The sequence below is a fragment of the Ischnura elegans genome, chromosome X, assembly GCF_921293095.1.
Source record: "Ischnura elegans chromosome X, ioIscEleg1.1, whole genome shotgun sequence".
In the NCBI taxonomy this organism is placed as follows: Eukaryota; Metazoa; Arthropoda; class Insecta; order Odonata; family Coenagrionidae; genus Ischnura; species Ischnura elegans.
In genome coordinates, this window is record NC_060259.1 from 45,666,945 (window position 1) to 45,906,649 (window position 239,705).

Sequence of the window (239,705 nt, forward strand, 5' to 3'; positions counted from 1 at the left end):
CATGTATTTTACTAAAAATGGAATAATCCTGTGATATGAAGAATGGCTGTTATATTGACTCTTAGGTATCGGAAGGATTTAAAAACTCTTTCTGGAAATACGGTAAAGCTTCATAACTGTATAATTTGCGATGAATAAAAAGAACTTAACTAGTGATAGCTTTTGCTCTGTTAATTGTAACCTAATTTGGAAAAATTATATACATATAATTGCCGACCACCGACTTGACAACGCTGTCAATATATCGTAGCTTCACACCGGTTGAGCACCTTTGCTTGTGTACGATACCGTTACGTTGCATTTTGATAATATTACTCGTTTTATTATCCAATTTGCTGAGCCTTAAATTACTAAATATATTTTTGGGCTGAAGTGATGGCTTCATCAGGCCGATTTAAAGGCAAATTCATGTCTAAAGGTAAGGGTAAGAGCTTGGATAATCTGAGGAAACGAAATGTGGCCGAAAGTGAATCCATCAATTCCAACGAAGTGATTCCAAAGAGTGCACCTGTTGAAGGATGCCGAATCGTCGACGTGAATTTTTTGTGCAAGCAGATGATTTGTACGCATTGTTCTTCAATCTTGTCATTGAATGATATAACTGAAGAAAATCTAATCGGACTCGCATGTAAATGGCATATAACATGCAGAGCTTGCGGCGCTGTGAATACCGTCTTGACATCAAAATCTCAAGCCAACCCAAAGACTAATAGGCAGAACTTCGACATTAATTTGAAAGCTGCAATTGGTAAGTGACATTCATGAATGTACTTTTAATATGCCTTTCAATATCAGTGATGTTATGCATTTCAGTTTGTTTAACATACGGCTTTGTTTACAATTGTAGGTCTGATTGATGCTGGAATTGGAGCCGCTCATGTTAATGCTTTCTTGTCGTGCCTTAACATTCCGGAGGTTCATGAGTCGTTGCTGAAGAGAAGTGAGCGGGTTATTGGACCTGAAATCGAAAATGTGGCGAATGAAAGCTGTGTTTCTTCTTCATTGCTGGAGAGAGAATTGGAGCACACGGGTCTAACTATACTACAAGAAAGGTAATTATTTGTCATTTACAACAGAGTGTTTGGCCTTACAATCTCAAATCAACTAGATACATACTGTGAAAGTAGTATTCCTACTATGGATGTTTCACCTATATCGCAATAGTAATACAGTAATGTTCATTATGCTTTGTACCTTAATATAATTTGTACCCATACGGTTACTGCTACCTATGCGATACCTAAACACCTCAAAAACTGTGCTGAACGCATCCCAAATTTGTAAATACATTGAACCCCTTTTATAATTCACTTTCAGTGGCATGGCATGTATAACTTTGATGAATAATTTAGTATATAAAATTATAATCCCTTTGAAAAGTTTTAGTTTAAGTGACTGGATTGTTAATAATTATTATGTATTACTCAATAATTATTTGTAGTAGACTTATCACCCGATTTGCGATACTCATAAATGCGTGAGACATACCTAAGTTTGCATTATTTTGGAAAAGGTCCTTTAGACAGTGACTGATTGTATGAAATAATAACCTATTTATTTAGTTATATGAGGACTATTATTTAATAATAAAAGCAAATGGCATGCCTTCTAAGCCTCAGCCTTGTTTTCATATGTGATCTTAACATATTATAAAGGTAGCTGAACTCAGCCAAAGTTGTAATGTGGAATTTATATATATGTTTCATTTAGCAGATGCATATTTTAAATGAGCGTGAACAGGAACACAGTATAAATATTCCAATACCATTATACTAATGAAGTTAATATATCATAGTCTAACACTGATATGCATGATCCTTTAAACAATATAATTGTTCATGATTCACCTATGTCCTTCATTATGTCACTTGGTTTATCAAGCAATAAACCCATATCTTTCATTATATTATTACTCTTAGAACCATAATATCAATTATAAAGTTTTCAGCATTCATACGTTTACTAAATCTAGTATGAAGTTAATGGTTCCATAAAAAATTTTAGTTATATCACTTATGGACGTTATAAAAATTATAGGATATAAATGAGACCCCTTAGGTCTCCATACACTGATATAAGCTCTCCTGAGTTAGCATACATAATCCAGAATTAATATTCTAATTTAATTGTAACTTCAAAATGTTTTGGTGCATGTGAATATATTGTTAATTCTCAATAATTCCTTGTGATAGAATTATGATGTTTAAAGTCTTTATTGGTTCTACTAATGGATGAGCACATTTATATATATTGGTTTTAAAATTCATGTGTGGAGGTGCTGTCACTGATGAGTTATTAATAATGAGTGGCAATTAGTAATATGGCAGGTTGTTAAGGATTCTTGCTCTTATCTTAAATTTTAATATGCATTGTTCTAAATACATTCATAGATTTAAAATTTCTTCTGCCATCATGGATGAAGTAACTGAAAAGAAGGTTTTATGTAAAGCCATAGATATGATCCAATTTCTATAATGCTCCTTAGTTATTCTGTCAATCGTATATTTTCCTTCAGTAAGAGCAGTTCTACCTTAAGCAAAAAATATTTTTATCAGACCTTCCTTCAATTTCATTGCTCTCTTAGCTATTTCATCTCTCCAGCAACACACGCTATAGAATGTAATAAAACTAAGCTCCAGTGAATTTCCTTTTCATTTGTTATTTAATAATGAAGTTATTATGTGATATTGATGACAATATATTTCTCTTGCAGCTTGCCTTCACCTGATTCACCCCTTGACGTGTCGCCCATTGCAGTGTCTTACGACATGGGGTGGCAAAAGAGAGGTAATGGTAGGAGCTACTCCAGCCTTACAGGACATGGCTGTTTGATTGGCCAGAAATCTAAGAAAGTGCTAGCTTATGGCACCAGGAATATTTCATGTAAGGCATGTCATTACGGAAAGAGAGAACATGATTGTCGTCGTAACTGGTCTGGGAGTGCTAAAGCCATGGAAGCTGATCTAGCCTTGGAGTTAGTTGCCCAAAGTACCCCCTTGAAGGCAGCTAATGTTAAAGTAGGGACAGTTGTTGGTGATGATGATTCTTCAACAGCTGCAAAACTTAGGAGTGAAGTGGGTGATGTCAAAAAGGTCTCTGACATCAATCACGCCAAGAAGAATTTGGGAAATTCCCTGTATTCTTTGAGGTCGAACCATAGATCTCTTACTCCTATGGTCATCAAGTATCTCCAGAGGTGCTTTGGCTATGCCCTGCAGCAAAACAGAGGCCAACCAGACCTACTCAGAAAGGCCATTACAAATATTGTTCCGCATGCTTTTGACATCCACAGAGATTGTGGCTCATGGTGTGGATATGTGAAAGATCCGGAGTCATATGTGCACAAGGGTCTTCCTAAAGGAATAGGTCTTGTAGGGGAGAGGTTGCAAAGTGACTTACAAAATGTATTTCAGAAATTTGCCAGCAATTCTGATTGTTTGGCTCCTTGTGGCTCTACTCAATGCAATGAAAATTTTAATGCCATTGTTGCCAGTAAGGCACCGAAAATGAGACATTATGGGTCATCTGAGTCTAATGATTTCCGGGTGGCAGCTGCAGTCTGCCAAAAAAATGTTGGTGTCACATATGTCAGTGATGTAAAAAAAAGTCTAATGATATCCCCTGGTCACAACACAATCCGCTACAGGGCACGACTTAGCCTCAGAAGAAAGTCACTGGCTGAGAAGAGGAAAACGTGCTCATTTAAGCGGAGGAGATTGTTCAAAAATCTTTCCTCTATGGGCATGCTAAAGGTAAAAGAGGCTAGAGAAGGGGTAACATATAAAACAGGGATGGCCTATGACCCTGACATTAATAGTGTTTTTTATTCCGATCTTGTTCCTGTGGGTGATGCATGCTCCACTGTGTTTTTTGATGTTGAAACGACTGGCTTGTCAGGGAATGCAGAGCTGCTGCAAATTGGTGCAGTGGGAAGCACGAGTTTTTCATGCTACTTTTACCCTCATAAGGGTATTCCAGACAGGGTTAGTGAGATCACTAGCCTTAGAGCAGTAGATGGACTACTGTATTACGAGGGCAAGCCAGTCATCTCAGGTGAACTTGAGGAAGGTTTATGTGCCTTCATTGATTACTTGAAGAGTTTTAAGAAGGTGATCCTTGTAGGACACAATGTGCAATTTGATGCCAGAATGGTGTTGGCAGCAGTGAACCACTGCAATAAATTGGAAGACTTTGGTGCTGTTGTTGCAGGGTTTTCAGACACCTTGCCCCTTTTAAAGAAAGTGCTGCCTGGCAGGAAGTCTTATGCTCAGGGTAAATTAGTTGAAGAAGTTTTGCAAGACTTCAGCAATAGTGGGCATAATGCACACATAGATGCCTTGAACTTAAAAAAAATTTGTGAAAAGGTGTTTGTTGGTGAAGATATGATTTTACAGTACAGTTTTACTCTGCAGTCCTTCTTAAAGAGGCAAGAGCAGAGCAAGAGAAAAAGGGAATTACTTCCTACTCTAAAACCTCTGCGAGATAAGGGTGTATCAGGGTATATGGTAAACAGGTTGGCAGAGAAGGGAATTGGCCTTCAATTGTTGATGAACACTTGGAAATCTGAAGGTGATGAAGGTGTAAAGAGTTTGTGTTGTACCATGAATGTCACAAAAAATAGAGTTATTGTTTGTAACATTTCAAAACTTGTTGAAGAATTAATATCTAAGTGAAATTTATATTGTGTATTTATTTCGTACCTATAACATTTGAAAGGTTTCCAGACTTGCTTCTAGCCATAACATTGCTGTCAAGCAAGATGTTATTGTTTTAGCACTGGTATCTATATGTCTATTCAGTGTTTGCTTCACTCATCAGAATATTTTGCTCCAAATTTAACTTATCCTTTCTGTCAGGTAAGTGCTAAAGGTATTTGGTATGATTTTCTTTAACTTAGCTTATAACATTTGCTTTCAGGGGTAAGTAGTGAAGTTCACAGCAATATCTCTTTCTTCGAGTTTTAGGACAACACTGCCAATGTATCATTTGCTTTTTTCTTATTACCCTGCATTGTAAATGATAGATAGCTTAGTTTTTCCACATACATTTATTACAACAGGACAGAATAGGGTTTTAAATAAGCCTGAGACAACAGAATGTTACTCTGCACTTCTGGTTCAAGGAATGTGGTTTCTTGTAGAAGTCATGCTGCTTAGTGGTTGGTAGTACAGTAGATTTATGTTAATATATGACCCAAAACAGTATGTAACTGTTGAAGCAAGAGGATCCATTTCTGCTTGCTTGGAATTGCATTTTCAAAATCAGATTCATTTGATGTCGTGAATGTTAGCTTCCAGGCATAGTAGCTGAAAAAGTAAAAATCGTGAAAAATACGATAATCTACTGATTTTTAATTTGTTAAGAAATATTTGCCTACCTAAGGTGTCTATGATTGTTTAAATAATGAAATTTCATGCCTTGATTAAAGAATATTAAAGTCACTGTATCTAAATGACTAACACAAAGCTTATAAATGTTCATTTCTTTGTTGATATTTCGATTTAATAGCCTCATCCATACTATTATTGAGGAGTTGATTAGTGAAAATAAGACACTAATTTGCATTTATCACCCAAATGCAATTCGAATCATTAGTATCAGTATAATTAAATAATCCTCGTTCCTAGTGCCTAAGTATTCAGTAAATTTGGAAGGCCGGCATTGCAACTTCGAAAGACTCACTTGTAGCTGTCACCGATTGTTCGAAAATGCATCCTAATTTTTATCCTCCTGCAATGTCTAAATGAATGGATGTTTTTTCTATTGTGTTTTCAAATTATACTAATTGCACCTTTGGAAAACGTATCAAAGTGGATTGGTTGGACAGTGAAAAATAGTGGTACTTAAGAAAAAACTTAATACTCATGTCCAACTCACGAGTGGAAATCTCTGAAACCTCTCAACAGTGAATATGTAGGTATTGACCCATTTCGGAGAGTCATGACCACTCACCTAAGTAAACTGACGATTGTCTCGCTTCAAGGTGGGATCTAATGAATCAGCTATACGAGTAAACTATTAATTTACGGAATAACTACAACAATAATTACATGGAAATATTTTTATCAGAATAATTAATTGCAAGCTCATGAGCTTCCTACGAGATCCTACTTTATACTGTCGAAGGGTTACATGGGTGAATATTCGATTAATTAGTAGGTATGTTCGCGGAGTTATATTTCCAGACACTACATAGTCGGTACCCAACAGCAATATGCTTGTATCGTGGTTACATTCATTTACTCGCTGTCCTTTTTCTAGAATTTTAATATCAGTTAAATTGATGATGAAATTCATAGTGGGCGAGGTTATGAACTTCTATTTAAATAATTATTTTCTACAAGTTGAAAACGATGTACATTTTTCGAAATAAACGTATTACAATTTGAAGTAGTAGTACAAAACTGTCGCAAGTCGCAATTAATGCTATTATTGTCGCTAAAGCGACAAGCCTACAGAGATGTTTTATATTCCAGTCATGATTATTCGCAAGTTTAATAAAATTTGGGCGCTTACTGCAATTCCGTTAACAACCATAACTGATAAATTATATATTTCGGTGCATAGTTAATCGTCTGCAATCTCAACTTGAGCCAATGTTTTTGTTTACTCCTCGAGCATTGTTGCCAAGTTTGTTTCAATATGGCGGCTGTAAAACGGAAGTGAGGCTCGTCATCGTTTTTCAATCATAAATATCTTCCTTAAATGGCCGATAAGGTATCCTGAAAAAAACACATAGTGTTCACTGATTATTTGACCGCCATATATTAGTTTTTGAGGTAGCCTTATCGGGGAAAATCTTGAGAAATAAAATGTTGAAGCGAGGGACGTCTGCGTTCCGCCATAAGAGCAATGTAATTTTAAGCTGAATATCACGATTTTCAAATCCAGTTGTTAGCGCTAAATGGCCGGTGACCCCCTATTATTTTTTCACAGATCGACAGAGGCATCATTTCTCTCCAATATATGAAAATATCAGGGCATGTTTTCGAAGGTCCTTGTAGTAGAGGTTCTACCTTAAGGAGACTGCACCGGAAAACGATTAAAATGTTATCGTTTTCATGCCACCCCAAGAACAGCTCTATGGCGATGTCCACGCTCTGATAATGACAGCAATATCGTACCAGAAGAAATGAGGCTAACTTGGTACAATTTATATTTTCTGAACATTAGGCCAAGCCAGGTAACCACTTCTGAATTTAATATAAAGTTCTTGTCCAGGACCCTTATTGTCCATTACGTCATCAAAACATTCTATATATTAGTGGAAAACGATTAAAATGTTATCTTTTTCATGCCAGCCAAAGAACGGCAATATGGTAATGTCCACGCACTGAGAACGCCAGCGCTATCACACCAGAAGGAATGAGACTAACTCAGTACAATTTATATTTTCTGAATATTAGGCCAAAGCAGGTGGCAACTTCTGCATTTAATATCAAGTTCTACCCCGGGCTATTTAATGTCCATGGCCATATTATCATCGAAATCTTCTACATATAGGTAGTACTTTGATCTATAACTTCTTATTACGAAGATAAAATATCAAGATATTATTATAAATTATCGGCTCCAAGATAGTGGCAGTTTATCTTTCCTTTGGCCCGAAAGAATTGCATAATCCGTTCCCCGTCTTTGTTTTTATTTTTTTAGAAAATGAGAAGAAAAAGAATTATTATTAGTCACTGTTAATAGTTAACTGAAAGTGCCAGGAAAAAAACAATGCTGAGTTCATATGCGTGAAAATATTTTCATTTACATCTTATATCTGTTTATTTATTTATTCTGCATGGTAATTTGTCTCAATTGTATCATATTTACAATTTTTACTTAAAAAAATATTGTGTCCGTGAAGGGAATTATTATAAGGATTAGTGCAAGGTATGTCACGGTATAGAAATTAAAAGGTGGCATTCAAATCCGTTAATTATTCTCTTACGTATTATTCCATAGATGAAAAACCTGTTTCTCTATTTCATTCAAGTTTTATGATTTTCGCATAAGAATTATTGTTTACCGTTGAACTTCTATTTAAAGCAATTTTTTCGCAGAGATAGGGGAAAAATATTCTCCGTCAAATTCACCATGCAGGAATAAACCCGCTGAAGCCGTTAGGAAAGTTGGCTGTGTTTCCTCTTTCCTGAATTCAAACAATGCCTTTTTTGGCTGCAGTACGTGTGCAATAAGTTTGGGAAAATATTACCACTGCATTTGTAGAATGAAGAGTCGCGAACGTATCTCAGATAAAACCTATTTTGACCGAATATTTAATGGATATCTATAACAAATAGTGAAATACAGTCTTGTAAGTTAGCTTCCTCAATCTGAAAAACGAAAGTTAAATTCTATTTTGGCTGAACTATTCCCTGAAATACACCAAGCCTTTCATCGAGATTTGCGAGGCCATTTCACTGATGCAATGTTTAAGGAAATGTAAACAGTAATAGCAATTTCAACAAAACTGGAAGAATGAGAGAATATTGTTTAATTTTTAGCTTTCAAATGCTTTTAATTTAGATTAAATAAATTCTTTGTGAGCGAACTGACAGACGTTGATGTTTGAGTAGAAAAAATACTTGTTCATGCTTTGATTTTATATATGTGTGTGTATAAACTACTCCATTCATTCACACGGCGCCTTAAGAGCAAACATACAAATAAATTCAGAGGTAAGGAAAGAAAGGGATAGGAACACATAATGGAAAAAGGACGGGGACATTTTTCGCATTCTTAGTAATCCACGGGTAAAGGTTTAATACATAAAGGTAAGAAGACTTAGACACTAGGCAGTTCTCCTTAATTTCTTTCAATAAGACTTTTGAGTAGAAAAAATATATCATTATTTAGTTCTTTAATACTATTCTTTCCAGATTGGCAACGACATTTTCATGTTTTATATCCATCTTAGAATTTACAGGGTTAAGTGAAAATTCTTTACCGCCGTGGGTGATATTTCAAAGATGTTGCTTGGTTTCTTGTTGTTTTATTATTAAACGAATGGCGCATAGTTTCTATGTTTAATGACAATTCATTACAGCCTTTATAAATACAGTTCAACTACACAATTGATAGTAAATAGGTCGTATAGCTAATAGTATATTTGAATTTGTACTGTATATATGAGTTTTATCTCGAAGGGAAGCCATTTATTTACCTCGTCGAAGGAAGCATTCATTAAAGCCACTTGAGATTAATCAGGTTAAGAGTCTTCACCAAACCAGGCGAAGAATCACCAGAGGGCCAAATATTTAAGTTCTTGAATTGCCTTTTAGCTGTTAATTTATTTCACAGGAGTAGCATTTCAACCGAAGGCATGATCCCGACTTGAAGGAAAAATCCTTTAACACCCTTGACTTTTTATCGCCCTCTGAAAGCTTCATCCGCGTTTGCGGGGAAGACCGTCCATTAAATCTCATTTCCGCCGACTAGAATAATATGGTGCACATGCTACAGATCATTAACGTCGTGGAGACAGCTTTAAACCTTTGCGTCGCGACGAGTCGGAGCTAAAGAAGAACGAAAAATGGCTTGGTAGGTTTTCATTCCAACAAATTTTAGCCCATTGCCGCCGAGAAAACTTTCTGCTTGCGGTAATGAATATATTTATATATATGTTGCTTCTATGGTCCCTTTTTGTAATACAGTGAAATAATCTTGTGATACAGCAACTTATATCTACAGAATGACTCGTAGCCTTGTCGGCATCTAAGGGCGTTCAATTTATTCTAGTGACCTTGATAAAAATGGTGAATCTTTAGGGCATGCTTATTTTTGGATGAAGTATTTATAAAATAATGTATATAATGCCATTTCGTGTGTTCTTTTACGACGCTTGCATTTAATGTACATAAGAGTAGGCGCTCATATTGAATTTCCGTTTTGCACTCGTCTCTTTCGTTCAGTTGGATTTATTTCGACCGGTTTAAAAAATAAACGAATCAGAGCATTAAGTAAGTGCAAGCTTCGATAACATATTTTTGGCAATTCGACAGCATTAAGGAGTGCGGTTTATCTTCAAGTGCTTCGTATGTTCAGAATGGTAGGGTAGCCGTATAGCTACGGTGAAATGGGTTTAACACCATCCAGTTTTGAAGATAGCAGACTCTTCTCAGGAATGTAAATTTTTGTCGCGTTTTGTTCATGGCTGAATAGGGCGAAATATAGGCAGCGTTTCAAGTTGAAGAGCGTGGAAAATTATGAAGTTACCTCCTCATGCAGTTAGTAACAATGTCACTATAACCGCTAAAATCAAATGATGTCTATTGATTGATGATGGGAATGATCAATTACACAATGATGATGGGAACTATCAATTACATATAGCATATCGCGTTCCTCACCTCCGTGACTCTACTTGCTCTGAAATAATGTCTGCCCTATCATTGGCCCCACTCGTAGGAATGTTTATGATCTTTCTTTCATTCACAATGCTTTGATGGCAAGTACCAATCCTCAGAAATATTCTCATTCTCTTCACTGCACATTCCCACCCCCGCCTTACGTAATAACCATCTACTACACCAACCTAAATTCCGTCTGTCTCTCTTTCACATTACTTTTTTCTTGTAGCCTTAGTATGTTTTTCAACCAACACCATTTCGTCTACCAACCCTTCCCTGAATCTCTCAATGCCCTTCGAATCATTCAAGAGGCAGCTTCGAAAAGCCACCTTCTCCTGAGTCTTTGTCTTTGTTTTATCCTTTTATAGTTTTTTTATAGTATATATTTGTTAAAGCTTCGGATTTTTATTTTTCAAGTTTTATATTCAATGTAAAGACCGTATCGGATGTTTTTGAATAATTAAATAAACAAAAATAAATTACGATACAAACAAAAGGTCAGTTGGGGATGATACGCCCAACGCTCCATTATGGGCATTAGAAACTTATTCAGGAGAAATTCTACCCTTCTTTTTAAGTACGGATGAGAGGTGAGTGAAGTTCGCAACAATTTCTGCTAACGCCCCCCTTGGCGAGTGAACTGCTATTTTGTATTCCGTGACGTGTCGATCCGATTTCGAAGGGGATGTGTGTGAGTGTGTACGGGCGCCGCGGCGTGCCGCACCCCGCAGCCATTCCCCACGCTGCCACACCCGCCCGCAACGCGACCGAGTATGTGTGTGGGGGGGTGGCGGGCGTCGCCCCCGCCGCCCCTAACGGCCCCCACCGCCCCCACCACCGACGGCGGAGAGCGACGCTCGAAATAGAGAATCCTCACGGACAATTGAACCGCCTGATAGAATCGGCTCCGGCGATACGTCAGGAGAACTCTGGTGAACCAAAACGGCCCGGATCCAGATTTGATGGCAGGATGGAACGGCTTATCAAATACATTAATCTTTCCCTGGTTCTTCCGAAAAGACGACTTTGCCACCGAACTCCCCACCCTTTTGGCCGCGTTTTCCACTCCGTTCCCCCAACCCCCCACGCCCGCAAAAGCCATGCACCGGCGGCATCTCCGTCCCCCCAAAGATCGGGAGTACAATGGGGCAGATGTGCGGGTCTTTTTTACGGAGATGGAAGCGAGGGGGCGTTATGGGATTGGGTTTAAAGGTTTCTGGGGGCGGGGGGGGGATGAGGAGGTGGAGGGGATGAGCATACAGTGCCGAGGTTACTTCCGTGGGAATCGAGAGGCTGTCTAGCGGGGGCGGGAGAGATTGGCCGTGCCGATATACGGTGGCAGTTGAATGCTTTCCCAATTGGCAGCAGCTTCGGTAAGGAAAGATTCTAGGTGGGATATCCAGTTACGCGAAGAGCGAAAATCTTGAGAAGGGCGGAAAAAGGAGACTTCGGAAAGAGACGACCCTTGGCAGAATTAGGACGGCCCGGCACAAATCGTGGATTTTGCCGCACCATCTCCTCGACGGCTTCCGGGCTGCGAATATCTGCATCCTTTTAGCTTACCTCGCGCTCTTTCCATTCGATTTTGGGCATTCCGCGAGACCGGATGAAAATATAAAAAAAGCCCAGGCACATTGGAATGGGAGATTGCTTAAGGAATATTTCCGCCACATTTGTTGAAAATGGATACTGAAAGGTTGATTGTACTGCATTGACCCACAATAATTGATATACATTGTATAATTTCATGAAATGTTGGGATCTGGTTGGTGTGGTGGCTTGAATGCTGGCTTACCACCTTGTGGACTCGAGTTCAAATCCTGACTGTGACAGAGATTTGTCGGAGAATACCCGATCCCTGCTTGAATGATGTGTAGGAGGGGACTGCATGAAGAAGGCCCAATTTCATCCCATAGAAGGCTGATTCCTATCTATTGAAAAAGGATCTCTGGACATCTCCACAAAATTCGTGAGAAATATGTTGCGCCATCAGAAGAGAAGAGAAAGCATCTTCAAGACCAGATAAAGTTTTGTGAGGCCTGAGTATAGGCATTTCTGTAAGGAGAATATTGGAATGCTTGATTAATTAATTGCATGTCTCACCTCTAAAAAGTAGAAAAATAAAATAAAAGTAAGATTAATACCCACGCTCTTTCCAAATACAGTATAAAATGCAATAAAAAGTAAAGCTTTTCATCACTCGTAGAATGGGTAGAAAGCGTGGGTAGTGATTAGATTTACATATTAATATTGCGTGAAAATCCTATCAAGCTCGCTTGCCAGCACCGGAATGTTGCCTATCATAGCCTCGATAATTTAAAGCCCGCAAGGGCGAAGAGTCACATTAGGAGTGCCCCCTCAACCGCATACCGTTTGCTTCAAAGAACTCTTCAGCTTGTTTCAAATTATAACTTTAACTATCATATTGAGCTATTCATGGAAAACAATGTAGTGGATATGATAGCCATGTTTTGAAAATACTGTATTAAGAAAATCACTTGCCTGCATTGAGGAATTGAAAAAGGCATGGATATCTAATAAATATTTGTCGTTCACTTTAAGTTTTGAATTTTTGAAATCTCGTAATTACAAATTTAAAAAAAGTTTTAATTACGAGATTTCAAAGTAAATGTTTTGAGTACGAGCGATAAAAAAGCCGTAAGCAGTGCATCTGATCGTACTTGAAGGTTTTATGACCATAAAAACGAGAAAAGTTACATACAAATTTGTAACTTTGACCTGTACTTTGGGAATGTGTGCTGGAATGTTACGAAACAGACCTTTGCCGTTCGCGAAGGGGCCATGGGAAAATTCTTCCTCTTGATGATAGTCAAGTATTATCAGCATAAATCGTTGTTTCGAGATTAATTGGTGGCATTATAACATATTTATAAATTAGAAGTTATTGGTTAATTTCCACAAATACTGTAATATCATTTCAAGACCGGGGTTCAAAAATTTTTTTATTGCCTCCATGTGAAAGGTATTATTGGAAAGTATTATTGGAAAATCACCAGTAACTTTTAATTAACTAATATCTTAGAATTCCACCATATTAAAACTGAAACAACTATTTATAGGTGGTGGTGATATTTAGGGGCATGAATTTTCAGAGGTCTCTTTCGACGTATTAACTAGTATTACCAGGTACAACAAAAAAAAATCACATTGAACAAGTACACTTACTAAATGATCCCTAAATAACCCATCATAACCCAATGTTGCTTCTAAGTAGCATCAAAAATGTATTTATTTTCAGCTCTATTCAGGAAAGATGTAAGCTAGGTATCCTTTCGTGCTTTTAATTTTATAGCGAAATATGTAGCTGCCACAATAATTGTGATTGAGTAGAATATTTTCAAATTTTTAAAATGAGAAGTCTTGAAATTTAATATTTCCTAGAGACAGCTCTGAGTTAGAAAGGGTTAACGCAGAAGAAATGAGGTGTTCCATAAAGAGGCTGGCAATTTTAGTTTCCCACCAGAACAGAGCAAAGATCGTACTACCACCTCACTATCCCACTTCAGCAGGTGGGTTTTAGCACCCTCTTCGCGCCAGCATATCCCCGTGGAGTGTGTAGATAGGATTGATTGCTCTTAATGATAATACGTTGTGTGAATGGTGGAGTAGCATGGTCCGGTGCCATCTCGTTCATTGCTAGCGGATGATTCTCAGAGGATAAGGAGGGTAACCCATTATTTAGTGTAATATTTCAAAGCCTGCCGCGTGAACGGCATTGAAATATATATGAAATGGCCACGAGAAAAATTACCCTGGACCGAGAATCGAACCACGGACCTTTGGCTTTCTGGGCCAGTGCACAGGACACTATGCTGTACAGGTTATTTGTAAAATTAAATTACCAGATAAATAAATGTTCATATAAAATTGCTTTGGGCATCTAAGCACCTGGATAGCGTAGTGCTCTGCGCAGTGGCCAGGAAAGTTTAAGATACATGGTTCGATTCCTGGTCCAGGGGAATTTTTTCTCATGGCAATTTCATGTGCATCATTATTTGGGGGTATTCCTTGAATGGCCACGGTACAAATTGTTACAAATTCATGCCAAAGCTAGGTTATTGCTCTAAAATTTTCCTCATATTGTAGTCCTTTGGTTATTAATAGTGATAGACGCAGATTTTGTTGACTTAGCTATCGTCAATTTGATTGCCCGTTGATTACTCCCACGAACAATCATTTCTACTTTTCTTGGGTAGTAACTTTTACCTTACCGTTCTGCGCGTAGATGAGGATTTTTTAAGATATTGAGGAGGATTCATAATTAATTTGATTCGCTTGGAAATTATTCCTATGTTTTTTTGTCGATTCCGGATTATTTTTATGATTTCCTTAGCATGAGTAGTGAAAACTGAAATATCTTAACTTTCTAAAAATATTAATGAAATAAATTGACTCTGCAAATAATTTGTGAGCGAAGTTTCTTAGATCTTTAATATAAAGGGGAGAGTTTATTTTTTGCCGATGTATGCTATATGTGGCCGTGATTGCGATATTTGTATATTTCGCTTACTTGCCGTAACAGTCACGGTTACCATAGGCAACTTCGTTGGACATTGCTTGCCGCTGAAAAAGATCATTGAGATCGCCGAAATCACGCGTAGTCTATCACGTGACACTGAGTAACGCGTGGTCAATGATCATGACCGGTGGCAGCGGCATGACCACATAATTCAAATTTAACTATTTAACTACAACTAATATTGATATCTAGAATTACTTTCAGATAGCGAAAGACAAAGGCCCGCATTAAAACGAAAGTGGTTCAAAATACCGCGATATTTACTGACGGCTATTTGGTGATTATAAAATGTTTTCATCGATCGCAAAATAACATCGATTGTGATTTTGCTTGACATGTTTTGAATGTTTCAGACGAATCAGTGGTAGGTATCACACTTCACTGTTGTCTCTATACACTCTCCTTACATGTTGAAATTCTATCGTGCCATGAAGTGTAAAATATTTCCACTTCTAAGTTTGTTTTTTGTTGCTGTTTTGGAGGTTGATGGTTGGATCAGTAAATGCATTTCATCGAAGAAAGTTTATTCTGTACTTATATTTTATTCGGCATGCTACTTGCTCGTGTGTTTAGTCTCAACGTAATATATATGCTTAGTTAAGGTACAGTACTAGACATTTTTTTTATCAATATTGGCTGCGCATGACATTTGTTCTTAAAATAATGCCCTCTCTTAATTTTATCTTCAGTATATTCTAAAGGTACACTTGAAAATTCTCCTGAAGGTTGGTTGAAAATTTATAGTGTTTTGTTATTGAATGCATTAGTGTTCCATGGTGCTAATGTATGAATTCATTTTGAAAATATGGAACGAGTTTTGTGGTCTGAATATCATAACCCTTGAAAGGTTTGTTCCTGCCTAAAAGTCGGCTGAATAAGGAAGTTCGTCCCTTTTGGTTGAATTTGTTTTCCTTATTTTCGGTGATTATCCAACATATTTTCGTCGTAGAGCTTTGGAGAATATATTAGGATATTCCCGTAAAAATACAATAGTTCAATGCAAACCTTGTCATGTTTCATTGCTGATATGCGGTAGATCGCTTAACGAATTACTTAATAGTTAAAAAAGGATACAATTATTATTGTAAATAGTTGGGAGATAATAAAATACTATTGCCTTTTCATAAAACTAATTATGACACTAATTACTAATTTATTCTACTTTGTGTGAAAATTTATAATCTGATACTGTTATTTGTAGTGCTTTTTCATTTACAAATCTTTGTCGGAATTTTAAAGGGATTTTAGAGCTGAAAAAAGATGTTTCACAATGATATATGGGAGTAAACTTAATTAATTACTCGGGTGGTTTGTTCATGCTATTACGTCATGGGTTTTATAGAATTTATAGGCCAATGCTAGAATTTACCGCTACCAATTCACCACTGTTTCGGCCTTTGATATGTTCTCCACGAATGGCAGGTAAAAACTCGAAAGGAATAGATGCTATATTTGTGGTAATAAGGTCAAGATATACACCTGCTAGTATATGTTGAAGTGGAGCATATATGTCGAGCAGGGTGTATCATGCGCCGACTAGGCGTGTTTTTTTAGGGCGCTTGGGGGTTGTGCGTTGCGTATGGAAGACATCCCATTACTCTGACTTAAATTGTCCCTACGCAGTGGAGGGAGTCCACTTCGGCAAATATGGTAAATCATTTTTTTTCTCCTCGTGGAAGGGGATGTTGGGTGTGGATCGAGGGATTAAAAATATGTTCTTCGGAGCGTGGGGGAGAAAGTGCTGAGAGGGAAGTTGGATTGGGGGGCTCGGGGGCAGGGGGGGTCCGATTGGAAGTGGGGGGGGGCGATGAAAGGGGTGAACTCGGCAATACCACTGCGGAGGGGACATTGAAATCGATTATTTCTGTCGTAGGGCTTCGTTTTTGCAGTCCCGTGTTCATTTTCACAGATGCACCCTTAGATTAAAACGGTGGGGATAGCATGACGATTACCATTCTGGGTCGATCCTCCGTTTCCCTTGTATCAATTACAGCGCTAGTCTGCCCCATCCTCCCAGGAAACCATATTGCACTTGCCACTCTTTTGCACGGAACGTCGTTAGTAATAACGGGTTTGTGAAAACTATTCCCGTTTGATTCCTGCGGGGTGATAATTGTGTTTATTCACATTCCCAGGAGGCTACTCACGGCGTCCCTCTACGTCTACTTGCTTGGGAGGTGCCTCTTGAGCGTATCACCTGGGTTGGTAGGACACAGTAATGTAAATGGGGAAGAAGGGAGGTCGTGGAATGAATTGATGTTTGGGTGGAGTGTTCGCCCTCGCGGCGGCAAAACCGAGCACTAACATAAGGGAACAATTTTTTAAACTCATTTTCTGTTCATTTCGATTTTCGAGTTGATTCAGGGTAAAATAAGCATACTGATTTCAAATCTGTTGTTAGTTTCCTTCTACTTCGTCAAGTTTTATCTCTATACTTCATGTGATTGTGACTACACTCTGCTAGATTGAGTGCGGATCAAAGGAGGAATCATTGCTCTCCAATTGGCTAGTATAAAACTTCTCCGGCCGACTCCGGCCGACTGACGCCTTAGTAGACCAGCGAAAGGTGTATAATGGTATAGTTACGCACGAAATACTATCGTGACAGTTCAGGGGATATGCGAGTTGCATGCACCATGTTGTTTGGCAATTAGTACGCATTGGCAGACCGTACCTTTTATTAAACCAGCTATTTATTTTGTAAATAACCTTTGAATGTATTAATATATTCTATAAGATTCATGTAAATATGTGAAAATGTCGGCTGAAATCGATTTCCCGTGCAATCAATTTTTTTATCGAAGTTTAAATCTCGCATTTTCAACAAAAATCGAAATTTGTACCATACGATCGATTGCTCGAAAAAATCGACGCTTCTTTAAAAAACAAATGTCGGTCGAATTCGATTTTTCGAGCAATCGACTTTTTAATCGAAAAAATTTGTACCTGAAGATCGATTTCTCGAAAAAATCTACGGTTCTAAAAAACAGTTAATACAAAAACATTTTTAGTATTCATTCCAAAACACTTAAAATACACATTTGAGTAGCAGAAGAAAAATGTCGTTAGAATAGTACGTACTTGAATTACAAGTCGTAAAAATTTGCAAACGCACGCACATTAAACTTTTGGGATCACCGCTTGGAACCAATTGACTTAACTTGCATTGAAACTAGGTTGAAATTCTTTATTGATGATGGAGGGCGTGCCCCTCCAATTAGGATTACTGAAGAGAGGTCTTTCACTAGGAATAACGACGCTATCATAGAACCGTTAGTGAGGCTGCTAAGATCGAACGAAATGGTCAAGATCGAAATTGAAAAATCGAGTTTGGATCAAAACACGATGCTCATGGCTCGATCTCGATTTCCTCGATCTTTGACAGTTAAAACTCGATTTTTGATTTTAAACGAAATCGATCTTTCTATCACCAACTCAGTAATAGGATGCATAAAATCAGTCAATCCAAATTTTGCTCTTGTACATACTTGTAGCTCAATATTCAATCTCTAGTGACCAATTTGCTCCTTCGAGGCCATCGGCGTGGACGCCAGCGCGCATCGCGCTGCGAAAAATACGCCCTGATGCCGCCGACAACGAATCATTACTTTCGCCAAAGTTTTATTCTCATATATAGTTGGGAGTATTTTGCGTAAAGTTCAGTTTTTATAATGGCCATACATTGCTCATGGATGATACGCATTGTTATACGTATTCACTCGACCATATAACTTAATTGCTATATCACTTAGACTGGACGTTGCGTAAATAGAGCGCTAGGCCACAGTGATTTTTTCTTTGAGAGGCTCGTAAAACCGCCATGTATGTACGCATCTTGTTTCTGGAACGTGCTCGAAATCCGATCATTCTCGTTTAACCTCTTCAGACCTGAAAGTATATTTTCCGCCGAAAATTTGCGTTTTACTCATTTTTCTACGGAAATAGAACATAAAAATATTAATCCGCTGGAAAAATTGTTAAACCATTTAGCAACAATCATTTAGCAATAATTTACGTATCACCCATGATACATAATACGTAAAAATTATGCTACAATCACAAGAAAAGGGTTTTATGAATAAAGAAACGAATTTCATGTATACATATAATTGATGTTATATAAGGTCATGTTATTGAAATTAAATAAAATAGTATCAATTAATAGTACTTTTATGATGCCGCTCATTGTAGAATAACATCAAAACTTTCTTTCTCTCCGAGTCTTTCGTCATCAACCACGCTTGAGATTCAAGAGGAGAGATGCTAAACAGCGTAGAATGTTTAAGTATAGAATGTATAGAATACAAGGCAAGTGGCGCTCAGCCCTTGGAGACACTGTTACATCAGGAAATCATAGAAAAAAACCAGATGTATCGTACATGATACACTGGGAATGAAGAGGAAATGTTATGTACTCAGGTTTACGTGCGGATGAAATTCAAGGTAATATTCCCTGTTCAAAATACTCATTCAGTGACTCAACCCGATGGTGAATTGACAGGTAGGGGTATAACTTACTCTTGCCAGAGGCGTGTGAAATCCACACATTAGGCTCTCAGGGCAAGAGGGCCGCTTTCTTGGGGCGCCTCGTAATTCTAGGTTCTTAATTTTGGGGCGTCCGTAGGCTTCGCCCGTGATTTGATTCGGGGGCCATCAGGCCAGTAGCCCGTATTCCGCCCACTGACTCTACCCACTAGGCCACTAGACTGGGGGTCGGAAACTGACGGCTCTCCTGCCGCATCCGGCTCTTTCGATTCCGAATTGTGGCCTTCCAGTTTCATGCGCAAAATATAATAATTATGTTCTTTTCAAATCTATAAAAAAAATATTGCAAAAAGGATAAAAATCATGAATGTATTAGGGAAAGAGGATAAACGTCCCTGAAATAAAAACATTGCCGGTAGTCAAATTAAAGTAATTACTTCTAATGTCGAAATTACATTAATGTCGAAATGTAGCTGCGCAACTGGTGCCGCAACTATTGGCTCTTGCGTCTCTAAAGGTTGCCGACCCTTGCACAAGGCTATCGAGCTGCGCCTGTTCAGATAATATTCTCAAATGGCAAATGGAAATGTATTCGGTTCTTAATACACGAGCATTTTTCTCGCAAGGGCTGATTCTTACTTTGTAAATATTTTATTCATAGTGATGCAAATGTTAACACGTAGGAAGCATGTTTGAATTATGAGAGTTAGCGTAAAATTTAGCATTGATGCTGCATCCAGCATCTTTCAAAACTTTCAGAAAAAATCTATTTCTGGGTATGTCTTCGCCAACAGTGCCGTATATAATGAATACCATTATTGACGTGTAAGCAATTGATTTCCGAAGGTTACTCGATGCAATTACTTCGGTCCTCTAAACGCAATGTATATAATGGCTCATTGTCTGTATCCTATGAATGATTGATATTCTCATCACGCAGGCATGCAGGTTAAAATGTTTGCGTATCTCTTGACGGACTCGAGGGAGAATAGAGGCGACAGAAATTCAAAGCAATTTGGCAGTGGGCAGAGAGGTCCAGTTTTTCCCTGAAGATGTCACCTTAGTCGCGGCTGCAATGCTGGGGCGCATCTGTTTCCAAAAGCGCTCCATAGAGGACTCTAACAGCCCGCAACCCAGCGAAGGCAGTTCGGAATATTGAGCGCCATATTTGAATGTTCTTCAGTCCGGTACATGTTTCAACCTCCTAACACTTACCTCTAAGACGCGTTGCGTGCTAGTTCCTAACAATAAAACCTTTCCTTTCACAATGGTTGCTGTATATATATTTTCATGGACGGTAGTCTTTGAAACGAATTTTTGGCTGTATTCTCTAAAATCCCATTATTAAACCTGGATGTATTCCTTAGTTGATTGACATAATCATGCTTCTTACATTCTACACTCTTTCCGGCAGAGGAATAATTTGATAATACGTAGCCACAAATGTTTTTAGTAAGAATTTTTTGTGCCTCATGCTGTACTAATTCCTCTATATAAACGACTTCTCACAAAAATTAAAGAATGTGTCCAATTTTTTCTTATTTAATTATATTCAGCATTAGAGTCAGTACATCGCCAATAATTTCATTGTACTTATTTTTTTGCGCAACGTCGTAAAACTTGTTACCGTATACATATATATTTCAATTATTTTTACAATTTTGAGCATTTATTGCCACCATCTATTCTCCAAGGATGAATTCCATTTTAAAACAAAATTTGGGCGGAACAAAAGGTATTATGACCCTTGTTTTTTATTTGTTTTTCATATATCACGCCTTTCCTCATTCTTGCCTCTTCGCAGCAGGGTCTAGATTTGATCACAACAGCCTAATTAGCAGCGTAAGGTCCAGTATTAAATCCCTGGTACTATTTTTATTGAATCCGAATTAGTTTTCTTCCAGAAACTCCTCTCCTTTTCGTTATATTCCTTTGTTGATTACACAGGTCAACAGTGGTTTTGGTGCCGAAGCTTTTAAAGCTGATTCCAAGTATAATTGGGGTGCTGAATCCAAATATGATATTAGTTTTTTCCTATCAGCTCTAGTTTTCAAGATACAGATATGTTGTTACTTACGTAAAAAAATGTTCAATATGATGATATTACATAAATGATAAAACCCACAAAATATAAAGACTTGATTTATTTATAGGGATGTTAAATCACCTACAATTACAATAGTTTTACAATACAATTGAATACAAATAGTAACATTTTTCACTGAAATAAAACAATTTAAAGAAAAAAAAGACGTAAAAACGTCACTCAACACTACGGAAGCTCCTTTTGCGCGATTTTCTTGCGTGCACTTTGTTAAAACAGTCTCGTTTTAAGCACCAGCAGTAATCTGCCATCATATATTTATTTTCCTTGGTAGCGATCTTACATTGTTTTGATTTCCTGGTGAAATCATTCGCCTTGTTTTTCACTTGTGTCGCCTAAATTTTCAGGAAAACAGTCTAAGTGACTGTGTATAGTGAACTTTTATGCTAATATTACATCCAAGTGGTTTAAAGTTAGTGAGCATATTGTTTACCAGCTCAAGATAATTTCTCTCGCTTGTGATTTCCCAGAAAAAAATTTATTACCTCAACAAATGAAAGCCAACTGTTTTTTTAAATCTCATTCAATGGCTTGACAAAAGCAGTTTTGTGACCCATCTGTGTCTGATTTGTGGCCCATCAAAACTACTAGCTTTAAGTTTTTCTATACTTATCTGCGGCATTTTTATTCTTATGTAGCCGAAGCATGGTTCATCCTTGTCAAGAACCTTTACAAATTGCTTCATTAAGCCTAGTTTAACATGAAGGGGCGGTAAGGTGATTTTCTCCCGTTCACCAAAGACTTAGCAATAATGTTTTTACCCAATAATTAAGTTTTTTCCTTTTGACCACTCCTTAATCCAGTGGTTTGTCTGTCCCTGCTAGCACAGAGGCACCAGAAACAAGGATATTTTGTGTTGCTAAATTGCTGCCCAAGAAGAAAGTTCACCAATTTTAAATCTGCACAAATCACCTAGCGATGTCCCTAGTATTTTATCTTCTGTAAGGCCAATACTATTGTATCATATTCTTCTTTCGTTTCAGTTGAATGAGCGATTGGTATTGAGCCAAACTTGTTAACATTGTGAAGAACACATTTTAAACTACGCTTGGAGCTATCAATGAACAAACGCCAATCACTTACTTCATATTGCGGTAGTCCCATTCCTTTCAGAAGATCTCTAACGTCCAAACACAATGTAAGATTGTCTTCTTGAGTAAAGAGGGGTAGCAGATCCTTTTCAATGGTGGGATAAAAATTAATTTTTTGTACCTTGTTCCATTAAATTCTTTTCATGCATCCTTGAAGCTAGTAGTTCAGATGCTTCCTTCGGTAAGTTCAATTCTCTAACAAGTGTGCTTAGTTCATCTTGATTGATGTTGAGGATTTGTTGATACTGCCTCGTAGTCACTGCCACTATCGTCAATAGAATCAGGCTCGTATTTATCCTCACATACATCACGTAATGTCTGAAATATTAGGATCAGGATTTCTTCTGAATGGGGTACCGGGTGTCTAGCTGAAGGCAAATCTGGATATTTCCATTTGTGGCGATTGTTTCGATTAATTCCCGAAACATTTACCATGCAAAAATAACAGTCGTCAATATGGTGTGTAGGTTCTCTCCAAACCATTGTCACACCAAACTTTAAACTTTTCCTTTTTCCTGTAGTTCAATACCGCTGATGTTCTGTACATGTTTTACACACAACATGCGGTGCCTACTTTTTACCTTGGTCACCAAGCTGAACACCAAAATATCCTAGGCATGCACGTTTCACAAAGTCTGTAATGTTTTTCCTATTTTCTTTTAAAGTATATTCCCCACAAATGTAACAAAACACATCACAATGATTTACACAGCTTCTTCGAATTGAGCTCATTTTTAGAGGCTACTTTACAAAAACTTTGAGAATTTGACCATTTGTTTTCGGAAATCCCCTTACTGCTTACTTACTCCCGCCTCTCCATTTTCAAAGACACACTCTCTCTTTACCCTATCCCCCCTTTTTTACTCTTCTCCACTTATCTGTGATTCTTCCCACGTGTCGTTATTCTACAGTTATGACTAAGGTCCTTTTCCACCGTGGGTTTCCCACATCCCTTAGTTGTATCTTTTCCCACTGCCTCAGCTCTGTGCGCCTGTCTCCCCCTTCTTCAAACACGCCAAATCCTCCCCAACCCCTTTCTCAAAGGTATAAAGGTGATTTTCAAAGTAAATACTGCAGAGTGATTATGAATTAGTTTATTTATAGATTGATTTAAATTTGAAAAATATTTTCTGAAATATATAAAAAATTTGAAAGAATATAATCATAAAATGCTACGTATCTAAAAAAAGTAGAGCTGTTACATAAAAGCGGATATCATATTTGGATTCAGCACCACTAATATTGTTAATATCAGCTCAAAAACTCCCGGCACCAAAAAAAAAGTTTTTTTTTGTTGGCCTGTGTTATTCTTGTTAATGTCTTTGACTCATATGTTGTTTAGTTAATGCTACTAAGACCTTCACAAGGCTTCTCTTTCTTCTTTTTGGCAAAAGAAATGATGCTGTTATCTCGAGGTCCTTTAGTATTCTTCCTGTTGTGTAATTGTCGCATATTAGTTTTGTAGAGTAGAGATATTGCCTTTTCCCTTGAAATTTTTAAATGGTTCCTTAGAATATCGTCGGTTCCTGATGCCTAATTATTCCGTAGGTCCTTTCGGTGGCGGCCATGTTTTACCACAGCTGGATGACGTCAAATTTGGATATTGAGATTGAAGCTCCCATGTAATCCTTTTCGAATTCACTTGTCCTTCAATTTTTTCAGTGCTAGATAACTTACGCCGTATAACTCTTCCAGACAACAGCTGTAGAGATCCTTGCTAGAAGAAAAGTCGTTAAGAAAAACTCATCGATAACTCAGGTATGGTATGGCATTTGAAGGAGACGACTGACAGCTGGGGTCATTTGCGCCATGAGGGAGTGGTAGGTAAGTAAGGGTAGAAAGAAACCCGGCGTCGGCATTTGTCTGCTCTTAGCGAAAGGCGCCAAGGGGACCACGGTTTAACGTCCCATCCGACGGCTGTGAGTCCTTGTGAGTGAGACAGCTGTAAGTGAGGTCCTTGAAATGTCCTCCAAGCAACATTCAAGCAAGGATCGGCTAGTGTCTGAAAATTCTCTGCCACCGTCGGGATTTGAACCCGAGCCCGTAGTGTGGGAAGCCAACACTCTATCCACCACACCAACCAGACCCCCTTGATAACTAAGGATGTCTTAGATCTCAGAAACAAGAAATTACAAGAATACGAAATCAGAGGAAAGGCAGAATAGGTTTTTAGAAAATAAGAAAAAAAGTATGCCGTAAAGCAAAGTGGATGAATGTAATCTGTGAAGACGCTCACAACAATCTTGTGCTTGAAAAGTAGAGGCCGCTTATAGGATAGTGAGTAACTACATCAAGGAAAGGGGTATAACGTGTAGTATCTTTAGAGGCAAACATTTAATATAATATAGTTTAATATGGTATGATATGATAAAATATAATATGATATGACGTTCCAGGGACCAGGGACTCACGCATTAACCAAAAAAGGCGAATTAGACGGACCGGGTCGGATAGAACAATAGCCAGACATCAAACGAGGATGCATAGATCGGGAATTGAATCGGCGAGAACAAGAGCCACGCATCAAACAAAGAGTGTGCATATCACGAGAACTTAATCGGTTGGAAAAATAAATCGGGATATAAAAAAAATCATAGTTAATTTATGAATCAAAGTCCATGAGAAGGGATGGCGAAATGAGGATCAGGGTGGGCAGCGCTTAGTGTGAAATACTATCGGCTCGTTCTCGGTTTTTGTGCTCCCGTGTGGATTTCGAAGAATTGAAGAGATTAGTTAAGTAGGCTTAAGGCAGGGCCCAAAAGGGAGCAGGTTGGATTAACTCGGTAGAAAGGAGAGGGCGTCAAGCGTTTTTTAGCCGTTACATTGGTAAATTGCAGTACTCGTGACTCGTTTTTCTATAGTAGCTTTGAATCCCCTCATGTTCCAAATTTAGAATCTTCAGGGTAGGGATGTTCAACGGGTAATGTCCTCTTTTATAAACAGTTCCGTCTTGGCATTGATTTAATAACTCTTCTTCCTCTGTAAAAGAATGCGGAATATAATACATAATCACTGTATACCTATGCTGTTTAGTCCAAATGGTCAACTTTAAGCATCTCATGCTCCTTGCAAAAAGAAATCAAATTAAAGGAAGAGTGTTGTGAACTAACTTATTATTACATAGCGAACTATAGATAGCAAAAAAGGAATGCAGGAGATTAAGAATTTCCATATTGAAATATTTATTTCTTCGTTTTTAGAAATATTGCAGCAGCAAAACTTTTCAAACACTTTACTACTATAGGGCAACCAAATTATAAAATTTTACATGGATTGGATGTGAAAGGCATGGTGAAATATGACGTATAATGTTAAAAAAATAAAATTTCACTTTTTATTTATAATATATAGTAGCATGAAATAATATTTGTCGAATCGAGTCTCACTAAATATTACAGCTCTATATTTCCTATATCTGAAACAACAGTGTCATCATGGGACTTCAGCTGACAAATGTTAAAGTTTTCCCTGTTGGTATGTTCCCAAATATTGAAAATCTTCATTAAAATTGTAAAAAAATACCAGCAACCTGAAAATAAAAAAAATGAAAATCTGAGATATTTAGGGAAATATTTACCGGTGCTGTCACATGGAATGAACGCGATGAATTTTAGTAGAATATTACACATTTCATGGTAAAACTAATGAAGCTGATTTTGCGAAATAAAATGAAGTTGTTTATGCGAAGAAGGATGGTAAGCTTGTCATTGGAAACATCTTCTGTTTAAACGTAGATTTTATGATCAGTAGCCTCTTCATAGAATGCACATATAATTCTGTTTCTGTAATTTTTACTTCGTGACCAACTTCATCATATGCTAGCGCTAATTCCTTAACATCCCTCCCCTCTCTCTCAGTTTGAGTGATCCCTTCCTAGTCATCTTTTCATACTTTAGCCCTTCTCATTTCTTTCCTTTCCCGTCAATCTGCCACCTCCTCATCTTTAACTCTAGCCCGACCATATTTCCAGGCCCGACAGAAGCGATAAGTTAAGAGAGATATTTTGCCGAACGGGTAGACATTGGAATTCGATTTTCCCCCGAACCATAGAGGACTCTAATAAAAGCTAGCAGTAATAATGTTTGAGTATTTTATTTTTATCTTCTAAGTAACATAAAAATATCTGCATTTCAGCTCTATTCTGGAAAGATTTTTACTCTGCGTTCTCTTTTGTGCTGTAAACTTGAATCGAGAAATATGCAGCTGCCACAGTAATTATAATTAAGTAGAAAATTTTCTCATTTTAAAATAAGAAGTCTTGAAATTTTATTTCTCCGAGAGGCAGCTCTGATTTAGAAAGGGTTAAAACGCTATATATCTCTGCGCTATGTAATTATTTATTTGGACTCGCCGCCAAAATGTACCGTCGATTTAACGGCATAGCACGTCGAAAGTCTTCAAGCTCATCACTCATTGAGTGGGCAATAGAATCGATAGCATTAGAACTGCATCATACTTGTGCAGTGGATATTATATGATGATGTTAACAGTCATACCCTATCGCTCTTGTTTCCGTTTATTAGATGCATTTTTGATGAGGTAATGCATTAGTATGTGACATCCTTTTTCGATACTCTCTGTTAAAAATATAACCAGTATCGTACCGGTGCACCAAATTAAAATCGGAGACTTCAAGCTTTCCAATGTTATTAATCCCTGCCATGTCATGCGTTATATTTGAGTAAGGAAGTCTTATGAATTTATACGTATTTTTATAATCTATAATGGACAGTTTTACACGATACTTTTAGATTTATAATTAAAGTAGGAAAGGAACAGTAAAATTCAATGGGGAGCGATGGAATGCGTTATTCCTATTAATAGCAGTAATTAACTTTAAGCAAATCGTGTAGTTTCGAATCGTGTAAACCTACTCCATAGGTTAAGTAGAATTATTCTAATGCGCACGAAAGTAAGTACAAAAATTCGAATGACTGCCATTCATGAAGGCAAACAGCTTGCTCTTGCTGACCATACTATCATTTGTTGCATGCTCGTTTTCTTCTCTCCCGTTCAACATTCTCTGTTCTCTTGCTAACCAACATCTCGAATACCTGAATCCTACTCTCTCAATAGGTATTCTCAGATATTGTTTAGCTAATATTTGCCTCCAGTTGGTCTGGTTTTTACCCATATTAGCTTCTTTTTTTGCGGAAGCTCGTGTATTGTTTTCTACGGCAAAATAAATTGTATATCTTAGTGATTTTCTACGTGGAATCTCCTCAAGCAATTTCACAGGAAATGATGAAAACGAAGACGCCGACAAAGAGCTAGTCTTTCTTTTTAAAACTTGCATTTTTGAGCTTCTTTTTTTGCCATTTCACGTATCACTTGATCAGGGTAAAAATTGCAAGTGGATCAAAGATTATTTTTGTTATACCCGATTTATTTGTATTGATTCTTCAGAGATTTTATTTATGTAGATAGAGTTTATTTCGCCTTTCTAATGTAGGATAGAATGTGGTTGAATTTCCAGTTAATCTCGATACCCCAAGACACCGAATGGATCACCATCCTAGATTTCATCTTTAGGAAGTTCCATCATTATGTGGATCATTCTTGCCATTCAAAATGGTGTCACACTAAGGACCTGTTCGAAATTTTAGAATTGATTAGCTCATTTATTTTCGAGATTTAGGAGATATACGACCTTGAGGAAGTTCATACCTCTGCAATTACCTGGCGTATTCAAGCAGCTTTTTTAGAGCAGAAAATGAATTGTTTACGGTAGATCCTCATTTATGAAAGAGTCACCAAGTGTGAGCCATGATGCATTTCTTATATGCTTTTCTTAGTTTCTTTAGTAACCCAATACTCTACCCACTCGCTTGTATCTATATGCATAAAATTTTCTTGCGTTATTCTTATTTCAATAATTCTCTTCATGAGGGCCCGCAATATCCTTGTGAAACTCTTGTTTCCTAAATATTTTAACTATTCTCCCTGGGAACGAAGGCTGCACCCGGAATGGCAAACTGCCGTCTACTTAATTCGAAAATTCCAATCCATCTTCATCGTCTACCGCAGTTTTGCACCTCTCACTCCAAGAAGAGTTAAACAGAACAATAAAGTTATAAGGAAAGCCTTTGATTAAAGCTTTAATATGATTTTGCGTAATCTTCTGTGTTTTTGTATATTCTGTTAATGATAACGACATGCATAGCCCAAAAGAGTAATGCTGCTGTTCATATTACTTCTAAGGTAAGTGTTACTCCTCTTCTAGATATTGTTTATTATTCTTTCATCATAGTAAAAATATGTCCTCTATTAGTTATATTTAAATGAAGTTTACAAGCTATTCTTCCGGTTCTTGTATGTTGTTTGTTTTTTATATATTTGGACCAAATTGCATCTACTCTCGTGGTAGTGTCCTTCATCGAATATAAATGTAGTGTTTCTTTTAGGGAAACATTTTTAGCTACACATTAGTTCTGGTTACACCGCGATTTATCGAGAACTGACAACTTACATTACACCTTATCCCTATGCAGCCCAGAGACGCTAGGACGGTGCAATGATGACTTCAACGATGAAATTGTGTAAAGTATCAAATATTATGGGGCCGTTTTTTATTTAACAGGTATCCCAAAAACAATAATTGATGCTTCTTTCAGCGATGAAAATTTTTCTATTTTTTACATGCTCATTTGATGTTATTCATATGTTTGGGTAAATATGTGGCGTAACGTTTTCGAACCGGACGTTACAAACGTACGCCGTGTCGAGAACAAGAACTCGTTTCACCTGACGATTACAACAATGAGGTAAAACTCCGCGAAGGACAAAAAAAATTGAAATAGTAAGATGAACTGGGCAATATATTTCCAAAAAGCTCGACATAGAATGGCTTTTACCAATATTTGAAAATAACGACCCTTACATAGGTTCCATGAAGTCACAGGATCCGTGGGAGTCACATATTCCTTTCAGATCATAACAACATGTTTAAAACGCAGAAAATACCTTTGTGAAAATAGGGGCAGCATATCAGAAAAATCAGATGTGGAATGCTATGATAGAGTTAAATTTTCAAAAAGGGTTACAGTACCACGTATGAAAGAATCCTTATTGGTCATGGTTGAAAATTGACGTTTTATTAAAAACATTAAAACAGATTTCCCATATCCATCTCTAAAAACAGAAGCTGATGAAATGATAGATATTGAGAGTTGGTTATCGGCTAAGATTCCTGAAAGAAAGATTTTGCCAAAATCACATACCATATACAAGGAGGACCGTAAAACAAAAGCAGGAGGATGAGTAGTCAAAGATGAGATAACTAGGAGAGCAGAGAATTCCGTAGACAGTGATTTGGAATGCGTTTGGTGTTCAATCAAGTCCTCAGCTGGGAGATTCGTTTTATTTGCGTACTATAAACCACCAGACTCAAGCATATATTAAGTGTTGGAGGTACAGGGTCCGATAAAGCGTTTTAACTATAATAAAAATCGTAATGTTATTCATTTATCTTCACCCGCCCGAAAACAACTCATTTGAGGCCTTTTACATCGGGGAAATAACGTGCAACAAGGAAAATCACACATAACCATTTGCCTTGGGTAACCCGCTACCTTCGGTTTGGCAGGTGAGGACTTTACCCCGCCGCCACCGAGGCCGACATGGACCAGCAATGGTGTCATACTTGATTCCAAATTCCACGTTGGCTAGGGTGGGCCGAAAATAGTCAACTTGTATCTCCCTAACAGTTTTATTTGTCTCTCTTTTTCGATTTCTTATCATTTTTGCACATTTCTTGATTTTGCTCACAAGTACGACTTTCATTTGCCTTTTTTGGCTTATGGATAATTTGGTATGATACGACGACGCAATTTCTCTTAGAAGGGACTCCCTAGATCTCGTTCAAATTTTGGTAGATGATAGGAAATGGATATCCATGAAGTTTAGTTTTTGTTTCAGCCACCAACCTTTAATGGTTTCGAGATATTAACGACGGAAAGTACCCAGAAAACTCCTATGCAACCCGCATCTCAACAAGAGACCCTTACACTCCGTTGCTAGGATGAAGAGAACTGACGGTGTATTGACATCATTTGGGTTGCATAAATGTAGGAGTTTCCCAAGTATCCTCCGTCGCTAATATTTCGAAAAGTATTGAACGTTGGCGTCAACGACTACACCTCATATGAATCCATTTCCTTTCACCTAGCAAAATTTTAACGAGATCTGTAGGTGACACAGGGACTTCCCTTGTTAGTGTACAATTTTTGATGACGTACCTATAGGAAATGGCTATTTTTATTGAATGTCCTTAAATTTATTATAATTGAAAATATTGGTGTGAAGCAAACTCCGAATCCTAAATGGAGCTCGCACCAAGAATTTCTTGCAGTAGAAATACCTTCATTAACTATTACGTCACAGGCCATTTGATTGCCACTCCAGATACATTTCATTGAGACATCTTAATGTGAAAAATGTACGTGTCAATGGGCCAATTCAAACTATTCGAATGAAACATAAATGGCAGCTATATCTGAAGAATTTAGTTATATTATTTGAACTAATTAGGTATATTAAATAAATTATCCTAATACTACCGTCAAATATCTCAAAAACGGCTCAAGGGAATACCTTTTTCGTTGGATCGTTGATAGTGCGTTTATATGACATAAGTTTTATCAAATTATTGCTATTTGTACCGGGGCGCTTTAACTACCTTAATACAGTCTATGCAAGCATTTTCGGGAATTTATTCGGGAATTTTCTAGTCTCAATGCTAAAGCAGTTATTTACTGATAGACTTTTCTTTAAATGAACCGTTTTTTTGGCTAACTTTATTCTTCTTTTGACCTCAGAGGAGCAGTTGCTACGATTTTCACATATGCTACCGAAATAGCGAAACTCTTCACTTCCTTCAATCTCACACCGCCTTCATGCATATTTTTAATCTGTCAATTTCGCTTTCTTTCTGATTCCATGATTGTTATTTCCTTTTTGTTTATTTCAAGTTTCAGTTTTGGTGGAAATATTGCTGCGTAAGGCATTTAAAACATTCAAAGTTGGTAAGCTATTTGGCAAAAGATGGAAGGATAGTTGGCGTTGAGATACGACAATGGTAAATTTTGTCTAAACGTAAGTCTTCTTCATGCGATTAAAAGTTGCTGGCTATCCATATAGTGAATAGCATCCTAATGAATCATCAACGATTTTTGGAGCTTATTTCCTCCTCTGTCGGAGGTAACCATTACGTGTTATGTGGCTTGATTTTACCGTAACTTCAAGGATCAGAATTTTTGCTTGATCTCAGCTGTAGTTTCTCTATGCCACATCCTGAAAATCTGAGGCATACATGGACGATATTATTGATTGATCACATTATCGCGTGGCGTTTGTAACGTCAAGTACAAAATGCTTAATAGTTTTCCGAATTATTATTTTTTTTCGCAATAACAGAGAGGGCATTACAATGAGAAATATCATAGCCTTAAGAGCTTCTCTGTAGTTTTTTTTTGGAACAAACGATGAGACGAACCAAAATATGATTTATTGGTATCAATAATCATGCTGCGAGAAATATATTTGATAAATGGTAAAAGGAGAACACGAATCAGAGAACCTAGAGGGCGGGGTAATCAGACCGAGCTCAAATGCGGAGAAACGCTATGTTGGGGGGGAACAGTTTGGGTAGCAAGGTGGGAGGGTGGTAAAGTATAGGTATTTGAAGCGGCTGCACAGGCCAAAGGTATGGAAGGGGGGCTTAAAGGAGGATGGAGTGCAGACAAAGCGGATAATTTTCAGTGGCAACGGTCGGGGATTAACATGACGATGAGGGGACGGCCATGTTCAACGAATGCTCAACGAAGGTACCGTTCTGCCCACTAATTTTATTGGCAGCGTACTACACGTGTTTCAATTGTTACACAATCATTAGGTACTAAAAATTTAACTAACTTGGACGGTGAATTAATTGAACTAACTTGGAGGCTTCGTTTCCCAAAAGTGTGCGAAGGATAATTTGCCATTTTTTCTCATTGTTAGGCCCTTTCTTCTTATTTCTGAACGCCACCAGTGTTGCACTACCTTTGTACCTGATGATGATTGTGTAGCAATTGAAACACGTGTGGTACGCTGTTAATAAAAGGCTTCTTGAATAGTTAACTTTTACTTATACCACTACTTTTTTACATAACGCGACCCGGGTTTCGAAGAGTAATCATCATATGGTATAGATATTCGTTTATCAGAGTGCTGTCCTGACTTTCAATAATTTTAAAATTTCCAAATGCTAAATATCATAAACCCATCTTATTCCCCTATCCTTGCGGCCATTTTAAAATTCATCTCTTCTTCAGTTAGGTAACTAGTTAACAATGAAAAGATAAATACATAATAATTTTCGCCTGATGACTCATCGAAACCCGGGTTCGCGTTATGTAAAAATAGTTGTATTAGTAAAAGTGAAGTATCCTAGAAACCTTATAGTAAAATACCACACAGTTAAGAATGAGTGAGTGAATTTTGCTATCAATAAAATTTGTGGGCAATAAAATATCTTCGTTGATCATTTGATATGTTGTTCCACGACATCTCTCCGCAAAAAGTTGACTTTATATAATGTTGAACGACCTTCTATTTGCGATCAAGTGCCAATGGCCTCTTTATTGATGTCGGAGTATCATCTCATGAGCTAGTTATATGACCTACCTACTTCTAATTATAAGCCATTTTAAAGGATAGCTGTGAAATAATTACCGTATAATTTTGATTCCTGGCATAATTTACATTAAAGAGTTGTGCTTTGCGAAAAAATAAAAATGGTAGTACAAAAACCTTTTATTCGTATGTAATTTATTTACCCTTGCCTCTACCTCCTTCTCACAATTGGCCCTCAGATGTTATTATCTGCATATTTTTACATCTCATTATTTTACGTTCACTGTGAAGTCTTATTTTTTGTGTTAATACCGGGGGAAGTAAGATATTCATTTTCGTTTTTTACCAAGTGTTGTTGCTAGTATAGTACCCGTATTTTCCCATATTTGTAGTAGAGTGTCTGGGACTGCTGACTTCCCAAATCCGCTGAAAAAAGCAATGGTCATTCCTATGTGTAAGAAAGGAGACCGGCTAAGCTTTGAAACTGGACACCTATTTCAGTACTGTCCATCATGCCCAAAATAATTGACATATCAATTTATGTGGGTTAAAAACTAAGATTTGTGCTTTTAGCGTGGCTATTTAAAGGGATAACATGAACGACATCGAAATTTATAAAAGACAAAAATACTCTTATTCATGGCGAAGGTGAACTGGTAAGTGTTTTGCGGCATGCTATTTTTTAAATTTCCTGTTATGCTCACTTTATTTTACAATCTGGATTTAAAATCTAGCGATGAACGAACAACTCTACTTGCATTTACTTCAATTTCACGCCGACCATTTGTGTAGCAATACTCCTTCAAATCTATAACTATTTGGGAAATAGATGGGTAGGGTATCAATGGGTAGGAATAGGTAGGGTATCAATTCTTCCGGTAGTGAATAACTTTTGCAGATACATCTTCCTCTGAAAGTAATCACCAATAACACCGTACAGTGTTTCATTTTAAAAACTACTTTGTCCTCAACGAAATATTGTAAAGTTCTTAGCACACCGACAATTTATAAAACTAAAATTATACTAAAAAATTAGAATGTTAAAAACATGTCTGGATGAGCTCGAATTTCTTTGGAGATTGTAGTAGAAGTGTTGTTTTTGATATCACAAAGAAAATCGCATTTTATCTTATACCACTTCCCAAGATAGCTATTAATAAAACTGCTTTCTCTTGTTTGACGATAAAACCCTACTCACATACCCGAGAATATATATATTTTTCTGTTTCATTTACCGCGAATGTAAGCACAATCCTCTTTTTCCTCCTAAGTGGGGATAAACTCGTAAGCTCACCGACTTAAAAATTTCGGTAAAGATGTAAAGTATTCGCTGGATAAAGTAAAGGCTCTTTCGTAAGTCTTTCTTCCACGTTCAATATTTCCATGCTCTTTGGCCGATTTATGCCGTTGTGAAAACTCGCTTGCGGTCCGCGGTCTATGGCTCTAAACTGCCCGAATTCCCTTCCAAACAGTTTATAAGGATCGTAGCTAAGGAGCTTTGGCCGCCTAATCCACGTGGCTCTCGCTTTCCTCCCATTATTCCCCAACCGACCGTGCCCTCCCCCGATGCGGCGGCTCCCCGCTGCGGTAGGCCAGCGGGGCGCATCGGCGGCCCTCCGCTAGCGGACGGGATCTAGCGACCATGTCCCTTCGCCACCTTAACCTCCTCCCACCCTTTCCATCAGCGTAGACCTGCATCCCTCAACTTCTCCTCCACCTTACGCGGAGATTTTTTTAAAACAGATTTGGAACCCAAGTGGTTTGACCAGTCCATGCATTGAGCAATGGTACTGAACTGCTCGAACTCTAAACTCCCCTTTGAGCGCTGTGGTTCAGATCAGAGAAAAGTTTACCACAGGTTATATTTTTTACTTTTGAGCATACCCCAGAGATGTGCAGTTGTTGTTTGTCCATTATTTTCGAGTGTTCACTTTCGTTCTGGAGAAGGTGAAGTGGGCGGAGATGAGGAGGTTTGACAAAGTGTTGCAGATGGTGAGTGAGGAGAGGCAGCTTTTAGGTGAGATACGGGGGAGACAGAAGGTATGAGTGTAGGGAATACTATGCGGGAAGGGAAGTTTAAAAACAGTGTTTTAGGGGAGAATGTTAGGTAAACGAGGGAGAGGACGGAATAGAATAGACTTTTTAGATACAATGAAAAGGAGTACACCTTACTGTGGGTTGAAGACGGAAGTGCATGAAGGAGGGGGAGTCTGCCAGAATGCTTCTGAAGTACTCCATTGTACCCTACCCTAATCGGTAGAATACTTAAATCATTACTATAATTTTTGATGCTATTTGAATTCAAAGAGTTCATAGATTTTGCCTAAAATTTGTAGTTTATTTATTTCATCATCAAAAACAGCACAAAGGCTTTTAAATTTGCTGTCCCTTAAATAAATAATATTTTTATATATTAATAAAATATAAAACAAAATTTTAAAACATAAGAAGGGGCACTATTGATTAGACAATGGTGAATTATTCAGATGGCATTTTAAGGAGGATTTGTAACTAGTGGCAGAGGAAAATAGGTCCAGGGAAGGGATTTTTGAAGCTATGGAGTTAAATAAGGACGGGATTCGGTAGAACAGAGAGGGTTGGGAGATGGAAAGACGAAATCGCGGAATGTGAAGCAGAGAGTTATTTCGTAAGGGGCGAGGAGGGATATGAAAACGGAAAAGAGGGAGAATTACGTTTGTCCGGAGTGAACCGCTAAAGATTCTATGCAGACACATGAGTTCAGATGAGACACGGCGGCTTGCTATGTTATATATCCTGCGGGAGGAAAGGATAGCGTCACGGGCATAATATGTGAGTGTGGGGATTCGATGGCGGGCTACAGCAAGAAAGAAGTTTACAGAACGGTTGAGCAAGTTTAGACTAGTGGGGCAGGTGGTAGACCAAACTTGTGAGAAGTGTTCTAGTATGGGGAGAATACATCCGAAAAAAACTATTCTTAAAGCGGTAGGGTCGTGAATGTCTGTTAGTCGATATAGCATACCAACAATGGCCATTGCTCCATTCACGATCATCGAAATATGATCCTGAAATTTTAATTTATCATCAAAGATCACTGCTAGGTCGCAGTGGGAGGTTACAAGAGGGATAGGCTTATTTAGAAAGCTGTAAGAGTGTTTCAGGGGATTGTTTTTTAAGGTGAATGTCATCATCGCTGATTTAGAGGGGTTGACCCGCATCAGCCAAGTAGAGCACCATTCGGAGATAAAATGAGTGCAGATTGAAGGGAATGTGAGTCGGTGGGGCGATCCACCTTTATAAAAATCAGCTTACAGCAGAAAATTGCAGCCAAAAGGGCTAATGCCATCAGTAATATCGTCAATGAAGAGTGCGAATAGGAGGGGACCGAGGACGCTTCCCTGCGGTACACCCGATTTAACTGGTAAGCATGAGGATGAGATGCCGTCAATCAATACCTGTTTGTAACGTGAACTGAGGAAGCTGTTGATCAGAGATAGCAGGCACTTTGTAAAGAATAGCTTTCATAGACAATTTCCAACTAGCTACTAATTTCACTCGACATTTCTGTTGGATGGATATCAGTTCTTTGTGTTTCTTTTCTTATAGCTGTTTAGTCGCACAGGTCGCCTCGGGCAAAACCACAAACATAAATACATACTAGTGAAAAAAAGCAAAGAATATTCGACTTCAAAAATTATGTATTATATATTAAGATATATATATATAAATTCGATTAAATCGACATTTCCCCGGAGGTGGAACTTTCACCGATCACCCCCATCATAAGGTATTGAAGCCACTTACCATTGAGTTACCTCTTTATCCAAAACTGTCCATTCCATTCTGCACAGAAAATTCTTGATTTACCCCTAGCGGAGATTAACTACAACAAGCATACCGTTACTTCGAAGGAAACTTCAAGCTGCAAGTGCTCAGCTAAGATATTCTTTGTATTTTCTTTCTATAGACCATCAGATTCAAGCATAAGGTTGGTGCTGGAGTTATTATACATAGTTATATAATAGTAAATACTAATTATAGACTAATTAATACTAATAATAATACTAATAATCGAAGGAAACTTAAAGCTGCATGGATAGAAATTTTGGTTAAATTATCGTGATAATGTGTAGAATATTCGACTTTTCTGAGGAGGTGGCTCTTAAAAAGAACTTGGAATGATGATGACAACAAATATTTCTTTATAAAACATACCGACCACTCAATCAAAAAGGAAAATCAACGTATTCATCTCCTCAACCGATTCATACAGCAGGTGACCTCTCGCTGAACTGTAAGTGCTTTGTTATAGAAATAGCAACCCTCACCTATGCTTTTTCAAGCAGAGCCTTCTGGCGTGAATTAAGAACCTAAAGAACTTCCATAGGGATGTAAAATTTCCACAGGAGGTACGCGTCATTGTTAAAGTATTCCAATATGGTATGGGTATCATACAAAGCGACACTGGACGTTTCATTCAGCAATGGGAGCAATTTACCAGCTATTCTTCATCTCAATTGACTTTGGCCATAATTGAGCATGTCATCTTCTCTTTTGCATTTTGGAATCTATTTGGAATTCGGAAACGATTTTCCTAAGATTTCCTAAGAATTTACTTTTAATGGTATGTAATTTGTTTACCCTTACCTGTACCTCCTTCTCAAAATTGACCCTCACATATTATTATCAGCTTATTTAAGTCTGAGGTGACCACTGCCATTAAAAATAACTTTTGGGTTGCATCACAGAGAACTATTTTTCTTCTTTCCTGAAAACTTCATAGCTAATGCCTTGTGAATTTATGCCGCAGCCGCGATGCAATGTTCATAGTTTGCTTTTTATTATTTAGAATCATCTAATGACCTTAAAAATTCCATTTTCTTCGTGTTGCTCTCCACTCGGCCTCTCCGTATGACTAGCACGGTTTATTATGTGGGGGAGGGTGGTTTACCTAGGACATAGTGTACCTAGTAACACTTGAAACTATCGGCAAGTGCTGCGACGTAGGGGTTTTAAAGTAAGCTATTACGTGAAAGAAGCGCTAGAGTGTAATGTAAGTCAATTAAAGTTCATTTGGATTGTGTTGACAAAGAAGACAAAGAAGTCTAGTTGGAAGTTTTCGACGCTGAAAAGTAAAAATTTGGTTGTATATCGAAGTCTTTTACCAAACATTGATCACTCCAACCGTGGCTATCGTAGCTTGGATGAAATCGACATATAATAGTGATTAGTATTACCTACTTATTTGGTATTTTAGACGTAATATTAAACAGTAAATTGAGCCGACATTGAAAATGGCTACCTCTTGTACAAGGAACGCAAGCCCATGATGTACCTAGGAACATGTTACTGTGTTTGTGATTTTTGTAGCCAGCCGTAATTTATGGTCTAATATTCTGTAATTTGATTTTTTGTGTAAAATTCATCATATAATTGGAATTTAAAGAATGCTCTTAATTTAGGAGGGTTTAACCTAAGTTTATTTTTAATTGAAAGGAGTTTTATTTTAAAATTGAGTTTTTGTCTAAACTGCGTTAACTTTATTTATAAGACATGTTTATGTATTTTCAAATTTAATAAAAAAAATCATATTTATTTCCAATTTCCATTTTTTAATTACTGTTCCCACAAATCTAACTTGTGTTCCTAGGTACGTGAACCTGATGTACCTAGTAACAATTTTAAACACTTTTAGAAGTTTTAATTAGATCCATTAATAGTATTGGTACAAGTCTAAAACTTGAATATTATGTTAAGTAGCACTGATGGATTGAATTTTGACCATTAGACTGAATATTCAGCAAATGTATTTTTCTTTATCTAAAAAAATTGAAAAAGTGTTCCGTGGAACAACTCTCTCCCCTACTTGAATAGATAGGAGTGTGGGATCTCAGTAAATAAAGGGGGAATTCAAGACGAATCTGCATTATTTCAGGAGATGGTAGAGGAGACAATTTATAGCATTGCTTGTCCATAAACATAGGGTCACAACTCCTTAGTTAAACACTTATGGCGACGCAAACATTTTTTTTTGGATACGATTTGCCGTTACTATAAAAACTTTATTTTGGGTATTCAGTCTTCCAGACATTATATGAAAAATGCTGGATTTTTAAGAACGTCATGTAATTTAGGTTAGACGTTAAAAACTGCAATTATAACTGTATGAAACAATTAACCTTTGAGCTTAATTAAACTAGAGCTTGAATTTGTATCAACAATACGGCTGCACAATCTCTCCAATTGTGAGGCAGTTGTTTGCGTTGCCATAGCTCAGTTTCTAAGGGATTGCGACCCCTTGTTTATGGACAAAATATGCTTAAAATTGTTCCCCCTATCACCACTTGAAATATTGCAGATTCCTCCTGAAATACCCTGTATTTATAAGGAGGGGGAGGTTTTTCTTTGTGCCATTTACTCACTCATTGTTTGAACCCGAAGGTTGGTTTGGATAGATTAGGGTAGAGTTCATCGTGAAATAAGCAACAGGGGTGTAAATTTCATGTACGCGGGAAGTTACTTCCCCCGGCCACTAACGCACTTCGAGGATTTTGTTCGGGAGTATCTAATGGTTTCACTCGGGATTTAAATCCGCGACCCTTTGATTAGCAGCCAAGCACTCTAACACCCCACTCTCCCAGTGTGGAAACAGGATTAACGGGTCAAGTCACCAGTCTGGTGATACGTCCGATTAACCTCTTGTTGCTTGCTTGACAATATTCCCTTTACTTCCGTCTTCTTACCTCTTCCTCATTCCTCACCTATTTGATAATCAGTCATTTTTATTGGAAAGATACCTTAGTTGACGTGTCTACGAAGTATAATCATCCTACCGTTGGTATAATTTTTTAGAGTCATTTATTTTCTAGTGAAATACATCTTGGATGGAGCTAAAGTTGATTCGTAGGGTTTTTTTGATTTGATTACACCTTTATTTAAAATCATTGTGGTATTGAAAATCCTTTACTATTTTGTTGCATAATGTTAGCGTTATAAGAAGCTAATTCAAGAAAGTGAAATTTTTTTTCCTGGCTTAGAATATTTCAAACTTACCAATCCCGAGAGGAAGACCGGTCGAAATTACATACTTCCTGTATTCAAGATGTTCTTCAAAGCAAAATAGTATAAGGCATAAGATGTACATAAATTTATGGCTGAGTATTCAACTAAAATTAGCCCTACGTGTTTGAATTAATGAGTCTGTTGATCGCATTAGGATCTTCTGGTGTTACATAGTATTCCTCCGCTACAGTTATCCATTATCTGCTATCTTTTTTGTTGAAATTCAACCGTTTGACTTCTTTTACTTCTGCCATAATTATTGAAAAATAGTTTTTTAACATTTGCGTGGCTCCATTTATTTTATATACTTTTAAATGTGCTAAGCTATTTGTTAATGCGATAGTATATTCATTTCCTCAATGTGTTGTATAGTATTTTGATTCTTCACCCTCGATGCGAACCTTAGGGAACCATTTCTGTATTTAAGCTCAGGATATCATTCCAATCGACGATGCTAGTTTTGCTATACGTGTAATAGGATTTGCATGATGGGGTATTTTTAATGTCATACTGAAGTTTATGTAGGCGTCTTTTCCCATTAGCTAATGATATCCAGCACAGCTTTTGGAATATAAGTTCACTTTTCAGTCTTCATACATTTGCCTCTTCTCTTACTTACATGTCTAGAACATTGCTAGTCCTTACATTTAAAAGTTGCCTATTATACTTTTATGAAAACAATTTACCCTCTAAGCAGTAATGCATATGCATATTATTTATTTGTATTTATGCTTATAATGGCTACTATTTTGAGCCGTTTGAAATTATAAATATGTAAAAAAAATTAAATCGAAAGGGATAAGTTTAATTCAAAAACACTAATTTTGCGTATTGTTTACCGTTTGCGTATTGTGTTATTGTGACCACGGTTATATTTATGCGACTTGAAAATGCATTTGGTGTTGGCGACACTTGCATTTGGTTACCTTCTTTTTGCAGCTTTCGAGGTTGATATTTTTTTGCGAAATAGATGCTGAAAAGCACTCGAAAATCCAAATTAGTACGGTGCATGCAGAATTTAGCTTTTTACCACCAGGTTTGCAGATTAATTCTTTTTAGTGCTTCCCATTACCTTGCAGTATTTTAGACATTCTTGTCTTGGAAATTGGCAGAAGACGATTAAGAGGGCTATTGTCGATTTCATAATATACAGGGTGACAATAAAGTCTTGCCCTGATTTAAAAAATTAGAGTAGAATAGCCGTTTGACATAATAATTTAAATTTGATGCTGTTATATAGGTCAGTGCTACTAGTTTATAAAGACCACCTACTTTAGAAAACTTTAGCGTGGGCCTCCATGGTAGCTCGAAGAATGTCAAAGCGGTATTCCAGTTCCCACCAGGGGTTTTGTAACATGTGTTGTGTCACAGTACCCACAGCAGCTAGTATCCTAGTCTTCAGCTCATCGACGTCAGCAGCTAGGGTGGTGAAGACTGTCCTTGATATACCCCCATAAAAAGTTATTATGTCAAACGGTTATTCTGTAATAAATTTTTATAATCAGAGCAAGACTTAATGCCCACATAGTATATAAAAGAGAAAGTCTGTTTGTCTGTCAGCTATGTATTTCAATGTTTGTACGTATGTGTATCTCATGCTCCCAAAGCCCGTACTTCTACTACCGATTGTGTCCTTTGCATCGTATTCTCATTACCGTTTGTTACGTCACGTCATACAACTTCGGTAGTTAAACATGTTGTCGGGTAGGCACACATCTTGACACGCTCAAAGGGAAAACGTAACTCATAGACAAGCCGCCTATAAGGCGTGTGGCAGGAGGTGTTAGGACATAGCTCAAAGGGAAAACGTAACTCATGGATCCTACTCTTGACTATTAATCCTCTTGGTTCAAACCTTTTTGTTGGGGTATGCGACCTTATGGACACACTTAATGATCGATGTTGTGGAGAGGGGTATGAGCTGATCCCTTGTACGGTAAGCGGAAATCGTTTTTTCCATTGTTAGCTGTTGTATATGAATACCGTAATCATACCTATTTTGTTCCTTCACCTTAAAATCCTACCATGTGACCATGAATTCCAAGTTCCAAGTTTCCCACATCTTTCCCGAGCAATGCCAGTTGTCCTGCTAGTTAGCGATAAAAATCAACTGTGAATTTTAATTTTTCCATATTTAGCTTGATTTTTTGATGAAAAAGTATCGAAGTTTTTATTTTCTGGGCTCCATCTTCTCTCCCAATTATTTTCGAGGGCAAAAATTTATTCTTATATCTCTACATTTCACAATTATTTAGTCACCGCTACTTAACCTGTTATTGAAGAATCTGAGCTTTTCCCGGGAAAAGCATGGATAAAATCTTCTCAGGTTTCCAACCGGGTCAGGGTCTGCATGGTGCAGTCCGACGTTACGTTGAGAGACTTTCCTAACATTCTCAGGGCTGATGATGCCGATGTCGCTGTATTCCGATATTTATACCCTACTCCTCTCCGGGGCAAGTTATTCCGAGCCAAGGGCCCTATTGGTCTCAGAACAGCCGGAATTTACTGCATTCCATAGGGATGTTGTTAAAGTGTATATTGGAGAGACGGAGAGGACCATAGAGATCTACATCTACATAATACGCCGCAATTCGTCTAAAAGGCGTGTGACAGGGGGTGTTAAGACACAAGCCGTTTACAGATTAAAAAATGATGTGCTCTAGCGAAGTTGGGACTTGCGTTTATTAAAGTTCTTTATGGTTCGGGGGAAAAACGAATTCCCACATCTATCCGTTCGGCAAAACATCTCTCTTAATTTATCGCTTCAATTGGACCTGGAAATATAGTGTGGCTCTAATATTATGTTCTCCGTGTCGCTCTTAAAGATATCCATTCCCAATTGTTCAGGCAATCTAAGCCTAGCGCGCAGCCTCCTAGTCTTCAGCGGCTCTTGCCCTAATTCGCTTAAAATCTGGGTGACGCTCTCTGTAGTAGTTTTCGACGAAACGCGCAGCCTTCCTTTGTATTTCACTTAGTTGGCGGATTAAGTCTTTCTGCACCGGGTCCCATACGCTCGCTGCATATTCAAGGTGCGGTCGGACAAGTGCGAAGTAGCACCTTTCTCCTACTGGGTACTCGCATCGCTGACGGACACTGTAATCCGGGTTTTTCTCGGGGAAATAAGGATTAATTAGGGGTGTCAACCGACATTTAATAAAATTAGGATTCAAAATATCAAATTCATTACTTTTCAATGCTATTCCTCGCAATGAAAAGTATTATATCAAAAATATTGAAAAAAATTGGATCGCATTGCACTCATCACCGTGCCGCGGACATCTTTGAAAACCGATTAAAGTGCGACTATGGTGCCTACAGGAATCAGACTTCAATGGGATGGAATGGGGCCTCCTATGAACGAACTATGCATGACAACACCCGTTTACATGCAGCCGATCGAACTCAAGATCTAATGGCGTCATTTGGTTGGGAACAATTTGATCATCCTCCATGCAGTCCCGACCTAACGCCAAGTGAATACCACGTTTTCTTCATCTGAAGAAACACCGAGGAGGTCAGTGCCATGATTTCGACTTAAGCGTAAAAAAACGGTTTTGGTAGTGGCCGTCAACTCAGGTGGGAAGTTTCTATGACGACGGTATTTAAATGCTTTTTATTCAATACGATTAGTACCTTAATATTGACGAAAATTATTCTGTAAGGTAGTTAAAAGTGTGGGCATTTATGTAAAAATAAAATTTTTACAAAAGTTTACTGGATATTTAATCTGTCAAAACGATACTTACTTAAAACTAAAAAACGCGCCTCGTACAATAAATACAAAAGTGGTTAAGAATAAAAATAATAATTTGCAGAAATTCCAATGCCTACAAATCATTTTAACAAATACATTTCAAAATAAAAAATAAGAAAATTGACGTTACTCATGTTATTCACTCAGTCATTTTGTTTTTTTGTTCGTTGCTATATTGTTTTTTTGTCGATATTGATAATTTTTCTTTATTTTTGCATTGCCGGACAATTTTACGTAACCTTGATGTGCTATATCTGCCTAAAATATTTCAGCTATACTTCCGTAATTTTATTCACCCTGCTAAAAGAGTTGCTTGCTAGTGGTATTTTTCATGATGAAGAACACAAATGGTGATTCCCACACTTTTTAATTCATCACTAAACAACCGACCATGGTTTCAACACAATGTGTCATTTTTAAGGTTTCTCCTTGAAAATAACAAAATGTGTTGAAACCGTGGTCGGTTGTTTAGTGATGAATTAAAAAGTGTGGAAATTAGCATTTGTGTTCTTCATCATGGATATGGCGAACTTCCACAAAATCAAGCCCACAACGATTTTGTGCGTGATTTTTTTTTGTCACTCCTTCACATATTGACGGGTTTCATGTTTACTCAGCACCTTAGTTCCGTAGGCATTGATCTCACAGTTATTTACTTAGGATGTTTGACTTTGTCTTCATGAATATTTTCCTCGCCGCATTACTTTATGCTGGTATATGTTAACTTTCTTTCTTAAAATTATTGCGTGTTGGGTGCCCAACAGTGTTTCAACGTATTTGTTTGTTACGGGTATGAGTCGTTAAGAAGTTGGTATTTTCTCAATAAAAAGTTGTATTTTTTCTTTTTAGAAATAGTATCCATTAATGCTCGCTTTTGTATGATTCGGCAGTGATCAATCGTTGCATCGGTTGATGGCATGATTTGGGCGGTCATATCTTCAATATTTCACGGGATAGGCAACGAAAACGGTTGAAAAGTAGGTATTCAATAATCACGTTATTATGCGTGAGAATAACGATATTAGTACCATAGAGGCTCATTTAAAAGGAATATTCATGTTTGCTCTTTTTATAGACCTCCGACTTCGATATTATCTACCAACTACAAAATTAAATATCCGAATTTACTCTGAGAGACAGTAAAAGTTTAATAGTTTCATAATCGTAATCGGGGTTTTAATCTTCCATCTATAAATTGGGATAAAACAAAATTCAAGGAATAGAGAAATCAGCGAGATCTTACTCAATGTACTTGCAAATAAATCTCTCGCCGAAGTAGTTGACAAGCGTGCGAGGGGAAATAAGATGCTAGACCTTTTAGCGATAAGCCATCCTAAGTTGATAAAACATGTCAATGTTATTGACGGTATAAGTGATCACAGAGTGATCTTCGCAACGCTAAAAATTGATGTAGTGTCAGCCGCGAAACCTAAACGCAATATTTACTTATTTGATAAATACCAATTTATTTGGCGAGATGCATAATGACTCCTACACAAAATTCGTAGCCACATCAAAGGACAAAAGCACAGATGTAACATGGAAACATTTCTTAGATATTCTGCGCCAAGGAATCAAGAACATATTTCACAAAAACTGAAATGTGATAATAGGTAACCACGCTGGTACAACAACGATGTCAGAAGGAAACTTAGGAAACAAAAAAAACTATAAAACGTGCACAGAAAGTCCATTACGTTTTGCAATAAATCGAAAGAACTTGAAGCTAAAGAAAGTTACGCTGCACAACGCTCAATAACCAAGAAATCAATGCAAACTGCAATGCGAAAGTCCAAGAAAAAAGTACTCGGTGAATTACTCGGAGAAAATCCGAAATCCTTCTGGTCTTACGCGAGAGAGCTTCAGGGAAAACATTCTACCGTAGATTCGTTATTTGATAAATATGGTAAACTTTTCACCGATAATATTGACAAAGCTAACACGTTAAATTCCCACTTCGAAAGTGTATACACTACAGACGATACTGAATTTAATATAGACATCCCATATACTGAGGAATCGATGGAAGGAATCTCTATACAACGTGATGGGATAGCTAAACAACTACAATCGATTAAGAATAGTAAATCTCCGGGTCCGGAGGGAATACCCTCGCGTGGCCTGAAGGCGTTAGCTCCACAGATCGCACCTTTCTTAGAGATAATACTCAAGAAGTGAGTATCTGAAAGAAAGTTACCACTGGACTGAAAAATTGCAAGCGTTACACCCATATTCAAAAAGGGAAACAGACATGACCCAGGCAACTACCGTCCAATTTCATTAACACAGGCAAGATACTTGAGCATATGGTCGTTAGCAATATCATGACTTTCTTGCACAGACGTAACTTCCTCCATCATTTTCAGAACGGATTCCAAAAAGGTAGATCATGCGAAACACAGCTCGCGCTCTTTCATCACCATATTCTAAAATCTGGTGAATCGAAAAGACAAGTTGACGCATTGTTTCTAGATTTTAATAAAGCTTTCGACGCGGTACCTCACAACAAACCTTTATACAAATTACAGTCACGCGGATTTGACGAAAGAGTGGTAAACTGGATACGCGACTTTCTCAGTGATCGTAAACAAAAAGTAGTTCTTGACGGAATTAGCTCTGATGCAGTAAATGTTACATCAGGTGTTCTAGAAGGAAGCGTAATCAGCCCCCTTTCGTTCATTATATAAATTAATGATCTATGCTCCCGCATTAGCAGTAAAATACGTTTATTTGCTGACGACGCTTGCATCTATCGCGACATTAATGATCACTCTGACTGAGATTCTATCATTTGACTTAAACAACGTTCATTTGTGGAGCCAAGAGTGGGGACTCGATCTTAATCTGAGCAATTGCATGTCGGTATATTTCTTGCAAATTTCGTCCAATTATAACCATGTTTATGCTGTAGATGGCATTAACATAAAGGCAACAGACGAAGTGAAGTACCTGGGAGTTACGATAACCTCGAACCTCTCGTGTGGAACACATATAAGGAATATTTGCGGCATAACCCTGAAGAAATTAGGATCTGTCAAGCGTACTGTGGGAAGTTTTTTGATGAGAAAGTAAAAGAAAGGTGCTATTTCGCACTCGTCCGAAACATAGTATTTGAGCATAGAGATAACATGATGTTAGAGCCACACTATATTTCCGGGTCCGATATAACCGATAAATTAAGAGAGACGTTTTGCCAAAGGGATAGGTGTGGGAGTTCGTTTTTCCCCCGAACCAAAAAGGACTTTAACAAATGCTAGTCCTAACTTCGTTAGAGCACTCCATTTTTATGTGTAAACGGCTGGTAACAGCTGGTAACCTAACACCCCCGCCACATGCCTTTTAGGCGGCTTGCGGGGTGTTATGTAGATGTAGATATGTGCGATAAAATTACGTAGTATGGTAACCGTAAAATACAAAGTGCTAGATCCTTACTGAGGCATAGGATTTGTTTGGGGTCAAGTATGGGAATAATCTTACATTGATAGGTAGCGAATCTAGCGTTCATATCGTGACCATGTTGAATACACGCATAAGCATTTGGTTTGTTGTGAGGTGAGGTTTCACCTGTGTAAACTAACCGTAGGGTTGAAGGACCGTATGAGTGAGTGAGCCATTAGAGCATGATGCATAGCTTCAGGAAAAAAAATGTGCTGCATTAGAAGTCATGCCTGAAATGCATAAAGGAAAATTATGTTTGATATTTATGGACAATATTTCGATGTTTTTACAGTGATATGACGGACTGTTGTGAGGGTAGAGAGAATGAGAGCGTCAAGATAATCAGCATGCTCCAAAAAATGAAGTCTGTAAAAATGCAAAATTATTTTGCATAGTAATTGTAGATGTAATTGAACATTTAAATAATTAAATAAATTCTTCAAATGGCATTTTAATCTAGTGGAATATGATATTGGAAATGGAAATAATTGGTTGCACCCCAAAGAAACGTAAAGAAATTCTGTATTCCTTATAGGTATCAATGAGCCATGACTTTAATGTTAACTGTGGGCGAATTAGTATGTAAATGAAAGGAATAAGCTGTCAAAAACCTTATTAAAATATTTCAAGTTTGTTTTCTTTGCTTCTCTTTTCTACTGCTCGTAGTAAGGATTTGTAACAATCGAAGAAGTGATAATGCAGGTTAGGATAACTCAAGAGAACAATAAATTACATGGTGATCTGCATCTGCTACCCATCAAGTCATCTCAATAGGCGTTGACAACGGTTGTTTGAACACCCGCCGTTAGGAAATAAAAAAGAAATGCGCAATGTTCCGCCTAGACTTTATGAAAGTCATTTATTTCTCAGGGAAAAACGAATTCCCATATTTATCAGTTCTGCAAAATATTTCTCTTAATTTATCGTTTCTGTCGGACCTGGAAATATAATGGGATTCACATGACATTTTCTCCCTGTCGCTTTGAAAGATATCAATTGCTCAACCAATTGATATCTTCCAAACAAACAATTACCAGTCTATCAATTCTAAGAATGATTATTATGTGACTATACGGCAAATCCTGGGTCGCGAGTCATAGATTTATTAATTGTCAACTTTTGGAACCTTAACAGTAATTTGCAAAAAATATGTGTCAGCCTAATTCATGATACTAATAGCAATTCATTTAAAATATCACATGACCAGTTTTACTGCATTTTGTTCCATTGCCTGGTGACTTTAAGAAAGCTATCGATTTTCCATTGGTTTCAAACAGCAGCACAAGTATCCGCCAGAAATGAGGCAACTTTGGGAGAATTTTAGAATCATGCAACCTGGTTCTGATCAAGAGTGACACCAAGAAAAAACTTTGTTTGAAGTCCTTTCACGGAGAATATGAAAAAAAATCATGCTTCCAAACGATTTTTTCTTAAGAAAAACTACCGTGGAAAGTCATTCAAAAAAGTAATTTTTCTGATCTTTAAATATAATGCACTAAATGTAATTTTAAAAGCTATTCAAATCATTATATGCCCTGTAATCAGAAAACGCCCTCGGAGGCTGACAAATGATAAACTCAATGTTATCAGGTTAAGTTGAAAAGTTGGTTTCGTACGTTTGTACTCGCTGAAATACTTTTTCTTGATAAATTGGTAATTCTAGAATAGCCATTGATGTTACCTTTAGAAAATCATATCAAGTTTTTAATTTTTTTTAAATGTGTAAGTATTAATATAAATTATTTGACAGGCAATTATACAGAAAAAAATTAGTCACAAACTGATTTCATTTCAATCCGTATCATCATCATATCGTATCATCACATACCCATCATTTTTGTGAAAAATCCGTCAGCCAGTCTCTCTATTAACCCTTTCTAATCCGGAACTGCTTCTGGGAGAAATTAAATTTTATGAAATTTTAACTCAAAAATGCGAAAATTTTCTACTCAATCCTTATCATTGTGGCAGCCATTAAACTTTACAGCACAAAAGAACTCGTAGTTTAAACCTTTCCTCAATAGAACTGAAAATGTATTCACTTTTGAATTTGCTTAGAAGCAGCATTGGGTTGTTATGGGTGATGCATCGGTAGCAAAGAAAGTGATAACAAAGTGATATTGCGGTCAAGAAGACATTTCGGAACTCATCTAATTGCCAATTATTTAAATACTCATTAAAGTCCTTTACCGGTTATGGTAGGCTTACATGAAGCAGTTCACGAATTATACCGCTCTGTCTTCCCTTCAAATGGGAATCCTCCTTGCAAATCACCGTTTTTGCTATTCCCTACGAAATGTTGGGATTTGTGTACTACCTGCTTATTGCGTTTATGTAAATAACTTTCACCATGTTACCTTTCCTTAAATATTCTCTCAATAATTATGAGATTCTTATGGTTTAGTGTATGAATTGTATTTATCTTTATTTGCACATGGATTTATTAATTGATGATGTTGCTGTTTTGTGTATTCTTCAGCATTACTGTTGTGCGTGCTAGACTAAAAATTTACTTTACATACCCTTAACATAATTCTTTATGGACAAGTTTTATTTGATTTAATGACTTTGGTTTCATACTGTATCTAATCTTTTGTTATTATAATTATTAAATCGGACATTTTTTCTCATTTTATCATTTATATCACTCTATATTCACACATTACGGAGTCCAATTGTGTAAATGTATTCTTCATATGTTCCAGAGGGTATTATTCTGGGACAGTAAATTTAATATTATTATTTTATACGATCTATAAACTCTACCCCCTTCCACCCTCGTACCTACTTATCCTTCTGAGTACTTAGTTTTCTTGATGTGGCTGCCTCGTGGCTCCCGAAGGAACTACTTCATGGGGTCTTCTCTTTACTCCGTCTTTCCAACTCATATTCCTGGATACCTCTACAGCATATTCATCCTCGTAACTAATGTTTCCGTCAGAAGAACCCGGACAGACCTAAACCTTCTCCACTTGCCCTAAGCCTGTACCAACCAGCACCTAAATTCCTTCCCGATCATAGCATCTAAGTTTTGGAACCCCCTCAATAAAATACTCCTTCTCCCCGGAATCTATTAAGAGGAAATTGTTTGAATTTTTGAAACAAAAGCACTATATTTTTGATGTGTAAGACTCTGCTGATTAATTTCATATTTTTAACATTTGTTTTCAATTTATCTTGTGCTTATGTTTAGTTTATTTCATAATAAGTTTTCTGAGCGGAATGTATCTGTATTTCTGTTTTTGTGCTCTTACGGTTTTCCTGGGGCATAAATAAAACTAGTAAATTCATTCATTCATACCCTCGCATGGCGTTTTGCCCAATGAGCAGGAATTCCATTCTCAATCCTCCTCATTCCGCCCAAACCCTCTGTCTTCCCTATATCTCATTCAGAAATTTCCTCTCATCGCCAGCCATATCCAATAATTCGTCATTTTCTTCGACCACATTACCTTATTCATTTACTTCACAGGCACACGTCCAAGTCCGCTGCCTTATTTTTGACCTTCTCATTGGCCACATTTCCGTTCCGTCAAGTCCTACACTCCATATATTGCTCTCCATTTGCTTTAAATTTAATATCTTACCCAACGATCTCATGACCTCTTTTGTATTCATAGATATATCTTTTGATGACACGATTCTCTCCCTTAAAGGTTCTTTTACTCGGTACACGGAATTGCGCAATCTGACGTATGTACGACGGCGCAGTCAAAATTGCGTCGTGTAAAGCGGTGAATTGCTAGGACACATGCGAGAATGCGTGGATGCAAGACGGCAAAATAGCCCCTGTTCTAATTTCGTTCATGCATTCGCGCAATTCCACGCCATTTTAGAAATTAATGCAGCTCTAACCTGCGCAATTCCCTGCCCCGTGTAAAACGGCCTGAATACTGTGTCCATTTTCCTCTAAGTGCTGCCGAAATTGTCGAAGTGTTTCACTTGCACTAGCTTGTAACCACTTACTGTAATCTTGGGTCTCACATTATTTTCTTGCGATGCTTTACAAATCCGTTTATTTTTCTTGTGATTAAAATCATACCATACTCCTCGCAATGTTTACCCAGTGCATCAACCAGTGACTGTAATCTTTTCATCGACTGATTAAATCCATGAACTTTACTGATTCTAGCATTGCTACTTTCATTTTAACTCTTACCTCTTACGAATTCCTACATTCTACCTGAATGACCCTGACTGTTCGCCAGGAACAGATATTTTGAACTGTTCTTTGAACTAAACAGGATCAAAGTTAACGGTACATCAAAATGAACTGTTTAACCCATCTCTTCAAGAAACTACCAAATGCTTTTCAAAATCCACGAAGCAAGCTTACGCGCGCTGTTAACATTCTAGGTTCCTTTTCGTAAAGATTTTTATTATCGCTATTGCATCAAAGATTGAATTTCCCTTCCTGAATCCTAAATTATTTGTGGCCAAGTAATCGTGAACTCCGTTTCCTTTTTCTCTGGATTTATTCAACACCAATTTCGGTGCATGCCATATTAGACTAATTGTCCTATTGTCGCCGAATTCTACAGCTTTCATCTTTTTAGGTTGGGAAATTGGAACTGCCTTCACGAAATCCTCTGGTCAGAACCTCTGCTCATGGATACATTGTACTACTGGTAGTTTGAAAACCCTTCTCTCTGCGTTCTCTTAATTCTTCAGAAGCTCACTCGAGATATAATCCCTTTTTTGCCTTCATATCCCGCGGGGCTCTCTCAATCTCCGCTTCTAAGGTCCCGGACTGATAAGGGAAGTCCCTCAAGTGTCACCTCCAGATGTCGTTCAAATTTTGCTAGGTGATAGGAAATGGATACCCATGGGTTGTAGTTTTTGTTTAAGGTGCTAACGCTCAATATTTTTCGAGATATTTGCGACGAAAAGTACCAAGAAAACGAGTTCATATGCCCACTGGCAATCATAGCAAGGAAGAAGTAGATGAGGTGTATGGATAGCTGGAGGAAATCATTAAAGGAATTCCTGGAAAGAAAAATCTAGTTGTGATGGGGGACTGGAACGTCTCAGTCGGGGAAGGGAGGGATACACACGAAATAGCAGATTTTGGACTAGAAATGCGGAACGACAGGGGAGAGAAAGCAGTCGAATTTTGCAGGAGAAAAAAATTATTCATCGCTTACACGTAATTCAATCATCATAAAGGGCGAAGGTAGACATGGAAAAGTCCAGGGGATGTGGGAAGATATCAGATAGACTACATTATGGTAAGACAGAGGTTTACAAATAACAGATGTGTGAAAAACTCGTGCAGTTTCCCCGCAGCGGATGCGGATTCAGACCACAACCTAGTGCTCATGAAATGCAACGTAAAATTAAAAAGACTTAAAAGACTTATAAAAGTTAAGGTGACGAGGAAATGGAATGTAGAAGCGCTGAAAGGGACTATGAGGAGAGAATATAATGAACTAGTGGACATTAGCAAACGGGATATGGGAAGTACACAGACTGTAGAGGAAGGATGGGATAATATTAAAACGGGAATAGTCAAAGCGGCAGAGAAGTCTATTGGCTACGTTGACAGCAGAACGATAAAGAAGCCTTGGGTTACGGCGGCAATGGTAAATGAAATGGAAGAGAGAAGGAAGTGGAAGAACGTGGGCACAGAGCAAGGAAAGATAATGTATAGGGGAATAAATAATCGATTACGGTGTCAAATTGAGAGGGCAATGGAGGTTTGGTGGAAAAGGTAGTGTGAGGAAAAAGAAAAGTTTCCGAAGGACGGAGAAGTAGGTGCGTTGTACGCCAAAGTAACGTTGCTATCGGGCGGCACTAGAGGACAAGCCATGTCTAAAACTAAGGCTAAGAATGGGAGGATGCTAACCAAGCGAGAAGATTGCGCTCGGGATCATAGATTCAGAAATAGAGAGAGCATTTCGTGATGTGAAGGCTAGGAAAGCCTGAAGAATCTATGGAGGGAGTGTAAGAAAAGGTTTTAATTCCGTTACCGAAAAAGAAGAAAGCTGTGGATTGCGGAGATTACAGGACTATTAGCCTAATATCGCACGCGGCGAAAGAGGTACTGAGGATATTAAAGAGGCGAAATAAGGAGAGGGCTAGCAAATATTTTGGCGAAGATCAGTTTGGTTTTATAAAAGGGAAGTCAACTCGTGATGCAATAGCAATAATGAGGTCACTCTTGGAGAGGAACATAGAATATGACCAGGACGTGTGTGCCTGTTTCGTGGATTTTGGGAAAGCATTTGATAGGGTTGACTGGGTAATGTTAATGGATATTCTCAAGAGAATAGGTGTAGATTTGAGGGATAGGTGAGTCATTCGTAATCCGTATATGGCCCAGACTGCGCAAGTGAGTGTAGCTGACGGAGAATCTGGGAGGGCAAGCATTGGCCAAGGAGTGAGACTAGGTTGCCATTAATCGTCGCTGCTTTTTAACGTATACGCTGAGGAGATGGTAAGAGAAGCGTGAGATGAGCTGCAAGCTGGAGTGAATGTGGAGGGAATGTTATTTAAATCGGTAAGGTTCGCGGATGATCAGACGCTCACTAGCCAGTCAGCTAGGGTACTACAGGCTCTAGTGGATGCGTTAGACGAGCGGTGCGAGGAGTATGGGATGAGGACTAATCACAAGAAGACTAAGGTAATGCGGTTTTGTAAAGTATCACGAGCGATGAATGTAAGACTCAAGATGGGGAAAACTAGGTGGGGAAAAACTTGATAAGGTAGAGCAATTCAACTATTTAAGCAGCACATTAGAGGAAAACGGGTACAGTAGTAACGACATCCGGAAGCGAATTGCATTAGCAAAAGAGAGGTTCACGAACAGGATGGAGCATCTGAGAGGATCGTTATGAAGGGTTGATCATTATAAAGAAAAGATTGGTGAAGATTTTGATCTGGAGTGCAACACCACGGTGCGGAGACGTGGGCACTAAGGAAGGGGGACGAGAGAAGATTGGAGGCATTAGAGAAGTGGGTATGGAGAAGAATGAAGAAGGTGAAATGGACGGAGAGGAAGAGGAACGACGAATTGCTGGACCTGGTAGGTGAGGAGAGGCAGCTTTAAGATGAGATACGAAGGAGATAGGTATCGATGGAGGGAGAACTTAGCGGGGAGGGGATGTTGAAAATGGTGCTAGAGGGTAGAATGTTAGGGAAACGAGGGAGGGGAAGGAAGAGAATAGGATTTTTAGATTGATTAAAAGGGAGTAGTCCTTACAGTGAATTGAAGAAGGCAGTACTGGGAGAGAAGGGAGGCTCCCAGATTACTTCTTTAGTACTCCATGGAAACCTACCTTAATCGGTAGAATACTATGATAATAATTTGTTTTTCCGTGATCTATACTTTTTTACCCTTCAAATCTCTACAGTCCAGTCGACACCTCTGTTGCTTTCACTATTCCTGTTTCTACATTGTCCCACCCTTCCATTACGGATGACTTGTCCTGCACCTCCCGAATACCATTCTCCAACGGTCCCTGGCATTTCTGGCTTGGGGCCCTTTTACGTTCCATTTCCTCGCTTTTCTGGTTTTCCTTGTTTGGGCCATTCCGCATAAACTTGAACTGGAGTTGACCCTTGACCTATGATATTTTAATGCTAAGCATATTTACCTACTCAAATAAAAAATACTGTTTGAAGCGTTTTGCGAAAATAGAAAAGAACAGCTGAATATCGGGTGTTTGATGAATGACGATATTTGCGTACACAAAACGTTCGATGCCACATTAATCAACAAGCAATGAATGTAAGTAGATTTTGTCAAGACTTCCTTTTGTTATTAAAAGTATGACGAAACAGCTTTATGACATAACAACTCGAAAACGATACAGAAGTAGACTTTCAATTGCTATTTATTTAAAACGTTTATTGGCAAACAATACAATTTTTAATATTTTAATGGCTGTCATATTATATAGATTTATTTCTTTCCGCAATTCTTTCTTATTCAAGAATTTTTTGTAAAAATTATTGGGATGGTTTTCATCCAATCAAGAGAGAAGAAAAAGCTCAATCCCTCGTTTCAATGACCATTTGAGGTTCATTCGGAACGATTGCCTGTTTATAAATGTGAACTACTAAAGTTCCCATTTTTTTGCCCATTCATTTTAGAATTTCGACAGCCAAAAGACAATGTGGCGGTCATGAAAAATAGTGCATTATTAATAAATATCTTTAGACTATTAATTTAACCCTCCCGTAACCATTGCATAAAGGTGAGCCGAAGCGACGTGCTGGAGGCCCTGCTTAAATATACTTAAACATATTTAAAAAGGTCATTTATGAGCTGCCACTAGTTGTAACTTTTGAAAATTTTTAATTATCATTTTTATGTAAAGTTCTAGTATAAAAAGGAGATATAAACCACAGTTCCCTGAATACATGGAGGACGTTGTAATGGAAAAATTGAAAGGTTTATAAATCGAAATGCCATGAAGTATATTATTTGTTGTTTCTCCATTACCAGTAGCTTTAGTTTCTTTATGTGATCTCATTTCATACATAATTATTTTCTTGAGGCCATTAATATGAATGTAATGTACTTAATGCAATTTTTATTGTTGTTAGATGTTATAATTTGAAACAATCGTTCATTAAATTTTATGAAATACGCATTTTAATTAGCTGCCGAAAAATTCATTGCATATTTCTTACTTTTGCAGAAGTAAAATTGAGTGTATCATCATGAACGCTTTTTAAAGGATATTGAAAAAATTCCGCCGCTTGGCTCTTCACATCTTATACTTCAAAATTCCAATTTGTTCGGCAGTTTCCCCAAATTTAGTTGGCGACCACAATTTACTGTTTTTTTAACTTTGTGATAATTTTACTTCAGCTGTCAGATTAAAACCTGTTGTGAACTGGCTAACGTTATGTATTCGAAACTGACTGTTGTTACATACTCGAAAAAAAAGTTCATAAATGTCCATCAGAAATTTAATACTTATGAGAGAGGAAATGTATATTTCCTTTGTATTCTATACCCATTTTATTAGCGGATTTGTGTCTGTATTAAATTTGAAAAGCATGATTCTCAGATCCTTTAATTTTTTCTACTGTGGGAATGTGAGTTAAGAATAAGAATGAAGAATTAATAACATAAGGTGCTCGAAATTATATACCGTGAGGAACTAGATTCGCAAAGGTAACACTCATCAAAATACTCATGCAGAGAAGAATGTAATATGTGCACTTTAAAATACTCCATACATAGGTTGATGAAGAAAGGCAGTGATAGAGTGCCAAATGCATTTTTACCATCTTTTAATCGAAAAAAATATTATAAATACGATTTATGTCGTTGATTTGAACATGGGCGTACTATTTTGTATCGTTTCAACTACTGCATTCTCTTCCTTTGATCACGTATCCCATTATTTGAGCCCAGCTGACTTCGAGTACGAAAGTATCTTCCATATTTCTATTACTATTAAGTATCTTATAAATATATCCATGTATTTTATTAGATAATTTATAATTATCTTAATACCGTCGCTTATTGTGTTTCCATAGCTACAGTTCATAATGAAGTCAATGAATGAAAATATAATTAAATAATGAATTATATACCCAGTCCATTATAAATTTGAGTTGCGAATTATTATTAATATTTCAACTGAATTGCCTTCATGAAGCAATATTTTCCGTTTCTTTCTCTTTCAGTGGGTTTTTGGCGTCTACAAAAAAATGAATATTATTAGTCCACATAGTCCTTTACAATTTACGAAAAAGTTATTTACAGCAATTTAATGGTAATTTTTCATTGACGTCAATGATATTGGAAGTGTTTGCATTACTGCTTGCTACGATATGCGCTAATGCACCATCGTGCAGTGTGTGAGGAGATATTAATTGTGGAAATTTCTATATAATATAATGATAATAATAATAGAAATTTATTCCAGATTCTCTGAATATAGTCATAGTAATTGAACAAATTATGGTCTGTAATTAGGTGCATTTACGAGACGAACTCCCGCTGTTACGTAACTGACTAAATCGTATGTAATGAAAGAGTGAATAATAAGGAATGAATACAATAGAAATTGAGCACTTACGAGACAAAATGGGAATAATAATAATAAAGCTCGAAATTTGAATTACATTGTGCTAAATGCAGAATATTACACAAATTGCTATTGACAATGATAGAAGCAAACTCCAATGTGTTGCATAACACATCATCAAATATTGTTTACATTATACCTATCTCTTAATTAAATTAAATCGTTTTCCTCAACAGATGTTCTATCTGCGTGATACCAAACACCCACCTTTACAAACAAACAAAATACATCTTCTCACTTGTAATTTTTGTGTCTCTTTGGATTCTCTGTTGAATTCATATAGCAGTATTTACTCCAAAGTCGTATCCTCTTGTTTTATTGTTTTCTCCTCACCATCCAGCTGTAAAAATTTCTTTGGACCTTTACAACAAAAAAATACCAGAGAATGCTCGTCTCCTTTAATAAAGAATAAGAATGAGCGCCGCTATCTTTACGCAACACAACCCGGAAGACCTTCTTTTGAGAAACTCGATGAGGCTGTGCATTTGTTGCAATACCTCCGCCACAGTAATTCGTTGCTAAAGGCAGAATATTACACTTATTGTTATCTTCTGTATTTCTATTACTATTAAGTGTCTAATAAATATATCCACGTATTTTATGAAATTATATATATTTATCTCAATACCGTTGCTTATTGCGTTTTCATAGCTTTCCATTTACTGGAGCAAAAAATTCAATCTTTGGAGACTGTGTGAGCAAGTATGCCATGCCAGGTGAAACTTTCTAATGAAAGATATCAATTCCAATTTTAAATTGTTGGTATGAACTTTCCAGTTACAGCTTTGATCAATATTGATACCAATATATTTAATGTGACTCACTTGTTTCAGTGAGATACATTTCTTACAGAATGATGCTTTATTTTAAATTCCCGACAGATATTTGAAATATAATTTTTCCATCGCTATGATAGTTTGTATTTTTTTAATTTAACATTACATAATTAGTTTTGTTACTTAGAATCAATGGATTGCATGCGAACCAATATTTTAATTATTCAGGTTACTTTTCATTTGCAACTGTAAATCATAAGTACTATTGGCTGAATAACAAAAGGTTGTGCCATTGGCTGAGGATGTAATCGTGCTATTAAACCTCCCATTCAATAATTTGTAAACATATGTCAGTAATAGTTTAGGTTCTATTACTGAGCCCTCGGATACCACAAGCAATGAGTGTTAAAGGGCTAAAATAATGACATGTATTAAGAAATTGATATTTATTAGATAAATAATTACTGAACCGCGTATAGGAGATGTCTCTTAAGTCTGATTTACTCAGCCATCTGGGTAGTATTTTGAGGTCTACAATATCAAAAGCTTTTTTTTACCAGTTATCCATCACATGCAGTATACATATTTGGTACTGAATATGCTCCACGCTAACTTTAGAAATATGCGGATGGATGAATCACTACTGAATGAATGTGTTTTCTAAATGGCTTTCTGCCTTGTAAAATGTGTATGGGGTGCCATTACAGTGAGCATATTCTTAGGGGAGCACTTATAATAAATGCTGAACGAAGGAAACAAGCAATTTGGAGAGCCAAAATGGGATGCAGGGGGGAGGATGCGTTTGAAGTCATTTGTATCGACCGTTGTATCCACGTCTGGCGGGGGATGCGAGCGGCTTATACCGTATGAGTGCACTATGAAAGCACTGCATCGCAATAAAATATACTATACAAATATATTTCTATTTGATGTAAAAGTACAAATTTTAATTTTTTTTGTTAAGTCAATATTATGTCAAATTTCATTCTGAGAAACATGCGAATTACAAATAACATAATATCGAGGATATGAAAAAGTAATGGCGACCTTATTTATTATTTGCGTGGTAACTCCAAGCGCTGGTTTCGTTATGAACGACTAATAAATTAACGATGAAGGGAATGCGGGAACCCTACACGATATTAGCTAGCTAAACCAGACGATTCCTCTAAATGTTTTGGTTAGTTGAAAAGACATCCAAATCTGCTGTTTAATTGAAAGTCTTTTACCACATTTGCTTAGGAAACAAGGAATCTGACTTTTACAACACCTTTTAATGTAAGACCAGAATATTGGATAAGATTTATGGGCTTAAAGTGTAATGTTCACAATTTTTAATTTGCTCTGGGGGCGAATATGGACTTATCGCAACACCTCGTGAGGTGTTAAAAATTGCCTCCTCCCATGTAAAATGATAATGCCCACCCCATTTGGGCTGGCGTTGGGTGAAGCGTCGTAATAAATGTTCAGTCGAATGGTAGGGGGGGTGAGAGAGGCGGCATGTAAATCCCCCCTCCAACCCTTTAGGGCCTCCCCCACCCCACCAGAGTGCGTCTTGGGGGCGAGTGGTGCCATTACGTCCCCTCACAAATGAGCCTACCGCCCCCATCCACGCCTCCCTCGCTCTAATGCCGCCGCCGCCGCCCCCAGTATAACCCTTCCGCCCCACAACCGGCCCCCTGCACCCACTGTCCATTTGCTGCCTCCCGCCCCCCTTTGCAGCGTCCCCTCGTAGCCATCCTCTGCCCCCCCACGCGTCCATTTCATCCGACCATCGGATTGGCTCTCGGGTGGAGATGGTGAGAGAATCGCACGGAGGGACCCGGGATTCGATTCCCGCCGGGGGTGGCTGGGATGTGTGTTTTGAACGTGCTCTGTCCTGAGTTGGTTGTGTTCATTCGCACCGCGTTCTGGTCAAGAGTATCTCTAGGATGGATAGGACGCGTGCTTATGAGATCCGCCTTTAAAGGCTTTCATCACAATAAAACTAGGTAGGATCCCTACTAGGTGTTATTTCTGTGTCGAGGAATGAGCCTAGGATGGAGAAGCCCAAAGGGAGGCGCCCGAGTTCGATAGTTCCAGTCGGAATCACTAAGCCTTATTTGTGTTCATCTAAAATACAGATATAGATTATGAAATCATTGGCTCGCTAGCACACCTCGTGGAATGGTGACATGGTAGAATAAAAAATAAACTTGGTTATATTCCGTGCTCTGACGGGAGTAGGTACTATCCATTCGCACCACGTTCTGGTCGAGAGTATCTCTAAGATGGATGGGACGTGTGTCTATGAGATCCGCTTTTAAAGGCTTTTATTTCAGGAAAACTAAGAATGATACTTGATAGGTATTTTTTTATATGTTGAGGAATAAGCCTCGGAGTGGGAAACCTAAAGAAATGACCCCGAGTTTAATAATTCCTCTCGGAATCATTGAGCCTTTTTTGAGCACATGTAAAATACAGCTATTAAATATCAAATCAATGGTTAGCGAGTTCACTTCTTGGAATGGTGGCATGATAGAATCAAAAATAAAATGTGTTGTATTCCACAAAATACTCTTGCCGGCCTAGGAGAGAGCGGAGTAAACTCCTCCTCTGCTAAACCGAAGCTCGCGGGTTCGAGTCCCGTTTGGGCAAGTTGCATCTATCCAGGGCTTAGGCGTTTGTGAATGCCTTCTTTCTTGATTGCTCTAGATGCGAGCCTGTTGTTACGTGTTACGGGGAGATGAAAATAAATAAGCATTTATCAAAAACGCTACCGGTGTCGGCCTTTTCAAGTCACTATCAAGAGGTAATACAATATTGTTCATCCGACCATCGGATTGGCTCTCGGGTGGAGATGGTGAGAGAATCGCACAGAGAGACCCGGGATTCGATTCCCGTCGGTGGTGGCTGGGATGTGTTGTGAACGTGCTCTATTGGGAGTTCGTTCTATTCATTCGTTCCCCGTTCTGGTCGAGAGTATCTCTAGGAAGGATTGGACGCGTGTCTATGAGATCCGCTTTTTACGGCTTTTATTACAAAAACTAGGTCTGCCATCCCGGGGGTAATAGGGATTTTTTTCAATGTTCTCTATCGGGAGTAGGTTCTATTCGGATTCTATTCGTAGGAAGGGAGTGTTAGGCAGGTTTTTTTCACGCCCCTTTCTTGTAAGGGCGTTTTCCTGCCGTGGGCTTTTTTCCAATAAGGTCGAAAGTCAACATCCTTGGGTTTTTCCCACGCATGTTCACATCTTTTACACTAGGAAAATGTAACTTCGTTCATTTTGAATTTCTTTTTGGTTTCAAAAAAGGGTACTTAATTGCTATAATTGACTGCATTTAATTTCAAGAGTAACTTGACAATGTATTCAACTGCAAATATTTAATGTTTGACGAGGGGTTAGATGGAAGATGCGACTCTCTAGTCCCAATCTCGCCCAATAAAGTCGAATTATTATTGTTATTAATTCGTATTATTAATTTCCTTGCAGGAATGGGACGCATTTCTATGAAGCCCTCTTTTAAAAGCTTTCATTTCAAAACTAGGTTTGATACTTTGTACCGTCTAAAAATAAGCTTAGGAGGAAGAAACCTAAAGAAAGGTGCCCGAGTTTGATAATTTTACTCGTAATTACTAGGTTTTGTCAACGTTCATTTAAAATACAGCTATTTATCAACTCCTGCGTTTCTGCCCCTAATGTCACTCCCTCGTCTGAGATGAAAACTTTTTCCTTGCATTAAAATCTCCAGATTGACAAGCGCTGTTCCCCGGTAGAGTACCTGTGGTTGCGTAGCAGTGCACATGATAATATTGCTGTATATGTTTTTTTGAACTCGTTCTACGTACGTAGTTACGATTCTTTTTCTAGCTCGACTCGTGCAGCTAGATATCCGAGGAATAAAGTTGGCGCAGCGGTGAATGTCACACTTGCAAGGTTCTGGCGTTTACCGAGCAGTAGTCTAAACCATGTGTCATCATCATATGGAAACCTGGAAGGAGGTTAGTTGGTTAACCCATTATAACTCAGTGTTGCTTCTAAGTAACATCAAAAATGTATACATTTTCAGCTCTATTCAGGAGAGATTTGAACTACGTATCCCTTTCTGCTGTAAAGTTTAATAGCGAAATATGTATCTGCCACAATAGTCATGATTGAGTAAAAATTTTCGCATGTTTAAAATGAGAAGTCTTGAATTTAATTTCTCCAAATGTCAGCACTGAGTTAGAAATAGTTAAAGCACCCGGTGCAAATTTTAGGAGTCGTATTTCCAGTGTCTTTTTACGAGGGATACTTAATTATAGAGATGCAAAAATGATGTAATTTAACATTAGGATCTTGAAAAATCTAAGAAAAAATAAAACGTGAGATTCGTCGAATTTGTACACCACAGATACTATTGTTGGACCATCGTAAGTTGATATTTGGACGATAAACATTAAGCCTATCACTGAAAGCCTTTTATACCGGTTAGACAAGGTGGGGTGAGGCTCCGTGCGAACAAAAGATGGCCGTGAATTAACTCTTCCGGGAGTTTATCCACATCATTTTACTCTCGTTTTGACGGGCAACTTTGCATATTTGCGTTGCATCGCCACTATATGGCCACTAAAGTACAAAGATGATTTGCACATAGACAAAGCGGGCGACTGTATTTCAGCACGCATTGCTAATTATTTTAACATATGCTTCCCTTATTTCACTCCATGATTAAAGAACGATTATTAATTATTAGCATTAAAAATTACATGAGTTTTCTTTTCACCATTGGTTACCTTTTATGTTGCAATAACCGGTGTTTCAAACAGTTTCCAGAGTGGACTTCCAATAAATCAACTTGCTTTCATTTGATCTTAAATAAATTTTCGGAGAAGAACGGGCAATTAATCCCAAAATGCCACTCCTAAAAGTTATAATTGAGTGCCATTTTATGTCTTATTTCATGTATCACGAGTCTGGAGTTAACGAAAAACCGGTTTAAAATCCGAATCCGTATGCATATTTAAAAAAGAAAAAATTATATTTACTGCGGTAGATGCTAGTATAATATTTGCCATTTTTCACAATGGATTCGTCGAATGGAACAGGCAGGGACATGTTTTCTCCATCTAGCCATTTCGGGTCCAGTTACATGTTTCCTTGTCAGGTGTGGGTCGAATGTGTCGGACAGCATTATTAACTTGCCGGACAACCCTAGGGGATTTAACCAGCATTCAGAGTATTTGTTTATTCCTGCGAGCCTTTCCGGATAATAGTATTGAGATCCATTGGACCTAGTTTGACTATCAATTGGATTTAAACCGTGAAAATGCTGGTACCCTCTAATAAAGATTTGGAATATGTCAATGTCTTCTTGTCATTTGTGATGTAAATTATGTTAATCGATGAACCTCAATACATGGGTCATTTACTGTCTCTTTGTTTCATAAGTTCTACTGATACAGGCTTGGTATGGCGGAAGTTAGACGTATTGAAATTTCAATATTTCAAAATGTTTATTTCATCTTTAAATCCAGTTCTTGTATTTGAAAATAGGTTGTTCCTGCGAAAATTGTTGGATTGTAGTTTTTAATCCCTGGGATTGAATGGGCGTGGAGGGGCTGGGATTGGCAATGCTGGGAAGAGATCGAATATGCGCTCAAAAAAGTAGCATTAAGCGTTTCATGTTTTACTGGGAAAATAATTTTTAGTATATAGAGTGTAGAGAAAATTTCATTTGCTCTCGAAAAAATGCCTTTAGATCGTAAACTAGACATTGGTCCTCTGCCTATCATATTTCTCAATCAAAATAATAGAGATGCGAGAATTAACCCACTCGTAATTATAGGAGCAAATGGAAAATCTCACTAAGGCCGTTTACAACAGCTGCCATTGCCTTCGTGAAAAATTCCCTCCCTTTTTTTGTAAAAGAGCCGACGAGTCACTTGTTTCACGAGCAAACTATGGTTTTGAAATGTTTGATGTTGAAATTTCTTGTTTTATACTGCTGATATCTGATGGTTTCGACAGTCGAAGCTCTGGATTAAAAGCAGCCTCCCTTTTTCAGCATCGTCCTCCTTTTTCACTGTGAAGATAGTGTCGAACGACACTCTGTAATTGGAGATTCTCGTAAAATGATTGCGGGCATAAGGTTGCTGGTGTAGCCCGAGGAAATGTGAGCCTCATTGTTTTGAATTCGAAATCGATTGATTGATTCTCGCTCAAGTCTCCGTTGGCGTGAAGGCTGTTAAGGTTGAAATGACGCTTAGGTCTGGCTTGAAAGTGTCGATCCGGCCACAACGGGCATTGCGGCGAGGGCTGAGCCTGCCACCATGTTCCAACCGTCTCCTACTCATTCCTGGGAAATGTGGAAATAATCGATTTTGTGACGGGGTTTCCCCCCACCCGACCCCCTTAACTCACAAACTTTGAATCCAATCGCTCCCCTCGCGCCATTTCAACGGTGCCGTTAGAGCCTTTATGTATTTAGATCAATGAAATTAATTACATGCCGGGCTTTCATCGAGTGATATAACGCGTTATCCTCTCTAGAAGCTCTAATTGAATTCTATGTAACACTTCCGAGTTGGCATGAATCACACCTTCGTGAAAACAACTGGAGGAAGTTTAATAAATATGCCATTAAACATGATAGTGCAGTGGACCAAGTACCCCGAAGCGCTGCCTTTCGCACTCGCTGAATTTTGGCCAGGCGTTATAATTAATCTTACGCATAATTGAAAATATTGGGGAAGTCGCGCTGATGTAGAACATAGAACTCATGTTCCGCTTTGATATTGTGGATTTTAATGTCTTTATCCGGTAATTCCGATATGTAATAAATACTCATCACTGAGTGTCATCTTTAAAGGAATTTTAGGAGCAGTGCTACGTTCATCTTAATGGATAGTGTTATATAGGCTCTTGGCTTCTGAGAAAGACATAGTTGAGTTTTATTCCCTTTGTCTATTCCTTCAAACTCCCTTTTATATGTTACTCTGCCTGTCCTAAACTTTTGTAATGACCTCATATTTCGGTTAATACCATACGGTCTAAACTTCAAACAGTTTACCTTTTAGTTGATTACATGTTTTGTTTGCCTAATCGTACCTCTAATAAATATAGTTACCTCCCGTTAACGCGTGTTCAATAATAATTGTTTTCTGCATCTGAGTGTGCAAGACGTTCTCTTTGAAGTAAAGCGTCTCATATTGGCATTGAAGTGGCGCTGAAAACCTAATTTATCTAATGAGATACAGGTACGTGGATATTAATGCATTAGTATTTTTTATAAACTTAATATTGTTAAAGTTTACCTTTATTCTCAAAAATTTATATCTCACAATTTGTAAATTTCACATTTTCTCAGGCTTAAATATTATTTTAAATAATTGCCGAATGTCTACCGACTGATTCATTCTTCTCACCGCTAAGCCATAGTGCTTCGAATCTCAGTCACCGCCAAATAGCAATGTAAAGGTAATAAGTGGGAAAGGATACGATCCGTTACATAACTTAAGCGTTTCAGGTCCATAAAGATGGCAGCCATTAGAGGGCATAACAAAATACGTTTCCTGGCTAATATTGATTCGTATATTCTAAATACTTTTATATGAAAGCGATATCTCTAACGGTTTCTGAGATACAGTCTGGGACTTGAAATAATACCAATTCTCGCTCCCTTATGATCCATTGGGACATATGTGTCCCATGACATAAAAACACTAATTTTGTGAAAATTTAATAACAAATCCGGAGTTTTTCTTACTAACTCCACAGCCCAGGTACACATAAAGGATAAACTGAAAGTCCTATTGTAATTAACCTTCTCGTTGATTTGTTATAAACTATCAATTTTCCATTTCGTAAACAGCATTTCAAGCGAAAGTTCCTAAAATTGTGGAAACTGCAATATCTAAAGAATATCACAAAAATAAATTAAAACTAGAAGGCAATAAATTGTTCTCAAATTGAACCAATTTTTACAATCGTATACCTTCTCGATGAAGTCCAAACGGGAAATCAGCCGGGTAAGGATGGACATTGCTACCTTGGAATCCCATTATCAAAAGAATGAGACAGCTGAGAGGAGGAGGGAAATCTAAAACTAACCAATCGCAGACGACTTGACCGCCCCAACGGTGTATATAAGCGTGGCACTAACCAGGTCCATGATTCGCCCTGAAGACGATGGCAGAGAAGGCCATTGAACGTTAGGCAGCTATGTCCGTCCTTACCCGGCTGATTTCCCGTGAAGACTTCATCAACAACATTCGCCGTGAAAGCACCAAATCCTTCATCGTGTACCTTCTCATTTACTTTTAGAGAATTTCAAAAATTCGGGACATACCTCTTGGACCTCAAAGAGTTAGAGCATGAACCTGCAAAAAGTAAATCTCCGAAGTTTCAGCGTGTACTAGAATGCATCATTAGGGAAGGGCACTTTCCGCGTTGTCTTAGATGACGTGGAATGAGACTCGAATAACCTCACTTTGAAGATCCTTTTCTACCGCTCTTTTTTCATTCCTTTGCTAACACGTTGGAGGGCGCTCACCAAGTCCACATAAAACGTCGCTTCAAATCAACTACTATCCTTTTTCGTAGCTTACCTCTGAGCTACGGCACTTTCAGCTTTCAATAAAATCTCTGGAAAGAATTTGTCGTCATTGCGACGAAACGGTGTTACTCATTTCAAAGTCAACGCTGAAGGGTGAGACACTTCAATTAGCTATTTAAATTTTCAAAACAATTTTCATTCAGTGTCGAATCCAAAAACGTTATCCTTGAGTTTTAACTATTGCCTTGATCAGGGTTTCATCTTCGTAAAAAGGCATATGCTCAGAATAGGGGCGCAGCTAGGAATTAAGGCTTGGGGGATTTTAGATGCAACTGATACTGGATACTAAATAGTGAGTTTTACGGCTTTCTAAAGGACATTTTATCCTTACCTTTATTTATCCTTACGCTATTTTATAATTAATATTAATTCAATTAAGTAAAATGGATTTAACTTAAAAATTTCTCTGAGCTCCGGGGGGGGGGGGGGGGGGGGGGGGAGGATGTTATCCCCAAACCTCCCTCGCTGCGCCACTGGTTCAGAATGCATCACTGTTTGTGCATCACAATTTAAAGACTGTTCAGAAATATACGAGAATAAGTTTCGAGCAATTTCAGTGACCCAGACGTTTAAACGCGTTTGTGAAATGCGTTCGCATGATGCATATTGTAGCTTATGAGAACTTATTATTCTCTCGGGATAGTAAATAAATTTGTCTTTAAATTGCTAGTTTAAAAGTTAATCAATATTTTTCAAATATCCTGGATGTGTATTGCTGATTAGAATATTAACAGTTTACCTCCCAAGAAACGCTGATGTAAACTTGTTACATTTATTTTACTGTTACATCTATTTACATTTTATTTACGTTACAGGTATTTACATGAGAGATTATAATGAAGATTCTAATTTATGCCTTGAACTTTTTTTGACAATGAAGTGAGTTTTAAACCTTTAAAACATACTCGTTGTTTCAAAAAAATGAAATTTTTAGGCATTTAGGCTTTCGATTTGGCATTTGAATATTTGCACATTGAATTGTAATCAATCCTGATCGTTATTATCGTGGAAGCTATATTTTCAGCGTTCAATTTTACAGTTATTAGTAACGCTGAGTTCAGACGTATATATAAAATAGATAGGCACCCATTTTTTTAAACTAAGGACTTTCTAAGATGATGTTGCTCAGAAGCGAAGCTGGGGTCAAGGTGGTGGAACTACTAATAAGTCACGAAAAATGAAGTCCGATGTTCCAAACGTAATGGAGTGGAATTTTTCCATATTGAAATAAACACATGCAATTTTCCACGATTAAAAGATTTGCCAAATCCAAGGTTTCTTTATCATCTTGAACAAGATGTAGTAACACTATGTTATCATATTGAAGATGCCGGAATCCGAACCCGGATCTCCCAATTGCGGACCAGGCGTGGCATTTTTTCTTGGCAAAAATCATCCTTAGGTGTATTTAACTTTGCACCCGTGCGCGTGACAGCATACAGCCACTCGTTTCATGCGGCGCTTTGAAATTCGTCATCGCCTAATACAGCGACGAAGTAGGGCTTTTCACGCGAATATTACGAAAGAGAATCCTCAAGAAGGGCTTTAAAATGATTGCGACGCATCGCGCATTTAAATGGGTTCACAAAAGTCACCAGCCGCATCGCTGACGGACGGACGGGTTTTAACCAAAATTAATAAACATGATAATGTGATCTATTAAATCCAAAACCTTTCAATGCTATCCCTCGTAATTACAAATGTTATGCTGCAAAATAGTGGATCGCATTGCACTCATCACCGTGCCGCCGGCATTTTTGAAAATTGACTGAAATGCGACCGAAGTGGCGGCAGAAATCAGCCTTCTATGGGATGGAATTGGGCCTCTATGCAGTCCCCTTGGTTTTTCACTCCAACCGTGTCTTAGTAAGCACGACCTCCGCCACATGCGCCACAATGGGTGCTTTCCATTCATTGACACACGTCGACACAAGTCGACTTGCGTCGCGGTTTTCGTGTTCCATTCGGTGTGTGTCGCCGACTGTTGTGACACAAGTCAACAAACGGTAACGCACAGGAATAGGAGAGTTATAAACAAATGCCGCGAGCCGACACAAGTCGACGCGTGAGTCGCATGAATGGAAAGCACCCAATGTGGACTTGAGTCGTCACCTCCTTGTTCGATGAAAACCATCCGAAAATTTGCTCTGAGAAAATGGCTTGTGGGTGTAAGGCCCTTTGCACACACACCGATTTTGGACGGCCGGTATTTTACCGGTGGAGCGTTGCTTGCACGCACTCCGGATTTTAACCGGTCAGACGGTCTCTTGCTTGGTTGTTGTGCCGGCACCGGCGATCCGCAGTGGAAGTGGACGGCTGATACACTTTTTAGCGGTGCCGGTGCGGGGTCAGTCGGTGTGCAAGCCCCTATGCCCTCTTATTGCTCACGATTGGAATGTGGTAGGCCGATATTCTACCAGCCGCCCAAAATCGGTGTGTGTGCAAGGGGCATATAGTTAGCAGGCCTGACCGGCAATTGGGAGATACGGGTTCGATTCCCGGCTAAGTCAAATATTTTTTCATGGCGAACTTTATCCTTTGGTGTATTTAACTTATCAAGTGTATCGCTTCCCGCTCCATCCATTAATTACGGGAGGCATTTAGGGGATAGGGGTTCAGGCAGATTCTCACCCAATCTCACGTAAGTCCTGGCAAGTATCACGTAATTTTTCCCCCAAGAAACAGTGTAAACTTGCAATCTTAGTAATCTTAAATTCTAGCCTTAATAATCTCAAATAAAAATAAGTAGCAAAATTGTTTTTTCCTTTATAAATCCATTGCAATGAAGAGTAGGTTAAAATCACTGAAAATACGCATTGTGAACAATTTAGCGTGAGATTAGAGAGAGGAGGTCGAGCCAAATCTCACGATATCTCACTGAGGAAGGAGTGGGGGTTCAAAAATCACCTCCCGTAATTAATGGACGCCCCTTAGTACGCGTCGGAGGCGCTTACACGAGAGGTCGTTTGGAGTGCCCTTATCAGTCCACTCTTCGCCATATCAACCGACCCTCAAAATGACTACACTCTCGGCGCACGAGTCACTCCCAACCCCAACCCCTCCCCCCGACGTACATCCGCGTGAGTCTGAGCGAACGCTGCCGCCGCGAGACCGTCGCTCTCAATTTCGCCCAAAATAAACTTGCGCCCCCCCCCACTCTTCTTCTCCCTCCCCACCCCCTCTCCGGCCCTTGAGAAAAGTTTTCCCCAAGTGAAGCGCGCCCCGCATGGCCCGACGTAAAAGGCTCCCTCATCCGCCCGCCTATTTGTTTGTGAAACGGGGCCCCGCGGCATATTGCTCGTCGAATGGGGGCGTCTCTCTCTCGAGGGGCTCCTTTGCCTTCGCCGAGTGGCGGGGGCGGGGCGTTCCACCGTCCCGGGACACTCGCAGGACGCTCCATAAGATTGCCCCTGACCCGCGGAGCAGAAGAAAGCCCTTTCATCACAAAAAAAAACACACTAGATTTTGACGAAGGATGATTCTTCGTGCCAAACATTCCAGGTCACTTACTGCCTTTATATTTATCTCATTTTGTAGGCGTAGAACAACGGGCCTCCATGGAGAAGGCCCGATTACATCCCATAGATGGGTGATTTCTGTTGCCACTTCGGTCGTATTTTAATCGGATTTCAAAAATATCCGCGGCGCGGTGACGTGTGCAATGCAATCCACTTTTTTCCAATATCTTGCATGAGTTATTGCGAGGAATAGGATGGAAAAGTAATGAATTTGATGTATCATATCAGCTTGTGTATAAACTTCGGGAAACACACCTAATTATACCTTATTTCCCCGTGAAACTCGGATTACTATGTCCGTCAACGACGCGAATGGCGGCCTTTGTAAACCAATTTAAATACGCGGTCTATGACATTTAAAGAGGCATTTAGAGGCCGACTTGAGGGTCCTCTTTTGTAGGATTCGTGGCGTAGAATTTCGGCTCTTTAACGATATATTTCCAATGTTGTAAAACTGAAATAAAGATTTCATAATGAATATTCGTGAAAACTAAATCAAATGATCTTTTTGTCTGCATAATTACGATCTGGGTAGGATGTATAATGTGGTGCAAAATAAACTTATCGGGTTTTCAGTAATTTATATCAGTGAAGGTAATATTTATATCTCTATTCACCACCCTTCGAATCGGACATATTTATCTCGAGAACGAGCTCTCGCCTCGTGTTTCACCTGGCTGTTTCACCTCGCTTATGTGTAAATGAATCTGTTTTTGTGGCAATGATATTGCTTGGTTGAAGCTAACCCCCATATAGCTCCCTATGTCAGCCCATAGAATTCCATATTCCTTTCTTGAAGCCAGTTCCTGCGTTCTCCGCTTTGGTTTGGGGTGGCGCCACTTGTAGAAAAGCCCAAGCTTAAGAGCCCTGAGCCTATGATTCCGCCTGAATTTCTATGGAGAGTAAATGTGTTGAAAACTCTTCTTGGAAGATTGAGCAAGCTTCTGAGGTTATTTAACGCCGCAGTATAGTTCGTTTGTTCTATTGAACATAAAAATCGTTTTTATATTGCAAAAATTCCGATTGTTAATCTCTTTCGGAGCGATGCCATGATAGTGATTTTTGGGTGTTTATTTCCTCTCTTCTCTGTTGTTATTTGTTAACAGTACTGCTGGATATTTAAATTGGCGTTTTTTTAGTTAATGGTGTAATACTGGTATAGAACTGTCTTCATGTTCATTTATGATAAACTTCCGGGTATTTTTTGTCTTCATTGACTTTGAAATCTACTTTATTCACCTCTTTTAATAGCACCATTGCTAGTTATATATCTTATTTTCAGCAACTACTGCCTGATTTTAAGTCTATGTAACACATTTATAGATAGTAGTTTTTTAGTTGCATTCATCAATTGTATTCCATCAATTGTATTGTAATCCAATTTATCCCCTTTCCCGCGTAAAGGAACAATGATTGCCTCTAATCATTCTTGTGTCGTTCTTTCTGATGTCCATACTCTTGTGATTCATTTAAGTAAATAACCAATGACTTCCTTGCATCCATTTATCATTAACTCAATAGGTGTAGCACCTTTACTAGGAGCTTTGGCATTTTAGAAAGTCTTTGATGCATATATTATTTCATCTTTGTTGGTTCAGATCATGGGATTCTTTCATCCCTTAAACTATTTCCCACACCGCACAAAGATATCCATATGTATATCCATTAGATATCCACTCGATATCCAAATGTCCTCTATCTGAACATGCCATGGATATACATGAGACATCCAGTGGATATCAATCGAGAATTCTGTAGACATTTTGTGGATGTCGAGTGGATATCCAATGGATATTCAAATGTTTTCTATCTGAAGCTCTGGCGGGTCATCGTACAGGGTGTTCAGCGACCGGGAAAATCGGGAAATGTGCGTGAATTTTAAGTCCCTGAAATTATGCATTCATGAATTTTTGCTCCAACCTGGAGTTTCAAAATCTGTTTTTGCAAATTCATTGCAGGTAGAATTTTTCCAGTTTAATACCCATTTTCTAGACTAAAATGTGTTTGTCGTAATTTTAAGTGCAGTATCTTAGTGGAATTTTTAAAGCCGCAATGAAACGTACAATGTTAGACAAAACAACAGCATTGACATATCTATCACTCTTGACTCCAGTAAGATTAAAAAACACCAATAATAGCCTGGTGACGTCAGCGTCTACTTATGAGGTCGAAGTAGCGTCTTGTCTTACATTGAATAAATTTAAATTTTAAGTACAATGTGTGCTAATTAACCTACTCCTTGTCCTTGTAAATATATAAATTTAATATTGTTTAGAAGGATTGAAGTAATTTTGGGTGTTTTACATTTCTCATCTATCGCAGTAAACACGTAAGATTAACCTGGAATTCTGCAAAATTTCCCTGGAAAATCGGGATTCATGCATGAATTATTCTGCTTTAATTGGCTGGACACCTTAGGATAGACCTATAAATGGGTGCCTTCTGAATTCTATAGGTCTGAACTCAATGTAACTTATTATTGTAAAATTAAACGGGAAAAGATTTAGCTTCAATAATAATAATGCACCTGACTGATTAAAAAACTAATTCAGCAGTAGACGAAATAAGGATTTACTTAAAAAATCAGCCACAAACGTGGGATCCTGCAATGTAATTATGCATAAATAAAATGTAAACTCCTTAACCCCCTCTCCTTTTAACCTAAATTCCTCCATGAACTCTTATCAATAACCTCCACGGAGAATCTATCCTTATCCCTTAAGTAAAAGTGACCAGCAAAGTTACGAAACGTCGAGTAACAAACCGAATAAGTACGCGGGGCACGGCCGAAAAAACACCACCAACAGCTACAATGAACCGCGAGAGCTTCAACCAAGTAATACCATTACCGCGAGGCGAACCCGAAAAAATATCACCAACAATTGTGCTCATGGGGACTGCATAGAAGAGGCCCAATTCCATCCCACAGAAGGCTCATTTCTGTTGCCTCTTCGGTCGCACTTAAATCAGCTTTCAAAAATGTCCGCGCCATGGTGATGAATTCAGTGCAATCCAATTTTTTCCAGTATTTTGCATTAAAATATTTGCAATTGCAAGGAATTCAAAGGAAGAGTTATGAATTAGATAGATCACGCCATCACGAAAATAAATTTCGGTTAACACCCCTTATTATATATTATTTCCCCATGGAGCCCCGCATCACTATGTCCGTCAGCGACGCAATTGGTGACTTTTGTAAACCCATTTAAATGCGTGGTAGGTGCCAACACATCTAGAGGCCAACTTTAGGATTCTCTTGTGTAGAGTTCGTGGTTATGGTAATGCATTTGATGAAAGCACTACGTGAGGATCGGGTTGGTGTGTTGACTAGAGTGTTGGCTTTCCACCCCGTGGAATACCCACCTTGGGTTCAAATCCCGACGGAGTCAGAGAATTTTCAGGGACTACCCGATTCTTGCTTGAATGTCGTGTGGAGAACATTTCAAGCGCAGTACTCCGTCCGTCGGATGGGACGTTGAGCCGCGGTTCCCTTGGCGCCTTTCGTTCGGGCAGGCTAATGCCGACGCCGGGTTTCTCTCCACCCTTCCTTCCACACCCTTCCCTAATGGCGCAGATGACCTCATCTGTTGTCGCCTCCTCCAATTAGAATATTATTTCAGACGTTTCCTCGAGGCTCGGTATCAGGGGGACCACAAATAGGCGCACCAATTTCGTTCCGTCGAGTTTTATCAATAATGCGAATTTTCATCGGCGTTATAATCGGTCATTAAGAATATCCGCGGCGGGGCGATAAGTGGAAAGTGGTACATGAAATCTCAGTTTTGACAATTATGAGTTATAATTCAGTAAAATAGCATTGAAAAGTCATTAATTAGATAGGTAAAATATTCAGGAACTTAAGTTTAAGCCAACAGCCATAATCGTGGCTAGTTTCCCCGTAACATTCTAATTCCTCTGCTGTCAGTGTCGCGAGCGGCGACGTCTTTTATCCATTTAAATGCAATTAGGATGACAGCTCTTCTAATTCCAAATGGAGATTTTCACTATTGTTATGTTCAGGCTCGAAAAATTTATTTGGTCACTGGAGGGTACATTCATTTGCTGATCACTGGGTGCTTTTTTTGCCAACTATAATGCTAAGAAATGAACGTAAATGGCATGTTGCTTAATTGAAAGACAACAGTATCACATATTACACTGAAAAGTTTCCCGCGAGATTGTTGTTTTTTTGCATTTAGTGAAGGCTTTTTATATATTCTATAGAAATTGAACATGCTATGAATATAGTTGTTTCATGAAACATGATTTTGACGGAGGATAAATCTTCGTGTCATAAATTCCAATTCGCTGCTGTCTACATATTTTTCGAATTTTTATACGCTTTAACGATTCATTTGCCATGCAATGAAACCTAAATATAGATTACATTATGAAAACTCTTAAAAATTAAATTAACTGATATTTGTCTGCATTATTACGAGTATGAACGCGGTAGAATGTGTAATGCAATGAGGTGGAAAATAAATTAGCTTGGTTTTCATTAATTTATACCTTGAGGGGTAATTTTTCTACCTCTATCCACCCCTTTGTTATCAACGGTGTATTAATTTGGTATGTGCTGGAGTAATATTCAATGCAGCCTTATTGTTCCTTTTAATTTTTGGCGTAGCGTTGTTATCTTTCAAGTAGGACTAACTGCAATCTCTTGTTTCCAAAGTTTTTCTCTGCTAACCACGACCGCATGTGTAATTATAGAAATTCTAGCAGATTGTGTCGCCTTTAATTTTATATGTTTCATCAGTAACTGAAAAGCCGTCATTTAGTCATATTTCGACGTTAAACTTTACAGCACAAAATAACATATGCTTTAAATCTTTCCTGAATAGAGCGAAAATGTATACATAGATGCAGTGTGGAAAATTCGTTACTTGCCTGTGCCTTAGAAATACTGTAATGTTACCCTTGAAGTAAGGCGGATTTAGGATGAAAAAGCTTGTAGGTCTGACTGAAAGGTGTAGTTTCTGAAGTTAGTCTCCGCCACCCTTGATCGCCTGTGTAATTAAATAAATTCTAACAGAATGTATCCTTTTCTGCGCCTTTTTAATTTTATGCCACCTCTGTAACTGAAACGCCATTCCGTTTGAAAGCGGTGAATTCACTTCTTACCTATGCGTTAGCGATTTGATTTTGTTTAGCGCTACTGCATTGTTTTCAAGCAAGGCTCATGTGGCGAATAACCCTTTCTAACCCAAGGCTGTTTCTGCGAGAAATTAAGTTTCAAGACTTCTCATTTTAAAAAGTATAAACATCTTCTACTCAATAATAATTACTGCGGCAGCTGCATAGTTCGACATTGAACTTAACAGCACAAATAACATGTAATTTAAATCTTTCCCGAATAAAGCGGAAAAGTATACATATTTGATGTTGCTTTGAAGCAACATTGTGTTTTAAGGGGTTAATATCTACGAGAAAGGAAAGAAGCGCATTTAGGACGGAAAAAGTTTGTTTGACAACTTTTCGACTAAGATATGATTTCCCTGCTCTTGGCAGCCGAGTGGTCAATCTGACTATCGCTAAATATATTAGCGCGTGGCGGTCGTGGAAAAAAATTTCCCGTTTAAACGCTACCCCTCTCTCGTGGATGGTCCGAGAGTGGGACAGGGGGAGGGGTCGCGGCGAGGTCAACGAAAAAGGTGTCCCGCTCAAACCTCTAGTTTCCCAGCTCGCAGCTATTCATTTAATGCCATCGATTTGTTTTGCCAAAAAACCTGCGTGCGCCGCATCCGAAAACACTCAGGCCGCTTTTGCCATTCAAGTCGGACCCCCCCTCTCTCGGAACCGCGGTCATTCCGCGGAGTTTTTATTGTAACCCGTCGGGACTGCGTCTTGCACGGGGCGGCCGCCCCCTACCCATTGCCTTCCCGCCCCCAACCCTTTGGATCTCGCCCCCAACCCTTTGGCTCTCGCCCCATTTGCCCCTACCGTCTAGCGGAGCGATACCCGATATGGGGGTGGTGATGAGGTCCGGCAGGGCTCGTTTCGGCTCGGATGTGCTCGGTGCGGCCCGGCCCCCGGGGGCAGCGGGGGCACGGGTGGGGGGGCGGGGGTCGTGTGTGAGTGCGAGTGAGAGGGGGCGGCAGTGTTCGCGGGGGGCGGACCCCCTCGTGTCCACGTCAGCTCCCGAGTCTGCGTCGTTTCCCACCCCGACCCCACCCCACTGCCTCCGCACATGCTCTCCTCTTCGTTAACGCGCGATTGTGTTATTTGTTGGCATTCGGCTGACTAGCGCCTCCAAATTGAGTCGCTCTGGGCCACGCGCTCGCCCCCTGTGTGTGTGAACCCCCGTCGGACGCGCAGCTTCCCGCCTCGCGGCTGCGCCCTCGCCGCGTGGCACCCCTTGCGCCCGCTGCCGTCGTGTCTGCACCGCGGCCTCTGCCAGAGGGGGCAGTGGAGACGCCACCGGAGGCCCTCTTCGCGCGCGCTGCGTCCTCCGCGGACGAGAGCTCGTCGGCCGACAGCTTCGCGGAGGAGGGGCCGCCGTCGCCCGCCGGCGGGCCGCACGCCTCCTCCTCACCGTGGCCCCTCGTGGCGCCGGCGCCCGGGACCAGCAGCCTCTCGTACCCGCCGGCCAAGATTGCTTCCGACGTCACCATTTGGTCCTCGCTCGCCAAGGCGGAGGCCGGCAAGGCCGCCTTCGGGGGCCGGGGCGGGTCGTCGGCGGCCGAGGTGGCGGGAGGCGGGGGCGGGGGCCAGGACTCGGCCTCGGCCACGTCCTCCGCCTCCGATGACCAGATGCAGCCCACGGCCGACGCCTCCTTCAATGACAGCTACACCAAGATGACGTCGGACGTGCTGGCGGAGAGGGCCCTCGGGGAGATCCTGTCCGAGCACCCCGGTGAACTGGTGCGCACCGGCAGCCCCCACTTCGTGTGCACGGTGCTGCCGCCTCACTGGCGCTCCAACAAGACCCTCCCGGTGGCCTTCAAGGTGGTCGCGCTCGGCGGCGTGGACGACGGCACTCTGGTCACGGTGAAGGCGGGAAACGACGAGAATTACTGTGCCGAGCTGAGGAATTGCACCGCGGTCATGAAGAACCAAGTGGCCAAGTTCAACGACCTCCGGTTCGTGGGACGGAGCGGCCGAGGTGAGACGATGAAGCGCAAACTTTGTTGGCCTTGGGGTGCGGCGCCGGCATGTTCGGCGTGCGGCACTCGGGGCGATTCGCGCGGCGCGGCGGGAAGTTCCGCGCCAATGGCGGGAGGCGGCTCGGCCGGTACCCACCTCTCCCCGCGCCCGCCTCCCGATAAAACGAAGTCGGAAAGTCGGGCCAAGTTTTCCCTCGCGGGCCCAACTTCTGAGAAACTTTTTGCGCATGGCAGAAAAATTCCCCCACCCTGGCCACCCCTCTGCCTCCGCCGTCGTCCCCCGCCCCCGGGCGCCCGCTCGCTCGCCCCCCGTGAGACCGTTGGTGGTCCTTGCCTTGTCCTCCCGTCATGTCATCCTCGCCAATAAAAGCCACGTGCTTCGCGCGCGAAGTATTGTTACCGCGCGTAGGAAGCAATGCAGTGACGATTCCGTGCTCGTTGGTGATGCGGTCCAGCGGCTTGTTTAATGTGCCTCTCCGAAAATGGATGCACCCACGCCGCAGGGAAGAATCCTTCACCGTTAATTAACCCGCGTGCCTTTGTTTACACATCCCGAAGGGTGGCTTTTTCTTTAATTTAATCTGTGGGTGGAATACGTGTCTTGCAGATGCTCACGCTGCATTGGATAATTTTTGCGCTGACTCGAATTAGAATTTTTATTGACCGTGGAAGAGTTATTTCATTACAAGATTCAATGAACCTTTCTTCATTCTAAGTGTGCTGAGGTTCATCTCATGGATTTATTCTCACATATTGCCGTTCTCTACGTCATCGTTAGCAAAGATATCTCATTTGTACGACTCACCACAGTTATTCCTTTGCTGTTAACTTTATTTTGGAATCAATTCCAATATTTTATAAATCTATTGCACTATACCGTTTCCGTGGATTTCTTAGGTTTTCGTTATGTAAAGTTGAAAATAATTCAACTTCTTATGCATCTCTTCCTTTCAGTTATACTTTTGTACTCAACTGAATGCTATGTCTTATATTTTCCGTTTCAAGCAATATTAACCATGCATTAGTGTACCATTACCAAAATATTTGAACTTCGTTTTATGAATTGGGTAATGACACCCCCCTTCTAGCTATTTTGGATTTTGTTTCAGTTTATAATTGCCAACGAGGCATAATGGCGTGAAGGCAATAGTACACCTGGATTGATTTGAAAAGACCAAGGGTGGAATTGCAGATCGCCAGTTTTGTTTAGGTTGCCACTGACACAATATTTATTTTGGTATCACGTGGCATCCAGTTCGTACCGTCATTCATATACGTCTTATGCTCCTCCTAAATGTTACACGAACATATGCCGATTAATGTTTTGTTTTCAGCTATGCGTATATGACTAGGCGTTTCCTAATCTCTTAGTAGGTTCAGCCGCCAGAATTTACGTCTGTAATCCGTGCATACATTTACTTACAACGTATTCAAAGTCGAAGATTAAAATGCTATTATCGGAGTCTCCGAACCTGAACTTAATATAGACACAACCAACACAAACATATTGTTTTTCTGACCATAATAAAGCATTTCAATGGAAATAACTTGTTAAATTGTCTCAGATTTTTAACTTTTGAACTGGATCAGAGTGTAGCACAGCGATTTGAATTTGTTGCTATATTCTCCAAATTCTTATTTTGAGTAATAGTCGTATTGAGGGGCTGATTTCACTCAGAAAGAAGAATAGAAATAGAAAATACTGTATGATAAGTAGAACATAATGGCTCCCACGTATTTGAGCAGTTAATGCTGTTGCTTTTTTTCTCGCAGGCCAAGTGAGGAATCTTTCGTTTTTTTAAGGAAGTTTTTTTAAGTTCATGATTTATGATCAATCATTTTCTGAAGCAAGCTTCTAGATATGACGCAAAAGCACGTATCTTCTTAACGTGATTATCACTAAGCAGTAAGGAAAACGGACAAATTGGGTAAAAATGCTTATCTGTGTAACTATTCTCAAATATCAGCGATCCTCAATGAAAATATGCCGCGATGAGCAAACCACAGTAGTCACTCCGTCACAGCAGATTCCTGTGTCAAATTCTATTGGTACTGACTTCCTTGTCGGGGTATAGAATGAATTATAACTCGCGCTCTTGCTCATGGTACTCATTCAATGCAGGTTATCGATCCCTCTTTCCGTCTCCCTTTGTTCTCTGCTGTGGAAATCCGCAGGTAATGCGTCGCGTACATTTTATCTCGCCCCTAGGCCGACTCCCCTTCAAAGCATCGCGGGATATAAAGGCGCCAGTCGAATAGGCCCTCGCGGGAGACTCGTGAGGCGCTCCCGTACCTACTTAACTCCCTCATTCTCATGGTGATAACACTTCAGATGGGACTTTGGAAACCTTTCAAGGTCATTTCGACAGATTTTTTGCTTACGAAGCTGTTTGTGCATCTTTAAGTTAGACTCGCGTTATGAGTTGCACTTTCAGATTAGAGAACGAGTTATCCTTTGTTTGAGTCTTGTTTCAAGCGGTATTCGATAGTGCTGTTAAGCTCTCACATTATTTAAGTAACCCTATTGAATACGTTGATGGTGTTTGCTTGAATTTTATCCTTGGATTATACTCATACCTTACATCGCGTGGTAATTTACATATTTTTTTGTTTGCCTAAATTATTTCATTTTGCCTTTACATCTTCATTTCCATCTAGGTTTTGTGAATAGCCTTCATCTGAGTAACTAACGAGTATCTTTATCCTTTTTCCCGAAATTCTGTCAATATTTTATTCAGTTGCATTTGATTGGATACAATATGCCCTAACATTTGAAAGTGATGCTATTATTGTAGAGTGGTAATTAAATTAAAGGAGAGGCAAAGGAAAATCAGAACAGCGTTTTACATAAGTGGCTTAGGATAAGTTAAATAACAGTACCTCGTAGAGGCGTAATATTTTACAAGTTTATTTCAGTAATTGTGCTACTTGAAGAGAGATCATGAAGGGTGGCCGTTTCAATCCTTATCATTATTAAATGTAAGGTTTTCTACACGGTTGTATAGCTTCAAACTTTGACTCTCACTGTATAGTTGGGTTCGGTAGTGGCCCGAGTTCCTTGTGCTATTTATCTCTGAATATTTAGGATGTTGATGTTTATTAATTATTATAGTTCATCCTTTTTATTCTATTCATTTTTCATGCATTTTAAATTTGACAATAATCACTCTAAATAGTTTTTGTGCACAGCTTGGGAGATTTGGGTTGGCGATATGGCGCTAGTTTATGACAAGCCCTGATGTTGTTTCAAGTGCGCTTAAGGGAATTTTGATCAACAGGCAGATCAGTCCTTAATTTTTTTTTACTTCTTTCTGGAAGTGAATTGGTTTTGAAGTGTGGTGTTTAACGAAAAGCGGGGTCAATTTGTCATTCAAGTGCGTTGCATTTGTTTTATACGTCAGTGTCAGCCACATCAATGTTTAATCAAGACGAACATGGAGTAGTTACCAAGTGGCAAATGTTCCTTGTATTGCGTATACATGTGTTATTACTTCAGGTACTTCTTTCAGCAGTGATTTGTGTCATGTGTGAATATCAAGAAAATGTGGTCGAGTGACATGACAAAGTGTATGTGAGATATGAATGAGATATGGATCCGTTTGGCTCGAGAAATAGTGTTACGAATCTTTCGGGAATACCATGGATGTGCCTCAAACATTCCATGGCAATGCAAAGTCGAGCATTGATAATACCGAGATATTGGTTAAGCATAAGGAAATTTGTGAATTGATGATTGACGAGCGGATTATTTGATGATCCCTTTTGAACCTATGGACTACTGAACTTAACGTCAGAAAATATAAGGAAAGCTTTGTCAAAGACTGTGCTGTTCCTTTCGGCTATAGATTTCTTAAATGAACTGCATTTTTAAGTTTCTATTTCCAAATGACGGTCAATGAAATAATCCTCTCCTTCTTCAGACACTTTATTCAATTTTTGATAAAAATCCATAATTCGGTATTCATTTGAGACGAAACCTGAGCTTAAGTGATCAGGAAATAACGAAGATGGAATGAGCTTTAGCCAGTCATTGCGTTGGTTGAAATTACTCCCATGTAATAAGGGCTAACATAACATAGCATTGATGAATTTACGTCTACTCTGGGATGCCAGTGATCCTGTGGAAGTAACTATATTGATAGGGATCGTAGCGGGGCTAAGAATATATTAGAATGTTCATTAATGCCTTAGTATCCTAATGATCTATGAATGAATGACAAACTTTAAGACTTATGCAGGTATTTGAGAACTAAAAAAATGAACCCACTAAGGGAAATTAAAGACCACGAAATACGCATTCTTTATAACTAATGCACTGGCTTAGATTTCAAAGTGAATGCGGTGCCGATTGAGAGCTTGGATTGAACCGATAAGGGCGTGAATTTTGGGGTGGAGGTAACTACGGGAATGACGGTAAGGTACTGGTGCTGGAGTGCACATACATCGAGTGATTTTGGTGATTTCTTAAAATGAGTTTACGGAAGCTAACACTTACTATCGTTATAAAAAAACTGCCTACAACATATATAACATAGAGGCTTGAGGCATCAGTGGAGCATGCGTTGAGTGTCACTTGCATGCTTACACACTCAAATGCTTATCAATGGGAAAGCTGTTTCATTAAAGTTCAAGATCATTAATATGGTTACCGGGAGAAGCTGCATGTTTTTAGGCCTGGTCAGCATATGGCTACAGTAGAGACGGGATTTTGGCTCTTGATTTTAGTGGTAAAATATGCAAAAAACGACGCAGAATATTATTAACAAATATGTGCGCATAGCCTCTTGAAATATACGTCATTCCCTCTTTTGCTCGAATATCTAGTTGCATTGCAAAGTGTTCCAGTTTCTGAGCTTTAGAGTTATGATCTTGACACAAAAAACTCACTTGAAATGCTCACTTTATATTAAGTTATTATTGCGTGTGTGTAAATCAGTCTACCAATACTGTCATCCTTAATTTTGGTGGTTAACTGTTCTTTATCACAATCCCAGACTGCAAAACTGTCCCTCGACTAGATTGAGGATTTAAAATACCGATTATTTTTGATTAAACGGTGAATTGCTGCTCATTCTGTGTTGTGCACAACTAGAGTTAGAAGACATTTTGATATTAATTCGAAGATGATTTTAGGGAAAGATATTTTAATCAAAACATTACAAATATATATTTTAGAAGTTTTATTCGTTCCATAACAACATATGGAACTAAATATGGAGCTTCTCATGGTAATCATGAACTTGTCGTCTTTCTGTGTTTACATTTTTTCTTCTTTTGAGATGTCAAACTGTGAATCAACTTGCAAGCTGAAAATTAATTCTTATTTTGCAATCAAGTTGCAAATAGAATTTCTCTGATAGGAAAACTACGATTAGCAGTTGTCGTTTCACTTCTCTGTTGATTTTAAAGACTGTTAACATAGAACTTAATGCAACTAGAGTTTGAAGTTCTCAATTTTTATGATTATATATACATTTATTTTTAAATAGCCCTATTAAACTCTTATACGGTTCCTTAATAGATAACATTGAGTGGAGACATAATTCAACCAATCATGTGAGACACGCCGTAATTATTCTAGTAATATTATACCTTGTGCGTTGATTTTTCATTCAGTTCCAATCAAACTGCTTTATTGGCCAACTTTTTACTAGTTAGAATAAATAGTGATATTGATAATGTACTTGACGGTAACAGACGCAACACGGTAAAACTCCTTGTCAGTGAAAATAGACAATAAATCGCCTTCGTAAATTCCACTGTGCTGGAAACCTGGGACGATGTCAGTAAAAATCTGTGTAATGTGCCAAAGTTGATTTATTTTCGTATTCAGAGGATTTATCAGTGTGCGTCCTTCATCAAACACATCAATGCAGTTTACATACAAAAATATTTCCCTTTTTTCTGGCAAAAGTAGAAAATAGCTTTTAGGATATCGAATTCGACCTTGCTTCGATTCTTTCCATTTCTCCATGGCCATGCCATGGTGAACATATAAAATACATTGGAATATATGTATTTCGTTGTCATTATCTGAATCAGGAATATTAGGATGAGTAAAGAACATACCTGAAAGTGAGGACCCTTTTCTGGTAGTGCGTATAGGTTTTCTACGGAGTTTAACCATCGTTTCTGCAAGTAACCTTTAGTTAGTACTTTGCGCATTTTATTAATGAGCTCATATGACCCTTCCATTAAATTCAGGTTTTCATTTAGACTGTGACGAATGTGTTGGAATTATTGTAGAGAAAGTGCTCTTTGCTGTAATATTCTGTTGTAATCATTGAAATTCATTTCCGTCGATTAGGTTTGAACATGTTGCTAAATTTACGTTGGAAGAACGTCTTTCAGAGCTTAAGAATAAACTTCAAGCTTAGTATACATTTGTTCAGCATATTCGAACCACTAGAAAATCACGTGTCTTTGATTAGATGCTTGTACCTTTCGGTTATCTAAATAATGTATAATTATATATGTTCATCAGGTAAACACCTACACAGTATTTTGGAGGTAGCCATTACTTGGTGAATCCTATCCCTGATAAACATCCCAGTAGGGAATTTAAGTGAACTAATAAGGAAATGTTCCCGATGTTTTGCATCGAGGTTGTATCAGGATATCCTCAGTACATTCTGCGAGGGATTTATTTCATAAATTCGTAAATTTAGCTCACATTCTAAGAAGTTTTATTTAAATTATCTATGAACTCTACTGATAGTTTATTTATTTACAAACATTTGTTTGATGGACTGCAAGAATTACATTGGACCCGATTACTCGGTTCAGTGATATTAAGAGGACTTTGATGTTTATTGTCGAATGATTGTTTAAACAGTCATGTGGTGAAATTATATTGCCTTATCCTACTCATGGTCATCAGGTTGCTGTAGAATTTCTCTTGCTATTCAGCTTCATATAAAAAACTATATCATTAATCGATTTTGGGATATTCTTGGCAATGGCTACTTGTTTCCCCCCTCGATTACTTTACCTTCTCGAATTTTGGGTTTGCTTCCTGTCCTTGCTGGTTTTGCTTTTTATTCAATGCATCACGCATCTATTTCTGCTTTAAATTGGTGTGAATTATCTTTCATCAAACTCCTGTCCCTCTCCGTGAGCACGCACACAATTGATTGCATTAACTGCAAGTTACCTCGAATGCGTCCATTTAATTGTTTCTCAGTAATCTGTTCATCCCTTGATTGCCTGTTAGGTGTTGTTAATCACCATTTCCATCACTATTCTGAGAATCTCTTGCCTCAATTACGAGCTATGCATTTTGTCCGTAATGTGGTTACACCGCCAAATCTCTCCAGGTCTTCGTACTCGTAGGACGTAGACTCTAGATGTGATGTAATTAAAGAGAAAAACACTGTATTAACTTCCAACCATCCGTTACTACATAAATATTTATAGGAGTTCCACTTAAAAAATTGAAATGCACAAGAACTGAAAGGTCCCATGATTACTCACGAAGAGTTCAATCTCTCATTTAATATCACATATGCTCTGATATTATTGCATTTTAATTCTTAACAAGGTTTTTACGATTTGAAACCATTGCCCAAAATGTTAGTGGAACAAGGAATGAGGAGACATTCATCCTCAGGGGGAAATCTGCGCCTTGATAAAATTAGAGTTATTATTCCTTTCGGGACCATGCTTCGTTCCATACTTACCAAAATATTAGGGTTGGATCATTAGTAGTCATTTTTAACTCTCTTAAAATTTGTGACTCTTCCATTTATTCAATTACATTTGATCAATCACGAGATAATTCAACCTACCCTTTCACAGTATGTGAATGTTTCACATTTCAAAGAAAAATCATTCATTGAGTTCAATTTTATTGCTTAACCGACGCAATTTGCAAAGAAAGAATGTTAAACTTGGTAGATTAACGTATAGTTTTAAAGGTGAAACTTGTGATTTCTATGGAATATTCTGACGGTATTGCTCATAGTGTCAATTTTTCTACCAAAAACAAACAGTGTTCAACAAAAAATAAAGAGTTTATCTCGACCGTCAACTTAAAGGTGCCGATCGGTATAAGCAGTATCATGAAAAATCTCGATTAAATAACAGTATTAAGTTAGTTGTTTTCCGGAAAACGATTCTTCTCTAATCTATTCTCATCTTTAATATGAATTTATCAATCTAAATAACACAATCGAACGTGAGCGCTCCAACGACTTGTTACATTCTCATCAGTGTTTAAACCCCATATCGATAAAATGGAAGGAATTGGAAAACGTGTGGGAACCTTGACGTGCAATATATCAGCATTTCATTCGAGATAGTTTTTTAAAGAAAAGTAATGTATAATTTACGTAAGTGTGGAAAATGAAAGAATAATTTTTGTTAGGTTCAGTAATATGTTTGAAAAAGCACTACCCGAATATCTAGACATAGTTACATCGTCAGATTACATCGTCATCATCATCACCCGACAATGTAACTAATTTACGAAACCCAAGTCGTGCTTTTGCAAATGTAATTGGTGAACCAAACAAAGTTTATTATTTCATTTTTCATAATGGAAAGGTTTTACTCAGTTACGCCTTCAGTCATAAGTTTGTAATGTACGCAAGACCAAATCGATGAAAGGATATGAGTTCAACCGGAGGTGTTGGAGCGATCCGTTAGTCTTGCGTGGTCCGATTCGTGGAAGCTCGGGTGATTTCATTCGCGTGCTCGGATTGGCGTAAGTGGCGGTGGCCGCGTCCACCGAGGGCACGCGTGTGCGGCGTCGGCCGACGTGCTCTCATCCCCACGGCCCGTTGGCTGCTTTCACATAGGGTAATTATTTATTATCACCGTAGAATTTTTCACTAAAACCATAGGAAATGAAAAACGGTTATTCATCATGATTCTGAAGACTCATTGTTCGTTAAGGTCACTTGGGCTGGGCTATTTCCTTTGCGTCCACCATTACGATTCAAACATGTACTACCAAGAAAGGGTTACATAATACGAATGGAGTTTCCTATGATAGCCTCGCAACACTTCGATCAGTAAATAGCGATCGATATTGTTTTGAGCTGGTTAAATTAATTAGCGCTCACTATCATTTCGAGCTGGATTTTCATTTCATATGGTTTGAGTGAAAAACTTTTCCGGTGATAATAGATAATTACTCATTCAAATCATTTCCATATATTTATCCCCAGGATTTTTAATCCATTATAACCCAATATTGCTTCTAAGTAACATCAAATATCTATACATTTTCACCTCTGTTTAGGAAAGATTAAGTTTAATGGCGAAACATGTAGCTACCCTAATAATTATGATTGAATAGAAAATTTTCATATTTTTGAAATAAAAAGTCTCGAAATTAAATTTCTCCCAGAAGCAGCCCTGGGTTAGAAAGGTTTTGAAAAGTTGTCAGGAAACAGCCCAGCCCAAGTGACCTTAACAAAAAATAAGTCTTCAGAATCACCATGAATAACCGTTTTTCATTTCATGTGGTTTTAGTAATAAATTTTCCGGTGATAATAAATAAGTACTTCATGTGTTGGTGAAAAGAAATCAAAATCCACGTGCTAGATTGGAGAGGGAATCTAACGTCTCACTCATGACTACCAAAAGAGTAGATATGAATGAGACGTTAGATTTAGATTTAGGTGGCCAATTTATTTAAGGAAAATTAACTCTTGGCCGAATTAAAGTTGATTTTCTTTTGTTATTAATTAAGAATTATAACTATAGTGAAATCGAATGGATTTTTTGCTGTATTAGCAATACTAAGTAGTATTTGCGGTGTTACCAAGATGTTAAGAGAATTAGACTGTGAGCCGCTGGACTCTCGGAGGCTGCGCGTTAGGCTCACATTGCTTGAACAATTGAAAAAAGATATCTTTTGGAGTGACACAGAGAACATCATCTTAGAACCCCACTATATTTCCTGGTCTAACAGAGACGATAAATTAAGAGAGATATTTTTCCGGTCGGATAGATATGGCAATTCGTTTTCCCCCCGAGCTATAAAGGGCTTTAATAAATGCTAGTCGTAAGTTGTTGAGCATTTGCTTTTCACGTGTAAACGACTGGTGTCCTAGCACCTCATGCCACACGCCTTTTTAAGGCAGCCTGCGGGATAGTATGTTGTTGTAGATCTAAACTGCAGTAAGTCTCTTTTTGATCATGCCCTGACGCAGTATTGCCTGGAATCATTTCGATCACTATTGTTTCGGGCTGAGACTCAGTCTTTGAGCGTTGACATACCCTAGTGGTAATTTTATTCGCAGAAAGGATAGTTTGATACTCTGTTAGAGTATCTTACTATAATAATATGCGGAGGATTCCGGTCCATGTGTTCCCACTGCAAAAGAAATGGTCTCTTCATTTATAAGTTCAATTATTTTAAATGGCAAGTTAAATTGTTACCTCATATATGCCACCCCTCTCAGAGTAGGGAAATCATTTCCAAATTTAAGGCAAAAGATCTTTAATAATTCATCTCAAAGCTGTCAGGCAACAGCCCACCCCAATAGACCTTATTGAAAAATGAGTCTTTAGAATCACAGTGAATAAACGTTTTTCATTTCATATGGTTTGAGTAAATTTTTTTCCAGAGATAGTAAATAATTAATCTATATGATAGTGACAATAAATTCAAATCCACATGCCGGATTGGAGCTAGATAAGAGTGTTTCTGAAGGTTGGTAGACATGACGTGAAACGTTGGATTTAGATGTAGGCTGCCGAAATATATCTAGGTACAAATTTCTAGGTTGAATCAACATTAATTTATATTTCGAAATCAATTAATTATTTCAAAAATTATTTATTCAATAAATGGGACTTTTTTGCTGTTCTAGAAGTGCTGAGCAACATCTAAACAGCTATCAGTTAACTTTTTTTTCAACTGGCTTTGATACGCCTATGCATCAATGCTTTAAAATTATACCTGCTTTTACTGAGATTTTGGAATCCATTTTCAAGGAATGACAGGAAAAATATCATAACCGAAGAATAATGCCTATACGCGCTAAAAACTACGTCATTTCGTCTGTAATTTATAATTATTTTCATGCTTGACCTTCTGCTATAATTTACACCTCATTGAGAGATTTTTTTTTAAAACCAAAATTCATGTAACTTTGTTTTAGGAGGCCTGTTGAAAGCTAGTGATAAATGGAAACGATTATATTTTTTATTATAAATATTGAATTGTAGTTGATTAAGAAATGGTTTTCAACAATTTTTTGTATGTAATACTCGCATATATTCCTTGAAATAGAAGTGCCTATTAATTTAAAAAGAATCAGCGAATGATTGCACTTCATTGAAATGAGAAAAACAAATAACAAACTAAATGTTCAGACAAAGCACCATTAGCCTTGGAAATGCTGCGATAGATCCCGAATACTGGGGAAATAGCGGCCATTTTGGAGTTAAAGTGGGCTTATTGATCAATGTATTTGTGCCCTTACGGCAATGTAGCGTTTTTCCTCTCATGCGTAGTTAATTAAGGCACAATACATTGGAAGAGATTTATATTACCTATTCTCGTTGCAGGTTGTGTATTGCTTTGGTGACATTAAAAAATTTCAATAAAAATTGACTGAAGGCTGAATCACCGCAAAAGATGACCTTTCCGTGTCAATTTGCAAAAAAATCAGCCAATGCCTGTTTTAGTAGCACATTTCATACCAATTTATGGAAAATTACTATTTATAGACTAAAAACAAGATCCATGAAATCCAGGTGGTTGGACGGAGAGGATATTTTCTCGTGATGATGACCCGCCCTCTATTATCCATGTCATGAAATATTCGCTGTAAACAACCGCGTTACCTAATTGCATTATTTTTTGCTAAAAAATCACTGAATAATTTACTTTTGCTAAATTTCGCGCATAGTAAAAGATGAGTTGAAACCTTAGCACAACCTTTGACTCGGAATCAGATGCCCAACCAAATGCAGAGGAACGCGACCAAATGACGGGTTTCCCATTGCAGTCTCTCTAAAATTATGTCAAGATCCTATCTTGTGGCGCAGGAAACGGCTCTTCATGCGTATTCCATTCAAGTTACATAAAATTTTGAGTCCTGGCGTGTTCGTAGATACGTTCCAAATTAAAATATTTACCTCAGTTAAAAGTTATAGCGCAGTTAAAAATACTAATATTCAACATGTATTAGGTTCTCGATTATATTGAAATTCAGCTTAATCCATGGTGTTGGGTACCCATGGGTGGGAAGAATGAAGTTAATGAAAGTATATCAAGTATTCAGGATGAAATTGGTGACACCACTTATCTATTGTGCGAAATAACTCACTTTTTAATGCTCCAGAAAAGTCGTTTTGTGGAACATTACTCGAAGATTGGTAGAACAATTCATCAGTTGCTACATATGATGCACGTATCGCCATGAAAGCTAAGCTTGGACTTTGACAGCAGCAATGAAGTCAAGAAGGGAAGCATTCGAAATGTGGTGCTATCAAAGGATGATGAAAACAAAATGGATCGACCGAGTAAGTAATGTGGAAATTCTGAGAAGAGTGGGAAAAAATAAACCTCTTCTAAAATCCATAAGGAAAAAAACGGGACAAATTAGGTGGCCGTATTATGATAAAGGATGGCCTGATGGAAACAATTTTAGAAGGGCAGGTGGAAGGAAGAAGGGCAAGGGACGGCCCCAAATCAGTTACACAGGTTATGAATGATGTAGAAGAGAAGAGAGTCCCAGAAAGAAGTCGCAGTGAAAAGGCTAGCGGATAGGAGAGAGGAATGGAGAACTGCGTCAAACCAATCTTAGGGTTGTGGACTAATGATGATGATGATGATGATGATGATGATGAAAGCAGAAATATCGAAGCAAAATTAGGTTCTATGATTTTACATTTTCATTACCATAGAAGAAAATGAGATCATGAGATAAAGTATTTTTAAATGTTTTCCCATTTTTTACGTGCACCCTTTATTCAGGGGAAAACGGGATAGTTCCATGGAAGTTCAAGTTTTATTCAACGTTAAAATTTTTTCCTTTTTTTATGTTAAGGCCGATATCATTAGATGCAAAATTGAAGGAGCCAAATAAATGTTAATTTTTATTCTTTTTTTCTGTTTACTCTGCTGTTCTGATTCTCCGTATTTTAGCATCTTGTCATAGATGCTCAGTTATCTTTGAATCCAATACTCCCTATAGATAGGGTGTTAAGATCTACCTTACCCTTCCGTGCGCCGTTTTGGTATTTTTGGCCAGTACAGTTAGCTTAACAAGCACGTATAATATTGAGAAAAAAAAACATTCTCAGAGATTGAAAATTAATCCCCTTCTATATGCTTCATGCGGTAATGTCCTAATTTTAATGTGCAATACTTTCAGGACATAGGTCGAATAAATAAAAATGGATTTAAAAGTCAAGAGAAAAATGGTTGCTAGTTAATAATGATGTGAATTTATTATCAGCTGCCAGGTTCATTCTTTAGGAATTTTCGCAGCGGATATGAAAAAAGTATTTAATAAAATACTGCTTCAAAAATGTGGGACGGTCTGAATTAAGGAGTTTGTAGGGACTGGATTAATGTTAATCTAACCAAACCTCCTGATGATGCTGAAAAGCGGAACCGGTCGTATTAATAAATGTAAAATTGTGGAAATTGCTCCTGCTTTTTCATTTTCATTATAACCAAACCTCAGTTGTGGCAAGGTTTTATGGTATTATTTTTTCCCATTGTAGTAAATAGTGTGTGATGAAGGCATTGGATATCAAGTACTGACGTCGAGAAGGCAGACCAAAGTTTTAGAAAAGCTTATAGTTCGTGATACCAATGAAAGCTGGGAGGTAATGCAGATGACCTGGAATAAAGGTCATCAGACCACGGGAAGACCCTTTCATTCTATTCCATGTAGATGCTGGCGAGTTAGTAGCCGATAAATATGATTGAAGACTTCTGAATTGGTTTCCACCAATCGATGGGAGATCAGCAATTGGATTGAACGATGACCATAACAGAATTGTTTGCAAAACAGCAGATTTCCTTGGCGTTGAATAGATGAGGGACGCATTTTTAAATCCTCGGCTTATCTTCAACAGTTGAATAATCTGAGTGCGCAATTGAAATATGAAAGGAAGCTTTAGTCGATGAAACTGCGTACGTGAAAGAAACCAAAGGGTGCCTGGGTCACTGCCAAGGTTATGTTTTTTCTGGAAGTTTTGATTTGTCGATTTTAATGTTTTTTTAAATTTTTTTAATGAAAGTTTTTTTGTATGTGTTTGAAATTACACTTCATAAATACCCGAAAAGCAAATTGTAGAATGGAATGATTGGTTCCTATATCGAAAAAGAGAGCATGTACAAAACTGCAAAACATGGAAATAGTTCATAAGGTTTTATCAGACCAATGTTCACACAAAATTGTAGCTCGTGGGTTGCATAAAGAAGTTGTTGATTTGGATTATGGCCTTGGAATTAGAGCACTTAGTGACTATCACATAATGAGTTACGTTTTAGAATAATATTTCTTACATCACAATGAAATGGTCTGAATTTATTATCTTTGTGCAGAGAATTTGGAAGGTAATTATGTAGATATATCTAGAAAACTCAACTTTCACTTTTGTTCACATTAAAGGCGGTCAATTGCGCTTTGTTCCAATCGCGTATGAAAACCACCACCCAAAATCTGCTAGATATTCCTAGTAATCAATCAATGCTCTAAATATTTTGGTGCTTGTCTGCCAGCTATCGTAGTCGTGGGAAAGACTGCTCGAAAATTATCAATGAGAAAAATCGAAGTAAATGAAGCATATAGATATAATTCAACTCCCGTTTGATTGAAATTTATTATATCTTCAGTTTTGTCATATTAATAAATTTTTGCCTCTTTGTAATCGTCTAAAAGTAAGTGTAACGTTGTATTCTAGGCGTATAGTATCACTAGTATAGATAAAATGGAAGTTGGGTTGTAAAATTGTAATTATATAGCTTGTAGTATTACGGAAATTCTCTCATAAATCACTATGTACTGGAGGAAATCAATCTATGTTGTACTTGGTGAAACATACCGTGGCTGCATGTCACGCTTTTATACAGTATGAGCGGTTTTCAACTATCAAAAACATACTTTATCCTTATGTATTGAGTTTTTTCTTCAAAGATCGGGTTGCATTTCGTAGGCCATTGTGTTAATATCTTTCTGCTTTGGCTAGGTAATAGTTGCGTTGGCAATAGCTATGACCCAGGAGCTTGTAATTGCTCTTTTTCTATTCATCGTTGTTGAAAACGTTTTTTCAAAATTTTTCCGAAACTTTGGTAGTTCAAAATTGATCCATAGAAAGCTCCTTGTGTTAATATTATTAATAAATAATCTATCTCTGTACAAGTATAAGAAATTTATTTCTACAACTGTTCCTCTCATTTATTTATTTAAGTAGTTACTCATGTACAGCTTTTCTGCCAATTTACAGTGACGCAGCAACAAACATGAAATTTGAACGCAAACAATCAAAACAATTACAGGCCAGTAAGGAACAAATATACGAGACACGTGGAAAGAGAGGTAGAGAAGATGGTTTATTTATTAGCCGGGGAATAGGACAAAGTGAGATTGACAAATGAGTTTGAGAGGAGTAAAAACGGATCAATATTATCTGGCACTTAATTGGACAAAGTTTAAAGGGTTTAACTCCAGATTAACGTGATTGTTTTATCCTCCTCATAAACCTGTATGTTTTTTGCTTTACTTACATACATCTAGTCTTCATGAAAGTTGGTAATGGTCCCAACGTCAATCGATAACTTTACATAACTATGGAAACGGAATAAAACATTTTCTTCGAAAGAATCTTTTGACGGGACCGGGATGCGGGTATTATATTTTATTAGACTAGGGAAATGAGGGCTGTATAGTCCTATCTTACATTTAAATTGCTGTATTTTCTCATAATATTTAGCTCCAAACGGAAAAAATACACTCGGGAGGGATTTTTACTCATCGCCTCAGGGTCAGAAGGCGAGGATTTTACCCTGCCGCCATTTTATTCACCTCAGGTTTTCCACCGACCGGTGAGGTATCCTACTACGAATGTTACAAAAGAGGATCATAGAGTCAGCCTCTAAATGTGATGTCACCCAACCCATTGAAATAGGTTTACAAAAGTCGCCACTCGCGTCCCTGACAGACAATGTGACGCGAGTATCACGGGGAAATAAGGTTTGATCTAGGCTTTTAACCGAAAATATATGTACGAATGATGATGTGATCTATCAGTTTCATAACTTTTCAATGCTATTCCTCGCAATTAAAAACCTTATAATACAAAATATTGGAAAAAAGTGGATCTTATTGCTCTCATCACCGCACGTCGGACATTTTTGAAAACAGATTAAGTGCGATCGAAGTGCAACAGAAATCAGCCTTCTGTGGGATGGAACTGAACCTCATCTATGCAGTCTACTTGTATCCTAGCATACTTCATCGGAAATTTTGTGATTTGGGCTCCGACTCTGGCCAATTTAACCTATTCAGTCATAATTTTATGAAAGTGGACATGAATTTTATGGGATTTTAATCTACCGATTTGCGTACTTGTCCATGATAACGAACATAGAACATAAAATTTACTTCCAAAAAAATAGCCAAACTCATTGGCAAAGTGTTCATGATAGTATAATTGAGGTTAAATCGCAAAAAAATAATGTTCATCAAATTAGGGGAAAAAATTATCTGATTGAAAAGGTTAAATAATATTTCCACATGGTATTTCACCATTCTTGCATTCACCTGTGCTTCCGTTTCCAATCCATACAAAGTTGATGAAAGGCTCTGGAAGTAGAAATTCCGCTTTCACGCTGTACTTTACCAGCGGCAAGCAAATTCAAACCCATCGGTGCTGGTGAATATCCATTCCCCTAATGTGATCCGGGTGTAAAATGCTCGGGTGGAGTCGTTGTCGGAATGCACGCGTCCACCCCTTTCGGGGGTCTTTCGCTGCATCCCAGAGGGCCTTCCGCATCACGCCCGCGCGCAAGATGCGACGTGCCTCGTTCACGGCCCAAGGAACGCCAGCCATCCAGCCGAGTCGAGCGTGAGAATGCGTGTTACTCGCACCACGCGCCTACCAACCCTCCCTCCCTTGCAAAATGCGTACCAACGGATCTCATCGCCGCCCCTTGATATCTTCTCCCAAACGCACTCAAAGCTCATTCAACACGAACCTGTCGATCTCTTATGAGGACATTTGCGTGCCAAGTTCTTTTTTGCCTTAGGTGAAATCGCTATTGCTATGAAGGTAAAAGGACGTCACTACCTACCAGCGTGAAAGGATGATTACGTGATACATTCATACGTGTGAGTTAATATCTGATTGCATGAACGAGTTTTGTGGACGGGAATGGAACATGTACAAATGCATGAATCAAATTAGAACAGGTTCTAATTTCTGTTCATGCATTTGCAAAGTTCGGTGGTTTCACGTTGCATTTTAGCGTTCATTTTCGCGTTCATGCATTTAGAAATTCATTTGTACAAGCTAATGTACCGTTTAAACAGACCTTGAAATGTTTTTCTCTCGCGCACTTATGTGCACTTCCACTGCCCCTCTAGATTACTCAGGAGGATGAAACGTTTGTTATTATGAAACACGGAAACTTAAATTCTTTACCACCTTCATACTCGCGAAAATTTGTTGAGGATTTAAAAATTCTATCACATCGAGATACGAGGTAGCAACACTTGAAATAAATTAGTTGTCATAGGTGGCCTCACAACTTTATTGATATGAATGTAATATAAGCAGCTGATTTTTATATTTGCGGAAGATAACTACAGGAACAATTGGAACCTATCAGAAAATGGTTTTCAAGTGGCGGCCATTTTAATGGAGAAAATATAATATAGTTATGTATCCCATTTGGTGTGATTAACTGTCGTAAGAAAGTTTTGATTGGCATGGTTTTGAATCTCGTACAAGCTCTGTGAAAGGTTTTGAAATCTCTCTCTATCCTTTGCTGTAGCCTTTTCATGCATCAACTTTTTTCTATTTCCTTTCAATGAAAGGTAATGAAATATCTAGTGCCAAGGTGCACCACGTCACAATAACGTCGGATCAAGAGCAGTTGTAAACGTTATTGAATGAAGTGAGGATTAATTTTTGAGAACGTGATGTATATTTTTCCAATTTTCCTCGGCGAACACGGTTCAGCCTCACGAATTAATCATATCTCATTTAAATATTCTTACCTCATCGATTCCTTACATTTAAAGAACTCATTTGAATTTTTACGTGTTTTGTACAATGTATGAGATTCGTTGGCGAGGAAATCTTACGCGATAAACAGGAAAACAATAACATTTAGCAACTACATTATTTCGCTGGCATGGCCATAGTTCTCTTAAGTATTACTTGAGTAAGGAGACTAAGACATTTTACGGAAGAAGTTTTTGGAAGGAGGAAAATTAGAAAAGAATTTTTAATCGAAGCGAATAGAATTTCTAACTTTACATTTTACATAGTTTCCAAAGGTGTACCTATGGCTATATTGGTCGTTGAATCGCTTAAGTAAGTTGTTGAAAGTGACTGAGAACGTCCAACAAATTTTTGATACTGTAATAATAAACTTCTGAATGAGCTTGTCCGTAGGTGTTGAACAAGAAAATAATAAACATAATCTCTTTATTAGTTAATTCTCAAGGATAGTGATTTCGCTGCCATCAAAAATCAGGGGAGTTGTGAATAAAATTGTTTTACTTATTGATGCCATTCGAAGCTGTCTTGTCTGCAGCATTCGTATGTAATTTGAAAATTCCAGATATGAATCCGGTTTTTATGCCCACATGTCTATTAATTCATGGTTGTGGCGGAATTTTGAGATAAATGATGAGGTCCCATTAAATATCCCACGAAAATTACACAAGAGGATCCTCAAGTCGGCCTCTAAATGTGTTGTCACTTACCGCGCACTTAAATGGGTTTACAAAAGTCATCACTCGTGTCGCCGACGGACAAATTGATCCGAGTTTCAGGGGGAAATAAGTTATAGTTAGGACTGTTCGGAATTTATATACATGATGATGTGATCTATCAAATTCATTACTCTTCAATGCTATTCCTCATAATTACAGATACTACACAGCAAAATATTGGATAATAGTTGATCGCATTACACTCATCACCGCGACGCGGACATATTGGAAAAACGATCAAAATGCGACCGATGAGGCAACAGAAATCAGCCTTCTATGGTATGGGATTGGGCCTCCACTATGCAAACCCCTTGAATTATCCCATTGATTCCCATTGTGTTCCAAAGTTTTTGGGCCAAGAACCCTTCGAATTATGCAGTGGACTACTTTCGGAATCTTTGAATCTCATCTTTGAATCAACTAATGCTTTAAACCTCTCCTTTGGGTAGAGTTCTCATGTGTCAATCAGATATTGTCCTTTAAAACTTGTTAATAACATGCACACCTATGATAAGAAATATGACATACAATGTGCTTTTATGGTAGAAAGCACTTGATAGAGTGATTGTCTAACGAATAAGTTGACTGACATTAAGCATTAGTTGATTGAACTTTATAGACAGTAAGTGTTTGATCGCTAACCGGTTAAAGTTTTATACTTTGTTTTTCAAAGCTCTGTGGATATGATGACGAGGATTCATTTTTATATTTTAGCAAAGATTACGAGTTATGCGTGTTTTAATTTTAGTATTATGTCGTTGATCATTTATTTTAACATATCGTTTTACTATTTACCTATACGACTTGACGACGCTACATTCATTACGATATCACGGAAATCTCACGTACAGAAATATTTTCAGTGATTTCAGTATGTAATCCCTACTTTGTATAATGCTTGTTATATTAGTGTTGCTACTTTATCTCGATGTATTATTCCATTAGTGTGGTTGGTAAATGACAATGGCGCGCTGGGGAATACAAATTTCATAAGCGCTACTCTAGTACCGCTGAACTCTTTTCCAGGAATGATGGAGTTATGCAATATAGACCTTTGCCTTTATTTCAAACTTTAAATCGAGAAAGACATTCGACTGCTTTTGTCTCTCTCAAATCATGGTCAGGTGTATTACTCTTGGCAAAGGTATGAGAGGCTGGAGTCCTTCCTTTAATTTAATCGTTAGGTATAAAAGTATATTTCCTCTCCTCCATTTTTTTTCTGAGTGTTCCAAGTTTTGCATTAACATTCGCCACCTATCAAAAAAAAAGTGTTACAAATTGGTGCATCAATTACACTGTGAGTTAAACTACTAATATCGAGAAACGTGCTGTAAATTAATTCATTCGTGAAAAAAATATGGCATAGGAAGATACTTACTTTTACATTGCGGTATGATTTTTTTACGATGTGCTCTCCCCTGTTGAATCATGTTTAAATTGCCATCATTAAACCGCTTATGAACCTATAGCAGTTAGCACATATAGAATCTATAGCACCTATATGCACGGCGCGCCGCGCCGCGGCGTTCGATTTAATACTTCTTGCTTTATCATCAGTGTCTGTATGACTTTCTTGTTAATATATATACGCATCACATCAAATCTTTTTTTGTGGCTTTGAAAGAGAATTCTTAGTTTGAGGTCTATATAACTAGCTCCTCGTCGGAATCTATTCTTCTATTTCCCTAAATTTGATTATAATGCGTCGAAAGGCTATGCTTTCACTCCATTTATTTTTAAATAAGCCTCTTTCTATGATTTATTTATATCTTACTTTAAGTTTACTCCTACGGACATTCTTTCGTGATCTTCCCCCATTACTTTTAAATGGATTGTTTACATGTTTACCATGAGTTTTGCTATAACGGAATTCTTTTCGGCACAAATATTTCACGTCCACGTATAATCTCAGTAGAGAAATGAAACATGCAGTAGTTAAAAGCATTCTATAACTTATAACTTTTAGTATGAAACAAACCGACCGTTTTCCAAGCTAACGTGTCATTTTTATGGGCGTACTTGATCAATTTATGGCAAGCCCTGCATAATTTTCTTACGTTTATTAATAGTTATTTGTGTTTACATGTCTCTACCGCCCCGAGTTCTGCCACCGTCAGATGGAATAATCACCTCTCGGCGTTAAACATTTTCTACCCACTTCAGCTCTGTTTAAGCACACCCTCAAATCGTACCTCTTCATCCAATCATCGCTAATTGTGTATCATCTTTTTATCCGTTTATGTAATACTTTAAAGCATTCACATATTATTCCCTCGGCTTTTTTTTATCAAAACACCTCGGTTTTCTTCCTCCGCACCGCTTTCCCCTTAATGGACATGTGGAATTCGAATGGGTGGTGCAGGCGTAAGCGCAGGGGTCGTCGATGACCACCTCCTCCCCCGCGCGGCCCCTGTTCCTCGCCCCCCCATCGCCTCCGCCCCCCGCAGCAGCCTAGGCAACCACGGCGCCTGCCATGAGGCGGCCGCAACGCGACCCATAGCCCAGCAAGCGCCGTCAACGCCAGCGGAGGCCACCCACCGCAGCCGGTGGGCGGGGGGTATTTGGGGGGGGGCCGCGTGGGGTGGCGTCCGCGACGAGCTGCCCCTATCGCTCGACCAGATGATCGCTGCTTTGTTTCCAGTATTGATTGCATTGACCCCGAGCTGATTCCAACGGCGTGGGGAGCTTGTCAAGGCAGAATCCCCCCCCCCAACAGGATTGTTTGTAGCCGTGTGTGTACGTGTGTGTTTGGTGTGCTTGGGCGTCCCATCCCCCCCCCCCCCCCTCGACCGACCATCCATATCATTGCGCGCATATGCACTTCCGCTGGACCCCGGCACCGCTCGATTACAGCACGAGTGAGTTGTCTCGGGTGATAGTGGCCGTGTCGGTGGGGTTATGTGTGTGTGTGTAAGTGGAGGGGGCAAAAAGTGGTGCTTTTATTCGGAGGGGCGGGGAGGGAAAATATCGGGTGGGGGGGGGGGGAGATTAAAGGGGTAGGCTCGGCTGCGGGGCATTGCGGCTTCTCGAGGGCGCGTTTGAGTCAAGGGGGCGGCAATACACGCATTCTCGGTTCGACGTCCCCTCGCGCGCGGCGGCGGCGGCGATATATTTGCGCATAATTTCTATTCATGGGGTCGTGTTTCCCGTGTTTGCGGAGGTGCCAATGGAAAAATGGGATGGGTGAGCGCGGGGAGGGAGCTTCAAGGGGGCTGCATAGAGGAGGCCCAATTCCATCCCATTGAAGGATGATTTCTGTTGCCACTTCGGTCGCGTTTTAATAGGTTTTCAAAAATGTCGGCGGCGCGGTGATGAGTTCAATGCGAACCCTTTTGTTTTCCAATATTTCGCGGTAAAATGTTTGAAATTGCGAGGAATGTCATTGATAAGTAATGCAGTTGATGTATCACATCATCATGTAAATAAATTCCGTTTCACACCCGTAATTATACCTTTTTTCCTCGGATCACTTTGTCCGTCAGCGACGCGATTAGCGACGTTTGAAAGCCCATTTAAATACGCGTTGGATGGCAACACATGTAGGGACGACTTGGGGATATTTTGTAATGTTCGTGAGAGGGAGCATGCCGGATGCCTTGGATACATCGCGATCTCCGGCAGGCAAAACATTCGAATTCATGACTTGTCCAGAGTATCCGGCAACAGGGCAAACTCGCGGCCAATCTGAGCCTTTTTCCTTGATATTTCTGTAGTTTAATAATGGTGCGTTTTCGACCTAAAAATCATTGGTAATCATATAATAAAAATACTTGACCTGATGATAGCATAATATGCAGAAACCCGGGTCGTACTATTTAAAATAAAGTGTGGAATAGAACAAAGTATTTTTATGTTATGATGAAGCAGTTCCACAAAGTAACGCCGGAGACCGTGTCTTATATCATTGGTAATTTTTCTTCCTAAGGGCATCAACAATCATTAGTTAAAATTTCCTGGCACAATTTTTCTCCATCCCGCATAATTCAATCAGAGCTCACATTTTAAACAGCGTGCCTCCTGCTCATTTATCCGGATAAAGAGAAAAGTGTTAGATAAATGAAAAGGAAACTTTCGAGAGTTTTGAACTTGGTGTCTACCTATTCAATCGCGAAAACATCTCGATCTTTCTTGAAACATGAGTCGCGTAGTCAGAATTACTTCAAATTAAACGTTTCTCAATCATCGTTAGGTTTTGTCCTTTGACTTAGGTGTTTGTGATTCGTTTAAGTATTGGGTCATTGCAATAGACCTCTACCATATATTTCAAATGCATATTTGACCTTTTATACGCATTATTTTTCTCTAAATAAAACTCTTTTATAAAACTCAATATCATTGAATATGTCGTATGAAATGTTGTTTTTGAAGCCAAATAGAATCTAAGTTAGGTAGAATTCGTGTTGGAAAACATGAACTGGATCAACAATTATTGCAGTAGATTTAGTCATTTTACGACTGTGGATAATAAATCGGTGGATAGTATGATTTAATCAATTGGTTATGAATACATCAACATGGCAGGTAAATTTAACAGTCAGCAAAGAACATGCCTCATCAAGTAAAAGCTCTGGCGTTAACATTGTGGATCAAAAGTACGAACTTCCACATTCCTGTTCACGAATATTACAAAAGCGGACCCTCAAGCCAGTCTCTAAATGTGTTTTCACCCACCGCGCATTTAACCCTTAGAGGACCAAGGGAGGGCTAAAAAATGTCCACCTTTTTCTTTTTTCGATATTTTATGTACTCATTTACCCAATACAGATTCATAACTTCGTTATATTGTCAAATATAGGTTTAAAAAGATAAATACATCTTGATGTGTATGGAAAATTTTGTTCATACAACGTTATGAGAGCGTAAATACGTGGTGGACACAAAGTAACCCTCCCTTGGTCCAACCTGTGACATATTTTTCGACCGAATGGAATCGTGTAATGTGACAAATATTTTTGTTTGGCATTACAATTTATAACTTAATTAGTTTAAATTAAGTATTAACGTTTATTTTAATTCAACAATAGGCTCCATATTGCATTTATGTATTTAAACTATGGGATGTAATTACTTTGATTTTATTTCACAAATTTCTACTTTACTTACTTTCGATTATTATTCTATTCTAAGAAATCAGAATTCGTAAAAAAAGTTTTCAATCTATTTATCTTACATATTGATTAATTTTCTTTAAAAATTTTGAACTGCATGTATAAATTATTACTCTCTGTTTCTATTCACTTTGCTTACTCTTATAGGCTCTGCTTGGAAGAATTATAAACTGATACATTATATCGAAATAAAGCTACTGAGTACCCTTCTGAAATTTTGAATATTGCAGTCATTCCTTGTATAATACTTTCAAAAAAACCTTTTCACTGTATTTATTTTATTCATTCATGAACAGGAAAGGGCGCAAGGAGCTCTATCCAGCCATTCATGAAGCATCTTTTACTAAATGAATTTTTGCATACCCCGGAAACACTTTGGTTACCTATCTAATCAGACTCGCAAGAATTCGAAGTAGTTTACCTTCATATCAAACTGGAATGTCATTGATGCGAAAATATGAGTGCAACAAGAACTAGCTCACATTCTTACCGTGATATTAGTGTTTTTAAATTTATGACACACCGGCTAATTTACTCATTGCCTTCACCCTCACCCTCAGCTGCCGCGTGATTTGAACTCTGGCCATTCAAGATGCAATCTGTATACAATATAATGCAATTTATACAATCAGGATACAATCCCAAAATTACCTATCATACGGTGAGCATTTACGATGCATGGCATGCTACCTGCAAAGCTCCTGTGAAATTTTGGTCCTCATGTTGACATCTAGAGCTACTATGCGGTGGCTTTTGAATGAAAGGGTTTATATCTTTGAAAAGTTTTCCTATCTGCTTATCTACTTGACTGAGAGTGACGTGTAATGAGAATTGGAAATTACAAGTGACACAGAACAAATCAGTAATGAAGAATTGAGTGATACTGTAGTCCACGTTAGTGAAATCAGTTCAAATAATGACAGTAAGGCAGGTGAAGGAAGTGACTTTTGTAGGAAAAAAGGCAGCTAGGAAGATATCGAGTACGTTGCAAAAATGGCAAGGAAACCTGTGTAATCCTCGTCGCGCGACTAGGCGAACCATTCAAAATATATTGCGGAAAAAGCAATGTTTACTACCTGCTGGTAAGGAAAAGGATATGCGCAAGCCATTTGAAAAAATATCGACCCTGATATTCTTGACATGATTTTACGGCATACGAATGAAGAAGCAGAACGAGCTCAAAGTCTAAAAATGATACGGTAGAACTAAAATCCTTCGTAGGAATTTTGATATTGTTCGGCGCAAACGGTGATAGCAAGTTAGAATTGCATGATTGGTGATTACAAAGATTTGGAATGTCCTCCTATATTGCTGCGAAGAGTTGAAACTGATATCAGGAACTATTGCCTTATTTGATGAAAAGTCTACTTGAGGAAAGACAAAGATGAAAAGACAAAGTTGCGCTTATTTTTCGGTATTCCAAATGGTCAATGCGATATCACCCAAATATTACATTTGTGAACCCGATATGTTCGTTGATATGATAGTTGATGTAATGTTATCATTGTTTAGGGGAAGGTGTAGGTTTATAGTATTCATGAAACAATAACCAGGGTAGTATGGGATACTTATAAGAATGTTCACCAACTGTTATGAGAGGTATGTGATCAACATGGAAATTGTTGCCTGAGAAAATAATGAACCATCAACAAGCATATGTTCAAACGAAATAGTGAACGCCTGGTGGTCCCAATCATGAATTCCGGGGAAAATGTGTCAATGGGTAGATACTATAATTCTGTGGAGCCAACAGAAGAACTTTATGGATTGACTATGGTTGGAACTATGCAGAGTAACAGAAAACGTATTCCTGAACAATCGAAGGGTACAGCTAGTCAGAAGATTTTTTCAAGTTTGTTTGAATTTACAGACCCGAGATCTGGGAGTCCACCGGTGACTCTTATCATTCATCAACAAAGAGAAGCCTAAGAAAAATATCGTTTCTCTATTCACACAGCATATAGAAATCTGTTCATATCCGATATAAATGTCAATAATTGTTTCAAAAATAAATGTGACGTAAACATGCTCTACTACAACACCAAAGGAGTTGTTGATGTTATTGATCAGATGCTATGCAAGTATTCCACCAAAAGATCTACAAGAAGTTGGCCAACCAGTCTTCTTTGCACTAATCAACATTGCTGCCCTAAATGGATTCTCTCTTTTTATAATCATTTTCCTCAGTAAAATATCAAAAAAATTAAAAGGAGACATCATTTAGGCATATTTGTTATAGGCCTTTGTATAGGCCTTGAACTTATGCGGCCACAATACAGTATTAGTTGAAAAAGACAATAGATTTACAGAAGCACATTTTATCGATGATGGAAGGGGTCGCGGATAGAAAAATACAGCCGTCATATGTTGCTGTCAAAGTAATTGGCACTGGAAGTTTCCACGCGTGCAGCAACGCACTCACATCAAGAAGAGAAAAACCAAACAAATTATAAAAAACTATGATTATATGTACTATATGTAACAGTTATAATTGCTGTTAACATGGCATAAAAACTAACGTATACAATACGAAGGCAATAATGCTGCCTTATCAGAAGATTCGAGTTGATTATTCATTAGTGATTGCTAATGTTAATCATTTTATAACTTTATCATAATGATATGGTTAATGATAAATAAATACTACGAACAATGTAGAACATAATTTTTTTAATTAGGAGACGTATTATGATTTATCATGTACTTTTAAATTATGTAACTGAAAACAGAGTGGAAAATTTTAGGTTTATTTTAAATAATTATAAAATTGTTTTCCTGGAGTACGGTTGCTGAAAATTGACTTAAATTTGAAATACTATGCCTTATTGTTATTTTAGATGCACAGTTATCGATGATTTAGAAACTTAATTTTCAAATAAGAGCATGAAACCCGGAACCTCTGTGAAGAAGTTTTGTCATAATTTCTTTTATGATTAGTTTAAAAAGATTTGAAAATTTCAATATTTTTATTGCGATTTTATGACTTTTAGCTGGATAAACAAATTTTAAAATGTTTTAACAATGTAAAAACACAATTGTTGAAGATATACCCTGTTTCATGAGTAGTTAAAACGAAAAAATATAAGTGGACATTTTTTGACCCTCCCTTGGGCCACGGTGTAACCGGAAAAAGGTTGGTCCTTTAAGGGTTAAATGGGTTTACAAAAGTCCCCACTCTTATCGTTGACGCACAAATTGATCCGAGTTTCACGGGAAAATAAGGTATAATTAGGGGTATTAACCGAAACTTACGCAAATGATGATGTGATCTATCAAATTCGTTAATTTTCAGTCGCATTCCTCGCAATAAGCATTATACCGCAAAATAATAGACATAAAGTATATCGCACTTTACTCATCATAGCGCCGCGGGCATTTTTGAAAACCGATTAGAATGCAATCGATGCGGCAACAGAAATCAGCCATCTATGGGATAGAATTGGTCCACCTCTGTGCAGCCCCCTTGTTTCTGTTGTAAAAATGCTGCAGTTTGAGTCGATTCAGATGGTCGTCGAAGGAAAGCAGAGAATTTCAATTCGGGATTTATTCAAAACCAAGCCGTGACCATGTTTGACACAGAGCCATGTATTCGCCTTTCTCACATAATCCTCCAACGTGCGATTGCTTTCGCACGCGCGATATTTTTGAATGACCCGAACACTCGGAAAAACCGATTTCTTTCAACCACCGTGTCCTGCCCGCAAAAAATGCCGAATTCACTCCGCCATCGGTTTACTTCCTCACGGCCGATTCAATTCCCCCTCCGATCGACTTCAAAAGACTCCCAAAGCACGGAGCGGCGAATATCATCCAATGACGCACAAAAACCGGACCCCAAGAGTCGTGAAAAATTCCCGCCCGGTGGATCTAAAATCCGTATGACTCGGTCCGGCGAGCTTGATGCTGTCATTATTTTTGTAGTTCTTTGCGGAGGGCGCTCCGCGGGCCGCAGAAGGGCAGAGAGGGTGCACAATGGTTTTTGTGGAAGCGTAGGAGGGGTAATGGTCCAGGAATCAGAGAGGCATATAAAGACGCGCTCAGCACCCACGGTCTCAAAAACTCTCCACCTCGCTTTCTTCTGAGTGGACTTTCGTCGATGGCCGCAATCCACATTGGAGCGCCGTGGGCACGAATGTTAAAAAATGGGATCCTCAAGAAGGCCTCTCTAAATGTGTTGTCAACCACCACGCATTTAAATGGGTTTACAAAAAGTTGCCACTCTCTTCGCTGACGGACAAATTGATCTGAGTTTCACGGGGAAATAAGGCATGGTTAGGGGTGTCAACCGAGATTGACAGTCATGATGATGTGGCGTATTAAATTCATAAACCTTCAATGATATTCCTCGCAACTACAAACACAACGCAGAAAAATATTGGAAAATAGTTGATCGCATTGCAGTCACCACTGTGCCGCGGATATTTTTGGTAACCGATTAAAATGCGATCGAAGTGGCCTCAGAGATCAACCTTTTATGGGATGGAATTGGGCCTCCTCTACGCAGTCCACTTGACAGTGGGAGTGGGGTATTGAAAACGAGGCCAAGAGGACTGAGTAACGGAATGCCAATTCCATTACGTAGAAGGTTGATTTTTGTCGCCACCTCGGTTGCATTTTAATTGGTTTTCAAAAATGTCCGCGGCGCGGTGATGAGTGCAATGCGATCCAATTTTTTCCAATGTTTTGCAGTGTAATTCTTTTGGTTGCAGGGAATAACATTGAAAAGTTGAAGTTGATGTATCACATCATCATAAATATAAATCTCGGTTAGCACCCCTTTTTTACCTCATTGCCCCGTGGAACTCGGATCACTTTGTCCATCAGCGACGCGAGTGGCTACTTTTGTAAACCCATTTAAATGCGCGGTGGTTGGCAAAACGTAAAGGCCTTCTTGAGGATCCTCTGTGGTAATGTTCGTGGACAAGGCCATCTCCGTGGACTTGGTGCACGAATATTACAGTGGAGGATTCTCAAGTCCGCCGCTAGAATTGCTGTCTCTCCGCGCGCATTAAAATCAGATTTAAAAATCGCCACTCCTGGCGCTACCAGTCATCGATTTCCACTTTTCAAATGGAATTTCATGGCAGCAATTCGTAACCAATAAATACGTGAGCCAATTAATCATATAGACCATTCCAAACGGTTGTCAACTAAAAATTACCACTTCCTCTACTGTTAATGGCGTAAATCGTTTTGCACGAGATACCGCTGCCTAGCGGCGCCGCCGAATAAAATTCGCGCGAAACGGAAACAGATATAGCGCTTACCCGCCATGTTCTAGGGCCTTCTGTAATGGAGACAACTTAAAATAGTGAGTAGGATTCCGAGGGAGCGTCTATTGTTTCGCTCATTGCTCCGTGGTCTACCACGTGGAGTCTGGAGTCGCCAAGATCCCTAGATTATGATCCCCCACTTTGAATTCGAGAATTTGAATGTCAGATGTGCTTTTGGCATTTTTGCCAAAAGCACATCTGACATATATGAGGCAAATGAATCTCTCTGTGCATTTTGGGCCCTTATCAGAAAAGGTGGAATTAACCTGACCCTCCCCCCAAGTGAGAAAAATGAAGAAAAAATCAAGTAACACTCTGAATTAATTTAATGAATCAAATGGCCGCAGCATACAGCGATACTCCGTTATTTATACTATGAGTTGTGAATTTAAGAGTAAAATAACATGGGGCGATCTTATCCAAGTTGAGAGTTGCTAATGGCAGTGTCCTCAGAGGAAAATATAAGCAAGGTGGTCCATTCTCCCCCCCCCCACCGAAACTATGATCTATGTACTTCACTGAACGCGGTGCTTTCCAGACATGCTAAAGCAGATTCAAACGTGCGACGCTTGTCAGGACTTCAATTTGCGTAGTCGGTATTCTTATGAGAAATCACTGAACCGCAGTTGAAATGCTATTGTGAAAGAAACGCGAGTATCATTATCTTGTCAAAATTGAGCCCGCCTTTGGTCGCGTAATTGATAGTTTGGTTATTGACCGACGGAAGGGTCTTCGCGGATTTCCTAGTGAGTTTGACATAGACCTCTGAAAATAAGGCAGATATAGCTCTTTTTTAGTTGTGATACACAAGAAATTCATATTTTTATTATAAATTTCGTGTTTGAAGTACCTTTGAATCCTTTTATTATCAATTACCAGAATGATAAACATCTGAATATCGGATGTTTCCCTTGCTCACCGGAGGATTGGCTTTCTTTTTTCTCATTTATTCTCTCCATAACCCTATAGGCACCACAGATTATTGTCCTCAAAATGAAGTAGTCTTTCAGTGAATAAGTTATTAAGTCGAAATTTCACATTTATTTCCCAGATAGGTGAAAAAGTATTTTCGATATGAACTATATTTGAAACTTATCAACAGATGAATATTTATTAGATTTATTTGCCGATATTTCATGCGATGGGATTCAATTCGGCATTTTTTTTAGCTCCGCGACTACAAATACTTCGCTCATTAACGATCGCCCTTTTCTCTTCCTTTGCGTTGATTGGTTTTAATATCAGTTTTTTTTCCCACGGATTTAAGCCAATGCTCGGCAGCATTTGCTTTGGGGATTACAGGCTGTGGCTGGTTTGGGAGAAGGATGCTGTTGATTAATTCAATTATTCACATTTTGTCATCGTGGAGCCATTTAAAATTGATCTCGTATATTGCGCCTCCCTTGCACTAGTAGCTAATATTTAGCACGTATGAAGCAATTAAATATTCCGGTGGTGTGAGAAAAGTGAGGTCAATCGACTGTGTTGTGAGTTATAATACATCAATTTTGCCTCATATTCAAAGGCAAAGTTATTTTTTGAAGTCAAATGGAAATTTGACTCTCCATGACGTACTGAAACACAAAACTCACTAAAATATTTTATCTGCTTCTATATCTGAATTTTTTGTTCCGCGGAGAAAATAGAACATGTAGCAAGGATACTACTGCGTAGAGATGTTGCTATACGGTTTTTTATGTAAATTATAAAGTTATAACGAATGCGTATCTATTTTAAAGTTGTTTTTAGCTCCCTTTGTAAACACGTTGACTTCGAATATGACTGAAAATAGAGTAATTTGAAATTATGAAAACTTAATCATTTTTACTCGTACCATTCTAATTATATGCTAATCATAGTTTGAAAGGTGGTGAAAGTGAAGCAGAATGTTTATCCTGTAATCAATAATTATTATTTGGGAGTTTTAGTCACCTTCTATTCATGAAGTTGCTCAAGACTAAATAGTACTTCGGTTGTATTTGATTTTTGCCGGGTTTTAATCCCATACATACCATACCATACACATCCCATAATCCCGTATATTTGAGGATTTTGTGTTTTGTAAAGTAAGCAATAGAATCTTAAGAATTATCATTGTATGACGGTTGGCTTAAGTATCATTTTTGGTGCTCATTTACTTCACAGAAGAGAGCATGCCACCCACTGTGACAGGTCTTTCAAAATTCAACAATATACTGCATTATAAATTTTAAGCATTTTCACCGTAATGGCTGTAGATGGCTTAACTGTTTTTACGTAAAGATATTGCAAATTTTCACGATGATATTTTTCTTCTTTTAATGAGTATTATTTATACATACTTTACCTTTGAACGAATTTCATTACACGACTTGCGGATTAACTTTCGGAATAGTTCTGTAAAAAAGTAATTAATCAAATTATATTATGGCACGGAAATAACGTGTAACCTACATAAATTCAGAGTTATTAATTTTCGTTTACGTGGTTCTTCAATCCTTTTTTGGCCTGTAGAGGCGAGTAAAACCTAAAATTTGAATCAATTTGAATTTACTATTTGTTGCTATCCTTTATGATTATCTTCTTTCTAAATGTGTTTCAGAACTGAGATGTAACATAAAATTAGAAGATTCAAGGGCGAAGGAATGGAATTTTTCCATATTGAAATACATAATTGGTAATTTAAACGATTATAAAATTAATTACGACTTACTTTTTAATGTTGCTACATGACACTAGTAGATAGCTGTAGATGGCTTTGCTATTGCCACGTGATGATACTGAAAAATTTACGGGGATATTTTTCTTCGTATAAAAAGAATTATTTATATATACTTTGCCTTTGCTCAAATTTCATAGTACGGATTGCTGATTAACTGCCGAATATTTCTATAAAAAGTATTAATTATACTAAGGAACAGAACTGAGGTCGGATCATTATAACCTTCATCTTTTAAGGTGATGTGGTAACAAGGAAACCTAGGTCGTCATGAATTTTATAATCATGGAGTACTGCAAGTATTGGAAGTACGAAGTTCTCGGGAATGCAGCCGGGTTAGATCCTCCATCTCCATCCTTGCTATTGCTTACTCCACGAACATTACAAAAGGATATCCTCAAGTAGGCCTTTAAATATGTTGTCACCCACTGCGCATTTAAATGCGTCTACAAAAGTCGCCACTCGTGTCGCTGACGGGCAAATTGATCCGAGTTTCATGGGGAAATAAGGTATTGTTAGGGGTATTAACCGAAATTAATACACATGATTATGTGATTACTATGCAAAATATTGGAAAAAAGTGGATCGCATTGCATTCATCACCGCACCGAGGTCATTTTCGAAAACCGATAAAACTGCGACCGAAGTGGCAACAGGAATCAGCCTTCTCTAGAATGGAATTGGGATTCCTCTAAGTAGTCGCCTTGGCCCACTTGATTGCCAAGTGGCTGAATTCTCGTGCAGGTGACGTAACGTCTATTCATTAACTTATTCCTATACCGCCGAAAAAAGCACCGCCACCCCGGCTACGATGGAGATGGAGGATCTAACCCGGATGAAAACCCGAAGCCTGTTTAAATCAGCCATTCGCCGGAAGAAAGTTAAATCTTTCATTGCAAGTAATTATTTCAATATAACTCCCGGTTTATAAGGTCAATGGTACTGTTTTCGGCGGTACAGGAATAAATAAATAAATTTATTTAAGTATTCTACAGATCAAGGTAGGTTTCCATGGAGTACTAAAAAAGAATTCTTGGAGTCTTCCCCTTCCAGCATTTTCGTCTTCAATTCACAATAAGGCCTAATCCCTTTCACTATATCTAAAAATCCTATTCATTTCCTTCCTCTCCCTAGTTTACCTAACATTCTACCCTCAAACACTGTTTTCAATATTCCCTCCCTGCTAAGTACTATCGCCATCCATACCTTCTGTCTCCTCCATATCTCACCTAAAAGCTGCCTCTCCTCACCCACCAAGTCTAGCACTTCGTCATTCTTCCTCCTCCCCGTCCATTTCCCTTTCTCCATTCTTCTCCACACCCACATCTCCAATGCCTCCCGTCTTCTCTCGTCCTCCTTCCTAAGTGTCTTTCCTATGTAGATTATGCAGTCACATTGAAATCTAAATCGTAATATTAGTGTCGATAGAGTGGAATTTTTCCATATTAAAAAATGAATCGCTAACTGCAGAGAGGCATCATGTCCACATTGGACGATTTTTCTTTTGTTTCATTTAAGTTGTTACAAGGTGCAAGAATCAAAGTTTCCTACTTAAAGGAAACATATCCGCTCGATGTTATTTGCATTACATATATCCTTTTAGTAGGAAAAGTTGAGTCTTGCACCTAGCTACAACTTTAATGAAAAAAAGACAAATTTTCCACTTTGGAAAAGATGGCTATCTGCAGTTAGCGAATCATATATACTTGCAATTTTCCACGATTAAAAAATCGTAAGCACCTAGGTTGCAATGTTAATACATCATCTTTACAGTCATAGTACAATAATAAGAAAAATCCACTCCATGTCCGAGATGATTGGCGAGGTTCCTTTCCGCCGCCACCGGTAATTTGCCAAGGCATCGGTTAAAGAGGCGTTCGTCGAGCTCAAAAGAACAAGAATTCGGGTCTCATCATTTGTTTCCTCCCCTTGCTGCCGAGAGTGAGCGCAAGTTATGAAACTCATTCCTCCTCGCAACCCCGATCTTCGGCTAATAGCGTGTTAATGGAAGCGCCGGGTGGCAGAGTGCCGATTGTGCCTTCCCACGCCCTCCCCTCCCTCCCGCCTCTCTTGTAAGTCCCCTTCCCCGCCAGACACATCCACTCGGCGAGCGCTCATCGGTCGTGTCATCCCAGAATTCCCAGAGCACCCGCTCCCGGACACGCGCTCCGACATCGCCATTTTCGGCCCGAAATCGCGCGCGCCGTCTTCACCGCGAGGCGAATTTGATGAGGCAGCCTACGTGTCCACTATCGGTCACCGAGGACCGCTTGTAGGGGCCGTTCGCAGAATGCCTCGGGGTCAATCCATTCGTGTCTCGCGTCGCTTCTTATCAACCGCACGATCAGGAGAGGTTTTGTTGGAGTGAACCCTCCCAGCGTACATTAAGCTTGAGAATATCGTGTCATTTAATCCTTAAGGTTATCCCTCCATCATGCTCGACTCCTCTGATCTTAATGAAATGTAAAACACTTTAAAGCTCCACAAGAATTTAATGATATACGACCTAGTTTTCGACGTGGCACGTCATCATCAGGTGAACTAACACATCTAGTCTCTACACCACCATTACCAGATGATGATGTACTACTTCGAAACCTAGGTTGTACATCATTACATTTTGTGAGATTAAAAAGTTATTTGCATTTCATTATGTCAAGTCGATTCCATGAAGTCACGCCTGAAAAAACAAATCCTCTGATATTGATCAATATAGCGGAGTATTTTAAGTAATTAAGTGCATTATTTGTGCGGGTTTTCGTCTTCATTTTCTAGTTTCAATTACATTTCTTGAGAGAGAAACTATACCAAAATTTAGGATATAAGATATGGCTTTATATCAGCTAGATGTATGGAGTTGAGATAGGATCCTAGAGTTTTTGTGTGAGTGTAGTCATAACTAATTGTAAGTAATTAATTATAAATTTTGACTGTACATTTAATACGGTTGCAATGTACCCATGAACGCACCACAAAATATATTTCCTTTGTGCATTTGATACCCTTCATACAAGGAAAATTTTCAATTGTTGGTGATCCGAGTTTAGCTTCACACTCATTTAATGCCATCGCTCCAATGTTAATTGTAGTATTCATTCACAAGCTATTATTTAGGCTGCAAAAATAAAGCTATAAATTCCATTTAAGTAAATTTTCATTTTTGATTTGGCGTTTGGATTTTATGTTTGAAGTTATTATTGATATATTGTTGATATTAAGTTTCAATTTTATCCTGATATTGCTGTGTCTATTCTCAAATGATGCCGCAAAGCCCACGTTTCATTTAGTATGTGTAATGTACTTTGGTGTCATATTTATAAAAGTTTCTTCTGTTATGACCATTTTTGTAAACTCTGAGGATTTCTTGTAAATTTTGGAGGAGCATTGGTGGGACGGCAGGAAATATCTCAAATTTTAACTTTTATTTACTGCCATACGTTTGTTTATTGAAAAAATACATTTTAATCGTGAGAATATCGATTTTGGAAGCGCAGGTAACTTATGGGTCGAGCGTTGAGCTTCCGGCTAAAGAGTTCCGGTTTCTAATCCCGGCTGAGGTCTTTCAACATGCCCAACAAAAAACGACTCAGTAAGAGGTGGTCCTGGGTCCCCTACCCTGAATGTGTGAACGCCTGTGGCTAAGTTTAGGATGAGTTCGACTATTACCTATCCATACCTTACATTTGATGATTGAATGAGTAAATATCAAGACCAGTTTGAAGGGAATCAATTAATTTCGTGAGGCGTTAAGGATGGGAGAGAGTCAAGCCAATTCTGCCCCAATCTCACTTGAGGGAGAGGGGGGTCCTGGCAAGTATCACTTAATGTTTTCCCCAAAAAACAGGCTAAAATAGTGAGAAAACTGAGTTGAAGTTATCAAAACGTGTTTCTCTATTAAAAATAATGAAATTAATTGCTTTTTAACAAATAAAACGTAATGAAGCGTATATTAACGTATTCGTTCCGAAAATACGCATTTTGAACAACCTCACGTGAGATTAGAGGGGATCAAACCAAATCTCACGATATCTCTCTAAAGGAGTGAGGGGGTGGGGGTCCAAAAATCTCAAAATTCACCGCACGTAATTTATGGACGCCCCTTTTCATAAAATTTTAAAATATTTGTGATTACTTGTGGAAATTCCGGAATATCGTCATCCTAAGATTATTTTCCATAATAGATATTATTCAACTCACCAAGGTTTCAGAAAATTAAATCACTCCATGATAACGGCTATTATTGCAGGTTTACTATATCAAGTATTTGCCTTTTTAATGATACTAATTTTCTGAATGAAATGTTCGCTAAAAATGAACACTTTGTTTCTGCTCACGAGAGTAATTAAATTATTGTTCAAGGCTAAAGTATCAGATGAGCAGCGAAACCGTTGCTGATACGAAAAACTGGAAGATAATTTCCTTGAATTAACACCTCATTTCATGTTCGATGCCTCTGAGAACATGTAAAGTCAATTTTGGAGACGTGTATATGACAAAAGAATTTGATATCCAGTATTTTTCCAGATGGCATGCGATTTACTACATGATTATTTTTCTTCTCACGTTACTGTACCTGCATCCTTTGTAAAATGTCGATATTTTTTGGGTTTTCTCGTGTAAAAACCCTGAAATCATGGAAAAAAGTTCTTGCTCTATATACATGTCGTCAACTTAAACATACAACCTCTTAAATCAAAAATTTAATACTTTCATAAATCATAAGAATTTGATTTTATGCCATTAGTTGTAAAATCTTGCATTTCGTATAATGCAGCTGAAATAAAATCTATTTAAAATTGAATATAATGAATATTAAAAACCAAAAATATTATTCAAATGTTGTATTATTGTGTTCTGTTTCTGCTAATACTGTAAATTTTGATATTTTTGATTTACGAGGTTTTACATTCAAGGTGACGGTGTACCAAATTTTATCCTTTGTTCAAGAGTTAATCCTCGTCATTGTTCAGGGTATATTGAGTGTCGAACGTTTCATTAACTGCATAACGCCGCAACAAAACTTAAAGACCCCCTTCGTTTTACAAATGTCATTGCATCTCCTCCGCTCTTCCCCGGGGCCGATTAATCCTGCAGGGAACAGAACGCCGCAGGAAATGGCACAAGGAGGGTGTTTCATGCGAGTTTATTTGGCTCGGAGTCGTTTTCGACCCCCCTGCCATACTCCTCCCGCGTTCGGCAATCAGATCCGACCTCCGACCCAACAACACGGCCGACCAGCCCCCCCTTTCTCCCCATAGATATTCGCCCGGCCAGAGCCATAAATTCGCATCCGGGTGCGATCCCGTGGACCCACTCCCGAAAAGCGCCGCTCCCCCATCGTGCTGCACCCCCCCCCCCCCCGACCGCTCCCCCACCGCTCGCACCCGGCAACCGAGGCTCCCCCTCTCCACCCCAACAGCCCATCCACCCTTCCTGAGCATATTCACAGCGCGCCCAACAATTAGCCTGCCCTTTTTAAAGCGGGGAGCAAAAAATGTACCGCATCACTACCGACTGAAAACCTCCTACTATTGTTTGATCAAGCGGAAATCACATGATGCTCTGTTTCTATTTTTTTTTCACTCGACTCGTTTGAAAAACGTGGAAGTGTAATAGGAGTAATGGTTGGCGGGTAACTTGGTCTTCGCGGCCGCGGAAGCTGCTCTGAGTTGGGGTAACGTTTGGCGAACACGGGTGTTTTTGGTTGTTGCCGAGAAAATCGACGTGCTGAATCGATGGGTGGTCTAGTTCTGTTTTTTTTTGTTTTCTGGAAGAGGCAAGCGACAGCGTAGGTCAGATCTGTCCTGATTGAAAGTTTATCAGAGCTGGGATTAGTCTGTTGTTCTCGAAAGTTGCTAATATTTTGACTAATACTTCTAGACAAAATATTTTTCTCAAATTAATCTCCTGACAGTATTCAAGCAGGGAATGAGCTGCTATAGAAAACTATCCTCCACCATCGAGATTTCAACCCGGGGTATCGGGATGGAAAACCAACCCAGCAGCTTGTTCCCCGGTCTTAATTCGCGTCTCTTGTTTGGATAGCGGGATTTAATTATATAGGGCACAATAGTCTCATGGGTTGAGCGTATTGCTATGAATCTTAGGACCCCGAGTTAAACTCCAGTTAATTCCTCTCACAAATCTCGCGGAAAAATTTTCTGGTTTCCGGGTATTCCTTCCAACTTTCGAATGCTTCAAAAGTAGAAATGGACCTAACGTCTCTGAATTCCTGAAGTTCTCTGAACGCTGGCCTAATATATGGTTAATTCTGCCCTCTGATGTCGAAATTTTCTTTCACGGATAAAAAAAATCTTGGTAAAATTGTGGCTTTTCCTTTAATACAAGGTGGTTAATACTGTCTCTGCAAATTTAAAGACGGCTTGTGGAAACATCTGGTGTTATTTTAAGGGATAACGTCAGTTAGACGATACATCTCAATTCTTATCAGTTTCTTATTGGGAAAAATTCCGCGAATGATGGGTGAAGTATACAAATGGATTGTTTAAAACTGTGTAGTTTGAACCCGTTTCTGTCATTGCATTATTTCCAAATATCCAGGACTAGAAATTAGGGGATTGAATTGAATTTATTGCAGAAGAATTTAGTGCTTCTAATGTTGTTTGATGCTCTCAGACACGATGGAGTGTACAAGTGTGAACACTGAATTTTCGACGTCGGCACGTAGAACATCCTTCGTGAGACGACGAAGTTTGTAGGAGGTGACGAGGATCAGGTCTTGAAATCAACGCTGAAAAATTAGAAAACAATTTATCCTTTGTTAATTGCATCCGCCATTGCCATTTCCTCGGTTCCAAACGACGATTCACGCTATTTTATGGATATTTTCTAATTCTGCGTTGATTCCCTGGGAACTCTGAGACAAATCCTTCATGTCTGTGTCATCCGTAGCTGGAATTTGAAGGCTTTAAATGTAACACTTAGCTAATGGATGGTATGAAGAGGTGTGAAGTTGATTCCAGAAATTAAAGTATTTATCCCGTTTTCATGGTCGCGCTGGGACGCTTACACTATGGAATGTAATTGCGATTACGAGGCTCACTCCACATCGTGTAATTTCTGGGAAATATCTCACGAATCGTTGTGATTGAAACCTGATTTGGAGTATGGCTTCCTGGAATCATGGTGATTAGAGATTAGAGTGCAAGCTTCAAATTCCCTGAAGTCACCACTACAGTTAACTGTATGACGTTAACCGAATGGGGATACATTTTCCGAGAAATGCATGTGAATTAAATCAAATTCAAGGGTAAGAAACATTTTGCATTTGACGGAAAGGAAAGAATGATTTCAGGGAAAGAATAGCTATTAATGTTAATTTTCGAATTTCGGATGTTTGAATTTCTAGATCGTTACAGCTATTGTATATGAGTATGAGTTTGTTCAATGCTTCCCAAAGATCGAATCCTTCGTATCCCGTTAATTTGTTTTTCAGGAATTAGGGATAAAGTTTATTTCCCATCTCTCCATTCTGCAGTTCGTCACTTTGTTAAGTAAATTGTTTTTAGTCACGTTTTTCTATTTGTTGTTCTTTACTTTTTCTTTTACTCATTTCATTTGGGCATGTGGCAGATATTTAGTCGTTTCTTTTAAAGCTAATAATTTAAGACTCTGAAAGTGATGTTATTGACAGTCTTAGTGAGATGCGGTTCCTGATATTTCTCAAGTTGGATGATATTAAATTCTTCTAGCGTCGCTATTAATTTTATATTCCTTATCCAATCCTATTTTTTCGGAATTTTCCCAGAAAATTCGAGTGAGTGCCTAGTGTAATTCAAAGGCAAACCTATCGCAGAGAGTTGATAGACTTTTAAACTACATTAAAACATGCAATTAGAGACGGTTATGTCCGTTATTTGCATAGGTTAATCAGAAATTGCTGCTTATAGGCGGTTATTAAAAATATTGAAATTGAAAGGTTATGGTGGCCAGATACCAGCTTGAAAGAGTAGTTAGCGGTGTGACGTTGAACACTCCTTGCTGTGACACTATGGTTTGTTATCGTAGGACCGTTTAAAAAACTGTGAAGGTGGCTCCATCCTCGGGGTAGAAATTCGTAACAAGCATTTAACCTCGGCGATGGAAATATTTACCTTTTTAATACCCAATGAGAGTAGGGTGCACACAGGTTATTGCAGGCGAAATATGAATTTCAGTGATTTAATTAAAATTTTGTATTATAAAATAGTTACATACATTGAAGTACAAATTGAAAATATATAATATTTTATGATTCACGCTACTTGTCAATCCGCCCGTTAAGTGCGGGTTTTGAGTAGTTACGAAATCATTTGTTGCTCCTCAAAATGCCACACACAGCGCTACGACTCTTTCAATGCATGAATTTTTTAAAATTCGTTAAATAATTCATACACATGAATGTTTTGGACAGACGTCTCTTTAACTAACATTGGAGCAGGTGATGAAATATTTAGAACTTGGTTTGGCATCGGAAATCGATTGAAATGAATGGGTAATACTGTAGGTCGGTAGTATAAAATACCCTTATTTTTATCCAAATCTCAAGAACACTGGTTGAGTATCATAAGAAAGATTATAGTTTGCAACGTATCAGGGATAAATAGTTCCTTGTTTGCCTGTGAATCGGTAGATTTATCCAGGTCTATTATTATTCATTCCTGTTAACTAAGATAGCTGTCGTTTATGTATTATTTGCAATTTTTTCCATGAAAAAGTGATTGAATTCAAATATTGCGTAATATTGAATGAAGCAACCTGCAGGGAGAACGGCAATTGTCGGTCTCGAATTACATAAGACAGGTTATCGTGGATGCGAATTGAAGACGTGCGTGAATTAGATATGATAAGGCAAGGTAAAAGGAGAATTAATTTACAAGGCTGCGTCAAATCAATTAGGGGATTGATGACCCATGACTGTGAATGAAGTTGAGAAAGTATGAATAGCCATATTTTACTATTATTTTTATTTTATTCTTGGAAAAATACTATGCGTAACTTCCCCTTTTAAAATTAATCATTGAATAGAATGGCTATAAGAGCTGGTTTTAATGCACTTGAACTTTTCATTTCAAAAGCTAAGTTATAGCTAAGGATATGCTCGTATGAAGTATGAACTGTCTGAAATTCGTATTTTATTTTGTTGAAGCTAAAATTCCCGATTTTTATTCCTGTTCATTTTTGGAGTAGTTGTATTCAGGATGAAATTTTATTAGTTTTAGGTGTAATCCTGCATTATAGATGATAATTCATTAATATTTTCGCCCAGGTTAATTTTTAAGCACCCGGTTTGACCATGTTGTATATTTTAACGGACATTTTTAGCTGTAAAGTCTCATTTCTGGGTTTAATATTGTTTAACCCATGCATTTATTATGAGTGTTTATTTAAGTTAATACGTGAAATGCTGTACCACATCCACCACACTTGTACGTTTTTACTTAAATCACCGTCATTTTATTGTTCCTAATGAATAATGGTTCGTTGCAGCAATTCCAGCTTCTTTAATTTTCGTGATAAATTTCTGCCTATGTGGAATTAGCATTTGAATATGGTAAACGGAAATATTTTTTCTCTACGTTACTCATTTGATGACATTTTGTTTTTAATCGTTAAAGGTTTGCACGAGTAAGTAAATAAAGCTTTAAAATCCTCTTTGTTTCCCTATAGATGCACTATAAATATGTTGTACATATTTGTACCTTCAATAATGAAATATTGATTTACTGGCAAGTCCTCAGGAAAAAAATCACAGCAACCACAACTATGTGTGAGTCATCAGCTTCAAAAATCGACGTAAGTTCAATGAAGTAAAAGCGGAAACTCGAATTTTCAAAGGTAATTATTAAGATAGGTTCTTAGTGATACTAAAAGTGTCATATTGTACATGGAGAATACAGGAAAAGGGCTCGGATAGACGTAAGTCTGTTTGGTGAAGTATAGACAGGGATTGGTAATCGCACTTTTTGTCAGTATTGATTTCAGTTCTGTTCCTGACATCGGCTTTCGAATCATATGCCAGTGTTTATGTATTTTATAATTACTTAATATTCAATATCAATTGTTTTTCTGCGTTCAAACGAGAAGTTTCGAGTATTTGACGTCAAGATTTCTCAAGAAATAATCGGATCCTTAAAAAATATACCCATTAATTATTTTATATTTCCTAAAAAACCCTAGGTGTGTATTGAATGACTCCCTTTAAAAAAAAAGAGTAAGCTCAAAATTTGGGAGATAGATGCAGATCCAAAATCTACACCTGTGTTTCTCAAAGTCATTCCTTCCATAATTTCTAGAGCTCGCTGGTCTTGATTTCTATATTGTTTGTTGGAGGACCTGTGTCATAGTGGTGCGGTGGTATCATTTTGATTTATGCCGCAGTCAAATGAATGTAGGATGGAAACAGTAACGGATACAGAAATAACTCAAAGGGGGGCGCAAAAGATATCTTGAGCTACCTATAATTTTTTCGTAATGAAAAATAATCAAGTTACGTTCAAATATTTAGAAATGTTTATTTAAACTGATTGTACACGCATACAAAACAATGCCATCATATGATATAAAAAATTAAAATGGTAATTCTACAATATTCGGCTATCCGGATGGCCCCGCAATGGGGGGGGGGAGGCGACCCCTCGCCCCCCATATGTACCCGATAAAGATGCGGGGATGGCGGCAGTTTTTTGAACTGAACTTTTTATGCCTCTGTTTGTTGAAAGAATTTTCGGACTAGAAGGAGAGCGCTGAAAATTTTCTGGAAATGATTCTGCTATGCATGAAACTATACGTTTTGCAAGCTAATCACATCAACTTAAATTGATTCATCTTCAGTTAAGACACTGGTTTAGAGTTTGTGTGATTAATTTTTCTCATCGCTCTTCATTTCATTTTGGGGCTCTTACTACGGGGGTTTATTTTATGCTTGCTGGGCGCTAGCGTCGAAGGCTTCATGCATTCTGCTTTATTCATTGATTGAACTTGCTTAATAGGTTAGAGGTGGATTTAAATGCATTCCTGGATATCAAGGCATTGAAAAAAGAGTGGCGTTTAAAAATAGCTGATCTTATTTACGGACAAGTGTATCCGGCGGAACGGAAATAATTTCAATAAGTTAAGACTTAGCGACACTACCTATCGATATAATCTGAAAGCATCTATAGCAATCCGATATGTGTGTAGTGATTGGCTTTCAATCAATGCAAAATTATCACTCATTGGTCATTTACCAAGCGTCAAAGTTCCGTTCCACTTCAATAGTGTAGATGATGGTCATAAATGGAACAGTATCCGTTGCATATTCATTTACACATGATTGTGAATAAATTTGTGAGACTCTTTTCGTTGGGTAAATAGCGATTTTGCGATTCTGGCATTCATTTTCAAGGTACGGTGCGGTTTTCGAGTTTGTTTTTGCAGGAATTATTTTTTTTACCGCTGCCGTTTTGTCTACGGTTCCTGTTCTAAGCTTAGAACTTATAAAATTGAGCGCCGAATATCCGAGACTCTCTCTGTAATAACTCTGGTGAAAAATATAGTGTGGAAATCAGGAAATATATTGATGATTTCCCGCACAGTCATTTTCGTTGTGAACATCAGTACTGTTCAATCACCTACGAGATATTTGCATTTCAACTGTGAAATATTAGCTGCTAAACATACGTCTCATGAAAAATGTCTGAATAGTTAATACTTAGCCCATTTCTTGGCATGAATAGCCACTGCAGCCATCACGCCACGGATTTTTCATCTGATAGACCCGTGATAACAAATCCTCTGTAAAATTCTTAATCATTAGCCTGGTACCTTGCATAGTTGACAACAGATACCTAACTGCAAAATTTTAGTCGCACGTGTGGAGAGTGTGTGCCAATCAATACTCTCTTCGCTGTGATTTGCAATCACTGTCCACGTGTACGAATTGAGTGCAATAGTCAGCTGATTTAGCAATCAACTACGACGTGGAACTCAGAAAAATACCTCGTTTCTAGAGGTGGATACGTAAATAACTCCATGGGAATTAGGTTACCTCGACGAATGCAACACGAGTAGGTGTCTAGGTTACAGTGCTGTTCATCTACATCTATGACATACCGTGCAAACCACCACCAGGGTGTGTGGCACGACGTGATTCCACTCCACATTCCAGGATTCATTCTAGACTTAATTTGAAACGCGCTCGCTTGCAGGACGAAGGACAAGCACACAGAACAACGAAACGCGGTCAGACAAGAAACCAGGAAATAACTAAGGATACGAACCTGCTACTATGCAAATAAAACTATTACTGCTACTAAAACCATTACTGCTGTCACGTTGGTAGCCCATGAACATAAACGCAATCGAGGAAGATTCATCGGCCATCGAGATTAATTGATCACCGGCAGTAATCGATCAGCAAACAAGTCATGTACCATCGATAATCTTAACCACAAATATTATTAAAAGAAGATCCTCAAATCGGCCTGTAAATGTGTGTTCACCCACCGCGCATTTAAATGGGTTTACGGAAGTCGCCACTCTTATCGCTGACGGAAAAATTGATCCGAGTTTCACGGGGACATTAGGCATCATTAGGAGTGTTAACCGAAATTATGTACATGATGATGTGATCCGTGATATTCATGACTTTTCGATGCTATTCCTTGCAACTTCAAACAATTTTTTGCAAAATATTGGAAAATAGTTGATCGGATTGCTCTCATCACCGCGGCGCGGACATTTTTGAAAGCCTATTAAAATGCTATCGAATTTGCAGCAGAAATCAGCCTTCTAAGGGATGGAATTGGGCCTCCTCTATGCTTTCCCCTGGATCTAAACATCGCGGTGGTATATTTATAACGGAAATCGATTAGCAAATTCGGTCGTCACACGAGCCTGTTTACTATGTCGAGGATGGGTTCCAGCTACCTTGACCGTGATGCCAGGAGTTCCTTCTCACCCAGGCCTATAGATTGTGCTCAGGCCCCCCAAAGAAACCCCCCCCCCCCCGTTGCGTCACTGGCGGCCACTGGTAGCGTCGCCTATGCCATTCGGTACCAGCCGCACGAAATCCAATTCGTTCCTGATTTCCGGTTTTCGCTTACTTTGTAATAGAAGAAGGTTCACTAACTGTGTCTTAGAGGAGAAATGTGAGAGAGAAAGGTACATCGGCCATTGAGATTCATTTATCAATGGCAGTAATCGATCATAAAATAAGTAGTGTACCATAGATAAACTAATATACCATTTTGGTCGGGCATTTTGATTGAAAATCGATTAGCAAAATCGGTCGCCGCTTACTTACTATATTGATAATAGGATGGGGTTCTAACTCCCTTGACCGTATTGGCCGGAGTTCGTTCTCAACCAGAATCGCCCCCCGAAGAAACACGCCCCAATTGCGTCACTGGCCGCCGCCACCGGCAGCATCGCCTATGCCATTCCGTACCAGCCGCACGAAATCCACTCCGTTGCTGATTTCCGGTTTTCGCTGCCTGCGTGACTCGGCCATATCCGTGCCGCCCTCCGGCCACCCCTCGCAATCGATCCCCCTGGACGTCCGTGCACACTGCAAGTGCTGGGATTCGACTCCATGCACTGCCTTCATCTCCCTCCTTCGCCTTCCCTCGCTCAACCTAATCACTTTGCCTCGTGGCAGATACTCGCTCATGTCCACGTCCGTCAGCTCCGGAACGACTGGGTCATAGGGCCACGGGTGAACAAGAGTTTGTTTCCTAGGATTTAAACCAAGAATATTAGAAAAGAGGATCCTCAAGTGGGCCTCTAATGGTGTTGTCAACCACCGCGCATTTCAATAGGTTTATAAAAGTTGCCTCTCGCGTCAGTGACTGACAAAGTGATCCGAGGGATGTTAACAGAAATTTATGAATGTTATGGTTGTGATCTATGAACTTCATTACTTTTCAATGCTATTCCTCGTAATTAAAAAAATCTATACTGCAAAATATTTGAGAAAAAAGTGGATCGAATTGTACTCGTCACCTCACCACGGACATTTTTGAAAACCAATTTAAATGCGACCGAAGTGGCAATTGAAATCAGCCTCCTATGGCTTGGAATTGGGCTTCCTTTATGCAGTCCCCTTGATCTAAACCTTTTGTACCGAACGTTCACTCATTGTGGGTTCGTTTGTACTTTGCTTGAATTTTATAATCGGGGAATGTAGTTTACAGTGGTCTTCTTTTTGGCAGCACGTGCGTAGTTACGGCCATATGCTCTAATGGCTGATATTTATGGTTTAGTGCCATAGTTTTGACGACGAAATGTATGCGCAATGCAATGCGGCTTCATTTCTACCTCAAATTTGAGCAACTATGGACTACTGCTTAATTCTTATTCAAACTGACTGAGGCAGGCTATATGTAGTGGAAAGAATACATATTAAATGAAGAAATGCACTTTTTTCTACAAGTTTTACTTTGGTACTACGTGTCTCAACCGCTTCGTCATCTTCCGGCACATTCATTGATGAATGGTCTGTGAGCCCTGTATTTGCTACTCAGAGATGGAAGAGGTGGGAAGGAATAATTAGGATTGAGGAGCGGTGATGTAGTTATTGAAAGGACGGACGCTTGGGAAATGGAATGTCGAGGATTGGGGGGTGACACAGAAACGTTTGCTAATTCAACAGGCTACTGTTTCCTCTCTGCACAATTTCCGGTCTTTCTGAAATTAGTAGTAATTAAAATACTAGGAGCGTTTTTAAGTAACTTCCGTTTTGAAATATATAAAAAACCAGTAAATTTTTTGTAACAATTTTATTTTTACATAAAAGTCCACACTTTAAACTATATTTCCAGATAATTTCCGTTGATATTAAGTCACTTATCGTCTTGAACAACATGCTTTTGTATACGGCCGTCATAGAAAATTGCCGCGTGAGTTGACAACCATTGAGTTTGATCGGATGCATGTTGACCCATGTTTTCGGACTGGAAAGGGACATGTTTTGTGCTTGAGCATCTTTTGCCTGATGTTGACTCAATTAATGCTGTGTGATATTGTAAGAACTTAACAAACTGCGCCATGCAATTGAGAAGAAAAGACGGGGAATGGTGAGTAAAGGCATTGTTTTTCTCCATGGCAATGCCCGTCCACATGCAGCCGATCGAAATCAAAATCTCATTGCATCATTATGTTGGGAACAATTTGATCATCGACCATGCGGCCCCAACCTAGTACCAAGGGACTTTACGTTTTTTTAAACCTGAAGACACCTTGGTGTTCGGCTCCATGACGAGGATTACTTATTTTTGAAGGCATTACCTATTTTTGGGTTATACATTGCTATTTTATTATTATTTTTTGGTTATACATGTGAATTATTCACGGTCTTGCTAAAAAGCTATAAAAGATGTAAAAGGAAAGAAATATGTCGCTATGGAAAGGGTAGCGGACTAGAGAAAGGAATGGACAGCTGTCTCGAACCAATCTTAGGATTGATGACTAATGATGATGATACCTTTTAAAACCACGCGCTAGAATTTTCACATTTAGCGATAGAAAGTTTAAGATACAGAGTGAGATGCTGAAAGAATTCATTCATACTCTGCGGATGACGTAAGACTTAGTCTTCGTAATTCCCGTGATCTCTTTCAGAAATACCCGTTTGTAAACACGAAAAATCAATATGCCGGGATAATCATATTCTTTCTGAGTACTCGGGATTTGAACCCGGGCCCCCAATCAGATGCGAAAACATGTTTAACGACCCTCATTTGTGCATGGGAATATTTACAGTGCTTATATTCTACAGGGAAAAAGTAATTCTCCTGCGCCGTGATACGAACCCGTATACCCCGATATCCAGTCGATTTTATCAGACCGAGGCATCACTTCTTTATTTGTAGGCAATTTTATTTGGAAATGTGTTGACAATGTGACCGGACGAGATGTTCTGGACTGCTGAGCATATCATGTGACAAGCAGTCGAAGTCGTGCGCTCGGCGCCACAGCCGGAGAGCAAAGCCCGAACTTTGGACACTAGAGGCAGTGGCGCAGCGAGGGGGGTTATGGGGAATAACCCCCTTCCAGAACCGAAAGAAAATTAAGTTTAATCCATTTTACTTAGTACTTATAGAAGAGTGTAAGGATTAATAAAATATCCCTCAGAAAGCCATAAAACTCACCATTTTGAATCAATTATCTTAAAAATTCTCGGGGGGAGAGTCCCCGCACCTCCCGCTCATCCTGGCGAGTATACTACACATCTCAGGTCTAGTTGCGCCTAAAACCGGCCCTAGCCTTAATTTATAGCTGCGTCCCTGACTAGAGGTGTTCACTTTAGACCAATTTAAGCATACCGGCACTAGCCATGGTGATAAATTTACGGAGTTTTTATCCGGGTTCGAATCCCGGTGAAGACGAATGATTATTTTCCTCTGTAAAATTTTCGCTCAGTTTTTGCATTGCGGTTGACTCCGTGAATTTATCACCTTGGCTAGTCCGGGTCTATGGAATTGAACATTAAGAGTATTGAAAGAAAATCAAATCCCCTCTTGAAATATGTTTTCTGTAATTTACCTTTTATCCAGTGGTTCGAATATTGGATGTTACATGAGTCTCCTTATTTTGCAGGTAAAAGCTTCACGCTGACCATCACCGTGAGCACAGTGCCTCCGCAAGTGGCGACGTACAACAAGGCCATTAAGGTGACCGTGGATGGACCCAGGGAACCTCGAAGTAAGACCAGTAAGTGCAATTTACTCGAAGGAATAGCCGGAGAGTTAGTGAATACTGAAAGACGATGCATTTCGATTTATAAAATTCATGACTAAAGCGTTGTTCCCTTTATACTTATAGCCATCATCGAAACTTATAGAAATATTTTTTATTTTAAATCTATATTGCGTTATATTTGATCACAATTGAGTGGCGACTGAGGGAAACGCGACAAAATTCGCATGAGGTGTTTGTAAACCCTAATTGGTGTGTTCTTGATGGACTATAATCCTCACAATTCCCACTGGTTTGTGGAAATCGTGAATTTGGTGTGATCATCGTGACCAGTGTTTTTAACTATTCTATCGGCGTTTTTAATTATCTCTCTTTAAGTGATCAAGTGGCGTTATTTGTATCCACGGATAAATTTACAAGAAATGGATACAAACGGGATCGAATCGTATGGTAAAGATTTTTTATGATCAAATTCAGCACAGTCCGCTAATTCCTCCCACAAAACTGGTCGGGACATTTTTTTATGACCGGTTCTCCGGTGTTTTGTGTCTCAGAATAGTTTTTGTAGCATTTTAGTCGGAGTTTATGTATTGCACATTCATTTAAACAGTATGAGGGCTTTTAAATAAGATTGTATGCTTTTCCGCTTATCGTAGTTTTAATAAGTTTTAATGTTCCGCTTTTGGGTCTCCACCATAGTTAGAAATTGCACTGCTGCCAAATTCTCGGGAATAAACTCGTTTTTCATCATCATGGCTGCTGATAATGAGGTACGAGACATGCCTGGAAACGTTGGGAACACAACTTCCGACTCCGCTGGAGACTCAAGAAGCTTATGATAGATGTGGTCATATTTTGTCGTGCTTAATCTCTACATTTCTTACAGGTACTTGTTAATTTTCTTAAATGGTATCACCTTAAATTGTCGATATAGTTGCGGTCTTGGTCCCATGACCAACTACGGGATTAGGTTCCTATTCTTTTCTCTCACATCGTGGGAAGGAAGTGATGGCGATTGAAATCGTCAACGTGGAAATCGTGAATTTGGTGTAATCATCGTGACCCGCGTTTTTCACAAATCTATCTTCAAGTGCGTGATTAATAATGTCTCTTAAAAGTTGATTAAATCAGTAAAATTTTTCATGTTGTGGGGATGGTATGGAAATGAGAAACTATGTCCTGTGTGTGTCATGGATTGCAAGTATCGTGATTCATCCAAGCAAAGTGTCTTTAGAAAGTTTCGTAGTTCATGCATAGTTAAGCCCACGAATCTTAGCCAAGTCTAGAGATGGCCAGTGCCGGTCCGCAGTTAGTAAGGTGCCATAGCTGAAGTAATGTATTAAGTTGAATTTCTCTTTGAGGCAATTACTTAGTTTTCCTCTGCAAGGGCCCCACGGATTGTGTTAATGGCGTATATTGCTTTAATTTTCTACAACTTTAATTTTATTACAATTTGTTTCATAATAATTTCCTATTAGTGTATACTTATTGTATTTTGCAAAGGTTTTTTATTCACATAATTTTAATTTATTTTATTTACTATATAATGACACATATTACGATGATGAATCATAGATTGGCTGCTTTTGTTTAAAACTATTTTGTAAAACGTACTGCCGAGCATTGTCTTATTTTCATTGAATGGCAACCCCTACAAAAGATTGTATCTTCTAGCGTGCCTAGTTTCACTTATTATGTAGTTATCCAGGTGTAATTTTTGGGCAGTGAAATACATATCTGTATTGTTATTATTATTTTTATATAGTGAAGTAAATGGCGTTTTGCTATTATTAATAAATCCATTAAAAAGAATCACTTCCTCAGGAGTGATCGTAGCGGACCGAAAGTGTCGATGCCTCGAGTCCGTAGGCGTTCGAATTGCATTTGTTACAATCGTCCCGATAGTGTGGAAGGTAACGTAAATGTATGGATTTTATCGAGTACCAATCTATCGCACATGCTGTGAAGATGATGTGGAAACTAGACTCAATATCTTCTGTGTGTCCTTGCGTTGCAAGTATCTTGATTCATCCAAAAAGCTATCTTTGGAAATTTTCTCAATTCATGCACAAACTAATCGTTATAAGTCCTTCAGAAGAAAATCTATTGGGATATGTTAAGTGGATTGTGTTTTCCATTCCCTTGGAACAAATTTGAGATTGATTGTTGTTACTCTAATTTAAATAAAACATCATAATTTTTATGAATATATATTATTGTGAAATCTATCTTAGAATTAGGGATCATCATATTTGCGTCTCGTAATGAGCTTGGCCGACCTCTTCGTCTATGAGTTTTCCTAAATGCAAACAAGATTATATGCGAAGAAAATAATGACATTAATCCTGAGTGATATTACAAATTCAATTGTCTAAAACTACCTAGCAATAAGGGCTTATTTGAGATGAGCATGAGTAAACAAATTGAGTAGGTAACTGAGAGAGAAACCAAAATCCTATGTTTACGTGTTGTATTTTGCATTTAAAATAGCTGGTAAATGGATCTTTTTTTACTCAAGCCAAGCAGGCGTTTTCAAAAATCCGGATTTAACATTTTCCACTGGGTGAAAGACTGGAATGTGAATGAATGTGATATTTGTAGTTTTGTTTTAATCACTGGCCTAAAAATTAAGGGAGTTTTAAAAATGAATAGGAGAGGTGCGATCCAAAATATTCATTTCAAAGTTATTTCTATTTTTCCGATATTTAGCCTTGTATCCCATGTTGCTGTATATAAAAGTCTTTGTATTTTTAATTCTATGAAAAGCATCTTGGCTGTTTTTTTTAAGATAAAGCATAATAATTTTTTCCATCTGAGACGCAGAGTCTCTGGTTCTTGGATTATGATGGTGATTGTTAATCATTGATTGAAATTGTAACCTTTAAATATAATCTTGTCAGACTTTCCATGAATTACAATACTCACCATTTGTTTCTACCTTTAGCACTTAAATGAAAGCTCTACTGCCCCGAAAAAGTATTTCGGTGTAGTAAATTGATACAATCACCTTAGGTTTGCTTACTATTCCGGGGTAAAATCCCATCACTTTCACCACATATCGTCTTCTGGTAAATGCTAAATAAAGTCGTACTAACCCCGTAATTCCTTTGGTAGAACTAACTATCAGAACAGAAATAAAATTGTATGTCACAGCATATTACAAACCAATACGAATAACAGGCAGTGTGATTAACATAGCGGGGTACAAATCCGTATCATTTAGAGAGACAGGGGCGCATCTAGGAATTAAGGCTAGGGGGGTTTTAGGGTAACTAATGCTTACGGGTGTGGGGGTATTGCATACCCACCAGGGTAAGAAGGAGTTGCGGGGGCCCTCCTCCAGAAATATTTTAAGAATAATGGCTCAAAATGGCGAGTTTTACGGCTTTCTAGGGGATATTTAAAAAAATCCTAACACTATTCTATAAGTAATACTGATCCAAATAAGTAAAATGGATTAAACTTAAAAATTTCTCTGAGCTCTGGGGGGGTTTATCCCCAAAACCCCCCCCTCGCTAAGCCACTGTAAAGAGAAGTTGTAATGACTGTTTTTGCTTTGTCAGTCCGGTGATTATCGGCAGTTTCTTGTCTGACTGATTCCGGGAATTCATCAGAGAATATCATGTGAAGGCCAAGAAACATCCGTTACCTTAGACGACTACTAATTCACAGAAAAACTTTTTTAGCGAAAAGATGACCTAATTATGTACACTCCTCTCTACAGATTAAGGTCATTTTTTGCTGAATAAATGCCTAAACGAATTTAAAGGAGTTATTTACTTGATGCCGCGGTAATTTGGCCAGAAGATATGACCGGTGAATGGACTTATCATTTTATAATGCTCGCATAATCATAGCCTACTCTACATGAGCAGCGCTCATGATCCTTCATCCCAAGCTCCATTATTTTCTACCGCGCCCTAGATGGCAATCGCTATTGCATTCTCAATCCGGTGGTTATCGACAGTTTCTTGTATAACTTATTACGCGTCATCAGGGTATGTAATTCGAAGGTCAAGAAACGTCCGTTACCTTAGACCACTGCTTATTCACCGAGAGACTGTATTTTTAGTGAAAAGATGGCTCAAGTATTTCATTTCTTCTCTACAGAATAGAATCACTGTTTTGCTGTAAAGATGTTTCACCGAATTTTAAGGAGTTATTTGCTTTAGTGGTAATTAAATCTGAATATGAGAAAGTGAATGACTTTCCCATATTTTAACCCTTGCATTATCTTATCCTAATCTACACCAGCAGCGCTCTTGATCCTTGTGTCGAAGCTCCATTATTTTCTTTCCCGCCTTTAGAAGCCACTCGTTTTCGTACCCATCTATCCTCAGCCGCACCCTAACCCCACCCACGCTCGGCCGCTCCTCGGCGCATCTTGCGAGGACATCCTCGACTTGATTCGCCGAGGAGCGAGCAGCTAAGGAGGCGGCTGGCGAAGTCAAGGTGGGCGGCGAATGCCTTTGACAGAAGCGTCAGGAAGGGGGGTCGAACCCCCCTGTCCCTTTGAAGGAGGGAAAAACCAGTGCTTTCCTAAATATCCGCGTGCAATTCGACACTCGGTGGTTTTTTGCTCGGGTGCGCAGGATGGGGTCTGCGCCTCAGCGGCGCGGCGCCTAACCCCCCTCTTCCTTCTCCTCGGCTCCATCCCCGGCCGCCCCTTGGCGCGATCGACCGGGGAACCCCTTCGCCGCCCCCGCGGCCTCTCCTCAAGACACTCCCCACCCACTTAATCCCCGCCTCCCGCCGGGAAGGAGAGGATCCCGCGCTCGAGGCTGATTGGTGCTCGGCGGCCGAGAGGAAGCCGCGCCACTCGAGCTCATTGGTCGGCTGAGCGGGGCGTTGAGGAGCGGATCACGAATGGCGGGCGACTTCCGCGCTGTGACGTCACTCTTCGCGCCTTAATTGCGGGTCCAATTTTTGCGACCCTCATTATCCACGATTTCGGCCAATTTCGAGGCCACTCGCCGCCTTAAGAACCCTTCTCCCCCGTCTTCCCTCTTCCACCAGAGACTAAAACCAGGGTAAGCGGTACCCCGTCTCCCATAGGCTAGCCACCCTGTCTTGGCGAGCCTGAATTGAGCTATCAGATATCCACGTAATTTCGTACAGTACGGAATGCACCCGCTTCACAGTGGTCAGCAATTTTAGTGCATTTGTGTGCGTGCATAGTATTGAGCACGCCGCACCCCTACTATCTTCCTATTTTTTTAGGGCCTGAGTTCTGTAATGAATGCGGCATAAGCATATGAACTGAATATGTTGCATTCTCATTAACTTCTTGCTCTCTCAGTAATAAATACATCTTGATATGTAAATGGAATTTTGAATTTAAATTTTGGAAACTCGACGAGCTTTTATTGGAACAATTTTATCTGTGGCCTCAAAAGGAAAAATAAACATTTTTTCTTTTATGTGAACTCGTAGTAATTACATTCCTCTTTAAATTTCCCAGTGCATTTATTGTAAATTCTTCATCCATCCATAACGATATTATTTCATGTTAACTGAGGAAATTAGTTTGATCTGCTTATTTTCCGATTTGCTTTAGTTGAATTATTGTAAAAAGGCAATGCTCTAAAATTTTACCAACCCATATAGTACACATGATAGTTCAAAATTTATTACTTTAATTTATAAAAAATTTTTAAAGTTCACCAATGTATTTTCCTCGGAAAAATTCTTAGAACTGCTTGAAAAAACAAAATGTGATGGCATTACTGTTGGCGCATAATAGGTAGGAGGCGACCGAAAGCTAACTCTAACGAAAGCTGCTCTTTACGAATGGCACCAAAAGAACCACGGCTTAACGTCCCATGTGACGGAAATTTGTTGTACTTAAAGTAACCTTCACAAAACACTTGAACAGGGATGGGGCAGTTCCTGAATAATCTCTGTGACCGCCTAGATTTAAACCTGTGCCCGATGGGAAGCAACACTCTAATGAAAAAAGCCAATCCTTCGCCCAAACTTGAACCCCTACTGCCGTTAGGAACAGATTTGAACATTAATAGCATCTGATGAGTATATGCACATTAAAATGGTGGACAAAAATAATTTTATGTTGTAAGTTTTTGATGAAAAAAATCTAAGAGTAACAAGATAAATAAAATTACAATAAAATTTTTATCATCGTTATTATCAAAGAAGTCGGTTAAAGTTTGATAATTTCAGCTTAATATAATGAAGTCTAATTATAGGCAAAGATTTTTGAGGAGTCATATTCACGGCATCAGTCTATGTTCACTTCGGTAGTTTTCGAATGTAGCGTGACTAAAATCTATCATAACTGCGACTCATTGGTTGACTCAGTAACTAATCACTTGAAAGTCATCAAGTGCTAAGTTGTAAATGTGCGGAATGCAGAATTTACTCGCCCAGTTACGGGGAATGGTATTGGTCCCTAGTCCATCCGCAATTGTACCTAAAATTTTAACTGTCGGAATGCTACACTTCGAGAAATAATATGGTGGAGTTTTTAAGAGTTCTTGTTTGGTCTTGCACTTTTTTGGAACAACTCTCTTCTCTAAAAAATTTCAAAAATACCCTCAAGTTTTAGAGGAGATAAAAAAGAGAAGTGTTTCAGTTTAGCTCTCAAATTCAAGCCAAAGTCAAATTTTATTCATACATCTCTAATTTTCCTGAGTTTTCCGAAGAGCGGGAAGAAGGATGTTTTTGTTGTTACATAGATATATATTTCAATATGAGGGTGCTATATCCTCGATTACGGGTTTCTCAATTATATTTTTGTTCGTAAATATGAATTTTTATTGTCTTTATTCTTTAGTGGTCGGAAAAAATCTTTTTTATGGTAACTTGAAAGTATGCTCGTTTCTAAGACACTTGAGTGAATATTTGTTGATGACGTCAGGGTCAAGTTCGGAAAGTTTGATTGTGACATAACTGCAATTAACAAAAATTGTACCTGAATGCATTATATTAAACACAACTGGCTTAGTCGAAGCGTAACCTGGTGATGTCTTCTGTGGAGAGTCTAGTCGTTCTAAATTTTAAATATTGCTATTGGTGTTTTCATAAAATAGTACTTTTTATTTTCACCGAGATTCACTGTACCTACTTAATTACCATGGATTTTCGTAATCGTTTGTTGGGGAAAAGTAATTGTACAATCAGGTATTTATTTTCCATAGGGTGCCGTAATGCTTCAACCCTTTCTAACCCAGAGCCGCATCTGGTAGAAATAAAATTTCAAATCTTCTCATTTCAAAAATGTAAAAATGTTCTGCTTATTCATAATAAATTGTGACAGCTATATATTTCACCGTTAGAATATACAGAACAAAAGAGAAAGTTTTATTTTAATATTTCCTGGATGGAGATAAAATTTTTTATATTTTTGATGATATTTAAAATCAACATTGGGTTATAATGGGTTAACCTCTTGAATTTCAATAAAGAAATTTTGGTTTTTGTAGTATTTTCTGGATGTAAATATGATCGTATGAAATTCCCTCTGTTTGCATTTTTCTGAAGATGATATATTTTGTGCGCAATTCGTAGTATACTCTGATCTGTGTTATATTCATTGAGTCGTGGTTTGACATAAATTTAAGTCTAAATAAGTCGTGGTTAATCTGCATATCGAGTTCAATAACTTATTAAAATAATCTGGAGAAAATTTCCAAGTATTGTGTATGTTGAGCAAATTCTGCTCCACATGTTTGATTTTGGCATTTTTATGGCATGTGAGCGTGTAGCAAGAACGGTTCATCATAAAATTCATCATAGCTGTGTTACTATATATGTTATATAACTCTTATATAATTAAGTTTAATGTTTGATGTGAAAATAATTTTTTGATTTCATTTTTACCTTTTCTAAAGTGCATTTATGGATTTTGCCCGCTAATGGTTGGATGTAACTATGGAGAAGTAAATAAAAACATTTACATGATAATTATTAGCGATTAAGACTTGAGAAATCATTAGCAGCGTGGTCCTTTATGGTCAAAGATTGAATGTGTGCCAGTAATTGAATCTCCGAGCATGATTTCTTGACATAATCAAGATGACTATTAATGATGAATGAAAGTTGAAATTGAAGTCAACTATTGAGAAATTATCTTAAGCTAAACTGAGTGGCACACTGTCTGAGAAATTGTGTCCCAAACAAAGAACTTTAATTCATAATTATACGATATAGGACAAAACATTCAATATCTATGACCTAATGTTCTTTCTTACTGATCGGGTGGCTGAGACTTCTTCCTGTAAGAAACACTGAGGTTATGTTTTTGTGAGCGACGGTCAAGGGAGTGGTACATTATACTGATCTTGGAGTCTAAGGATTGGTGAAGTAAATGAATTCGTAGACGTTTTGATTTTGCAATTTCAACCTTTTCGACAGGCAACACCTTCCCCTGGTTGTCAGTTTTAAGGTTAATCGGGGGTGTCAGGAATGCGTCACCTGGCCTCAAGAATGGCAGGCTTCAGTTCCGTTTACAGATATTTGAGTATAAATATCTGGGTGCAATAACACGCATCCCATTATCTGTGATACTCTTATTTACCATATGTATTTTTAATTTTATGATGACTTAAAGCACTATTGAGCGATAGATAAGAGAGTAGATGGGGAGAAGTCACTTATATCACTTGAGGGATAGATTTTTCTTTAAGTTTTTGAGTACGTTCGATTTTTATGATTTTCATGTTGGGTTTGTAGTACTCTAAATAAAATAAATAAACCTATCTAATGAACGTGTGATTGTTATTTGCTTACTTTCGTCTGAAATGTTGGGCAGAAAAGACTACGTCCTACGCTCAAACGTCGGGTAGCCGGAGTTCTCTTTGAGCGTCGAAAAACTTCACTCCACTTACTCACAATTTCAATGTTCCAAGATTTATTTTGGAATTTGGATCCTCCCAGCAGAAGAATATGCAGAAGGGATTGCGTTGAAAATTAATGGAATATAGAAATAGGGAAGGTTTTTTGAGCCATCGCCTCAGGATAATAGGTCCCAAGGGACTGTGCTTTCTCTTATGCGAAATCCAAGTCACCACGATGCCCCAATCCCGTTGGTGTGTCTGCTCTTTTCCGAGATCCATTTTTTGATACTGTCTCTACGCCTTCCCCATCCTCTTGACCCCCGGACAACTTTGCTTTGCCCAGACTATATTTATCAGAAATTCCGATAGTCTCCCTTGTGGCAGTGTATTGTCTCCTCATTTCCATATTCGAGAAAGCTATCTCACTATATTTTCGACGATGTAGTTCACCAATCTGGTTTATTATGGAAGTCTCTGATTGGAACTTGCTCAGGCTGTTCTTCGTATGTCATATGTAATTGGATCGAAAAAAATGTATTAGAAAGATTTCCAAATATTTGCGATAGCTTTTTCACAAGTTTGAAATATTGCCACGGTATCGTTTTTGCCGCGGTACATTTTTTTCAATAAAGTTTGGTTTTGATGTTTTCTCCCCAAGTTCTACTAATGATTTTTCTCCGGTGACTATCCTATACATCCAACCTAGTCTTGTGTGGGATAATGTTCGAAAATTATTAGCTGCCAAATAGTTAATTAATACAGCTTTGGATCATCTTGAATGTTTGACATTAACATTCCTTGATATTTTGATCTGAGCTTGAGACATTATGGATCTTAAATATTATACGTTTTTCCCCCGGAAAGTTCTAATCAAGCATTAAATGAGGCATAATCGTGTGGTATTTCACCCATGGATATATTATAATGTTATACTGGTAAAAAAATCCTCGGAATCCAAAAAAATCTCCTTTAAGCATGGTGGGAAAAACTAGCATCTGAAGTTCTCGGACCGGAAAATTTGTGTTTAATCACGTTTAGTCCACTCAAAGCGGGAAGAACTAACGAAAGGTAAATGAATTGTATGCGATAGATGATTTATGTCGTATATGAATACCCTATCCATAAATGATTTCATATCTTTCAGTTACTGGATAATGAGACCGTGGGACCGTTTAATCAACATGTAATACCTAATAAAATTCAATCGGCTGTCAATTAAATTAGTACTCACCGACTATTTTTGAGGGAGTCAAAAGAATTTATGAGTTACTATTAATGAATTAAAGACTATTTCTTGTGAATCAATCTGCCTTAATGGAATTCATCTTTGCTTCTCTCTCTAAATTGCTCTTGCTAGCGCTTTGAACTGAAGTGGGCGCCCTGAATATCCCCCGATTTCTGCATTCGTACTTGTTCATGTAAGATATTCGTAAATGGAAAACTTCTTCATTTAAAAGTATCATGAAAGACCAACCTAATCGCGTCTTGCTCAGATTAGGCATGGATAAACTGAAATTACCTGAGTTGTTTCCTAGCGATTTTAATGAATTTTTGATGAGATTGGCTCGCAGAAGCGTACGTGGATCAATGATAGTGTGGAACTCATCACCTTTTATTCATGTTTTATCAAATACTTTGCAAAATATATAGTGTGAAAAACTAACGTCTGGAGTTCTTGGATCGTAATATAGACGAGGAGTTCTGTGTAATTGTATTTAGTGCCACTCTTGGGAAAAACTTACGAAAGGTAGCTGAGTTGTTTGTAAAGATAGTTTATGACGGATTTGACTACTCTACCCATAGATAACTTCTTATCCTGAACTCACTGGATATTGTGCCACTTTAACATAGGTATTTGATCGAATGGTAGGCTGAAGAACTGTGATATGCTATGAGAAGCGTTACATTTGTTGGAATGCCTAAAGGATTGTTAAGAAAATAGAGTTTCTTACTTTAATTAAATATCCTTTTCTCTTTTTTCATCTATTTCCAGAGTAAAGATGGACTTATTGACTCATGGTTTTGGCTGGACACGAGTATATTCTGCGTATTTATTCCACGATACCGTCACTACTGAGTTACAGTGCTCCCCGAATAGTTTCTTCTCCAACAGTCCTATCGTGACAGCAAGCATCAGGACACTGAATGATGATTGATTTAGGGCCTATCATAGTAACCACCACTCAATCGAGCGAGTAAAATCGAAGAGAATGCGTCATGATCGAGTTCTGATGGCATTATTTCGTGGATTCAGTTAAGAGTCCATATTTACATTCTACCCCGCAAGCCGCCATAAAAGGTGTGTGATTGGGGGTGTTAGGACACCAGTCTTTTACATATGAAGTGCAAATGCTCGATCAAAATTACGACTAGTGTTTATTAAAGTCCTTTAAGGTTGGGGGAAAACGAATTACCATATCTATACGATCGGCAAAATATCTCCTTAATTTATCGCTTCTGTCGGACCTGGAATTGTAGTGGGGCCCTAACATGATGTTCTCCGTGTCGCTCTTAAAGATGTCAATTCTCAAATATTCAAGCAATGAAAACCTAGCGTGTAGCCTCCGGGTCACTAGCGACTCCCAGCCTCATTCACTTAATGTGTGGGAAACGCTATATGTACGCCCGTTCTTATAACACGGTGACATCAATTCCATATTAAATAAAATAGTTACAGATAATTAAGGATATAGATATCCTTGGTCCGTGCGGCATGGTAAAAATATCGGTTTTATTTTGTTTGATGCGAACGGTCGCAGTTGATTTCTTTCGGTGGACACTCTTAAAATTTTGATGTAATTGTATCGTAAATAACTCGGTGATCCTTTTTATATAATCCTACATAAACACAACATTTAGATGAAAAACAGGGTCCGCCGGTTTGTATCGCATCGGCCACAAATGCTACTGGTATGTCGTGAAAGTGAATGAAAATTAGCAATAACAAATCTTTTAGTAAAATATTTTAAATTTTTGTTGCTATTGAATTGTTGCTGCAAAGATGTGAGAACAGTTATAATATGCTCAAGTTCGAAAAAAATTCAATACGGGTGAAATATTTTTAACTTTGAGGTCATGTAATTTGTTTAAAACATTAACCTATAAAAATGGTTTGCGTCGAAACATCTACATCTACATAATACCCTACGAGCCACCTCTAAGGTGTTTGGCAGGGGGTGATCAATCACCAGCATGCATTTGGACTCCCACATGCACACCACACCGTCCAGAAAACTTCCCGTATACTAACAAGCTATACTACTATATGCTGTTAGAAATAATAATTGAATTAAGACACATGAATTAATTTTTACGTAGGTTAGTAGGCTACACTACAAGTCATGCAATCTATTTACGAGTTCTATTACTCCCGTTATTATCTCTAATTGATCGTGGAAAAAATGACATTCGGAATCTGTCTGTTCTACAATCTATCTCTCTTATTTTATTTATATGATCTGATCTTCCGTAGTATGTTGGCGTCCGTTAGATATGGTTAACTTTGCACTGAACATGCACTGATACATTGAAAACAACTGTGCACCGTTTGGAATTCCGCACTCATTTTGAGGTTTTATTCAGCTTTTTTTCGATTTCATCCCAGTGTGCGTCGGATTGCTTTCTTTCGGGCTCCGTGGCGAGGTTTTTCCTCTATTTCCTCTCCTGAAGTTTCTGGCTACTTTTTTCTTAGCCGTGTTCCGCTGTCCTTAGAAAAAATTAATTCATGCATTCGAAATGATGTACATAAAACTAGATAATTCAGGTGCGATGTGATGAAACTTTTCGATCATAATCAGCTTTCAAGCTTCGTTTAACTCGCGACGCGTTTCAATTTTTTACGGTATTTTCAGGAATGTCTCCCTTGAGAATTTTGAGAATGTTGAGAACACGTCTTGCATTAATATACAGTGCAACTTTGTTATTACGGCCTCGGCCGTGACGTCAACACGGATGGAACGTCATTCATTCCTTAGTCCCGCCAAACTTAAAGTGTAACCATTGACAAAACCTCGGATTTATCGTCAATAGGTTTCAAAACCTCATATTTAACGTCAAAAAAATACGGCTCCAAGCACCAAAGGACTTTTCAAAAGAAAATTACAGATATCTTTCACCCGTAGACTTCATTTAAACATGCTTTAAGTTTTGAATTTTTATTAACATAATGTACTGTGCCTTTGCTCAAACGTGATACTATATTTGTTGCGTAAAAACACTTCATTTTGCTGACTTTTTTTTTTACTTAAAATTGAAATAGCGCAACAATCTTGCTCATAAAATTATTTGTAATGAGATTATTATTATCATGTATTATGTAATGCATAATAATAATCTCATTAAATCATGTATTAATGGAAAAATCGTAACTTATTATTTATCTTGTGTTACTGATCAATTAGTTATATAACCTTTTTATTTTGCCGCTCTTATGCAGCGTAAATAATTGAGTGGTCCCTCAAATGACTATATAACCAAGCAAAAGTGTAGATTACTAGTAGAATCTAAAAACTAATTTTCATTAAAGATGATTAAACATAAATACGCTACCCTACTTCTTCATTACGGTTGACTTTGTGAACATATTATTTTCAAAATCATGCGTAATTCTGTTATTTAATTTGAAATTACATATTTTAGCCGTGTGTACTATAGCACTTGTAGTAAGGGATATTGGAAAGATGGAAAAAGGAACGGTAGAGTAATTGTTATGGGAGGAGAGTGGTCAACGTTATATTGCCTTGAAAATGGTTATTTTAGGGCCATTTTTTGTCGGTAAAAATGTGTCCTATTAAAATTTCCAGTATGTAAAAGCGCAGTATTTAAAAGCGTTTCAAGGGTACATTGCGATAGGGCAAAGTATTTACATTCATAGTTGGTGCGATTGCCGCAGAAGAGGTGAATTCATTCCCACCGTGGCAGTGACTTTGATTCTGGACCTAAAGATCCAACAGCAAGACGTTAGTCGGTCTGAATGCTTTTTCGAATGGTTTTCCTACTTCTTATCAATATTTTATCCGTGTTTATTTTAACACTTGATCTATGACGTTTACTTTGATTGGTTCTTTTTAGGCTAATTTTTTCTTATGGCCCGTGACACCGAGTTCGAAAGCACATCGTCAAAATCTTTCAACAGATTTACTTCCCATTTTTTTCGGGTAAATCTATGGTAGTTCTTTTTTTTTAGAAATTACTTTATTTTTTACATAAATGTTACCAGTAAGACATGGTGTATATGAAATATTAAATCCTAATTTTAGGGAAAAGCGCCATCAAATTTCCTCTTAATTATAAGTAATGAATTTTAAATTGCCGGTACCATGGAGACAGCGGAGAATGCTGTTGTCAGTACCCTTGAATATGGCCTCGCGGCGGCAGACTCAAAACTTGGCATCATTGAAAAGTGCGAGTGCGTTTTACTTGGAACAAGAAAATTATTCATTCCCAGAAAAGGAGCCTTAAAGAAATTATTTTTCTGTCGAGAATAATTATGGGTCGAAACGTGTCATATGGTGAAAGGAAAATCGATTTCGGTTAAAATCGAATTCCGAATGTGGAAATCGCGGAAATGGAGATCGAGCCTTGATCTTCGAGTTTCTATCAAAAGTCAAGTTTTCGACTTCGATCTTGAAAATTACGATTGATCTTAGGAGCGTCGCTACCGGCTTATGTTAAGGTCATACATCCCATGCGTAAGACTTTTATCTAAGGCCGATAGAATTGGAATGCACCCCTAGATTATCAAGAAGGCATCCCTCGATCATGATAAGGAATATCAATCACCTGGTCTTTCGAAAAAAAATATTGTTAAGCCGAATGGTTTTAAGCGATAATCGTAAAACTTTAATGTGGGTGCATTGGTAAACGGGTACTGCTAGTAATTAATGAATCTATTCTAAGTAGATATTTTGTTTTTTTCTGCAAATTAAATGTGTATTTTGAGTTTTTTTGAATGTATAACAAATATGTTTGTGTAAAAAATGAATATTAAGAAAAGAGCCGTCCATATTTCTCGATTCATCAACCTTTCGGCTAAATTTTGTTTTGAAAAGTAGGGCTTTTCATGTAGATTAAAAATCGATTGGTCGAAAAATCGATTTTGACCGACTTTTGACCATCACTAGTGCCATAGTGCCACAAATTTTATTCTTTATGCAGCTGCAGTACCGTTACAATTTAAATCACGATTTGACTGTTAATGCGTCATTTTACATTTCCATCATGCTAATATTCTTCGTTTTGTTTGTAATTATATTGTTGGTGATTCAAAATAGCTTAAATCCTCTTCTTTCAAGGATACCAGCACTCCTATTTAGTTGTTTACTAAATAATTGTTCATTTCTGAACCGTTTTCGATGGTATATCTTGGCAATTATTCTTCTTGCAGTCACATGGAACCAACTACTGAAAACGTGGAAAATGTGTTGATGGATTAAGAAAAGTACGGAAAAAGCGTCCTTTCTCGGAGTGTTGCAGTTACCTTTATACTTTCCAACATCGATTTTTATCCCTTTCTCTCTCACAGCAATTTCCACTTTCACTTCCGGAAAGCTCCAGCCCGATTTTTAATTTTTAAATTTTTATTTTAAATGCTTCGTGCAAAGACAATTCTTGAAATGTGATGCTGAAATTTTTACTTGGTCTCCAGAGCTTATCAATGTTCAAGTAAAGGTAAAATTGAACTAAAAATATTAATAGATTATTTTAATAGAAAATAATTGAAGAAAAACTTCCACAAACACGGGGCCGATATATCGGCCCCTTGATGTAAGGGTTAAACTGCCCCTCCCCGCTAAGTGCTCGCTCCATCGAAACCTTTTGTGTCCTCCGGACCTCAACTAGAAGTTTTCTCTTCTCACCCACCATGTCCAGAACTTCGTCGGTTTTCTTCTTCACTTTCTGTATTCCCCTCCACACCCTCATCCACTCAAATTTTTTCTTTTACCTCCTCAGCGATCTCATATCTGCACCGCACAGCGCTGAACTCTAGCGCTAGACTATTCACTAATTTTGTTAACACACTTTCAAAAATCTTCCAGTTTTCTCTTACGAATTCCTTCGCTATAGCTACTCCCCATCTGATATTCTTATGCTGTACTTATTTGTGGGTCATATCTTACCAGAATAGGCTTATTCAAATTTTTATAGGATGAACCTTGAAGGTATTGAAAAATAAAATAATGCTTATTGATGTGATCAAAAGTATCACACGCATTGTGGCGCCATTCAATCAAAATCCTACATTTATCAATCCAATGCTGTGGTAACTATGCAAATAAATTATTTTTGAAATCAGAGAAACATTTATGGTCTACCGTCACTTGCGCTGGAATAAAGGAAATAGTTCAGTATGGAGCAGTAAAGCAAAAATAAAATGATTACGTATTAAATGATATCTTCATCTATCCGCTGAAATGACACGCTCAAACATATACTACAGGTTGATAAAAAAAACCTGCTGTTTTCCTTAAGGATATAAACTGCATTAACATATTTAGACGTGTCAGAACCTCTTGACTTTATGAGAAATTTAATTTTCTAGGGTTAGCTGATGAAGGCCTCTTACTTGAGGTTTACATGTTGGGTGAGCTGTAGTCGGAAGTAGATTAATCTTTCGACCATTCAATTTAACTCTGGGATTTTCTGCGTCACATAGAGAGCGAGGAAGATAGCAAAAAATAATATCAGGGCACTTAACACCCAAATGGCTGAAAAATACAGAACAGAACTGCCATAAAGGAACTATGATTTTTCTCAGGAAATATTTGATATTTGAGTCTCTCGGGCATCATGTCAGTATGGTATTTGGAAGAAACGATCGATAGTAGAAGTTATTAGACCTATAAGTGACTTCTTGAGAAGGAAGGATAGAGAGGAACCCATCGTCGACATTAGCTTACTCTTGAAGAAACGTGCCAAAGGACAATGGTTTATCGTCCAATGTAACGGAAAAGTGCTGAATTTGAAGTGGTCTCCTCAACTCTCAAGTACTCAACTAGGGATATCTCTAAAAAATATCTGCCAATGCTGGGTTTGGGACCCGGAACTCTTTAGGTAGGGAAGAAAACACTGAAGTCACCACACCAACCGTCCAACCTACAAGTTAGTGGATACCATCTATGGTATTTCTCTACTCCAAGTTAGACTCTCTCACCGTTATCAGAGATTGACTTGAAAATAAACAGCAGGCTTAAGACTTAACATTGTTCAGACTTAATACACCATTGCAACCTTCGCAAATATTGGTTTTTATTTTATTAATTACGCTTTAAGTGAAAGGAATCCCATCCTAATAGCACTGAAAATCGCCTTCCATTGCATTGCATTTCATTAAAAAGTTTTTAAATAGTAATGGAGAGATAGACTGTGTTTAAAATATAACAAAAATACGCTCTCCCATTATCATAAGGCAGACATTTACGCGTAAATAGCCTTGCAGCTTATCTTCCGTCGTTTGTTAGCGTAGTAACTTACAAATGGACGTTAATGTTGCTAGATAATGCTGAAGAAAATACTGCTTATTGCAAATGCTGCATCAAAATGCATAGATAAAAGGCAGCGAATACATCGTGCCTGTTCAAACTACTTATCGCTGATACCATCTCAGGGTTTTGAATCGTCGAATCAGCGGAAAATTACGAAGCTCAATTCAAACTTTCATGTTTCATTCAAGTTTTCTTAGAAAGTCTGCTCTATTTAACATATGATAGGTATTTTCTTAAAATCTCTTTCATGTGACTGCAATTTACAATACTAGAACCTACGCTGGTAAAAAGTCGAACGATACTCGGCTCATTAACTCTGGAGAAGAGTGGTGTATTGAAATTCTGACGGAGGCGGAACTAAAACCGTTAGAGTACAGCCGGCATATTCAGGGAAGCAAGATATTATAGGAAGAAACTAATTGTCAAAGCTTGTGAGAATCTCAAGTGAAAATCGATGGTGAATGTGAGATTTTTTTACATGTTCCGTCAACCCCCACAAGTACCATGTGGCTCCGCAGAGTAGGGCTGAGTTCAATCTACTGCAACCTTACTGGAATGAGTTTACCCGCTATTGTATTGACTCTCTTTTTTAATTAGATAGTTTTCTCTCATTTAGAATGCAAAAAGAATGTCTTTCACCATGTACGGCTATCTTATGTGCTTGTCAGGCTGTGCCTATTTCAAAGTACGTAATTTACCGTTCGAGAAAATTATTTCTGTTAGTTAGAGGATACAAAAGTGTACGGATTTGAAAACTCTCTGATAAAGAAAAGTATACCTTTTCCAATGGTATATTTTGAGATAAGTAAATACAATTTTCTTGAGGTACCGCAAGGCACTGCCGGGCGCTTCCCGTAGTAAATCGCCTCTCTGGTTTGGTTGCCGCTATGCTTCATATCCGGTATTTGCACCTGATGACATCGCTAGGTCTGGTCGATATGGTCGATATGAAAATAGTTTTTGTGAAATTTACTAGGTTTTTGAATTCAACATGACTCTAAGTCTCTACTACTCATGGGATTGATGTCTCGGAAAAATTATCGGGAGTGGTCTAAGTAGCAATAATTGATACTAAATGGAAAAATCACTATGGATAAACATTAGATTTCGTAGATGTCATTATCACAGGAAAAAAAAATTGTGCATTTTCTTGTGTGTGAGACTAGGACCCAATGGACTGCTATATTGGTACAAGAAGGGAAGTCATTGATGGAATAACTATCGTCTGTCGCGAATTATAATAGATATCTATGGGTTGCTTTCTTACGTTTGGTTGCCACAATTCTACAAAATCCAAGAAAATCAGCAGCTACGTACCTAAAGTCTTTATGAAGTCAGCAGCTTATGAATAAATTGGTGATAAAGGTTATTAACAAAATAGGCGTCAAGAAAAGTAAGGAAAACTGTCTCGTTGAACATAACTTCCGATATTTTGTAATGATGGTAAATCCATGAGAAGATGTTTGGAACATGGCGCCTACATTCGGAAACTTCTATACTAGCAATATTAATGTGGTCCTTTTCAAAATACGTTACTATTTCATGCGGACGTTGGTGACAAATACTTTTTTTTGGTAAAAGGGAAGAACTGAGGAGTGTAGTAGCGGCATCGACAAACCAATTGCAGAAAAACTGCGTTTTCAGTGGAAACAGTGAAAGAGTGATTAGCATTTCTCTTCATCTTATACTGTTGCTTATTGAATGCATTATTATTGGGTTAAATTCATGGATACATGTCCACTACGGTTTTAATTATATTCTACATTTAAGTACACTAGAAAAGTAAACTATCTGTCTACAACAGAAATTCAATCCGTATTTAAAAGAAGCAACAACTATACCTCGTGGACGGATGATTGAATCTCGTCAGTAAATCAATAATTTCTGGGTTTAAATGGTGGTAACTTTTATGGCATCATGATAATAATATGTAAGCCAAAGTTTGATAATTTGTAGACGAAGAGGAATGTGTTCACTATATTCCTCTAGGTACAAAACTTGTCTTAATCAGTGACAATACAGGAAAGAAATATTAGAAAGACTTACTTTTATACCAATAGGTTTATATAAGTTATATTATATTATCCGTAGCATAAATAGCATAATATCATATAAACTAATGAAGCATCTCAACAATACAGAGAAAGTTACTGCTCAATTAAATGTTATACCGAAGAATGAATGGATAGAACAATATAAGACATTATGGTATGTTCCGGCATTAGATGAAACGATGAACACTCCAGAGTAAACAATAGCAGTAGTCCCTGTTGACTTGAAATAAATCGAATACGCACTGAATAAGACAAAAAATAGGAAAGCTGCAGGCATATATGGAATTGAATCAGAGCTAATAAATATGGAGGTACATCCCTACAAAGAAGAATCCTGCATCTATACAACCTGTGTTGGAGAAAACTTAAAATCCCAAAGGATTGGAATGTAGCTAAGGTTGTTTCATTGTTTAAAAAGAGAAAGAGAAATAACCCAGAGAGTTACAGAGGTATAAGGTTACTAAATACTGCATATAAAATATATAGTAGAATAATCAATACTAGGCTACAAGATATCTCTGATACCATTCTATTAGAAGAGCAAGCTGGCTTTAGGAAGGGAATATCTTGAATTGACAATGCTTTTACTTAAAAACAAATCATGCAAAAACGAATAGAGTTGAATATAGAAACGTACCTGGCACTTATAGGTTTTGAAAAGGCATTTGATCGTGTTAAGAGAGAAATTTTATCGTCAATTATGAAGAAAAGAGGATTTCCGATGCATCTGATGAAAGCTTCCCAGAGTCTATACAGTGACACCAGAATTGTAATTTACACTGGGAAACAGATCACTCAAGAAATTGTCATCAACCAAAGAGTCACAAAGGGTTGCAGCTTATCCTCAACTGTGTTTAATCTATATATAGATGACATTCTGAGAATATGGAAGGAGAATAATGTAGCACCCGGCATAGAATTGGTACCATCTAAGTACTTAAATACAATGCTGTTTGCTGACGACCAGGTTATAATACAAGACAAAGGGAACATACTACAGATAGCAGTACCCAGACTGCACCAGTTGAGTAAAATATACAATCTGAGAATTTCTAAAACCAAAACAAAACCTATGGCATTTTTAGGAAGCAGCCCGGTGCGAACAAAAATTGTTATTGAGGATCAAGTCCTGGATCAAGTGTCGCACTTCCTGTACTTAGGATGCGATATCACATATTGCAAGGACAAAGATATTAAAATAAAGTTAATATTTTCCAGAGAATATGTAGAACAATTTGAAGAGCTCTAAAAAATAAAACGAGAAAAGAAACACCGTTAAAATTTTATAAAAGTGATGGCAGTCCCTACTGTACTCTACGATTCAGAATGTTGCGTACCAAAAAGGAATGAATTAAGGCAGATAGAATCATCAAAAATGAAATTTTTAAGGTCAGTGAAAGGCTACTTTAGATTGGATAAATTAAGAAATACTCAAATAAGAGAAGAACTGGGTGTCCAGACAGTTACTGATAAATTAAAAGAATACAAACACAGATGGAAGTAACATATACTTCGAATGCTAAATGAAAAATTCCAAAACAAGCAATGAATATCATCCAATTGGCAAGAGAAGTGTTGGGAGAATAGGGAAAAGATGGTGATGTGGAACCGGAACATGCTTTGAAGCCAAATCCTGAAAGGAAGAAGAAGAAGAGAAGATATTATCCGTGAAAATTTTATGCCAGGCAAACTGAACTAGAAATAATTCCAGTCCAGTAGAAAGGATGATTTTGCGTAACAAAACCAAACTCAATGTATAAGATAGAACGTATTTCAATGTTTTTCAGTTAAAAAATGATGATTTGCCGTCAAGAACTCATTTATAAAACACATCAACTGGTTTTGACTGAGTTACAAGGAGAATATTCCTTCACTTATCGAAATACTACTGCGCCCGAAAAGACCCCGTAAACGACCTACTGTGCCGCGTGAAGCAAGGGTCTAGATCCGGTTCTAAGAAATAAATTTTGCTAAAAAATATGAGGAATATTTAATATCAATATAAATTATAACACAGAAAAATGAGAAATTTAGGAAAAAAGTTGAGTATTGGAGGGTTAAGTTCATTATTGGTTTGAAATTCCTGTTATCTATTTGTTGATAAACACCGTTTCCTTTTTATTGAGCTTTATACTTGGTAAAGAACACTTATTACTGCATTTTTGTGATGCCAATAAGGCAATTTTTCGCCAGATTCTCCCAACTACGAGATGAAATAGACGCACTGAGAGACCCAGTGATTATTTCGAGAACCACAGGGTAATTATTTATAGAATTCCGTATTTATGTTTTTTTTAAACGGTCGTCAAGTATATCAAAGTCCCTCGTATTTAGACGAACGAAAGCAACCCTCATAATAGGACTGTATAGATATTTAACTGGAGGTACTGTGAGCGCATGGCTGTGAAGAATCATTGCGATTCATGGTAGAAACCATGTGTTAAAAAGCATGAGTTAATGTGGTACAATCCTATTAGTTGGTGTCATTAATCCTGTGTTAGCCCGGTGGGGTTTTTAGACACTCCAATATAATATTTAAGTTCATATTTTAGCTACGGTAGCGCTGATGAACTTCATATCCTGAGTCTCTTCCTAAATATATTTAAGTTTTATGTTTGAATCTCTCTTTAATCCGTTTTCATGATCTGTCTGTAAAAATATATAGTTATCCTGTGGGGGTGTCTGAACAGCCCACCGAACTAACGAAAGTGCGGAGACACAAAATAGCTCTTTTTGGTATCTTTATATCTTTTTGTAGCGTGTCTCAAATCGAAATTTTGTGCTTGCATAGTTATGGTTGATATGTGCATGGAAGATTTTATATCTCAGCTCTGAAATTAGACTACGGATGATGCTTATCGCGGCATCTGTCACCAATTTTTGAAATGAAGGTTACAATTCATAGTCCGAAGAGTTACTTTGAATTATCGACTGAATTACGTTGTAGTTCCGACATAATATTTTGCCCAACAAAATTTTTTTTCTGACGTAAAATTGGAAAGGGTAATAATTTTGCACGATTGTTTTCACTTCACGTTCCAAACACCCCACCGTACCAACGGCTTACTGAAAGCTCACCCGACCAATGCAGGATAAATTGAATTAATTCTTCACTGGAAATAAAATTTCGAACAGCGAAACAGCATCACACTCGGGTTTTGCTGTTTAAAAAAAACTACTAGCCTCTTTGCCAGTTCATATCTCCCCTATTGTCACCCGCTCTACACAGGAGACTGCACAAGTTAGAAAATAGTCTTCCGCATTAATTTTGTTTGCCGTTTAAAACGCTACTTTATTTATGCAGCAAACGCAAATGACGCTCAAATGAATGCCCAAATCTTATTAAGGCTTATATAAGAGCCGTGTTTCCCTTCATATCCCCCACGATGAACCTCATTTTTTTTCCAGTGAACTCAATCGGCGCACAGTGGTCTGAAATCGGAAAAAGCCTGTCAAAAGTCCAATATGGCTTTTTTGAGATAGATACTTAAATCTTAGCGTAAATACTGATAAATGATTGCAAATTATGGATATATATGCCATTTTACATAAACTTGATCCGTTTCTGAGTATCAGTAGCTCAAGCATGACCAATTTCTCAAAAATGCGCGCGAGCTCGTTTTTCTCCAAAAATCTTTGATCTAAAGCAGGTGGTGTTGCGGTAGTATCATCTTTATGGGATAAAAAACATTATTCCTTTGAATAAATTTTTTGGCTGTATTTTCCATGATTATTTAAGATTTTGGTTTACATCTGCATAGTTTTACATAAAAAAATGGCGTACCCATTTTTCCCGTGGCTTAAATGAATTGCGAAAAAGTATTTATTAGCAAGAATACATAAAATATGCACGTTGGAGGGAATAATTCAAGATCAAAGTTGAAATTCAACATTTTCAGCTTTGAAAAATCATTAAAAACAAGCAAAAAAACAAAAATCTCCATTTATTCCTTTTTTCAGATATGTTTGCTTGAAACGTGATACAGTTTACAAATAGATTCGTGGGCGTATTTCACTGAATTTCCCCAAAATTTTGGTTTCTCTTAACCTTGTTTATACTCATTATAACTCTAAAACAGGGTTGGATTTTTAATTTCAAGGGTCACTAAAGATGCAAAATTTAGTAGAATATGAGAGGGCCGGGTCAAGTTCACATGTACTGAACCTAATATGAAATGTGGTTCTGATAAATTTTTTTATGTTTTTTTATTATCTGTCGCGCTTGTTTTGTCCCGATAAGCAATATTGGATGTGCTGTGTGCTCATTAATTCAATCGTGAGAAATAATTTATTTCTTTGCCATTTTTCCTGCCATCAAAGCGGGCTTAAACTAAGCCCGACGCGTGTTAGATTCTTTTTCTCGGGTGGTCGAAATTGGTTTTATGAATGCACATTGTATTTTGGAGCCTGATGTTGATGTTACAACTTGAGTTACTGTGGAACACCCTTTAAAATAACTTTTGTGTTTAAAATTTCCATAATAGTTTTCCAGTCTCCGGAAATAATCAGTTCTAAAATTTGAATGTGTTGAGAAAATGCAAGCTAAACTTTCTTCGAAAATTACTTTCCTCCGCGTAATGAAGTGCAGAAGATGACAGTAGCGTTTACTGGCATGAATGAGGCGCGGTATTTTGCTGGATTCAGCAATTTTCGAGTTGCTGAATTGAAAGTTTCCGTGAAAAATGAATATAAGCAAGGTATTTGTACTTATTTACTTCATTAAACGTGAAATGAGATTTGGAATTGGTTTTAAGCAAAGTGATGCTTTTCAAGTAGAATATTTCAATAGCTACTTCACTCACGTATTGACCGCTTCGTAATATGAAATTTGGATCCCATCATAAAATTCCTACTTTCATAATTTTATCCGTTTGGAATACGAAGGTTATAAATTATTTGCATCCGCTTCATTTTATATTGCAGTGGCTGATTGTCGTGTGCAAATTCAGATGTATTGCAAGCAGTTATGCTACTTTGAACGGGCTCCTCCTATCTTCCTTGGAACTTAATGGAGTTATATTTTTCAGTATTTACTCTGAGAGTATAAACGGCATCTGCCTACATTAGCAGAAAAAATTATACTTCGACCGCGGAATATGCTGGTGTGTGTTCATTATGGTATTTTTAGAATGATGTAGTACCGTAAGCATTAAAAAGACTTTAATTTAAACCTTGCTGCTTTATCAGGTCGTATTTTTTTCTCATTTACAACTGGCCATTGAATTGTTAAGGTCATCTGAAGTACTTATAGAAACCTTGATCTCCTCTGCTCTAAGGGCATTCAACATTAAAAGTATAGGGCTTATGACATCATTTTTATAATGCTATTTTTTTCTAGGTAAGTATAGTACAAGTGCAGTGAAATAATACAATATAAATTATTATAGTTAATAAAGCGTTTATAATTAAGTTTGCGTGGTTTAAAACTTTAGATGAAATAATTCGGTACAATATTTTTACATGCTTTAGAGAAAAATGCCATAAAGAATGCATACAAAACTGCATGCAATTTAGAATAGAAATTTACATTCTTTAAAAGATTATAAAATGGTTGATTTTAAAGATTATGGATCAAATTATTTGTAAGGAATTCATGACATTCGAAAAAGTGGAAGGCTTCGATGGAGTAGCATTTTCATTTATCAAAGAGACTGTTAGCAATACGCATTTTTTATGTTCGTGCATTGTCAGTGACGAATTGCGCGGAAATAAAGGCAAAAAACAATCCTTGGGTTTCAACCTGATCCTAACAAGCTTACTTCGCCCGTGCTTTTTGAAATAATACTATTTTGGAAGATACTTCCTTAAGGAAGATATGTCGCTCAATACCCCCTTAAATACGTGGCAATTCCCTGGTAGTTTTCCAGTGGAAGCCCTGCCCATGGAGATTTATTACCCTTAAGACCTTTCTATTTTCATCATTCAATTTCTTCAGTACATGCATATGCTGAAGGTATGAAACTTGTTCTCATTGGCCTATGTCAAGGATAACGTAATATGTTCCGTTGATTACGTGGCTCTGTTGGTTGAACTTCATTCATATTTTTAAAATAAAAATTATTTCATATCTTCATTCATGTTTTAAGAATTAAGTTCAGGCAAACAATAAAAATAATCTCAACTCTCTTATCGTGAGTGAAAGTACAGAAAAGAAAGAAATTGTAGCTGCTTCTCCGTACTCGATACTTCATATGGAAGACTGGGGTGGGTCAAATGTAGAAGGGTTATCTGGCTGCACAAAATATTATTTAACATTTATAATCCTACTTCAGTATTTGCTTAGGATTGTTTGATGGAAAACCGACGAAACTGCTCCTTAAGTTAATTTACATATGCTAGAATTTACATGCATGTTGCAGCAAAAGCTGACGAAACATTCCAATTCTAGCGATTAAAAAGTAGAGAGAAAACAATATATTTTTTTCTTATATATTACGTTATACCGATAAATATGTGTATCATTTGAAGAAAAACGAACGGAATCTAAGATACTTTTGCAGGCCAGGTGCTACGTATGGGGTATGATTTATGCGTAAATAAATATGCGTGGGAAATATAACGTCTTCCAGGTTTTTCCATTGCCCTATGGACTCTTCAGGTTCATGCACAGTCCTGTTTATTTTTTAATCATTTAGCAACGAAATCTTTCATGATTAAACTAGGAAAGTGAACGCGCTAGGCAAAGATATAAAACATTGCTAGGGTGGTGTAGAATATACCCGGGAAGCATTCGAATCTACTGCCTCTAGGACAAACGAGCATGATCTTCATCCTTAAGTACCAGGTTTTTCTCCTTGGTTTTAGAAATATCTTGATAGCCATTTTACGTTAATCATGGTCTTCTTAAAAGACACGCCAAAAGATTTGGCTATTTTTCACGAAGAGAAGTTTTTTGGTCTATGTCTGTTATACTGGAAAAATTTACTCTGCTGATAGTTGGAGCCCCCTAAAGGTTGTGTCCATTTTAGTGAGTATTACAGCTGGCAGTCTCACGGCTGAAAGAGTTAACCCCAAAGACACAAAGGCCGTCGTGGATTATTGAAATACAGGGTTTTTGGATAAGAATATTCAATCCATATATTTATTAAGCTTTAAGACATACGAATATGAAACTTCACACACATGGTTACGAGTCTATTAAGTTTAGATCACATATATTCAATATTTTCTCCATCTGCGATACGAATAATATCACATTGATACTCAAATTTCTCCCATACTCGGGTAAGTATGGCCTTCGTTACTGATTTATGGCAGTACGAGTCCGGTTATTCACCTCTTACACCAGGTTCTATGGAGGTACACAAACGATGTCTTTAACGAGACCCCACAGGAAGAAGTCACAGGATGTCAAATCCAGTGACCATGAACTTGGCGACACAAAAATGAAGTTGAAAAACGAATTTTTCGTCTTGTTGAAAAATGAAGTTGTCTTCGTGCAGCCTCAGAAACAACTGAAGCGCAACGATCGATAGTTAGGACAAAATAATACGTTTGTTAAACGTGTTTTTTTAAACACCCTGTATTTCGTGTTTGGGACGTGTGTAGGGCGGAAGGGGGTACTCTGAAGTGAGCGACTGAAGTTTTGGCGTTGTTCCATCTACACTGTCCCTTCCCTTCCGAAGTTTTCCGTGGTAGAGCGAGTGGGAAGTAAGCTCGGTAAAAATGCATGTAATAAATCTCTTCGGAGTGGTTTGGTGGGAAAAGCTGGAGAAGAGCGCGAATCTAAATGAGTAAGAGACAATAGCTGAATGTACTCTTAATGTTTGTTTTAATGGCAGAAAAAAAGTGTGGTCCACTGGAGGACTCTTATCTAGTTCTCATTCTAGAGTGGGAGGAATAGTTTCTTAATGTCTATTTAGGTATTACTGATAAGAGTTGAGTGCCTTGTAAAAGACAATGTTAAGTAGAAGGACAAAGCGTACTCCAGGAAAATTTAACTGTTTCAGAAATGTTTATTTTAGTTTCTTTATCTATCCAATTGAAGATATTATTTGCATTCAGTTTGTGAACTTTATTGAATGCAGTGACAAAAGCGTAGGGAATGCAAAGGGTACGAAATAAAAATAGAGTCATTGGATTGGAGAAAGTTCTCATATTTTCCCGTTGAGTTCGTTGCGTCACGTTCCTCGTATTCAGGGAATGAAGCTGGTGCCGTGGGGCTGCCCAGTACATAACACGTGCCTCGAAACGTCTGACATGATGGACTCTCTCATCTGGTTGGAAACCCAAGATTACCTTATCCATAGTCAATGGCTTGTATGCTTTGACTAAAGCGGATATGAAGAAAACTTATTTTGAATGTTTTATCAGAGTTAAACATAAAATTAAGCATCTTCTGAATATATTTGTTGCTGTTTTCCTATGAAAAAACATTTACCACTCATATTTGGGAGTTGTATCTGCTTTATGTATACATTTGGCTTATTTTAAATAGACGAATATCGCGGCGGTAAGTTATGTACAGCGCACATTAAAGGACATTTTTAATTTCTGAATCATGTAAGAGTGGAGAATTGCAATCCTTCATTATACCCTCTCTTTTTGTGAGAAATGTTCCTGGCATTCTAATATATTTTCTTGTCTCGTAATTTTCTCTCATTGATCTTTGTTAAACTTCCATTATTCCAAGTCGTGAAGGTATTTAGGCAAACAGTGCAATTAACTTACACATACTCTTAATTTATTTTAAATGCCCCCAAAAACTCCAATTTCAGCGTAAAACGAACGAAGTTATCAAATTAAATGTGTATCACATACTAGGGGGGATATCTATAGGATGTGCATTTTAGACGGAGAAGGTAGTGGCGTAAACACTGAAGTAAAAATTTCTCAGAAATACGACTAGTATTTTTGATTGATCAAAATCAATAAAAAACGTCCAATTTCTCCTAAAATTCGTCTTCACCTTATGCCATCAAAAACCAACTCGTTCATAAAATAGTGCCCTCAATAAGATTTCCCTTATAGTACGAATGAAAATGCAAAAATGAGTGTAAAATCAGCATGACTATTGACCAAAATTTTTCCTCTCTTTTTGCACGAACTGCTAAACACGAATTTTCTGTTTGAGTCACATATTTCTTGAGTTTTTTAAATGCCTGCTAAAATTCCTCTTAACTATGTTCAATGAAACTATACGATTGTTCACCAGAATACTCAACATGAGGTCACACATTTGATTTCAATCACTGCTTGACATACATGCATTTAAAATTATTGTGGAAAGTAAGTCTATCGATTGAGTCTTAAATATTGCGGTAAAAAATTCTTACAGCCACAGTTTTGATACCGGCAATGCATGTTTTTCTTCTATAATATGATCATAATATATGATCATAATTCAATATAATCATATCATTATAAACCATTCAAACCTCCGCACTTTTAAAGAGAATATTGATGATATACTTGCATACGCGTAGGAGAATGTAGATCACAACTTGATGATGAATCTCGTCGAAAACGAATGGGGAAACAATTCTTTTTAAATTTTAATCGTGATTGTTCTCAAATGACCAGGTCGCTGAGGAGGTAAATGGCTACGCTATAAAATAAATAAATTCAGTATCATCATATCACTATATATAATTCAAATATCCGTTTTATTTAATGAGAATCTTGCAGGTATAATCCCATATGCATCGGAGAGTGTTGATCACAACTGGAATACGATTCTCGTTGAAAATAGATGGGGAAACAATTCTTTTTAAATCTTAATCTTGATCGGATCATCATCAAATTACCAGGTCGCTTCCTCGCTGAGTTGGTGAATAATATGGCCCAACTCTCATGCTGCACATTGGTCCGCACCCTCTGCGGAGGAGGCGAGGGGCAAACGATAGGGGCGAAGCGGGCCGCATTGAACCCTTCTGCCCTGAGAACGGGTGCGGTGACGGCCTTCTTGCAAGCCAGGAAACGAAGTTGCCTCCCGCCACCCCTGCCCGCCCGCCCCGGACAATCCTGGCCACCGCCGGCCAGCATCCCTAGCCTCCCACCCGGCCGTCCCATCGGGGGCCGGGCGAATTAGTCGCCCCCGGGGAGGGGGCGGGGGGCTGCTGAGGGGTCGGGGGCGGAAGACAAGGGGAGGAGGAGTCCCTTTCTGCCTCGACCGCAGCAGCTGCGCCGCTCTCTCACAGACTCTACTGCTTCCCTCCTTCCCACTAGACGCCTCTGCATCTCCTCCAAAGCCCTCTCACACCCCCAGAACATTCTTGAATCTCCGAGGATGGGGAAGCAGGGAGATAGTTTAATTCATGCTCGGACTGAATCGCCAGACTCTCTCTCGCGCTAAATAGGGAAGGAGTAGCATGAAAAATGTGAAATATATTTTTTGTACCGCGGAAGGAATAAATTCTTAATCATAAAAAATGAATAAAAAATGGCTTTCGATTTGTGCGCAGTATTCCTCAAAAATGTTAATTGTTGCTTGAAATTTAACAAGAGGGAAAAATTTATAGATCGTGTTGAGGATTGAAGAGAGTTCTAAGAAGTTCTTTCCAAATGGCAATTTAATGGGAATTCGTGCATAAATTAGTAAGCTCCGTAAAATGAGGAATCCGGAAGAAATACCGTTATTTTTTTATTGTGAGGAGTTTATTACGACCTTGCTATTCATTATTTGTAAATTGAAGAAGTGTATTTATATGATAGATAGGTGGCAACAAGTTCTTTCAATTTCTTCAAAATATATGGGCACAACTGAAGCCGTGAACTTCAAAACGGCACTTGGGTGTCTATTTTTGAAGCAATCATAGAGCCGTCCATTGTCAACGATGCCAATGTAATCACTTAGGATTTTCGCAATGTGTAGTTATTTTATTGCTTTCAATTTATATCCATGCAGGGACAGTAGCAGCAGCCCTTGTAGCAGTAAATTCCTAAAAAAACTGATCCTCCCAAGAAAAGAGCAAGGAGGACTTCTGACATTTTGTAATTCGCCTCTTCAATTACGATTCATTAATAAATTCCAAACTTAAAGAGAAATGAGACAGGGGCAAGGGTATTTATTTTTTAGTTAATTACCAACAGGGCTGTCGGTGAGGGTCTTCGCTACTTTTGTATACCCTATTTTGTTTACATATTGCTTTCGGGTTCATAAGATACCGCCGCGTGTATTTACGCATATGAACGGAATTAAAAAATAATAATCACTTATGGCTCAAATATAGTACAAGCACTGTACCAATTAAAACTGATATCAACTAAAAATCTCTCAATATTTTACTAACATCTCTCGCAGCGTAAATTTGTCAAATGCAAGACTCCTTGAAGGAAGTGGAAACAATTAAAATGCCTATTTTATCGATAATAATTTCTGGGTGGGTAATTGTTTGGAGGCGAGCTATAAAAGCTCGAATGGGAGAGAAAAAATTGGAGAGAAGGAGTGAGAGAAAAGGAATTAAAGCTGGAAAATATTAACTATGCAATGTTTGGCCAGTCACTACCAGGTTATATTTAATTAGTTTTACTATTTCATCAATAGCGATGATATAAATTTGGATGCACGGTGCTATTTTTTGACATCACTTTTTCATCAATTGTAGTGTTATTAAACTTGACTATCCGACGCAATATCTGAAAGATATAAATTTGATATCACGTATGGGAAATTGATATTGGTAATATAAAATGCATATGTTATAGATTGAATAATGATGTATGGTGCTCCTTGGTTACATGAATTTTCTACCTCACAGCGTCCACATAGGTGTCGATTTTTTCTGAAAAATCTCATCGCGTTAAACATGTGTTGCTTGGACCTATTTGGGGAACTCGAAATATACTAAAAGAAATGCTGACGTTCATGTTGTAGCAGCTCAAATGTTGAATATAAAGGTTAACAAAATCATGCAACTAAAAGTATCATAGAGTCTTTCTACCACTTAATAGCGATATAATTATTTTTTTATTTTTTGGTTAAGCAGGGGATGCCGATGGTCATCGTTTTTGGGGGTCTATTTCTATTCGCGGCACCTTGGAGGTACACAATACCTTTTTACAATAATGCGTTTGAGGAATAATAGGCGTAGAGAAGTAGCTTATTCATGAACTAATTTAAAGTATTATTTGATAAGCTGGTTAGCAAAACATTTCATTGGAGGCCCACTTCAAAGATTAATATCTTCAATTTTTCCTAAAATTACGGAGGAGGGGGGAATCCGTTCCCCCACCCCTCCTTAATCGGCCACTAGAGTCGAGTGATTTACGGTTCTGAGAGTTTAGGGGAATCACTCATCACAGGACTACGGAATTATCAAGCCGTACCAATTTCCTGTAATCCGATCTATCCAGTAAATCCAATTTGTTAAGAAAATGCTATTGATGCAATTTCCATGTCCATACAAACCTGAGTGCCCCAATAACTATTAACAATTTCAAAGAACTTCGGATTTGAGAATTCATTATTTTTCTCAATGGAATCTTGCAAGATAGCTGCTAAAATTATTTTCACAGCTAATACTGGGAATCTTAGCCTTTCCTTCAAGGAAAAGGCACGAATTTTTAAGTTAACTAAACGATTTAAGAACGTTCAAACCAGAGAAAAGTACTCGGGATTGAATATCCTTGGAGAAAAAATTAGCACGATACGATTTTCCGTTGGATGTAAGTCAAGACTAACATTTAAATAGGGATGAAAAACTAGCAGGGGTAAATGAATTCTATTATTTGGGAAGCCGGATAACTAGTGATGGGAGAAACAAGAAAGAAATCACCATCAGAAAAGCCCAGGCAAAGAGAGCATTCCACCGAAAGATCTACTTAGAGCCTTTTATTTAAAGATTATGTAAAGAAACTATTTGTCAATATTTAATTTTGGAGTATGCTTCTCTACGGATGTGAGGCATAAACAATGACAGCGGCGGAGAAATGAAAGATGTGGTGTTACAGAGGAATGATAATGATGGATCGACCGGGCTAGTAATGAGGAAATCGTAAGTAGAGTAAAGGCGGTGAATGATCATGCGAATGATCATGCTGAATGATGATGCCATCATTCTCGGGATTATACGAGCAATATTAGAACATTTTCTAATTTCCATTGAATGATCATGGGCATGACGGTTCATTCGCGAATTTTTTCATTATACACGACGAGTGGTTTCATTAGCATGATCATTTATTGTGTATTGCGGCCTTAGGAAAGAGGAGAGGGCGCATGAGAACCTTTATTCGAAGCCAGAGCAACGTTATAGGCCGTAATTGGAGACATGATGACCTGATGAATACAATCTTCAAGGGGCAAGCAGGTGGTAGGAATTTAAAAGAAAGACATCGAATAAAATACGTATGACTATTAAGGAATTATCTGAAAGAGAAAAAATAGGTAAGTTTCAAGTGAGAAGCTGACAGGAAAAAATAAGTTGAGAGCTGCGTCAACCATTCATTCATAGGATTGTTTATCAGTGATGTTGATGACATATTTAAGCTTGGGTTGAAAAATACTGATCCCGGATTTTCTGATAACAAGGTAATGGTGTGGTCCATAAATGTTTCATGAGTTAATGCTCTACGTTCAGTATGGAATGATTCACTGCTAAGTTCAGTTTACCTTTGCGAGTGATAAGTTTTAGCTCGTAATTATTAATCTACGGTTAATGCCTGTGAATGCCACCTGCATTAAGTCCCTTAGTGTGTGAGATTGCCCTTTGAGTAGTTTTCACTTGAATTATGTACTTCCTGTTATTATTCGATACAAGCGTTGATTACATTATCCCATGTTTATTATACTTTAATGGTTTCTATCTCTGACTGTTTCCCACAATATTACATGCCTGTCGGGTTAATCCATAAATTTATTGACGCTTATCGAATCCAGCGTCCTATTGAAATATTTCAGTCTATCCTTTGTACGTAATGCCTAGCGTAACTTCGTAATTAAGTCACAATTTAATAATAATTTATTGTTAATTAGAAAAGACAATAGGAGGTAAGTTAAAGCAAATGAATGTAGTGCATTAGTACCTCAGTGCGCATTGTACGATGGAAGGTGTTGAGCTTATGGGAAGGGACTCTATAGGCTCTAAAACGACTAATGAAATCAGTCCCTTTTATCGATTCCGTGGGCTGTGTTAGATTGGGCGGAAACTCAATAATGTGGGTTCGGCGCACGATCGCCGGCGTCCTTTGATGTAACCTAAGGAGGCTTACCTAACCGCATTGCTCATCGTCATCAGATTAATACGCTGAAGTGTACCTCGAAACATGAATGTAATTTTTTGATCCATGAACTCTTACGTCGCCCGAGATTGACCGTTTGGATTTTACTGGCTTGAAGCAGAATTCTAAAAAGGATCAGGTACATTAATTAAGATCACCGAACTCACGTCTGGCCTTAGAGTGCAGGTGTAGCTTTTACCTTGTTAGCAACGCTCTTAAATGCATCCATACTCAATACATCCTCCTCAAATTAGATTGGCGTTCACGTCAAATAAAATCATTTTTCGTGCCAACCTTAATTCTCCCTAAATGCATCCATCCTCTCTCTTGATATCGCCTAATTGTGTTCATATCTTTGTGAGTGAATTTTACGATATTGCTATGTCTACTTGACTGAAAATGGAGAATCATGGGAATATTGTTTAGGGAATATGTAATGTTGGAACCTAGACAGGCAATCCTAGAAATTTTTGTGGCACCCAGTCTCCAATGATTAATTTTTAATGAAAACCTCAGAGTTCGCCTGTAAGTCGTGAACTAAATGATTGTTTCATTAATTCTTTTAAACGGTTCGGGTCGACTTTGACTATGTCAGTATTTAATATTCCATTATCGCACTTAATATTCTACAATATCTATCATAATAAGCCATTAATTCGTCGTTAAAGTTTTCTCGAGTGCTCGTCATGATAACAAAATCTTTTGAGCTACGTAGTACTTTTAATTTGAAGGGGATCCCAACGTTTCACGGCCATTTAGGAAGCCATCGAGAAATGTCAAGATCGCCACAACATCCTTCAGTGATATAACCCAATAATTGTGATTTTCTTAATTATAATTTAGCTATTTGCTTTCATAAATAAAATCATTTTGAACTCAGGAGGACGTTTAATGAGGAATTAAGTTAATCTCCGAATGAATCTACCGCTTATGTAGTTTTATTCATCATAAATTATGAATTAAAAAATTACTCAAATCGTTGCAAATAATCATAAAATTAGACGCTTGCTAGAGTGAAGAAAATAAGTTGCGTCAGTTCAATTTACGGATACAGGTAGAAGATTTTCGACACTGGAGGATGTGTGATGAAAACAATTTGCATTTAAATGACGCATTACCGTGTCAAAACTCTAGCATCGTTACCGGAATCCCACGAAAATGGTGTTATAAACGTACCCTTGAATATATGTTTATTACTATGCCTCGTCGTGAATTGGCTGTAGAAAGGTATTTAGCCTTAGATATTTAATCTTCGTCAAAAATCGGCGGTGACTTCAATACCATCCTGCGTGTTTCCTTATTGATAAGGCCGTTTTTCTCCACCTGTTGGAAAAGGTTTATTTTGACAAATTCTTTGGAGCGCGATAAGGACCCGAGAAGCCAGGAGAACCCCAGAGACAGGTTTCGAATTTTGGGAGTCAGCGAGTCACACGCGGCACTTCCTTTCGACTTTTTCCAACATTTTTTGAATATTCGTGCCATGGTGTGAAGTAGAAACAAATTCAATGATATTACGGCGAATAAATATGCACCGATTTCGGCACTGTTCGTAAATGGAGTTCACTGTTTCTCTAGAATCTAACTGTAAGGGAAATTCTAATATGTTCATATCTGCAATAATATTGTAATCATTGCTTCATTGAAAGAAAGTTTTCAATGTGTATGCAAAAAGTTAAAGCTAACATAAGTTTCTTAGCTCATGCTTGGCATGAAATATTGTAGGTACTAGGGCTTAATTATACTTAAATTTCTTAATCAAGAGATCTGTCAAAATAGACTGTCTTACCATTAAAACTTCATTTCCTTGATGTTACTCAATGAAAGTTATGTGCAAAAGAAATAGCTGTGATTTCATTGCAAATATTTCTGCTCTCTGTTACAGATAAATTCGCTTTCGTTCGCGTTCAATGGATCTTTTCCGTGTTCTGAATTAGTAGTCTTTGGCTTTTAAGTTTATTTTCATAATTGCGTTCGATATTCCAGTGGCCAAGTGGTCGAGTTAAGAGTAACATATATTTAATGATTCTACTCCAAATGTTACTATGAGCAACTTTTTGCAGCGACAGAAAACAGTTATATAGTCATTTTCATTTAATAATATTGAAGCCCCATTATTTCTTGTCAGTTCTAATTTATTTTACATTTTATCTCTACTCTACCCCATCAATTGAGTTTTAATGGTTAGGAAGCACGTCTTAATGGATCGTTTTATTTACGAATATAAAAAATTAATTTCTGGAAATCGGTTAAATCCCAAGCATTTTTAATTTAAACAATTGAAAACATTTTACATAATCCTCAGCTTATTCCAAATGACGCAGTTATTACAATAGCATATAGGATAATTCTATCAAATTTCCTTCCTTGCTACATTAAAGGGAATGCATAAATGCTCTATTTTCGAACTGCGGTGAAAGTGGTGGCACTTAAGTCGTGCAATACTTTGCATTGGAGGTTTATTTTAACTCATGAATATAATGATAATACTGTAATATAATATATAATAATATAATAAACTTTATTCCATGACCATAAAACACAACTAAAATTCAGTACGACATAAATTCCAGAGCATTGGTATGAATGCAAAGTCGATGCCTCATGGGGATTGGGTTGGTGTGGTGGCTATAGTGTTAGCGTTCCACCCCGTGGGCTCGAGCTCAAATCCCGGCGTTGTCAGACCATTTTCAGAAACTGCCCGGTCCCTGCTTGAATTATATGTGGATAATATTTGAAGCTCAAAACTTTGCCGTTAAGTTAAGCCGTGTTTGGCGCCTTTCGTTAAGAGCAGGCTAATGCCGACGCCGGGTTTCTCTCCACCCTTCCTTATCTACCCTTCCCTCATGGATATATCAGCTGTCGGTCGCCTCCTCCATATACAACCATACCTCGACACCCATGAATTGCACACAACCGGACTTCCGCAACATTTTATTTCATTTTTCATGATATCAATCTTACGGTGACATACCTTTTAATTCGCGTGATTTCCTTCTTTGTTGTCTGTTGGACCGCGCTCGCTCGCCCCATGGATAGAGCATTCGATTAAGACCCGATGCCCAATGCAGAGGGAGCAATAAGGGCACACTCGGGCTTAGCGTTCGGCAATCAGCGTCACCAGGCTATTGGCTGCGTGGAGAGGGAGCGAGGGTGGGAAGGAGGGAGGGTGTTGCGGGGTGGGGAGCGGCCGAAGCGCGGGGGCGAAGCTGCTTCGGCACTCGATTAACCCTGGAGTGGCAAAGGGCACGAGAGGAGTGGGCCTCCGATGGGACAGTAGATGATGCCATTATCACGAATCAATGCGTTTATACATATGCTTGCAGCGTGAGCGCTTCCGAGAACTAATGGGAGCTGCGTGAGATACTAGTCGGCGTGTGTGGCTAGTGTGAATGGGAGACGTTTTTAAGGATGATTGATCGGAAAGGTTATCGAAATACTTTGGCAGTGATTATTAGATTTGTACTCTTATTATAAAGTAATAATTATAAAGTCATGCCTCTAGAAAAAGTCTAGTCTGCGCAGTGAAAATGGGAGTGGTTGCAAAGGATGATTTATCAGTAAGGTTACCGAAATACTTTTGCATTGATTATTAGGTTTACTTTAACTATTAGTTACGTTAAATATTAAATTTATAACATTTATTTGCATTCATGATATGGTTACAATGAGAAATGATTTTCATAAATGTTGCTAGGTATCATATCATTCTCGGTAATTGCTGTCCTTTGCGATTACTGTAGATTAATGCGTGCCTATATGCATAAATTTTATATTAAATATGTTAATGTTTAGTAAAAGGACCGGCAAAATGTTAAAATGAGCTTGGCTGTGTTATAAGTATAAACGTAAGTAGTTGTGTTAGCCTTTAAATATATTTACAGTTATAACCACTCATGGAATGGCCACAGAAATACAGCAGGAAAAAGCGTAAATACATATTTAATGTATTTTAATGGAGGGCTTGTGATGAATAATTTCAATTTTCTTATTTTTTTTAAAGAAGTCATACTGTGAGTTATTTTGATTTTTCAGTTCAAGTCGAGTAAATGCTTTGAATTTTAAAAAATTTTGAATCATAAATCTGACTTCAGCAGATGCTATTTTGAGCTTACTTGTCGAGCATAAATACTCTGAAACGAATCATCGCGCTGATTCTTTGCAGAATAACTGATTAAAAGTGCTGCAGCTTATTATTTTCAAATGTGAGCATTATCGAAACCCACTTACAGTTATACCGATCCGAGGGGTCGTGAAGCCAGAAAAGTGTTGGATTCCACCGAAAGTTAGAATTATTTTGCAATTTAACGCCACGTGTTACAGAATAAAAATCTAGCTCTACGCCATAGATATATTCGTAATCAATGCAAAATATCAATGCTTGATTTAGTGTTTATTCCGTGGAAAGTCACCCTTGCAACGCAGATAATATTTGCGTCTCTAGTAATTTTACATTTGACTGTATGTTGCCTGTACTTTCATTTAGCGAGCAAGCCTCTTGAAAGATCCTATGTAAAATAAGTTTTACGGAACATATAATAAAATTAAAATGAATCGGCTCATTGGGTGAGTCAGTGGGCACTTCACTGGAATTGATGCGGAATGTTACTCTGCAGTCTAAGGAAATTTCGATTAGAAATAGCATTTGAATATGATAGTCAAACACTTAGGCTGGATTATTTGCGTGGAAGAAGGCTTTTACCTATGATTTGGAGAAATAAATTTTCTGTTAATAAAGCGATTGGGGCTATAATTCTCAAATCATATTCCATTGAAATTTACCTCGGATATTTGTAAACATTTCTGCGAAAAAAATTTCCCAGATTTCTCCACCTTCCCGGTTTCCCTAAAGGCTTTGCACTGAGAACATTAAATTCCGTAGCGCATAGCATGTGGAATATGAAGTGCTCACTATTGTTCGATAGAAAGACGGAATTCGCCATGTATTATACCCTGCCAAAGGCCTTTATGTAGTGGTTACAATTGTATTTGATCTTCTTTGCTTTACTGTTATTTAACTGATAATTGTAACGTAATTTTTTCCCTTGGAAAGCAAAATAAATCCGAAAAGATCGCATAATTACAAATCCAACTGGTGATTTTTATGCAATCTCAAATTGCCATTATGTATCTTACTAAGAAATTTACCCATATCATGTAATAAGTTTTTATTTAGTTTTCACTGAAGGACACGTTAATAACTCCATACGAAATTTCAAAATCTATCTCAAATCAATCCCACTATGTAATTGAGCGGATTTATTCGCAATTTGAATCAAGCCGTATTGTGAATAACCCGAGGGTATCATACTTCGTCGCGTAATTCGTAGTATTCCGATCTTGACTTGTATTATACGAACTTTCCCCAATTTTACCCCCTGAAATATATGCACGTAATTTCAATCATTCGCAATTTATATTCGAAATAGGATAGAATTGGATGCTGGTGTGTTGGATTCACACCCTGTGGCCCCGGTTCAATTTCCGGAAGTGATGGAGATTTTTCAGAAATTGCCCAATCCCTGCATGAGTCTTTGTGGGGAATTTCAAGTATGTCCAATGCTCCATCTGTCGGATGGGGTGATGAGTCGTGATCCCCTAGGTGTGTTTCGTTAAGGCCAGGCTAATCCTAACTCCGGGTTTCTGTTTGCACTTACTTCCCTACCCTTCCCTTTCGCATAAATGACCGAAGCTGTTGGTTTTACTTCTACCTGGCTCACTTGAATTACGCAGTAATTTTTAAATTATCATGGCTATTTTGTAAAACTCCCAAGATTTTGATTATGGCAGCTGTTCAAGTGTATTCTTGATTTTTAGGACCTATACTGGAGGGGTGCGAACACAGCAAAAGAACAAGAAAATGATTTAACCTTCCAGTGCAACATTTTTGATGTCATGCAACTTTTTTGACACCAATATTTCCCTTTTACTTAAATTAATTTTCTTAGGAGAAAATGACATAATGGAACTTCCAGGCATTATATGAAATAGATATTTCATCTCAGGCTTGAAACTTTATATATAACACATATACCACATATTTTATACCATAAGGAATATGCTACAAAGTTTCAAGCCTGGTTGCATTTGGTTACATATTTTTTCTCCTCTGTTGTGTTCGCACCCCTATGGTACAGTTTGTATTATCATAGCTTCTGGAAACATTTTCCAGCGTTTTGCTGACCGTGAATTTTGCTCATAGATATCTTCTTCATTCGTTTTGTCCTTCTAATTCATGTCGAGGAATCCTTCTCGTTCTTCCTAAAATTTAATCGGATTGATCATAAGACTGCAACTAAATGTACTGTTTGGTGATGTGTTAGTCTAGTGAGCTAAATGTACTGTTTGGTGATGTGTTAGTCTAGTGAGTGCAGACCTTTGGCTGATGATCGAAGTTTACTGAATTCAAATCCTGGATTAACCCTACGGACGCTCTAAGAAAAAAATTATCTCGAGGTAGGTGGTGACCCAGGGAAAAGAACTGACTCCCCTACCCTAAATTTGTGAACCTTTCAGGAAAGTGGCTCTCCCTCTGTGGCGAGCTCTCCCGAATAAAAATAACCTAGGTTGAAACACTGAGTGACTTTAATTGAAGCGAGTTTTTTTCTTTGTGAGATGCGTTGTAAACTTAGATTTTATGCATTGGTGTCCGATAAGTGCCTCAATCAGCCTCTGGAATGTTATTATCGACTGTTTTTTATTTTTAGATTGTGATTCATCTTTAAACAATATTTTTTCTGAAACTTTTCATGCCCTCTTTCAGTAAAAATGATGCCTGTAGGCTTTACACATGAGAAAATTTCTCATTTTTTGTAGCCGTAACCTTCCTTTGTAATCCATTTGGGAACCAAATTGTGTTACCAGGTCTGATTGACACGATTGAATGATAGAGGTATCGCTGGACGGATCGGCATGCGGATTCGTTGTTTTTGCCACAAGAAAAAAAGTCCATGTAAAACCTACGCTATTTTCCGCATCTAACGTAGGAAAAACAAGAATTTCATCAATTTCTACTCTTTATCTGACTTTAAGCTTGAATCCTATCACCCATGCCACATAGATTTTCAGGCATGGAGCGGATAGTTATCTAAATGAAATTATTTGCCTGCCACCCGTACCTCAACCATCTGCACTTTCCTAAAATTTATCATGGGTCATAAATATTCCATCAATGTTGCATTTGAATTTCTCCTGCCTTTTTCTTTCTTTCTTTGTGATATTCTAATACCCTAACTTCCAAGTGCAACGCACACTCACGCATTATGCGCAGGTCAACTTTTGGCTGTTTTTCGCGTATCTCTATAATTTAAGTATTACGCAGAGTGTACATGATGTAACTGCCTTGTTATTTACTACTTGCAGGACATCCACAGTACTTAATTAATTCAATATTTTAGTGTTTAGATATATTTTTAAAGAGAATATACGTAGTAATTAGTGTATATGACCCACAATCGGTCACCGTATCTTCAACACGCATTAAAAAACATCAAAATATTTTCAAAATACCATGTAAGTATATTGCGCGCCTTATAGAAAATAATTTAGGGGTATCTACCAGTGTAGGTTGGCAGGTAATAATGACTGCCCGAAAGAGCTGTTTAAAATGCATCAGTTATGACCTTTTGACTCTTTTTATTTCCTTTTTAGGTCTACTTTTTTCATTTCTCTCATTCATCGATAAGTGTGCTCTTACATATACTGGCTGGTATCACTAACTCGAGCATTTGTTGCCTTTCGAAATATCAGGCAGGTATTTAATGTGTATTCTAATGTTTTTTATTATATTTTCCTCTCTTCACGGCCCCCTTCTTTTGCGAGCGTTTTCCTGCAGTGGGGTTTTTTCGATTAGGACGAAAGCCACTATGCTTAGATTATTCTGACGTTTTTCAGATCTTTCCACTCTTGGTAAACGTAATTTTGTTCACTATGCATTTTCTTTGTTGTTTTTTTAAAGGTTACTGTTATGAATCTTTTGTTATAATTTGACTGCATTTAATTTTAATGGTAACTCGGCAATGTATGACAAGGGGTTAAATGGAAGATGGGACTTTATATACACTCTCACTCTCTCAGTACATTTACTCTGCCTTAAAAAAGACCAAATTTACCTTAATTTCCTATATTTACCAGCAGGCATTGTGTGAGCATCAAATACGCGTTCTTTTAAATATTTATATGTTTATTTCGTATATTTTACTTTTCCTCATATTTATTTCCTTTATCCTGAACCCGTACTGTTTTATTTAAATGAATCCTTGCTCTTACATCATCATCTAATGAATCCATGCCCTTAACCCTTAAGTGCACGCTAAGCGGGGATTTTGCCGCATTTTTCAAAAATTCGAAATAGCGCGTTTACTTTGAATGGATAACTTGTGGCACACTTTGTTATTCTATATCTGTACTTTTCCCTCCACGAAGAACATATGTTTGCGTCAATTTGACGACCAACTATTGCGTTAGAATCTTACAAAGTGAGAACGACGTAACTTCGGTTGATTTGCCGCTAGATGGCGTTCACACGATACTAAGGAGATACTGATAATCTGTCGTTACCGTGGAAACTTGGAAGCATAATCCTTTTTGCAATACTATGTTAATATGTTGTCTCGTATTTTTGCATTTGCATTATCATTTCTTTACTATTATTATTTGTATAATTTATGTCAACCTCAAACCACATGTCGTAATTTATAAATTTCGTCTTCATACTCAAATATGCATTTCATTTATGTAAAAAATGCTTTACATACACTTAACTAGTGACCGAAATATAAGTGATGCACGTTTATTATATTGTATTATGCATTGGAGTTTGAAGGCTAGGGTTCGGCACTTTTTGTATCTACCTGCGGGAAAAGAACATAATGCTTCAAAGGCATTATATCAAGATTCAGGAATCGTAACCTCCTTATGGACGTAAATTGTATTATGATTTTATCAAAATTGTGTGTGTGCTAATGTGAGCTAATTGAGCCGGTGATGAATAATGTAGAGTATATGACACTCCAAGGTCAGTACGTATTTATCACCCTGATGAGTTCTAACGAGTACTTCAAAAGCTTGATAATGAAGATGGGAGGGAAGGGCAGGTAAACCATGAAATGGAAAATATTTTTTTGATTTCTCACATGAAAGTGAAGAGGAGGAAGAAATATTTTGAAGACGCATTACATTCCAGCGAGAGTTAACAGTCTGATGATAATAATGTTGTTAGCCACCCACATAATTTCAACGTTTATCTAGATCAACGGAAAACGGTGAAACGTTTTGGCTGAACTCTTAGGTACAATTTGCAAACACCCAAAAATAAGATAAATACATTGTTCGTGATTCACCAGGGCCAACATCATTTCCTAAGAATGCCGCAACCGAACTGGAATTGTTGCCGAAAACGATTTTACTGAACGTGATTGAACAAAATGTCGAGAATACCAACTTGTATGTTTAAGGAAAACTGTTATCTCATGTGTACTCGAGAATCAGAGGTTGCATCATTACTTCTCGTATAGAAATAATATCTTTATTTGGAATTAAATACACTCTCTCTGTAAATAAAAGTTGAAAGGGAGATGCTAGAAGAGCTTTTAAAGCAGCTGGAACAGGCCTGATGATTTGCAGAACAGCGTTCAGGATAGCAACGGGAATTCATGAATTCGAATGGGAAAATAACAGCAAAGCATTACTATTCAAGTCTTGATTTAGCCATTTATTTGCTAGAAAATGGTCTAACTTTATTAAATACCACGAAAAAAATCCTTAAACCCACAGAGAGTTTCTACCCTGAAAAATTCGATAGGCTGCTACTTCATTTCTTGGTTTCCAGGATACCTGCACTCTTGTTTCGTACTGCACTAAACGAAACAAATGTGAAATTCTTTTGAAGTGCTTTCTACGTTGCACTGAAAAGAGGACATCGAAACGAACTGCATAAACCTGAAATGATCCTGAAATACAACTCAACCAAGGGAGGTGTCGATTCTGTGAACCAGAAGTGTGTAAATTACTCCCCTTCATGGTGGCCTCTATCACAATTTCTCCGGTTTGTTTATATGGCTACTCTTAGCAACCACGTGATTTTTGTAGCTAAGAATTTTGAAAAAAAATCCATCGAAGACCAAGAATGGAGTTCATGGAAGGTATCGCATTTAGCCTAGCAGATAAAAATTTCAAGTTCAGGGTGAAAAAAGGTAATCTTCCAGGAGACACATTGGCTTTTCTAGAAATGAGACTTGGGAAAATTCCTGAATTATCTGCTCCTGTATATGAACGTCAATGTAGGGCGGGTCATTTTTTTACACGTGGAAAATGTATAAATTATAAGACGGTAAATATACGAATATTTTCTGTTAATATGCAATAATCATTCCACCTGCATCAAAAAATGTCACAAATGTTATTTCAGAGGCAGTGATGGCCAATAAGGATGAAAAAATTGAAAAATTAATTTTGCTTGTATAGTTTGTTATTTTTAAAATTTTAATTATTGCATTAACGATTTGGCATATCCATTTCCTTTTTTTCATGTGTTTTTTTTACCCTATTCTAGATTTCCTTTTGTCTAGATTGTCGTCTGCAATTCCTTGAGAAAAATTAGTCGAAGTATTTTTCAAGAAATTTGCATATAATTATGTGATATTTTAGTTTATAAATGAATGGGAATAATAATTTGAGTGCTTTTATTTATTAGAAGTTACCCAAATACGTTAAAATACCCTCAAATTTGAATTTATACTTGGGAAAATCAAAAATGTAAAAGTGCGGCAAAAAGCCGCTAGCGTGCACTGGTGCAATACTTGCAGGCGCGTGCACCTAAGGGTTAATATTGTTTTTGTTCCTTCAATGTATTATGATGTACCCAGTTGCTATATTTTGCTTGATTTGATGTTAGGTCACTCCACACGTTGTCTTATACTTCCACATTTACCTATGGTACAATTATTATTTCCAGTTTTTAGGGTCATATTATTTCCACAAATTTTGATGCAGAAACTTCTTTTTCTTTTCATACTTGTCGGGAAGAAGCTTGTTAATGTTAAGCTCCTTGCCACACTGAAAGCAATGGGAAATTACCAGCTATGCACCCACCATGGCCTTGTAGATCTGTCGTTGGGTTTTATCATCCTGATTTTCATGTTCCTCTTATTTCAAAACGTAAAATATGTGTATTTTATTATTTATTAAAAACCCTGCATATCTTCTTCACATTTATCTTCTTCAATACATGAAGCGTGTGAAGCGAAACCTCCATGTCCTACAGCCATTCTGCAGCCACCTTCACTCATCGACCACCCTCATATGTGGACCGTTTTCACAAGAAACGAACTTATTTTCGACAAAACCAGTTAGCATTTCACCTATTCTCAATGACTACCTTCTTCAATGGCCACATTTTTTTCAGCTAACACGCAATGCCAGGTTTTTATTTCGACAATTCTTAGGAATAACTTTTGGGAGTTTCTCTGCCTTACTCCAGGAACTCGAAGTTCGTTAGTGTTTCATCATAATGGTTAGGTGTTGATAATCCTGCTTCATTGAAGTCTAGGTTTTCTTTAAAACGGTTCTTCTTGCCCTGCAATCATCAATTTTTTTTCTATACTTTTACCCAGACCATTTGCTCATTCTAAGACCAGACCATTTGCTCATTGTAAGATAGCTTTAAACCATTCGCGGATATTTCCTCTGATACCAATATTATATATAATGCCAAGTAAAATTTTTGTATTTTCTTTATCAAAGGCTTTACTGTTGTCAATAAAAGTTACAAGTATTTCATTTTTCAGATACAGGTTCAAATTAACAATTTCTGAAAATAGTTCTGGAGCATCCTTGGTCCCTCTTCCCTCATGAAAGCCAAACTGTAGTTTATTAATTTTTTCATATTTATTTATAAAGAAAATCAGATAATAAGCAACATATTGTTTTACAATTTTACTAAATGAAGGAAGAATTGAGATTAGAATATAATTGTCCATGTCTTTGTATGAGCCCTCTTTATGAATTGGTCTGACTATTGCAGTTTTCAGAGACTTAGGTAGAAATCTTTCTTTAATACTTAAATTTATTAATTTAAGGTGCTTTCACTTTCATTTTAGACATAATGTTAACTACTGATTCATAAGAAAATTCTGATATTAACATAGAGTTTATGTTTGTATTACTGTATTTGGCATTGAAATTTTTATTGCAGATTATTTTTAATTTATCTATGCCATCAGTAAAACGATTGACAAATTGGTTACATATTGCCTTTATATCACTTCCTAGTGGATCATGTGATAATAAGATATTACCTCCTCTCCCATTTGTTTTCCAATCTAGCAATTCGTTTATAGTATTCCACTATTATTTCTTTCATATTGGCTGTTTTTTATGATAATAAATCTTTTAATTTTTCCTAATTTCTATCAATATTTTGTTTCTTAATCTTTTATAATCCTCTCCATACTTTTTATTTGTAACGTTATTTTTCCATTTTTGAAAGCAAGGTCTCTATCTCTAGTTAGCTTTAGAGTTGAAGTATTTATCCAAAATTTTATTGGAGACACAGGTCTATTAACAATATGTTGTTCACTTGGTACACTTTATTTTTCTTGCAAAATTTTGACCAGCAGCTGGTGCATAATCTCAAGATCATCTTTACAATTTTTATTCCCACGCTGATATTTGTTTATGTTACTTTTAACTTTATGCTCAACCAAGAAACAATCATGATTAATCTCAGTGATTGAATCATTAAATAGAGTTCTAGGATATTCATCAAAAATAGACAGTCCAACCATATAATGGTCACCTATTTTTTATTTTTATCAAAGTCCTTCCACTGATTTTAAATTACCGTTTTAATATATATGGTCGAGGCAAGAATAAACTAGTGTATTTCCTATAACCTCCTCTCTTGTACACTCTGAGATAATTTCTTCGTAGCCATGTGCAGCTAGAAGATTCTTGTATTTTGTGCAGTTATTATTCCTTCTATTTTTAATATCCATATCAATGTCACCAATGATAGTATTATGAGATGCGCTGTTTAACAAGAATTTTTGCTCTATTTCATTCAAAATTCTACTTATAGAATTTTTGGAGGCCTTTATACACCAATGATGTTATACTTAGTTTTTATGAATTAAAACATTCCAGTAAGACATTCAAAACTGTCATTCTGAAGATGTACCATAGTGAATACAAGACCTTTTTTACAAAGAATATTATTCCACCTCCTCTTCTGTTGTTTCTTACTTTACAAAACGTTGAATAACCGTCAATGTTGTGTGAAGTTATTTTATTGGAATTTATATTAACTTCAGCCAAAATGTAAAGATTAACCTTTAGTTTCTTTGAAATAGTCATGAATAAATATTCTAATTCTTCCAGTGAGTTTTTAAAGATCTAACATTAATAAATAGAATTGTACCAGAATATTAAATGCTACCAATGTCAGATAAGTGTTCATAAATATTTACATTAGGTTTGCAACTTTTAATAACATTGAGAATATCCATAATTACTCTAAATATTTTGTTTTAAATACCTTCCAGTGTTTTCGCACTTCGAATTCTTAGAGCTTTGGAAATTTAGACTTTTTTTTGCAAATATTTTACCGTCCTTTACCCATAAAAATTTGTAAGAGGAACATTCCATTTTTGTCCGCCACAAGAGATTACGGTGATACCAGGCGAGGTGGTCATTTATATGTATATATTTGCTCCCTTATATGTCTGTCTAAACTCATCAGATTTAAGATGAGACTTATTTTCCATCCATGACTTTTTTCATATTTTTAGACCTAAATCTTACTATGACCCTGGTTTTAGCATTCACTCTTTTCGGTGTAGCAATAAAGCAATCAGCAATATCACAATGTTTGCATAAGGTAGCTTGAATTTCAGATCTTAATGCCAAAAATTCACTTCTTGTATCATCATTATCTTCATTGGATATATCAAGTCCAACAATTTCAATATAAACATCGAGATCTTTCTTCTCCAATTGATATATATTCTGTTCCAAAATTTCATTTCTACTGTCTTTTTCTATCACCTCATTAGTCAGTTTATCTACACAATTTTGAAGATCACTGAATTTATCATTAAAGCCAGAAAAGAGATTATACAGGCTATCGTATTTGTCAGTGAGTGATGTTAAGCTTTTGTTTATCTCTGAAAGATGAGACATGAAGTCTACCTCTTCTTCACTTGATTCTGGGGTTCTCCTGCCGGCAGGTGATGCACTTCCACGAGTCCTTGGTTTTCCTTGACATACAATGGTAGGACGATTCCTTCAGTCCATCACACTCGTAAAAAAAGATCGGATGCTTTCCCGGCGTATGCTGGTAGTGAAGGCTATTCGAGTTCTCCACCGGGTAATCTCCTCCATGGCTGCCTCCATGGCTGCCAATGGAGCCATGGAGGCAGCCATGGAGGAGATTACCCGGTGAAGAACTCGAATAGCCTTCACTACCATCGCACTCGTAGTGTGCTAATTTCGTTTCTGGAACAAAATTTGCACACTACAAAATCACCATCCTCAGGAAAAAGATGATTACATGTAGAACAGTTCATTACTTCCCGAGAGCACAGATCTCTCACAGGAAGGCAATATTAAAGGTTCACAAATGAAATGTAAACTAGCTAAAGGATTACGCTTGCCAGTTGTTTCATAGCCAAGAGTAAACAGAAATATAACTGCCAGAAGAAAAGTACTTTTCACTCTACTTTTTACAACTTCTCGGTTGCAAATAACACCACGTACACCTCACGAAGCTATGCACCAAAAGATGACATATATACAATGGCAAAGTGGCTCAAGAACGATAAATTGGCAAAGTATGTCAGAGCACAGCGAACACAACCACACTCAACTCTCCTCTCACCCCATGAATTTATGGTTTAACTAAACTTCATGATAGTGATGCTCTGGAACTTCAGATATATTGCTTTATTAAGAGAAGAATGCGCGTAAAATGCATTCAAATATATAATACATCGTTAAAGATTACTATGTTCATAGCGATACATGGTGAAACTGAGTGAATTTTGATCATTCGCTCCACTGCAGCAAAAATTTCAACGATTGAATTCTTCGCGGGCAAATTAATTTTCCGCTGGCATAATGGATAACGTGTCTGGTAACGTACCAAAAAATTCCTAGCTAGAATGATGGCAGCGTCATTATTTTCTCTTTATATTTTTGAAGTGTGGTTTACAAGTCGGCTCTGTGCGTCTGCCATCGTTTTAGACGTTGTTATTTCGAACTTATGTAGAACTTTTTGGTAGCTTAATAGGCCTCAACTTTCACCAAATGAAGTTAGGTTAATAATGTTACGTTATTATCAAACTAATGTGAAAAAAATATTTTTAGTTATTTTAAAAGGAGAAAATATAATTTTAAAAATTCAAAGAATGAACTGCAAAACCCACATTTTTATTCGAACGATAAAGAAGAAAATAATAACCCTACTTTGGCTCATGGTCACATGTGAAAATTTAACAGATAAAAGGGTCAATGTTCCAAACCGAAAACGTGTAATGCATCCATTTTTTCATCTGAAATCGCATTCTCTCTCGGTATATACATTATAAACCTCTAATTAAAATCTCAAATATATTTTGATGAACTTATGTCACTCCAGTGACAAGTGCAAAAGCGCATTAAGTTTTTGGTTTTGAGAATGAAGTCTTACATCTGTAAAATTTGTGCGTGGGTTCTTTTGCATAGGCATGGTGGTCTATTTTATTCTTTTTATACGAATGAAAACGTGACTTTTTTATTTAAAAAATTCTATTGTAATTTGTCTTTGCACACTCACCAGTCATCTCCAAATCCGTAAAATTTATGCGTGGGTTCTTCTGCATAGGCAGGGTGATCTGTTTTGTTCTTTTTGACACGAATGAAAATATGACATTTTTATTAAAAAAAATTCTATTGTAATATTTCTTTGCACATTCACCAGTCTTCTCCAAATCCCTATTTGTATTCGTCATGATTGCCATGCTATCAGCTATTGGCAGCATAATATTTTTCTCCGTTGATACCCGCTTCTGAGTACTTCTCTTTGATGTTTTCCGAATATCTCGATGAAGACATTTATAATTACTTAGCTGAAAATTAGCTGAGATATTACCCTATTCTTGCATCTTCTCATCAATGTCAAGATATAGTCACATCTCTTTTGCATAAATACTGTGAATACTTCGTCGTTCAGTGATTTATTTCTGAACTACGAGCATTGAATTAAAACCCGCTGTGCTAAATCCCTTTTATATATCCACCAATGAAATGTATATCATTTTCCTCCGACCCATTTTCTCCTAATTTTGCATCTCTAGGGAAAATATGCTTCTCTCTTACCTTTGCTTATCCTGAATCCGAATGGATCTTTTCCAGAAGCTCTCCATTATTTCCTCCGTACCTCAGCTACCAGCACTTCCCTAAAGTTTATCATGAGCCATAAAAATTCCATCAAGGTGGCATTTACTGAGTTCTCTTATATTCCTTCTTCTTTGTTTGTAATATTTTAATACCCTAAGCGCAAAGTATAACACGCACTCAATCATTACGCGCAGGTCAACCTAAATTCAAGGAGCCATTGAAATACGAAATCAATACCATAATTTCACTAATTTCGTTTTCATGTGATTCATCTTCATAAAAACTTTCTGAAAATTTTCATGGCATCTTCCATATGCATTTTCGGTACATATGATGCCCTAGGATTTACCTCTGAGAAAATTTCTAATTTTTAGTAGCCGTAACCTTCCTTTGTAATCCATTTGGGAATCAAATTGTGTTACCAGGTCTGATAGAGACGATAAAATGATAGAGGTATAGTCCCGCACGGGTCGGCGTACAGATTCCTTGTTTTTGCCACAAGACATAGAAGTCCATTAAAGAACTACGCTGTTTTCTGAATCTAACCTCGCAAAAAAATTTCATGGATTTCTACTCTTTATCTGGCTTTTAGTTTGAATCCTATCACCCATGCCACATAGATTTTTAGGGATCGAGCGGGTAGTTATCTAAATGTGAATTATTTGCCTGCCAGTCGTACCACAACCATTTGCTTTTTTCTAAAGTTTATCATGAGTCATAAATATTCCATCAAGCTTGCATTTCCACATTCTATTGTATTCCTCTGTTTTTCATTGTGATATTCTAATACCCAAATTTCCAATTGCAACTCAAACTCATGCATTACGCGCATGTCAATCTTTGGCTGCTATTCGCATCTCTCCAAACTTTCAATTATAATGCACAGTGTACATAATGTAACTTTCTTAATAATTACTACTCGTAAGCAGTGACGTCATGGCAAAATTAGCAGTGACGGAACGCAATTTCCTTAACTTTCTTTAGAAGTGAAATATTACTCTGTGTTTCGTTTCATTGCAAGTCATTATTTACATTTTATTACTAAATTATTTGTTTTGATTAGGAATGTGCAAATTGGAAACTTTAAGGCAACAAAATTGATCAAACTGTTATTTGACTACTTTGTCTTCTGTTAACCAGTGCAGGAGCGGCGTTCCGGCGAGTTCGGCAACATGACACTTCTGCTCGTAAGACATCTACAGAACCTTAAACAGTGAAATTTATTTAATGGTAGCATACATATCATCATTTCACTAATTTAATATTTTAGTGCTTGGATATATTTTTGTCGGGTAACTACGTACCAATATGACCCACAGTCGTACACCCTATGCCTAACGCGCATCAAATAACTTCGAGAATTTGATGATGGTGAATGATTCATGTCAATATTTCGACCAATGCGTCATCAGATTGACACCTCTAAACTTTTCTCAGTACAGTTTTTTCACGCAGCCATTTTAAAAACTCTTTGATGCCTCTTTTTTTAATCCCTAAGCATCGACGCTTCTACCTTTAATTCAGGGATACATTGGTTTTAACTCAGAAGATTTAGACGAAGAGAAAAAAGATGCTATTTACAGAGGCGAAGACACTTCAAACATAGATGGCGGTTGTCTGGTACTACCAGTACGGATTCCCTATTGTGAGCGTCAATGCGTTGGGATTTAAAAAAGAGGCATCAAAGAGTTTTAAAAATGTTTGTATGGAAAATAATTCCTAAAATATTCTCAGTCAGTGTCAGTGTCTCGTTGAGGGCAGACCTGTTGTCCTGAGCTATTCCACTTGTGTGTGTTTGTGAGTCCTATTTTCGTTTGCTCTTCTATTCGTGTGAGTGACGCAATGCCCAATTTCCCGAAGTGCTTCTTGGCTGTGAAACGGGATAAAAAGTCCCTAAACTGTGCCGTTTGTAATGAATTTGACCACAACAATTGCGTAGCAATGTCAGCCAAACATGTGCAAGTGCTTGAAGATCTTCAGCAGACTTGGAACTGTGGGACCTGTCTCACCAATCGACGTGCTGCGCGAAGGGAAAATACTCCGGTAAAACCTCCAGCGGTTGCTGCCCTAAGTGACCCTTCCGCGGCGATGCTGACCCAGTTACTGGAGCGCATGAAACCCATACAAAGTGAGCAAAGAAATTGGCTTCGCAAACGCAGACTACCCTAAGTAAGCACGCTACAATTCAATCTAACATGAATGAATCTGTAGTTCAGCTAAGTAGTGTATTGAAATCAGCCGTCAACGAAACCGCCTCTCTTAAGAGACTTGTTTCTGACCTTGAAGCCCGGGTTAACCGAGCCGAGCAAGATTCTCTTAAAAAATCGGTGGAAGTAATTGGTGTTCCGATCGATGATGGTGCAAATGTTGACCAATTAGTATGTAAAATTGGCCAGGCTATGGGTATGGAATTAGCTGTTGAGGACATTGACAAAGTCTACCCAGTCAACACTAGCAGAGGATGCCAGGATACTTGTGGCGTTCTACCTCCTATTATCTCTGTTCGTTGCCTCCGCTCACGCACTGCTGAGACCTTCATCCGTGCCCGTTGTACCAAAGGTAAAATGTTCCTGTCTCATATCGGGATATTGGGACATTCAGACAAAACACTAATATGCGTAAATTAATCCCTCTCCCCTGCAAATCGCAAGCTTTACGTAGCCACCAAAAGTCTTAAAAGGGAAGGGAAGTTAAAATTCCTCTGGGTTCATGGTGGACGAATTTTTGCCCTAATAGCTAAAGGTCGGGGAAGACTTACCCTAAATAGCAACCGGGACCTTGATTCCCTTATAAAGCATCAGGAGCCCAGTCATGAATCTAAGAACGAAGACATGAATCTAAGCAGCATCAACTGTCTGTACTAAAAATTTCTCATGTAAACTGCCAATCCCTCCTATGCCACATAGATAAATTTCGGGATTATTTTCTTACCAATTCTTTTGACATTATATGTATGTGTGAAACTTTGCTTCACCCTAATTTATTGTATGATATGGTAAACTTGTCTGGTATTAACCTATTCAGGCATGATAGAATCGGGGAGAAAGGTGGTGGCGTTGGAATCTTTGTGCGTTCAAACCTCTCTGTGACTCCCTTTTGCCAACTCCCCTGCTGCTTAATGCTCAAGGCCTGAATACCTCATTGTCAGTTATTCTGACGGCAACTCTGTCAAACTATTATCATGCTTTGTTTACCAACCACCCAAGATAGGGTTTATTTCTGATTTCGAAGACGATCTCCTTAAGTTTCTCCCTACTTTTAAAAATGTTGTTATAGTGGGAGACTTTAATTCTGACATGTGTATTGATAAATATGAGTCACTACCTTAAGAATCTAGCCTATCGTAATAATCTCTATATGATATCTTTCGATCACACCCATCATATAGCAAATAGTCATACTCTATTGGATCTTTGCTTCGTAGATAATTCGGATAAAATTTTCTTTAGCTCCCAATCTTGTCCTTTCCTCCCATGACCTCATTCTAATATACTACAAACTTAAAACCTTTTGTCCCTCCCCTCCACCATTCACATTTCGGGACTTTAAAAACTTCGATGGCGAAAAACTTCTCGATCATCTTCAGTCTCGTGATTGGAATAACCTTTTTAAGTTTGATTACATCCATCAAAAATTGCAGGCATTTAACACAAACCCTCTGACAAGTATTAATTCTCAAACCTCTGTTAAGACTGTCTTCCCCAAGTACCAACCAACACCATGATTTAATCATGAAATTTGGAAAAATATCAAGGAGAGGAACTGTATTAGGATAGTCTTTCTTCGCACGGGGAATATTGACCATCATAATAAATTTAAAGTCAGGAGAAATAAAGTTAAAACCCTGATAGTCCGGGCAAAGCGTTGCTATTATTCCTCTTGTCTGTCCCATCTGACTGAGCCAAATAAATTATGGAAGCAACTTCGCCAACTTGGATTTATCTGCAATAAGCAGCATTTATTGCCATTAAACCTTTCCATAGACCAACTGAACGATCACTTCACTTCTGCTTCTTCCTCACCGTCGGGTAATGCAGCTGCTACAGTCACAAGCCCCCCACGTCCCGTTTTGTGACACCAACATTTAATTTGAACATGTTACCCCTGAAGTTCTGCTGAAATTCCTTGCATACTCGAAATCCAAAGCTACAGGTACTGATGCTGTCCCCATTGACCTTATTAAAATATCCTTACCTTTAACCACGCCTGCCATTCTCGACATTTTTAATTACTCGCTCTCTTCCTCAGCATATCCCTCCTGTTGGAAAACTGCTTTATTTCGACCAATTAACAAGGTTAAAAAGCCAAGTTCTTCTTCGGACTTCCGTCGTATATCCATAATATGTGCAATATCTTAGGTTCTCGAGCGAATTGTGTATCAACAAACAACATATTATTTGACTGTTAATAAAAGATTGGACCCATTTCAATCTGGTTTTCGACAGGATTCTAGTACTCAATCCGCCCTTTTAAAAGTCACTGATGATATACAAGGTGCTATTGATAAGAAAATAGTCACTATATTGGTGCTAATTGATTTTAGCGAAGCCTTTGACAGGGTTAACCACGTAAAGTTTCTTGTAAAAATGAAGAGTCTAAACATTTCCTGCACGGTGCTAAACTGGTTCCACGACTAGCTTATTTGGCGCCGCCAAGCTGTCAAAGACTCACATGGGAAAATATCCTAGTGGAATGCTGTCACCTGCGGCGTTCCGCTAGGCTCTGTACCGGGACCTATGCTATTTTCCATACATCTTCTTGATCTTTCTGAAAAAATAGGGCACTGTAAATATATGCTTTACGCGAATGATTTGCAAATTTATCAACATTGTCTTCCGCATGACCTCGGAAATACTATTGAGAGATTGAATGAAGATATTGCCTCCTTATCCAACTGGGTTTAAAATAATTACCTTGCCTTAAACTGGTGCCGCCACTGCTTTTGACTCAGGCGAGTGCCTGTGCAGTGGCTGACCTTTTGGGGAGTTCTATAAAAGGGACCTGCGGCCCTGCCCCCGGACTGATTTTGCCGACGTTTCTCCTCGTGTGTGGACGGCGAGGAGCGTCATCTGAGAAGCGAAGCGTGTGTTTTTTTCTGGCTTCGGCCGTCGTAATGGTAAATACGTGAGGTTAATTGTTAAAGTACCGGGGTATTGCCTTCCATAAACGTTATTCCTGTCAGAGAGATACGCATATTTTACATGTCGACTTTTTACCTCAAAAGCTCATATTTTTGTGAACGAGAAATATTGAGCATTGGTCGAAAAAACTTTGACTTTCGCTACTTTTACGACCATGCGTTAGATTTTCTCTGCAAATTTCTTTATTTTATTGAGAGCTATTTTTACGATTTCATGTGTAGTATATCATATTGAAGTACGTAAACACACACTTCATCATTGATTCAGGCATAAGTTACGTCAATAGTGAATGTAATGCCATTTTTAAGCTCCAATAGAGGCTCCAGGAGCAATATCATATAGGTGTAAATTCCTGCTTCAGTATTGACTTATTTTTAAAAGTGTGGTGAATATAATGGACTTGTTTGCCCTCCTGCCTCTATGACAAAATAATGAAAAATTCAGAATTTTCATAACGTACTACCTAGAATTGCATGGCTGGAACTGTTTTGAAAGCACATTCGTGCATCAGTGGATAAAATGTTGCCATTTAATCCTCTGTTGCTTCAAATTGTCAAGTTTAAAGATTAGTAGTTATTTATATTGGCATTTTAATTTGTAATTAGTGGCGTAACATCTTTTGAATGGAAAAACATATTTTATTTTGGATGAAGTTAGTACTTTTGGTGAAAACATTCTTGTATCGTTCAGGGTTCATGGTTTTTGCGTCTGAAGTCGACATCAAATGCAAAGGCCGACTTCATCGGAAGTATTGTCATCTCTAATCAAAGACCAGAGGAAAAGCTGATGTGAAGCAGTTTAGAGGTCAACCTGCGGTTACCATGTCACTCTCGGCACAACAGTAACCTATCGGAGATGTTTCCTTATTTTCATCGTATACTAGAGGGTAATGGTTATGAAACATGTGCTGACACTATTCAATATACTACAGTAAAATGAATTATTCACCAAAGCTGGGGTCATCGCATTACTTCTGAGAGTTTGAGCACTAATTGAGCCAGTTTTACCGCTTTCAATAAAGCTCGTATTTTGTAGGTCATGCTTAATAACATACAGATATGACTCATTACTTTATAGAAGCATGATTGAAATTGAGAGGAGAGAATGCACATAAATTTCATGTTTATAAAAACTGGTTTACATGAAATTAGCGCATGTTCTCACCTACCATTGTTCATCATGCATCCATAAATCATGAATCATATCTCTATGCTACTACGTATGATCTATAAAATACGAGTTTTATGAAAAGTGGTAAATAGATAGATAAATAATCTACCCCGCGGTCACACTTCAGTCCAAAGTCGATCACTCAAGTCAAAATTTGAAAGAATTTCTTAAATGAAAACGGAGCCTTAGAAAATAAGATTTCTGTTGTAAAAAGTTGACCTTTTTACTTATTAATCCTTAAACTGTGCATGCCAATGGCATGGGCGTCTGTGATTGTAAATTGATGACTGATTAATGGTTAAATCTTTGTCGAACCACAGAACTGATAAATTAACTGTTGGGTTTTAAATATCCGGAAAAACTCATATTATACCTATGTTAGATTGATGATTGTGAAATACCATGAAATCTACGGCTCAAAGGGATGTTATCGGTGGTACTTCATTTTTTAAAAGAAGGAAGAATATGGTTGTACTCTAAAATTAATAATTTTCTTAGATTTTTATGGAATTAACATCTTTAAATGTCATTTGATTATGCTGCGTTTTATTTATTATTTTCATACCAGGCAATAATTCACATTATTTTTCGGCATTTCAAGAAGCATGATGACAAATGCTATGTGTGACGTCCTCAACGCTGTAAATCTCCTCTATTTTTACCACATTTTTCTTCACCTGGTAATTACGCATGTACTAATTCTTGCTTTTCTATGAAATTTACGAATGCCGTAAAAGAGTTCACGGTGTAAAAATTTGCTGAGATCGTAAATTTGTTCAAAATGCACGTAATTGACGTGCCGCATTAGCATATTCAAAAATCTGTACTGTTGAAAATAGTGGTGATGAAGTAACAAAGGAGCCAAGATAACTATTTTCGTTTATGCTAAAAGTATATGCTTTATTGAATGAATAAAATCAAAGAACTACCCACACACGCTTTGATTTAAAATGCACGAAAAAACCTACTGTTACGGTCCGTTGTCGGGAAAACGGGACACTGCATCCTGAAGGTTATACTAGTTTAATGAAGCTACAATTTTTGTAATAAAGGTCCTATATATCTAGAACTCTTTGTAATTGTTTACCAACTGGTTATTTTACCTCATATAAAGAACTTAGTGCATGGAGGGTAAGATGTTTATTAAGGTGCTGATTATTAAAAAATCATAATAATGACAGTCATTTGATGGGAAGAAATACCAATTTTATTTTTATATTTTTACGATAAATATGAGTCAGATAGAGATAAAAGTTCAGGAAGGGGATTAAGTGGCTAGCGTGAAAATGAATGTTTTGTTGCACTTTTACTTATCGTCACAAATATGAGATATTGGCCAGAAATGAATTCAATGGGATTAAAGTTAAATTTGCTTGAGTTTTGGAATAATTTTTACCTCTACCCTCAAAAGAAATAAAATATTCAATAATATACATTTTCCATAACATATCTCAAAAACTTTAACCTTTAAAACGGATGCGTTCGTGTAAGATTATTTTTCGCAATATCCTATCTGAAGGAGTTCTCAGAAAATATTTGGTTGGCATGTTTAATTGTCTAAATGCTTGTCCCCTCCTACACCGGACAGTGGAGAAAATATGAGAATTGAGTTTGGATGTATTGAATTCATTAAGAAAATCATTACTGCGTAGATGTAATTAGCTAGAAAAATCATTTAAGCTGTGAACAGTCGGTCGCAGTCTAGTATCTGAGAAGGCATTGCTTTGAGTTCCATTTTCCCAGCCGATTACTAAAATTGATATGGTTTAAGGATCTTTTGAAGAAGGTGTAGAGGAGATCGGCCGGTGTTGTGGCTAGGGTGTTGGGTTTAAACTGTGTACTCGGGTTCAAATCTCTGCCGGCATTAATTTTCAGCCGTTACCTGATCCTTGCCTGAGTGTTGCATGTAGGATACGTCAATCACAAAACTCCGTTCATAGCAGGGTACGTCAAACCGTGGTTCCCTTGGAGCCTAGCAGACGCCGGGTTTCTCTTCCCCTTGCCTGTGTTACTTTTCCTCATTGGCGTAAATGACAATAGTTGTCGGTAGCCTCCCCCCAATATCATAGGGAGGTGGGAAAATTTTAGGCTGGAATGGTGTCGATGACGCAACTTGAAGTAGTAAGAGTAGAATTAATACCCGCATTTATCATCATCACTGGTGAACAATCCTAGGATTGGTTTGACACAGCTCTCCGCTGAATTCTCCTATCAGCTAATCTTTTCACGCCTACCTATTTCTTCTCTTTCACATTCTTCCTCACCTGTTTCTTATATTTTGTCGGCGGACTTCCTTTTCCGTCCTTGCCGTCGACGATTGTCTTCATTAGGCCTCAAGATGAGGCCTATAAGGATTTTTCGTCTACGTATTTAAGTTTTCATGGGATTTTTCCTCTCTCCAAATCTTCTTAGGACATCCTCATTACTAACTTGGTCGATACATTTTATCCTCTTCATTCTTCTGTAGCCCATACCTCACTTCCGTATAGAGGCATACTCCAAATCTAGGTTCTTATAAATTATTGCGCAGTAAACCTGACCTAAATAATGCTATTTTAGATCTCTTATTAATTGGCTATATCCTGATCCCTGTCCGCAATGTTAATGTCTTCGTCACTTGACTATCATCCACAATCATGTAATGAGCTCCCTGTCGAAGGAAAATTACTTCGACTCTCAGTTTCTTCGCTGATGTGGCCTCAATGCTGTAGAAAATGGGCTACTGTAATGACTCATGGCTGAATTGAGCCATGTAACCACAAGAGGACATACTATTTTCGAATATAAGAAAAGTCTTATGCATGACCTCTTACCAAATAGTTGGCGACTCACAATATAGACTCCGTGAAGCGATATAAGTGTCATGACGAAATGTCTTCTATAGAAAATTATGAAAAACTTCCACTGCTTCGCAGTTTGATTTTAAGATAGTGATTCGTTATTCATTTGCGATAACCCTGCTACTAACGGATCATTCCTCATGATTTGAGTCTTCCTTTCCGAGTCGAAAATCTATTCATTGGTACTTATTTAAACTTTACTTCATTTAATGTCGTTTAGAATTGTACACCATTCCTGCGATTCACTGATTTTGATTTCTAAAGGATCATTTTAGAATATCAAAATAATTCCTATATCCAGAAAAATGTTTATCAAATACTTTTATAGGCATTATTATCATGAAACTAATGGTTGAAGGATAAAACCGTGTGTTTTACTCTTTAAAATTATAATTCCTATCACTGTCATTGCTTAATCCTTCAATTAGATAATCTGTTGCACTTACAGAAGTCTCCGCTGTGCCTTGGTTAATGAAATGAAAAACACTGAAGTGAAATGATGCTTCGGAATTTCTGTTTGATATTCTTCGACGCACACTTTTAACAATAACAAGAATATAAATAAATGGTGTGTGAAAAATTGAAGTAGGAAGTACAATGTATAGTAGACTGATATGAGACACATCGTTTCCTTTTAGGTGTAAACCTACTAGTCTTGTGAGACTATCAGTTCTCAGAGCCTTAAAAATTATTTCTTGATTATTCTGATGCGTTTATTTCACCGATTCTTACCTATTACTTGGCTTGGAGTTGATAATAAGCAGTTTATCCGATAATCAACGTCTATGGTGCAGTTTTGTACCAGGTGGATATTGTGTGAATGAATGGTGTCGTTTTACCGCCATGAAGGATATGGTGCAATTTTCAGGCTGGTGCTATCACACTCATATGTAAAAAATCTATTCAATGATGCCTTCCTCTCAATTGCAAATTTAGAGTTTTCCACAATTTAGGGAATCATTGACTAATTGAGAATTTAATAAAAAGTGTGGCTCATTAATGAATTTGATTAAGCACTATTGCCTTTTTAGTCTCCTTAAGCACTCGCTCCAAAACTCTGTGGTTTGACTGGAAGAGAGGTATTTAATTTCACCTTGAGTGGTCCATAGTAATTCGCATGAAGTACTTGTATGTCCACCGTATTGGGTCTCTCTCAGAAATATGATGTCGTTACCGCTTGGCTGTGGATTTCATGGAATCGTCCCAGCGAGTCTTTTGTGCACCACTATTCCAATTTCCTGCGTAAAAATAGGCCAATGAACTCATTCAATGTCCACACTATCAGTATCCAATATTTTTCACTTAAGAAAGCTATTTACTTCAGCTTCATTACTCGAAACTGTTAAAGGAGTCTTACAGCTCCGGAGTGGTGAAATATACTGACAAATATGAAAGAATTTAGTTTGTATGCATGATTTCCTTGTGGTTACACCAGATTCTACGTCAAAACGTCATCCTGAGGTACTGTTTGCAATATATATGACAGCGCTATTTGCATTTGCAATCGCGGGGGGGAGCAGATGAGGATATGGAGAGGAAAAGGTTCGGTTTCAACACTAAATCAAAGCTGTCTTGCTCTGTTATACACACTCTGGACCTTAAATTTGGATATTTAATTTGGTTTGGTCTCTAAGGATTGAATTGCTCGTAACCGCTTAGCTATGACTCTCACGGAATCGACCTAGTGTGTTTATTGTGCAACATTACTCCAATTTCCCTCGCAGTAATAGGTTAATGAAGATATTCAGTTACCTCACTGCATGGTAGAGATTTGTCTTGAAGCAAAGCTTCTTCACTACCATGGAGTCTCGCTCCATCTTATGCCAGAATTTGTCAACATGGAAGCCAGTATTCGCCAACGGTGCTAAGGGAAAGTATTTGGATGGAAGAATGAAAGGGGTGCGATTTCACGCTCGTCAGGTCGTACCTTGAATACGTGGCGTCCATATGGAATTCGGCACTTAAGGATGCAAACCTTGAAATTGATAAATATAAATGAAAGCTGTACAGTCCGTCAGAAACTTCTAAGAGCTATGGTGTTAGGTTCTATGCTTATTTTAAAATAATCACCTTTTCCGACTACTAAAATCGACATAACCTTATTTATATTTTTCACTTCATAGGGACCATGACTTTGATGAAAGCTAGAGATACAGAGAGCATTGACAAAAAATAGGATGGCAGCCGCTTGAGACTCGGAGACTAAGAAGCAGGTTTTAAATTGTTGAGTAAATAAGAATGGATATTTGTCATTGCGGCACAGAGAACACCATTTTAGAAGCTCGCTACCTGTCTAGGTCCACTGGAAATGATAGAACAAGAGAGAGGTTTTCCGATCGGATTGGTATGGAAAGCGCTTTTCCCGCAAACACAAGATGATATTAATGAATGCTAGGTGGAATTCATTAACAATGTCTCCAACCGGCCCTTTCTTTGCGAACGGCTCGGGGCCTCATTAATGCCGAGGTCGCTCGTGGGATAGTACGTAGATGTAGATATCGTCAACGTATGCGATCTTCAATTTGTGTTCGCTGCTATCTCCTCTTATCGTCTTCCCCGCGAGTCGAATTCCTTCCGCTCGGGGGCGTCGATAGCCGACTAAAAGCAGTCTCAGCTCAAAGCTAGATTTGCTCGCGACGTCAATGCATTCCTATCTTCTTGCGACCCAGCGGAAGAGGGGAAATGAGAATATCCAAGTTTTATCGTGATGTCTGGCATGGTTATATTATGAACGAAGTTTTCGCTATTTAAATAGGAATTCCTGAGGAAATCATAATTAACTGTCTAACCTCGAGAAGAAGTTGCTAGCATACTAACAATTGGAAGTTGAAAAATTTTACTCCACTTAGCAGATAGAGTAACTTGCGCGGAACTCAATGTATGTTTTTTTGATTGACACCCGCGGAATCTCTCTATATGTGTCAATGGCATTGCTAATTCGTTTGTTGGGATGTTAATAATAAGAGAATTCGTCGCTTAATTTATTATAAAGAAGGATAATTAAACCAAGCACACACGAGGTAACTCATTGAAATTGTAAACACAAATGTATCAATATACTGCTTATAAAAATGGGGCTGTACTTCCTTTACGTGCTGCTTTTCACTCACTAGACATGTGCAAACATCCACTCACACAATCGATTAAGCCGCTCTTCGCCGTGTATTCACTCACCTTGGACAACAGCCACCCCTCTTCCGCTTGAGAAGGGCGTGGCCGACGCAAGGAGCTTTCCTCACGTGAGGCCGCTTGCCCCGTTGATCCTGGCCGCAAGCAGAGCCGGCTCACCTGGCCCATTCCAGTCACTGATCCCAGCCTCTTTGCGGGATCAGAATTCTGGCGAGGGAGGCGGAGTAAGCCGCAGCGTGGTGAAGGGAAAGATTCTCGGATATTCATTGCGGAAAATGCACAAAGAGGCTTTATGCGAAGTCCGCCCACTCACCCATTTAATATCCGTGTACAAATTCACAAAGGGACTTGTGTGCGCCTTTAAAGCCGCTTGAGCAGCTATTTTCTTCAGGTTTACACTGGTTTCTCTACGGTCATTACGGAATAGCCCATCGCCTATGACAAGAAAGAATATCTTTCTTCGGGTATTTATGTAAACAAAAGTGAAATAAAGGTAATGATTTTTTTCATTCCGTCGTGTATTGAAATCACTGAGGGGACAATAACTTCACGTGCTATTCACAGCCAGATGAACAGCTAGTTTATTCAGGGTAACACTGGTTTCAAAATCGTAATTACGAAATAGGTCATCGCCTATGATGGAAAAGAATGTCTTTCTTCGAGTGTTCCTGCAAACAAAATTAAAATCAATATAACGATTATTTCATTCAATAGTACGATGCAATAGTCTATTTAAATCATTGAGGGGGCAATAATTTCACTTTCTATTTACAGCCACATGACAGCTATTTTCTTCAGGTTAACACTGGTAACATGATCATTACTACGGAATTGGCCATATATAATGTAATAATTAGCCAAATACATATAATAATTGGCCAAATGTATCGTTGCTGGTATTATCTGTAGTCATCTTTGCTCTATACTAGGCTGTTTGAAAATACCTGTAGTATGTTTTACCTTCAAATATTCTCCAGGCATTAGAAAATGCCATGTTTTGGAAGGTATTCGGTTGAGTGATAAGGTATATGGTAAAAATTTCAACTCTCGTAATATCTCGTGGAGGACACCTTTAAGCTGCTAAATGGAATAAAACTGATATTTTCAAAGTTTCAACTCAGTGTGATAACATAGACTTAACACTTAGCGTAAAGTTTAGCAGGAAATCGAGCCCATCTTGGTGCGAGCATTTTTCAAGAGTAATTGCATCAGTATAATGTAGAAGTAATGCAAAACTCGTTGAAAGCTTTGGAAAAAGGCTAATTTTCAATAAATTTTAAATTGCCTTAGTGTATATTTTTACCTATTTTCGCATGCTATATTTGCCAGAAATCTAATTTTAAGAGGTTTTAAATATTGGCAAATGAAATTCATTTGAAGTATGAAAATTTAAGTACATCAATAAAATAACATATAGTTTACCCATTAAAAGCCTATATGTACAATTTTTACGGACGACGAAAAGTCATTGAGCAACAACCGTAGAAATAGAGGCTTCAAGCTTCACCTCATGCGAAGAAAAAAGTATCTCTCACTTGATCATATCCCTATTTCTTCAGCGTTGATCATTGTATCCACCATTGTATTTTAATATTGACGCAATTATGATTTCTTATCTTGAAAACAAAATGAATTCGGCATTCCATATATATCAGTGGATTTTTATGAATCTATAATAAATGAGTTCCATTAATTAGTGTTACTGATTTAGAGGAAAACTATTTGTGCTATAATAGCATATCTATTCATTTAATAAAAAATAACAGAAAATAATGATTTGATACAGTATTCCCCCACGCATCAAGTCCTGCAGCTATTAAGATAGCTTTTTTTAGTCAAGAAGTTGCAGTCAAGACAATTTTAAAATACGAAAAAAAGTCTATCGCTTTTCCTCTCAGACCAACTGAAAAATTATATTTTTTGATAATGCTGCATTATAACTGCATATTACAACTGGCATGTGTAGAAAATGTGAATGACGGGAAAAAGTAAATGATAATGGTAATTACAGCAATGTAAATTGAATACAGTTTTCTAAACTTAAATCCTTGATATGACATGAGACATAGACATCCTTACTACTCAAGTTCAAGCAATGTTTTGTTGGCGAAAGCAAACCACTAAAAGTACAATTTCATGAATCACTTCGTTGTGCTTCAAAATCGATTCCATAATTTCCATAATAAATACATAGAGCGAGTTGAATAAGATTAAGTGAATGTGTTTCAGCCGTGAAACAGTTTTTAGCAGATGAATTAATATAACCAACTCATTATTATACCACGCCTGAAATTTTTTCTATATATTGCTACAACTTATCTCTTTAAAATAAAAATTAACGCTTGAACCAAATTAGAATATCGTGGACGGCCTCATCAATATAAATTGGAAATGTCTGTAACTTGAGGAATTTTATAAACTCTACAGACTATTTCAATGGAATCAAGAGTTAATTTATGGCCAAATGTAAATTTTTGCTTTTCACTGCTCTCACCAATATTCGTGTCATGGTGACTTTGGTGTGTAGGCATTTTGTCAAAAGAGCTAAGGGAGGATTTGGACCGCCAGACGCCAAAAAGCTCTAAATATTGTTTATATTTAAAATATTATGAATGATTAGTTTTTAATAAACCATAATTTCACCCTTAATGATGCATTAGTCGATTCAAATGAGAAATCATTCTGAACCGTAGTTTTGAGTTGGACTACATTTGAGATGTTTTTTTATATTATCATTTGAAGCCATCCTGGAGGGCATGCTACTACGCATGGAAAACGATCTTATCTGAAAATGTTAAATTCAGCAAAAACTATCAGTTTAACAAACATGTGCAGCTAAATATGTCGCCATTTAAAGTAGCACGAAAGAGCATGTTGTTAAAATCTTTCCTGAACAGAGCTGAAAATGTATATATTTTTGAAGTTACTTAAAAGCAGCATTGGGCAATCATGGGTTAAATACCATTATTTAAAAATGTCAATGCTTCAAGTATATATAGGTATATCATCGCTGTCTCCGGGCATAACGTAGAGTTCTAATACGTCTCAGTTTTTTTACCTTTTACGTAATGGAGATGCCGAACGATTCTTCGCGGTGGAAAGTGTCTCCTTTGCCAGCGCTATTCATCTCAGTGTATTTTCATTTTTCTATTTCCGATTTCCACGTTATGCTAAATTTGGGACTAAAATGTTTGTTGACTGGTCATTCAACACTTGGTTTCTGGAAAGTGTGAACAACTTAGGCATAAATATGTGCATTTGATTCGTACAATTTGCCTTTCACACATCTTCCTCACCATTTTCGTCGCCCATCCGTTACGAAGCAAACGAAAAAACAAAGAACGAGGCATCCATAGTAGCCTTTCCATTTTAAAATCTGTCCTAGTCTTCTCCTAGGTAATTTTTAGCTCTTTACTATTGTAGTCGTAGTTATTATTATTTGAGTAATATTTGTCGCATGCGATTGCAAAATTAGTTGCCGGTTGCTGGTCGTTAAGTGTTGCTTTCTTCTCTTTAGGATTTGGAATCAAAAGTGAGGACCTTAACTCAAAATCTTTTGGCATTGCTCCCCTTATTATTTCTTGCCGAGGAGTCCGGAAAATTTTTCCCCATGTCCTGCTTCTGTTTAGTCTTCTCTCCACCTGAAAGTATTTCAAATTTTAATAATTTAAATTTAATGGTGCAATTTGAATGCTATGCTATATTTATGTATGATCAATCGGTCGAAAATCCTTACTTATTTTAACGTAAAACGTATTTTACCGCAGTTAAAATCTTCTTTGACTTTTCAAGTCAAAAAACCACTCAAAATATTTTAGCCATAAGTTAAATTTAACGTTGATTCTTTGGTTTAAGATAATGCTGTCTAGCTAAATTATTTTTAAATTGTTTGGAAACTTTTCTTAGGCTGCATTAAATGACTCTTTCTTGATACAATTCCTGCTCACCGTTGGATTATCACAAATGAACAACTAAGTGCCATTTCCCCTCTCAAGTACTCTAGGGTATTAACACTCACGCCTTCTTTTTGTTACAGTCTCTACTCCCGTCTGACAATGAGCATGTTTGTATGGAGATCACTAAATATTATGAATTTTACCGCATAATGACAAGAAAAATTGTAACCGACTAATGAGGATAATAACAGTGTTGAAATATATTGCATTAGAGTACATATATATTGCGTTGAGCACTATTTATACTGCTAAATTTACCTCTAATCCTCCCCTTAAAAATGTTTCGCGGTAACAAAACCATGGTCGGACAAAATAAATCGCCACGTGGAAAAAGCGAAGTTATTATTCCTTCAACTCCTACGATGAAGGATTTCCATAAAGTTACGCCCGCCACTATTAATTATACCCTGTAAGTCTGTCAGTTAATGTGTACACTTTTATCTTGCTGCGTAGATCTTCTGCCTTCTCCTCCCCGTGTGGCATATCCATTCCATCTCAACGTCCGCTCCACCCGGCCTCTCTTCCTCTGTAGGGTTCCCACCGAAGGAGGGGTCCTAGTTTTTATTCTTGCCGATTGTGATACGGTATGAAAGATAAACAGATCCGCATTTTTCTGTTTTTTAAACCGATGCCTACTTTTCCAGCTATTTTCGGTGAAATATCTTGACCCTTATGCAGATAAGTTGACGACGTCGCAATTATATGCCAAGCGGGTCAGGGCTTCTCAGCTACTCCTTGATTAACTACACGATTTTCGCGGGTTCCGTGTTGTGCAAGCTCTTGTGTGTGGTTCCCTCCATCAATTAAAGGCTCTCCTTGAATGAATGAGTGATCCAGAATTCAAATTACGCCACTAACTCATGAAAAATGGGCCGGAAATTTATCGTTTTTTTTAACCTATGAGAGAGGGGCTTCATAGGGAAGATCGTGGTAACTTATTGTTCCCTTCTGCCAACTGATTCCTCCTAATGAACTCCGATTTCTGGCTTGAGTGAACGACCTTGCTGTGATGCCTCTCCTTCCCTACTCTGCTTGTACGTCGGGTGTTTGTGGTGAATAGAGTATTCTCCTAGATTCAAATCGCGTCATCGGCGGGAGTGCTGCGGAAACTAGTGAATGACAGTTACATCTATAAAAGCAGTTCATCGTATGGAACATATTAACATTGTATCCTATGCGCCCTTTATTAAAATATTTCACGAAATTATTCAAATATCATTTCTTTCATTTATTTCCCTCTGTAACGTCAACACCATAATTCTTCCCCATTGCCATAATGTCTTCTTCTTGTTGCCGATGAATCTGACTGCCATTGGTTTCTTTCTTACTCCTCCATTTCTCCCTATCCATAACTAGTTTTTTCACTTCCCTAATTTTCTTCTTCCTTGTGCCCTCCTTATCTGCCTAAAGTATTTTTCTCCTTGTCTTCCGCAGGGGAAATTTTCCGTCAGTGTTTTGTCATTGTATTCCTCATTTTACTACTTACTTCCTAAGTCTTACATGGCCCATCCACTGGGTGTGTCCATATTGTTACATTGCCTCCCTTTTCTTCTGGTATTCACCAGTTCCAGAAATACTATTGTTACTATAATTTTCCATCAACGTGCACCCTTTAGTCATTCACTGCCGTGTGTTACCCTTCGCTGCCTCCTCAATTTCTTCAAGGGTCTACATTTTGGTCCCAATCAGCATCCGCCACTGGCAAGCAGCTTGAGATGTTGACTGTATCCCATAAGCATTTTCTTACCTATTTGGCTCATTCTGGTGTGTCTATTGGACTTTTCCAAATGTGCTTACGCTTGCATTATATTTAAATTAAGTGGTTTTGGTTAATATATCATTCCTTACGTAAGACGTTTTGCCTTCTTCAAGTGAATTTTTATTGTTGTGAATCCATAATTATAAATCTTCATATCCATACATTCCATTCTCTTTTTCCATGCTTCATTCCTTCTGTGCTTCCAGAATTTTTTGTATTCATCTGCCTGTCATCAAATCGTAAATTACAAATTATGGATACACAAACACGTGGAATTGAACTTCACTCTGTCGTAAAACATTTGTTTACCGTAAAAATGCTACAGCTTGCTTTACATATTTATAGTAACCTTTTCCTCAGCATTGTGCAAACCATAGTTTTCCCAATCACTATGAATACTTGATGTTTTAATGGCCTTCGTCTGCCACGCATTAAATTACCCATTTCTCCCTTATTTCTCCACTAATTCACTCTTTACTTACTTCGTATGTCATATTGCCGCAAAGTGTTCTATCTTCAACTGGAATTTCCCTCCTTCATACATATTTTTCATCTTCCCATCAATGACAAATAATTCCATAGCTCTCATGTCTCGCTATTTCGACTTTTAACAATGTAGCAAATTTCACACCTGCCAATGTTCATAATTCTCTTATGATTTTGAGCGTATCGAGGGTTGAGGTTGTCGGTGGGATTTCCAATGCAGTTTTTTCAGTATTACACTATCCTGAGGATAAACCAGTATCATAAAACCTGTTGGCAATTTTCCACAAATAATTTAATTTTCCTTCCACGATCGTTTTCAATACATATTTTTATTATGGCAAGGGGATTGCCAAGAAGTTTTAACATACTAATTTATTAGAGCTCCACCAGATCAACCCTGGAACAACTCTCTGGTCTGAGGATTACCTATGTTCTCACAAAAATCAGTCAGTCACAGTTACCCTGCTGAAGCTACTTCAGTTTACTACTAAAAGCCTATGGGAAAGCTCGTATCTGTCCTCCGTGATAACATTTTAGTGAAAAATGGCACTGTCCCAACGTTAATGAGAAATGGCACTAAGCCCAAGAAATCATCACGGCACTGTTGCCCACGGCCATTCGCTGAAAATCATCCGCCTTCTTGTTCCGCATTCCAATTGCTGGGGATGGAAAAATTTTAAAATCAATCAATAGGTGGTTAAAATGAGAGGTAGAAACATGGGCAAACCAATTGGAGAATAAATTTAGCTGGCAAAGTTGTCGAGTAAGAAAGGCGGGTGGAAGGTTTTTAAAATTTTGGATCATTACCAAAAATCCTGGATGCTGCTTTACCTTACGTTCTATTTTTGGCATTGATCGACTTTCTTCTTCTGAGATTTCTTGGCTCTGCAATACTTGTCTCGAAAGGTTTTTATTAAATAGCATACATAGTCGGAGTAATGCTTGAGCACTACGGTTTTAGAACTTATGGGTGGATATAAATAATCTAAATATATATGGGCAAAATATATTCTTTCTCTCTCCATATGAATGTGTAATTGAAATTATTCGATCTCTCTATCAGATGATTAGATCCGTTGCCTATACATCAGCCTGATGAAATATTTCTATGTATTATCAGTACGAATGGCATGGTGTCCATGGAATCTCAGTAATGATATTTGCTTCGCCAATCGAAATTAAATTTTACCGTGTCAAAAACATGCGTCTCATTTCCTCAGAACTTAGTAATGGAAAGGATAGGAAGAAAATGAAAAAAGTTTTAGATTAAATACATGAATTTTACCTCATTGTTTAAAGCATTTTTTCCATGTAGAATATTCGAGTCGTGAGAAATATTTTGTAGAGAAAACAGAGGGGAATTCATAATGAAATTTAATAGAAATTAATTTCGATTGAATGTGATTCAAGTGATGATAACATATTTTCTTGGATCAGAAAGTAATTATATACACCCCGCGATTAAAATTCCTTGGTAAGCTTGAAAGTACAACATGTTTTTTTTAAGAAATGCATATTTAGAAAAATTCGCTATTAAATCGCTAATTAAAGCTATCAGCAAAATATTGGTTGCCATTATACTCCTTACGCGTATTTCATTGATGACAATGATGTTAAATTAGAGAAACTAGTGAAAGTTTTTTAACTTAACACACGAAGAGTTGTTCTGTGTCTAAATATTACTCTGCCTGAGTAATCTTTTACTACACATAGTGCAAGAGAAAACTTAAATGTTAGGCGAAAATCATTTTAGCTAAGAGTAGAGGACAAAAATGCTTCAATGTTACGGCATCATGTGATACCTTGGTAAGAAAATTCTCTATACCCGTTGGAAAATCGTCAGCAAATCTCTTCCTCCGGCATGTTTCATTGGCAGAGCTTGCGAGGCATGAGTGTTGTATCATTCATAACAGCTATAACGGTCGGGATTCCGGGAGCCTTAAATGATCAGTTTGGGCCTTAATGTGGTTGCGGAAGCGGAAACCTTGAGCATCCTTCATTTCGCTTATTACTCCGAGCCACGATCCTTGCCGGCAGCCCATTCAACACTCCAAGGATGCATTCTTAACATGCCATCGCGTTCCCTCTTCTCCTCTGAAGCCCTTCTGCCCTATCCCTACCTCCTTCATCACCCTCCCTTTAACACATACCCCTAGAATGCCACCCCAAGCTCTCCAAATGAAATAAGTTACAGCATATTTGAAGCCCTTTCTTGCTATATTAATTTATTTCGAGTGCTGCCAAATGAGAAGGCGTTCCGAGTGCTCACAAGGAAAGTTGGTCGTTATTTAATCATCAATGTGACGTCAGGGGCAGGTATTCTTGCTCTTATAATATCTCAAATTATTCTCGTATAGTCTTACGGTTACAATAATTTATAAATATTCCAGTTTCTATGTCAAAAAGCACTTTCGTTCCAATTAATGTTTAAAATATTTTATGAAGTGTTATCTCGGTTGCTTTCTCCATCACGTAATTTTTATTAGCATAGACTATTCCATTATGCTTCATCCTTTATTCGAGCACTAAACAGATTAAGAAGTCTCTTAAGTGTAAATCTTAAATGTCATGCTAGATTGTATAACTATTAATATGTGTAATGTGTAATATATGCCTAATATCTAGTACCATGAGCCTCGGTATAATTGCCATGGATAGCGTAGTGGTATGCGCAGTGTACCGGAATGCCAATTATCCGTGGTTCGATTCCCGTTACAGGGGAATTTTTTCTCATGGTAATCCATGTACACTATTAATTTGCTTGGATTAGCGGTAACTTAAATGATAGTTTAATTTGTATGCCATGTTCACTCTTGCATTCATATCTTTTCAAGTCTGTCATATCTCTGTAATGCACATTCGATGAGGATTAGGAAATATCGTTTAAGAAACTTCGATGAAAGAATCCCTTATTTTACGACGAACGCATTTCCGAGATCACGTGGATTCAGAATCATATTTGGCTTTAGGCGGCAAAATATTTATGGTCGGAAAAAATTACGGTTTTCAAGCTATGATTCGGGTATGGAATTTTTCGAATTCCGCTTCCTTCGCAACGGAGCCATGTCTTAATTATTTTCTCCCGATATATTTGTAAGATATTTCCATTGTTTGCAATTCCGCATTGCCAAATAGCATTGATCATTTAGAGAATTACACATTTTATCTTGGTGGAGAAACCAAAGATGATGGTAGTTGGAAAGGAGCCTAATGGTAATGAGTGATACGGTGAATGTATTATTATTAGACGTGTTCGACAAAATGTTGTACTTTCAAGGCAAGAAGTGGTTGAACTTACTATTACACATTCAGTACACGCATTTACACACTGCTCGTTTAATGCTGAATAACTGCATGCTGGCTCGGTGAATTTATCCTCATAAGACATAATTTTACATGATTGTTTAACCATGATGACGCCTTAATTTTTTCTTTGGTAAATAAAGAGACCTGTAATATATATATGCAAAGGCAAAAATAAGTGGGTGAAATTAAACTTAATCCCATGAAATCACGGCCTAAAATGTGTTTATCGCAGGGTAGCATGTGAAATAATTTTCATTTTGTTACTTTAATAATGAATACCTTGGCCATTTGTGTACGGCTCGTTGGTTGACTGTTAAGTGGGGTGAATTCACAATGCTATCTGTTCCTTCTGAGTTTTCTATTTCTCTTTGTAGTCATGGATGGATTTTTCCATAACGATATCAAGATCAATAAATCCTTACTGTCTAATGAAAAGTCACTAAGTGGGGTTGGAAAGGCGATTTGCTTAACGCCATTGAGGCGCCAAAAAAGGACAAGTCGTCTCACTGCGCATTCTTTTTTACCTTCAACCATCTGCCGATTTATATTATCAAAGATGGGCACCCTCCTAGCAGCACACGCAGGATGAATTTTGGTGAATTCGGAAAGTGGAAGGGGGAGAGGCGGGCGAGGATGGGACGGGAGCTCTTCCATCCGCGGCGCTGCTTGGGCGTTGGAATATTTTCTTCGTGGACACGCTCTCAAATATGGCATTTTTTGGTTTAACGGTGTCAGGTACGTCAAAATGCTTGAAATTGTTGTCCTAATATGGCAGTTACTCGACAAAGTCTAGAAGAACTGGTCATAAAATATTAAATTTTCCGATATAATACCCTGCCCCCCTCTAAATGACGTTTGAGCGAGGGTCATGGGTTCACCTAGAGTTCTAACATTTTTCTAACCTTATTTTTGATCAGTCCCTCAACTTCTCTACGGTTTGATGATCGAAGTGATGATTACTGAAAGTCTGGAGATTCTTAGATGCATTTTAATTTTCAGCCGATTTATAATTCTTAAAAGAAGTAATATGTATTACTTATTAAATTGCAATTAAAATATGTAAATACATGACCAAATACGTATGTTGAGACGCATTAACGTTTGCATAAAGTTGCACCTATTAACCTTGGTTATAAGTCACAAGTATAATGTTGTATTGCCAAACAGAACACGCAATTGACACCACAAATCCGGAAGTGGTTCTTACACCTTAAACGCCCATTTAAGGAAAACAAGATGTTCTATTTGGTTATTGTGGCTAACCATGTGTATCCCGGAAATATATAACTTAGACGTCAATTATAATTATCGAGTAATATATGAAGAGAACTTGATGTTTAAATCTCATGCCTTACATGAATCTTAGGAAGTGACGTCATGAGAACGTAATTACTTAGCCACTTCAGCATCCCGGGATAACATGATTTTAGAAATTGAACTTGTTTTCCTCTCACCTTTCAATTATCTTTGATTTACCACTGAATATCCTATTTCCTCTCACCTTTGCTGCAAGAGTGCTTCCTGCATCAGATTCCTGCGTTTGTCCTACTTCATTTACTAATGGATGTATTTAGTTTTCTTTCGGGTATTGGCTACAGCTCCTTACTGCCTTTGTCCTATATAGCTAACCAATTTGATAGATATTATCATGAGATCAGTAAGGTTTACTCCTTAAATACGAGGTTTGTATTTATATTGACGTGAATAAAATGGAATTTGTTTTTTATTTCTGATTCTCATTTTCATAGAGATTCGGAAAAGAAAATCATGATGGAACCTCCATTTGAGCATTAAATGCTTACCAGATCACCATCGCTGCAATTTCAAGCAATTTTTGAATAATTTTCATTCCATTGGATTTAGAATATTTGCATCTTCAAAAATACTTTCGACCCGTTTGCTGTTTTGTTAATAAACTTGAAGGATTTTATCTCCTGGTTCTTTCCATTTTTTACTGTATTATACGAAGCTAATATGAATAGCTAGAGCTATTCTTAGCGTCGGAGGATATCATGTAATCCCCAATATTAATGTAAGCTTGACTTTAAATATTAAAGCCTGCGCGTTAAACTAGTGAGGATTATTAGTCCCAGTGCATAAAATGTTAAGTAAATATAATATCGAGAAGACTGAGGAAGATTCCTTAAAACCCAGAATGCTAGTTCAATCAAAAAGGAACAACTCCAAGTATGCATGAATTATTCATGTAGAAGAGAAGATAATCATGCTTTAAATAATTAGCCAAATATTTTATAAAGTCAAAACGATGTACAGTCGTGCATTTAAGACGCTAATATGATTGGGTTGACATGGATTGGTTGTATGGCAGTAGGCCGCCCTTATATTTTAGAGTTTGGAAAAGCTATTTTTTCCTAGTCTCTAAATCCAAGGAAAAGTTTTTGAGAATGTTGAATTTTTAATGAGAACTTACGTTCATATAAACGTGCTAAAATTTTCTTACTTAAAAATAACGGGAACACGTGTCTCAAGTACTAACGTCTAAAGTACAAACGACCCAAGAATAGTGACATAATAATCGTGATAGTAAAATGCTTGTGGACCGAATTAAAAAAAACTTTTGTTGTGCATGTAAGGTCTATGTGCTTGCTACCCCACACCGCGGTGGGCGCCGCCGAAGCACGTCCCGCACCACTTACTTCATCTACGTCTACATACTACCCCATAGGCAGCCTTAAAAAGACCTGTAGAAGGGGATGTGGAGACACCAGCCGTTTACATATAAAAAGCATATGCTCAAACAAAATTACGACGGGCATTTATTTAAGTCCTCTATGGTTCGGGGGTGAGACGAATCTTCCATCTATCCGTTCGGCAAAATATCTCTCTTCATTTGTTGCTTCTGTCGGACCTGGTAATATGGTAAGGCTTTAGGATGATGCTCTCCGTGTCGCTCATAAAGATGTTTATTCTCAATTGTTCAAGCAAACTAAGCCTAGCGCGCAGCCTCCGAGTCTCTAGCGACTCCTAGCTTAATTCGCTTAACAACTTGGTAACGCTGTCTGTACTAATGACGCTTGATAATTTCAACCCAACAATGTTTTTTATGCATCTATTTTACTCTCATGACGACATTGCTGACCTGTCGTGGGAACATTAGGTCAGCTCAGTGGAGATCCGTGCATGGGCTATGCATATTTGGCAATTGTGAGTGTAACCAATGAGGGAATGGCTTTGAGGGTAAGAGTTACTTTGGCTACCATTCTGCAATAATGTATTTGAAAATGTTTTTGGGAATGCGTCCATTGAGTCCTATGCGTCCCATGCGTCCTAGTGAGAATCACTCGAGCTAACGGTAATATTCCTTGGAAGATTCTGCTGGCTGGCATTTGCTTTGACCAATCAGGTCCATTTCATCACGCTCAGTGAGTATCCAATTCCATTTATTCAATTATAGTTTGGCGTTTCCTCACGCAGTTCCCCGTTAGGCGGAATAAAGAAAATTGTGTTATGCACGTTTTAATATTTTTTCAGAATTTATCTATTCAGGTATAGTTTTCACTCCATGTTCTGCATCTACTCCCAAAAAATGACCTGCAGTTCCTAAAACAACTCATGAACTGTGTTAAGGCTGAACATCGCAAATTGGGCTATTAAGAGGTATCCTAAAGATTCGCGGTACTTGAGCAAGTTAGTATGACTTCAACTGTTTCACGAATCCTTTCTTGGGGTTGAAAATGAAAAGTGATCAACCGTGAGGTGGTATGCCAGATAATGTATGATTCACTGCAGCAAAAAATTTCTAAGCTATTTATTATAGTTACTAAAATTGATAAACTAGTTTTCCACAGTAAATTTTCCCACAAATAATTCGATGAAGCTGTTTGTTATCCTGAAAATATGCACATCATTATTTCAGGTACCCACGCAAAGTCAATTACGAAGAAGAGAATTTTCAAAATTTATAAGTAAGTTTCACTCATAGCCAGCTGATTTCCTTGATATGAGGTAAAAATTCCGGGAAGTGTTTGCTAATGTGTTAGTAGTTTACTTTTATCTTTTGAAAAATTTGTTTGACGATTTATTTTACAAAATATAAGTTTATTAATAATTTAAAGAAATAAATAATGTTAATATAGAATGAATATTGACATGCAGGAGGAGCGAGGCATCTCTCCCTAGAACTCATAAGGGCTAACTGCTAATTTATACCAATTTTCAGAGGTAAATAAGTGATACTATGAAGGTAAATTTTATTATGCCTTGTAAAAATAAATCGATCGCGCTTGATTGGAATTGTAGTAACATAAATGATAATTTTTAAGTCAGAACATAAGTCAGAACAAGCCTTCAGAGCTCTGGTGTTTTACATAAGGATCATTATCCCTGCTTGGAGATGTTGAGGAGAATGTATCTTGTAGATGAAGGGAGAAAAATAAAAAAATTATATAAAAATGAATTAAGATTATGAAAAAAGCAATGCTCTGGAGAAATGCCAATTTAAATCGATTTTTTGAGCAATCGATTTTTAATGTGAATGTAAATCTCGACTATTCAACGAAAATAGAAACTTGAACCGAAAGATCGATTAATCGATGGTTCTTAAAAAAATTTGTACAAAAATATGTGTGTTTATCATTCGAAAAAAATCAAATGTACATTTGAGTGACAGAAAAATCTACTAGAAATTCATGCTTGAATTATTAGTAGTAAAAATTTATAAATGTATGCACATTAAACTTTAGGGAACACCGCTTGGAACCATTCGGCTTCACTAAAATGTTTAAAAAAGACAATGAAATGCTTCCTTTATAACAGAGGGCGTCTCTTTTCAACTATATCGACTTTAGAGAAAAATATTCACATTGGACGCGTGGTGTTATCATATTCCGGTAGTGACGCAGCTGAGATGATACGAAATAGTCAATATCGGATTTGAATAATCTAGTTTGGATCTTAAATCAAGTATCACGGCTCGGTCTCGATTTTTGGCTATGAAAAATGGATTTTAGATTTTAATCGAAATCTAATTTTCTATCAATGAAGTGGTGCGGGCAATACTTTCGCGGCGCCGCGGAGCAGAAAAGCTCTCTTGGAAATGGAGCGGATTTCTGTCATCAACGCTGATAGATACGTGAGAATAATCAAACTAGCCGTCAATGAGGACTTTAATTTCACGTTTAACAGTCGAGATATAGTCTTTTCAACCCGAAAAACCCAATTTCGTGTTCGCAAATTTTCCAGCCATTTACTCTGTTCTCTTCTCCTAATGTCCCATATCAAAGGGCATGGTCATATTTTATTGCATTATTTTTCTCGTAGGACATTTAAATTGCGAGTTTTATTACTGTGTTGGCGATATTGTGATGAAAGGCTTTGATGGCCATTTCATGTACCTGCTATAAGGTCACTGACATACGCAGTCCATAATATTGACATTGTTCTTACCGAAAGTGTTATTCTTTCGTGTTTTTGGTTCATTTGTGTGACAATATATTTTCGATTATTGGACTTAACCACATTGGGTTGATGGAATCACAGTGTCAAATTCTCATTAATAATTCTCATACATTTATTTCATCTGACAAAATTGTTGATGTTTCAAAAACATTTTACTCTCCTATATTTATATGCATATAAATCTGCCCTCCATTAAAAAAATATGTATGAGGATATATATCGTTGAGTTAGATTTTCATTAGAATTTTTATGCAAAAACCCACATTCTCGTGAAAGTTACGTTTTTTCTACTGCCTACTTAGTGATAAAAACTACCGCATTAAATCATGTCTCTTTCTTAGTCATCGTTGATCGTCCTTCCTTGCTATCCTTTGGTTGAATATGAGAGTGATGTTTCTGTTCTAGGTTTTTATGCTTTTTTGAGATGAATGGTATTTCCTAATTCATCCAATTTATCTTTCGCCTCTTTTGCCCGAATATATAAAAAAAAAACGTTAAACATTTCATACTTATGTCATCTTTATATGGCTACTAAAACGTTATAATGCAAATACGCTTTGGTAAGGTAGATGACTGTATTTCAGCTCGCATTACTGATTATATCAACAAGCACATTCCATATTTAACACTGATCGTATGTTGATAACTAATTATTTACACTAGATTTTGCATGAATTTCCTGAATGTCGTTACTTTTCCTTCGGATTACAACATCAGATTAAAATAAGTGCAAACTAAACCGATAAAACTGAAATGCATCAGTAGTTTCACAGTACGCATTCATACCTTCCGAAGAAACTCTGACGAACGTACACTTCTAGGATTATTTAGTCTTATGCGTGGAGAATGAAAAGGAAATTAATAGCCTCTCAAAAAAGATGCATTGAGTTTCGTGAGCGACGTTTTTCACTGATAACGAATGCCGTTGTTTGAAGACGATACCAGCGTACGCTCCGTCTGATATTCACACATATCTCCGCAATTTCAATTGATTTATTAATTTCAACGAGAGCTGTTTTTCCCGTCGTAACAATATGAAAATTTCAACTCTTTTTTAACAAATAATGTTAAAGCATTAGGGATATGGACGTTGAATTAATGTGGTATCGTTTTCCTTAATGAGGTTGTACTACGAAAAAATTAAATATTAAAAGCCTAATATGTGGCTAAGTAGTTTCACCTACTGTGAAACATCATAATGTTTCTTGTTATGCAATGTTTACCTTGTATTTTGGATAAATAATTTGATAGAACACCATGCTACAGATGCTTCATCAACACTTGTTTTGCAACACATTTTGGATTGACTTCTCAACGTATAGTTGTGTGCTACGAAGATGTACTTTACCTGGCTGGTCAATTTGAAAATTTCGGAACTTAAACTCTTTCTCTTATGGTGGTCATGTGATGGTATGCTATTTTTACTTTAAAAGTAATTTTTTTGTACGAGGAAGAAGCAACTTGCATAATTAGGAGTCACAGAGTCATACGTATTTAATTTTGGCTTTGATGTCATTGCATACACATTTCATTGTGAAATAAATGCAGCTATAATAAAAAACTCTTTTCATCATAATTACTCTCGGCAACCATTATTTATAGATACATGCGGTGTAAAGATTCACTGCAGTATACAGCCCGTATCTTAGGTAAATTATTTAGAAGAAAAGAAAATCTGTTAACAAGGTTCAATGTTTACGTTCCTTCGTAGAAGAAAAGGCGTAATTTCTCTTCACTTGGCTAATGCGTCTCTATCAAGTGTGGAAAATCGGACTACTGACATCGAGTTATAGCTTCCGTCTAATCCCCTCAACTCAAGAGATCTCCATCTTAGCCTCACACTTCACACCTGTGTTTTAGTCGCTGCCTGCGGAGCGAATGCTTGAAATACGCACGTCAGCTCTCCTCGCGAGAGAGGACCGGCCATGCGGCAGCATGCTCTGCATCCGCGGGCCGCACCCATGCGCCACCTAAGCTCGCGCGAAAAATTCGGCCACCGTGCGAACGCGCCGCTAATGAGGTTTGATAAATAGGTGCGATCCAGTAAGCAGCGCACATAACGGCGAAAGGAAACCGCAAACAATAAACGTCTTAGCGCTGGGGGCAGGCCGGGGCAGGCGAGAGAGGAAGGAAGGAGAATAGTGCTGGTGATTCATGGCCGAAGGAAACCACAGCAGCCGAATATATCATCGCAGGAAGGGGGAGTAATTAGTTCTTGGGTCGGTTCATCCCAGGCTCGCTCACTCCCCTCAGATTTTCTCCACGGAAGTGCCGCCTCCGCCGCCCCCAGCCGCGGCATCCGCCCCCAGATGCTCATCTACGCGCCTCCGCCCCCGCAACCAAACCTTAACCCCCCCTGCCCCCCTGCCTTCCGAGGCGAGTAGACTCTCTAATGAATTGCTTGTTTAATTAATTAGAGGTGGACTGCTCCGAAGTTGGCGTATGTGAGCGGGTGGAGGCGCGGTGAGGGCAAAGTGCACGGCTCCCCTGGGGGCCGGGTGGGGCGCGTCTTCAAAGGAAAGCATCTTTCCGCCCCGGGCCGGCCCTGCCCCGCCCCTGCGCCACTCTGCAGCCCCGCGTGAGCATCGCCTCCTCTCGTGCAGTGCTTAGTTTTTCCGCCGGTGGCGGCGCGCGCGTGGCAATGAGCGGCCAATCCCCTTGGGTGCCGTCGGGCCGTGTTCGCGTCCGGGAAATTGAGCTGCGAGGCGTGAGTGCGATATATTCATTAATTAGGCGCTAAAAACGGGGCGCACGCAATTCAATAATGCGATGCCGAGGGAAGTTTGAGGAGGGAATGTCTGTGGATGAACCGCGAGTCGTGCTTCTCTTTCCTGAGGACTGCATTTCATTGAATGTATGTTGGGGAAACCGCTCGATTGCTTCGACAAAGAACTTGAACATCTGGAGGGATACTGGGAGTCTTTTATCAGGGAACGTCAGACTCATTTCTTATCGTGTTTCTCTTTTACGAGCCTTTCATTAGCATGGAAATGCGTCGGAAATACCGCTGACGCGTACTTTAAATGAAGAGTGAGACTTTTCATTTGTATTTTGCCCGACTTTCTTCGTATTAGCGCAGTTTTTAGAAAAAAATATTTAGCATATTCACTTTCTGGTGAAATTGAAAACATCCAGCGTCCATATATTTACGATCCAGAATATTATCTGTATGCGCCATAATAATTCCTCATAAAATTCTCTGGAGCACTTGGAAAATGGCCGTGGTATTGTTTTGGGACGTAGTGAAAGTGTTTTAAATAGGCCAAAACGAGGACAAAAAATGAATTTCCAAAACACGCGAAGTTCCTCCTCCCCTTTTACCAGTGGACATTATTATTTTAATCAATAGATTCCAAATTTGTTTCGCAAGGACTATGGCCAGATATCATCTGATAATCAACAAAAGTAAGAAAAAGATATTAGTACCCACCAAAAGAGAGGAGGCTAGGACGAACATTAACCTAGGAAAGCATACGCTTGAAGAGGTAAATGAGCTTTCTTGCCTAGAAGTTCGAATGAACTAACGATGAAAGAAGCAAGAAAAAAAGTAGAATAGCGCCAGTGAAGGGGGCTTTCTACAAAAAGAAAAATCTTCTTACACCTCAGAATACAAGCATATAAGTGAGGAAAGAATCCATCAGATGTTATTTATGGAGCGTGTTTCTCCATAGATGCGAGGCTGGCAGCAGCAGAGAAGCCAAGAGTGGAAGCATTCGAAATGTGGTGCTACCGATAAATGAAGAAGATAAAATGGATCGACGGTGTAAGTAATCAGGAAGTGCTAAGAAGAGGGGGAGAAAAGAGAAGTCTTCTAAAAACCTAGTAGAAGACGAGACAACTTACTTGGCCACATTATGAGACATGATGGCCTGATAAAAACAATCGTGGCAGGACATGTGGAAGGGAAGAAGGACAAGGGGAGGCCTCGAATGAGTTACATAGGACAAGTCACAAAGGATGTAAAAGAGAGGAAGTACGTGACTATGAAAAGACTAGCGAATAGGAGAGAGGAATGGAGAGCTGCGTCAAACCAATCTTGGGATTGTCGACTAATGATGATGATGATGATGATACAATGTTGAAAACTTACGTTCTGCTCTCTAAGTCCATGAACCATTACTTGTACATATTTTTTCTCGAAGCGTCGCGTCGCCTTTGGTGTTTATCTGGTTATGGCACTAATGTCTTCGATTATTAATGGAAAGGACATTTGGTTCAGCGGGAAATACCGCGGGAAAAACGGCATAGTTCGTTTTCTAACGGCATAGTTTATGCTCTCAGTTTTAGCGGTAAACATGTTTCCCTTTTAATCATAATCCAATCCCCTGCATTCATCTCGTGAATGCCTTGCTGGGCTCTATTGGTGAATGGTGTATGAATTTTATGATGTTTGAACGAGCCTGCAGAATTTTTTACTTATTCAGAGGTTGATGGAACAGTTTTAAATTCCTTAGCATACTTATATTACGAGGACAGATGCATAGTTAATTGTATGACTACAACTGAACTACTGACTCTTTATTTTTTCAATCCATGAACGTGTAGAGTGAACTCTCTTCAATAGTATGGCTTACCGAGATGGAAGGAAAAATAGACCATTCTCATTTACCAAAAATTGTCCTGTGAGATAATTTCATTGCATAAGCTATTGAGAGGTATATGGATATCATTAGAAAGAGCCTCCTTTTACGATGTTTAAAGAATATTTTATTTAATTATTGAAATGTAAATAAAATGTTGCGACGGAAATGTAAAAAGCCAGTAAATTAGCTGATACAAATATGTGGCATAAATAACCCGAGGTTAAGTTCATGAATAGTCAATTATTACACTTCAATATTGTTTTATCTCACGGCTAAATTTTAAGGTCATTATCATTGTGATTAAAGTATCTGGTGATGTTCGTGGATGAAAAAAGTTTTCTTCTGTTGTTGATACGTTTACAACAAATTTTACATCATAAATCTGCTGCAAATTTAAACTTTTCCTTGAACTGGTAATTTGAGTTTAGCTTATATTTTACCGTATTGCTTATCCTACCCAACTCAGCCTATTGGGCACAGGATGCATGACATCTTACTTAGTGTCATTGATTATACTTGTAAACCACTTAGAGAAGTTCTGTGGCACCTTGAATTTTCTCCGGGAAAGGCTTGATAAAGCCAGGACACTGCTATTGAAGTGCAAAATACATCATGAAAATGCTACTTTGGTCTCAGGGAGTGCGATGGCCGACTCATTTTGAAGAATAAAAGTAAACCACAGAAAATTCACGGTGTTTGTCACTTGAAAGTTCGAAAGCGTTGGCATTACCTGTATACAATTGTACATCTACATTTCCTAACAAATTGTATGATATATTTGCAATCTTGAAATTCGATTTGGGCCTCGACGAGGATTTCAAAAGGCTGTGCTGGTTTCCTCCGAAAAGAGTATGCACTGCTATACTTCATTCCGTTTCTAGTACTAACGACTTTGGAGCCAATACTGCTGAAAGGTTGTTAAAATGACAGCAAAGTAAAACTTTAACACTGGATGTGGGGTTGCGGAAACTATATGAAAAAAGGAAGGCCCCACAAATGTCATTCCGAATTTAAATACACCGGGAATAGCCACGGAGATAACTTTACGGAGTGACCCGCATTGCAGAAATTGTGAGGAAATTCTATAGTGAAAAATAATTCGCATTGACTGGATCCGGGTTCGAATCCCAGTCAAGGCGAATGATTTTTTCTCTGCAGATTTTTCGCACAATTCATTCCAAATGATCCATTTTTCAAAATCTCCATTTTCACCAAAATTTATTTACGCTTATGAATCTACGGGTTGGCTTCTGTTGAACTTTCATGATGTGTGACACAGTGTACTCATCGACGTTTTATCCTGGTTAGGCTATTGTATTTTTATGGTGTTTATAGATCATTTGTGGCAGAAGGGGTCATGTTGACCCTTCACGGAATGCCGCTATACAACGGTAGAATTTTAGGTTCACTGCTCAAATTAGCGTCAAAGGAAGAAAAATGCGACAACCCATTATAACTCCTTATATATAAGTTCCTTGTGAGGCACATCAAAAATGCATACATTTTCAGCTCTACTCAGGAAAGATTTAAACTAAATGTTCTTTTGTGCTGTTAAGTTTATTGGCGAAATAGGTTGCTGCCACAATAATTATGATTGAGTAGAAAGTGTTCACATTTCTAAAATGAGAAATCTTGAAATTTAATTTCACTCAGAAGCAACTCTGGATTAGAAAGGGTTAAATACATAGGGGATGAGCGAATTACACTCATCAGGAGGGGAAAAAGTGTCAGCAGGTCTGGAAAACTTCTTGGTAGACTTGCATGGCAGGATCTATAAAAGTTACTTTTACCATGCTGTGCTTCACTCCTTCGATAAACAGCAAGTAACAACTTACAGCTACAGCACCTAAAAGCAAATCACGACTCATGCAGATCTTATAAATACCCTCTATTTTACGGAAAGAGCGTTGAATTAAGTCAAACTTCCCGATAGGAGTACAGGTGAGTTTGGAGTGGAGTGATCCATTTCATGCGTCTTTTTACAAATCTTTAATTTTCGGCCTATCTGGTAGCCGAAAAATGTATTAATTTAGTTGATCCAATGACGCAAACGGGATACAAAGCATGTTTGGAAGTGAAGGTCTCAAGCACTGGGCAAGCGCAGTGTTTGACTGAAATATGATGACGCTACTCTCCTTATAATGGTATAGTAAGTCATAGCTATCCTTCTAGTACAATACATTCGTTGATTGCCAGGCCAGACAATGAAAAAAAATCAATCACTTTTCATTCTATCATAATTCTTGCCTACTGATATCCATGTTTAGTTTTCAACTTGTAAATAAAAGCAATTTGTTTTAGGGCTGAAAATTGATGTTATTCGACGATTTTCTTACATCTTTTGTTCAATTCTCTACTCATATAATCGTAACGGAGTGTTAGAATATTTATGATAGTGGCATATAAAAAGGTCACAGTGATCAGAGTGGTTTTGAGGTAGTTCGAGTGCATGAGAGCCCTTGTGGGAGTTAATACAAAATAACTTGACACTATGATATTATTGCCAACAAAATTATTAAATCTGAATACTATCAAAGTTTGGTGGTTATCATTAAGACGCCATATGCCATCTCAAGATGGTTATGCACCACAATAGGATGAGTTTATGAATAAATGAGAAGGGTCAAATCATTTCCTCCGTCGTGGAATGCTTTTACAAATGTAAAGTGTGTACGACAATCTTATTCCTCTTCTTGGATTGGTTCCTCGTGGGGCGGCTCGTGCATGAGTAAGACTGTTGAGCCAATCATTAGAAAATCTGCAAAGGGAAGAGTACATTAATATGTACTCAGATTACGATTACACCCCGCGGCGAAATGATTGTATACTGAGATGGGAAATTGGGTACCATGGGGTAGGAGCGGAATTAATGGTCATGTGATGATGAAGTTTTTCAAAGTGCTATGTTGCATCTCATTTGCGGAATCCTTTAAAGTGCTCTTATTTTGCAGAGAACAACGTTTTAATGCGTAGATAATTTTTTTGCTATTGCATAAGGCTACTGATTTTTTCCCATGCATCCGGAAAGATTGTTTTTAATGTATTATTAGGTGCGCAACTAAGTTCTCGCTGTTTTATTAATGAAATCACAACTTTATTGTAAAATTATTTTTAGAAATTTGTCATTCAAAGTATTTTCTATAGCTAGCTACAACTTTTTCCCATCTTCCTGGCAGAGCTTGAATACCGTTTATCTTATGAGGCTATCCACTAATAAAGTAATTTTTTGAGGTCTTCATGTGAGTGAAACTGCTGATCGGCCTATCCATGTGCCATCAGCCCGAACAAGTGATATTAGGACGGCGCAATATCTGATGAATATAGTGGGTGGGTTAGGACTTCCCATTTGAGTGTTTTCAGGTAGATTTCAACGGGTATGGTAACATGAGGTCGGGTGTTTTCATGCTGCAGAATCACTTTTTCGTGCCTCTGCTCGTATTTTGGACGCTTTTCGTACGTTACTCAGCTCAATCGCATCAATTGGAGTCTATACCTTTCCCCAGTTAAGGTTTTGTTTGGTTTCGACAGTTCATAGTAAATAATACCGACCTGGTCCCACTAAACACAAAGCCCACCTTCGCAGCGTGAATATCGGCTGAACCGACGACACGGAGCTATGACAAAGCAGTCCCGAAGACTTTCTTTTCTTTCAATTCCTGTAATAAATTCATTTTTCATCACTAGTCATGATGTGATGAAGGAAAACTTTCATTTGACGATGGAGCTGTTTCTCATAGGTGACAAAGCGTCGCTCAACGTTCCTTGGCTTCAAATTTTAAGAAACCCAAGTTCCTTACTTTTGAATCATTCCCACTGCATGAAACCGCTTGGACATGGCTAGGCGAGTAATTTCTAATGCTGTAGCAAGCTCTTCTCGAGTTTGTCAAGAATCTTCATAGAGAAATGTCTCCATTTCAGTGTCTTTTAAGTTTTTGGTCTTCCTCCACGCGGACGGACGTCAACGTTGAAATGACCGTCTTTGAACCTACCTTACAGGAGCATCTCCGAAAACTTTTTAGAGCCCTCGATGCGCTTCGACCAAAGTTTTATTTGAATTAAAGAAGAAAATCAACTCTTCCCGCTAACGAAGTTTACTTGGCAATAACTCGGACATTTTCACGGAATAATAAGGATTTAACGCCAACACAAAGTCACAGTTGTCGTGAAGCGGTTTGTTTACCAAATGTCTAAGCTTGGTTCATGACGTTTACGATAAGTCGAAATCGACCTGCAATCACTGCTAGAGCCATCTTAAAACAAGCAAAAGGAACTTAGTTGCGCACCTTATACATTTTTGTCTCATTTTCACGATGAATTTTTTTATTCGGTCTCGGCTTGGTTGTCTTTTCTTAAATAAAACTCAGTATTCATTTTCCCCATTTTTAGAGTGTAGATAATAAGTCTATTGGGGAAATTGGGGAAATTGTTGCGTGAAAGAAAAACATTATCAAGATGACCTTGATAATGATTCTCTTTCACGCAACCATAGCCGGAAAGAATTGAAACATCATGTGGAAACAGCTAAGTTTTTATTCCTTCAGCTCTTACGATAAAGGATTTCAGCCGAGTCACGATCGCTTCTAATACTTACTCATATACTCTTCTTTTCGACGCAGTAGTCACAATATTTCTCCAGGTAATTTATTTTCTTTAGCTGATAGAGCAAAGATACTAGAGGGAATAGTAGGATTTCATTTTCGATGGCATAATATATGGTGTAAGGTTTTCAAATTGCGTGAGTTACAATGAAACACACCTTCAATATGGGAGAGAAAGTTACCTTACATCAAGTCCGAATCAAAATGTTTACAATCAGAGAATATAAGTATAATAACCGACACATGCTTACACCTTTGTGCTGCTAAAACAGCAACAGGTTGCGAAAAAATCATTGGTGTAAAGCTTTACGGGTTACTGTGTAAGAGAGAGTTTACACTGCCTGTATTTTATGGATTAATTTATCTCATTTTTAAAAAGTTATTTCCCATGGCATGCACAGTCGTCTCTGAATGTTTTATTAATAAAATTCTAGTACTACTTGCGACACTATTTAAAAAGAGCCGTGACGATATATTTTTTTGGAATGGAGTAGGTAATCATTACTAATCACGTTATCCTCTCTTCATGAATTCTGAATACATGAATGCATTTCCGAATGGACACCAGATAAGGAATTCAAGGGCGGAAACGGCTATAAAAATACATCAGGTTAGGAGTCGATTACGCAAGAGGCGCAAAAAATAATTTCAGAGCCGTAAACTACTTCAAACTCTCATAACCACATTTTATCTGCAATACTTACTCAGAAAATAGTTTCCGAATTTGAAATAAAACGCGCAAACAAAGCTACCGAGATTCCGAAGACTCCAAGGTTGTCCTCACCAGGCCATCATGTCTCGAGATATGGCCTATGGTGATGTTTCATCTTCTTATCAAGGTTTTCAGGAGACATTTCTTTACTTCCTCATCACTTAATTTGTCGATCCATATGATGCTCATCATCATTCTACACCACAAAATTGCAAAAGCCCTCCAACCTTGATTTTTCTTCCGTAAAGAAGCATGCTCAAAAAAGTAAGGTCTAATAAAGTGTTTCTTTTCTGGAAAGCTTACATTTCCCGCTGTGAGGAAACATTTCTTTAGGGGGAATGCTCTCTTTGCCAGGGCTATTGTTCTTTCAGGCTTCTTGTCAAATCGTAATTTGCCGTAACTGTTTCCGCGTCTCCTGCGTCATCGACTCCTAACCCGTAGTATTTTTTGTTGTCTTTTCCGCACTTTGTTCCCTTTTCTGGTGTCCATTGGGTAATGCCTTCATGTATTCAGAATTCAAGACGAGAGGGTAACGTGAATAGTAACACGATTACCTACTGCATACCAAAAAAATATCGTCACACCTCATATAAATGAGTGTCCTAAGTCGTACAAGAATTTTTATTAATAATACATTCAGAGACGATTGTGCATGCCATAGGAAATAACTTAAAAAAATGAGATTAATTACTCCGATAAATACAGGTAGTGTAAACTCTCTCTTAAACGGTAACCTGAGAAACTTAACACCAATGTTTTTTTGCAACCAACCCTCTCTGTCGCTGTTTAGCAGCGTATAGGTGTAAACATGAGTCGGTTATTATACTTATTTTCTCTGATTGAAAACATTTTGATTCGGACTAACGCTACATTGTATTCGTTAATGCAGGGATATAAGGGGTGTGAACATTGAATGGTTGTAAATATTCTTATCCTCGTTGAAACTTTCAAATATTCTCACTCGCATAAGAAAATCATATTTATCATGAAATTTTAATTGACGTCCACACTCGTTCTACTTCTTCGTACTAAAATATTAACTGAAATTTTACTGTTGAAAAAGCATCGAAAAACATTTTAAATAAAGGAATGAGAGTACCGTCCATTTAAAAGTCGGCCCCCATAGTCAGAACGAGAAAATACGTTTGCGCTTGGCCTAAACTAGCGGTATTGCCTAGCTTCCATGTCTTCAAAGGGTAACTGTCACTAAACTTTCCCTATCCATTAAAGCCTTTAGGAATGTCGTTCTTCCACTATCTGTACATCATCATCACTGGTCAACAATCCTAAAGGCCGTTTTACACGGTACACGGAATTGCGCAATCTGACGTACGTGCAAAGGCGCAATAAAAATTGCGTCGTGTAAAGCGGTGAATTGCTAGAACACATGCGAGAATGCGTAGAGGCGAGACGGCAAAATAGCCCCTGTTCTAATTTCGTTCATGCATTCGCGCAATTCCACGCCATTTTACTAATTAATGCAGCTCTAACCTGCGCAATTCCGTGCCCCGTGTAAAACGGCCTTAAGATTGGTTTGACGCAACTGTCTACTCAATTATCCTATCAGCTAATCTTTTCACACCTGCATGTTTCTTATCTTTCACATCCTTCTTTTCTTGTTCCATACGTTTTCTTCAAGGTCTTTCTTTTCCGTTATTGCCATCTACTTTTTTCTCGATGATTGTCTTCATCACGCCATCATGTCTCAAAATATGGCCTATATGGTTTTTTCGCTTTGTTTTCAATGTTTTTATGTGGTTTCTCTTCTCTCCTTCTCTTCTTAGGACTTCCTCATTACGAACTCAGTCGATCCATTTGATCTTCATCATTCTTCTGTGGTACCACTTTTTGAAGGTCTCCACCTTTGACCTTCCCGCAGCTGTCATTGTCCCTGCCTCACATCCAAAGAGAAACATACTTTAAATATAAGTTTTGGTAAATTGTTACCTTACTTCTATGCTTAAATTTCCCGCTATAAGTACTTCTTTCTTTCGGAAGAATGCTTCTTCTAATGGGCTACTCCGCTGATAATTTCTTTCCTACATCTTCCAACGCTAGTTCCATGCTTCCCAAGTAACAGAATTCATTCTTCTCTTCCGGTTTTTTTCCCTATTTTAATATTAGTCTTGACTTCTTCTCGTCTACTGCATACTAGTATCATGGTTTCCTTTGTGCTTATTTTCACCTGATGTATACTCACTACCCTACTCATATTTAAGAATCCTTCTCTGTCTCCGCTATGACAGCTATGTTGTCGGAAAAATCGTATCATACAATTTTTTTTCTCCATGCATATTCACTCCCGAGGCATTTTCTTCGAATTCATTAATGGCTTTCTCGACGAAAACATCGGAAATTACAGGTGACCAAGCATATCCTTGTTTGAGTCTTTTTTTAATTCATGCTTCTTCACGGCTGGGCCCTGATTTTATCACCGCTACTTGTGTTTTTGTTCTCCTTTCATTGTAAAGAACTCCTCTTTCGTACAGGATTACCAGTATTGTGTTCCCATCCACGTTGTCAATCACCTTCCCTTGGGTCCACGAGCTCAAGGAGCGTTGGCTTGTTCTTTTCTATTCTCTTCTCTATGAGCAGCCTAAGAGCCTATATTACTTCCTGTGCCTCTGCTTTTTCTGAGCATAAATTGGTCTTATCTATATACTCTTCTGCTCTTCGTTCTATTCTTCTGTAGGTTATCCTTGTTAGTATTGTTGACGTATGAGTATGGTCATAAATTCTTCGCAGTTCTTCACTCTTTTCCTCTTTGGAATTGGGATTATTATGTTCCTCTCGAAGTCCTATGGCATCTCACCTGTCCCATGTATTACACTAATGAGTTTTCAATCTGAGTCTCCATTTTTGGCCATTAGGGTATTAAATCTCAAGCCCCTTTCCTTGAAGTAGTCTCTCACTATCCTATAGACGGCTTCGACTTTTCCATACATAAGAGTTTTCCGTACGTCTTTATACATATTTTTCATCCACGCTTCTCTAGCCTTCCTTGCGTTACGACATATTCTTCACATTGCTTCTTATTCTGTTCTAGTCAAATTCCACATTCTCGTATTTTCTTCTTTCTTCATTAAGATCTGAGACTTCCTGCGTGATCCATGCTTCTTACAAAACGTCTTTTCTTCTACCAAGAACTTCTTCGCCTGCTGTCTGTAGTCCATTTCAAATGTTTTTTCCAGCTCACCTCCACTGATTTGTTTTTCATGTCCTCCCTTATTCTTTTTTCCATAGACACCTAAAAAGGCAGTTGAATCTAAGCCCACTTCAAATTTTCATCCTGCCAAATTCCAGCCAAAAATTTAATCAATGTATACTTTTGAATGAAAATTAAACTATGTTTTTCCACATAAAATATTTATTAGATCACTACCATGGCTTCGACGCTTCGTGTCATCCTCAGGCGTGGAGTATATATATAACATTATACATTAAATACCAGCACGTATAAACCAGATGAAGTGGGGGGGAATTGTAATGGCAGGGGGAGGTTGGTAGGGTCGATCTACTTTAGCTGACTAATATAATGGTAGACGAGTTTTTTAATATCCACTCCATTCAATTTTAAATGAAAGTTATCCTTACGTAATCATTAAGTGAGGAATATATTTCCTCTACTTAACGCTAAAGGCAGCCGATAATGTTGAAGGTAGTGGTGCTAAACAAGTAAAAGATGAAATTTCGCAGTAAAAATAAAGGGAATATTATAATTGGCTGCGCAAATCTAAAAAATCTGACTCACTGACAAGAGTAAATAAACTCAGGGATAGAACACCCTGTATTTAACAGCTCTCAGGAAAATTGAAGATAAATCCACATAAACGTGAGCAATTCTGAAGAAACGGTCAAAAGCACTACAATATTTTCCCTCAGATTTTAATTGTCTCCGAATGCAATTAATAAATATCACGATAAATTTTCTTCATAACCTCCGTAAAAATTAAACCCCTCCCATAAACTTTTTTTGAGTCTCGTCTTGATTAAAATTGCAGTGGAAATTTAATTTGGGACTAATAAATAACGTTTTTAAAATTTAAAGATAAATTTCATGAATTTTGATTATTCCAACAGGAATTTTCAACATTTCCATATTACCTACATCTGAAGGAATCAATTTTATCTTATTTTAAGATATTTGAATATCGCCTCGTGCTTAATGAATAGCAAGTTATTTCCGAGGAGAAAAATAGCGAAAATTTTCCTCACCAAACGCCCTCATGCACTCGCGGCACAACAGATGAGTTGAACGAATCGCACGTGACTTGGAGCAGCAAAGGAACTTCACACTGAATAGGATGGAATGCGAAGAAGATTCCGGCGGAGAGTTTTGGCTCGTGTATCGCGGCCTAAATGACTGCGAGTGCACATAAAAAAAGGAGGAGAGAGAGGGGAGGAAAACTTCCCAAAGCAGAGCTCTTTCCGACTTCAGTGGGAAAGTGGAAAACATTATCCCGCTGGAAGTGTTACGCATGGAAACGAATTTTTTTTATTCCCTCGGGAGAAGGGGTTGAGCGTGTCTCCCGTGAATTATTAAATTAGGGATAACATTTTGAACACGGGTAAATAAAGCGGGGTGAGGAGAGCATGGGTGGGTGTGGGTGGAGGGCGGGGAGGTTAAGGTGGGGGGTGACCACAGAGCGCAGCCGCCCGAGGGGTGCACAGGGCTTCGCAGCCCCCGAACGTAGTTTCACTTTCCACTTGCTTATTTGACGCAAACAGTGCTTCACTCCATCAATACAACGCCTTGAAGAGGCGGTAGCTTATTATTACTATTTGGTATCAGAATTATTATCATACACTTATTATGGAATAATTATCACCAAGCGCTTTTGCACATAATTTATGTACAATGATGGATATAAACTAAATTTCACTGAGCAGCGAGCTTTCAGCATTCCCAAAAATCATTGTATCAAGTATTTCTGAAGGATTTACATTTACTACACATTTCGGAGTTCAAAGATTACGAGAATACGAAGTAGCGAATTATTTAAAAAATGAAGACTATTTCGTTTATTTTTTTTGAAATCTTCGGCAAAATCAAAATCCTCTCAAAAATACACCTTCCCTTAAATAAACTAATACTTAATGATAAAAACGCTTTTACACCCATGATAAGCCAACATTTATGATATAACAATGGCTAAAAGTATACGATCTCACCTCGGTACGATAAAACATTAGCAAATAAATTTTAAGCATAATGGTGCAAAACAACAGCTCAGTGCAGGGAAAACATTACTAAATCAAGCATCGCTGTGCATTTGGTGTAGTTAAACATCAGAACTACAAAATTTTTCACTCAAAAATACATTTGAATCGAAGATTGAAGATTGAATAATCGAAAACAGTTTTCATGGTGTAAAAATAGTCCGTATTAGAATTACGCTAGAAACCCATATTAATGACATAAATTAAACGTAGATAATTAACATCCAAAGTACAGACTAATAAGCGGATAAATAACAAATTATGTTTCGTATAATGGTGTACTTGCCAAGATATAGTGTACATAGTAGAGGGAAATGTTACCACTGCACATATTTTCCAGAGTTTTTCATAATTGTATATTTATACTAATTTTGTGCCTTTTATCCCTTTTAAATCACAATGACATCTAAATAAATAGCACGCGAAACTTTTGAGTTGTCCCAATACCACATTTCTAATTCAATGCATTAAAATCAAATCCTTAAACTCTTCTTATTGAAGCGATGAGCTTTATCTTCCTCATTCTAATATGTACGTGAATCAACAATTTTCGCCGCGTAAAATCCTTTTGTTTTTACTGCTTTATGCCCAAGTCAACAATATTTAATGATCCCAATTTTAATCCAGCCACTTTATTCCATCATTTACCTGTTAATCATACATTCTTAACAATTTGGCGTAATAGTTACTGAGAGAATTGGGATTCTAACTCATTCTTTGATTCAGTCAGAAAAATGGTTTGGTTATTTGAGGGTAGAACTTACCCCAGACTACACCTCAAGTGGTTGAATAAGGCATATTTTGGGCACGCAATTCCTTCTAGTTTTGGATTGTTTGTATTGTTACTACCCATTTGTTTAGGAGTGTCGAAAGGCTTCACCCCGGTTTTGAACCCGAGACTCTACTGTCTACAGCCTTACGCTATGCTCACCAGGAAACCACGCTCCTCTATTCCTCTTTTATGTTGTGTTCTTGAAAGCCCTCGTTTTCCCCCTTCAAATAATTTCCTCTTTTGGTATTTTCTTAAAACCTATTCAATAAGCACTTGAAGAGTTGTTGCGTTTTCAAATAAATGTACTCTGTAGACTGTTTTTAGTTGCCCAGGGCAGTTTTTCTCGGTCCTCATGTATACTTAATGGAGAAAGGGGTGTAGCCATGTATTTATATGACTTTACAGTCCCTTTGTGGCACGTTTGAATATAATATTAAATCGCCGAGGAATCCGTAAAGTCAGAGAAAACCACGCTCCTGTATTCCCTCCAACTGTGTGCGATCTTGAAAGCCCTCATTTTCGCATATTCAATAATGCCTATATTCAGATTTTTCTTAAAATTAATTGAGAAAAGCTAGAAGAGTTCTTGCTGTTACAAAGAAATATACTCTGTAGAGTGCATTTACATCTAAATCCACGTAATACCCTGCAATCCACCTACAGGGTGTTTAGCAGGAAGATGAGAGATAGGCTGTAGAACAGACTTTTTTCCGTGATCTATGAGTCTGTTACGACATCGTTAGGACTCAGAAATAAGTTAGTTGACAGTGCAGCTTACCAACGCATCCATACCCTAATGCATGTTTCTGAATTTTCCTCTTATTTCTGACACTATATACATCTAGATCTCCCCAACTTCCCGCGATCCACTTCAAGGGCACCTGGTTGGGGGCGACCATTCACCAACATGCAGCATTTAGTTGCTCAGTGCATTTTTTTCTCCTTCTCCATAGATATTCAATTGAAAAACGGGTACACAGTGAGCTGAAATCGAAAAAATCAGGCCAAAATTTGCTGTAGTCTTAAGTATTGATTAATTAATGATTTTTTTTCGATTTGTTTATTGTAAAGGTGAAATACAACTCGTTTCGGATGCTGAAGTCCACAATGTTGTTTAGGAGGCCATTAGCAATTAAAAATAGGTAAAAATTGATGCGGGAAGCATTGTTGGCTGGTGGGAGTTGAAAATTTGATACGGGAACATCTTGGGAATGATAGAATTTCTTCTATTGATAATAACGTTAGCGCTATCAAATAGTTAGATTTAGGTAAATGATGATTACAAAATGGTATTAGGTCTTTAATCTTGAAAATTTGGCCACTGAAGCGCAACGATATAAAAAAATACCCTTATCAAAAATTTTAATTTCCAATTGCTCAAAAACTAAAGATTCTGTGAAACACTGATATTCTTTTCTTAGAAAATTCGTTCATTCCAAAAATCATTTTTTGCTAGCTTTTTTCAATTTTAGCCCACTCTGAGGTGTAGCCATATATTTATCTGACTTTACTGTCGCATCATGGCACGCTTGAATATTACGCTAAATGGCCGTGGAATCTCGATCGGAGATAAAAAATGAATAAATGAGGATTTGAGGGAAAGGAAGGAATGGCTCACCCCCTTGACGAGTCTCTCACGCTGGACTAATGCCTTCTGGCTTCTTTGCTACAGCCTCTCTCTCATTTGCGGTGCAAAAAATTGCGAGGCATTCATCTACAGTGGTCACTTTAGGGCAGCAATCCTTTGGAGTCGTTTTATTGGGCAAAAACCAGAATTTGAGATGAAAAAAAGTGAGCGGGTTGAGGACAAAAACAGAGACTTAGGCCCACTCGGAAAAATTACTCGGTGGGTGAAGAGGAATTAAATAACTCTGATACCTGCGCATTTTCACAATTTCTGTGTTTGCACAAAAAAGGCATACGTTAATCATGCCTTAACCTTTTCAGTGACACATTTTTCTCCTCGTTAAAATTGTTTTTTTTGGAATTCATGCTTCATAACCGTTTGAACACTTTTGCGAAAGAATTTTCTGATGTTTCACGCTGTAAATGTTTAATACCATCCATCCATAGTTATCAACAGATTTAAAGCCCAGAAAATAAGAATTATCTAAAGGCAATGCCCATTTTAATGCACGACGTGACTGAAAGGGTCAAGTATTCAACGAGTTGTTTTTGCGTTGCATCGAGGCCATGGCTAAGTAAAATGAAATAAACCACTTCCTGAAACTGCATCAAACATAGATCTTTTGGTTATTGCTTGCTATGTGGGGGACACTACATGGATAGCCCCTCGAGAACCATGCGCCCCTCATAAATCCACCCTTTTCTTGACGGTATCCCTAAAAAGCGCGCTGCGAAAAAATCACTCAGTTAACCCTTTTGGAGTTATAAACGGAATACAGCCCCTATCTTCTAAGAAGTTATGAACGCCAAACTATTTACCCATCTATCTTCTTCCCATACTCTTTATATGCGTATCTACTATAATGTGCTGCAGGCTTACCCTTGTTAACAGTTATTACTTCCATAACTAAACCATGTAAAATACTCAAAACAATTTTAATGTTCAGAGCACTAAGTAAACTGGCGACTATAACTTTAGCACTATTAAATTTAAAACACTAAAACAGACGAGTTTTGCCTACAAAGTGACAAGGAGGACCACCAGGACAGTAATGACACAGATGGGTTGGTTGAGGTGTTGCGGATGATCGGGAGGAGTATGCCTGAGCTGTTGTATTACGTGATGACACTCCTGAAGGGTGAGGTGAACTGTGGTGGTTGGTCAGCAGCAATGTACCTGAGCTATTGCATTGCGTGATGACTCACCTCCAAGCAGTTTCAAGTTTACATATCCTGGTAACGTAATCTCTACCCCAAACTGCCTCATTGGCCCTTGTGCGCTTTCATCTCACGTATCTGTGAGTGCGCTTTTTTCGCATAATCATCGGCGACCCCTTGCGCCAGCCGGGGTGGGAACCAAAAAATCTTACCGTACTCCAAAAAAACTTCTACTTCCTAGAATTATTCTGCCCTGCGTAAACTCGTGTGTTTCGTCATAATCCTCGCGTAATGGAATTAAAATTCTTTTTGGTTACTGATAAAGAAAGACAAGAAGTGCGACTTCTGACCTATATTGCCACGCACTTAGAACCACAAAGTATCATCACTCTTTCGTGGCCAAATCTGCTAAATTATAAAATTCCCTCCCCAATGATAGAATATTTGAATTACGCAGACATTCAAAACAAAACTTAACTATCACCTTCTACTTAAAAGCATAATTCGGTGATTCAATGTACAAAATAATTGGACCTATGTTACTGTTGCTCAGATATAGTTATTTGTCTCAGCTTGCGCCAAAAAGAACCTGGAACCATTTGTTACTGTTTACTTATTTTTTATTACTCATTAAAATTTATTTGATTGTAAATTTTGATTTATAAACGCGTGAAAAATTTATTTCTTCAGTAATGTAGTTCAGTTTCTGTTTGTGGTTATGTTCACATTAAAAAGATATGTCACTTTGTTCATTATTGCATTGTTCGCTTAGGTTTAAATTATATGACATGTTTTCGATACGATACCTCATCATTACAGCTTCGAAATCAATACTCGAGTCGAGTGTAATTAATCAGATGTAATTTACATTTGGGGGAAGGGAATAAAGGACGTTAAATGTTGAAGAGAAGGGCGTTCTGTCCTTGGACGTAAAAGTTATGCCATTCTTCGACAATATCTCTGTGGTTGCAAGAATGATCTAGAGAATGTCTTCCTCTTTCCTTTATACTACTCTTATTTAGTTTGGCTTTTATTACCACCGAGCATTCCAATTATTTGATTCATGCCTTGCGTAAAAGAATTCATTCTTTACCCTCTGTGGATATATATTTATTCCTGTACCAGCGAAACGCTCCGTTGGCCTTTCATATCGGCGTTTTTAACATAAAAATTAAAAGTAAACGAACATCCATGCCCTTGGAGCAACCTAACCAGTCGGAGGACGAACTCTTGAATGCGTTGTTCGTAAAATACTTTGGGATAACCATTGCTCGGTATCACTCATGGAGTAAAAAATTGCGCTAAGTGTGCGAGAAATTCAACAGTAAACTCGGATTTGTAAAATGAATTCTCGGCACATGCCATAGAAAGGTGAGAGAGATAAGCTACCTGACTCTATTAGGCCTCACTTGGAGTATACTGTTAGCGTGTCGGACCTTTATGAAGTAGGACTGATTTCTGAAATCAATAGGGTATAGCATAGCGGTTTCAGATTCCTGATGAGTTATTGCGAAAAAAAGTGCAGCGTTTCCAATATATAAGGAGAGGATATTTTCGGAAGCGTTAAGAAAAATAAAAGCTAAATATACTATACAAATTCTGATCGAAATTTTTCTCAAGCAACATGAAAAATAGTTGTAGTGGCACTGACCCTTGACATTTTCAGATAAAATATCCACACTTTTGACTGAAAACAACTGTATTTTGTGTCATTCATCGCATGCATTGCATAAAATGAGGGGGTGTAGTCACCGTAGAGGTGGCTCGCAGCGTGTTGTATAAATGTAGTTAATAAAGCTGCGGAAACAATACATTGTGTCTTGCTATTACGGGCACAAATTTGACTGAAAGAACTTTGTTCTAATATTTCTGGAATCTAAGCCTAGTTTGTAATTTAGTGTTTTGCAACGCTCAATATTATTCGTGTGAAACCTGTGTAATGTCATCTGTTTTCTTTATAAAGTTTTTTAGGATTCTTATTATAAAATATTGTTCATAAATTGCATCTTTTGGTGCTGTAGCCAGCAATGTAGTAAGAAATAGTTTCCCTACCGATATGCTAAGTTGTCATAAAATATTCAACAGAAGAATTTAAATGTAAAAATTCATGCATTTGGTCACGCCAAGCGTGAATCGCTCCATGAAACCCAAGACTATAGCGCAAATACATGTGCGTAGATAGCTCAAAATTGCAAAGGGCTAATAATTGAAATTAAGTCTATACATGCTAGGTTTGAATCAAAAAAGAGTCTACCGCGGATACATTAAGTTGAGAAAGCACTCGAAAGTGATATGATGAAAACATACAGCGCACTTACAGAAAAAACAAATGCAAACAAAACATGCAAATATTCGTCTTTGCAAGTGCCGCGATCAATTTCAAGAATTGGAAACTATTGCTATTCGTGGTAGTACGCGGAAAGAATGACATCTTAAATTACTTTGTACTTCAGTCTATTTCCATTTGCCTCTTCCCGTGTATATGCCGGTCCAACACACACAAAGACCTGTCGCTCAAAAGCAATTTCGTAATGGAATTAATATACACAGAAGATTAGGAATTGTTTCTTTATGCAAGGTAAAAATCAATCAATGGCAATATAGGGAAGCAATGAAGGCCAAATCAAATATAACTAGTGAAAGGAAAGTGAAAAAAATCTCTCAATCACCCTTACAAGTGCAGAGATAGTCGCGATAGTCGAAGAAGTGAAAAGTAGTTCCCATCCTTAGATATCCGAAGAAAGCCCTTCTGCTTGATTCGTGGGGAATTTTTACACTATCTGGAAAATAGTGTGCTTATAATATGCAAGAGTTATTTCTTCTCTTTAATTTACACAAAATGAGATATTCGTAAACTTATTTGACGCAAGCTGAAATTGCTGACTGACCTAAAAATCATCGTAGTACGTCAATCAAAAAATGAGCTTTATTGTCGTTTGAGGAAAAAATAAATTATTTGCAGAACTTGCGTGTTTTTTGTTGCAGCAATGCAGGAAGTAGAAATTTTATTGGAGGTGGTCGGTTCTGGGAAGGACTCCTGATGTGATAACTGTGAATAGCGATTGGCTGCTTGTCTCTAGAGTTGCCAAGGTTTCTCAATACATTTTACTGAAAACCTATAAGTCACTGTAGAGAGTAGATCTAAAAATACTTTTATCGCTAATACACGAAGATGATGATGTAACTATTGAGCTTACGTTGCGTGGCGAATCCTTGAAAGTAGAAAGTGGTCAGATTTCGTTTTTTTTAATTTTCGTGTGTGAGTACTACTTTAGTTAATGCAAAAGTAATAGGTCAGATGGATGCGTTAAGTAAATTATAATAATGACTCGGCCTGTTCTTTGAGAGGCCATTCTCTCCTTTCTACTATTGCAAATTAGAGTTCTGTCAGAATGAATGCGCTACCCACAAGGTTTCCAAGATTAGCAAAAACTCACCGGTTAGGTGTCATATTTTGTTTTCTTATCAATATTCTAAGCTTCGCGCCATTATGTGTCCAATATTTTCTGAATTTTAACTGCATGGTCTCTCTATAATTTTACCACCTTTAAGTCCTAATGTAGTATCAAAAAATTTCAAAACACAAAATAAAACGTACCAATGCCACAGGTTCACATAAATTCACTCACCAAGTTGGAAGATCATAAAAAAAAGAGATCAAATTTTGTTCTTGTTAAAATATGAGGAAGTTCACCAGTCGGTGCTAAATATTTACTAATGTTTCGTGACAGGTACTAGTAGGCCTATGTGTCACTAACAAGCTTTTTACTTGAATGAAAACACAATTTATTACTCAAGACAGAATTATGATAAGATGTCTGAGTCTCTAAATTCTAGCATATGAATGCTGAAATAATTCATAGCTTTCTGCTTCTTTAATTACCTTAATTCTCGTGGCATTATTATTTTTATCATACGCATTTTATTTGGCCAGCACAGACAATTTTCATCACTACGAAATAATTGAAAATTAATCTACAAATTACGTTTATTTTGTATATCAAAGCATAGGTAATGAATGGGTTTCCATTTTTTTCATATTTTGGCACCAAACTATGAGCATGAGTAAGTTGTATATATTTAAGTTTTAGGAAGGATGAATAATAAAAAAGTAGATTACGATTGAAATAAAATGGCTTCTATGTAATTTTTCGAATAGAACACTATAATAAGTCAATGATTTCTATAATTGAAAAAACCACGAGTGTCCGAGGCATCGCATTTGAGAAACAATTTAATTTTCGAGAGAGCGTTTTTGGTTTAGAATGACCGAAAACTTTTTCTCGATCACGAACGAGCGACGACGGACTTCAGTCACGAATTATTAACGATCTACATAGCGATGAGATCGATATTAACGATCGTCCAGCCATGTAGCTCATGGTGGATTAGCTGATAGTTCCCTATTGGCCATAAATTTCTCCTAAAAAGAGCATTTAGACATCGTTATTGTTAAATAGCAATCCATGATAGCCGATATGATCCCTAAATTTCTATTTTTACGGTCTTGGCTGCAATCATGGCATTGCAATTTCATTCGTTGGCCGTTTGATCCACCAGAGAGTTTGGAGATATATGTTGCCGTTCTAAAATGTTTTCGACTGATTTCTTTTTTAATGTTGATTTTTCATTCTTTTATTTTATTCAATGCTGCGTGTGTTAATATTGCCTGCTATTACTTTAAAATATTTATGATGGTACAGATTGTTTTTTTGAGGTTTTAATCTTCTTGGGTCTTAATTTCTCCTAGGCTTTGGATCCACGGAAGTGGTTTCAATTTTTGAAATCATGATGTTGTTGAAGCTCTGTAAGCGTGGTAAAAGAAAGGGAGGAACATTCTAACTAGGGAATTTTGACCGAGACAAAGATTAATTGAGGCCAAACGCGACAGAATGAAATAATGTGCTACGCATCATAACTTGGTTAATTTAAACCAGAACAGTAAGTCTGGCCGCCTATCAACCTTTCTGATAAAAATTCTATAACTGAATATAAAAGAACAGAAGCTCAAATATATTTACTTCTCTGTCCTATGTCTACCTTGAAAATGATTGCTGGATATGTTTAACTCACTTACTTACTTACTTGCTTACTTATAGCAAGAAAGTTGTAACCTTACTTTATTATCACGCGAGCAATATGCAGTATTCACCAGTATATCGATTTCCATGGAGGCAAGCAGGTGCTTAATATGCTATCTGACGACATCTTTGACTATTATTACGCCTTTTAATATTTGATTGGGCGTTGCATTTTAACATTTCTTTAACTTTCGAGTGAGTCACAAAATGGAGATAATTTTCCCTAATTGAATCTTCCCATCCCATATTACCTCAGATTTTACGATAAGTTGCTACTTTTGGTGGTTATGAACCTCGGCCTTTAAGAATTTGTGCATTAACTGTGAGATATTTCCAACTTTCGATAATTGCACAGGAAGTGAAGTATTGTTATTCACGAACAGGTTAGGATATTAGGAATTCATGAGTGGAAGTGGAAAAAAGATCTTTAAACTGGCCATAGTGTATGCGTTTTGTCCATCTTCAAGTCTTTCGTATGAATATTAAAAAACTAAGTAGCTACACACTTTTTCTTACTGTCCAAACATCGAAAATGAGTGTCATACTGATGAAGTTAATCTTTTATCTGTCACCAAATAATGTTTTTAATGCGCTAAATGTTATTTTGAATGTGTGATAAATAATGAATCTAAAAGTATACCGTCACTTTTTAGCCCATATTTAGACTTGACTTCGCCTTAGAGAGGGGAGCGCTGTACTTACAAGGCATAACTAACATAAAACTAAAACGTTAGCTGTAACCAAAACGCATTCTGAAATTCGCCGACTGAAACTTCAGGGAAAACAATTGATCGAGTGATCAAAACCCACACCTGTCATTCTGACGTCAAGGCCTTCGGATCGGCCTATAACTGATCACTAAAATCCCTCGTCAAAATATAAAGTCATTGAGACACAGATGACGGAAAAAGGCCGATGATGTATTTAAGATACCCAAAGATGTCTGGTGCATGCTAGAGCGAATTTTTGGCGTTAGGAAATTCAGACAAATGAGTACTTTGGTTCTGGCGTGAAATAGTAACAGTGTAAATGTAAAAGTGAAGTAATTTTGTATTTACTAACATGCGGTCGCCATTTTAGATAGTTTATGCATACCGGATTTAATTATTATAGTAAAGTTTGTTATGCTAACATAAAATTAGGAGTGATAATTTGAATGGTTAACCAAAGAGAACTAATGTTTTCTAAGTTTAAAAAAATATTAATCATGCATTTATTTTTTCATTCAATTAGGTATTATTATAGCATATACAGAGATTATACTGGATAGTAAATATTTGTTGATATTCTTCCCACATTTATCAAGATCTTCTTCAAGTCATTCTATTTCTCGGCTATGACTGCTGTGTCGTCATCAGATCGCAATATATTAATTCTTTCTCCAGAGATATTGACTCCCAAAGCCTCTTCTTTTTGACTTCGTTGATGACTTTCTCGATGTATTGCTGGTTATGGATTAGAGGAAAGAACGCGAAATTTATGCTGGTCAGTGGAAGCAAATGTTTATATGTGAAACTAAAAGGTACGGTAATTCGTAACAGCATAGCAGAAAAAAGGTAATGCTTATTTATCCTCAGGTGGCGGTATTATGTCGAGGTAGGAGTTTTCCATGCTTAGCCAGTGCTCATAGTTAGTTATCGATAGTGAAGACGCCGACAGTACCAACATAATATAAAACTGATGACGCATAAAATCGAACGTGGAGATAAACAAGATAATGCCTTTCATAAATTGAAAATGAACTCCTTTTTTCTTTAACTTTCCGATTGAGGTGTTCTCATCGTCATCACTAGTCAGCAATCCTTATTTATATTCGTTCGACGCATATCTCCATTCCGCTCTCCTATTCGCTAGCCTTTTCATAGTGACATAATTATGCTCTTTTACATGTTTTATAACCTGTTCTATGTATCTCATTCGGGGCCGTCCCTTGCCCTACTTTCCTTCCACCTGTCCTTCTATGATAGTCTTGATCAGGCCACCGTGCCTCCAAATATAGCCAACTAAGTTGTCCAGACTTCTCCTTAATTTTTTTCGAAGACTTCTCTTTTCTCCCACTCTTCTTAGTACTTCGTCGTTACTTACACTGTCGATCCATTTTATCGTCATCATTCTTCGGTAGCACCACATTTCATATGGTTCCACTCTTGACTTCTTTGCTGCTGTCAGCGTCCAAGCCTTTCTTCCTTAGAGAAACGCGCTCCATATTTAACATCTGATGGATTGTTTCCTTACTTATATACTTGTATTCTCAGCTGTAAGAAGATTCATCTTTTTGTAGAAAGCCCTCTTCGCCTGCGCTATTTTACTTACATTTACTTTCTTGCTTCATCCGTCTTTGGTTATTCGGTTTCCGATAAAACAAAATTCTTTCGCCTCGTGAAGCTTTTATTTTTCTAGCTTGGTGTTTGTTATAGCCTTCTCGCTTATGCTGCATACTAATATAGCAGTCATCTTTTTTTCGTTGATTTTTAACCGATATCTCGAAATTATCCTTTCCATATTTGTCAAAATCTTCTTCAATCCATTCTCTTTCTCGGCTATGGCTGCTTTTTCGTCAGCAAATCGCAGTATATTAATTATTTTTCCATGAATATTGACATCCAAAGCCTTCTCTTTAATAACATTGATGGCGCTCTGGATGTATTTATTAAAAATTGCGTGGAACAGTGCAACCCTTTTCTCACTTCGTTTCCTGAGGTGTGCCACACAATCTTTTATCTTGGTATCAATACAGTGTTCATGTTTAGTCCCTGATTATTATTTGTCAAGTCCGTAGTTTAAGTTACTATGCATGGTACAAAATTTTGAGGTGATGGTTATTGCATCATTGTGGTCATATGTCATCATCATTGTGGTCAATAGCTGCTGAACCTACGTCATAAGCTGAATTGAGGAGTATCATTTTCACAAATTGTCTCATTATTGGCATCGGTCGTTAATCAATATTTGAGCTTCAGATTTGAGGGAAGGAGGTTTAAAACAGTTACCAATATTTTATATTTGGTATAAATTTACGTGGTAAAATTATTTTGCGCTTAATTCCATTCTTTAAAAGGTTATTTGATGTACGTTTAAGTTAAATATTTCTCTACAGTCTTTAACACCGGTTGGGTATATAGCAACGGGTGATTGGAAAAAATGCGCACAACAAATGTCGGGCGCAATTGCATATTTTCCTCTGAAATGTTACTTGCCCGTCAGGGTCAATTATACAAATTTATTGCATGCATGATCATCATTAGGTCGCTTCTCTAATTCAGTATTTCCAAAAATATTATATAATGTTTAGTTCTTTACCGGCGAAAAAATGAAGTAACGACTTCTCGGGTTTTGCACTGGGTCAGGTCCTCTATATCTCCTTCCAATGTTTCGATGAGCAACTCGCCCATCGTCTTCAGGTATTCAGGAATCCAATACCATTTCGTCCAATCCTCGAGCTTTGTATAAAACAATCCGTGGTCGAGAGCGGTTCAGGGTCTCTTGATTGGCAGCCAGTCCCCTTGGATTTTCAGGAGTCGGTCCCATATATAGCCTGTGTTGTAGCTACATTATCTGTTGATCGTGTTGTCGTGCTCTCGAATCTGAATGGATTACTTCTCTAAGCGGTCCCAGAATCCACGTGATCGACATAGGAGCTCCGCTTCTTCCGAGTTAATCATTTGATATTCAAGGATGCTTTGCTCAGCCAATGCCCATTTTTCCGGTTGTCCTAATCGTAGGAAAACTTTTTAAAATTGTTGCAGTTGCAAACTGTTGCAGTACCATAACTTTTTCATGTGCTTCCAAAATGTTAAATTTCTTCCATGTATTGCCATAAATGGATGATTACCGCCAATCTTAGGTTATGTTTACTTCTTTCTAAGAATACGATCCCTAAATTCGGGCTACATCCATTAGATGCGCTTGTAACTTACTGCGATATAAATGAACCATCTGAAAGAGCTTTAGTTTAACAGAGGCATTTGAAATGTATGGAAACAAATAAGTGGAAAACACATGCGATGATTTCACAAATATTGGTAGGAATAAATACAACAAAAGATACGAAATCAGGTTCTCATTTGCTTCTCTTGCCGCTTCGTTGGCAGATATCGTCCCCGTTGAATTAGAAAATTCCTTTTAAATAAATTTATCTGCAAAATATTTAATCTGGTTTGTTTTTTTTAAACCACCTTGCTGGAGGCTAAGTTGGCGCAGGTGCATTATTTGTGAAAGAATCGTTTTTTGGTAATCTTGGGAACCATTTGGTTTTCACCACAAATCAAAAAAGAAATCGTGAAATAAAAATAAATTTTAGCAGATGGAATCTGCGCCCAGAAATTTAGCGGATGGCATTTTTTAAAACTGCGGCAGAAATTAAAGTTTTGCAGATTCCATCGTTCCATTGTACAAAGTTTTGCACGCAGTGATACAGTTTTTGCAAAGGTGGCGCTCCGGAGGTGTAGCGCTTGTTTTTTTTCCTAATCTGTGCGAGAGGTGGCAAGGCAAAAGAAACGGTATTTAGAAGAGAAGTGGGATAGGATATTATTTTCCTTGCATTGGTCTGCAATTGATCAGGAGATGCCACTCTTAAACCGGACAAATAGGCTTCACGATTGCCTGACTAGGAGTGCCATCTATATCTATGTTATTATATCTATTTTATTACTATTTTACTTATATATTTTATAACTATTCTATCTCTAACTTTTTGATCCGATTTAATACACTTCCCATTAGAAATTAACTTTTTTCCCGTTTTCTTTCTCTTATTTAGGGTTACCATCAGTACTGGAGAAAAAGCCATAGTGGTGCGTTTACGGGGAAATGGAGTGTAAATTGTAATGTAAATCCTTCAGCGCAGTGAAAATTGCCTCGCCTAAGATGAAACACTTTGTTTAAAAAGAAATACGCGGATGAATTATTATGGCCCGGAGAAGTACCCGTGTTCTTGTTTTTCTCAGCCACACTGAACTGCAATAATGGCTGTGTGCATATAGGTGCCTCGTTTTAATAGACCTCGAAGGATTCTATACTGATTTTATTCGTGTAGCAAGTTACTCATAACCAAGAATGCTTGTTTAAGTTTGCATAAGTGTCTGTTCTTAACGGATCTCTCACATGCTAATTTTATTTTAACTGTTTTTTTTTACAATACAGATGACCTATTTGTTTGCCTATTATATTCGTAATTTTGCTTATCTCATTCCGAGGAGAAATATAGTGTCCTTCTAGTGCACATTGCGATATTATACTTAGAAGTTCTGTCTCGCTGTGTATCTGAGCATATTAAGGCCGCTTTACAAAGTGAATGATCATTCGAATTAAATTCATTTGCTGGTACCGCTTTACACGGTGAATGATTTCGGCGAATTTTCTGTTCAGAAACGATGCGCACTGATGCGACTATCGATAATGCATTTCGACACTAATGATATTTCCGACCGTTTCTGACCATATGATTTGTTTTGGAAGTCGCAGACGACGGAATGCTTCGTTAACATGTGCTTCTGTATACTTTTATATTGCTTTGACTTTCGGTGGGGTATGACGTACTAAGTAATGAGAGGAATTGGTACGGTACGAATTGATAACGGAAAACAACTTTAATAAGTCGTGCGTTTTGTGATCCCGCAACGAAGTGTATATTAAGTTGTTTTCGCTGCAGAGCAACCATGATTATGCTTCAAGATAGTGCGCTATAGAATATGGTCGGAAGGAAATTTACTCTTCAATGGTTATCCGATGTCTTTTCCCTTCCGATTCAGTAAATTGTAATGTAAATGAAAAAATATTTTGGGGAAGAACTGCACGTTGTTTCTCGCTCAGAAAAATCCTTCCTTATGGAGAATATTTGACGTATGGAGAAGTATTGACGCCGCAGTGACCAGCTCCAATAAATAAACCACAATAAGCTTAAAGCAAATGCTCCACAAGGGTGAAGGCCGGTCGACAATGCGTTTTCATGTTTGGAGTCCCTTCGGATGCACAGCCTTCACAATGCAGTCGAACAAAGGTCATTCCTGTGCGAGAGAGGAAAGGTACCGGGAAGAGAAAAAGAAGGAGTGCGCTTCAGCATCTTCATACTTTCTACCATTAAGTTGGCTCAGTGTTATTTCATTGCTTGCTACTTCCCCATTACCGCAAGGCTACGAATGCTCTCCAGATATCTTGTGGGATATTGCGCGCAATTACAGTCAAAGGCTTTATGAGCACCTAAATTATTCACCACAGAGAATTCACTGTTCTTTAAATATCGATGCAGGGGAAGAAAGTGGACTGTGAAATTCATGGGCTAGTTTATGAGGCTTGCCCTTTGACTTATTGTCAACACTGTGAGATTGTGACTTCCTAGGTGGGCCAATATGATGTCATGGCTCGTTTTCGTTGGAATGTGTTCACAGAATAAACAGGGATTTTATCATTAATTGGGACTCTCGCCCGAAAATTTAGCTTTCAAATCATTAAATATAGTTTGTTTATTGTTAATTAACAAAATGTAGACGCGATTGAGTAGAAAAACAATGTTTTTGATCTTTAAAAATCCGGAATGTTTTTTTCTGAATTACCCACTTTAGAGAATTAATATTTGTGAATTTATGTCCTCTCAAAGAACATTAATTATTTGAGCTATCGCATGGGTTACTATGCTTCCAAAGGCTTTATAAGTGATCTTAAAATTCCGAGGTGTTGCCAATGGCAAGATGGATACCGTGCGCTCATATCATTCAAGCAAATTAGAACATGCTTGAAATTTCACTCGAATGCAGGAAATTTCCGTTATACACGGTGAATGATGGCCATTCGCAAGTTAATTCGAATGATCATTCGAATGAAAATTCACCGTGTAAAGCGGCCTTTTGGAAAGTCATTGTTCTGAGAAATGCTGATGTCACAAGAATTATTATTAATTCTTGCAAATATTTTCAACACTTTTTCCATTACTGTCCGACATTTCCTGATAATTTATTCATATTCGTTGATTTTGGTTGGAAATGGGCCTGATGATAGTAGCAGGAGCACCGCTCAAACCGTTGTAACTCGAAGTCAAAGAATGGCATTTAATGACACGAAATTTGGAATAATTATGGCTTATTAAATTATGAAGGGATGAATTAAGTTGATTCTTTGGGTGGCGAAAAAAATATTTTAGTTTGGACTATTTCGCTAGCAAAACTTTTTATAAGCGCATTTTGCTGTGATGGTCCTGGTGGGGCTATGGATGCATCGAAATATTCTCCTGTTCTTTGATTGTTAAACATCACCTTGTAATAAAATTGCAATCGCTATCAATTTTTTTTTTGAAATTCCTTTACATTTTCCTAGCCTCCTCGAGCTAGATTAATTCTACCTTTTTATCGGCATATGTCCCTTTTTATTTTGTTGAAATTGATCAGATGTTTAAAATAAAAAAACGGGCAATCCCGATAAAATTTTCTTTCTTCCAGCTAACAATAAATTTTCTTTCTTAAATATCCCTTTGTACGTGAGGAGAGTGTTTAGAACTGCCGCTTTTATGCGCTTATGAAATAATTTTCCCTAGGTCGTATTCAAGAACCTAATCTACTGCCTAACCATAAATTTGAATTATGCAATTATGTACCGCTGCCTTTATATATTTTTCTCACTGATTCATAAAAGTTTTATTGGCTAGATTTCAATGTCTTTTTAGAATAACTCGAGGCGAATTGAATAATGTGTAACTTCATGAGCGTTGGTTTTTCAGATAATTGTTATCCCTACACAATTTTTCTGTTTACTTCCGGCTTTAAATTTATTTTGGATTATTAATTTGAAGAAATTCTGGGTGTATTTTTAAGATCGTACAAATCTTAAATGATTGGTGGAGCATTCGAGTACGTTTATATTAATTTTGAATGTTTGTTCCGGAAATTTTACATGGAGAAGAAATAATTTTCGGGTTTTTCACATGGTTATTGCCACTATGTCTCCCAACTTTTTGAAGAACGCCTTGCTCTCCATCCTCAGGGGATCTTCAGAAGATCCAAGGCAGAGCCAATTACCCGGTGGAAAACACGAGATTGATTTCTGTAGTACATGAGGAGATGACATTTATACCTTTCTACAATGTCTATACCTGCACCCGGTGTTTACACCTATACTGAAGTGTCTTGTACCAGATGATGGCACTGTGAGCCGAAACACATCGTACGAGTAATAACAATACAGGGCAATATAAATTATAAAATGAGAAAAAAATTCTTATAGAATAACTAAAGCAACAAAAGTGTAAGTATAATATGAAACCAAAGTCATGCAAACGAAAGAAAAGCAAATCAATTAAGAATTATCTTACGAATATGTAAAGTTGATTTTTAGTCTAGTACACAACAGCAATGCTGCTCCATTCAAGAATGCACATAACATAAACATCATTTACTGATACATCCAGGTACATACATGTAAAGTTATATTACAATTCATATACCAAGCATTAAGAAGACTTTTGGTTTTTGGGAGAATATTTACGGAAATGTAGAATGGTGAAATATGTTTACATAAACGCAATAAGGAGGTTATACCCAAATGTCAGCATAACGCTGTCATCGAAAAATTTGCTTCTTTCGGTACACAATAATGGATTTCATGCCACTGCGTGTTGGAACGGTTGATCCTCGATATCACGTTTGTGTTTGTGAACCCTGTACGGTTAGCCGGCGAACCTAGCCGTCAAGGTAGAGGAGAAATTATACCGCGATCGAATTGCTCTCTATAAATTTACTGGCCACTGCCGAATTCAGCGAATTCTGTCGGCCGGCTGATTAAGGGGCAGCGCATCGAGAAAATACCACTTGCTAAAGTGTTTCTCAGAATCAAATTGTTCACTGGTTCTGGTAGCACACTTGCTTCAGTTAACATCAGTTCTGGATAAAATTTGGAGATTCAAGCGTGATGGAGTGGAATTTTTCCATATTGAAATAAACACGTAAAATTTTCCATGATTATAATTCTGTGGAAAATTGCAAGAGTTCAATTCAGTATAAACATGAGTTCTGCACTTGAATTACGCGGCTCTAAGTGCATTTTAATGTGTGCACGTTGCAGTGAAGTAGGAGATGGAGCTTTGCCCTCTATACTGTGCGCTGCCCGAACTACTTGGCAACGGTTTTTAGGAGCTCTTACCTCGAAGTAAATTTGATTCTGTGCTTACCACCGAGAGTGAAGGGGATTGGGTTGGTGTAGTGGCTAGAGTGTTGGCTTCCCACCCCGTGGTCTTGGGTGCAAATTCCGCCGGTGGCAGAGATTTTTCAGAGGCTGTCCGATCCGATCATGTCTGTGTGCATTGTGGAGGGCACTTTAAACGCCTCACTCCGTCCGTCGGATAGGACGTTAAATCGTGATTCTCTTTGTGCCTTTAGATAAGAGCAGACTAATGCCGACACCGGGTTTCTCTCCACCCTTCCTTCCATACCCTACCCTCATGGCGTGAATGACGTCAGCTTTCGGTCGCCTGCTCCAAATGCCACCGAGATTGAAATGGCAAATCCGAGATCACCGAATGGGTGTGATGGCTCTGATTGGCTGATTCCCGCGATAGCGTTTGTTTTTATGCTGCTTATGTAGATTTGAAGTTTTCCTTCCGTTGAATTTACCACTAACGATGGAGGAGAACTACTAGAATTTTATTGTTTTTATTTGCGAAATTTCTTCCAGATAAGAAGGATTTGATGATTTCTCGGTGTACTGATTAAACGAAGTTTTCTATGGCTTCCGATCGGATTACGCTCCCCATATCTACCACTCCACTTCTTGAAAATACACTCCACTTGGTATTTAAATGTTGGTCTGAGCTTTTGGTTCATGCGAATCCACTCTCAACGCTCTAATATGTATTTACTCTGCGACAATCAATACCCAGTAGTGTGTTGCCATGTTGAGCCCGTATCTTAATGAAATTATTTTCTCGTACCCTTCATATTTGTTCTGAAATGTAGTACTCGCTGGCAAAAGGTATTGTTGTTGATCATTACGGTACAAATTTATCATCTGAATAAAATTTTCAACAAATTTTTAGGGAAATAACCTCTGTGTGATGGGATGATGTCATTCGTTTACTTTTCTGCCCTCCTGTCCTATAGAGGAATCCTTACCTATGAGACACCATTTTCAGCTGTAACGTTATTGATAATCGCTCATCTGCAGCATAAATTTTAATAACATCAAATAATTAAAAACTGTTCCAGCTATTCGGCGCTGAGCTAACGTAAAAAATCGAGTTAATAATATGGCAACATATTACGAATAAATCAGTACGCACACGCTTTTATTCAGACATAAAATTAACATTACAATAAATTAAATTATGAATTGAAAATTTCACGTTGTTATTTATATAATAAAGGGGAAGAAATACCCAGTGGTGGCCCAAAGTTCCACGTTTAAATATAACCGGGCTTAAATTTTAAATTTCCAATATCATTAACGTAATTGGCATCAATTTCAATATCTTACATAAAATTCCTTCTATGCAAATATTCATTTAAGTGCTACTACTAAAATCTCAAATATACAAGGGTAAGTAAATTATTATCCGCAATGTAGTTATAAAATTTTATGTATATAATACTACAATACTGCCGATGAATTATATAAAATTCGTCGGTAGAACCATGACTAATTTGCAGACGATGTACCACTTGGTTAATCCCGCCATTAGTTACTCGTTTGCCTTAGAGAATCATTTCACGTAAACGCTCAATGTTTTTTTTTCATTTGTGGCGGTAAACGGTCTATTCATCGTGCGTAACACTCGTGCGACCATTTTGGAATATAACAATAAATTCGTAGACAAACCGTTATGGACAAACACTGTTCTCGTACTCCCGTACTGTACCGAAAGTCTTCGATGAATTTCGGCCCCTGATACGCCTTCCGATCACAAAAAAAGGATCACTGAACGTTGCTCTTCTTTTGGTGCAAATAGAAAACAGAGCAGCCATGATCAACCGCACGACAGCGATAACAAAAATGAGAACTTCCTCATCTTTGAATTTTCCATGGAGTGTGGTCGCGTGAATAACATTGAGTATCAGTTTTTGAATCGCGAAACGCGTTCCATTACATAGTTTTGGTTGGTTTGGGTTTCAAAGCATCGTGAATACCAAACCTACCTTCAGCTGTAAATTGTGAAGTGGTAAGCCAAGCACATCTAAGGACTTTAAAAAATCAGATGGCTAGTTGGTGACTTCGTCTTTGTTTTTTACACAGCCAATAGATTTGAAGAAATGCAGAGTACAAATTATTTTCTCCTGATTTACCAAGTTTCAATCATCCACATCTTGGTTCGTAGCCGACAAAATTGCTCACTCAATCAACCATTTTTGCTTTTTGTGGTTATCAATCGTGTTCGTGAACAATTTGTTGATAAGATCATCTTTCGATGGTACAAAATTTCAAAACTTCCAAGGAAATGAAATCAATCCACTCGATTCGTCGGCAGTTTCACAGCAATAACTATTAGTCAACAATTGCTCGCAGCTTGAAACTTGCAAAGACAATGCAACAAAGAAACAAATCATGCTTCGCCAACGTATGACGACATTACTTCCAAAAAAAACAAAGATATTACAAAGTTGGGAATACTAATTGACTTGTCCTCTTATTATAATGGATTTGCATCACTTAAGTGTCACATGAAAGACAAATGCGCACCACGCTTTTCATTTTAAATGTGAGTTTATTTGTTATAGTATTCCGCGTTACCTTGGACAGAGGCAGGTTGGTTTATTTTTCCTCTTTTTAGTAACAGAAAAAGGGGCGTTTTAATGAATTTTTTTATTTAAAAAAATTTTATTTTCTCCTTTAATGCGTTTTTGTGTGTCGTATTTTTTCTGGGTTGTTAACTGTACTTTTTTAACTTCCCAAACCCCATTAAAAAGGTCTTCCTCCTACCGCGATTTGCTAAGTCTTATTCAGGTTTTATTTTTATTCGCAATATCCCTATGTATGGCCTAACAATTTAAAGTTTGTCTTCGTTTTCTCGGTATACATTTTTATATTTTTTAATAGTCTGTTTATTTTCTTGTCCTGCCTCATATCGAAAGTATTATTAATCCGTTTCCATTAAAATGCAGACGTTAGTATGATAATCGCACATATTCTGGTCCTAAACGCCTAACTATTTTTCAGCTCCGGCTTCCCCGCGGTCCATTATTTGAGATGTCACGGGGAAACATCCGCCATTATGTTCCACCATTCTTTCTTTCAAATGCGTCACCTGTTTAGAACTAATGCTATTGGAGTTTTCCGCGAGCGTACAGTGGAACATTGTCAGCATTTATTACACCTCAGATGAGTAAAAATTAAATCTGTATTTCTTTTTGGCATAACTTTTATGCTTCAAATATATGTGAGCGTTGGAAAGAATCTTAGAAGCAAATCCGGAAAATTTTAAGTAGACAGCGTAAGTTTGAAAAAAGTAACTCGTCCGCAAATCGAGATCGTATTCGTCCAGTTGAGGATAAGTATGCGTGTGAAACAAAGCAAGTGAGGAACTGCCTCATGCTTCAAGAAATCAATTCATCAATCAAGAAATGTATTCCTATTTCCATATCATTTACTTCCAGAGGATAAGTTTTTTTTCATATTATCTCGACATAGTATATCAAGTAGTTCTCTGGCTCTTTTACGTTTCTGGTTATACATGGCGACTGATACTAGTGTTCTGCTACAGTTTATTTATTGCGCAATCTGACAAAACTTTCTCCCTAATGATGTGTTCCTGTCTCCCTTCTTAGTGTGTCTATAGTATTTTTGCCTACTATACCTGAATT

General features: G+C 37.7%; 1 protein-coding gene across 1 annotated transcript; it reads left to right on the forward strand.

Moving 5' to 3' along the window:
- Positions 1-245: 245 nt before the first annotated feature.
- Positions 246-130,951, forward strand: LOC124171145. The gene is made up of 7 exons (XM_046550282.1): positions 246-748; positions 848-1,052; positions 2,714-4,580; positions 76,280-76,403; positions 76,592-77,434; positions 126,013-126,126; positions 130,704-130,951. Exons 1-7 carry the CDS (start codon positions 376-378, stop codon positions 130,949-130,951), a joined length of 3,774 nt encoding a protein of 1,257 aa, XP_046406238.1. The 5' UTR covers positions 246-375.
- Positions 130,952-239,705: the final 108,754 nt, after the last annotated feature.

Coding starts and splice junctions, on each gene's coding strand:
- LOC124171145 (XM_046550282.1), top strand. CDS start 376: ATGGCTTCATCAGGCCGATTTAAAGGCAAATTCATGTCTAAAGGTAAG. Junction 1,053..2,713: donor CTAACTATACTACAAGAAAG/GTAATTATTTGT, acceptor TTTCTCTTGCAG/CTTGCCTTCACCTGATTCAC. Junction 77,435..126,012: donor CGTGGGACGGAGCGGCCGAG/GTGAGACGATGA, acceptor CTTATTTTGCAG/GTAAAAGCTTCACGCTGACC.